Source organism: Pelecanus crispus, chromosome 3, assembly GCF_030463565.1.
Source record: "Pelecanus crispus isolate bPelCri1 chromosome 3, bPelCri1.pri, whole genome shotgun sequence".
Taxonomy (NCBI): domain Eukaryota; kingdom Metazoa; phylum Chordata; class Aves; order Pelecaniformes; family Pelecanidae; genus Pelecanus; species Pelecanus crispus.
The window spans coordinates 13,630,472-13,902,915 of NC_134645.1; the positions used below are offsets into that span (position 1 = coordinate 13,630,472).

Sequence of the window (272,444 nt, forward strand, 5' to 3'; positions counted from 1 at the left end):
GTGACAAACAGAGCAGTGGGCAAGGGAAGGAGAGGAAAACAAGGGTCCTGATCTCCGACCACCATCCGCCTGCCTTCACCACTCGGGAACATCCCCTCTGGCCCTGTTGGAGAGAAGCAAGAGACTGGACCGAAGACAAGGGGAAATTGGGAGCTTTCTAAGGATAGAACACAAACAAATTTCGTCATTGATTTGGGATTCTTTTTTTTTTTGTTTTTGTTTTGGCGTGTGTACAACTAGCATTTCCCCCCCCCCCCCCAACATGCCCCTCGCCTTTCCCCCTCTGTGCTTCGGGGATGCACAGCCGCAACCTCGTGTCTGGTGTCCTAAGCCGAGGCTGCACGGAGTGGCGGGGGCATTCCTCCCGCCTCATCCACCTCCTCGGGCATGCTGTCGTGGTATTTGTAACATTTGCATGAATTAAATGAACCCTATTTGTATATAGCAACCTATAGCGATAGTCCTTCCAGCCATGTGGGTTGAGCATTGCAGATGCAAGTGTTTTCTTTTCACCGAGTTTTATTTATTTTAGTTTAGTTTCGCCATAGGTTTTTGTTCATTTGTTTGTTTCTTCTTAGTGGGGGTAAAAGGAGGGAAAGCTGTCCCCATTTATTGCTCCACACGTGGATCCACAAGAAGCAATAACAGCCACAGAGATGTAGGTTTTCAGGGGAGGAAAACCCACACCCGAGAGACTGCGGGCTTTGTCCCACCATGTGGCTGCCCCCCCCCCCGCCAACAGCAGCCAGTCCAGGACGTGCTGAAGCCCATGTGAAGGCCTCCACCGTCCACAGGCAGTTTTACACAAGGTCCCAGGGAGCCTGAGTGGGATGAGCACAGCTGGCTCCCAGCACCTCATCTGCCTCTGCCTTTATAGCCAGGGACTGCCTCAAAACCCCTTGGCTCCCTGCTACTCCCTGTGTCCCCAGAGGTCTAGTGAGTGCCCCTGTTTCTGAGTGTTAAGCCATCAGGATCAGTCCCTAATGCTGGTCCTTTCCCACAGACATTTGGAGGCAGAGTAATTCAGCATAAGGGCTGAAGGGCCGTAATGAGATCTCCCACGCTGCTGAGCATAACCAGGAAGTGTCCCCCAAGGAAAAAGGACACATTTTGCACTGTCCAAATCTGAAATTGATGGGAAGGATGAGACAGGGAGGTGTAACTCAGCATCACCCCCTGACTCCAGCAGTGCGGGCTGGGGCAGCGAGCCGAGCTCAGGTAGGTGTGGATGTAGATTTCCCCTGGGCACAGCACAGGGAAGACATTGTGCACTGGTGTTAAGAGATATCTCTTTACCCTACACCCTTTGATGGGCTTCCTGGCGTCCCAGCCAGGCAAACGCCCAGCCTGCACATCCACTGGTGAGCTCTTTCCACACAGCTGAAAACCACGTCTGATGCTTGTACCATAACTGATTGGCTGGGGGTATCTGTACTCATTTTGAACAATCTGTGGAAATTTTCATTAACCTGCTATAAGATCTTCTCTAGGAGTATGAAGTTGTGGGGTTTGGGTTTTTTTCATTCTCAAGCCTTTTTTTCACTTTTGATGGGTTTTGGGGGTTTTCTTTTTGTTTCTCATTGTTTTGGGGGAAGAATCAAACACAGGCACAGGTTGTTCAGGTTTATGATTACCTTTATGTACAATTATTTCGTTTTCTTCTGTTCGGCTTCATTGATTTTTCTTTGTGTGTATTGTCCACCACTATAGGCAGTGAGTCCACTAATTGTGATGATCCTTATCAATGGTACACAATGCACAGACAAATAAAGTTTGTAATGATTCCTGATGGATCCAGTAGTGCTCCTGCATATTCTCTATGGAAAACCCTTCCCTCCCCTCCTGTTGTCTGCCCTTACGTTGTACCCATCTCTTCTTTACTCATTGGTTTGCCTTCATTGTGTTTCTGCTGCTGCTGGGATGCAAGGGTGCCTCTGCACGCCCACTCTTGCCCCATCTCACTGCTTTCCTCCTGCTCCATCTCCATTGTGCCTCGGGCTCAGTGTGCTGTGGTGCAGCTGGGGCTCGCAGCCTGCCCAGCTCTCAGGGGGATGCAGGAAACCACCCAGGGACAAAGCTGCAGTGCAACCCTTCTGGGGCCAGGAGCTGCTCCTGTCCTGGATCCTCCATCAGTGCTGGCTTGGCCTAGACCTGGGGAGAGCCATGCATACCCCAAGGTACTCAGCAGCTCTTTCTGCTTGTGTCCTCTAGTTACATAGAACTGCTCCTGCTCTTGCTCCAGCCTCACGGTGACATGCACTAGGTTAAGCCACTAGCTAATGATAAGTGGGAATGCAAGAGGTGAGATGCATTACCAGTGCAGGGTCCATGGGTGCAAAAGCAGATCTGAGACACCCCATGAGGTCACCAAGCAAACCAGGAGCTCAGGCTGCTGTGGGCAGCTGCCTGCCCATGCCCCAGTCCAGGTGCCGTGGGCCATTTCTGACCCACATGGCTCAACAGAGCTCAGCCAGCACTGAGGAGGAGAAAAGTCTCTACATGCCCAGGGATGTTGCTCCTCCCTGTGTTTCATCCAGCATCTGTTGAGCTGTCCCCAAATAAACCCTCCCCGCAATGCTTCCAAGGTCCTGCTCTGAGAGCTGAACTCAAACACCAGCTCCAGAGATGTGTCCCAGGCAAGCGCTGCCTTCATCTGGTGGGGCTCTCCCTGCTCCTCCCAGTGAGGCACACGTGCCTGGGGTGCACGGGTCCTGCCCATGTTCTACCTGTCACCTGCACAGTGTCAGGATGAGGCCACAAAGCTGGTCAGACTGGCACCAACAGCAGTGTCTGGCTTTCCAGCTCCAGGCTAGAAACATGCCACCAAGCAAAAAGAGAGAGGGTAGGAGGTGGTTGATTTTGTTACAGCATGACCGTGTCTGTAGAGGCCCAGATGCAGTAGAATTCCCATCTGCCAGTGTGAGGGGATGTGTGGCAGAGCAGGTAACTAATGCACCCCAGCAACCAGAGGATTTAACATGATCTCTGAGCTACTGTCATGCAAACCTGGCCCAAACCACAGCCTGTGCTGCTTTTTGCCAGCCGTGGTGCTGACTCTACTCTCCCTGCAGGTGCTCAGCACCTTCCAGGATGAATGTGGGTCAAGCTTCAATGCTCACCAAGCCCCAGGCAAATGCAGCTCATCATGTCTGTGTGCTTTTCCCAGGCAGTGAATAATGAAAGCGAAGCAACTCTCCTGACCCAGTAATTACATCTACTGAAAGGTGATGTTGGTATTTTATTCTCATCATTTGCTTCTTCAGAATGAATTGCAGTCACTGAAGTCATTAACAAGTCGAACGGGACTTATCACATGTAGCAGCTCAGTTTAACAGGCAGTAAATAACTGTTCTGCTCACAGAGCTTTCCAAAGGGAATGATGGAGCATTGCTTGCTTAGGACAGGGCCTAAATCACACAGTAAACACCAGCCTTGTTTATGCAATTATTCTCTGCCAGCTGTGTGCATTTTGGCATCTTCAATGAGCTTATGCAAAGAGTGGCATGTATTTGTCCAGTTGCTCATGGAGGAGCCACGGATGAGCAGCGAGCCTTTTACCTGCCTGCTGTCTTGCCATACCAAGGAGAGGAAGGACTGCTCCACCCAGCCCTGGCCACCTGCCTGTGTTCGTGAAGGTGTAATACCTGCTTCTCTGCACCGACCTCATCTTTAAACCAAACCCTCCAAAGGCAAAAATAAACTGTCCTCCTCCACGAGACACCTGCGCCCAGCTGTACACTGCCAGAGGCGGCAGGAGGGAGAACAGCGCAGCATGTCTCACCCTTGTGCCCGTCTGCCCCACTGGGGCACAACCTGGCTCCCCAGGTTCCCCACCTGGTGCCAGTGCTCTCCCATCTCATCCCTGCCAGCCTCCCCACCCTCCCTCACAAGGGAAGGGCATTGAGCATCTCTGATAAAGCCCAGGGCTCAGGGAGGTTGCCAGAAACAGCACTTCAAACCCTCAGATTCCATCCATCCACCTGCCCTGGCTGCTCCCACTGCCCCCCCATCACCCCACTAGCCAAAGGCAAACCTTTCCATGGAAAAGGATGCAGCACGGTGCAAAGGACATTCAGAGACAGACATCCAAATAACTCAACAGGCCACTGCAGAGCACTTGGGGACAAAGGGAAGGAGCACATGGAGCAGTGACAGCCCTGAGCACCTTAGCAAAACTGTATCCCCAGCTCTTCAGGGGCCAACAGGAGGGAAGGCAAATCCCACCCACAACCTGAACACACAGGAAAGGTGCAAAACAGCCAGGGACTCTTGCAGGTCCCTGGTGTCAGCAGGTGCCACAAACCTACATCATCTCATGGCTGAGCCTACCCAAACTGCTACCGCCTGCCTGCGCTTGTGCCAGGACAGCATGGGAACTGCTCGCTCCAGAGATGCAAATCCCTCATCTCCAAACAACGTGCCCGTCTGTGTGTAACCCTTTTCCAGGCAGCCTACAGTGGTTCTGGGGCAAGGGGAGATTGCAAGAGTCATTTGTGCATCTTTTTCCCTGCATTCATCACTTCCTTAAAGAACAAAAGGGAAAAGGGAGACTTTGAGCTCTTTCAGTCACGGGTCTGGATGCAGTCTATAAACTCACCGTGCTACAGGCAGGGAGGGGAGAACCAGAGCCCGTGTGTTATTGTTACAGCTATTTTTAAATGCATGGGTAAGAATCAAGTGCAACGGTATTGGGGCCATATACATACCTAAGGAGGAGGCTCAGCTGCATTCCTGGAGGGGCAGAGCTGGGCATAGCCAGCAAGTAACAGAGAGAGAGAAAAGAGGGAAAACTTAGTGCCGGAGGGTATTATTCCAGGAGAAACCCCTGCAATTATTTTTCTGTAGGCTTTGGCACCCAGGCCCACCTGGGGAAGCATGCTTGCAGAGCACCAGGAACCTCTCTGGCCTCTCTGAGTGTGCGATGACTGACCACACACACACATACACGTGCACAGCACAGCTGCAGAAAAGTGTGTTTATCTTGTAAAAAATTGGCTTGCACAGGAAAGCATCCAGAGGCATCTGTATTCTTGCAAAAAGCACCAAGGCACAATAAATACAGTGAGATTCCTCACCTTTTAAGGACTTGAGCCACCTTCTTTTTGGAACAGGAAATGCAGAAAGCCTCTCACCAGCCAGCAACACCCCTCGCACAGAGGCAAGGGTCACTGCAAAGGAAAGGGGCCTGTCTGGCCAAGCAGGAGCTGTTAAGCAGCAAAGATAGCCAGAAGATTGCTGTTACTAGTAGGATTTGCTTTCTACGGCACGTCCCTGAAAGCATCCAAGGGGTCTCCACATGGTCTTGCTGTCTCTCTGGAGCATCCCAAGAATGGCCAGCCCTGCCCCTGAGCACCCATGGCTCTATCCTGGGGGCCCTGGACCCTCCCTTGGCTCCTTCCCACCCTCCCAAGGTGAACACCAGCTTGGGGCTCCCCTCCCTAGAAGTGTGAAAGAGGGCACTGGGGTGCACGCCGTTCCCAAAGCAGGTGCTGCGGAGCACCGCTGGGCAGTGGAGACGGTGCTGCTGGTGGAACATCCAGCATCGGAGGGCACAGGGAAGGGAGAAGTGCTGTGGGGTCCGTCCCAGACCTGGAAACCCCCTTTTAAGCACTGCCACAGCATATCTTCCTGCCCCAGCTGCTGTGCATCTTGATTTCCGCACAGCTATAGCACAGCCTCCAGCTTTTTTGGCTGTCTGTGGGCACCAAACCCAGGCAGTATTTTTATCTATTTGATTCAAAGTAGCCTTTGATCTGTTGTACTGCACTAACACAGCTCTCCGCCCCCCCCCCCCCCGCCCCCCCCCCCCCAGCACACACACCCCACTCCCAACAGTGTGCAGTTCTAGGTAGTGGTGGGAAGGAGCATTAGCAATGCACCAGGAGCATACACTACCTGACATTGGCGTGTTCCAACATCTGCCTTGAGCCATCTCAAGGCCCCAGAATGGCCATCTGCACACCGTGGTAATCCAGTTTGGGGCTTGCTCTGTGCTGGTCCCCCCTGTGGAGCCTCTTCGCATGCCCTCTTCCTTCAGGCTCCCTGCAGACGAGCCTTTCCTGCCTCTCCTGGCCCACAGCTGGGGGCTTCCCATGTGGAACGAGTTGCCTCTCTCACTGGACTGAACAGCAGTTCTTGTTAGCTCAGGCTTGCTGTCTGTATCTCAGGGCAAAGATTAACCACTCCAAAAGATGTCTTGGACTTGAGCCACTGCAAGCAAAGGACCATGCAACTTTCCATGCAGCAGACCAAGCATGAGCATGCCAAGCCCTTCCTGCTCATCACCCAGGCACCATTACAGCCACTACCCACAGGCACTCTTTTTATTGTGCTGCTGCCCTTCACTCATGAGTTTTTGGAAGATTAAACATTTCTGCTGAATTTCCACCGTTATCAAGTCCCACAGATTCTCCAGCTCCACCCCCCACCGCAACCTTGCCTCTATACTTCCAGAGCAATTACTTTAACTGAGGGTTCAAGGTCCAATCTCAACTCCTTTCTTTCAAAATGGAGCCTGTTCTTGGTGCTCTAAATAGTCTAAAACTTACCTGCCTGCCTACAAAACTTTCCTGCCCCCACTTAAAAAGGGTAGAGTTTAAGTCAAGCAAGTTGCAATTATTAAGTGCTACTTATCCACAGTTAGAGCTCCTAGACGTTTGCAGGACATGGAGGACTGTCACAGGGCTCTCTCCCTGCACCTCCTGAGCTCTCCGTTGAGGATGGATTTATTTCTTCTACTTTATTTCTAACTCAAAGGAGTCCGTTACAGATGACAGCAGGGCGAGATCTGCGTGGAGTACAGCCTTGCTCTGTTTTCTTGACAAAAAGTACCATGGCAGTCCATGGCACTGTCATCACCAGAGGCGTGTGCCCCTCTGCCCCAGACCACAGCCCCTAGTAGGCTCCTCGCTTACAGAAATGTGAGTTTCTGGCAGATGAGCTTCTTTGCAGAGATACTTAGAAATATGGAGAGTTGCTGAGTGAATGTAAAATTGCTGCACTAGCACAGGATAGATTGGATCATGGTGGTGCGAATGTGTCCCAGGTTGCTATCGGGCTTATTTGGGAGCATTAATGAAAGCTTTTGCAAACTACTGGTTTTGTGACTCCCAAGGATGTACAAGGTGCACAAACGGATTTCTCCTTGTTCAGTGTAATGCTGAGATGGGTCCCTTGCCTTTTGCTTTCAGCTATATCCCTGTGCATTGCCTTGGTCTTGCCTTGCAGTAAGAACTGTGATTAGATGCCCCTTGGCTGAACTCCCCCTGTACAGATGAAAATGAACCGATGCCTATTGTGTCTTCATTTGTTTGCCCCAGGTTGCTTCCTTCATCTTCCAAGCTCTTGAGAAAACATGCTCACACAGCGAGCCATGCAGGAGACCTGCTTGTCTTGCTCTTAATCAGGAAATATGCACTACTTCTAGCAGCTCTAGAGAGCAAAAGGCTGCGATAATACCTTTGACATTATAGATGCTATGTTAGCAAGAAAGAAAATGCTATTTATTTTTTCCCTAATGACAACTCAACTTCTGACAACACTTGTCCAGCTTCTTTTTTCCGTAATGCATTAAGCATTAGGAGGCACAGCTCTGCAAATAATCCAGCTTTCAAGAGGGTTATTTCAGCTACCTGTTGAGGACATTGTTCAGCAATCCAGCAAAACAGTTTTATTTGTGGGTGGAGGGGAGAAGTTGGTGAATTCTCCTAAGCTTCCTAGCTCCTGCTGGAACACATACATGCTGGTAAAAGCCACAAAATGCCAAGCTTGGTACAACACAGCCTTCTGTATCCCAGGTCTCTGTGCCAAGGAGACATGGGATGAGGTTGTAAAATCAAACCCATGACTTCCTGAAGACCACTCGGTGATGATGGGCATCTTTATACCTACCACTGTCCCTAGGATACCCAGAGAGGTCTCTGGTACACCTGGTGTTCACCAGGTGCAAATATCTCACTGTTAATCAAGCAAGAAGAGGACACAGAAGACACCATGCACTACCTCCCCCCCACTCCAACAAATAAGCCCACGGGATATTCCCAGCAAGGAGCAGTCAGGCTGCCAGGAAGCAAAGCTGTCGCCAGGAAAGCTCACACATCTCAAAAGCAGCAGGCTCCCCATGGGACTCTCTCCACGCTGCTCTCCACATCACTGCCACCACAGGCAGAGCTGCTCGTAGCTCAGCATCCTGCAGGCAGAACCAGCGGAGAGGCCTGGGCTGCCCCTGCTTGTTCATATGAGCAGCAGCGTTGCTTTCAGCCAGAGAAGCCTGCAGGGAGTGGCCATAATATTCTGAAGAAGAGGGAAATGAGATGGGAATTAGTCAAAAACTGATGGTAGCAGTAATTTGGAACCGGTACTAATTTCCACTGTAATTAAGTGGTCTGGTTATCTCAATGCTTGTGTGACCACTCCAGTTCTCAAAAGCCATTTCCGTACACTTGAAACATGGGGAAAGCAATTTCTAGAGTAGAAAACAGGCTGTTGCTATGAGCTTGGAGAGGACACAGAAACATATTTGTTCTTGGCAGAGATGTAATTCAAATCAGCAGCTTCTTCCACTGTCCCACTCAGGAGTGGAGGCACACTCAGGCAGGGAGCTGGTGGCTGCTTGTGCAGCTTGTCCTGGGGATACTGGATGGAGGCTCCCCATGGGTGAGACAGCCCAAGGCCCCCTGTAATAGCAGGACGCAGGAGAGAAAGAGCTCAAAATGGCTTGCTGGTCCTAAAAAGCAAAGGGAACGGCTAATGGCTAGATGCATCCCGTGAGGCACGGCAGGCAGCAGGTGTGCAGTGCTGGGGCACAAGTAGCCCACCTCACAGGCACCCCATGCCAGGGTGGTAGCTGGGGATGGCACTGCCGAGGCAAGGTTGTCCCCTTGTATCTTTGATGGCTCACACTTTCCTGCTCTCCTCTGACAGCAGCCACTGTCAGCCTGAGAGGAGCTCCCCATTCTCCAGGAGTAGCACAGGGGAGGCAGGCAGGAGGCTGCAACCACCCTTTCTGACGCACACGAAGCACTGGTGAGCCCAGCCACCCACGTCCTGTGTCACCCACCATCCTGTGCATCCTCCCCCTCACAGCCGCAGGGCGCCTTGGGGCAGACTGATGTCTTGTGCAAACCCTGACAGAGAGAGAGAGAGAGATCTGACAGCCTGATGCACCACCCGGTTCCCCCCGCTGGGGACGGGACATGTAGACCCCAGCTAGGCAGAGCCAAATTTTTCCAAAGCACAGCTGAAAGGAGAGTTTGAAGAAGAACTGTCTTGGCTGGAGATGGAAACCAGAGTATGGGTCATAAATTCAGCTCCACCTTCCCTCTGCCGCCTGCCTGGTGCCGTGAGCCAGCACTGACTGGCCCCTGTGCCAGAGGGTCAAAGCTGAGGGTTGCCCCTGGGCTCAGCAGCTGAAGACTCCTGATCTCTCTGTCTCTCTCATGGTTCCTCATAAGTTCAGTGGCACAATGCAGCTACACTATTTGAAAAGCCATAATATTAGTTGGTATGACTCTTTTATTACTGTCAATTTATATATATTTGTTGATAAAAGAGGTCATCTTGGGACACACTTATCGTCTACTGGGAAATAATTATCCAATGCTGTATATTCTGTACATGCTGTATAAACAAAGTGAAATATTTAAATTGCAATGTTCAGTGGACTCGGTGGCACATGCTGGGAGGGGAGGTTGGGATCTGGCAAGCCCCCTGCTTGGTCCACAGCTCAGGCTTGGGGTCCCCAGCAGAGTCCCCATCACTGGGGTCCTGGCCAAAGCCCAGGGCAGGATCTGGCCATGGTGCAAGGGCGAAGCTTGCAGTTCCCTGGGTGTTTTTCCCCATGTGAAGGTGAAAGGAGGCAACCCTGCAGGTGAAAGCAGCCGTGCTTGATCTCCCTCCTGGGGGTAAAGCAGAGGACTGGCTATGGCTTTGTTTGTCAGAAACTCTCAGCACAGCAAGCCCAGCATCGCCCACCCGCTTCCCTCCTCTCCTGCCCAGGGTGGAAACCCTTCGGCCACCACCACACCACAGCGCGATATCTCTAAGCCTTATGGTCAGAGAGAGACAATTCCCTATGGGGGGATGTCCAGCAGCAGCAGACACTGGCTCTGAGCATCCAGCTCCTCCGACTTGTTTCCATGCTAATCCCATGCAACGGTGCCAGCCGCCCTCCCCAGCGTATTTTACAACAGCAACGAGCTGTGATCTTCTAACCTGACACATGCTGTTAGAAAACCTGTTTCATATTTTCTGTGGTATTGATCTACAACTTTTGAAATCATTGGAGACAGTTGTGGTAGCCTAAAAAATGTGCTGAGCTCATATATTTTTATATTTGTGGTGTTTTCCTATTAATAGAGAGTAGTGAACCAGTAACCCTATAGCTGAAAGTGAACTATTCAAAATAAATATACAACTGCAGAAAATATTTGTAAAAATAATTTATTTGAAATATTCTGCCAAAGATAGCTCTCTAATGATCTGTAAAATGTTGTTTCTCTCTTTTTGCTCTGAATGTCATTGTGAAAGCACCTTTCTCTCCACTATCTTTTGAAGATTTGCTTTTTTGTATCTTTAAGGGCAAAGAAATATGCCAATGATTTTTTTACCGGAGCAGTAAATAGAGTAGTAGGGAGGCACGAGACAACTTTATAATGGTGATAAACAGGATCCAGTAACAATCACTCTGACAGTCCAGTTTCTCCTGTAGTTCCTTTTGTGGGTTTCGAAGCCCGGTATGGTTCTCTAGCAGGAAGGTCTTGGCTGCAGCTGCTGCTGCTGTGTAGCTCACCTGAAGGGAAGAAATCCCTCAGCCACCCATTCGGAGCCTTGGGATATGTGGACCCCCTCGCAGGTAACTTCTTCGTTATTTATAAGCATGATACCTTTATTAGCCCTTAATAGGCCCTGTGGCACATGGGTAACCCTCGCTCAGGGCTTTGTGGGGCTTCAGCCTGACAAGGTCTGGCCCCTCCAAAGCCATTCCCACAAAGTACCCAGTGCCCACAGCAGCCCTGACCCAGCGGCAGAAGTAATCCCGCTGGTGCCCAGATCTGTCCCCTTCCCCACATGGGGACAGGGGCAGGAGAGACGCAGCCACTGCACGATGTGATACCTTAGCAAGAAGATTAGTCCCTGCAGGTACACAGTTAAACAGGGGGATGTATGTCCCTTTACCAGGGAGAAGCTGCCCAGAGTAGTGTGTTCAGAAATTACAAATCTTTTGTTTTTACAGGGAAAAATCTTGTTTCCCTTCTTCATTTCCTCCTCTTCAAAGAACTAACTTTTCAATGCTAGGAAACTAGCCTTCATTATCTTCTGTGATCCCCAAGTCTGTTGCAGTGGAAATACATCCTCAGCCACATCCGTTTGGCTCCAACCATATCAGAGATTTTTGGCTCAGGTTTTTATTTTTGTTTCTGAGCAGATTTGGAGTTTCTTAAATTTCTTGGTCATAAAGGTCCGGAGGAATTAATTGGTAATAAAGAAATGAGGGCGCTGTTCCAGTGAACGGGATTCTGCATGCAGTTCAACTTTTGACTCGCTGAAGGTCAGGCACATGTGTAAAATAAATGCTTTATTGGACCGGCACCCAGAAAAAGAGACGTGAAATGCAGTTTCCAAGCCATGAGGTGTGTACAAGTGTGATGGGAGCACCGCCGTCCATCAGGTGCAGGTGTCATGTGACCACGCAGTAAAGCACGCAGCACAGTCTGCAGCCATGGGAACTACATGCTGGTGAATTTTTGTTCATCTGTGCAGTGAGCTCTCTGAATCTGGGGTTACGCAACTGCTGCATCACAGGGAAATGCGAGCAAGTCGGGGAAGACAATTGTGAGAAGAATTGGGTTTCTGATCACTGTGCATTTTGTTAATTAGTGAATTCAAATAGTTTTATTTTTACCAAAAACAGATAATCTCTATTCCAGTAAAGACAACTGTTGACTTGAGATATATATGTATGTATGTATTATTTGAATGGTTTATATCCTGTTGCTCTAACTACATAAAATGGAAACATGTTGCAAGTTGTGTCATTCCAATGTACAAAATAAATGACTTTTCCCTGCATGCTGCCTGGGTATGTTGTGATTTGAATTAAGAGTTATATTTGAATTGCCTTATTCAAGAGGTTGTATGTTACCTAACTGGGGAATGACCTGGCACTGTTCATCACATTACATGTGTACTTGATGCTGTGTTATGTCAAATTCAGATGAGGTGTCTGTCATCTGTGTATTCTGTGGGAGACCTTTTATCTTGTTAAACTGTGATATATAAACCTCTCATTGCCTGAGATAGTCAGAGTTGTATAAATCAATGTCTTCAGCCATTTTCCTAATTTTATCACATTTCCTATCACAAAATATAGATGTTTGTAAATTCTTCATTCATTTTGTCTATTTTTATGTACGAGGCTTTTTTAATCTGGCAAAGGAGTAAGATAAGGCAGCTTCCCCTGAATTTTTCAATCAAGGCTCAGTTACATTTCTATCCCTCAGCAAGATACAACAACCAATTTTCAGCAGCTACACTTGGAATTAGGGACGTATGTTTATTGCTATTATCTTTTCTGGCTCAGATGGGCCATTATCACTGCAGAACACAATGATTAATGACAAGCCATGCGTGATGCTTCTGTAGTGACAGCCCTCTGGGAACCAGGAGCTTTACAGAGGCTTCTTCAGGCCCCGCACCTCTGCCATGCTGTGGGTTGAGCGGGAAAGGAGAGGATAGAATCATAGAATCATTTCATAGAAACTTTTAGGTTGGAAAAGACCTTTAAGATCATCCAGTCCAACCATTAACCTACACTACCAAGTCTACTCTAAGCCAATCAAGGGTAGACTAGACTAAACCATGTCCCGAAGTGCCACATCTACCCATTTTTTTGAACACTTCCAGGGATGGTGACTCCACCACCTCTCTGGGCAGTCTGTTCCAATTCTTGACCACCCTTTCCATAAAGAAATTTTTCCTAATTTCCAACCTAAACCTACCCTGGTGCAGCTTGAGCCCATTTCCTCTCGTCCTATCACTAACTACGTGGGAGAAGAGACCAACACCCACCTCACTACAACCTCCTTTCAGGTAGTTGTAGAGAGTGGTAAGGTCTCCCCTCAGCCTCCTCTTCTCTAGGCTAAACAATCCCAGTTCCCTCAGCCGCTCCTCATAAGGCCTGTGCTCCAGACCCTTCACCAGCCTTGTTGCCCTTTTCTGAACACGCTCCAGCACCTCAATGTCTTTCTTGTATTGAGGGGCCCAAAACTGGACACAGTATTCCAGGTGCAGCCTCACCAGTGCTGAGTACAGGGGGACAATCACCTCCCTGCTCCTGCTGGCCACACTATTCCTGATACAAGCCAGGATGCTCTTGGCCACCTTGGCCACCTGGGCACACTGCTGGCTCATGTTCAGCCGGCTGTCTACCAACACCCCCAGGTCCTTTTCAGCCAGGCAGCTTTCCAGCCACTCTTCCCCAAGCCTGTAGTGCTGCATGGGGTTGTTGTGACCGAAGTGCAGGACCCGACACTTGGCCTTGTTAAACCTCATACAGTTCGCCTCACCCATCGGTCCAGGGATAGATGTCCCTGCCACAGCCAGACAGCCAGGAGGAGAGACAGGAGAGGTGCTGCTTACTAATCCTGGCTCCAAGGCACTTTTTCTCCTCACGCAAGGCACCCCAAGACTATATACCATCTGCCCTCCTGCATGACACCCCGACCATAAAACTGCATCTTGTCCATTCATTAACCCCGCGGCTGCAGCACATCCCTGAAGACCAACATCCCGTCCTGACACTGCATTGTGCAAAATCCCCCCTCCTACAGCATCTGCTGAAGCCATGCATAGGGTTCTTTCTAGCTTTGGTTTCCAGCCGTGGGATCGCCTTACTCCATGGCTGGCTAACAGCAATGTGCTCCCCATCTAGACACCACTAATACCACCTACAGGTCAGATCCTTTGGAAAACATGCTGCACTGTTGAAGGAAGCAGTACAAGGTAGGCACAAATCTGTTTTGGTGGCAGCACAAGGACAAGAGGTGACCCAATACCCCCAGCAGTGGGGTTCACCAGCTCTGCCATGTCACCCGTCTTGTCCCCTCCAGACACAACTGCTGTGTCTCTTGGCTGCAGTACTGTGCAGCCAAGAAACAGGTCTGTTTGGGGAACAGACCCACAGAAGCCCATCTCCGGCTGTCAGCTGACTGGAGTATTTCAGGGCATTTTCCCTCCGTACCTAAAATGCCAAATAAAACAGTTGTTGAGAGCATTAAAACACTCTTGCCAGAGCCAGCCACGGCCCCTGCTCAGTTGTAGAGGTGCCACATCATCCTAAACACAAACAGCATAAAAGTTTCAGGCATACAAAACTGTACTGAGGTGCCTCAATCATGGTGTCAAAGCCCCACGGTGTTCTCCCCACTCCTCCAGTTTTTGACCATTGCTGCGTAACTGCGCTGTATGAAATGCTGATCATTTTTTATGTCTAGTAACCATAGAAACACATGGTCAGGGGAGTAAATTCCTGGAGCAGGACAAGCCATGGTCCTGGGTTATTGATTCCCTTTCTAGGGCTTTGAGTGCTAAAAAAATTCAGTGTGCTGGGAAGTGTTGTACAGGGAAGAGGTTGTCAGAGAGACAGCTCTGTGCAGCACCCCAGAGAAGACCAAAAAGACAAATGGTGAAACCAGTTTTGCTACAGGTGTCCCCCCCCTTTTTTTTAAGTGTGAGGTAAAAATGCTAATTTTTGCCTTATCCACTTGGGGGCTCTCAACGTGACCTCAAAAACTGTCTGTGGTAACACCCCCCCCATTCCCTGCTCCCATCGCTGCTGCTGGAAGGCACTGTCTGGAAGTCACAGGCTCAGCCCTGGCTGGCGGGAGAGGAAGAGACCCCACGGCTTTCAGTGGTCTCCTTGCAGCAACCTGATGCTGGACCCCCCTCACCCTTGTACCCCTCATTCTAACCTGCCGTGTCCTTGGCTCTGCTGGCACAGCTCACGTGGCACGCGGTCGCCCTGCAGGGGCCTGTACAGCCCTGGGTGTGCAAGAGAACATCCTCGGGTGTGCAAGAGGACATCGTCGGGGACAGGGATGGGTATGGGGCTTGCCCGCAGCTGACCTGAGCTACAACGGGGGCAGCCCTGCTCCAAGCCAAAGCCAGGCTGGGGCCCTCCAATTGCTGCTGTTGTTTCTCTTGCCCTAGAGGGGTTATCTTGGGGTGGGAGGCCAAAAAAAAGTCAGAAACAGGAGAAGTGAAATTTCAAAGTGAAATTTCAAACCTCAAGACAGAGGTGGATGAGGAGAGGGGATGAGTTGGTCTTGTCCTGGCCCAGTGCAGGGTTGGCACGTCCCTCTGTCCAGTCCCGTGGGGGTCTCCAGGCCGGGACGCAGGCCCTGGTGCTCGGCTGGGTGCCAAGGCAGTGGCAGCGCTGCCTGCCCTGCCTGAGACAGGGGTGCTCAGGGTGGGCCCAGGACCACGGGGTTCACTGGTGTAAGGCGCCGGGTCGGGCAGAAGTAAGCCGGGGGCGGGAGGCTGCTCCGGCTCTGCCACCCGGGTTTGCAGCCCTCAGCTGCGGGAGACCCCCCTGCACGGCTGTGGCATCAGCGGCGCCGAGACCCGGCACAACTCGGCGCACGTAAGGGCGGCGGGTGGGGCCAGGGGGGCGCGGCCCCGCCAGCGGCCCCGCCCCCGCGCGTCGCGGGGCCCCGCCCGCGACCTCCATTGGCTGCGGAGCGGCCGGGTTTCCCGCGCGCGCGGCGCGGCGGCATGGCGGGGGAGCGGGCAGTGGGGCTGGTGCGGGAGCTGCACCGCGCCGCCGGCGGGCACCTGCCGCCCTTCCGTGTGAGCGGGGCCGGCTGAGGCCGGAGGGAGCGGGACGGGCCTCGGCGGCGGCCGGCTCTCGCTGACTGTGTCCGGTGTTCCAGGCGGAGGGACTGCGGCAGGCTCTGGAGGAGATGCGGTCGCTGTACGAGCGAAACCAGGCGGACGTGTGAGTGCCGCGCTCGGCCCCGGGGCGGCGCGTCCCGCAGAGCCCGGGTGGTCCCCCGCAGCCGGCCCGCGCCTCTGTAACGCGGCTCCTCCTCTTCCAGGTCCGAAGCGAAGTCGGGACGGACAGACCTGATTTTCCTCATCCGGTTTCGGCACTGCTGCCTGCTCCGAAACCAGCGCTGCGTTCTGGCCTACCTGTGAGTGCGGCGGGGGGAGACGGGGGGCTGCCGCGGCCCATCGGGGGCACGGAGCGTCGGTTCATCTCCGCCGGCACAGGGGCGCAGCCCGCAAAAGACAGGGTCCCCGAACGGGTGGTGTTGGGGCTCTCGGCCCAGGCGAGTGGTTCTTCTGCGAGGTGCGGTAGCAGGGCAGCTGCGGGGCTGGCTGTCTTTGTGTTCATTGCTGGTACCGCCAAACGCTAGCACAAAAAGAAGACTCCTCTTCCTCTTTAAAAATTTTAATTGCTGGATAGGCCAAAAATCACATCCTTTAAAGGAAAGTGGGTGGAATGACCCAAGTTTTTGCTCCTCTTTGAGGGCAGACTGGGACGTCAGTGTTGCGAGGGGATATTGCTAGCACTTGACTGTGCAAAGATGCCGGTTTTGTCCCTTGTTTTTTACCCCAGGTATGACCGGTTGCTGCGGATCCGAGCATTAAGGTGGGAATATGGCAGTGTCCTACCAAACACCATCCAGTTCCACATGTCAGCTGAGGAAGTGAGTCAGCCTTGTCTTAAACTCTTCCCCTCTTTCCCCTTATTCCTCCTGATGGATTATCTATTTAGTAGAGTGAAAATAGGGTAGACCACTCTTCCTCCACTATAAACATGACAACATGCCTTTCTGTAAATAGTGATTTGTTTATTCTTTGTCTGTGGGTACGATCCCAAATGGATACAGAGTGCAGGTGATGCTTGGCACTTTTAAGGATCAGGTGGTCTTCATCAGATCAGACTCGCAGCCAGCAGAACTAAGTCTTCGCATGCCATCTCTAGACCAACGTACAGAGCAGCATGTGTCCCACCCTGAATCCAGATTGCTCTGCCTCTGGGGCAGTTTTCCCCTTAGAAGAGCTTGCATTCACCTTTGGCTGGCATGAACATGCTTGGGAACAGTGGTCTGACAGCACAAATAAACTCGATCTCACTCATCAGGGACCTGTCTTTCAGCATTAGCTGTTTGGCTTTGCCTGAGGGATCACTGTTAATGTCTACAGGTGGAGTGGTTCAATCGGTACAAAAAGTCTCTGGCTACCTACATGAGGTCAGTAGGAGGAGAGGAAGGGCTGGACCTTACACAGGACATAAAACCTCCTAAAAGCCTGTACATTGAAGTAAGTGCAAGATTGGTGGTTTCTGCCTGTGAACAAACATTTTGCCCAACCATCTTTTTTTTTTTTAGAGAATTTCACTCCCATCTGAAGTCAGAAGGTCATTGAGCAAAGCCTTTGAGAGCACCAAAGCTTCCACAAGCTTCTACATTTTACTCTTTACACTCTGCTTGCCAGTGTTTTACTCCTTCTTCTACTGAGTTGTATGTTGAAAGATGGCATTTCTAGTCCACAGGGAACTGGTGTGGTGGGGTGAGTCGTCTGAATTCCAGTGAGAAGTTTTTGCAGCATCTTGCAGAAACTTAACCAACCGTCAGATCAACTCAAAACCTTGTTCCCATGTTAAGGATTGTTAACTTTATCAGAGTCCATTTCAATTAACAGATGAGACTATAAATGGTTTTACACAATTGACACAACAAAGCAGGAGCACGCAAGAAATCAGAGTCAGTAGCTGAAGTGCTCTGTTCTGATGTTCTTTTTGAAAGAACATGTAGTAACAATCAACCTGCTCCTTAAGACAGTTTCACTGTCACAGATTGGCATTTTCTGGTATGTGTGTGGGGAGGTTCTCCTGGAAATGCTGTTGCTGTTCCCCAGACCCTGTCTCTTGTGCTGCTCTTCCTCTAGTCTGTAGAGGGCTGGGCTGGTCTGCTCACTGGTGCTTCTTGCTCCAGACAGAGGCAGGAAGAGAACATCAGGTAGAGTCCACAGACTGTGGGAATCGGTCCAGGTCTGCTTTATATTGAGGCTCCAGCAGGCAGGTAGGAATGTGACCATACTTAGAGTTCTGGGGCATGTGTTGTAAGTCAGCAGTGATATCTATTGTATTCTATGGGAGATCTGATGATCTGAGAGCTGCATTTCCGCTTTGCAGGTGCGGTGTTTAAGAGACTATGGAGAATTTGAGATTGATGATGGTACCACTGTCCTGTTGAAGAAGAATAGCCAGGTACCTGTGACAAGACAGAGTGGTCCATTCTCTTCCTTCCCTTTCACTCCCATGACATCCCCACTTATCCCAGCTTTGCAGCATGTCACAGTTCCTGCACACACGGCTCCTTGCACATGCTGCAAGCTGTCTTTGTGGCCCAGGACTGTGGCTCAGCTCTGCCTGATCTAGTACCACGATGCAGCTGGCACAACAAACAGAGCTGGTTGTGTGCAGCAATAAATCCAGTCTGCCTGGGTTTCAAGGAAAGTTTGTGTTTCTGTGCAGCACTTCTTACCCCGCTGGAAATGCGAGCAGTTAATCAGACAAGGAGTCCTTGAGCACATTCTGTCATAAGCGTGCAGGACAGGAGGGACAACTGTCGCTTGGTGGCCTGCCCACAACGGGGACTGAACTCTGGTGTGTGCAGGGCTTCAGACACCTCAGTATTTCTGTGGTGGGCACCCTGCCACTCCTTTTAGCAGCCTCTGATACCTGACATGAAGATCAGCCCTGAGTTTATGAAGTATGCAAACCACACTGGCCAGCTCTTCACGACCAAAGGGTGCATGCTGGTAATGTAGCAATCTTGGGAATCTGGCATAGTGGGGGATGGCATCGGGGGCGGCAGGGAAGGGGGTGTTACCCAACCCCCACAGCTACAAGCAGGTTTTGTGAATGCATTTTTGTTTGGAGCAGTTTTTTGTTCACACTATGCATGTGGGAGTAAGAGACCAACCCGCTGGGCTCCGGAAGCCAGGAGAGCTCCACGGTTGCAAAATAAAGAACTGCTTCAGCCTTCAATTTAGCGTTTTTCAAGAGTTAATGTTGTGTTCGTTAAAACACTCTGACCTGGTTCTCTGGCCCAACCCATCTTGACCCTGCAGGCTGATGTTCAACTGGTTATTTAGGTGTCTCAGTGGAGCCGTTCCTCCAAGTGTCAGCTGAGGCTGCATGAGCTTCTTTCTAGGATTAGACATGAGGCCTTGTCTCCCATCAGAGACCTACAAATGTTGTTTCTTAAGATGCTGAATGATTAAGCACTGCAGTCTGGGTCATGGGCCTGGCCAAGGTTTCTCTTGTCACGCTTGGGCTGCACCACTGTCTCTCTATGAAGTCTCCTTCCCCAGAGCACTGGTCTGGCAGGGCCTAGGGACTATTTGGAGCAGGAGCAGCAAAGGGAGCAGAGGGTTTTAAGGATTCCAGTTAGCATAAAACTAGAGCAAGGCTGAAGAGCTGCTCTCCCTGTTTGGTTTTCCTAATGGAGCTGCTCACTCTTGAGTAGCGGCTGAGAGGTAACACTTCCAAAAACATAAGTCCTAGGTAAGACTAGAGGTTTGCCTAGCCTCCATCTCTTGACAGGAGCCAAAAAGCACATACTTAGGGAAGAATACAGGAACAGGATAAATGCCCAGGGTGTTACTGCATTGCTCTCCCAGCCTCAGTCAAAGAATCTCCCTGAGCTAGCCCATGCTCTGTGTGGGGCTTCCCTCCTTGTAATAGCCCAGCTTCCCTCATCACCCTTGTAATCAGGGCTGCCCCCAAGGCAAAGAAAGGAGACTCAGCTGTCATCCACCAGGGCAGAAAAAGCACGCCTAGACCAAGGAGGCCGCCTCAGTCACAGCTTCCAGCCCTCTCCTGGCACTGTCCCAGGGCCAGGGAACCCCTCTGCCCTGGCAGGCTGGGACTTAAAGGCAATGGCTGACTTTTAGCTCACAGCCAACTTAACCCCTTTTGTTCTTGAACCAACAGCAGCCTGACCTATTTTTAAGCCCTCTTCTTTGGCTGGACTTTGTCCAGCCTCTGCTTTGCTACCCTGATCCAGTCCAGCTAGTCTAGTCTCTCTTGTGCAGTAGTCTCCATAGCCCCCAAAATCCTAGGAGTCCTTTCACAGCTAGTAGCAACCACAGCCCCCATGTAAATACCCTCTGCTCTGCACAGAGCAAGGCAGGGGCACTGTGACAACGATGCATCCTCCATGCAGAGGGTAACACCCTGGGCGGATCAATAAATTGGGCATTTGCTGATGTGAATCCTGGATTTTGTGGCCTTTTAGACAACTTATTTTGGCAAGAGCAGTACTTGCTGCCAGTGTGTGAAGGCCAAGAAGGAAGGCAAGGTGATGCAGGTCACTTACCATGTGTCCTGGTCTCCTTTGAAGAAGTGCAGTGCTGAGTAGGGGTCACCAACCCTGCCCTGAGCCTTGGAGGCTCAAACTGAAAGAAGGCTCTTCCCTCAGCCCCTCTCTCCTGCTCACCACAGAGGCAACAATCTGGCAACAGGTTGGTTTGGATTCTAGGCTCAGGCTTTAGGAGGGCCAGAGTCTCCTAGAGCCCAAGAGGAGGGAATAAAAGTTCAGCAACAGGTGGGGGAGGCTACTGAAATACAGAGCAGACTGGAAATGACAGGAGGTGCTATAATATTGCAAACATTTTAATGCTACAACACAGCTTTCCTGCTTGGAGTGAGCCAGATGCAGGAACCTGCAAGCCCTCCTGCCCTAGCTTTTCAGCCATAACAGCGTGGTCCCAACAGCAACCCTCCGCAGCGAGGAAACATCTGTACCACCACCAAACACGCTGCCAGAGTGCAGGCAGCTCCTGTGGGATGGCTGCCCTGAGACAGACCTGACTTACAACAGCACACTCTGCCACCAAGAAAGGCTCCAAAGCTGGTGTTTTCAGTAGGAAAATTCAGCTATCCACAGGACCAATTTCCTTAAAGGAATCTGTCTGGTTTCTCTGTTTTCTACTTTCTACCCAGGAAAATCCTGGCAAGACAAGGCAGGACAAGGATTTCCCAACCCAGCCATACCTCCCCTTCTGCACCTGACAAACCCTGGCCAGGACCAGGGGCAGGACTGCCACAATGGGTGCCCCATCACCCACTCAGAGATGCAGGTGTGATTTTTCCGATGAGTTGCTTCAGAGCTGAGGCTTGCTCCTCCAACAGCTGGTTCTTCTCCTCAGTGTTCTTCTGCTTCAGCTCAGCCGCCTGCAGGGCCATTGCAAACCCCCTGTTCTCCTCACGAAGGTCTTCGATCACCAGTTTGTTCCTGGAGAGTTGGGCCTACAGCAGGGTCAGGAGGCTTAAGGTTCAGCCTCCCCATGCAGGAGTCCCAGCCAGGCAGGGGCACGCAGCATTAACCCCCCTTGCACTCACCTGGGCGTCTTTGAGCTGAGCCACCCTCTCTGCCAGCACAGCTTTGGCACTCCTCAGATTGTGCTCTAGCCCCTCTGCCTGCTCCACAGCTGCCTGCAGCAGACGCTCGTGTTCCTCCTGCAGTGGGCAACAAAGCCTAATGTTGGGTTGTCCCAGCACTCACCTGGCCCCTGGCAATCCTGGACCATGCATTTCCCCAGGGCCCCGCTCACAGACCTTCACACTCCCTGAAGGAGAGCATGAGGGGATCAGCAGAAGTGGTGCAGGATGCAAAGAGCAGTGGAACAAGTGTCTAGAGGAGTACAACATTCCCTAGGTCAGCACCAACTGGTTTTAAGACAAGGCACAGATTTCCCAGCAATGTTTTCTATAAAAAAAAAATAGCCAATGGCCTCCCCTTGCTCCACTGTGTCCAGAAAAGCCCAGGGAGAGACACAGTTTCCTTGGGTTTGTGTCTGCTCATTTTAATTCCTTGGTTATAATTTGCTCCATCTTTGCGCAGGTTAGTTCAGTTGAATCACAGTGTCCTGAAACAAAGGACAAACTCACAAAAACCCAACACCTTGGTGCCCACTGTCCTAGAGATAAAACCATCCCACTCTGTGCAGACTACATCTCCATGTAGGGGGCTCAAACTTTCTTCCCCCAGAGTGAGTCAACACAGAGTGTCTCCCTGGGTAACTCTTGCTCCTCTAGGCACAAGGTATCTAGTCTGGGGTAGGTGGATTAGAGTGGGGAGGGCTCCTGTTTGAGTGCAGGGTGGTGACTGGGTTCATGAGGAATGAAAATTGTGGCTGAATTTAAAGATCAAGTGCATTTTCCACATGGACTCTTGATATATAGCATCTTCCACCCAAACTTCTTGTGGCTTCAACCACAGCTGCCTTTCAGGCTAGCAGTGCTCCATCCCTGGTACCCTTGACTGAGTTCCCACAATTCCCTGCTTACCTGGGTCTTGACCAGCTGCCTGCATATCTGCTCAGCCTGCCGGTGGAGATTTTCCTGGAGCTGCTGAGCCTTGCACTGTTCCTCTCTCAAGCTGGTTTGCAGCTGCTCAAACTGTTTCTTTGGCACCATGTTGTTCATCTGGGCCTTGGCCTGCTGCAACTGCAGAGCGTGCTGAGTCTGGGCCAGGCTCAGGCTTGCTTTGGCTTCTAAGAGCTGTAACACAGGAAGGCCGATAGCTGGTTACAGCTTCGTGGCAGCAATGAGACAGGCCCAGGGTGTGCTGTGGGTGAGAGGTTAGGAAGCACCCTCAGCCCCCACCTCAGGGGCCAACATGGCCACAGCAGAGCAGCAGGACCATGGGAGTGGTGCTTGCTGGGCAGCCTACAAAGCCAGAGATGGAGAACACCGAGAGCTGCAGGAGAAACAGGGACCCCTTGCTGGATGCTTCCCTTGGTGAGCAGCGAGGAGCAGTCGTTGCTGGGGGGAATCTCTGGGAGGGAGTCCTAGAACCAAGGGCCGCAATGGCAGGAGGTGGAGAGGGCTGCTCACCTGGGTTTGTTCTTAGATACATCCCAGGCAAGCTGGGCTTCAGTCCCTGCCTGTACTACACGTCTCCTGCTTCCTGCCACCAGCAAAGGGCAACCTGGTACTGGGAAACAGGTCTGGTCCAGCTTTGCCCTAGGGGTGGCTGACATGAGCAAGGTGTACTCTAGAAAGCCAGTCCATGAGCCTGTTCCCAGGGTAGGGATATTAACACATCTGGAGATTTCTCACAACAGCTTTCCTCTATCCTCGTGGTCCTTGTTCCCCTGCTCTGATCACCTCGTTTACTTCCCCTCAGACATGGCCTGCCTAGCCCCTGTCATCCCTGCCCAGCCCCTACCTGATCCTGCCACTCCTCTAGCTCCTCTGTCAGCTGAGCCATGGGGAACCACAGCTCCTGGCACTCCTGTGTGAGCCACCTCCACTCAGCCTCCATCTCCTCTGCCTGCCCAGCCAGCCTGCACAGGACAAGGACAGAGGGGACACCGCAGGGGCAGCTGCGAGCAAGGACCTGTCCCAAGCTGTATGTGAACTGGCTTCAGACATATCTGAGCAGGAGGGCGAATCCTTTGTCACCCACAAAGAGGAAGAGGACAGTCTTTTCTGCCTGGGGAAGGTGTCCAATACAGCCTTGAACAGGGCAATACCAACATCACAGGGACCACTCAGCAGCCTGCCACCCTGCCACCAACTGAATGACACCTACCTTCTCCTGCGAGGCCTTGAGCTGCTGTTGGAGCAGCTCCATCTCCACCCAACATGCTGCATGCTGCTGGTGGTGCTCCAGCCTTGCAGCCGTATCTGCTCCTCGTAGCCACTCAGCCTCCACAAGCCTCTGGCTCCGCAGCTGGACAGTGCCAGGGCCAGCACTGTGACTGGCCTTGTGCTCACTGAGTTCACAGCCCAGCTGACACACCTTGACATTCAGGTGGGAGACCTCCCCCTTGCTCTTCTCACTCTGGAAAAGGTTGAGAAAAAAAACAATTAATGCACAGAGGCTTGGGGTGGGAAGGGAGACAACAGAGACTTAATCTGTCCCATGCTGTCCCCACTAGGTTTCCACCCAGGAACATTGCTGTTGCTGCAGGGCCTTGCGGGCACTCAGGACAAGTGCCCTCATTTCCCAGCCTGACCAAAGCCCAGCAGCAGAGTTCAAGCACAGCATTCATAGGTAAGAAAATCCACACAGATGATAGCCCTGGAGGAGGTCACTACGGAAAGCAGGGGAGAGTGAGTGTACAGATGTGTAACAAATATTAAGATTGGTAAGAATACAGTATGAATGGAAACGTGTCTGCGTGCACATGTGAAAGTACCAGATGAAAGAGCCGAGTAAGGGCTACAAGAACAGCCTGCATCAACAGTAAAGGGCACCATCCCCCAGAAATTGCTCCTAGAATACCATCCCCAGCAGTAATGCTGAGCAAGGTGCAGTTTCTGGCCTGTGCTCTGACCTGACCACAGCACAGATAACACATCAGTAGAAAGCACACATCTAACAGCAGGGCAGCAACACACCCCACATCCCATTCGTCTGCTAGCCTTCCAGAAAAATGGGCAAGCAACACAGCTTTCCTCCAAAGGAAGAAAAGCAGACAATGGGCAGCAAGTTTATGGCTGAAGGTTAATGGAAGCTGAAGCCAGCAAGGGCCAGCAAAGACCACCCTGCTGTGGCTGATGGCCCCGAAGAGTATAAAACACATGTCCAAAAAACAGGTTGTGGTTCCCAGTCATGAGAAATCCCAGGAACAGGGTGAGGAACTAACAGCCTGAAACCCTCATCCATGTTGCACACAAGCAATCCTGGCCAGGCCTTGTGTGCCCACATGTTCAAGGGCTTGTGGGCATGTGGGTTTGAGACTGGGAATGAGCAAAATCTCTGGGAGACAGAGTGCAAGTAGGTAAAGTCAACCTCATTAGAGATTTTGTAGTAACACCTTCTCTTCTGTAAGCCCTTCACTGGCTTTTGTCAAATTTTCCCTACTTGACAAGCTATAAAATGAAGCTGGTTCTTCAAAGCAAGACTGGTTTTGAATGTTTGAAACAAACATTCCCATTCTCCTCTATAAGCAAGGCAGATTTTGTCCTCCTAAATCCTTCAGCCAAGAGCCAGTCAGTTAGTGTCAACGGCTTCTTACCAATGCTGTTAACTCTGCTATTTCAGCCAGCTCCTCCACCTTCTCTCTGCCCAACTCGTTCACATGTTTCCTGTCCAGGAGAGGGATACGATCAGCTTCAGGCCAGAGAGCAGCAAACCACAGCCCCTGAGAGAAGGGCCCCATTTCAGGGAGCCACACATCTGGATTTGGCCTGCAACAGGAAGCAAAGCCAGGCCAAAATAGATATGGTCCTGAATTGATTCAGGAGTGGGTCAGGTGTCTCTGCCCCAACAGGTGACTAAGCCCAGCCCAGGGCAGACAGCTGGGGACATCCAAAGTCCTGCAACATTGTCAGAGGCCTAAAAATCAGGGGATGAAAAACAGTGGGAGAGCCAGCTTAGCAGACTTTTGGGATCATCCACACCAGAAACCTGGCTCTCCTTGGATTTCTGGCTCAGTGGGTAACCCCAGTACCTATCTCAAGCTTCCTAAGGCAGCAGCAGGCCACTGGCCAAAAGGTTTATATAGCGAAGCAGCCCATCCTTTCCTCCCTCAGCATACCCATCCCCACAGTCTTCCCCAAACCCAGCTCCAGACCCTGTGCTCTGGCTTGCCCAAGCCTTTGGCTGACCAAGCCCATCCCAGCACTGGCTGCTTTTGCATGGAGTGAAGGGTGTAAGAGTGCTGGCTTGCTCAGAAATGAGAAAACAAAAGGCAGGTTGAGCCAGCTGAAATCTGGTAAATGCACCTGAGTGGCTGTTCCTTTTACAAGCATTAGCTATCCACCCATTTGCCAGCCTCCCACAGCTGGCTCCTCTTACTCATCGTGTTCGGTGCTCTTCTCTTTTGCTAGCTGCAGCTCCTGCTGGAGTCTCCCAAGTTGACTTTTCAGCACGCTGTTCTTCTCCAGCAGCTGGCACAGCTCTCCCCTGCAGGGAGAGACAGCAGAGTGAGAAAACCATGCAAAAGCCCTGTTTGGTCTTGCCATCCTACGCTGGCTCCCTACTCTGTTCCCATTTGGTTTGCAAGGACAGCAAGAACTAAAGAAATCTGCGAAAAAAACATCCAGTAACTCACCCAAAACATGTGGGGACAATCAGGAGACACTGGTAGAGAAGGAGCAGGTCTTCAAGGGAAGGGAAATAAAGGGGAATAAGGACAAATAGCATCAGACCCTGAATTTGTGTGGCATCTAGCTGGCTGAAATTATTTTGCAGGCCTGCCAAGGAGTGGAAATAAAGTGATTTGGCTCATCAAGACACCCCGAGACTTCATTACAGGACAACCAGGTGGTGAGCCCAACCCCTCAAATGCAGTAGAGCCACGTCTGGAGAAGTCAGCTTGCTTGTGAGGCCTCTGTCATTTTACAGTGCTGGACACAACAGCTATGACCCCAAATAATCCAAGGTAGCCTTTCTCTGCCTCATTATCCTTCCACTCCTACTTGTACTCCCAGTCTCCCATGAGGCCACAAATACTGGCACTTGGGGGAAGGAAGCTCACTCCTTTGTTAAACAGACAGTCCAATAGCTACTGCTAAACGCCAGGTCCACACAGGACCCAAATTCTTCAGGGGAGAGCGCAGGAGAACAGACTGTCCATCCTGGCAGGGAGGACACAATTGCAGTTTGTGGCACTGCATGTGGGAGGCAGAGGAGCTGAGTGGGGAAGTTTCCTCCAAGCGAGAGGACTAGTGCCTGGGCTGTGTGGTGTTTGCTCCTACTGCTTGGCAGGACAGTCCTCACAGCAACTGCCTTCTGAGTCAGTTTTACATCAGGATTCACATGCTGTGCTTCCTGTGGCATCTCCAACACCCACGTACAGCTGTACAAAGCAGAGGAGACAAGTGCATGGTCAGCCACATGAGCACATCCCACTTCTCTGACCACACTCCCATGGTTAGTAAAAGACATGCGGGGAACAGCAAGATAGAACATAGCTGCTGTTACAGAGTGTCACGAAAGAACATAGCTGCTGTTAGAGCATCAAGAGAGAACGTGGCTGCTGTTAGAGTGTCTTGGACCATCATGTTAAGCAGTCTGCATCTGCTTTTTTTTCAGCAGCAGCACTGTGTTAGTTCTGCAAACTGCCTTTGCACTCAAAGCTCCCACTCTCTTGAGCTCTGGGTTCATTTTCCAGCCAGTGCACGACATCTTTGAGCTGCATCAGCTCCAGTTTCACCCTGATCTTTTCCCTCTCCAGCTCCACTGTGACAGCCTGAATGTCATATTTCCTCCTATGCTGCTGTGCCACTCTGTCTCCCAGGGCTTTTTCCTCCTCTTGCCCTCCAGATCATCTGTCTATGTCTGACACGCTGCTGTGTCTGCTGTGCAAAGGCAAACGCAAACCACTTAACTTTGTGATCTCTGCCTCCTTCCCAAGCACATCCCCTTGTCTATCAAGATTTAATTTCTCCTTGACAAATGCTTTCAGCTTTGGCTCCAGCTTCTAGATTGAGCCTTCTGATTTGCTGCAACAGATGTCTTCACTGTCTGCACTGGTCCATCCATCACACAATTTTTCATTTCTTCTCTGTTCCTTCAGTGCTGAGGTTGCAACAGGAGATTTTGGTCTACCTGCTCATCTGAGTCTTGGGGACCTGCTCCCTTCCCCCCAGAGGGCAGTTCTCCAGACACCTTGTCCCTTCCAACACCAGAGTCCTCAGCCCCATGGTCTCTGCATTATTCCCATTTCATCCTGGTGCTTTTTTTCTCTTTTTCTTCTCAACAGCCAGGATCTCACACATCTTGACTTGTTCCTCATTAACTTTCTCTTCCAACTTTAGCTGCCTCTTCTTCCACAGAGAGACCATGTCCTTTTCCTTCCACTTCCACTGCTGCCTCTCCTGGGCACACTGCTCTTGAAGGTCTCCCCTTGGAGCCTTTATCATTGGGAAATCACCTCCTCTCACACCAATGTTGCTGCAACAAAGCCTTACAGCTGTCCTCACATTGGCATTCACTCCATGACAGCTCTCAATTATGTTCAACCTCTGCATCTTTCCTAAAGATAAAAAACATTTTGCTGACCTGGATTTGACAACACAGCTTGGAAAGCTCAGCCAGCCTCAAAACATACTTTTGCTGGAGAGGCAATGCAAAGTCTTCTTTAGATTGCAAAGTCAAGGCAATTACTTAAACGTTACAGAAAGTTCCCACACCATTCTGCACTTCTCAAAGACTCATCCATCAGATGTTTTCCAACAACTCTGAAAACTCCCCACTACAGCCAGTCCCTCTACCATTCACCAGAGATGGTGGTAACACAGCTCCAATGCCTTGTATTCCTGTTATTTGGGTTTGTTCCCTTGGTCTGCCAGAGACTTCAGCCAAGTCACCTCCTTTCTCCCACACCTACCTCATATCTCAGCTCCTCAGCCCTAAAATGGGGATAATTACCTAGCAAAATCTTCCACTTGCATATTGCCGAAGGGGACTCTGCTCCTGACAAGAGGCAGTAAAGGGATGCACAGCAGGGAAGAGGCAGGAGGAAAGCCGGGGGACAGTGGTGGGGTGTGCTGGGAAGCAGGAGGGGACAGGCATGGGCAGGCAACAGTTTCCTGTCCGATTCCTCTCCAGTCTCCTCTGCAAGACCATTCTGGCCCCTCAGGAGGTTGCAGAACTGGCACCACAAGCACAGGAAGGGAAGACGAACAGCCATTTAGTGACAACCTTACTCTCCCATAAGCCAGTCTGTGTTGGCTATATAGAGAAATTTAAGCTGGTTTTTGCTGCTTTTAAGACAGTAGGTTGTGATGATCTAGCAAGTAGAGGTAGCTTTGCTGAAGGACCAAGAGTGAGCTAATAAGAAAACACTGATGAAAGCTCTCTTATTTCTCTCACTGTTTTGAGATACAATCTTTGCTGGGCACTGCCTCTGACACAAGCTTGTAGAACATGCAGGGAAACTTAAAGTCTAGAAATAAAAGCACTTATGTAAGGGGAGTTTAGACATCTCACTTCAAACAGCTGCAGCTCTGCAATACTGCCCAGATTTTCTTCCAAATTAAAGCAGCTCTCCAGCCCCGTGAGAAATCAACCTACTCTAGTACAAGCAGGGGATACAACCCCTAGTCCCCTGCTTAGCCCCAGAAAGAGAATGGTGCCAGACCTCAGGCTCTCTCTGTCCCTGCACTGCGTCCTCTGCTCTTCTCCCTCCTGGTCCAGCTGCTGCCCTGGATGGTAAATGCCTTCAGTGTGCCGTAGTCCTACCCTGGCCTGCTCCATCTCAAACCTCTCCTCCAGCTCCAGGCTCCACATATATTTTTGCTCTTTCAGGCTATCAGTTGCAGCCCAGTACTTTGCAACTGTTTCTTCCAGGTCTCTTTTCTGTTCTTCCATCTTGTGCATCTCAGCGTTGAAGCTTTCCTCACTGTCTTTCTTCTCTCTCTCAGTGTTGTTCCTCATTAACTCAATTTCTTCCTCATAATCGTTTATCTGTTGGGAGGAGACAGGATTTGGATATTAGCACCATGCTCCCAAGAGCTCCCCTCTCCTCCAATAGCTCTGACTCAGATCAATCTATTGGTCCCTCTCAACAGGGGACACTCTTCAGGCAGTTCTGGTCCCTACTGAATTTAGGGCAATAACCACTCTCACACAGCAGCCTCTAACAAGCAGATATCTGTGGGTCCCAGCTTTTGCCAGCAAGCAGCACAGTCCTCCCCTTTCTCCCTGTTTGCAAGGGACCCCAGAGAGGAGAAAGGGGAGGCCAGGGCATCATCTGCCACTGCTCCTCATATCCTTCCACCACCCCACAGAGTGGTCCCTTGTCCAAGATGTGGTGGTGAGTAGCTGGTGCTCCCCATGGCTACCCTGTAAACACTAGACACTCCATGATTTGATAAGCACAAAGGCAGGACTGTGAAGCAGGCAGAAGATCTGCAATCAGCTTTGTGCTCCTTGAACTGTTCATCACCTGTGTGGCAGTTCAGGATTTACTCTTGCAGTGCTGCAATGGAAACCCAGCAAGCATCCCCAACATCTCAGTTCAGCAGCAAAAGGAGTGAAGGTGGAAACAGAGGCCTGTCACATGAGCACTGACTGTTGTCTAAAGGGAGGGCTTGGCTCACACTGTCACCTTAGGGCAAGCAGGTTAAAAGTGCACTGCAAGCCCAGGGAGACAGGGCTCTGATACCTGCCCCCCATGCCCTCAGGAGACACCTGGCTGCTTCTCCTCTTGGTCCTGTTGCTGGTTTTACTGCAACAGCAACACTGAGTAGAATTAATCTCTGGTTCCCCATAAGGAACAAGACCCACACAAACATTTCACAAGGTGACAGAGATTTCCACAAAGCTTTTGCCAGCCAGTAAGGGCTCTAAACCCTCCTACCAGCTAAGATGGGCTGGGGAAGCACATGCAATAACCCCAGCAGAGAGACAAGGTACCCTGCTCCCCAGCCTGAACTCTCCAGCAACCCTCCTGGAGCAGATGCCCCATCAGCCATGCTGTAGCAGGGTGCATACCAAGCAGTTGTGCCAAGAGGTCAGGACATCTCCCCCCACCCTCCTCACCTTGGTTTCCAGCTGCACCTTCAGGTCCCGCAACTGCTCTTGGAGCTGCTCTATTGAGAGCGATGTCTCTGTGCACACAGAAGTGGGAACCAGAGGGCTGGGAGAGCAGCACCCTGGCAGAGAGGAACCCTGTGAGGTCAGGCCTATAAGACAGCACAGGCCTAGCTGTCCTGATCTGGGTAGCTGCAGATTCATCGGGTCAAGTCCATTCAAGTCCATACAACCCTAAAGATGGAGATCCCCCATCTATCTGGCAACCAGTCCCAGGGCTGCATCCCCCCTCTGGGCCAGAAGTTTTTTCCTAATGCTCAACCTGAATCTCCCAACCTACAGTTTGGGACTACTTCCTCTTTATTAGATGGTGTTTCCTCAACATCCTCAACAGTGAAAATCTGCCTGTTCACTCTCAGCTGCCTAGTCCACAGGTCATCATCACCAGCTCTCAAGTTGGAAGAACCTTCTTCCTTCCATCTCCCTCCTCCTCACCACCTATCACCCCCTTCCTCCCTTCCATGGCTGCCTGAACTGGCAGTAGCAGCTTCAGGAACAAGCCACCCCACATTCCCATGGAAACTCCAATCTGGAGGGAACCTTGTTCTTGCTGAGAAGATGGAGAGGTACCAAACCCTCCTGCATTTTACCTCCTGCTGGCAGCCCTCTCTCAGCCCTGCTCTTCTGTAGCTGGAGACGCAGCCATTCCAGCTCCTTCCGCAGCACTCCATTCTCATCCCACAACACCTGAAGCAGAGACTGGTCAAAATGTGGCTATGAAGCTCCCCAGGGCTGCAGGGAGCCAAGTGCCCACAGCTCCCAGCAGCCATGCATACTCAGGGTCTCTTGCAGCATGAAGAGCAGAGCCCCCTCGCCAGCACAGTCAGAGAATAAGGCAGGGGGATTTTCTTCCATCCCAAACAGGCAGAGATAGGAGATTTTGGAAGAGCCAGAGAAGAAATAGAAGCCCAGATTACTGTGACCACTATTACAAGAACCATCATTAGACACTCTAAAGCATGAAGAGCCACAAGCAACTGCTGCTGCATGCAAAAGTACACAATACCAGGGGCTTTTGCAGCCACCTCAGAGGGTTGGACCTCCTGAGACCCCTCCTGACTTAAATAAAACCATTGCTAGCGACCAACACACGAGAAACATCGTGATCTCAGTATGATCCCTCACACAGTCCAGAGGTTTGCGTTTACATCCTCAAGACACTCCTGTGGGTATCCAGGCTAGCCAATAAGCATTACTGCACGCAGACAAAGCAACAGCAGGATTTACAGTGAAGCAAGTCCCAACAGGGCTCTGGAAGGGAACATTTCTAGGTTGCAGAAGGAAGAAAGTGAGATGAGAAGGTGCTGATCCCATGGGCAGCAGAGCACGAGGCAGGTCCTGCTGCCTGCTTAGCATAGAGACACCCTCAGAGGCTAGCACAGGAGTTTATCCCATCTCAGTGCCAACATTAGCCTGCAGCAAGGAGTCCCATGGCTGAACACCACACTATGAGCCACCACACCAGTGCAATGAGCCACTTCCATGAGGGTGTCTGGAGCTGGGCAACTGCTTGTTTCACTTCACACCCTCCATCCTGTAGTGGAAACAACGGTGTCCAAGGCATCCTGCCTCCCTCTGGACTGTCCACTTCGAGCAGACATCAAATTATATCCCATACGCTGCCACCCAGGAAACCGATGGTCTGCAATAGACTGTGAACTAGGATACTTCCAAAGATCCCAATTAATAAATATTGTTGAGCAGATCTAGACAAATGCAAACTCAGTTTGTTTAATCTCCATTCTAAACAGGAGAGCAGAGGAGGAAGGGGGCTGACGGCATTCAACAAGAGTAAAGGATAAACCTGAGGGGGTGCCTTTCACAGGGGCAGATGACACCTGAAGGCCGAACCTCTCCATCCATGAGCATTCTCATGGGCAACTCTGGGGCTGCTCAATGGGAGGAAAAATTGCAGCACTGAGCCTCTGGTGCCACCTGAAGCAATGCTGCACTGGATAGCGCTCCAGCATGTTTGCCTTTAATTACAGCTTCAAGAAGGGCTGTCTACTGCATCTGTGAAATGGCTTTGCTGAAAATGCAGATTTCAGCCCCTGCTGGGGGGATTTGGTAAGTCATTGTCTCTACTCAGTGGTATTCCCCAGTCACACATAGCACTTGGAAACAAATGGGCAATGCAATAAGCACAGGACTCAGGAGCCAAGGCACAGATCACTCAGCAACTCACAACATGCAAGATACACAAGTCACTTAAAATGAGAGAAGGGAAACGGAAGCTGTGCTCATGTCCCAGAGAGCCCAAAGTTCTAGCCAGGAGCCCAGCACCCTGCAGGAGGTACAACACACACACCACCAATCCTGGACCACACACACACCAGGTACCTGGACAGGCTCACCTTGACTCTCTAGCAGAGTCCAGCAGCAACAAGTTTTGTAGAGGTTGTTAAAGTGGGGCAAGGAGGAGGAAGGAAAAGCCAAAAAGATAGAAGAATTTAGCTGATAACATGCTTTCCAAAGAAGGAAAACAGCTTTCTCCTTGCATTCGAGAAGAAATGCAACAGAGCCCAGTGTGGGCTGTCCTTATACACAGAGCTACATGGTTCCCAAACAAAATGATCATGGCTACAGGGTGGCAGGAAGGATGAATTTAGGACCCACCCCTACTCCCCCCTCCCCATATCCCAGCAAGGGAACCAACCTGTAGAGGGCTGCAGGAGCAAGGACGCAGGCTGCTTTACTGAGGGCACAGCTGTGCCCCTGACTCTGAGCAAGACAAGAGGAATTCCCCTCTGCACTCTGATCAGAGCTGCCTCCTTCCTCTCCCCCAGGCCAAAGTGCCCAAAAGATGTGCCAATGAGAGCTGTATTTTCACAACAGCATTGCTGGAGAGCTGCCCGCCCGTACCTGGCACTGCCGCTCATACTCCAGGACAATCTCGGCAAAGTGCTCGCTCTTGTTCAGGAGCTCTGGGCTGTGGGGCTCCACCTGGCCCAGCTGCACAAGCACAGGGAAACACTTTTCATCAAGGAAATTATCACCTCTCCAAATGGAGAGGCAAAAGCTCTACTAAATCACCAGTCATGATGCTAGACCCATAGATTCAATGGAAGGGTTCCTATTGACACCTGTGGGAGGGGCCAGATGCAGAAAGAGGGGGAAAAACATTTTTCTTCATGTGTGAGACACACCAAACTACAGGTAGGCTAGCTTTCCCAAACTGGCTAACAAGATCATAGATTCATTTCTTTCCCCAGAACCATTGTACCAGGTGCCTCCCTGGAGTGGAAGACACTATAAACTAACCCTTTACTTCAACACTTGTGAAAAAGAAAGCATTTCTTTTCTGGAAACCAAACTCTAAAGTTCCCACTTGAAGACTGCAGATTTGTAGAATTTTATACAATTGCAAACTTTCCTCATCCTTTTTTTTTTTGAACTTCGAAAGGCCTAAATTAAAAGCCAGTATTTTTTCTTTCCAGGTTGTCATTAATGCGCAGGAGAGTTTGAAGAGGGGGAGACTGTAACAACTGACCCAAAATATACAAGATTTCATAGAAAAGGGTCAATCTTTTGATGAGTTTCTGAAAAGTTCATATTTAACCACAACATCTCCGTTTCTCAAGGCTACCTTGTCCTTCACAACACAGCTGAGTTCCTTCTGCAGCTCCAACACCAGCTTCTCAGAGGCTGCCAGTTTCTCAGCCATCTCCATGACCTTGTTTTGTAGCCGTGTGTTTTCCTGCAGAGAAAAGGGAGAAGATTCTCTTGATGTTGTGGGTCCTCATATCGCAGGACGGGTTCATTGGCCACGGGCCTTCAGCAGGACACTGTAAAACAACTGGCACATCAGCATGCTGAACGCAGCACAGCTCACAGGAGACCCTGCTTTGGACAGCACGCTGATGATACATACCACATGGACTGGGGTTTGGCTCATCTCTCCAAAGGACAGACGTAAGAGTGGGTTTTGCAGAATAAGAACTAGACAGCCCCACAGGCTCATCTGTACCTCTGTTTCACAAAGCTATGGTTTCCCTCACAGCCAACAAAGGCAACAAGTCCTGAGCTATCTCCATCTGCACTTCCACACTGAACATCCCAGGCATGCAGACACCATCGTCTCTGCTTTTGGCATGGTCCCTGGCACAATTTTAGCCTCAGCCACCTGTGCAGGTGTTACCAAGGGCCAAACTATTCTCAACAGACAACATCAGAGTTTAATACTGTCATGGCAAGGGAACAAGCTCTGTATTTAATTCAATAGTATGGACGTGGCTGATGATTCTTCCGCATAAAACTCCTGTCCTTCACAGCAAGAGCAACACAAACCATCCATCTTTGTCAACACCTCTGCTTTGCCTCCTCTGAAGTAGTAAAGATGTTTCACCCAGGGCAGTTTTACTTACCTTCATCGTGTGGTTCAGTCTCCCTTGCAGGCTGGCCTCTTTCCCCTGGAAGAGCTGTTTATCAGCCTCCAGCTTCGCTTGGTGATTGACTGCTTGGTGCAAAAGCAGCTCTTTTGCTTCTATTTCTGCCTGAACATCCCTGGGGAAAAAAAGCAACATGAATGGGTGTCGTGGTTTAGCCCCAGCCAGCAACTCAGTACCACGCAGCCGCTCGCTCACTCCCCCTACCCCGATGGGATGGGGGAGAGAATCGGAGGAGTAAGAGTGAGAAACACTCCTGGGTTGAGATAAGAACAGTTTAATAATTGAAATAAAGTAAAATAGTAATGCTAATAGTAACAGTATAATAATGGTAATAATAATAATGATACACGAAGCAAGTGATGCACAATGCAATTGCTCACCACCCGCCGACCGATACCCAGACAGTTCCCGAGCAGCGATCGCTGCTCCCCGGCCAACCCCCCCCAGTTTATATACTGAGCATGACGTCATATGGTATGGAATAGCCCTTTGGGCAGTTTGGATCAACTATTCTGGCTGTGCCCCCTCCCAGTTTCTTGTGCGCCTGGCAGAGCATGGGAAGCTGAAAAAGTCCTTGACTAGCATAAGCAGTACTCAGCAACAACTAAAAACATCAGCATGTTATCAACATTCTTCTCCTACTAAATCCAAAACACAGCACTATGCCTGCTGCTAGGAAGAAAATTAACTCTATCCCAGCCGAAACCAGGACAATGGGGCACCCAGAGCATGTTCTCAGGTGGCCACGAGGCCCAGACACCCCCTCTCACCATGCACAAAGCAGGAGAAGAGAGCTTGGTTGGAGGGATGCTGGGACCATAGTGGGGGAGGGCTGTCTTCAGGGACTTCTCTGTCACTGACACAACAGCAAAACAAGTGGGAGATTCATAAAGGGAGACTGGGACAGGAGGGAGTGGCTGTGGGCACCCACAGGAAAACCATTTTCCCTGCCCCAGCAAAAGGACCTCTCCTACTTGAGCTTGCTCTGGGTGTGCTCCAGAGCGACGTACTGCTCGTCCAACTCCCTGCGAAGCTGCAGGCAGTGTCTCTCCGCTTTCTCCAAGTCCAGCCTCACCTTGTCCCTCTCCCCAGCAATCTGCCTCACCTGGATCCTGCAGGCACAGCAAGCAGTGCATTAAGAGACACCTCACACACCCCACAGAAGGGCCCTCCTCACAGGGAGCAGCACCCTTACCTGAGGCACTGCAGTTTGTATCCGTAGGAGGTGACGGCTGCATGCTGAAGCCTGCTCCTGGGGACCATGAGTGTGTTGTCCAAACCTGCAGGCAGCTCTGCCAGGCTCACCTGCTCCTCCGTGCTGCTACTCAGCCTCTGCAAGGACAGCACAGACTGAAATCACTTTCTCCCTGTTCTAACAGTGCCAAGAGGACTTCTGTTGTTACACCACCTGACCACCCTCCCATCTTTCAGAGATCCGTCCCCATCTCACAGACAGGCTTAGATCACAGCCACCCCAGATTTTTCCCAGCCCTGGGGTGGCCAAACCCTGCCACCCCATCATGAACCTGACTGCAAGCGCTTCTTCCACCCTGGAAAGCTGCTTGCTGAAAGGCCTTGCTGCTCACTTCACCCACCACCACCGGACAAAGCAGCAGCAGAGACCTCGACGATCTCCTCTAAGTTCTTCCAGGGCTCAGATGGCAATGACAAGTTCAGGCTTGGCAAATCTAGCGCTGCTACCAATGCTGGAGAAGAGATGCTGGCCCACGCAGCTTGGCCAGAAAAGCGGACTGCTTCCCTGAGCACTCTCCTCTGACGCTGAGGAAAAAAGGAGTGGAGGTAAGTCAGTGGGACAAAATTGACAGAGAAAAACTGACAGCTTTTGATCCTGAAAGGAAACTCTAGGGACCCCATCAACATTGGAGAACGTTCTGAAAACAACCCCGAGCTGCCAGGAGGGAGATGGCCTGAGCTGACCTTAAGGCAGCCACAAGGAGTGGGATGGCAGGTACAGACCATGCACTCTGGTCTCCTTACTAACCCATGAAAACTCAGTATCCACAGAAAGACCAACGTGGAAAGTTATATAGCATCAGAGGGTCTTGTGAAAACTGTCATATGGGGACTGCCAGCCAACATTTTGTTTGATCTAGAAGCTAAGATTAGGTTGAGGTCAGCTTCAAAGGTAAATGAGATTCAGCCAAGCTGAACCAAAAAGCAGAACCTAGAAAGCTGATACAGAACCAGTAACATCTCCAAGAGCACTGATTTCACACCAGGTTTGGAGGAAGCCTATCCTCAGAGAACTGTTAAGTCTTAAGCCAAAAGAACCTGACACAATTCTTTTCTTCTTTTTTCCTTTTTGGGTTTTTTTGGGTTTTTTTTTTTTTTGAGTTGTTTTGCTCAGGATCCTGAGTTGTCCTGGCTGTCAGGGTAACGAGCTATTCACTTCCACCTTAGTGCATTAAAGTGCAGTTACTTCAAAAGCATTTGCAAATGCCTTGCCAGTCCTTGGAATTAAAAGCACTGAGGAGAAAGAAGTATTTTACATCAGAGAAAGAAAATGTGATGAAGCTTGCTCCATGCACTAAAAAGGGGACAACCTGAGTCACAAGAGGTGCAGAGATGTCAGCACTTCTGAAGCCAATGAATTGGGGTGATCTTTCCCCTTTGCTAGGATACGCATCCTTCTCCCTCCGTAAAAAGATGAGGCTTGACAGCCCTCTGCTGTTCTGTATTACCATCCCACTCCACCTGCACAGGGTTTGCTTCTACTCAGGCAGCTCCCAAGGGAGCCCTTCAGTCACCATGCAGTGGGTGAAGTCCAGACTATACCCAAAAACAGACTGACAAGTGGAAAACCAAGTAAACCCCCCTCAGATGCCTAACTAATGCCTATTAAATCACTCCCTTGTGAAACAAAACCTCTTGGCCTGGATCATTCTCAGTAGAACCCATTCTTTAGCCTCCTTTTTTGTGGGGAATTGGATGGGGAAACCTTTCTAAGTGTGACAGCTGGATTTGTGTCTGGATTCCCTGCAGGACATTGTAGAAACAGCAAACACAAATGAACTGTCCTGTGTACGGAACTGGCAATGACTTATGGTTCCTTATCCAAAGTTAATGGAAATCACCTCCAAGGACCTGCAGATCAAGGCCATCAACAAGGATCCTTTTTACAAAGAAATCTTTCTGCTTTTCAGTTCACCCCATGAAGGGCTGACAGTCTTGGCTGCTTGAGAGACATTGACACACCTTGGAAAAAGGTGGTCATGTGGCTGAACAAGCCAAACTGCAGCTCCTCAAAGCTCACCCTTCCATCTCCATCCTTCTCCAGTTCAGTGAATAAATCTTTGAGTTCCTAAGAAATGAGTACCAGAGAAGAGAAGCTCAGCAGCTGCAGGAACACAGCTCGAAGCATCCAAACAGCTTCTTAAAATAAACCCCATCTTTTTTACAGTGCAAATGGAACACAATTAAAAAACTCTTTCTGAAAATTAATGCTGCTCTATTTCCATGCACACACAAAGGAATAAACTCTTTTCCACAAAGTCTGAAATGTTAGCCCCAGTAGTGGATGTGGACAGGTATAAAATCTACTTGAATCCTGCTTCAGTTTTGGAAGAGAAGGGGGATTGAGGTCCCATGCCTACTCTGAAGAGATACAGTTGCCCTGTAATTTCATTTTGGAAATGGCAGGCTATTTGCAGAGACACACAGCAAAAGGACAAAATGCAACAGGAACAAGCCGCAACAAGGGAAACCTTGACTACCCATAAGGCAAAAATGCTTCCTCCTGAGCACACTGCAGCCCTGGGACAGGCCCAGAGAAGCTGTGGGGTCTCCATCCTGGAAGATACTCAAACCTAGACTAGACAAGCCCTGAGCAACTTGGTCTGGCTTGAAAGTCAGCCCTGCTATGAGGAGGATTAGCCCAGATGCCCCCAGAGTTCCCTTCCCACCTAACCCTGCCTCGGTCAGACACTACAGACCAGCTCCTCCCCCAGGGAAGCCATCTGTGTCCCCAAAGAAATGCAGCCGTGCTGGGGTACGCCAGCTCAGGACCAGAGCCTGTAGTCTAGGGGAGGCAAAGCTTACTTTTGACAGTCACTTCCTTTGACTCTACAGATTCAGTGCTCAGAACTCACTGCCCATCCCTCTCTCAACAAGCCAGCTCACAGCCTTTCCCTGCTCACCTCCTTCCTCAGCTCCTTCAGCCAAATGCTGTCTGAGGAAAGCCTCGCCTCCTCTGCCTACCTCTTCTGGGAGGGCCTGGACTTGAGCCTCAGCCATGTCCAAGGAAGGGCTGGGCACGCGCCGGGAGCTGCAGGCTAGGTCAGGCTTCCGGATGAAAACACAGCACACATCAGCCATCCTAAAAACAGCCTCCCCACAACTATTTGTGGAAACAGTACTGTGAGGACCAAGCCCCCTGTATCTGCATTCATCCCTGTACGGACAATGAAAGAGCACAGCCAATGTCACTGAAACAAGGATGACAGGGACCAAGCAGCATGACTCCCCTGTCACAAACTCAATCCAGGTATGTTAGCACTATGTCACCCTCCTACATTCCCCCCCAAATCCCAGAGGATCTGTACCATGTCCTCTCCTAATGGCTTGTCAATACATCACACACAGGGAGGAGGGAGGCCATCACACCTTATGCCTCTGGTGTCACGTTCACAAGAGCTTTATCACTTTCAGCCTCGTTGTTTTCAGGCTCTGTAATAAGAAAAATGAGGAAAAAGCATCAGTCACAGTCTGCCCCAGGGCAGGGGTCACATACCCCAAACCTGCCGGCTCTGCTCAAACATGCAGCTCCTGACATGTCTTCTCACAACCAGAATGGGAACAACCCATGTGAAGCACTCAGCTTGACTCACTCAGGCACCTTCAGACATGCTAGGACTGGAAATGTTTTGTGTTTTTTTAACAACTTCATTTTACCATGTCAAACACTTTAGTTCAGGACTCAGAAGAGTGCCCTGCCAAGCAGGAGAGCCCATTTTCCCACAAAAGTTTAAGGGTTAGTTCAGTAGACAGATCAATCTGCCCTCTGTTCAAGGATGAAAAAAACATTGCAGGAGGAGAAAAAGGGGAAAAATGGAAGATGCAAATCCTGCTGAAATCCTAGATGGGAATGGAGGATAAGGGGGTGCAGCATGCCCACATCGAAACCCTCTGCCCCAAAAGCAAACCCAGAGATCCAGCTCTGTGAAAACTGGATCCCAGCTGCTTGGATGACATGGACAGGGACATGGAGAGGGCATCAACTGATGAAAGGCAGAGCAAAGCATGGGTCCTTCTCCTCTGGTCTCTGTTGAGAACTAAATCTTGTTCAACTGCCTGGTCTGAGCTCAGGTTTCCAAATCAACCCCCGTTTGACACCCCTGGGCTTGCAGAAGAGGCAATATGGTGGCACAGCCAGCCCATACTCCCCCTGCAAATTGCCTGGGGTGTTCCTGGGTCTGGACACTATGCTTTTACACAGGAAAGACAGGCTGTACATACAGACATCAGCACTTATGGTTTTCCAAGGGGGGCGCGTCACCATGCAACCAGAGATGAGGGCCCATCCACCTCATCTTCAAGCAACACATTAAGCAAGGAACCAAACCCGCGTTCTCCATGCATAAACTCCATCTCCCTTTTCGAGGTGTTTTAAGGATTTACAGCCTCACACGAAGCGAAGAGGCCACGCAGGCGGCGGTGACGGTAGCCAGCCCACAAGACACTCTGTAGAGACGCAGCTATCTGCAGGCTGCGTGCCGCGCCTCGGCTGGAGGGGTGGCATGGATGCTCCCCCAACGCTTGCGCAGGCCCTTGGGCGCCGAGGGGGGGAGTTCCAAGGGCCTGCGGTGACCAAAGCCTAGCGGCCCCGCCATCCCCGACCCTCACTCACCCCGCCGCCGCGCATGCGCACGCCCCGCCCACTTCCCTCCGCGCATGCGCACGCCGCGCACGTCTTGCCGCGCACGTCTTGCCGCCCACACCCCCGCGCATGCGCAGCGGCGCGGTTTCTCGGTGCGCGGCGGCGGCGGCGGCGCCATCGCCGGTGCGTGAGGGGCGAGCGGCGGGAGAGGGAAGGCTTCAGCCATGTCGGGGTCGGCGGGATCCGGCGGGACGGGCGGCTCGGCGCGGAAGCGGCTGATGAAGGAGGAGGACATGACGAAGGTGGAGTTCGAGACGAGCGAGGAGGTGGACGTGACGCCCACCTTCGACACCATGGGGCTGCGGGAGGACCTGCTGCGCGGCATCTACGCCTACGGTGTGCGGCGGGGCGGCAGCGAGGGGGAGAGGGAAGGGAGAAAGCGGGGGGAGGGTCGTCGTTGGTGGCGGCGCCCGGATGTGGCGCGGCGCGCCTGCGCGGTGTAGCCGCCGCCTGCTCGGTTCCGGGGCTGCCGCGCCGCCGCTGACGGTAACGGCCACCTCCGCAGGTTTTGAGAAGCCTTCGGCCATCCAGCAGAGAGCCATCAAGCAGATCATCAAGGGGAGAGACGTGATCGCCCAGTAAGTGCGGCTGCCGGCGAGGGCGCGGCCTGCCCGTGGGTGGGAGGCGCGTGTGCCCTGAGGAGGCTGCGGGCCCGGGGCGGGGGGTGCCGGTCACACTCGCTGCCTGAGCCTGGAAGCGAGATCTGGCACCCGTGATCCTCGGCTGCTGCTTGGCGGGATTAGGGAAATCGCATCACGAGTGATACGGGGTGAAATTGGCTAACTTGCACATAGATTGTGCTCCTAGGAGTTGTTAATGTCAAGACTAGGTTTAGGTATGTCGCTAATAAAGATTCAGCCCAGATATTGTGTGTTCTCAGTGAATAGGGCCCTGAGTCTCTTGGGAATGTTTTACAGCAAAGCCAGAGAAGTATAGAGACAACTGCAGTCTGAATCAAGGGAAAAAGTAAGCTGAAGAAAATCTGTTATGTTTCTAGAGACAAGCGTATGGATCTCATTGAAAAACATCCTTTCTAGGACACTAGTGGGAATTGCTAGCCTTCCAAATTGTATTGGCTTATCTACCATTTACTTTAAAAGAAAAAAAAAATTATGTGCGACAAATTCCAGGAAGTTAAAATGCTGGTCTGATGAGGAATAAACATGCCAGAGCTGGAGACCCTGCAACGGAGTGCTCTATCCCTGATATTGCAATTCTCAAAGCTGCTTGTCTGCAGATCACGCTGTGGTCATAACAAAACTGTCAGATACGCTGTTGGCAATATTGACTTCTTTGCAGTGAAGGAATGGCGAAGAGCAGAGGGATGGAATATACTGAAATTGCCTATATTGTTTGTCCAGACATCCAGAGTATTCACTAAACATCTGTTTCTCAGGTCACAGTCAGGAACAGGGAAGACGGCAACATTCTCCATCTCTGTTCTGCAGTGCCTGGATATACAGGTAATTTCATAGCACATGCTAAGAATGTTTTTTAACTAAATCGGTAGCGTCTTCATCATAAAAGCCTTTGTTTTTAGAGTGAATAAATGAAGCTTTACATTGAAATCTTTTAATTATGAGTAGTGAACCTCAGACAAATTTCTGACTAAAAATTTCAGCAGACTCTACTCTGTAACAATTTAACTGTTAAACCCACCTTGGCAAAATAAGTTCAGACAAACTCTTGTAACTATAAAGTTGGCTTTAACAGCTGATCTCTTTCACGTACTTACTAGAGGGCTAAATTAATCTCTCAGCAGGCAGAATTGTCCTCAAACAGTCATAACAACAACCTGTCTGAACAGTTGGCGCACATTGCACAGAATTAAACTTAGATTTTTTGACTGGCAAATGTTTGCTTTTGTTCTAGTCAGGGGTATTGTGTCTATCCAGTTGTTCTTTAAGTATAACTTGAATGTGTAGATGCTGTTGAATGATGATTTTCTGTGGGCCAGTATCTTCTTAAGTAAAGCTTAGATTGTTATTCAGCTGTCACTGCCTGGGGACATAAAAATAAATGTTGCATGTTCAAAATGAAAAGGTCAGCTTTATGCTTCATTTCTGTAAAGTGCTCATAATATTTTTCAAATGTTGCACTTTAAAATGTTATCTTGGAATCCTTGTGCAATGCAAGGTTTTTATCTGAACTGAACATATGAAATTGAAATTATTTAAATTTGTTTATATTCTTTTGCAAGAAAAGTACACACTTTTATAATTGTTTTCAGAAACTAGGTTGGAATGAAAAAGGAGCTATCAAAGAACTGCTTAAGTGATGTCTTGTCAAAAGTAAGAGGCTGCTGCTGTGTAAATGGTCTGTGTGAGAGCAGCTTTCTGGGTGTACTGACCCTTGAAAATACTAGGTTTTAGCACAAAATTCTACAGTTAATCCTTCAGATGTGACACTTCAGAATATTGTGGGATCTGTAATAATCTGTTATGCTTGGATGGTATCTGGCCTGTGATTAACTTCCATGTGATCACCTGTTTTAATCAGGTTCGCGAGACCCAGGCATTGATCTTGGCACCAACTCGGGAGCTGGCTGTACAGATTCAGAAGGTAGGAGCATTTAAATCGCCATCTGTAAAGCACTCACAAGGCCTGGGGCCGATTCTCAGGTGTTCCCCAGCAGACCTCAAAGCACGGCTTCTGCTTTTTCTTTCTGTTCCTGAAAGGAGTAAGAAATTCTGATAAAGGGCTGTTTTGCTCATCTGCATTGTATCTGTTCTTGCTTACATGACCACATTGGCTAGCGGTCTAAGGTTTTACACATTCCTAACTGAATTTTTAAGGACAGCACTTTTAAAGCAGTTGTAATCCCTGGGGAACTGCAGTCTCAGGGTTTGAAAGCCCGCCGTTGAGGAGGTTTGGGTAACAGACGTTAAAAAATCCCTCTAACTGCTTCTGCTTACATCTCTAAAAAAAACCACTCTGCAGGTGTGTAGACCTGCATCCCTTCACAAATACAAACTTCATGAGAGCTCAGTTAATTAAGCCATTCCTTTGTATTAACACAGGGTCTTCTTGCTCTGGGAGACTACATGAATGTCCAGTGTCACGCCTGCATTGGAGGGACTAACGTGGGTGAAGATATCCGAAAACTGGATTATGGGCAGCATGTTGTGGCTGGTACTCCAGGCCGTGTGTTTGGTAAGGAGATGTGGGAGGCTATATCACCTCCAGGTTCAGACCTAAGCTGAGCCATGGGAACCTCCTGCAACTTTTGTGCACTTAGATGTGAAATAGCATGAAAGTTACGTTTATGGTGACACCATTAATGTGAAGTATAACAAGGTAACAACGTACTATAGTAATAGCTGGAAAAGACTAGAGAGAAATCAACAGGGGATAGTATTTGGATTTTCTCTGTTTATATTTTGCTTTTCATTATTGAAGTGTTTCTCTATATGGTGGCATGGGAAGGAAGAGTATTTTTTAAGCAGAAAATGTTACAGTCCCAGGAAATACTTCAGAATCTCGGAGGAGATAGGAGCTGGGTCTGTCTGAATGTCAAAGTTAGGGCCACATTTTCTGTGTACTGGCCATCGCTCTCTCTTTTTTAAATCAGGTGTACTTGCAGCCGGTACTTTCTGGTTTCATTGCGCAAAGATTTTTATATTTACGGTTCATGGCAGTTACCACAGTGTTAGCATTCTAAGCTCACATCTTCTGGATCTCTGAGAAACAGGCAGTACTTTCTTACACAAGTACCTGTCACTGGGAGAGCATATAGCTCCACAAGCAAAAAAAAAAAACCCAACAACTGAGCAGCTGCTGAACTGGGCTGGCTTTGAACAGCACACTAATACCAAATACTTTTCTATCATAGTATTAAGGGGTTACACAAAGCCATGTGCTCTTTCAAACAGGGTGTGGATTTGCCCAATCTGTTGATGAAAAGTTTATGTAGCATTTTGTATTTCTCACATCCATCTGCAGTTACTGTGGGAGACTGGGTCACCTGTCCTGTGCAGTTAGCAAATAGCATCCCACAGCTTGGACTCTCAGAGCTTCCCTGCAGTCAGTGCTCCCTTAGCTGGGCTGCAGAGATGTCCCACTAGGGCGCAGTGGGCATGCTGTGGCCCTTGGATGTGCCTTCCGTCACCAAACACCAGTCTCTGTTGGCAACAGGGGAAGTGCCTCTCCCTCATCCACGGAAATGCCCTGACAGCGGCTGGGAGCAGTGTAGGCGTGCTTGCTTTCAGAGCTTTTTCATCTTACAAAGTGAAATCTTACAGATATGATTCGTCGTCGAAGTTTAAGGACTCGTGCCATCAAAATGCTGGTTTTGGATGAAGCAGATGAAATGCTCAATAAAGGTAAAATATTTGTCTCCCTTTTACTTCCTTCACTCTCACCTCTTTGAGATTCTAAGGTGTCCCAGCTGGCAGTCCCGCTTCTAAAAGAGCCCAGAGAGTAGTGGTGAATGGAGTTAAGTCCAGTTGGTGGCCAGTCATGAGCGGTGTTTCCCAGGGCTCTGTTTTGAGGCCAGGCTTGTTTAATATCTTTATCAGTGATCTGGATGAGGGGATTGAGTGCCTCTCAGTAAGTTTGCAGATGACACCAAACTGGGTGGGAGTGTCGATCTGCTGGAGGGTAGGATGGCCCTGCAGAGGGACCTGGACAGGCTGGACCGATGGGCTGAGGCCAACTGTATGAGGTTCAACAAAGCCAAGTGCCAGGTCCTGCACTTCGGGCACAACAACCCCATGCAGTGCTACAGGCTTGGGGAAGAGTGGCTGGAAAGCTGCCTGGCTGAAAAGGACCTGGGGGTGTTGGCAGACAGCTGGCTGAACATGAGCCAGCAGTGTGCCCAGGTGGCCAAGGCGGCCAAGAGCATCCTGGCTTGTATCAGGAATAGTGTGGCCAGCAGGAGCAGGGAGGTGATTGTTCCCCTGTACTCGGCACTGGTGAGGCTGCACCTGGAATACTGTGTCCAGTTTTGGGCCCCTCACTACAAGAAGGACATTGAGGTGCTGGATCGTATACAGAGAAGGGCAACAAAGCTGGTGAAGGGTCCAGAGAGCAAGTCTTACGAGGAGCGGCTGAGGGAACTGGGGTTGTTTAGCCTGTAGAAGAGGAGGCTGAGGGGAGACCTTACTGCTCTCTACAACTACCTGAAAGGAGGTTGTAGTGAGGTGGGTGTTGGTCTCTTCTCCCACGTAGTTAGCAATAGGACAAGAGGAAAGGGGCTCAAGCTGCACCAGGGGAGGTTTAGATTGGATATTAGGAAAAATTTCTTTACGGAAAGGGTAGTCAAGCATTGGAACAGGCTGCCCAGAGAGGTGGTGGAGTCACCATCCCTGGAAACGTTCAAAAAACAGGTAGACGTGGCACTTCGGGACATGGTTTAGTCTAGTGTACCCTTGATTGGTTTAGTGTGGACTTGGTAGTGTAGGTTAATGGTTGGACTGGATGATCTTAAAGGTCTTTTCCAACCTAAATGATTCTATGATTCTAAAAACAATTGGTTTTGTCAAAGTTAGACAATTATAGTTAATTATAGGCTGTAACAGGTTAAACTACTGAATAAGTCTTGTCTGATTTAGTTGTAGTGTCTTTTTCAATAGTTATAAATTCTTGAGCACTGCCTTTCATACTTTACTGTGTTCCACAGCCACATTAGTGGGTTTGGGAAAATTAGGAAGAGATGAGCGGTATGTGACACCGGCTTTGAGTTACTGATTCACTCATTAATGTTCATCTCATAGCATAGGCCCAATACTGAATTCCAAATCAAATTGTGAAAGAGTAGGATATTCAAGAGAAAGATGTGTTAACTGTTCCGTGCTACTTGATTTGCTTTTTAGGTTTTAAGGAGCAGATTTATGATGTGTATAGATACTTGCCTCCAGCTACACAAGTGGTTCTGATCAGTGCCACTTTGCCTCATGAAATTCTAGAGATGACCAACAAATTCATGACAGACCCCATTCGCATCTTGGTGAAACGGTGAGTGAGTTTCTGTGGAAAGAAGAGGAGCTCTTTGGGTTGGTCCAGCTCTGGGCAGTTCACAGTATTAACTGATTTAAACATGCAGTCTCTCTCACATTCCTTCTCACCATTGTAGTTTGTCTGGGTGTTTGCAGACGTTCTCATGTCCTGTTTTCCAGCAGAGGCCAACTTGTCTCTCTGACTTTATCCTTGTCCAGTCCTGTTTACTGCTGCTCAGCCTGACTGCCCCCCACCCCTTCATCCTCCCCATGTATAGCAGTTTCTTCTCCTGGAAATTCATGTTTCACACCTACCCAATTCCTGTGCTCCTCCAGAGGATTTTTGTAGGCCTTCTCCATTAATTTGCTATTATATAGCAAGTTAAAAAAGCCTTTAGCTGACTGATCCTGAATGCCATTGGAAGTGTAGCTTGTGTCTGGTGGTGTCACAGGTCCTCACGCACTGGAACTCAGCGGGAGTCAAGAGGAGTAAGTGTAGGCAAGCTCACAGGAGGAACCTCCCTCTTGCCTGATCCCTTACGCTGCCCCATTTACATTTTTTCAGTCTCTTGTCAAGAAGCTTGAATGTAAAAACGATGAGAACAGAAATGATTTGCTTTAAAGCTGTCTGCCTAGAGCAGAGAGGGTGCCCCGGGAGTTCTACTCTCTGTTGCATGTGTCGCGTTGGAGGCCCTGCTTGGAGCAGACTTCTCCAGGGACTTCCTACAACAACTTTGACTTGTGTATAGACCCAGCAACCCACAGCGCAGAGGCACGATCTCTGCTGAGGCACACCGAGCCCTTCTAACTGCATTGTATATATTCACCTACTTGTGGTGTGGTATAGCTGTTGTTCTTCCCTGCAGTGATGAGCTGACCCTTGAAGGAATCAAGCAGTTTTTTGTGGCTGTGGAGAGGGAAGAATGGAAGTTTGACACCTTGTGCGATCTCTACGACACACTCACAATCACCCAGGCTGTCATCTTCTGTAACACCAAGAGAAAGGTACAGCAGCCAAAGATGGGCATGTTACTTTCAGAGGGTGACTTGGAGGAGAATGCTAGGACAAACCCAGTTAAGAGGTCTGGTTGTTTCCCCGTTTGGGAATAGTTTAGTAAGAACAGAGGTTAAACATTTGTCTTTGGGATGTGCCTAGCTTAAACAACTGGTTGTAGGCAGACCTGATATAGTTAGTTGCCCTTATAGAGAAGCAGAACTGATGAAGTAAGAATGTGCTTATTCTTCTAATTGTTTATAATCTGTGAAACGAAACCACACTTTCTGAATAAATGCCCTTAATTCCTTTCCTTTCAGGGCTTGTGGAGCCCTGTATCATTTAGCTAATGCTTTGTAAGGATTATTTACTTCCTTTAGCTCCAGAATGCTTGCTAAAGTGTCTCAGTCCTTACCAGCATATGTCTCTGCAAACATTCTCCAAGTACAGCTAGTGCATTCGGCTGTCCTGAGCAAAGAGCTAACCCAGGCTGCTTGGCTGTATGCACAGGTAGACTGGCTCACAGAGAAGATGAGAGAAGCCAACTTCACAGTTTCATCCATGCACGGGGACATGCCACAGAAGGAGAGAGAGTCCATTATGAAAGAGTTCAGATCTGGCGCAAGGTAAATGCCTTAAACGTTGTTGCTTACAGCATTGCTACCTCAGGGCAGGATTTCTTCTAGCATCTGAAAGGAACAGGCCTCAGAAACCCATAAAACCTCTCCTCTCTGAAGGCCTTGTTGAGCTCAAATTAAGAAGAGCTCTGATTCCCATCTGTCTCCTGTGGTGTCACAGGGTTGGGAGATTGCCACTTTCCAAGGAGGGATGCTCATACTTGCGGGCATAGAATTAGTCTGGTTTATTTTGCTGAAGAGGTTGGGAGTTGCTGCATTTAAAATATGTCAAGGAAGAAAAATATTTGGGCTCTGGTCTCTATTTTAAACTCTTAGGAGCATCATATTCTTTCTGAAAGATCAAAGCTGCTTCAGTACTATCTGTCTTCACTGAAGTTTGATGATGCTGCACAGAACAGCTTCCCTTGCAGCATCAAGGAGATGTGGGGAGGGAGGAGCGCAGAATAGCAGGGGATGCCCTGTGCTGGAGAGTACAACTCAGCTCTCACACCTACCTCAGTGGGGTGGAACAGTTGTAACCATCCCCTTCTCTTTGCAGCCGAGTCCTTATTTCAACAGATGTTTGGGCTAGAGGCCTGGATGTGCCTCAAGTGTCCCTGATCATTAACTATGACTTACCCAACAACAGAGAACTCTACATACACAGGTAAGCTTGGCCTTCACCTGGGGGAGTGTGGCTGGATTACCCTTCCCCAAGGTGGCTCCATTCTCTCTTTCCTTCTGCCTCTGCAGAATTGGCCGGTCAGGCAGATATGGCCGAAAAGGTGTAGCAATCAACTTTGTGAAGAATGATGACATCCGCATCCTGCGAGACATTGAGCAGTACTACTCCACCCAGATAGATGAGATGCCTATGAATGGTGAGTGCAAGCCAGCCCCAGCAAGGCTGCTGCCCTCCTTCAGTCGGGAACTGGTGTGCTGCATCTAAAAGAGAAATGCCAGATCCTTTGTTTTGCCACGTGCCTCATTCCCAAGCCTGACCCATCTTTGCTTCTACTGGGAAAGAACCTGGGAACAGCAGTAGGGGTGCTGTACTGCTGGGCTGTGGTTCTCAGCACAGTCAGTGCATACTTATGTTCTCTCATTTTTCTCTCGTTTCAGTTGCTGATCTTATCTGAAGGTCTGTGTTTACCATGGAGTTGTACTCATACTATGTAGTAGCCTCCATAATTCTGTTTTGGACCCACAACCTTTTATCATACTGCTGATCGTATGTTCTTGAGTTGAGCTGCACTTGGGAACTTGTGTAAATAATGTCTTTACTCCCACCCAAATTTTTCAATAAAAAAAAAAGGAAGTTTTACCATAACCTGTGCTTAATTACTTTAACCCAAGATAGTAACAGGCAGGGAGTTTTGAGATACTGCCATACTTGGCTAGCACAATTGAAAAAAAACATTTGACACTCAGTATATCTAGGTTCATAAAATACAGGGCTTCCTTCTCTCCCCGCTTTTGTTGTCGCTGTGCCATGCTACCTGATGTACTTTTTAGTTTCCTTAACTTGAGTTTAACAGTCAGCCCTCTACAGGAAAAATCTGTGGCCTGGCCCTAGCCTGCTCTAAGAAAATTGAGTTACAAGATAGCCAGGAAAGAAATTTCCTGTTGTTTATGCCTTTCTGGAGCCAGAAAACACATTGCTCTGGTGAATATTTCCCTTCCCAAGGAACCCAGGGACCTGAGCAGGCACCTGTGAGGATGAGTGCCATTTTAAGTTGATGCTAGCTGGAGAAGTACATTTTAATCAGCATTTCCTGAAATAAAAAATAAGAGCAAGTATCTTTTATCTTGTTGCCTTCTCCACCCCTTTCTGATTCTGTAGGTTGTTACATCTTCCCAGTCATCTCTCCTAACCAGCATTATGCTGTACTTTGCCAGCTGTAGTATCTGCCATAGCTTTCCTACCTAGCTCTGCTGTATCCTTTCTGAGACAAGAGTTAGCCAGAACTCTACTGCTGGTGTGGGGTAAGTTACTCTATGCTTTTTCTGTTAAATTGATTTTTGCTTGCTTGGGGAGGATGGGGGAAGCAAGGCCTTAGTGTACCACCAGTTGGCACAAAACTGGAACAGCTCTCAGAGCTCCTTTCCCAAGTCAGTAGCAGAGTAGCCCCAGGTAGAGAGAGAAAGTGAGTATCTCCTTTACACCCCCGTGTATTCCACTAAAGTTCCTCTGTTCCCTTGTACCTGTTCTGTGCACAAGCCTGATGTTCTTAACAGTACACAGGCAAAAGTTGAGAAATACTAACCTTACTTTACTAAGAATACTAATTGTAAGGGTTGCCCAATAGAGGTGAGGCTCCTACAGCTTCATGCCCCCCAGTGTGCAACCAGCGGCAAGGCTGAGCCAGCACACAACACGTGTTCATGCCACACATACAGGGCAACATTCAGCACTGGCACAAACAGCACCAATACCCTTATCCTGTCCCTCTCTGGCTGATCAGGATGAAGGGCTGTTAGTGGGAAATACACACAGACACAAGCTGTGGGTCCCTCCAGTAACTTGGCAGGGAGGCTCAGTTCATCTAGTAGCTGGCCTCTGGATCACCAGTCTGCTCCAGTAGCTGGCATGTGGACCATGGCCCACAGCCCCCCACCGGTTGCTGGTTCTGCCCACCCTTGCACACACCCACTGCAGATGCCCTCAGTAACTGGCCTTCAGGCACAAGTCAATCCTGTAACTGGCCCTTGGAGCCTCTTGTTTCTAGCTGCCTCCCATAGAGGGAGGCACACACATACAAATAGGTCCCAGTTGAACCCCAGACCCCCCCAACAGCTTGCCTAGGCCTCCTGGTCCCTCTAGTTGCTTCATGCAGAAATAGATGCGTACCCAACCCAGCAAATAGGGCTGCTTCAATACGTGGCTCCCAGGTCCCTCACTTGGCTAAGTCTGGCTTGATACTCATACACTGACAGACAGGCTCACTCTGCAGTTGCTGGTACTTGCTTTCCACTCACTCCCAGTCTCCAGTTTGCTGGTGCTTCAAACATAACAGCCTCTGTGACCCAAGGTCCCACTCCAGTTGCTGGCACCTAGACCTCCATGCACGCAGAAGTGTTCTCCTGCAAGTCCTCTCTCCCAGGAAGAGGGTGAGAAACGGAGTTAACATAGAAAACAGGACAGACATGAACACCAACCAGCAACCTGTTGCCACATGACCAGCCCCTTTTATCCTCTTAATCCTCTACTTCCCACACTTGCTCCTCCCAAAAAATCACCTTGGCCCCTCCCTTTTCCTGACTTTGATCCTTCCCACAAAGTTGGGGGGTTTTTCTGCATTAATTCTGCAACTCCTTGGCACAGTGTTCAGGAACTCTCCCCCTACAGCCCCCATTTCAGAGTCTCAATAAAGTCTTACAGCTTCACTGTCCACATCCTGGACAGAATTCTGCTCTCACCATCACTGCAGGGCATGGCACAGCCTCATATCTGACTCATACCTTCGCAGAGAACACAAGCAAAGGCAAGCATAGCCCTCCCATATGTGACTCTAGGCATTTGACTAATAAAGAGATTCATCACCAAAGCATTGAATTGTTTAAATAACTGTATTTAATCTGTACAGTTTGAGAGAAGATATCATAAAATGTGACATTCCTACCTCATCTTCAGCATCATTCACCTGGAGCTGAGCCCTCATCTCCAGAGGGCAGGTAACCACCACTCCCCAGCAGTTCTTTATGGTACAAAAGTCACAGTGCAATTGCTTTAGTCCTAGACAGGTGATTTCCCTCACTCAAGAGAGGGGAGAGTGATGAAGCTCAAATGTTGATGGAAATTGTTACCATTTAGGAATGCAAAAAAACCCAGCTATTTCACACAGTCACTTCCAGCTGAAACTACAGCAGTTAATTATTTAGCTGCCTTTACACTCCACACATCTGAAAAGACCTTAGTCAAGAGTGAAAATAGAGCCAGTAACAAGATTTCAGAATGATACAGTTGGAGGGCAGAAGCTGACAAGCAACTCCACAAGTCAAGAAGCGTGCTTTAGAATACTAGAAAGTTTTCCTATAGAGGAAGGGGATATGAGCTAGACAGATGTCATCTTTCTGAGACAAGCATGAGAGGAACATCAGCTTCAATTGAAAGCTATGAAATACAATAGACAATTTGTTCATATAATCATCAGGATAAGTATTTGACAGTTTATGTAGTAGAATACATACTTGAACATCTTTTAAAAATAAGCACGAATTTCATTTCATATATACACAACTGATTTTAATCATGTACTGAAAATAAATTACAGGAAATAACTTTAAAATGCAACAGAAGACAAGAGTTTCACAACAAACATTCCCATTGATTTTCCCAAGGGGGTGAGAGATTGCAGTGCTCAAGGCAGGTAAATATCACAAATATATCAAAAAACTTCAAATTGTTGATGCATTCACACATTTACATGAGCCACAAACATTCCTTTACAGGGACTGCACTTAGCTACCACAGAACCAGGTTTTGCCATAAACTACAAAACTTTGATACAAAATTGTATTTATATATTTATATTTCATATACATGCCCTATCTGTGATTTCTTAAAAAATAAAAACTAAACACACTGTACAGACAATCCTAACTCATTGCTTGGTAGCTGTAGGCAACGTTTTTGGATGGAATTTCTCCCCCAGTAGAATTAATGGCAATATTATATACATGAAGGCTAAACTGCAGAAAAAGACAGCTCAGTTCTGATATGCACCTCCCTTGGGACCAGGTCTGCAAGTTCAAGGCAAGACACTATATGCTCTGACCCACTGCCTCCCTCACAAGTCAGTTCTGCCGTCAGCAGCGTGAGGAACCAGTACATGCATTTGTGTAACACTGGTATAAAAGGCAATAAAGCAAGATACATATTGTACTGTAGTGGCTCTAATGGCTTCACCGACTTGATACACTCGACACACACAAACACTCATTAGAGGTGGCGAGAGGATGTGGAGCTGGGTACATTTGGTGAGAGCATACCATATGTGGGTCTGGTCATAATACTTCCCTGAAATTACCTCCTGCAGAGGACAGATTCCCAGCGTAAGCCAGAGACTGCATCAACTCAAACACTGGGGGAAGATCCCTCCCCCTGACACCCCCCCAAACATACACGTGCACAGTTCACCAGGACTATATGTAAAACAGACACCTTCCCTCCCACCCCCAGCGGTCTTCATGGCACCAGTTTGTCTTACAAGCAGAGCACTGACAAACTTACTCTTCCCAGGTAAGAAGCAGTCTTCACAGCAATCTGTGAAGCCAGTCACACTAAACTACTTCTACAGTTGATTGTAAACTTTGGTTTTTTTTTTATTTTATTTTTTTTTAAATTGAGTTCTCATGGTACAGCAAGCATGTATAGGATGAGAGGGCAGAGTTGAAGAGGAGATGAACTGTCAGTCTGTCTTTAGTCTGGCATGGTGAGACACCTGCTCGGTCAGGCCTGCTTTGATAGAGTTTTTTACAGACTGCCTCATATGATCCTCCATCAAATTATCACTCATAGGCTTCAACACCTGTGGAATGAGAAATGTGCAAAAGAAAAAAAAAATGAGGTAACCAAGGAAAATAAAATACAAAACCACACAAAGAGATGAGACTTGAAATAATGAAAAAAACTTAGAATGCTGAAGTCTGACACAAACTGGCATGAACTGAAAGAGAAATGAGTTTTGCTGCTACAGTAGTGAGGTTAAATCAGTAACATGCTATAAACACAAGTGATATCCCTCCTATACAGCAGTATTTCACTGAAGTCAAACCACTTTACAGTTCCTAGAAGATGGATGTGCAATTCCATACCCTATATGCAGCAGTCTGGTATGGTTACAGCATTTATGCAGACCGGCCCAGACGGTCCAGCTTATTGTCCTATATGTGTAAGTGTGAACACTTCAGATACAGAAAGAAAGTTAAAAATACTGGCTAGTTTTTCTTCTTGTTATTGTTGGATGAGAGTCGCTGTCGTGGCACTGATGTAAGAGCACGGCGAATTGTTCGGCGTCTAAGGACTTCAAAGAGTTTGGAAAACACCTAAAATATGAATTCAGCTGTTAGGAAAAGCGTCTCTTGGAAGGCAGCAGAAAAAGTTAATCTTAAGTTCAGAAACAGAAACTGATTGCCAGTAACTTCTCACCTTCCTGGGATTCCTCTGAAGCAAGGAAGGAAAAAAAAGGCAGAGATTCAGAAAAATCAATAGCAAGAACATGGTATATAATCAGAGTGACTTAGAAAGGACCTGTAGCTGCTTTGCATGTTATTGGTGCACATATTATTGATGCTGAAGTAACACCACCAGCAAGCTCTTTTAGAGACCACCTTCCTCTAGCCCACAAAAGGCCAGCTCCTGCTAGCATAAGCCAAGTTCCTCCCCTTCCAGGGAAGGTCAACAGTCAAATCAAGCCTTACGTGCTCTAGGTATCCTACAGCAGCAGCTGCACTCAGCAAGTGCTACAAGTAGAACTGATACCTTCCACTTTTCTTGCAGTGCTCTTCAGCCCCAAGCTCCAAAGCAAGAAGCTATGGTGGTACAGAAGAGCCTCAATTTTAATCACGAGTTAGGGGTGTAACTCAAAATTTAGCACCTTGATGCTCATTTCCCTCCTATTATTAGAAATCCTCTTTTTCTGCTCCAGTGTAACTCATAACCTTACCTGGTTGCTCAGATAGGTCTCGTGTACCACTGCCTATGATCTGCCTTGAACAGAGTAATTTTTCAGATGTGGAAGAGAGCCTCTGTATAGAAGGCTCCAGTTACTTATTTGCTCACATCTTGTAGGACCCATTTTAATGTTATCCCAGGTAGTGAGCCTTTTATTTCTAGTAACAACAGCACCAAAGCATTTCCCTTCTGCTGGCACTGGACATAGCTACTCGGAATGCTCCAAACACTACTTGTAAGAGTTGGTCAGAAATTCTCTACATTGACTTTACTGACACAGCTGTGTCAACTGGATTCAGGCACCAAATTCTCTGTACAGAAAGCTTTCTCCTCCAGCTTTGGTACTCTTACACTCGTGTTGTCTTTTCTTTCAGGAATTAGTCTGTCTGGCAAGTATTTCTTGAAAAAGCAGTTGCACCAACTGAAGTTGTCACAGACAACACAAGTCCTCCTGAAGGAAGAAACTTGCTGTACAACCTCATGTAGCAGTTGCTGCAAGTCATCAGCCTAATTAGCCCTCCAGTGTCACACCACCAGGTGAGGTGAGGGAGGGCAGCAGTGTTTTGCCTTCCCCATTTCTTGCACCACCTGAGATATTTTATCCACCACATCCACAGGGCTAGTTTATCACTTTAAACACACCTTTAGAAGCAGAATTCCTTGCTTCAGGTAACAAGATTTTTAAAGAGTTCCTCCACTCTTTACCATCCAAGCACCTAGTAAGGCCTTTGATAATATCCTAAGCTTATTTAACATTCTGTGTGTGCAGCATCTCTTACTGAAGAGAACAGTCACACTTCTGAGCTGATTTTCCCTTTGGCAGCACTAGCATTTTCTCCATTAACTCTAGATAGCTTTACACTCACAGCACTGAACAGAAACTGTTTGATATGTCTGCTCAGGAAAGGAAGATTTTGTGTTAAAAACAGATACCAACCTGTTCCCAAATAGCTTCAGCGATCTGATCAATGGCTGTTCCAACTTCTCTGAATTCCCCAGAGTACTTAACGTATGCCCAAGTACAAAACGATATAAGAGCCATCCCCAGCACAAGATTACACAGGGTAGCTATGGAGTTCATACCAAGGAACCCAGTCAGTCCTGAGGTTAAATACATGGCAAACATGACTGCAAATAGAGTGGCTGGTGTACGAGCAGCATAAAAGATGTTTTTGCCATCATTGTGCTTCACAAAGTTTGCATAGATCTCGTCGATTTCCTCTTCGAGCTGTTCCTGGTAGCGCTGACAGAACTCCTCCCCTCCCATCTTCTTCACCGAGCAGAACTGTCTGACAGCTGACTCTCTGAAATCCCGGTGCTTCCGCTCAAGGTCCGATGGGGCAATGTAAGGCTTATCTCCCCCACAAACCTGTTAGAGCAATCAGAGACGAAGTCATCACATCCTGAGTATCTTCTGCTGTACAGAAAGTAAACCTGCTCCTTACTGCCCCCCTCTAAAGCCAGCATCAGGCTACCTCCTGCAGCTTTCTTGGCTCTAGAGTCCTCTCTCAAGTGAAGCAGCTAAAGGTACTTTGCATCATGGCACAGCAAGAGCCTTATCTGTCTAATCACATACAGAGCTATAGCATGTGACTGAACTCATCATCCTTTCAACCGTTCCCTTTGGGCAAGCCCAGAAGGACAGGACATCAGCCACAGGTACATTCCTGTTATGAAAATGTGAAGTGAAGGAACACCAGGAGGCAGAGAAAGCTTGGCTTGAGGAAGGTTAAGGAGAACTCTGAAGGCCACAAGCCCTCCCCTCAGCTTTTTACTCCTGCTCACCCATCTCAGTGAGAGGGTCAGTGCAGAACTTGGACAAACAGGGTAGATTTTGCCCACTCAACAAGGTTATTGCTGCCACTAGCAGGCTCCATGGAACTTACCAGGTGATATAAATTAACAAGAACTAGCAGCTGACATTTTTAGCCTGTTCTTCCCTAGACTGTCCTCTATGCTTGATTCTGACCAACTTGTGAGAGTATGTTTCTGCTGAAGGGATGAGACCATGGACTCCGATACCCATGATGTGGACATTCACCACCTTCCTCTCCCTGAATCAGCATGGGTATGAAAATGGTTAGACTCCAAGGACTTCTACTCTGTAAGACTGATTTCTGACCTCTGGAGGACTATGATTAGAGATTACCTAGGCCATCAGAGACATACATATGGCAGATCAGCTCCAACTCTTCCAGACCCTCACAGTTGGACTATGTCTAAAAACTGAAGATTCTTTCCATATGACATCAAACAACAGCCTTGCCTCTCCTGCCTCAAGGTAGTCTTACCACAGTGCTTGTCATCTCATGTCTTGAGTGCAGGAACAACTTTAACTTTCTCCTGCTGCTATCCCTTCAGCAGCACACATAGGAGATCACTTTCTCAGTGTATGCATGGCTTCACTGGCTAGCTTCAAGGCAAACTTCACTGTCAAGATCCTGACACCCCAACTCTGCCCCTTGCTCAAGTTTAACAAGCACCTTTCTGCTTCTTCTTCCATATTGAAGTCCTCCACATTTGGCAAAACTCCCTAGAAAACAGCTACCAGTCTCATTCTCCAAAACTTTTCACATTGCCCAGAGTGTTATACACTAGGAGCTGCTGATGCATCAAGACCACCACACAAATAACTGCCACTGTTTTCTTATACTCTGTGTGACTGCACCTGTTGTTCCTTACATTTAAGGTCATTGGGGGGACGGTATTTTGGTTATGCACGCTCAAAGAAGGGCTTTGGTTCATGAGTAGAACTCAGAAGCTACAGTAAGAACTATCTTTACATAATCCAGTCTTAAATCCAAGGAGTTCCCACTTCTGTTCCTAAAAATAGAAATTTCAGAGCTGTGTCACATTAAGAACATAATCTGAGACATCTGGATAAAAAACAATTCAGACATTTGAGTGTATCTCTACAGTGATATAAAAATATACAGTACTGAGGAACATTACTATGGAAACAAAGGTTGTTTAAGAGAACATCTGTTCCTGTTTATTCCTTGCCCCAAGTAAGACACCTTACAACTACAGTATCTCAACAGCCATTGAAGATTCAAGGTAGGAAGGCATACTTGGCATTTATTATAAAAAAACGCATTTACTATTTCAAGAGATTTTCCAAAATGGAAACAAAGGAGTCCCTCTACACCAGCAGAGCATTCTCAAAACAGCCTAACTGGAACTGGCTAGTCTGCCACTAGCATTAGGCCTTACTCTAATTTCAAAATGGAAAGCTACTTCAGCAATTAAGACCAGAATTAGCCTAGTTACTAGGGAGCTATGTTTGTAGCATGTTATCGCACCTACTGGTCTTTTCTAGTTGTAGAGTTTCACAATAAGCATAGTCCTGGTTAAGCTTTATGAGACATGTAATTGTTTTCAGAATTTGCTATGATAAAACCTTGCATAACACTACATTGAAGTACAAAGTCCATCCAGACATTCAGCTTGGAGTGGTATAACTCACTGTCTTCAAGAAGAAGCAAGTAGGAAGTTACATATACAGCTTTTTCAGACAAGATAATTCTTATATTTCAAGAGGGTTTTTTTTTTAAATTTACAAAAAATTTAATCCTTGCATTTTACAGAATGAATGACCACAATTCAGAAGCATGAGACTATAATACTAGAACTCCACCCTTGCACACCAAATGTCTCTTCACCTGTTTGCCCATTTCATGTCACAGGATTTTAAGATGTCTGTCCAAGAGCAGCAGGGGGAACTAACAGGTGGTATCTTACAAACATGCCCATTCCCATACCTCCCCAGCAATTTCTGTCTCAAAGAATCCTGGTTTTGCTGCAACAGACCTCAGAGCAGAGTGCAGAAAACACACAAGTACTGGCCCGGAGCTACTTTCCTCCATTAACACGCTCACAACCAACACCAAGTATAACATTAAAACTGAAGGCCTGTATGTGCACGCAGGCAGTTAGAAGAAGTGGTGTCATCATACCTGCTCCATGCCTTTACTGTACAAGTCTTTTGCTCCTGCCACAGCAGCAAGATTGTTCGCCTCAGCTGTTGCCTAGAAAACATTGAGCACCATGTATCATCACAGCATTACCAGCTAGTTACATACACACCCCCACAACCTCCAAAGCTTCAGTTTGCCAGAAAAATGCCCCACAAAAACAAGTGAAAGTTAGTGATATACATTAAAAAAAAGTATGTAAAAAAAGTGAGTATATACATTAAAACAGATTACTGACTAGAATGTTCTCTTCAGCTTTCTAGTACAGCTGCAGACAAACTCCCATGTGCTTATACAAGGCTTTGCATCATGAGCAATCTCTTCTGAATGCTCTACTGTTAATAAGCAAATAAGGATCACTAAACTATTAAGTGTTAACCCTGATACATCACTACCTGTGAGGAAAGAAGCAAACTGGTATTATTTCTGCAATATATATGTGCAGTTCTCATGTCAGAATTTATAAGAATTTAAGATTATTTTCAACCTGTGTCATATCAGGGACAGTTATTCTACCTAATGCTGCAAGATGTCATCTTCTGTCTCTCCCAGCCATATTTATGGCATGCTAAGTAGAGGAAACGATAGCAGCCTTTGTTTCATTGTGATGAGTTTTCTGAACTCCCCCAAAAGTCTAAAGATTTGGTTCCTTGAAGGATGAGAAATCACCCAGAACAGTCATGTCTTAATGAAGTGACACAGGAAGCTTAAAAAAACCCCCAAGTCCTACAAAAGTCCTGTTCCATTTGGTAGACGGAACTGATGGAAGACACAAACATGTACACAGGCTATGCAGTTCAGATGGCTTTCAAAGTACACAGCTCCTTCAAGAACTACAGCTCTGCGTGCAGGAGTTTCAGACCCACAGCAGTCATGATCTTCAATTGCAGAGAACTTAATACACATCATCTATCAGATTTTTTGAAAGAAAAATAAAATACCTGCAGCATAGATTTTGGATGAGGTAGCTCCTCTCCTTGGTAAATTTTAATATAAGCCTAAATGGGAGAAAGGAAAAAGTTTATTTTTCCTAAACATTTATGATTGAGGAGAAGGAGAGAAGAGAAATGATACAGAGATAGAGCTCATAGATTATTTCTTTGTAATAATGCTAAACATTAAATTAAGCAAGTTTCTTCATACAAGTCTGGCATTCTCAGTTATCCCTAGTGCTTTAATCCCTTTACTTTCCTGTGCTTTTGAGGCTGGGGCCTAGTAGGGTAGCAGAGCACCTTGAGGAGACATGGCCACTATCTCAAGAAGTGACAGGCTTGACAGCAGGTTTCTGCTCCCTCAAATACACGAGAAGGTCTTTGCTAGGCAGGGAATCTTCACCCAAAACAAAAGAGTGAAGATGACTATCTCACAAAGCCTTTCTGGCAAGAGGTGAAGAGGTGTGTCCAAACACACCCCAGTGCTGGGAGAACCAGTACTTATATTTCCCCATATGCCTTACTCCCTTGAAGTGTGGGAGGAAAAAAACCAGATCAAAGCACTAATGCAGACAGAGCTGAGCTGCCAAAATACTTCTGGAAGCCAAGCAGGCAGCCTCTCCCTCTGTGCCCCACCCCACCAATCCTCAGGTGTCCTTTATTTCACTAGGGTTTCAGAAGGCTGGAAGAGAACATGTCCTTCATGTCATCTTCTCCAGCCCACAAGATCGCTCATGGCACAGCTCTTTGGGACAGATTAGTTAGTGGAGGGGGCATAGCAGGCAGCAGTAGCTATTCCAGCACTTTGGACAAGCTGTGCCAGTTAGACCAACAAGGCCGCTCTCAGCCCCTTGGAGGCTGGGCAGTAGTTCTTCTTCATGATACTACTGCTTTCCCCCCGGCTTGTCTACAAGCCTCTGCCCTGAGGATTTTTCTCTGTAAAGGAGGAGAGAACAAGGTTATCAGGGTCCCTCTATACCCAATGCTCTAGGTTGTAGGACAACCTACGAAAGTTTATAGAGTTATACAGGACTCCATTCCCTTGACACTCTCCTTGCTTCTGTAGCTATTTCCTCCAAGTAAAAGCCCTCCAGTTTCCAACTCAGACTTCACAATCTCAGCTTTAGATGCACAGTCCCAAGGGAGCAGTCCTCGTTACTTGCATAACCACAGTGTTTCTGCAGCACCCTGCATGATTGCTCCCAGACTAGATATGGGATGTGAATCGGACAGCTTTTCACTAGAGGAGGTTTCACACTCAGTTTTTAGGGTGCAGTCCTTTCTAAACTGCTGTTGCATGTGCACTCCCTACACTGTATAGGTCTTACTAGAGAAGAAAGTGGAACAAAAAGCAGCATGCAACTGTGTAAATATGGAGACTGAACATCTGAGCTCCAGAGTGTTGATTTTATGCTTGTCAGAATAGCCATGACTTCTGCATCCCATATCATGTCTTTCCTTTTTATAAAGTTACTTCATTCTATAAATGTTAAAGAGTTCTGGTCTCAGATTCCTCCCTTGTGTACCTTCTTTCTTAACATCAGCCCAACTCTGTTCTACCTTTAACATGCATGCTCAAAAGTGGTAATGCAAAATTAATGTCTTCAGGAATGAGTGCCACTTTCTCCTACCAAGCCAATTGTTTAAGTCATTCCAATTCAAAAAAAGGTTACACACACCAGACCAATTCCTGGTGATGTAGGGATTATGTTATCACATTTCTGCTGGTGTCACCATGATACCAAAACAGCTCAAGAGTCTAACAGCTGCAAGTACGAAACACAAACATTTCAGGGCATACAGTGGTGCTGCACATGCAAGTGTTTAGAAAGCATCTTCCTTGCACATTAAAAATCCAGAGGGTAGTATCTGAAATATTCACTGCATACCTAGCAGTTTAAGAGCTGGTTTTCTATCTGTACAATCTACATGAGACCCTCTTTTTTTTTTTTTTTTTTTTTTTAAAAAAAAAGCAACATATCCAGACAAACTAGGATTTCAAAGTAGGGAAAAAAATGTCTAATACAGCTTGAAGTATTTCAGCCTATTTACAAAGAAAAAAAACCAAAACACCATTTTGCCAATAGTAGCTTGCTAAGAGCTATACTGTTAGGAAGTTGTGTGCCAGTTCTAGAAAGTCAGAGTAATTAAATGAAAATAGAAGTGAGCTGGTCAGTGAGTATCAGCCTAGATATCTTACCTTCTCTGGGGACAACATGCCCTAAAATTAGAATACTTTCTTTTAAGCCATTAGCAGAAATAATTAGTATGAGTTTGCTTACCTTGAAGTATTCTACAAGATCTCTACAGGTCACCTTGGATCCACTAATCTCTTTTTCTACCAAGTTTTCAGGGGCAAGCAGTAGTGGTACCAAATTCCGTAGTTCATTCTTAAAATCCTCATCTATATCTAGTAAAATTCAATCAATTTCAGAAAAAAAGAAGTAGTTAGTTTTCAATCTTACATTTCCTAAAGGAACACTGATAACCTGTGACCCTTCAAAACCCATAGCATCACAACTCTCAGCTGTATTTTTAAGATATTTAAAGGCTTGAATACATAGTATAGCTTTAGTAAGTTCTATCTACTCTTTAATCTTAGCTTCAAACTGAAAGAACAAGGTTTCCATAGTCCTTGTAATACTTAAAGTGCATTTCCCCAATTACACCAACAATTATGGTGTAAGAACCATAATCCCACAGGTCTGTGGCCTCAGCACAGAAGTGGCTGGCGTCCTGCTATCACAAGCACACTTTTTTAGCCTTTCCCATTCTGATACATTCCTTCTGTTGGGGGACAAGCAGCAACTGGAAGAATCCTGACTGCCTCTCATTCTGCAGCAGCAGAAGCCTACAGCTTTTATTTTAAAGTCATTCTAGTTTTGTCCTTTGATTTAGCAAGTTCTTAGAGAAAAGACATTCAAATTTAATAAAGTCAAGTCTTTATTTTGTGAATTCTCCCCTCTGGAATCCTTATTTAATGACCTTCAAGTATGTCTCCAGTTATCAGATGACAATCAACAGCTAGACACAAAGATATCCATTCCCTCTGCCTGCTTAACTCCTCTACAGTGCACATTTCTAGATTCAGTAGTTTCACCTTTTAGCCCTATATTTTTCTAATCAAGCATTTCAATAGCCAACCATTTCAGTGTTTAACTTCCATTATAAAAGAAAATAAACTCAGTGATCTACATCAAGAAACACACAATGGAAAGCTTCCTACCATTCAACCTCCCATCAAAATTTGGATTTGTTGCAACTTTAAGACCAGGGTGGGGCAACAGGAAACAGCCAAGATTACTGAAACAGGAGTGAATATGCTTCCTTACATTCTGTAGCTCTTCATGTTGGTTTTGCTTTACCTGAAGAAAAAACAAAAGACAGTAAGAACTGCTAATAATCTTAATTGCAGTACTGCAAAACTAAGTATCAGCTTAAAAGCAGTAAGAGCACAAAAGTCTGTTTAAGCTTTCATTTTTGAACCTAAAAATGTCAAGTTCTAAACCCCAGAACTCCACACATGAGCGGGAACATCACAAATGAGTTTTATTAGCACAAAGAGTTAGCTCATTGTGCATCATTACCTTGACAGTAAGTTGTCACTTAAGTTAGAAGACCACACTAGGACTACTGGAGATCATTTACCTGCAATCTTTTCTCTAGGAACTTTTTTCCTCCTTCCAAACCATATGCATGTTCATAAGGATAACTCCAATCTCTAATTAAGAACATTAGGGTCTGTAACAGGAAGAACAACAGCAGTGAATGGCTTGCATCATTCCTACGGTCAAAAACTCTATCACACATGATTATTTTAAGTAAAAAAAATTCTAAGCTTGGCTGCTCTAAATGAAGTAGCCTGAAGTTTTGTGGTGCCAAGTGTTTGCTTGTTTAGAAAAAAAAAAACCTACAACCAAATTGACACAGCAAACACAAAAATGGAACTCACTCCTTATCTGAAAGGAAGTACCCAAGTGTCTCAAAAAGATAGCTTCCCTGTTCTATGGGTTTACCTTTTGCTATCCTACAGGTATTACACTGTCCTCTCTCCCATCAGCTGAAGACAGAAAACAAACTTTGACATTACTTTTACATCAGATGAGGTGCTTTACGAAGAATGCATCTTGCCTAGGCCTATCATAAGAACACTGGGGACTCACACTTGCAGGCTGAATATTCTAGGGACGCAAGAGTCTTAAAACGCACCACTAACAGCAGTTGACTAGTACCCTTATAGGTTAAGGAGGATACTTCAGGATGAAAGAGATCTCGGTCTTTGTTTCCACTAAACAGAAGAAGCCTCAAACCCTTCTCTGGCCTAGCAAACAGTCAGGAGATGCTAGCACTTTTAACGCTGAAGCCAGTAACGCTTCAAGTAAATTAAATGTAATATGGCCTTCCTCAATGCTCTTTCTTAGAGACCAAATGACCTTTACTCAGAACCATGTACCACCAGCAAAGACCAACCATATCTCAAAGAGTAATGAGTAAAAAGGCAGCATGAAACTTCTCCTTAGCGTCTGCACACCACTTGACACTTTAATTCCTTTTATGCCTTATAACTCAGGCATAAAGCTATACTTGCCCAAAATGTGATCCTCTTCAGCATTTTTCCATTGTGTTTTTGCCAAGAAACGTGGTGGCAGGAAAGGAAAATCAGTCTTGTAAAGAACAGGCTAGCTTCAGCCCATTTAAGCCTTTAAACGGGCTCAACTCATTTTCTACACATTCAATTGTTTAAGATCCATTTAACATATATAGTTACCTGAAACGGCTTTTGGTAAATTTCTTCCATAGCTAGTCTTCCATATTCTGTAAACAACTGATAGAAAGAAGAGTGTAAGGGTGTCACATATAAAACACATCTTTCTACTGTAAAATATTCTATTAAGTCACTAGAAAATAAAGCATTCAATCTTAAATCCTATTATGGGTTGAGAATGGTCAATACACCTCAAGAACAAGTACACCAATCCTCAGTAAAATTCAGGAAGGAGACATGATTTCCACTGGTTTCACAGTGCCATTCTGTAACTGTCAATGCACCGCAGCTCAAAGTGGGTGGCCTGTGGGCTGTCCTCAGAGGAAAGCTGGCTACATCTCTCAACAAGCCAGTTTCCAACACTTGTTTCCTAGGCTAAGGAGGTAAGCCTATTTATCATTTGCCCCTTACTTCCCACGAAAGAGTTATTCCTGGAAATCTCAAAGAATTTGGCTAGAGCCAATGTATCAGACATTTAAATACAAGCCAAGTTCAGCAGCTTCCCAGATCTCTATTTCAGCCCATGACCTTCACTGATAATTGTTCTTTCCTTCCAGTATAAATGCAAGCATCAGCTGTGTTCCTCGCACTGCTTTCACCATCTCTAATACCAGTAGCAACATTCTTCACTGGACTGAGTATAGGCCAGACAACCCACAAGAACACAAATTATAGACTGTGCTAGCTGTTTCAGCAGAGGTCAGTAATGTCAGGTGTTGATCCATGCTAGACCCCTTACATATCTTGGACGTCGAGATGAAAGAAGCACACCAGTATCCTCTAGTACCAGACAACTGTTCTTCTGAATTAAAACTAACTCCTGGAACATCTCAGATAAATTTCACAGCTAAAAGGACAGTTCCCCCTGTGTTGATCACAAGAGCATCTAAAAACTTAGAAGACTAATTTAATACAAATTAACTTCCAAGCCCTTGTCATCCTGAGCAAAAGCAGCTCTGAGGTGGCCAAGCACTCACATGAGACTGGCTCCTTTGACCCTAACCTACCCCATTCACTTCCTTGCTACATGGAAAAGGCAGCCAGAGATTAACGGTATTTCAAAATAACGGAAATTCCTGTTATAACAGAAATTCAGAATTTCCTTGCCCCAACTTTAAATGCATGCGTGTCACCTATCAACTGCTTATATTTATCACCCTTCTCCTCCCTTGCTTCCCTCAAATCTCACCCTCCAGTGTAACAGAAAGGGATTGCTCTATTCAGGTTGCACTGAGGCTGTCAAAGGACCAAAGTAATGAGGAAAATGAGGAAAGCTTGGCTTTCAAATAGTTGGCCAAGGCCTTTTTTGTTTGTAGTGCTTGTTTGGGTGGTTTGGGTTTTTTTTGGGGGGGGTGGGGGGTGGGGGGGGTGGGTGTTGGCCCAGTGATACAACTCTGTTAACCGAGAACAGCATCACAAGACTATGTTTAGTTAGTGCTCTTCACTTCCAGTATTGGCAGCCAGTCTTTTGTAGCACTGACCAAGACAGAAGTCCTTTCAATCAGAAGACACATAAAACAGTTTTAAGCAGTGACAAGGTCATGGCCTGAGCACAGGCAGGCATTTGTTAACACACAAGCTAGCCTTTAAAGCTACAGGTTTTTAAGTTAAGGAAATAAGGTTCTTGCAGCATTCTCATGAAGCCAGAATTCAGTGGCCTTTGACCACAACGTTCCATTAGAGGATGACAACTCCATAGTAAAGAGAACAACTCTTTCCTGCTTTTGTTTCTAAGCAGAAAGAAGACTCTGTAGAAGTTTCTCAGTTGAAAAACTAGAGAATGCTTCTGGATAGAAGATAATCTTTTTTCTTTTTGGGAATTTCAGAACTTACCGTATAGAGAACAAACTTTAGAAAGATAAGATTTAGCCAGATTAGAAGCCTGTACTATTTTACCTCTGCATTGGCAAAGCAGAAGCATCACAGCATCATGGAGCTGACGCAAATAGTGTTGTTAGAGGCAGTACTAGTTTTGGCATCAGGTCAGCTTCAGTGTTTTATGTGAAGTAGCAGGCAGCTCCGAAATCACAGTTACATTAGTAGTAACTTCAACAACAACATCAAGACTACCAGTTCAGAAGCAGCTTAATGTAAATTCAGTGTATTCTTACCTGCAAGTGTTGAAGGTCATCTTCCTGAATATTCTGGGACAAGTTGTATACCTGCAAGAGACAGTAAAATAATTACATTGTAATATGAAACCATTATCTTACATTCATGTAGTCTCTTTTAGGTATCTTGAGTATTTTTACCCCCTCCAGAAAAGTCTAACTACCCAAAAGTCAGCAACTAGAAAGGTGTCATAGAATGCATCTCAAACAAAAGTCATTTCCTTACACAAAGTGCTAGGGACAAAACTACTGCTGACTACCCCTAGTCCTTCTTAGAACAGCTTCCTTCCAAGGAAGCAAGCCATAAAGGAATCAGAGAAGACTGCTGAATGCTTCAAATCACCTCATAGGTGTGAGACAGGAGGATTGAGAAGGGTACATCTGTTTACCATCCTCGAGTCCAAGTGCTCTAGGATTCAGTGATCCAGCAGCTGCATCTCTGACACAGAAATGACTAGGTAGGTAGTTCACCAGGGTTTTTGCTTTCAAATCTTGCCAGAGAAATCTGATTTTATCCAGGGAGCTCATGACTGTTCCAATAGCACGAATACTGAACAGCAGTAAACTCAAAGATGCATCAATAACCCACAACTTATCCTAACCACGGGGCGGGGTGGGAGGAGGGGAAACCACCACAAACAAAAAAGCCAAAACAAACCCACCCACCAAAACCAACCCCACAGGGCAGAAGTAGTGTTCTACATACTCCTGTTACTTTCATGTTGCAGCATGTCTGAAGAAGGTCACTTGCCATCCCTCAAAAACCTGTTCACTTTCAGCACATTTAAGGCAGAAGCTTAAAAGTAGTTTTGGGCATAGCACAAGAGAATTGTCAGAAGTTTAACAGTAGCAGCAATTGTAAGTTTAGCTGATCACAGTGTAATTTCACCCCAAACTGTATCTAAAGTCTTAAAAAAGATTCTGTAACACATCTGTACAGAAATGGTTGTTACTTTGACATCTTTTTGTGATTCCCAAGTTCAGTCAGCAATTTAACTGAGCTTGGCCTTGGATAACCTTGATTCCACATAGAAACTTACATAGTATACAACACTGAAAATAAGACATTAAGTATGAAAGCTTAAATAACAGTTGGAGGAAGATATGCAGGTGAATTTTCAAAGCGTGGCTAGAGACACATTCTCTGCATGTTCAGGATAGAGGGGTCCTATAGCTGCCATTATTTGCCAGCACAGGTATTCTCACCTGGACAGAACTGGTCATGGTGCTCAGAGCAAAAACCGTTGCACAGTCTTTGATAGTGGATTGGCTATCAAAGGCACCTTGGGTATCCATGAGTAGTACAGCAACCTAGAGAGTTTTAAAGAGCAGGAACAGTTACCCAAATTGTTAACACTTTCAAGCTCCTGCCAACTGGGATAAACTCTGTTTCAAGTAGAGCAAGTCTTTGCCCCTATACCTACTTATTAAACCCTGTGCACATGCCTATACACACCGACAGCTGAGTAAGAAACAACTAGAGGGTCACATCATCACCCTTAAGTCCTTGGCCTTGCTACACTAGTTAGCCTCCCTCACTGGGGTACAGTGTAGAGTAACATACAGCTCTTAATTCTCTGGAAAAACTTCAGTCTCAGCTGACAATCCAGCATAGTTCATTAGAGCTAAGAGTGAGATGGTTACTTTTAAAAATATATCTATCTTAAAATAATCATTTTCAGAAGAAAACAAGGTAGTTTATACTGACTGTCTGCTGGAATGTCAAGGAATGAAGTGATCTCAATGATAAAAGTTAGTCTGTCCAATTCCCATCTTTGGGATGACTACAGTTCCCTTCTCTTTCAGTTAGAGATGACTGATATGAACAAGTGAGTGATTTGTCCCCAGAGCACAAACAGATGCTTGCAACTTAACTGTTTATTAACCAGAGAATTGTTTGGTTAACTATGAAATTTGATAAAGCTTCCTGCATGCCCCTGAGTCACTACCTGTTTTAAGATCAGTGTCCCATATTAACTTGCCATCAGATGTTTCCTTTGTAAATGCAAAGGGTATGAAAGTTAAATAACCAAGAGCTTATGGCTCAGGAGAACATGACTAGCTCAAGATACACCACCAGTATTGCCGAGTAAATATTTATTAACAACATTAATACTTTGTTTCAGCATGAAGATAAACACCTACAACCAAACTTTGTAGTTAAACTGACTTAGAGTTAAAAAAAGATGCACCAGCTTTGATTAGAATAGAGTTAGGACCTTTCATCCCACTGTTAGACTTAGTCCTTTTTTATGGACTACCTGTTAAACTATATGGAAGGACCAGCTTCCAGACACTGAAGCTCTTTCCAGTACTTATAGCCATATATTACATTTCATTAGAACACAGCTGCAAGCTAGAACACATTCTCACCTAATAAAGAAAAAAGAAAAAAAAACCAGTGTTTGTTACAGAGCTGTTCTTACCTCAGCATTTGTCTATATATGGTATTTATAGCCATTACAGTTTCACAACATCCACAGGATAACCTGGACCATCAGCCTGGACAGAGTAGACTTTGCCAAAACAAAGTACTCTCAGAATGGGACTATGGTTGGAGAATGAATCTTACAACCCAGCAGGAAAATTCATACTTGCACCGATATAAGGTTTCCAAATGCGTTATGCAGCTACTGAATACAAAGGAAAGCAACTGTTTGAACTGCGTCCATGAAACCCATGGCATTAAAGGTATACATAGAGGCAAAAATCCTTACATACACCTATTTAAGTCAAGCACTTACCTTCGTTCCATTGGGTTTATCAATTACAAACACTTCACTCCAAATCTGAATGCCAGTGGTTTCCCGTTCACATCCACCTCTCCATGTAAACCCAGTCAATGGCTCCATGTTTCCACCTATCCAGCAAGGAGAAGTCTACAAAACAAGGAGAAACTTATTTAAAACCAAGGAGGAGATTTTTAACATGCTATGTTTTAGCAGACTTCCACATTGTTCTCTCATTTTCCTCAGAGCCAACTGACAACACTACACAAAATTTTAAAACACAATGCTACTCTGCTGTGCTTCAAGAATCATCCACAGAGAAATGCTGTTTGAGTCTATTGTATTTCAGTGGTTGCATAACTCTTCAGCCACTGAAGAGTATATGTGCACAGCTTTCAAGTCTCAAGCACTCAGAGCTAATGAGAACAGCTCAGTTTTGTTCACAGATTCCACTTCGCACCCATGCTCTTCTCTCACAGTTGATCAAGTCAACTCAAACACAGTTGTAAATAGCATGTATTTTAACTACAGGAACAGCTAAATCTCTGCAAGGAATAAAAAAAACCTGATTTTGACTTAATCCTGTCCCTTCCCCCTCACAAACAGGTCAACTGCTGAAACTAGCTAAGCATCTAAGCCCCTGCACTAACAGAGGGCAGCACAAGACTCCCAACACCAGCTTGCAGAAGCCAAAGAGAATAGGCAAGGACCAGAATATCTACAATCTATACCTGTTACAGTTACAAAATACTTTTTCCTAAGTGATTAGGACTCAAGATAAAAGGTCACATTGAAAGTTTGATACATGTCAACCAACCCATCCATATTAAAATTTTATTGGCACGGTACCCACTTTGGGAAAGGCTATCAGAGAGTCAAGTACAGTTTGCAGCTAACATTTCTGGCTGATGGTACTGTAACAAGATCTTCAGTCCTCAAGGACAGGCAATACACAGAGCAGCAGCTCACGCAGAAGAATCCAGCCATTATATGAGCACATTCAACCCAGAAATGTAGTTTATGTACTGGGCAAGTAAGGAGCATGAACATGCACCTGAGGAAGTTTCACTGAGATAGGTTTATATACACTGAAATCCTACAAGAGAGAAGTGGTAGGCAGACATCAGTTAACTGATGAGGGTGCTTAGACAAAAACCTTTATTTCACAGGCTAGAACATAGCATGCTGGCAGAACAGAAGGAGATGTTTAGTGAATTTGCCTCTGACTGCCCAGAGACTACCACTCAGGAAAGCGTACTCTGAGCAGGTCAAAGGGGAAACTTCTCAATTCACAAGGCTATGGTTTCTACCTTGCTGACTCTGCACTGGCAGTTTTCAGAAAAGACCACAAGATACATCTCTTCACATCTCAGAAAACAGCATGAGCACCCAGGGGCTGTACAGACTAGAAATACTTACTACAAATAAGTGAAACTGCTTATTTCTAAAGGGCGATGGGAGAAAAAACCTGCACACATACCTCATGCCTAGCAGCATGCAGAGGAGGGAAACAATACTAAGAGGGAAAGGCAATCAAGCAGTTCTGCACCAGCATTCTCCCAAATGCTCAGTGCACACCATTCAGCTCTACTATTTGGATCAGACATGGCAAAAGTAAATGAGATAAGCAGATAAAAGTTCAGAAAATGAACACAGGTATCCAAGTGAAGAGAACCACAGCTCTTTACAGATAGGTTGTTTGGGGTGGTTGGTTTTTTTCTTTTCTTCTTTTGGTTTTGTTTTCTGGGGTGGGTTGGGCGGGGCAGGGGGGGAGGGGTTGGAGGTTTGGGGTTTTTTGTTTTGTTTTTTCTTGTCATGCATATATACCTCTACCAGAGAGACTAAGCAAAACCTGAACAGCTTTCCTCTGGAGTTTTTTTTTCATACCAGAAGATGCTTATCCAACCACTGACCACTCCAGAAATCAAAGCTCAGGGCCTGCTTTGGGCTTCAGTACACTCCAGGATACAGTTTTGCCATGCTGAATCATATTTCACAGGTACATGTCAACAGACTGTAGCTCTTCACTTTTGAAAAAGAAATCTGTTACATTATTGAACAATATGTTCCATTTGTCATTTATACAAGAATACTTTTTCCCCAGTTTGGTCCAGAAATTATCCTTATTTGTAGTAATTTAGACTAAAGCTACACAAATTTTTGGCAAGTCCCTCAACAAGCACTAGATGTTGATTTCATATGTGATTCATGTCACAGGAGACTCTGAAGTTTTAACGGGCCCAACTTCAGCTGAAGCTGCTTCATCTTGTGGACAATGCACTTAAGCCTGTATCTGACTGACCTCTGCATCAGTTTGAAGCACTCCTAGCTCATTACCTCCATCTTTCTTTAGTTAAAACTCAGTATTTTAACAGTCTCCATCCATCAAGTTCGCTTGAAAGATATTCAGGAGATAGGAGGAAAAAAAGAATTTGTTCCTACATTAAATCAAGCTAGAACTTGCACTCCAATTTTGTATCAGTCACTTAAAAGATAACCTCTACATACATTCCATACTAAGGAAAGGACCAATGCAGCTGTATTTGCATAGTCCCATTAGTACACAGTGCACCTTGCAGATTAATACAAGCTAAGAAGGTCATACCCCTGTAAAAAAAGCTTTTAAATCTAAATTTACTAGTGTTACTGCACCCAACTCTTAATAAGGCTTAAACTGCACAGGATCCTTGTAGCAGCTTGCTGAGTACACAACTGCTGCTGTTTTGTGGCAGATTATTCTGTTCCATTTCAAGTGAGCAATCATAACACTAAGTATCAGTGCTTGAAATGAGATGCCCACCCCCCTGAAGGTAGTGATCAGTCTCAGCCATGCCAAAATCCTACCTGTGACAAACTGGCACAAGTGAGATTTCTAGAATGGTAACTTTTCACATGACCTCCACCTCTTGATTTAAGACAAGAAAATGGGATTCTGAAGTATCTTGGCAAGTTTTTCATCACACATGTTAATATCCATAGGGGAGGATATCCCAAAATTGTTTGATTAGTGTACAAACTGAATGCAGATGCTTCAGTATTTTGTGCAGGATCCAGTATTTAGTTCACAGAAGATACAGACTTGTAATTAAGCCTGACTGAAGATAGAATGATCAGACTGAAGAGTACTATAAAACTATACAAAGGCCTCCCCTCCTGTACTGAAATTTGCATAAGCATAGAGGATACCCTTTGACCTGATACAATTCAACAGTGCTCAAAAGTGGAGACATTGCACTTATCTTCTCTCATCCCCAACTCCCATCAATCAGTTTGGAGCAGCTCTGACACTGGTCAAACTTTCCCTAAGCCAGTTTACATCACTGAGCTGGCAGGAAAACAATTCGGCAGAGCACAGTGTCTTCTGATGTATCATTGAGTTGGATCAGCTCAGCTAAGGACCTGCAAGCATTACAGCTTCAGAATGAAAATGGCAGGCCAGAAGCAGCACATGGAGAGCAAGACCTCTCTGCTTTTGGTAAGAGAGTTGTTACAGTAGATGGCCAAGTTTGCCTTCATCTTCAGTTTAAGTGAAACAAATGGTGTTTTGAAGGGCACCTATAGAAAACTGAAAAAAGTGATTGCACAATAAAGGGAACAGAGAGGCATGATATTACACAAGGCTGAAACAGTGTTTCAATCCATTTTGCTTTACGAACTTTTACTTCACAACCTGAAAGTTAGAGTATTTGCTTAAAGCCCACCCCTGCTATTTTTGGAAGGAACTAGCACTACCTCTACCCAGCCACCATCTAGCTCAGATAGCTATACTTCTTGGGAGTTCGGGTTTTTTGTTTCTTTGTGGCTTGTTTGGGGTGGTTTTGTGTTTATATTAAAAACAAAATTAAAAAAAAAAAAAACAACACAAGAGAGAGTTTATATACACACAGAAAAGGCCACCCACTGAACACCTGTATCAATGAAGTGTTTATTCCTCCCTAGGTTAAGAGTCTTAAGAAGCTGGGAGCACCATCTTGCTACTCTGCATTCCTCCTACCATATCCTCAGTGTTTTTCTTACAGAGCTCTTGGCGAATCAGTGAGAGGAATTCAATAGCAGGCACTACTGGGAGTGAGAGAAAGGAAGTCTTCCTCTGCCAACCACCAGCAGCTTCTTTGCAATATTCCCACATTTCCTGTAACTGCAGGGTTCATCTTGATTTCTCCTCAAGCCAGCTAGCACAAAGGTAAAATAGATGCAGTCATGGTTAGTTTCTGCTACCATGAATTCCAGCTCCAAAGAACAGTGACCAAAAAAGGAATCAGTTCTGTTTTTTTTTTAAAAGCTTCAAAAAGCAACAAAACACTGAATTGTCAATACTCATTACGCAGATTAAAAGAAATGCACCACAACCTGTGACAGGCAGATGTGTATGTTCACAGGAAGCCCTACCCCACTGTCTCCATATCAGCCATGAGTTCAAAGTACAGGAGACACAAGATAACATCAGCCAAAAGCTGCAGGCTAAGAGAAGAAATTAAATTTTGGACCAGGCATTCACTAACCAATGACTTAATCCAGGAACTCTTTGATGACTGGAGGCTTGCCAACGTGACGCCCATTTACAAGAATGGCCGGAAGGAGGACCCGGGAAACTACAGGCCTGTCAGCCTGACCTTGGTGCCGGGAAAGATTATGGAGAGGTTCATCTTGAGTGAACTCAACAGGCAAGTGCCGGTCAACCAGGGGATCAGGCCCAGTCAGCATGGGTTCATGAACGGCAGGTCCTGCTTGACCAGCCTGATCTCCTTTTATGACCTGGTGACCCACCTGGTAGATGATGGAAAGGCTGTGGATGTCATTTACCTGGACTTTAGCAAAGCTTTTAACACCATCTCCCACAATATTCTCCTTGGGAAGCTGGCAGCTCATGGCTTAGACAGGAGTAGTCTTCGCTGGGTAAAAAACTAGTTGGGCGGCCAAGCCCAGAGAGTAGTGGTGAATGGAGTTAAGTCCAGTTAGCAGCCGGTCATGAGCGGTGTTTCCCAGGGCTCTGTTTTGGGGCCAGCCTTGTTTAATATCTTTATCGATGATCTGGATGAGGGGATTGAGTGCACCCTCAGTAAGTTTGCAGATGACACCAAACTGGGTGGGAGTGTCGATCTGCTGGAGGGTAGGATGGCCCTGCAGAGGGACCTGGACAGGCTGGACCGATGGGCCGAGGCCAACTGTATGAGATTCAACAAGGCCAAGTGCCAGGTCCTGCACTTCGGGCACAACAACCCCATGCAGTGCTACAGGATTGGGGAAGAGTGGCTGGAAAGCTGCCTGGCTGAAAAGGACCTGGGGGTGTTGGCAGACAGCTGGCTGAACATGAGCCAGCAGTGTGCCCAGGTGGCCAAGGCGGCCAAGAGCATCCTGGCTTGTATCAGAAATAGTGTGGCCAGCAGGAGCAGGGAGGTGATTGTCCCCCTGTACTCGGCACTGGTGAGGCTGCACCTGGAATACTGTGTCCAGTTCTGGGCCCCTCAATACAAGAAGGACATTGAGGTGCTGGAGCGTGTCCAGAGAAGGGCAACAAGGCTGGTGAAGGGGCTGGAGCACAGGCCTTATGAGGAGCGGCTGAGGGAACTGGGGTTGTTTAGCCTGGAGAAGAGGAGGCTGAGGGGAGACCTTACTGCTCTCTACAACTACCTGAAAGGAGGTTGTAGTGAGGTGGGTGTTGGTCTCTTCTCCCACGTAGTTAGCGATAGGACAAGAGGAAATGGGCTTAAGCTGCACCAGGGGAGGTTTAGGTTGGATATTAGGAAAAATTTCTTTATGGAAAGGGTGGTCAAGAATTGGAACAGGCTGCCCAGAGAGGTGGTGGAGTCACCATCCCTGGAAGTGTTCAAAAAACAGGTAGATGTGGCACTTCGGGACATGGTTTAGTCTAGTCTACCCTCGATTGGTTTAGAGTGGACTTGGTAGTGTAGGTTAATGGTTGGACCGGATGATCTTAAAGGTCTTTTCCAACCTAAACGATTCCATGATTCTATGATTCTAAATCCTTTTATGTTCAGAGATACATCCCAAACAGCAAACAGGAGACTTTCTCCCTTTTGCCATACCGCAGATTTAAGCGGATTTAGTCCTCCAATGGGTAAGCAACAATGGGTAAGCTGGTGCTACGATATGATTTCAGGAGATCAAGTCAAAGCAAGATTCCCCCAAGCCACCACTTGGATGAGCCCTCCTCAAAGCTCAACTAGAAGGCCACCACACTCCCTCATTCAAATTCTTCTCATGCCCACTTACATCAGGACACCAATAAGTTCTCTTGATAACTGCAGGAAGATTTATATTTTAAAACTGTCACTTAAATACACTTATTCATAGAGTAGAAAGAGAGTAGCTGACTTCCCCACCCCCCAATAAGTAAGAAAAATTTGACCTGCTATATTTGTGCTCAGCAGCAAATACAAAGGTAAATGACTAAAATACCAAACTACTTTTCTCCTGCAGGGAAAATCCAAATTACTCACCCTGTTATACATGTATCTAAGCATGAAGTCCAGCAGAAAAGATTTTCCTTTGCGGAAAGCTCCTGCTACAGACACAACTACTATGTTAAGATCTTTGATGTGTTCCTGAAGCAAGATTTTTTCCAAAGCTTCTTCATCTAATTCAAAGTTATGGTCATCTTCATGAGCAAAAACAATCTGTATGGGGCGCGGCTTATCCATATCCACCTCGTCATCTGAGTCAGGTAGGGCATCCTCCTCCTCTTCTTCCTCATAATGCTTACCTGCAAATTGATGGGTTACAATACATTAGTCAGAGCTTAGGGCACTAGTCATTTCTTTGAAGTGAAGCCTTGAGCTGGGTTTTCATGCCCAGCAGCAAGAGTGATGCTCTTGGGAATGCACATGTGCAGATAATGAGATCAACAGCGGTTCACTGTCCATTTTCATCAACTTTGCTTATAGTCCACATTTCAGATCTTCAGCATTCTCTGTATTTTAAGAAATCACAAAAGAAAACTGGTTTTCAGCATCAAAACCCCTTTAAAAGGCTTAAGTATAACTTGCATTAAAAATCAAGGGCCTTTCCCTCTTATCTGGAAAGAATTAATTAGTTTAAAATAAGCTCCAAAAAGGACCAAAAAATGCCATTTTAAATCACCACCTCATGCAACTGTAAGGAGAAAAAAGGTTTTCTGTCAGTTTTGTTTGCCAACATGTACAAGCAAGAGCACTGATCTAGTATGTAACCCCAGGATTACATATATCAGCAGATTACTTAGTTCCTCTCTAATTACAACACATCACACCTGTTTCAATTCTCAATACAGCACAGACTTCAGAGTGCCTATTCACTGCTTGCAAAAGGATAAACTCCTGAACATGTGCAAGGCCTAACACTTCTGGGATAAGAAAAACAAAAAACATTGAAGTAGTTTCTGGCTTCATACTCTTCCTATGACACATTACGCAAGATTTAATAAAAGTACCAACTCTTTTTGAAAGAGTTAAGAGAATATTTTATACACAATTTAAGAATCCTTTCAGAATCAACCAGTAACTGAAAGAACTGTAAGTCAGATGAGATTTAAGTTACTAATGAATAATAAATTAAGGTAATATGACCCTTCAGACATACAGCACAATAGTACCAATATCCTATTTTCCTGACTTCCACAATTCAGGAGTTACTGGGTTAGAGGCCTAAAAGAAAACCAAACAAACTGACCTGTCCAAGATTAAGTCTTCTCTCTTGTTCAAGTACCACAACATTGAAGTTTGTCCCACAGCAGAAATGAACTTTACCACTGGCATGATTCCACCTTTCCTATCAAGCATCTGGAAGCAGTTTTGTGCTTACAGAATTGCCTCCAACTCCAGATTTACATTTTGCTATATTCTGTCAGAACCCCATGTGCACTAACCTAACTGAGGCACCTTCTAAGCAGTTACTTATCTGGGAACATCACTGTATGAATTTAAGTACGCTGGACTGCTAGTCATGCTGGCATTTCCAAGCATTGCTTTAACGAAGACAAAGTAGCCATCTCCAGTTACTTGATGCATCGATTGCAGGTATATTACATGGCCCCATGCTTCCCATGGAAGGAGCCCAGAAGCAGTGCTCTCTTGCAGAATGTGTCATGAGGCACCACAGAACACACCACAGTTTAATTCATTCATGGCAGAGACCCTGCCAATACACACAGGACTTGCCAAGTCATTCCTGCCAGACTTTGCATCCTAGATACCATCCTCAGCAAAAGGCTTATGAACAGTGTTCCAACACACTCCGTTTTGTGGATGTAATGAGACATTTGAGTTATTATTATGAACTTGAAAAAAGTGATAACATGGAGACACTGGAGTTTTTCCAGCAGCTGTCTCTTTAGCTGGTTCTGACAACATTTCTCTTCAATGCAAATCAGACAGAACGTTTCCATTTCCAAGCATCAAATTGTGTTGTGCCAAAGGCCAGCAGCACTAAATCTTAAAAAAAAACAATTGGTTTGAATATATTAAGGTAATGTAGTACTTGGTTTGAACAGGAAGTAAGCTTGAATGCTTAAAACCTAAGCAACTAGAACTAAACTCCAATATTATCCAAGTGAGTGTGCAAAACAGCCCCTAGCATCACCCTAACTCAAACCTGTTGACAAAGCAGGCCAAAAAATTCAATTGCACCAGCAGGTCTGACAACTGGAAGGAGTAACTTTAAAAAGAAAAGCTGTCAACAGGACACCAAACTATACAAACTACATTGACACAGATCTGGTCACCACTTCAGAAGAAAAACTCTCACCTTTGGCCTAAAGCTTTTGTGTTCCCAGAAATTAAACAAGGCCTCTTTTTTGAAAGAGTTTACAAAACAGGTTTTGCCCCGTATAGGTAGCATCCTTTGTAGGCCAGAAAACTTGGGAGGATAGCCCAGGTGAGGTGCGAAGATTTTGAGTCAGAAAGAAAGCCTTCAGCATCATGGCCTAGAAACATAAAGGGAATAATTCTATTGATAAAAGCATTAAGATTAGATAGCTCCAAGACAAGACGCCTGTATTTTAGCAAACAGATATTCACACAATGTATCAAAACCTCTGCTTGTACATACTCCCCATGCAAGAAGTTTAACTTGATTACTTACAACAGCCTTATACTCTTTTATTTAAACACATGCTTCAGCTTCAGTAAGGTATCAGTTTTGTAAACTAAGGTAGACTGTAGACTGTAAAATAGCCTGAAGCAACATCTGCAACTTCTCTTCATTCACTTGGAACCTGACATTAACCATCTTTTCTCACCTGGAAGTCATCAGCACCTTAACAGACCTCAAAGTGTGAGCTGTAGCAGCATCCTTCTGCCAGTGCAGAGCATAGCCACCCAAAGCCTCTGCAAGCCAAGAAGCTTTCCGAACAAACAAGTAGAGTGGTCTTTCATCATTAGCTATTTCTAAACAAGCAGATTCTCCCTATCACAAGTAGACAGCACTATCAAGAGCTTGCACACAATATGCCCATTAAAAGCACTATCAAGAGCTTGCACACAATATGCCCATTAAATGCTCACAACATCTTGTTAATAGCATCCTGCACCCCTGGAGCCCACTTAGCTCAGAGGGAAGAGAAGATTCATCTTAGGCCCTATTCAATTCCTATTAGATTTCACTTACCAAGAGAAATTGGAGGGTCAAGTCCAGAGAATCAAGTTGGGGTTTTTTGGTTTGTTTTGGGTTTGGTTGTTGGGGCTTTTTTTGACTAGCCAGCCTAATATATCTGAAAGCTCCCAACCTCCCTCAGAAAAGACTGTCATTGCCATGAATCAAGCACTTCAGAGGGTGGAGAACTGCAGGTGTTGACCGCTGTGAAGGAAACTTGATCCATCCAGAAGAGCTGGTTTGATAACTTCATGCTTGAGTTGCAGAGAACACCCTTCCCTTCAAGAGATTTTGAACTAGTTAGCAATTACTAGGACAGACACTGCACAAGTTAAGCATGTTAACTGTAGAACAAGTGTGACTGCTTGTCCCAGCCATAATCAGCATATGCTAACCTGTCAATGCTCCTAGGTAGATGTCACAGCCTTTTTGGTCCTTTATACTACCTTCTGGCTGCTTACTCTGTTGCTGTGGGTAGTCACTGTCTCAGGCAGCACTAGAGTACTTTGGAAGCCTTTCTAGAAGGCTTCGGCATCCTGGGCAGAAGGATCACATTCCACTTCCAAGAACTACTTTCAGAGCAGTCCCTCAAAACAATGGTCAGGACAAGAAATCCCACTTCACAGTCCAGTGTTCTGCAAAAGCTGCAGAAACACTGTGGTAAGTTCTTTAAGTAGTTCATAAAATAAGCATGCTGTCAAATCAAGTCAGGCCAGGAGTTAATGAAATTCAGAACATGAAGCCCTATTCCTTACTTCTCCTGCTCCCTTTCCTTACCTGCCCCAGCACAGTCCTAGTGCACTCCCTGAAACTCAGAATTCAAGTGAATTTGTCCTAAAGCCCAGTCTAAGGACCACAAACTGCTCTAGGTTCTTGCAATAGTCCAGTCCCAACAAATCAAGTATAGGAAGAGATGAGGACTAACTTTAGAAGAGGTGGCATTCACAGAATGACCACCCCTCCACTAAAGTGTTTCTAGCCAACTGGACAGTAATTTGGATTTGCAAAGCTCATGGCAGCCTCCCTATATAGGTCTCCATGACAACACATTCAGTACTGCTACAGAGGCAACCAAAGCAACAGACTTTTGCTGGTTTGGGTTTTTTTTGTTGCTTGTTTTTTATAGTGTCTCTCAACACTTTGAGAAGTCCAGTTCCATCCCAGTAATGGGGTTACAGACCCATCACATCCACACCCCATACACTCACACTCAGAGTGGTTGTTTCAGAGGCATGGCCAATGGCTCCTTGCAGTGCAGGCAGAACAGTGAGGCAATGTTGTTCCTTCCAGAGTACTAAAGACAGGCTGGTAGATTCACCTAACTCACTCACAGGGTTGGTCTCAATGCTGTTGGAAATCCCCATGTGCACAAAGACTGGACCTCTGGCTTTTAGTACAGAGAAAAGCTCTCACCTGTCAAAGCATATGGCACTAGAGTTTGCAGCACAGTATTGCAGGCCCAGAAAGCCATAGCTACTTTTTTCTTGATGTTCATCTGACCTTTGAAGCTTCTGTACTACTGAACTAATGTACTCCAGACTACAGTCATATCTATCACTCCGGCTAGAGCTGATGCAAAAAGATTATCAACTGGACTTGCCCCTGAAGTCTGCCATCCAGTCAGGCCTATTACTATGGCTGTTCACTAATCACTCCCTACTCCATTTTGGCTTCTTCCAACCCAAGTCATTCAATTAGAGCACATGAGCCCAGTTCTGACTGTGCATAATCACTTCCTAATCCAGGTCAAACAGGCTAGGAGATACGAGAGAAGCAATATGGTACAAGCAAGACACAGAAGCAGACAGACTTAAATGGAAGCAAATATAGCCAAGAGAAGATACTAACCAATTTCAGTATAAGCTCTTCACTCCACTCGGCAACAACTACAGCAGGACTACTATTGACACTCATCAGCTAAGTATCCAGAACAAGCAGCATTTGTTGAAATACTAAGCCAGATTTTGAGAACAGTAGCTTCTTGTGTATGTACAGACAGTATTTCAACTGAACAAGCCCAGCTAAATAACCCGTTTCTTAAAGTATGAAGTAAAATGAAAAGGTAATTCCAGCTTCCCCTAAGTACACAGCTAGCAGCTGATGACCTATTTGTCCTGAAGTGTAAGAACGTGGGAGCGAGAATAGTCAGTTCAACCTGTGTGCTATGAAAGAGACAGCCTGCTTTAAATGCAAGTTCCTCCCCTTTAAGCACATTAATTGAAATAAACTACCAACACAGTTACCTTAAAGTTTCAACCCAAATACAGCTTGAGCTCCTTAAACACATCATTCACATTCTTCCATGACAAAAAAAAAGCACGCACTAATTGCTAAACTCAGTTGGTTCTAGATACAGTATAGGGTTTTGATCAACAAGCACTGAATGACAACTAGTAATTGCTTCTCTGGACAGAGGGGTTGGACACAGACAACTGCACACAGATGCAGCACAATGTTAAACTAAATTTAAAGCCAGTAAAAAGCAATGGGATTAAGACTTGGATTACGAACAAAGGCTAGAGAAGTCACTTTCATTAGTGTAGATGGCTTACATTGGTACTCCTTCCATTTGCTCTGTCACAAGGAGTTATAAAGACCTCACTCTGTACATCTTCAAGCTGGTAGTCTTAATACCTTGTTTGTACAGAAACCTGCACTTTGATAAAGTCCAACTTCAAATCAAAACTTCCAGTACTCCCAGATACTTCAGCTCTCAGCATCCCTGAACTCTTTTTCCTGGCACTCTACAGACATCATACGTTTGTGTCCATACAAAAGCCATCTAAGCCTCCACCTCACGGTTCAATACAGATGCATGATAGGTTCCCACACACACCTGAATGACAAAGCACACTGAAGTGGGCTACACTAACCTCAAACCATCTGGCTTGAAATCTTGTTCTACCTCCACGGCCCGAGGGATTTCACAGCTTGAATCAAAAGCTTAAAATAAATTATCATGAGGACACTGCTGCACCACATTTAAATGTAATGCATTCTCTCAGAGCTTCACCTAGGAATTTTTCCTTAGAGAGAAAGGAGACAAACTGTTTATATGTTTCTTGTTTTGGTGTAGCGAACTGAGGAAAGTGTAGGCATGTGTTAACTGAGTTCCAAAGCATAGGAAAAAAAAATAGGTTAACCTTCAAACCTTATTTGGGCATGGTAAAAAAAAATCACTAGATTTAAGTCACAAAATTGTCCTCCCCTTTTTCCAGCAGTCCTACTCCATGTAAAAAACTCATAGCAAAGACCCACATGAAAGCCACGGGGCTGCCACAGACCTTCATGCATCACTGCTTTCCTATTGCTGACTAGCAAATACTGCCAAGTAGCTCATTTTAAGGCCAGAAATAATTAAATGTTTTGAATATTTCAGCTATAAATAGGGCTGATGAGCCGAGTTCCAAAGACTTGTTTGGATATCCAACAAGAGTGACAGAAGAGTAGGGGAGGGGTGAAGATGCATTTAACTCTCTCTGTTCCTTCAGGGCAATGGGATGTTAAGGGACAGATCTAGAACCATTACATAGACTGAGTGGAGAAGTACCTGAAGCTACAGTTCTGCCAGGGAAGTTGGGGGGGGGGGGGGGAGGGGGGTAGGAAGATATTCTGATGACCTAGATACCTATGAAGTGTCATAACTAATCGAACAATAGGCCTGTCTACTCCTAAGTGCTTTAAATTGCTTCTCTGTTGAATGATCTGCATGCATGCAGAAGCAGACAGCTCTCCCATAGCTATGCGAAACATTGATAACCTGGCATTTTGCATTCTCCATTTAAGGGGACAGAAAAGCTAGAGGCAGACTTCATTACAGTGAAGAGGTACAGCAAAAAAGTCAACCCTCAAATTCAGCTATTTTCAGCAAATGCCTACAAGTAAGAGGATACCAATAAGCAGAGACTAAGACAGAAGCAGCACAAACCCTGACACATCTAGTAAGCAGAAAAAAAAAAAGATTACTTTTCTGAAAGCACATCATGAACTTAGCAAGAAAGATGTTTCTCCATAGCTACAAGGAAAAACTTGGAGGGTAAGGATACTGACAAAGCATGCTTCTCATCCTTCTTCCACTCTGCCTAAAAACCACAGCTATTATTAGCACACTCACTGAAGGACCTAACAGGATCTCTACCCACAGTAACGTTTACCAGTACTTTTCCTGCCCCCTCAAAGAATGCTGCTTTAGAATACTAAGACTAAGGCAGATGAAAGCACTAAAAGGCCTCTTCCTCACCTTTTCTCCCCTTTCTTACCCATCCCCCAGGTTCCTGAGGATGGGAATGAGAATACACCAGATCTGACAATACCCTAGTTCACACCACAGAGTTCCATCATATGGAAGTGACAAGTGAAAGCTCTTAGTGAACACTGCAGGCTAACTGGATCCTTGCAGGCCACACAGATTTAAACTAGGCAGACTTCTGCTTGTATTTCAGAGTGATTTTATTTAAGGTTGTTGCTCACCCAAGAAGATTCAAGTCAGTATTTTCTAATTGGTTTAGGCCATAACTACATTCTCTGTACCTTGTATGTATTCCCCATTTCAGCAGCTGATAATTTAAATGACAAACAGCTAACCCAAATGAAGATTTTGAGTGAGAAGGATAGGTAGAAAAGAGTAAGGCGAGAGATGCCAATTGCAGTTACCCCATGTTCGATCTTTAGATTAGCAGCCAGAATAGGTTTAGTCACCCAGCTGCATCTGTACCATGGCTCAGCAGCAATCAAGTGCTCACTTTCGCTGTACAGGGAGGTATGCCAAAGGGCCAGTTTTCATACTCATTTCCAGGATAAACAAGCTGTCAGTCAGGAACAGCAACATGTTTAAGGAAACAGAGCAAGCCTAAGAGGCTTTGATTTTTCCTTTTTGATCAAACCATGCTTCTAACAGTCTGAAGCTTCTAAGCAAAAGTGATCTTTTAGCCCAACCTCCAGTTTACACTCAGCTTCCCACCTCCCTTTAAGTTCCTGCAACTAAGAGAGCCTCCTCCCATCCAGCTTTTCTAGCACCGAACTCCATAATTCTATTTTTATTAAAAGTTCTACATTTCATTTCTAAGAATAAAGAGCATTACAGGGAGAGATTGGGTTTACCTTAAGAAACTGCCTTCTCTAGATCACGCAGCTAGCAAAACTGATACAGTAACTACCTTCAGACACCTTCTCTCCCCATTCTCAACTGTTCTTAACCTGGTAGCATCACTAACACACCTACCAAATGAAATGGAAATGTGACCAAGGGAAACACAAGATGTGCCAATACAATTAAGACCCAGATTAACAATGTGAATCAAAACAGGAAAAAAGCTTCACACAAGTCACATTTAGGGAGAATTGAAACAAAAAAAAAGTCACATTTTGCATGTGTTCAGTTTATCTCCACTGGAGGAAGAGATTTTTCTCACACAGCTATGACAAAGGTAGTTTTCATCACAGTCCCTGCTGCTAAGCACGTAGAGAAAGAGGCCTGGGCTGCCATATCACTTTCCTGCAAATAACCCATAACAGTCGATACAGCACATAACCATGTCCATATACTTCAGAGCCCCGTACCTACTCTCCACAACTTCTAAGTCTCTGCCAGGCATCATTGCTATTGCTGCACACAAGTCCTTTGCTAAGGCAACAGCTCAAAGTACATTTATTCTGCCAACAGGACAGTGCCAGTAACTGCCTCCTCCTCACTCCCCTGTTGCCTCTTCAAGCCTGTTTCAGTAGCACAGCTGAGTCTTAACCACCCACACACACAAGGGCTCTCCCGCTCTTTCCCATTTCCAGCACCACACAGTACCACACTGCCTTTCCTGCTAATTTTGCCACATATCCAATGCTGCTGAGAGTCAAGTCAATTGAACAAACCAAACCAGCAGAAAAAGCAATCCAATACACAGTTTTCTACTAACTGTATTGATACAAAAATTCATGGATACTATTCTTCAAAGTCCGAAGCTCTCCGTAGGAGGAAACAGAGTATTCAGAAAGTTCCTGAAATAAAACTCAATAGCAACAAAGTTACTATTAAGCAGGCATCCTCTATTACAGCGCTGGGCAGCACTGGGGATCAATCCACCATGAGTGCTCCAATGATTTGGCAAACTTTCAAAGATTATCTACTATAAAGCCATACATATTCACAGGATTTCCAAGAATTCATATACATAAACATGAGATTTCCTGAACCTCATTAACATATGCAAATGTACAACCCGCAGGCATAGTCATCCTCTTTGGTGGTCTTCAGGGGTCCTCCGGTGGTCTCCGATAGTCCTCCTCACTTGTCCACTGGTTGAACTTTGGGCCGCCTTTGTCCATATATGGTCATTGAATTAGCTCATCAGTCCTTTGGCCTTGGAATGTTATGAAACCAGTTCCTTGAGTGCTTATCTTGGCACAGGTGTCCTGAGTCTATGTTATCAGTGCTTTAGTAAGCCTAACAAGCTTAAGATCTGTTTTAATTGTGCCAGACAAGGAGTCACATTCTTCGAAATATCTGTCCTATTTATTTACTCTGCTTCAGCAAATAACTAAAACTATCTGAGTCAGGTATTGTCAGAGGTTTAGCCCTTTCAGTATCACCCCAATAAGAGTCCTATGAGCCCTAGAGCTGAAGACAAAAAATAAAAGCAAAGCTACATAGTTTCACCTGCAGGGCACAGGGTTGGTTCAGCTGTACTGCTGGAACAGTACAGGACCGCTGCCCTCTGTGTTGGCACCACTGTCCTAGGTCCAGGCACCAACTTATCTTGAACAAACACAAGGTGATGTGCTGTGCACTCTACAGCCTCTGAAACAGCTGCACCAGCACAACTGAGGGGGAGGCACAAGCTGCTTGACTGGGCACTGGTGCCAAATGAAAAGTTCGGCTTTGTGACTACAACCTAGTTAAGCTGGAAAACTTCTCCAGACTCTCAGAACTCACAAGTACAGTTAAGAAGCATGTTCATGTGGAGACTGACTTAGTGATATGTGATAACACTGCAAAGATGGGTAGACAACTGGGCTGTAACTGGATCAGACTGTGTGTTGCCAAGGATTTGTCTAGACCCAAAAGAGTTCAGATTTAGGCTGGGCTAGCCAACACATTTGTTAACCTTCACTTAACAACAAGGTTTCCTTCCTTTGCAAATAGAGGTTAAGACTAGTTTCAGTTTTGTCAATAACAAGGTAGGATGTGTAACTGGTAGGAAGACCTTGAGCTTGGCACAGTCCTTCCCGCCCTAGAAGAGCATTCCCTTGAACGTTCCTACTGAATATACTGTACCTGCTAAGAGCTGTCTCTACTAAAGAGTAGATGAGAAGAATTTTGATTTCTAAATCACCAGCTAAGTTGTCACAAGGATGCTGTAAAACACATCAGTTCCATGCAACAAGGGCCTTCGTATCAGTTCAAAGGGCTCAAGACTTACCTACTTACCTAAGCTTCTTTAACATTATTCACAACACTTGTTACCACAGTAACCTAAGCACTGCTAACAAAACAAGAGTCTTAACAACAGGAGCAATTTGGGGTTTTAAACAGCATTTTCCTGGGACAGCAAATGCCATTATGTGTACACTAATAGCTGCTGGCCAGTCAAGCCTAGTGGTGAGTATGGCATTGAGGGGGAAAAATAAGATAATAATCCCAGAGGAAGGCAAGCCACAATATCCTCCTGAAAGGAACAAACACAGAATGGGAGCTGGTTACTACTTCTCTTTACATCAAGTTCTTGGAGTGGTCTGAATAGATCTAGCCAATCTAACTGTTTTTCTACAGGACAGCACACCATACCGTATGTTGAGACTACAAATGGTTTAATATCCATCTTTCACTTGGGTGGACAATGAAGAGGGAAATAAAACTGTCTGAAGACTGTATGCTTAACACCCTCCTCCAGCCAACAGTTTAGTCTTTGTAGATCATATTTATTGTCCTCATTCCGTGGATCCATTAAACCTTTCCTTACAGTGTACAGAGGACAAACACTAGGGAGAGAAGTCTAGGTTTAGAAGATGAACCCAAACAGACATAGATAGCAGTGTGCTGCTCTTTAAAGCTCACAAAAACTTAATCTAGTCAGTTCTAATGCACTATGAAATAGGCCACAACAGTTCAGACTACAGAACAGCTCAGTTTGATATTTGATTAATGAAACAGTGATATGTCTGCAACTCAAGGTCTTAGAGACTGTGCCTCTAGGAATAACATTCCGTCTATCACAAGTCAACTTCCTACCTCTTTAAAAGCACCAAGTTGCATTTTAAGGGTCTTCTCAAACAAGCAGGATTCCTAGTGGCATCTGAAGGTTCCACAAGTTTTTAATTGCATCTACTATCTAAATGTTCATAGTGGATAGCATGTTCATTTTTCCATTGAAAAAAATTAAGCATAATAGCAAAAGTTGCATTTCTTAATGCTCCTACCACCATTATTTTATTTTGAGATTTTTTTTTTGCCTTTTGAATCTCAGAGCATAACATGTGGTAAGTTTTCAGCAGTACTTATTTCTATAGCACTATTAGCTCTAGAAAATACCCCAGTTCTGTGCCCCAACCCCCAAAAGCTAACTTACTACACTTTTGCAACAATTTCTGTACTAAGAAGTCTGATATACTAGCATTTAGAAAGATTTCCTTTTAAGTATTTTGTACTGCATTCCCACCCTTATCCCCATGACAAGCTTAAGACTTGGTTGCTTGGAAGATAAGTGATAATTGCCTGAGGGCAGCTTTACGGCCATGTTAGAATCACATTGTTGTCATTAACAAGAACAATTCTTTAGTATTAGTTCAGAATTACAAAATATTTAAGAAATTATTTCTCTTGAAAGCAAGATGACTTCTTGTTTTAAAAGTGATTTGGTTATACCAAGAACCTGAACCTAATTTTCTACAGCAGTCATTTTCACTACTATTCCACATCTAAGCAATACATTAAAGGAAGCCAAGCTTCTGCCTCCGTAACTAGCCATTCATGTACTTCAAGTGACTGTTCCTCCCCTGAAATCAGTACTGTGATGATTTCCATATTAAGGAGAGGACTGACAGATGGTACTTTTCATTTCCCAGTTGTTTAAGGTTCCCTGAGTAGATCACACTACACAGACAAAGATAAATTAAAAGCCACAAGTAAAAGCCAGAAGACCCTTTCTTACATTTACCTGAGGAGCTGAAAATGCAGAAGGGGTTGAGGAGAGGAGGGAATAAGACATAGCATGCAAGTTTGCAGGTAATAGTATCATAGGATTGGGCTTACAGAGACAGTTAAAATAACTGCACTTATTCTTCCACTCACCCTGTTTGAGAAGAGGCAAGAACAACTTTTCCAAGTATGTACAACGTACAAGAAGTAATCCTAACATGTCGGTACAAGCAGTTGACACATGTTCTCCAACAGGTTTCTGTAATTTTCAATCCAAGTTAAAAAAAGAAAGACAGATTTCTTGTCCTGGAATCATCGTACAATACATTGCTCAAAAGAAAATTCAAATATTTTACTGAGACCAATAAGAACTTGTAAATTCAACATGACTATCTCTGAGGCGATGGTAAAAAAAAATGTATTATGATTTGACACTAACTACAGACTGGAACCTGATTCTGATCTCACTTGTGCAACAACTGCGTAAGAGTAAATTAAGTTTTACTCTCAAAGATCAATTTACTGGAAATTACATTCTACACTCCATATCTGTAATCTGTAAAACATTTTATTAGTTCAAGTCTTCAACTCCACTGCCTTCCAGGTTTTGGCTTCTAGTCCAGTCTTTTAAGAGAAACCTGCCAAGACTTGCACTAGCACGCAAACCCCACCTTGCCACACAGAAGTCACTGGTATGTAGGGCTGAAAACACAATCAGTCATTTGCCTATTGTCTGCACTGAAATAAAGCTGGAAGTACATCTAGAACAAGAATATTAGATGAGGCATCTCCCCCTCCTAGCAAAAGTGTATCAGAATATCCCTCACACCATTCACAAGCCGTAAATAGAGGCCCAGTAACCGAGCTGTAAGCTAAGTCCTTTCCCAAAGGCACTTTGTGCAGTCTTACAGCTTTGACAGTTCTCTTATCTATTCCTCCAGAATACAGAAGAGCAGGGCTATTCTTTTAAAAGAAGCTGGTCTTTCATAAATCATTTCTGCAGAGGCCCAAATGGACTTCTCTTTCACATTATATTTGATTTCCTATTAGCCCTGCTCACGAGTTCATCAAGCTGGCATCAAACAGGAATGCCAGTACCCAGCTTACCTGCATTCAGGTAACTTCTGTCAGACTTCCTTGGATGCTATACAGCTCAATAATGCCACCTTTGGTGTCAAACATTCTGCTTTAAGTTCTTCCAACCTTAAAGAGGAGCCAGCTACTAACCATTATAAAGATAGCACAGCTATTTTTTCTGTTTAGTTAATGGGAAAGGGAAAAGAGACTTATTTAGCTTCACAGATCATACTGAGCACAAAAATCCACTACTCACGCTAGAATGAGATACAAACTAGTCTTGTTACCTCAAGGAGTAACAGCCCCATGGAGCAGCCAGAATTCTCAGTGATAGACTCCAGACAAACTAACTAGATAGCTTTAGGATATGTAAGCACATGAACAACCTGCTATGGAGGCAATTCATTAAGTGAATTTACCAGCTATGGCACTATAATGGCATATGTATACTCCCTCCCAGATGCAAAGGGGGAGGGTAAGCTCCTTGCTTTGCTGCAGAGTAAGAACTCCAGTTAAACACCAACAGGTAGTTACTTGCCTAACATTAATTTATACCCTAGATCATCTCCCAGTACCTCATTTGTACAGCTACAGAATACACTGGGTGTTACCTTCAAGTCTTAGGAAATAAATTCAGACAAAAAAAGAATTAACAGTGGGGGAGGAAAGACAAATCTTAAAATGCCTCAGATTTCATTCCAGGTTTCTTAAGTGGGCAGAGGATCAACTTCCGAATTTAAATGCCTTCCGAGTTCCTCCAACTTTTATATTGAATGTGTTTCAAAAAGCATGCTTAGCAAGCACATAAAGTCTTGCTTTCCTGGAAATGAACACTACAAAAAAACCCATTAATTTATTTCAGAAATAAACAGAAGTTAAGGTCTGACAAGTTCACTACCAATGCTCTCAGAACATAAGTCCCTATTATGTATTAATTCGCTGCTAGAAATGACTTAATTATAATCCTTGTCCTAACAGACATCACTTATTTCATATCAGTCATTTCTTTGCAGCTGAAATAGCAGACATCAATCTGAGTAATGTTTTCACATATATTTCAAACTTGCTCATCTGTTTGTTCTGGTGTTTCAGATACAAATGCCAACCCCACAAACGTATTCATGTAAATCAACTCCTTACACAGCACTATGACCTCAAAATCACCTATAGCATAATATTCTTCATATCAAGAATAAGCTTCCAAAACCAAGGAAAGCTACTTCCATCTTTCCTCCAGGACATCTCAAGAAGTTCAGGTTGCTGAACGTGTTTTGAGAAAGAGACCCAGTCATTCTCCAATAAGAGTAAAGTCTTAAGAACCAATGTGTATAAGTACTTCTGAAAACTTCCAGTTGTTTAAAAATGACAAATACAGCAGGCCTGCCCATGCTGAAGCTTATAAAATATTTTTTGTGCCTTGTTCACCCTAGATAGTTGAGATTAAAGACAAAACCTTAAAATACTAATGATTGGTATAGTAAGTTTGAGAAGTTAATGCAGGATTTAGCAAAAAGTTGGAAAACTGCACTCAAACTGGCAGCTTGCAGATCACACTGTAGGCACAGAATGCAGCAACAATAAAAACAAGGAAACAATTCAGTCTGATTTCAAAGTTTAAAACTTCCCATTCAAAGACTGCCATGCCAGGATATCAAAAATCATCCCCAGGACAGGGCCTGCTCATGACTGCAGTGCAGTAACAACAGCAACTTCAAACTTCACCTTACATAGAAAAGCTAGATTTAAGTGAAACTTGGCAGTTTTCCTTATGAATGTCCTTGGAACAGTTAGAAATTTTTACAGAGTATGCTAAGATGTACAACAGTCTACTAACAACAGGCACTAAGTTAAAACTAGTTTTACCATAGTGCTGAAGTGAAACCTGCAATCCAGCTTGCACTGGAGTCTAACAACAGTTCACTACCAAAACAAGAACACCACAGAATTTAATTTACCTGCATTTCTGTCTGCTTATTACATCTGGTTTTGCAGTTGGGCAAGTCAGAAAGGATGTGATACTGCCATCAGGAGATAAGTGCTCTTCTATTACACTGGAGGAAAATCCCCAGCCCTTCTCCCCTCCAACAGACCTGCTCTTATCCAGCCTAGCCAGCTTGAGGTAGCGTCCCTATTCTTATTAGGACAAGAAGGGAAAACAATCCTTTATCTATTACAGTATCTTGTTCCAGTCAGTGGTACTTTGTTAGTATAGTCAGTAAGCAAACATTAATTACTGATATTTAACCGAAACACAGGGACTGCACTTAGGACAAGGTACTTGAGAAGTATCAGCACTCCTGCAAGACCTGGCTCAAACATTCCTGTCCATCCAACACAAAAAAGAGCTGCTTGGCCTCCTAAACTAGGAAAGACTGTCATATTTAAAGGAATGCTTTTATGATAGTACAAGTAAAACTGTTCTGTGCTAGAGCTACTTCAGAAACATCTTTAAGTTGCAGGCAGGTGAACATGAAAAGGAAAGAATACAGCCTTCCTTAACCCCACTCCCTGCTTTCAAAACAATTCTAGTTGAAACACTGCAGAGCTATTGCTATTATTTGAGGAGGAACTGCAACATCATTAGTGACTTTAGAGTAAGGTAGAACATAACCAGCTGTTAAGCAACACTCAGTACAGGAGGAGTTATAGACCTCTTCTGTTACATTTCTCTTCTTGTAACTATTCCAGTCTACCACTCTGCTTTATTTCATCATACAGAAAGCTCTTCTGCAGGCAGGCACAGATCATCCATAGCTGTACATGGAGACCCTCTCAACTAAGTTGTTCCGTGCCCAAAGTACACAAGCAACGTAACAGTGACATGCACATCTGCACCACTAATGATGACACAGCTACCTTAAAGGCCATTTATTACAGGTGTGCTGGCACTTTTATGACCCTGAGAAAGTTATGCAATAAACTAATGTCTTGAGATTATTAAATACATAGTGGTGCAAACACAGAGAACCACCAAAGAAAATTCAGCAGTGCGGTGGAGGGTGGGGGAGAAGCCAGTATGCAAGCAGTAAAGCAGTATCACACCCTCAACTTCAATCTCTGGACTCTTTTAAATTATTGAAATAACAATGCTGCCAAACACAATCAAACATTTCTACATGCTTGGAAGTGTTGCCTTTTCCTCCCTATAAAAAAAGTCAGTAGAATAGCCACTCCACACCTGCCAGTTTATAGCACAGTTAAATTTTCCAGTCTCTAGTTGGCTTGCAAATGAAGCAATTGAAACCAACAGTGGCACACGGCATCTGCTACATTTTGTTTAATCGTGCCCAGTCCAATCGTTCTGCTTCCAAGTTAAGTGAGAGTTACACAACAAAGATGTTAAAATAGTTCAGTGTTCTAGTGCAGTGCTAAAAACCTCACACAATTCAACTTCACGTTCAAGTCAGTACAGTCCTCACAAGTCCCAGATCCCCCCTCACGTGGAGTATGGCAGAGAGAGAGTTACAAGTTCTCAGCTTTTAAGCTATTCTTGAGAAATAACCGTATTAAAAAAACCCACTATACTGCGCAGACTCCAGCCCATCCGAGGCTAAACACCAAGCCAGAGACATGTCCCATCACCACCAGAGGATATATCACAAGCAAGAACAGCACTGACTGTGGAGCGCACCGGGTCCATATGGGGGACGGGCCAACATGGATCAGCCGCCCCCTTCCCCGGGCTGTCCGGTGCCGCTCCCGTCGCAGGCGGAGGTGGCTCCGAGGCAGCAGGCGCCCTCCGGGCTGCCTCGCTCCGGCCGCGGGACCGTGCCAGGCGAGCGGCCGGGGCCCCGCCAGGCGGCACCAGGCGCATTCCGGCCCGCACCCCCCGCTCCTCACGCGATGTACACACGGGCGGGCGGCGGGGCGGCCCGGCCGCGCCGCAGCGGGGAATAAGGTCACCGTCCGCCGGCCCCCGGGCCGCGCTGACAGCCGCCCCAGCTCCGGTACGGGCCCCCGTCCGCACAGCGGGGAGGCCCCAGCCACGCAGGGAGAGCGGGGTGACCCCGCTCGGTAACGGGCCGAGCGGAGGGGCCTCCGCACCGGCTCCACCGCCGCCCCTCGAGGGCGGGCGTCGGGGCTGGCGGCCGCCCCCGCCATTTTGAGTAGGGGGGAGACACCGGGGCCTCCCCCGGCGCCTCCAGCCGACACCTCCCGCCGCCCAGTGTCGCCGCCCAAGCCCGCCCCTTTCCGCGGGGGCCCCGCGGGCAGCCCCGCGTCCGCCACCGCCCGCCCAGGGGGGCGCGTTACCTGTCGGGTCAGACTGTTGGCGGGCCGGACCCGTGCGCCGTGCCGCGTCCCTTTCCGCCATCTTGTCCGGGTTTAAAATTAACTCGCTATGACGTCAGAGCTCCGCCGCGAGACCTTTATCGCCCGCCGGCGGCGGCGCGCGGGCGGGGCGGGTCCTAGCGCCCCCGGCTGCCCGCCCGGGGAGGGCTGGCGCACGCGCAGACCGCACCTCTACCGCCCCTGGGGTGGGCGCATGCGCGGTCAGTCCGCGGCCCCCGCCGCCGGGCGGCGGGGACAGGGTCCCCCACCTGCAGCGGCAGCAGGCCTCCCATCCGCTCGAGGCGGGGAGCCTGTCGCTGCTGCGGGAGAGACACGCGCACACACCCGCCCCAACCGGGCCCTGCCGCCCGGCCCGGCCCCCAGGCTGAGGGGTGGGGTGCCCCCCTCACGGCCCTGCACCCCGCCGTCGACATGGCATGAAGCATGCAGGGCTCCAGCGCACTGTGCGAGAGGGGCCTCCAGGGGCTTGGAGAGCAGCAGGGTGTTTGGGGCAAAGGGATGACGATGGCACAGTGGGTGAGGAGGCACCCAAGGTGGGTGAGCGTCCCTTGGGGATTCCTCGCTTCTCACCGGCCTGCTGCTCCCAGCACAGCTTGCCCGTGTAGAAAACAGAAGGAACTATAGAAGGATACAATGATTAAACTAATATCATATATTCAATTCTAGTTATGTTACTTGTAATAATAAAATACGCAATGCTGTAAAACTCAAGAACTTCATTATTCTAGATTTACATCAGCATAAATGGAAGCAGGATTCAACCCCTTTGTACAGAAGTGTTTTTATGAATGCTAGAAAAAAAAACATTGCCATTGGCCTTTTGCAGTTTAATACCTTCTACTTATTTGAGGAAAATGAGTGTGCCATTACCTGTCTTTCTAACCTCATCGCAGGTCAAGAGGAAGACCTTTCTTGATATCAGAAAGAAAGAGCACACTCTACATACAGAGGTATTTGAGAGATACACAGGAAATCAGGCAAAGCGAAATACCTTGAAGTAAAACACACTGAAAGCTAGAAACACTGCTAACTGACAGACTTAAGCTTCAGCAGCTCAATAAGAAAACTAAAAGACTGGGGGGAAAAAACAATACTAAAGAAGTTTCCCAGTTCTGTTAGTAAACAGCCTTGTTTCTGATCAAGTCTGGAACAGTTTATGTGGAGAAGAGTTTGAAATAGTGCATATACAGATGGATTGATTTCTGCTCCATGCAACAGGATTTGCTGCTACTGTAATGTGAGAACAGACATCAAGAACTTGGAGGTCAGAAAGCTCAACCTTAATTCTGTCCCTCTACATTTGCAGGAAGGAAGGAGATGTTTTCTGAGCTGAGGATTTTGCTATCAACATGTCATCTCCTGGCTGAAAAGGTCCCCATCTCCACCACACACCCAGCTGCGTGCCACTTTCCTCTGAGCCAGGCTATGCAAGGAGTTAGCATTGAAACTGCTTAAGCTAGCCGTGGATTTGACCTGAAAGGAGTTTGGGAGCAACTGTGCAAACCACTGGCAGGCTGTGGTGGGAAGGGACCGCTGGAGCAGGAGGATACGTCTAACCTGCAAGTACAGGTTGGGCCAGTAGTCCCCTTAGCCAGCAAAGGCACAGTTTTGTGCTACAGACAGCATCTTCTCCTGGATTTGGCCATGCTGGTTTAAAAACCTCTGCTGTCCCAAGCTTGTCCCAACCCACTTTGGACAGTCAACACAACCTGTGTCATCAATGCAATGAGCCAGGTCCACCCAAGGCAGGGGCTGCTCAGACGCTCTGCTGGGAGAGCTGTCCCCTCCAGCAGCTGGAAGGGAAACGGATCCACCATAGTGTCTCCTGGCCTTCAGACAGCATGGCAGGACAATTCCTGAGCCATGCAGGCAGAGGCACCCACCGGACACTAGAAAAGGCCAGATGCAGACTGAGGTTCTTTTAGCCTTGCTGTATAAAATGCTTCTCTGTCCTTGTCAGCTAACCTGTGCAACGCTGCTGGGTTTAAGGTGACCTGCATGATGACAAATGCATAAGCCAAACACCCACCTGTAGCATGCCGAACACCACTCCTGGGCTGGGGAACAGCACAATCTCCCATCCTGAAGAGCTGAGGGTCCTGGGATGAGCTGGAGAGGTTTCTGTTGGCAGTACTGCACTTACCAACGTCTTCCCTCATCTGCTTCAGGCTGTAGAGTCCAAACTAGTGACAAGGTGAGTCTCAATCTTCCCTCCAGGATATGCAGCACTGCAGGCAGCCAGGAGCTGAGGACAGACAGCCGTGGTTCTTCTGGCAGCCCCCACCATCCGCAGCAATAAGGTACCTCCAGCCCCTCAGCTGCAGCCCCTAGGGCCACCCAGGGCTTCCCAAGGGAGAAGACTGGGGGGCGAGGAGGGTCAGCCCTGCAGTGGTGAACCAGTGCAAGCACTGGGAACAGCCAGAGCAGATGGTAGTCAGCTGCCCTCCCACCAGACACCACCAAGGGAGCTGTGTCACTTGGGCAAGCCTGAGATTTCCTAACAGTCTCCCACTGGGAAATCCACTTGGATCTCAGGCTTACCCCCAGAGGCAAACATGTGCCCTCCCAGAGTTTGGAAAAGCCCTGCAAGGCACCTCATCTAGCTTTTCTCTGAGAAGCACCCAGGCTGCCGCACCACAGCCCTACTACTCATGGGCTTTGTCTGCTCACAGCTTCCCACCTCTTCCAGCTGGAGCCCTCCTCCCCTCTGCACAGTGCCAGCAGGCATTGGAGGCTGTGCTGCCCACCAAGCTCCTGCCTTCTCTGCAGCTGGATCCTCCCATTGACTCCCTCTTCCCATCACCAATCCCTGCGCCCTGCCCACATACAGAAACACGATGCTTGGTCCTGCCCAGCCTGGCTGGTGTTTGCCTCACCACCTCTGCAAGGATCTCAGCCCCATAAACAGGCAAGCTTGGCTTCTTATGCATTTTTTCTGATGTTTGCCATTTCCCAGAAGCATCTCCCTCAGATTCAGGGGTGCCTTCATCTGTCACGCATGTGATCACTAGAGAGTGCCTAGCACAGCTCCAAGTTTGTAGCTACCTGTGTGTATTTGCATGACTTGGGGCTTGCCCAAGCAAAGCCAAGCTGGGACTCAGCATGGATCCAAACCTGGTTCTCCTGCAGGCTTCCCTGCAGAGAGCTCCAAGGAAGCTGAGAGGCTGCTGAGAGCAGAAAGCAAGTTGGGAAGGAGGGGAAAAAACAATTTACCAAATCTCGTGAACCTGGAACTGTCCCACATGCTGAGAGGAGGTGCCTTTTTAGCTGGCAGCAGCACACATGCTCAAGAGACAGGGAGCAGCTCCTCACATACGGCTCATTTATAGCAACCCGAGTAGGAGACACATTCCTTTCTCCCCTGGTGATGACTCAAGAGCTGTTCCTCTGGGGAGGAAGGATGAAACAACATTGAATTTTAGCTGTTGTCAGAGCAGCTCAGAGCATGTTGCTAGGCACCAGCTGCAGGAATTGCCTGCAGGTGCTTTCACAGGAAGGCTTGGGCCAGTTGACTGGGCTCTCCCAGTGCAGCCTGCATGCCAAATACCTTTGAAACAGGCATAATCTGTTCTCAGCCTGAAGGAGCTGTTGCATAATCTCCCCAGGACTGAGGCTTTAAATCGAGGGGCTGTGGCACAGCTGGGGGAAGGGCAGCAGGCAGACTCCAGAGCCATGCTTGCCTGTGCGGTACATGTGAGGGGGGCTCTCTGGGGTGGTGGTATGCAGCCTGCCTGTGGAGGTGGCAGTCTCACAGGCGTGAATGGGTGCCTTCCCCCCCATCCTGTCCTGTCTTCCCTTATCAGGGTGATTGAAGCCTTCAAAGGATTAAATTGCTAAGTGGTTTTCTTCTGCTCCTGGAAATGAAGCTCTGTAGCCAGCTGAAGCTTTCATGTGCAAGCGTTTGCTCAAACGGACTCCTATCATTTGGGTCTGTATAAACACAGTGCGATTTCCATCTCACTGTTATGCAAGAGCACAACAAGATGAGGCTGCTTTTAAAGCCTGGGCTAGACACTGACTCCTGTTGAGGCTGCAGTGCTGCTTAGAGTGCCAATACACCTGCAAACCTGCACAGGCAGTGGAAGCAGGGACAGGTGTCCTGGGAAGAGTACAGGGAAGCTACCCAGTTGTGTAGGGAGGGGGTCAGGAAGGCCAAGGCGCAGCTGGAGCTGAATTTGGCAAGGGATGTAAAGAATAACAAGAAGGGCTTCTACAGGTATGTCAACCAGAAAAGGAAGGTTAAAGAAAGCGCACCCCCCAATGAACAAGAATGGCAACCTAGTATCAACAGACGAGGAGAAAGTGGAGGTACTCAACAACTTCTTTGCCTCAGTCTTCACCGGCAACCTCTCCCCTCACCCCTCCCAAGTCGATGGACCAAAAGATGGGGACCAGGCGGATAAAGCCCCTCCCACTGTAAGGGAAGATCAGGTTCGAGACCACCTGAGGAACCTAAATGTACACAAGTCTATGGGACCTGATGAGATGCATCCCAGAGTCCTGAGGGAACTGGCTGATGTTGTTGCCAAGCCACTCTCCATGATATTTGAAAAGTCATGGCAGTCAGGTGAAGACCCTGGTGACTGGAAGAAGGGGACTGTTGTGCCCATTTTTAAAAAGGGAAGAAAGGAGGACCCTGGGAACTACCGACCTGTCAGCCTCACCTCTGTGCCTGGGAAGATCATGGAACAGATCCTCCCAGAAGGTATGCTCAAGCACATGGAAGACAGAGGGGTGATTCGAGACAGCCAGCACGGCTTCACCAAGGGCAAGTCCTGCCTGACCAACCTAGTGGCTTTCTATGAAGGAGTGACTGCATCAGTGGACACGGGAAAAGCAATGGATGTCATCTATTTGGACTTCTGTAAAGCCTTCGACACAGTCCCCCACAACATCCTTCTCTCTAAATGGGGGAGATATGGGTTTGATGGGTGGACTGTTTGGTAGATAAGGAATTGGCTGGATGGTCGCATCCAGAGGGTAGTGGTCAACAGCTCGCTGTCCACATGGAGACTGGTGACAAGTGGAGTCCCTCAGGGGTCCATACTGGGACCTGTGCTCTTTAACATCTTCATCGATGACATAGACAGTGGGATTGAGTGCACCCTCAGCAAGTTTGCAGACAACACCAAGCTGAGTGGTGCGGTTGACACGCCAGAAGGACGAGATGTCGTCCAAAGGGACCTGGACAAGCTGGAGAGGTGGGCCTGTGTGAACCTCATGAGGTTCAACAAGGCCACGTGCAAGGTCCTGCACCTGGGATGGGGCAACCCCCGATATCAATACAGGCTGGGGGATGAAGGGATTGAGAGCAGCCCTGCGGAGAAGGACTTGGGGGTACCGGGGGATGAAAAGCTGGACATGAGCCAACAATGTGCACTTGCAGCCCAGAAAGCCAACCGAATCCTGGGCTGCATCAGAAGAAGCGTGGCCAGCAGGTCAAGGGAGGTGATTCTGCCCCTCTACTCTGCTCTGGTGAGACCTCACCTGGAGTACTGTGTCCAGCTCTGGAGCCCTCAGCACAAGAAGGACATGGACATGCTGGGAGCAGGTCCAGAGGAGGGCCACAAAAATGATCCGAGGGCTGGAGCACCTCTCCTACGAGGACAGGCTGAGAGAGTTGGGGTTGTTCAGCCTGGAGAAGAGAAGGCTGCGAGGAGACCTTATTGTGGCCTTTCAGTACTTAAAGGGGGCCGATAGGAAGGATGGGGGCAATCTTTTTAGCAAGGCCTGTTGTGACAGGACAAGGAGTAATGGTTTTAAACTAAAGAAGAATAGATTTAGACTAGACATAAGGAAGAAATTTTTTACAGTGAGGGTGGTGAAGCAGTGGAACAGGTTGCCCAGAGAGGTAGTGGAGGCCCCATCCCTAGAAACATTCAAGGTCAGGTTGGATGGGGCTCTGAGCAACCTGATCTGGTTAAAGCTGTCCCTGCTTACTGCAGGGGGGTTGGGCTAGATCACATCTAAAGGTCCCTTCCAACCCAAAGCATTCTATGATTCTATGAATCTATGAAACCCCAGGGCTGCCCCACTGAACAGATGCCTCTGTCTACAGCCAGCACGCTGCTTCCAGTGTCACCCGAAGGACATGCCTGCCTACGTGCTGCCTGCTCTGTGGTGATTTTTGACCTGCCTCTCTAAAAATGAGACCAGTTCTGCTACTGGGGAGTATGCATGCACATGTTAAATGCCAGTATGGTGAAAGGCTTTAAACTGTTTTTTCTCACCTGACCTGGGCATCTATAAGCACCTCTGGGGTTTGGGTCTCCTTGGTGGCATTTCCTGATGGCTCCTTAGGCCATCAAGGCCACCACAGAGAAAGAACTTTTCCATACCCCCAGACTCTAGCTCCCAAGCCTCTTATCCTAGAAAAAGAGGAATTGCTCCAGCTGTCACCGTGACACCCATCAAATGTCTTGCACAGATAATCACACCAGCCACTGAACCTGTACAGCATCCCTCCAAGGCACAGAGCTGTGTCTGCTTTGCTGGTACAAACAGCAAGGCACTTGGCTCAAGGAAGGAGGAGCCCCAGTGGTGCCTACACGATCGGTGATACCTTGCTTCAGTCCACACTAGTAGTGCTTTTTCTGCATGGTGCAGCACGCAAAGATCAGGTTACCAGAGACAATTTGGGGTGAGAGAAAGTACTCCACCATCACAGAGGATTCAGTGTCAATTCAGGGTCTGACTTAGAAAAATGCCATGTAGACATTTTACTCTTTAATGTAATAAAATAAGACTGATTGCTTGGTGTGCTGCGGGTATTTGCTAGGAAACACTCCTATCAGTGCTGGCTGTAGCTTTTAGGAGAGGGTATTTGTCCTTGCAGCTTAACTGATCTTTCATATCACAAGCCAACTCCTGCTCTATGGGGCAAAGCGTCACTGTGTGATGATTTGAGTGAAGCAGTGCAGCTTTACACCTTGGGAGGGTATTTTGCACTGAGTCCTGTGCAGGCAGACATGGCTCCTGATTGCATGTGGTGTTGAGTACGATTGCCCTGCCGTACAAAGGGTGCTAATTACACAGCAGAGTTTATTTGCATCCTTTGCAGCTACATGACTCTGGCTCTGCTGGGCAAGATTTACAGGTCCTCACAAGGAGGCAGGTGGTTTATTCCCAGGGTTTCACATGGTTTCTTCCCATGCAAGTCCAGACTAGCTGCATAGGGATGAGTTGTGCTTAAAAGAGGGATTCTGCTATGAATTCCCACAGCACCAGAGAAGCTGAGTTGCAGCTCTCATTGTCCCTTCCTGGAAGGCAACCCCCCCGCAACACAGGGTCCCCCACATACCCTTGGATGAGGCTGCATCAGCCCATCACTCCATCAGGACAGGTTTGGATGCAATTTAGCCACATGGTCACAGCCCGCCCTGCCCAGCTCGGGAGAAGTTTTGGACTAGTGTGGGCTGTGTCACCAAGGACTCAAGTACCCCAAAGCCGTGGTAGCTGTCAGCAGGAGTGGGTGTGAGACCCTGACAGCAGCACGTACAAGAAACCCCAGGTCAGATGGGGACCTGAGCTTGTCCCATCAGCACTGTGGGCTTACAAGAGGGTCCTTGGGGCAGCAGCACCCTCCAGGGCTGGGATAACTGCTACGCTCTGCTCTGAACCAGGCCTGGATCTGGGGCATGATCCTTAACACACCAATGAAACTGTCTGGATCCAATCTCTGGCATTGAATCAAAGCCTGGGCCTGAGTCTAAACATGAAGGACCAGACCAGTTCTGCTGTCTGCATTTCCAGGTTCAGTCTGGTCTCTGGCCCAAGCTAAGGACACAGAATGTGCCATTTAATCTGGCTGGATTAACATGTGAATTTAATTAGTTTGATCTACTCTCAATAAAATCTAGAACACGCTGTAGAAAGGTGGCATTTAATCTTTCTCCAAGCCTCTTTGTATGTATCTGAGCAGGGGGCCCGCAGCATAGCCATGGGCAATCGCAATGAAACAAGAAACCAAGTTTTAGCAGCACCTGGGGAATGGGGCTGAGATAAGCATCCTGTCTTCTTCAGATTTGTGCTGGTCTGATTCAGAGGTTCTCCTGCCCCAAAACTTCTCTGTGTGACAGAGGAGAGTGTGGGGAAGGCAGAGGAATGTAGGGAAGGCACAGTCACGGGGGCTGGTACCCGCTGGCCCCAGCCCTGCTCCTGGTCTTGCTTAAGAGGCAGCAGGGCTTGTGTCAACAGGGTCCCCATGTTTGTCTCAGTGCCTTCGGGAACTGCAGAGGGCTGTGCTGCTCTGCTGGCTCCAGGGGAGTTTCAGCAACTACAGGTCTCCCCTTGCCGAGCTGAGAAATGCATTCCTGTGGACCAGGCGAGCGCGCCAAAAAGGATGCCACTCCAATGCCACTGAAGCGAAGTGCACGTGTCCTTTGGGAAAAGCACAGTGCTAGATTGCTGCTGGGAACTGCTCATTGAGAGCATCTCTGGGTCCTCCAGGAAGACTGTACAATGGATTCAGGTGCTGTCCTGGACACTTGCTCCATGTCAGCTTGCTCTGTGTACCCAGTCAGCCACAAAAAGCACAGTATTGCACTGGCTTTGATCACATTTAGGTAGTTTGACACAAGGAAAAACATAAAATAATTTGGAAATATTCATCAGGGGGTATCACCTATTTTGTGCAGCTCAAGTAATGTTAACTTGCAAGAAAGAGAGAAATAGCGAGAGAAGGAGAGGGAGAAGGCATTTCATTCCTGTCCTGATTCTACCTGCCCTGGATAAACACAGCCTGGCTGTAGCAGAGGGCTGGAGGGTTAGCTGCCCAAACTAAAGGCAAATTCATTTGAGGTCCAGGGATTAAGATACAATCATTTGATCTCAGATTAAACAGTGGGTGAGCACCACAAAGGATAGCTTAAAACATTTGGAAAGGTGTTAAGGAAAATCAAGCAGGATTAAGTAACAAAATAGCTGCATTAAGCTAGAATGCCTCCCCGGATCACAGGAAGCCAGGCACCAAAGAGCTTGTCGGCACGGACAGGCAACCAGGCTCAGTGCCACGGCTCTGCAGTGTTTCGGGGTTGAGCGACAGACTGCATGAGAAGAGCAGGGCAGCTTGCTGTCTGGGGCAGGTGAGCCGTGCACGTGTGCAAGTGATCTGGCAGAGCCGGTTTCCCACCCCAGCCCCACCAGTCCCAATCAGGGTTCTCTGGCAATGGCTCAAGAGCAGCTCGGGGTCCCCACTGTCCCGGAGCAGTCTCAGGGATAGAGCAGAAGGGACCACAGGGAACACAGCTCGTGACTCCTGCCAGCTTTGCGAGCAGTGTTCTGGGAGGAGAGGAGCACCAGGGCTGCCACATGGCAGTCACTCCAGATGAGGGATGTTTGGCAGGTGCATTGTGATGCTTCACATCATCCCAGGCCCCCAGTGCTCCCACACCTGTGCTGGCCTCTGACTGCCAGGCTGGTTCTTGGCACAGCCCCGCTGCTTGCGGTACCCTGACCTCTGCGCAGGGAGATGCAGAGCAAAACTGAGAAGGCCAGAGCATCTTTCCGCTACCACCACAGGGCCACGCTGATGCCCTGCTCTGCCAGTGCAGCATTCGGGTGGGGGCAAAACACAAGCAAGGGATAACTCAGTGTGGTCCAGCGTTTCTATTTCCCACCCACCCTCTGAGTTGAAAACAACAGGAACTTGCCCTGCCCTGTACCAGTTTGTTGCTCATATTGAACTGCTCTCCCTCACCCTCAGGGGAACACGGCCACCTGCCAAAAACCCTCATTAGGAAGAAATTATCCAGCAAAAATCCTAGCTAGCTGTAAATGTGTGTTCGAGGACAGCAACCCCAGGGCAGCGAGGCTCAGGCTCTGAGCACAGTGTGTCTGCTTCCCAGCCTTGTTTTGGGAGCTTTTCCGTCCAGTGTGGTTTCTTTTCCTGGACTTGGACTGTATTTCCTAGGACAAATCATCCAGCTCCCTTGAGCAACCGCTCATTTGCAGCCAGCATGGATCATCACTAGCCATTCCCACAGGTCTCCTGATGTCCTCCATGTGCCCGTTTCGGCTACTTTGTTCTGCAGCACCTTCAAAATCATTAATACAGTGTTCTTAAATTGGCGTCAGTCCCAGATGGGCAGCACCACCTGATATTAGTGCCTAGGGACTGTGGCACTGGCCCAACCCCTACGTGCTGGTAGCTGCTGCATGGGGGCTCCATGGCTCAGCCCCAGCTTTTGCTCCACTGCAGCTTTATGAAATGCAGAGAGCAGCCGTGAGGCTGGGGGACACAGAGCTGTGCTGGATGGATGCTGGCTCTCCATTGGGTCTGGGCAGCTCCTGCTGCAGCTTGCCCAGACACAGTGGAGACCCAGCATCCCAGCCACAGGCACAGGTCCCTGCTTGTGCCCATTGAGCCACAGCATCCCACAGGTAAACATGAGCCTTTTCTCACAGTGGCCAAAGCCACCTCCCCACTGTGAACATCAGGCTGGTGGCTTTACAAATAGATTGTGCCCTTGCGAGGCTGGTGCCTCCATCACCAAAAAGAACCTTGCAACGAGGAACCCCAAGGCTGGGATGGGTCCGAGCACGGGACTGCCCAAAAGCATGTAACTGCTTTTCCTTCTTCTTCTTGTCCAGGGGACAGCGGTCCTGCAAACCACAGCCTGTTTTCCAGGCAGCCCCACCGCCAGTCGCAGCCACCTGGCAGGCACAGTGACCCAGAGTGATTATTTAACAGCGGATTGTATAACAGAGCAGAGCAGACGTTACATTTCTGTCCCTGACCTCAGCCCTTGGACATCTCCCACCCAGAAAACTTCCAGTGTAATCTTTCAGACCTCGGGGGAGCAGCCTTGGGCATCTGACACCATCCTTCAGAGAGGAGCGATCAGTGGGGACCAGGTAGCTCTGGGCAGGAACGGGCTACCCAGCACATCCCAGTCCCACGGAGGGGAGAAGAGAAGGGAGCCTAATGTCCCACCAAGGGCTCAGATGTGGAGTCCAGACCCTGCTGAAATGCCCAGCTTGACCCTGCAAAGCCCCCTTGCTTCCTGGTATCCATCTAAATAAAGCACTGTGCTCGCCTCCCCATGTCAGGATGAGCTGTGCCAGCAAGGTGAAGATGGATGAGCTGGCCGTGGGCAGGACAAGCCAGCTCAAACAGCTCCTCTGGGGTCCAGCCACACTGCCTCTGGGGTCTGGGAGCAGCTGAGCCCCTTAGACCTGCCCCAGCAGGGGTGGGCAGTGCCCAGGAGGTAGTGGAGAGGTGCCTGCTGCTCTAGAGAGCCCCACATAGTCTGGGGCTCAGGGCACATCAGCCTTGTGCTGGTGATGTCCCCAAACCGTGTTGCTTGCAGAAAGATGCTCCTTCATGTGGCTGAGGAGACAGTTCAGGGCAGTGCCCTATGGCTATAGGTCAGAAGGATACTGCAATATTGCAAGAAGATAGGCATGGGCAGGCCTTACTTATCACTGCTAGGCACTTGCCAACTGGATCAGACCCATCTCATTCAGAAATCAATCAAAACCAGGTTCTCCTGAAATCTTATTCAAGCAGATGCAACAAGGAGCTTGTTTCTGAGCTTGACTGCAGCCTGCCCTGGCTCTAAGCATCCCCTTTCAGCAGGTCTCAGTGGCTGTGAACAGCCCCTCCAAGATGAGCACAGATCTGCTGGGAAGCTGGAGAGGACCCAGGAGGGCCACCAGGCTGGCTGAGGTCAGGAGACACTGCCTACAGGGAGAGGTGGAGACTGCTGGCTTGGTTAGTTGGGAAGAAGAGGAGGTTGGAGCAATTTAGCAGAAGTCTACAGTGACTTGGAGGGCAGATGCAGGGAGGGTGCAGCCAAAGTCTTTCTAGCAGGTCAAGACAATATAACATGAAGCAAAAGGTACAGACTGCAGCCTGGCCAGTTCAGGTAGGGTGTTAGGAAAAGCTCCTTCCCCAGCAGGGAGGTGCAGCCTTGGGATATGCACCCAGGGAGGAGCGGTCTCCATCCTTGGAAGTTTTTCAGCCTTAGCTCTGCAGAGCCCCAGCTGCTCTGACCCAGCGTTGGCAACAGTCCTGCTCCAAGGGTTGGCTGGATCAGAGACCTCCACAGGCCCCTTCCCACCAGCACTTATAAGTCCATGATAAATTGGGTAGCAATTCCACAACAAACCGAGCTGAAATCAGCCTCCTGCCTTCAGCCACACATGCCAACTTGTATCAAACACTGCTCTTGTACAACTTGCAAAGATGTACCTGCTCAGGGATGCAGCGGTCCATAGAGGATTTTGCAGCAGCCTGAGCTCAGGAGTGCACAGTTTACCAACAACCACAGCAAAAATTGGTTCAAAGGGCAAGATCAGAAAATCTGGTATTTAAAATCCATGACTCTTTCCATAGCTGGGCTGAGGAGCCAGCTGCTACAGTCTAGCCATTAACCATGGGGTTAAAGAGGTGTGATGCTCTCCAAGGAGCAGGGTGCTGCATTACTGAGTCTGAGGTCTGTGTGTGCCAGTGCTGGGAGATTATATGCAGCAAGGCACAGGGACGCTCCTGCAATACCCAGCAAGCAGCACGGAGGGATGCTGAGTCCATGAGCTGCCACCATGCCTGACCCCTCTGCACCCTGCAGCAGCAACCAGCTATCAGAGCTCACCTGAAACTATGTCTGACTGATTTCTTTGGCAGGAAAGAATAAAAGGATGAATGAACGTATTTTTAATAGGTTACATAATTAACTCCAAAGCTGCCTTATAGATAGAGGGCACAAGCTGTCAGTGGTTTCACTGAGAGGTGAGCTGGGCTTTTAATGCAGAAAACATTTTGGCTCTTTCAAAGGCAAACTAACCATCCCTCAGGCGAGTCAAATCTCAGCTGGACGAAGCAGCTTTGGCTTGCTAGGAATATTTTAATTTTGCAAAGCTGGTCTGCTTCATTTACAGGCAATGGGGAATTGCTTTGGAGCTGGTCCTTGGGTCTTAAAAGCCTCACATGCATGCCTGGTGCTTTGCAGTGCAAAGCAGGTTTGGACTGTATCCTAGTGTGCTGCTGCTGGCGGGTGGGCTGGGGGCTGCTCAGCCTTTCTGGGGTGTGAAAGCTCTGCTCTAGCTGGGCAGCAAGGTCTCTGGCTCAGATCAGCTTCTGAAAGAGCCAAGCTAAGCGAGGACACAGTTTGAATGCAGTAACGAACGCTACAGGAACGCACTCACTGTGGCTGAAGCTGCCATGGCTATGCCTGGTTTCGCTGCAAGGGAGTGAACCAGCGCCGCAGCACCCGATCATGCTCCTGGGGCCTGCAGTGCTTCTGCTGGCAGGGACAGCCCCTGCCTGGCTGTCACCCGCTCTGGTGTGATGCAAAAGATGCCTTTGCACTTCGCCTCTGTAGCAAACCAGAGCTGGCAGCAAACCCCCAAGGGAGGCAGCCTGGAGTCATACTACAAGTGCAGGAGGCTGGGGGTCAGGGATCGCAACACGCTCACTATACGACAGGGTATTTAACAGCTCTGGGCAAAGGGTTTGCCCAAGGAGCATGTCCAGGTGCAAGTGCTCCCTTATCACATATTCATGTGGCTATGTTTACCAGGCTGCTCCTCCAGCTGTCTGTAAGCAGGAGTTTCTACCCTGCTCAAAGGGCAGGAGCTCACAGTTGCTTTTGCCATCTGATCACACTGATCCAGCAACACTTTAACCCTTAAGGACAACCGGCCACCTCACATGGCAGGGGGTGTTGCACCAAGTCACAAGTATTGGAGGTGTCCTGGCACAGAACAGGTTGAGACCCCAGGCCCCATGCCTCACCCAGGCCAGCAGGACAAATGTCACGGTGTTCGCTGCCTGACACAACTGCCCAGGGAGTGGGGATGCTGGCAGCTGTCCTGCACTTTCAGTTTACTGCTATCCACAGCGAGACAGCAAGGGACAGCACAGCGAGCAGCCCCACAGCACTCGGGCAGCTTGTGCAAGAGACAGAGAGCGAGGGGCCCTCACGGCCTGGAGGCAGAGGGTTGCTAGAAATGCCGCTCTCAGGTTGGTTCTTCTTTTCCCCTGAGAGTTACCAAATCCATGGCCAAGGTTAAACACCGAAGAGACTGGGACCTCTGGCTCTCAGATGACCCCTGGAAAACACATGTCCTGGCCTGAAAGAAGGGAGCACAGACAAAAGGAAAACAAAAAAAAACCAGAAAATCCAGAAGGAAAGCAGAGCAGGAACAAGCCCTGGCTAAAGCCAAGGAGGGAGTGCAAAGAAACAGCTTTCCAACGGGCTCAATTATTCACTACACTACACAGCTGCTGTATGACTGATGCACCTTTTCTGTTCTGAAACCCTGCTTAAAGCCAATTTTTGTTACACATAATGAGAACGGAAAACAAAAAGAAGGTGGAAATTTCCCCCAAATAACCAACATGGTTTATTTGGTATCAAAACAACTGTTTTGGGTATAAGCAATCTGGCTCCAAGTTTGCAGCTGGCCCCATTCTTTGCCAGGAGTGAAGGTAAGCTAGGGAATCCAGACAACCAGCCAGAGCTCAATAGCACACAGCTGGCGGGACTAAGCCTTTGTCAGGTTCCTGCTCTGGCCTAAGGCAGTCTCCACCAGTGTTAATGCTTCTCCCTCATCCATGTCTTCCTTCTGCAGCCCATCATTATGATACAGGTCTCTTTCCTTCTTGAAAAAAGCCACCAGAGAGCTCATCAGGCAGGGCTTGCTGCTCTCTTCGTGGGGGTGAGCTCCAGACAGAGCCCACAGGGCATGGCTCAGGAGTGAGACAACCCAACAGCCAGTGCAGGAGTCAGGGAGGCAGACACTGGAGTTGTCTCCACCTCTGCCACTATTTCCCAGGTGCCACCAATGTGATAAGTGGGACAGGGAAAGCCTGGAGGAAAACCAGGAGAAAAGGATCCAGTCCTATCCTCTCCAAGTAAACTGCAGGCTCCCTGCATCCCTTTTGTGAGCCTTTTGAGGCAGATGTCTTGCCCCATGGGGGACCCTTATCTCTTCTGGGCTCCGCTTGTGTCACTGTGACAGCCAGCTTTCTCATGCCTCTCACCGCACCTCTTTGCATTTATCTAACAAATACTCCTCAGAGGTCCCAGGCTATTGTAGGCACTGCTCACGCCTTTGGTTGTTGGATCCTTTTCCATTCTGTCCCCGGTGGAAGCAATCACATTTGTCTTACAAGATCTGTTCTTCCTAAGCCATGCTGCTGTTTATCCATTATTATTGAAGTATCAAGGGCATTTGTGCATGTTTGGAAGCACATCAGCTCCCTCAGGGAAGAGGGATGAAATATCCTCCCTTGCCTGATAGATTAAATTGCTTACACAAGTGGAATCAAAGCCAGGTTTCTGGGTTATCCAGTGGAGCTCTTTTGTAATGCTCTCTTAGGAGAGGAGTTGCAGAGATGTCTTAGCTCACACTCCAGAGCTGGCAAGATTGCAGGAGAGATTCAGACATTGAGTTTTCCAACTTGGACATTTCTGGGTAAGGCAGAGAGGATTCCCAAGGCAAGGATGGGTTTCTGCAGAAACAACCTTACACACTGCGCTCTCCAAAGCATAGCCATGCTCAGCAACATACATGCTTGCTGCCCTTGGCACGCTCTACACAGTCTCTCTCCTCATTCACAGATGTCTCAGGAAATTGCCCCACACAAGCTGGAGCAGCCATCCTGGTGAATCTTAAGAGAGTCCAAACTCAAGCACCTGGAAGTCCTTTTGCATGTCTAGCTTTGCGCATCCCTGCTGGTGATACAGTGCAGATGCTGCAGGATAACATCCCATGACCTCAAACAGCCTACAAGCACAAACCAAAAGCAGCGTAAAACCTACTTAAGAAAGAATGTGTGTTAAGATTTCACTGTCCCCAGTTCAGCAGCCAGCCTTGGGCTGCAGACTCCTGCCCCCAGGTGAAGTACAAGGGAGAAGTCAACACACACGGTCCCTGGTGCTGAACTCAGAGCAAAGGGACCTGAATTTCTTGCTGCCACCTGCTGTCCCCTGCCAGCAAGGCAGGCCCTGCTCAGCTCTCCCTGCCAGCACTGCCCCAGGGAGCCTCCAGCCTGGACCTTGGGGGAGGAAACAGCAGGACCCATTGCCCCCCTTAGCCCCTGTCCACTGTGAAGCACTAGAGGGACCCAAAGCCTGGTTTGTCCACCCAGAGACACTAACAGAGAAACAAAAGTAGTGGCTTCTGTGTCCTAATTCTCCTGATCACATGCTCCAAAAGCACAGTTGATCGAGTGGCCCCACGCAGCCCAGCAGGCAAAACCCATGCAGGCAAAACCCATGCACAGGCAGGTTAGTCATACAGCCTCGGCTCCGCACAATGCAACAACCAGTCCAGTGACATTCCCCTGCAAGTGCGGACTTGTGTGAGGACAAGGGCAGGCACGTTGGCTGTGCCTGTGAGGATCAATGCAATCCCCAAGGTCAAGCAAGCTGCATGGGCATGCTGCAGGGGCAAGCTACTCCATTTCACTAGTAAACTAGGAAGAACTGGCAAGAAAACAACAGGGAAGTCAAAGATCTTGGGCTTCATACATTCATCATGTGCAAGCCAGGTGCACAGAGCCACCTTGTACCAAGCCCAAAGCTACCTAAATAGGGAAAGCCGGGGGCAGGGGGGGGCGCGTGAAGGGGGAGCAAAGGAAAGAAAACAGCAACTGTCCCCTCAGAACATAAAGCCTGACCCCACACACATAACGTAGATGAACTCATGCCATCAGGGTTTCTGAACTGCTCTGTCCTCAGTATGAAAGGAGGTTTATCCTTAGCCAGGCGTTCTCCGGAAAGGTCTACAAAGCACTGTTCCTGGAAAGCTGAGTCTGTTTTCAGCAATAAGAAATGGAGGTTGTGCTGGCAGTCTCAGGACAGGAGCCACCACTCATTCCTTCCTGCCAGTCTAAAAAGAGTAAGATTAGCTTCTGTTGACCCTGCATCCCCAAATATCCCTGCTCTATTTCTTAGGAAGTTTCAAAATGTGCAGAAAACAGACAGATGAACAAGCTTTGTTTGGAAACTTTGGGAGATAAAAAGGAAGAGCTCCATTTCTTTTTTTGCAATGACAGGGTCATCAAAGATGCAGGTGCAGGAGGTAATGGCAGGGATAAGTTGAAGCAACACTCAAACATAAATGGTGTGTTATAGCCTATGCTGGAGAAACCAAGAAGAGCAGGGTCACACTTAGCTGTGAACTTGGGGTCCATATCCTGAAATACATGGGGAAGTACTATCACCTCTATTTCTCTTCATGGAGAGAAACTTGTCCTTTAGACTATTAGGGTAGGGTTTTTTTATTATTAGATGAATACTATAGCTGAAAAAAGGCAAGACTAGAGAGTATGTTACTCTGAAATGCTTTTAAGTCAATAGCACAGTCCTAATCTGAAATCCTGTGGCTAGTTCCTGTTAAAATGACACAAAAAGGAAGAGTTAGAGGCACAAAAAGGATCCTTAAAAAGGCACAGATAAGTCTTTGTCTATATAGCAACAAAATGATGAAAAACCTCCACAGAATTATTGGGCATGAGGAACATATTTAAGTATAACTAAAATATTCCAGTTTGAGCTCTGTCCTCAGACCTCAGGAGTTTGTTTTGGATTTAAAGCACCACCACCACACCCCCCCTACCCCAAAGATAGGTAAGTGAGAATTAAAAGCTCAGTGAGTGGGGATTCCCGCCTTAAACTAGTGAAATTTTAGGTTACCATGTTTCAGACAGAAGCCATGCAGTAACTTCAAAAAAGATTACTCAGGTCACTGCCTGACCAGGCTATTTCTTAGACACTCTTCTGAAGCCTTTCAACAGGATGCTTATCTAAAGCCCAATGATTTAATCTGATTTAGTAGTTCCAGTGCGGTGGTTAACAGAAGAGAAAATAGAAGCATAATCTATATTACATGCAAATCCCTGCATCCGTGTCATTAAGTTTAAAATGGCCAGAAGTTTACACTTAGATGACAGAGAAAGCATCAACTAATACAAATTGTGCTTCCTGAAATATCCAAAGAGCGCTGTCTTAACAGCCTAAGTGACAGAAAAGTCAGGAGAGTAGAGTTTTAGTAGGAAAGCACTCCAACTAATAACTCCTGGGGGTTTATTTGACTACTACACACCTATGTTTCAGTGGAGCACAAACATTTGCAATTTAATTTTCTGACTAGCTTGAAGAAGGATGAGACCACAAATGGAAAGAAGAAGAGGTGGCAAGTGAAAATAAACAAACAGGTAATGGCTTATAAATAATTATATCCTGTATTCTGCAGCAACTGCCAACCTCAGCCATCCCTCATGCTACAAGCCCATTTCAGTGTTTTGTTCTGAATACTCCTATGCTGCCCCTGCCAGGACTAATTTGAATTCTTGGATCCCGGATGCTTTGGAAAAAGAGGGTTAATTATCTTGCCTTTTTAATAGCTGCTGGCTCCCTGGCGCATTCCTGCAGGAGTACTCATTCCCTTGCATGAAGACCCACTCAGTCTGCAGCTGCTCCATGAACACCAGAGAAGGAAAAAAGTTAAATAAATCATGCCAGAAATTAAGACCTCGCATCAGCAGCTGCAACAGTCAAAAGAAGAGCAGAGAACCTATCTGAATTAATACATGGCTCTAGCCCAGGGAGCTGGCTGTGAAAGGCCAAAACAGGAAGGCTTGGCACAGGACAGATACTAAAGCTTTTTGAACACAAGAAAAGGGACTGAGGTTATTTCCTTTAGAGGGGCATGGCCAAAGTACAGCACAAGTAATCTGGCTGCATTAGGTTCCTCCAACATCCTGTGGGAATTACAATCCTTGGAGAAAGAAATCTTCTATTTTTAACAGGGAGAGAGTATTACGCATTAGGAGACTTAACAGAAAACAAATATTTTGTTCTTTTAACTTGGTGATACAACTGTCTAGAAATGGAAGCTCTTCACCCTTTATCAAATCAGATGCCTTAGCGGTAGGACTTGGGGGCCTCATCATCCCAAACCCTGAACAGCTATTTGTTTCACCTTATTTTCATCTCAGACTATGCCCCCACGAGCTTTTGTAAGGAACCTGAATGGCGTGCTAGAAACATCACATTATCACGTGAGCACGTCTGCCTTCTCCACAACTGTAAATTTTAATGGTGCAACTGAGAAGATACTGTCTTACTACTCACTTAGCATACATAAGGTTTAACGGGGGGCGGGGAGGTGGGGAAGGAAATCCCTTGTTTTACAGGTTAAGAATGATGCCAAGTATTTCTCAAGTCAGACTCCCCTGGTGAATACTACTAACATTTTTCACATTCCAGTCCACTCCCAGACCACTCCTTACAGAAGCAAAGGGAGGCTTTGAAGAGCCTAGATTAATTTGTAACATGTGGTCTTAACAATTAAGAACAAAAATAGCACAAGCTAGAAGAAACGAAGGAAGTGAAAAACACCTCACTTCTAAAGATAGGATGGCCTCAGGTGAGATCCCGCATATCAGACCACTTCATCCAGCTGCAATTTAATGTCCACCTCTCACCCATCAGCCCCACAGTCCAGGAGAGAAGTGCAGGTCTAGTGAACTGTGCTCACCCTTGTTCCTCAGCACCTTCCTTCCAAAGGTCTTGCAGCATCACTTGTCCCTTGCTTAGATAGGATTCTCCATTCACTCTTGAATTTCACAACAAATCAGGTCACACAACATACTTCTCTCATGCTGTTATTCAGTCAGGCCTTTCTTACCATCTTAGAGCAACACAACCTACGGATGTAGGACAACACCACAGTATCAGCAGCTAACCAACACACGGAAAATACTTTATGGAGCACCAGACTGCTATTCCCTTTCTTTGGAACTGTTGCTACCAGGGGACGCAAATCAACAAGGTTTGTTTCCTTAAAGCTGACACATTTTTGCCATATATTCAGAGGGCACTATCAGCACTTCTGTGACAACATGCCAGAGCATTGCTTGGTCATAGCATCAAACATGCAAACATACAATCACTGCAAGGCAAGTTTTACAGCAGGATTCAAGTTACCTTTTATACACCAGCTATGTGAAGGTGGGAGGCTCTCAACTGCAGCACAGCTGCATCTAGTTTAAGGTCAAAATAAGAACAATGGTATTTTGTGCTTTAAGAACTCTTCACAGGAAGCTGAGCCCATAACTAGTGTTTTATTCTCCCATGCCTTCTTGTACACTATTTCTGGCCAAAGCCATGCCAATGCAAACAAGATTATTTTTTAGATTATTACCACCTCTGTAATTGCCAGAAGGGAATAAACCAATAGACTGGATAGACATAAAAGGCTGGAACAGCTAAAAAACCCACTAGTAGCTACAGATGTGAGAATACAAGGTATTTTCAAAAGACAACACAAAAAAGTCCCGAAGATGTTTAAACATATCCGAGAAGTGGGAAAAAACAAAAATCTGAGCAAGTGTGTTCATGTTCCCAGACTTCAACGTGTTTAACAGAAGAGACTGAATTCCTCCTGCTAAGCCATCATAATAGTCAAACAAGCACTGTTCACAAGAAAACACACAGCAGGAAAAAGAAGCAAGTTGCATTTAATTACAACAAAGAGGGTTTCAGCCAGTTACAAGCCAGCTTACCCTAAACATTATACCTTACTAAAAGACAGACTTGGTGAACCACATTAAGTTGTATCATTCCTTTCATAAAGCAGGACGCCCAAACACTTCCTGAATGGTTTCTTTTAAATCTTTTCTTATGTCACCCTAGCGATACACTCTATCTTGCTGTGGTGGTATAGAAAGTTAAAAAGCAACTATTCCCACTTCTTGCATATAAGGGAAAATAAATATAAACAAGTATTAGAGTACCATGAGAGAAGATCTCCACCTCAATATATCATTTACCTCCAATGAAAGGTGATCAATTAGAAAAAAATAATAAACTTTTTTTACAAAAAGAAAAAAAAAAAAAACAAACAGTGGAACAGGCATGAAGATATTACAGCGTGAATACCAGCTGCTTACAAGCAGGGAATGTGCATAGCAATGTTCACTATTTTGCTTGTATGGCTTATGCAAGAGACACAGAAAAAAATGCATTGAGAGACCTTAATAGTTTAATTTTGATTTGACAAGTATAGTAAGTAATACCACTGCCAAATGATAGACAAACTTCACTCCCCCTGGAGCAACTAACTCTTCACCTGCCCCACTGTTTTGGCTCTATTCTAACAAGCAAGATTATAGGTGAACACAGACGTTTGTGGAAGAAGGAAACCAACCTCATTCCTCCTGAGGACAAACATCCATCCTTGTAGGCTCAAGAGAAGACATTACTTTCTTTTTACAGCAAAACACCAACAAGGAATCTTTCCTGTTCTCAAGTTTTACACAAATAAGATAATTATTTTAAGGAAAAAGAAGCTTGAACAATTTTTCAGTCTCTTTTCTTCCCCACATGGTACAGGCTACTCATTGTGCATTTGGGACTTCCAGCTGATATCAGGTCCTCTTAGATACACCTGGAACTAGTCTGTCCTCTGTTTGATCTGGGCACCCACAGGAAAGATGCCTTTCACCTGAACATCTTAGGCACTGAATGTTGTGATCCACTGAGGACATTGAAACATTAAAGTGCTTTTTTTTTTTTTTTTTAAAAAACCTGAATACTTTAAAGGTCACTCATCCTACATCCCAAACTGGACCAATAGATAACATACTATTTTTAATGCTCAACTACAAACAACTTGACTTCTGAAACTACATTAATTCAAATAGCAATGCAAGTTATGACAAAAGAAACAGGTTTCCACAGAACATTCAAGTTGATGGAAGAGAAATGAATGATTGGGAGAGACCTTTTACAATTAAAACACTAAGCAGCACAGAACATTTCACTAGTACCCAGCATTTCTGTTGGCAAGTAGCAAGATATGGCACATAGCCTTCTATGTTGGAGCTCTCTGGAAGCAATTTCTGAGGGAAAAGCACTGAGGCTGAAAGAGCATTAGCAGTGCCCCTAAAATGCAAGTCAGTTTGCCACCTACCAGACAGGACGCTAGTATTATTCCAAACCGTGTGCAGAAAGAGCTGCCAAAAAAGCAGCTGTCCTTCAGTTCCCTGTTCAGACATATTAGAAGCCTGATTTGAATACCTGAAATACTCATTACCTGAACAAAAATGGAGGTAGACAGGGCAAAAATGAATCATTGTTGATGAGAAAGCCTGAAGGACAGCTGACACATTTTCCCTTGTATGATAAGGTATATTTGCCTTGAAATTAAGAATAGGGAAAATCCAGTCTGCATTTAAAGACACGTGCAATGCCCACAGTCTGTAAACATCCTGCAACATAATCTCTCAAGAACAAGCATACTGCACAAAAAAATCTTGCATAAAGGATGGATATGGATAAAATCCGTAAAGACAGAACAAAGAGCTTGTATGATAAAACACAAAATATCTGATAAAATAACTTCTCTCTGATCACTAAGAGCAGAATTAAAAGAAGCCCTAAACATTTTGCTGCAAATTCAGAAAGGGGAGCAAACACAGAGCCTAGGACAACAGCTCCCAGACTTCCCTGCTTGGATTCCCATTTCTGAGGGTTTAGCCGAAGTAAGACGCAACTCCAGTTCTAGAAGAGAGAATAGGTTTCAAAGTACTGGGACAAAACAAATCATCTACCCCAAAGTGAAAGATTTCTCACCTCATTAATTTCACATCACGTTAATTAGTTACATTATCTGAATTCCACCTAAATTACCTCAGTTTAAATGAGAGGCTAGCCAAGTCTATTCACCCTATGAATTCTTTCATGGTCATAATAGATGTGTAAGATAAATCAGACAAAAGAAAACATCAAATTAACTGTCCAGGTATGAGAGAGTATGGTGGGGCTTGCTTTTTGTTTTAACTACTTTTACCACCTTGGTTTCTATTGCGATCAATCTTTTCACATATCCAACTTTTACCATTTAGTATGTCATAGCCACTATTTAAAAAAAAGGTCGAGGATACGTTAAACACCAATGATTTAAGATTAAATTATGGAAAATGAGGATGAACACATTGACACAGGCTTGCAATTTTAATTTTTAAAAGGCCCCTACGGTGGGACTAGCTATAGATGGCATCATGCTAATGCAAATGGAAAATAGTTTTTAAAAAAAACCCAAACAAAACCACTTTAAGTATGAATTCACACCATACACGTGTACATACTTAATAATTTTCTACGTTAGCTTTGTTTGAACTATAAATCAAGTCTATGCTACTAAAAATTTGGTATGTGCAACATTAACCCAATTAAAGCGTTTTATAAATACAAGCTTTTTAGTATTGCAACATACTTCACTACTTAACATACTGAAAAACAAGTTCTACATTTAAAATTCTGATGTAATAGCTCTATCTGCCAATTAAGACTACAAATGGAAAAATACTTGCTAATCTTTAACATTATCGAAAATGCAAATATATTTCATTTTTGGAAGAAAACAATCTTGTTTATACTACTGGTGCTTCTTTAGACATTTGAAGATACTACACTAACAAAATACAAACTTTGTAGTAAGCTTACAACATATACTTCTCAGAGGCAAAAAGAAAAAAAATCTGTTTTGTATTTATGAAGAAACCCATTTATTATAAAACAAGATAAAAGATACTAGAATTAAGTTGAAACAAGGCAACATTAGAACAACCACTTAGAGCTTTGTGAACGAAGTGTAGTTTTAAACTTGCAAGTCAAGGTGAACGTAGCTCTTAACATGCTGTCCTCTTCTCTATAAATGGGATGAAGTAGAGAAGCAAAGCTTCAAGGTGTAAGGGTTGGAACCATCTGTCAGGAGACAACATATAACATACTCAGGGCATTTTACTGAGCATAGCCCTCCTGCTGATCAAGATCACCTTGCATAATCTGACAAGTTTACCAATTCTGTAGATTTAAGGCTCACACCTCACCGCCTAACCCCGCCAGTGGCCCGCAGATACCAGGTGACCTGTAAGTAGGTATTATTGATAGTCTACTAGCATTTTTTAGACATAAAAACAAAGTGATGGATCTTGTCACAAGGGAAATGTAGATAGAATTCCAAGTGTTGTACCATACACAAGAAAGACTTTACCATTATTGCTGCCCCTCTTCCTAGCTGAACTATTTAGAAAAGTAGTATTTAACAGGCAATTTCAAAGACAAAAGACCTAGATATTTAAGGAAGTCAAGACTCAGAATGTGGCATTTCTATCAGAGACAGAGTGGCACTGGACAGTATTTACATGTGTTTGAAAAAAGAACAGCAGGATGTCCAGCACACCCTTCAGACCTCTCCAGAAAGCAAAGCTTAAAACAGCCCCCCTCTATTTGGAAAGGCTGCAAAGACCCACAGATGGCAGCACACATTTGCCTCTCAGGTAAGAGGAGATATATCCTCCTGATTCAGCCAACCTCAGACGATCTTATTACAGCAAGTCTTAACCAGCAGTCCTTGTTTTATAATACTGTCTATTCCTGTGATAGCTATATTTGATTATACATTAGGATTTGGCTTTTTCATGTTGCAAGCTAAGTTCTTCTGCTGTTATGACCTCTCCAAACTGAGATAAATCTGAAATTGTGAACAGTACATTATCAATAATATCTTAAAAAATATCCTACCCCTGAAATAATCTTAGTCCATTATTGAGAAGGTGGACAAAAGCGGGGGGGGGGGGGGGTGGGCAGGAGAGTATAGGAAAGATTTAAACTGTTAACACTTGACAGGGAGACAAACTTTGTAATAGTTTGGAGAAGGTAGTTTAAAATAATATCAGACACTGGGCTGGATTCAAAGTTATGTCTGTGAACACCCGGAAAAATTCCATTTAATCTAGTACACTATCTTAATTGTCCAGTGCAGATCTGGCCTGTTGTGTGCTTGTTCAGCAGGTGAACTCCCCCTCCATTCTTACTAGTTTGGAGCAAAACTCAGCTTGGCCTCACAATTTCTGATTTGAAAGAGAACCCACTACAGGAGCAGTTCATTCAGAGCAGTAAGCTGTGTAACTTAAAGAATCTTCTGCCCAAAGATATTGCAGATTTCTCTGCATTTATCGTGAAACATATAAAAAGCTTCAGTAAGACATTATCCATTAGGTTGGATTTTGATAACAGTGGATTTTAATGCTCTTCCTTTCCTGCCTGCCGCCTTCTTATTGCAAACCAATTTATTATCCCATCTTTCCGTAACTTCAAAGTTGCGGAGCATATTTTAAGTTCTATAGGTTGACTCAAAAACTACAAAGAAAGAATGCCATTTAGATAGAAACTAATGGAACCTAAACTAGAGAATAAATACTGTAATATATATAGTATTTGTATACTGTAATATATATAGCACAGTATATGTGTGTATATATATAATATATAGCATATATACATGTAGTAAGAACGACGCAGTCTTTAGCTATAGACTGAGCTGCTGAAGCCTCATCTGTTACAAAGGCAGTATCAACATGAAAGAAAACAAGAAAAGAATTTATAGCAGTAAGATCAGTAAAATTTACTTACTTGGGACTCTTATCTGGTAGTGATTAAGTACAGTGAGAGCTTCCACTGCATCTGTCTTACATTCCCATTCCAACAGACCAGACAGTGTTTTGGCAGAAGCTGTCAAAATGAGAAATAAAAAAAGGGAAGGAGGGGATCAGTAATGTCTCCTGACAGTGTATGCTCTTATCAAAACTGGAATTCAAATTAACTCCCCAAACAGGTCAAAGTTTACTTACGTTTTGGATCAAACACTTTGTATTTAATAAAGCTGAGAACTTCATGATCCTCACATAACTGTCACAAAAATAAAACAAGAGGTAAAACTCCAGTAAAAATGCACATAAACACATTAGCAAAAATTCCAAGTTCCTGGAGGAGACACACAAAAAAGGAAAATACTGACACTTTAAGAAACCTTCCAAGAGTTTATGGCCAATTATTATTTTAAAAATGTTTAGATTGGTAACTCTTTAGAATACCATTCTATAGTATGCAAAACAAGGCTCCTATATCTGTGCTGTCCCATGATAAATACAGTTCTATAGGCACAAAAATTGTTAAGAGTACTGATATCACTACTACCTCAAACAACTTATTTAAATAAAAACAAGTTCTTTTTGACGTTTCCACTTCAATACAGTAGCTCAGAAGTTGTACATACAAGCACACCACTCATAAACCAGAGTTAAATTTCAGACAGAGCTTGAAAAAAAAAAAAATTTACTGAACTGAAAAAGAACTCACTGAGCTGTCATCAGTTTTACCACTGCCTTCACTCAAGAGGCCCAGTATTGCATGTTTTAAGCATCCAGAGTTCATTTAGGACTCAACTGTGCAAACTGTTCCAAGTGCATGCTTCTCTCCATTCCGAAATATCCTAGCAGTCATTAGAGTAACCACCTCAGGGAGTCAGTAAATCTTTTGCAAATTGTAGTCCTAACTTTCCCTGTATTTGGCTTTGTGTGTCTTTTCCCCTTCCTCCACAAAGAACACATGAAGGTCCTGAATTTTATTTCCAAGATCTTGTTTCTCACGTAAAAAATAAAACAAACAAAAAAAAAAAACCCAAAACAAAATTGAGAGAATAATGCCAGAATTGTGAAAATACAGCAGCTTCTATATAGACAGGCTACAAACCTATTTTAAAAAACAGTTCTCTTCAGTTGCTATGCTGTAACTATCCCAGTTATTTCTTTTTAAAAGTAGCACAGTGTAAAGCTAGGATAGAGCCCCAAAGCATTATATGTCACAGTCATTTCAACTGCCTACCTTTACAAATGTTTCTTCAGTTACACACAGGGGAACATTATAATAATGCAGCACACAAGAGGGTGGTTGGATGATGTTCTTAGATGCTTGGCCGGCACTGGTGAAGCGATTATTCTTACTCATTGCAAAATCCTTGTAACTACTCGTGCCATCCTCCAGTTCAAATATCTGGCTTGGAACTACTGAATGCTGCTTGGAAACACTGGGATTTAAGGATATATATAGTTAAAGTTTCTTAAATAATTAAGACTTGCATACTTTTCACACAGATTATTGATCTAACCAGAACAGACCTGACATTACTTTACAACAATTTGAAATAGAAGGAGAACAAGACAGGCTGGATTTGACACTTTCCTTAAAAAAAGGTAGGAAGGATCATAGAATCGTTTAGGTTGGAAAAGACCTTTAAGATCATCCAGTCCAACCATTAAAGGATAGATAAGACACATTAGGGAATATAGTTTATTAACAGCCAATCCATGTAATGGGCATATACTTTATTAATATAAATAAAATAATAATAAACAACATTATAAATAGTAATAAATAAATAAATAACAGTTGCAAATTGGAAATCATAACTCCAACAATGGTAACAGAACAACGGGATATTGTTCGTTTGCAGCCTCATTTCATCTGCCCACTGGTAGACTATTAATCTGATAAAACGTATTTACCAGACATTAAGTCTTTTTCCAAATAACTTGACATTGTTGAGATGTGTGACAGCTCTTTCCACAGCATACTCGTCACCCATCTCAACCAGTGCCGTTCCTGGAATAGTCTTCATAAATTTCACCTAAGGTAGATAAGTGAAAAAATGACATTGCAACAAACAGACCAGCCAAGAGTTTTATAAGGCATTAGGAAATATTTTTAGACCATCTCAGCCAGGCTTTCCCCAAAACAATTGAAATGACTACAGAGTTTCCAAGTTTCTAATAAATCATGCCTTACCTTCTCAATGTTTCCATACAAGCAGAACAGGTTGAAGACCCTTGAACAGTTCATCTTTAGCTGATGCAACCCACTAACCATGACAACTGACCCAGAAGGATTTCCACCATGCATGTAAGAGGAGGATGCCTGGGGCAACGGATAAGCAACAAGTTCTGGAGTGTCCCGAGATCCCATTCGGTACCGGCTTGGTAAGGGCAACAAAGGACCATGTGACCCTAAGGAGATGAAAGATCATACTTACATACTGTTTGAAACAAGTTTCAGTACTTAATCATGCATTAAAGCCCACATATGTAATGCATATTTAAAGAAGGGGGGGAACAACATTACAGCAGTGTCCATTAATTCCATAAATTTTTAATTGGAAAATTTAAAAAAAAAACCAAACAAACAACCAAACCCAAAAACCAAACCCAAACAAACAAACAAACCAAAAAAAAACCCCTCTTCTAGTCTCTTTAATGTTCCAAGTCTCTTCTTATATTACCAGACAAGAAGGAAGGAGCTGTTTCATGGTATTGTTTTTATACACAAGTGAAAAAAGCTATTTTGGTAATTATAAAAATAGTATCTTCCCTGCACCATACAAAATATTTGAACATAAACCTATCAGAAGAAATATTTAAAATAAACCTTCAGCAATATTGCCATGTTTACTTCTAGAGCTACATGACACCAAGAAATAATACTACAAAGTAGGGAAAACAAACCAAAAGGAGCAAACTTTCAGCCAGAAGTCGGGACAAGAGATGACACAGCTCTTTTCCAGAGACAAGAGATTAAGTCAGAAGACTGCCTTTCTACAAACAGCTCATTTGGAAGAAACAGGAATACTTAAACCCCTGCATTAACACAAAATGAAGCTGTCCTATTTTCCACTACAGGTAAAGTGACAAGTTTCATTAAAATAAACATTTCCCCCCCTTCCCCCCGCAATGAAGGGACATTACCAGTATGCAATACTGCTGTTTACAGAAGACATCAGTATTACAGACCAAGGAGAGGATCCCTGTTCTTCTGAGACAAAAATAATGCAAAATTCACATAAGCCAAGTATAAAGGGAACCTTTTGTCCTTTTTTCCCCAGCAAAAAGCAGTAATGAGAGGGAGACAGTGGTATAGGAGGAGACAGCCACATTACTTAAGGCAGAAGGGTATATCAGAAGAATGAAAAAAGAACATCAGTGAATACAAGGTAGAACTTGGAAATTCTGGAGATTTGAAGAACCTTTGGGAAGAGTAGGTAGAAGGTCAACCTACATTGTAAAATATCATAAATACATTTGCAAACAAAGAGGCAAGACAAATCACATTGCATCTGACAGTTAAGAGAGTAAATGACTAGAGAAGTCCCATCTAACTGGGGACATCAGTTTCTCAACCCTGAGGTCTTGGTCCAACACATGAAAGTGACACCAGATATTCATTTACAGACAGCACCGGTAACAACTGCAGCACTTCACAGCACTAATTCCAAAACATCATTCTTATACAGTCATATAGCTATACCTTTTCAGAATTAGCTAAATTAGAAGACACGCAAAGCCCACATTCACAGCTTTGCATGCAAGAACATCAAAGAGCTCTGTATTGCATCAAACCATTGATCAAGCTATGCTGACATTTTCCAGAAGAAAACTTTTTTCCCAGTACAGATATAATTTTCCATCCGTTGCCAGGGTGATGGCAACTAAAAGGAAACATTATTCCAAGGAACAAATTTGTAGAGCCGGATGCTCTCCGTGAAAGGAAGAGGTACAGCAATTAATGCACATAGATTTCAGTAAATCACTAGCATTTTCAGAATGTGGACTGACAGCACCACACATACAGCACCATAGTGAACTACTCATGCAGTAGGGGTCCGCAGTTAAGCACTGACTGAATATTTAGAATTTCACATAACACGTAAAGAAATCATAACCACCTGTCATCCTATGTTACTTACCATAACCATCATGTCTAAATGATGATGGGTGCTCTCCCAAAATAGCTTGCCTCTGGCGGCCCTTCCCTCTGTCTAACATGTGGGAAGGGAAAGAAAACAGTTTAGTATGCATAACTATGCACTTGATTTCTCCAGTTAAGACACAAAGCTTCTCATTAAGAAGCAAAAAAGTAATTTGAGTCCCTGTTAATTTTATAAACGATTTCTCATTCATTATACATCTAAAACCACAAGCTGTAGCCCTGGGACACCAAAATTAAAAGACTGCCATCTGTATAACAAATTGCACTTAAGTTGATTGGGGGCAGTAGCCAATGAGAAGATGCAGACATTTAAAGTTTAAGGAAATACCCAAGTTTTCCTAAACAGACACCACACATTAGTATAGATAACACCATACAGCAGGATTTACCTACGTGTCTCTTAAAACAAATTTGAAATGCAGTACTTTTGAAAGACAGTACCTGAATCATAATATTAGCTTCAACAGCAACACATTTTCAAAGTGGGCTTCTTTCAAGAAGTTTCAGCATAAGCCAACAACAACCTGTATTACATGGTTTCATAATCAGTAAACAGAGAGCATTACATATGTGTACATATATATTTACAGAACACCTACTGATTTATGGGCGTGCTGAAAGGATTGTACATTATTGCATTATCAGCAGCACATAACAGTTCTATTGAAGAAAAACATCACTGAATAATGCACTTCAACGGTCAATCCTTTAAGAAAACCCAGTTCTCTAGGATATAAAGTTAAGCAAGGGGTCTACATTACTGGAGGAAAGCAGTGCATCACAGCCAAAGCTGTATTTTCTAATCAGATCCGTGCTGCATGACAAAGAAAATCTAAACTTCCAGATTTCTTTGTGGTAAGCAACAATTGATTTCTCACAATTAAGAAAGCCATGTTGAAAAGATGGGGCAAGACATTTATCAGTTTACAGCAGTTCCCAGGAAATTTAAGTATGACTGCTGAAAAGGGCAACTCCAGCCCAATGCAGCTGGAGGTATTTCCCCTGAAAAACAGGAACTATTCGCATTAGACAACACAACAGTGGGAGATGAAAATGCACGTGCCCTTGGATTTTAAGACAGGTTCCAAGCCAGATATTTACTTTGGCAATAAACCCTGAAGAGAGAACAGCGCTGAATGCCTTCAAATATACAGAAGAAAGATTATTTTTGTCAAGTTTTGGTTTTCTATTCCCTTTTCAGGGTAACAGCTCTTGTTCTTGGCTCTAGAAAGCAAATGGGCAGTCATATCAAGTATTTTGAGCATTTAACCTGTATGCAGTAATCATCTTTCAGAAAAATCAAGTTTATACTTCCAGTCTGTGGAGCTAAATGCTTTGAAACTGCACACAGTAATATACTAAAGGACCATGTTCTTCAAATAAAGAATTTTGGGAGAACAGAATTTCACAAATATTTCCTCCTTGTGGTGGTGTAGTCCACTGCTCTCTCCTTGCCCCATACTTGTTCCTTCCTTGAACAAGTCCCTCAACTGTGCCAATACAAACACTTATGCAAACAGGCATTGAAACATAAGAACTGATCTGTGTTAAAAGTAATTCTGAAAGCAAAGATTCTTTATAATCTAGTTTAAGTTTGGGGTTTGCTGGTTTTTGGTTTTGTTTTTAAATCAGGTCCTTGAGTGACTGTGTATGCTGGTATTACCACCAAAAGAAATGCTCCAAACTACAGTTTGAACTTTCTGGCTAAAAGCAAGTAGAATATTAGAAGTCAGGTGGTTTTTTTGGATCAGTCTAATGCAATATGGGTTCATAGCAGCAGGCACTTGTTAGGAAGTTTACTTAAGTGAAAAAATACTATGAGGAGGGTGTGTGAAATTCTGAAAGGATGTATTAGCATGCCTGTCCTCAGAATGAAATTCCTTTGGGCTAAGATCTTGTTTGCTGCAGTCAGATCCCTACAGTTCGGGTCACATTAAGTTCAAAAGCCAAACAACACTGCTGCAAGAGTAAGTTGAAGCACAAATATGGAAACTCTCACTCAAAAAAAAAAAAAAAAAAAAAAGCCCTGGATTACTTTATGGGCAAAATTGCTCTAGATGCCTGCTTTCTCAAGCACGTTTCAGTGTTCATTCAACAATATATATTCCCATTTTCTAGATAAATGGATATGGGTCACAGTAAATGTAAAATCATGCTATATACAATATAGCATGATAAAAAGATATATATAAAATACAAGTTTAATTCTTTTCCTCTTATGTGTAGTAGAGTGATGTATAGAAAATAGAGACAGGCTGTCAAAGCAACAAAAGGATACCAGAAGAGTAGTGTGGGTGTTCTTGAGAAAGAGCAAGCCGTACCTATCCTAAGTTTTTCATTTTCCACTGTCTTCTCTAGCTTCAGGAACATTTAGTTCATACAGCCATATCTATCTGTAGACCAATTACATAATGTAATTAGATGCACAATGTTACAAGTCAGCCTCCAAACACTGCAATGATCAAAAGATAGGAGGGTCAAATTAATCCTTCAGATTTTTCAAATTCAAACCTTCAGATTTTTTCTTGCCCTTGAGTTTCTTCAAAATTCCTTTAACTCAGGAATTTGAGAAAAAAATTTGAATCCTGATACAAATAGTCATAATCTACAAGCTGCAACCAATACTGTAGCTCCCTTGTTAACTTTTTACAAGAACTTCATTTTGAAAATTCAAGCCCTAAGTTTTTAGTTGTACAACAGTTTTACAAGCCCAGAGTCTCTGCAGAATTACTTTGAAAGTGCGTATCACTTGAGACAGCCAAAGCCCTCATTCTCATATAGCCTTTGATAAGTAGATACTCTACCTTGGACACATTGTCTTCACTTTTCTAACTTTACATTGCACACATTATTGTACATAAGTTACTGAACACTGCACTCAATAGTTACAATTTTTTTTTTTAAATAACACTTTACATGAGTTAGGCTACACAGCAGTTTGTCTTTACATATATAGTCATAGTTTCCACTGACATGAGTTAAGCTCTGGTAATTTTTACAGCTGAATACTTAAGAGACAGTATGCCTGTACCAATTATGAATCTCCCTGTTTTAATGCTTATATATAACTGAGGGGACTTATCTGATATCGCACTGCTCAGTTCCAACTATCTACAGATGAGGATTAAACTTCCCTACTACTACACAATATTTACACTGTTAAGACTGAATGCAACTCTCACATACAGCAAGTAATAAAAAGATTACAATGTCAATAATATCAACAAGAGAGGTTCTTAATTTTGGAGGTTCTCAAATTTTCAGTTGTAATTTTAAGGGAAATAAGACCATCATACATACAAACTTGAACAGAATGGGTACAGTCTATCATGTTATTCATCCCATACAAATCTGAAGTACTGAAAGTGTCCTCCTTTAAAAACTTGTGGTGGTGGTGCATGCAGTATGCAGACAAGGTGAATTGCAAGTCTGAGTTTTTTCAGAGGGTTTTTTGTTTGTTTGTTTAATTTTTTTTGCTGATGCCGATGTGGTGCATGATGAAGTGTAGAGTCAGCCTGCTGAAGTCCTCTATCCTTCTTAATGCCTCGTCCAACATAGGGGAAAAGAGTCCTTTCGAAGGAGAAGCAGTGTGCAAGTTTGTAGTTTGTAAGGAATAGTCTGTACCAGGTTTCCTCTCCTCCAAAGAGAGAGAGCTGCTTGGAGAAATGCAAGTCCTTGAGAACTGCGAAGGTGCTTGCAGGTGTGGGCTCCTTGTTGAACTAAGTGGCTCAAGCACACGGCAGTAGGGGGGACTAGGGCTCAGGGTTAATTTCCTGGCTTGTGAACACAGCCTTCAGCAGCACTGGCTTGCTTTGAAATGACTACTGCGATACAGCCTGACCATGTATAAAGGATTGTCATTAGTATAGTCAAACATCTATAGCGATAACATATGAAAACCTACCTCGTCGGCCCAGATACGGTTTAGTGTAGTCCCAACTATCGTTGTCGTTTCTAATGACATTAAGTCGAGTTGGCTGTTCAAATAAAATAAAAGTGAAAAAGGTTAAGTCTTGATTATATATATTTTTCTATTAAAATTAAAGAGAAGGTCCAAGCATTACCCTTGCATATTCAATTTTTAGTGTGCAGCATCCTGCATAGATATCTGCTCCATTGAGCGCAGCCTTCGCCTTCTGGGCACAAAACACTGATTCAAACATACACATCACGTTAAGGATTTTTTTTCCCCAGGTGTCTCACTCACGTCCCTTTCTTCTGACATGGTTTTATTTTTGTAGCCTGCAGATACTTCACTATTGTATACCTTACAAGAACTCTAAACAGACTTTAATATAAAATTACCAAAAAGTACATATGGGTTCAACTTATGTAAAGCATCTGGTTTTTATATGTAAGCAGCACATGATGAGACCATTCATAAATTAGTAAATTTATGGTAATTTAGTAATTTAAGGCTTTAAACTGTTTTTTCTTGCCTGACCTGGGCATAAGCACCTCTGGGGTTTGGGTCTCCTTGGTGGCATTTCCTGATGGCTCCTTAGGCCATCAAGGCCACCACAGAAAAAGAACTTTTCCACACCCCCAGACTCTAGCTCCCAAGCCTCTTTATCCTAGAAAAAGAGGAATTGCTCCAGCTGTCACCGTGACACCCAGACATTTTGCGCCATCCTTAGATATAGTTTAGTGTAATTTTAGAGATAGTCTGTATTAACAGCATATCCCTTGTGTTCTACCACATTCCTGCAGCCCAACTTCTTCCAAAGTGATATAGGTTCACTGTGGAATTTAAAAGTGAGAAAAGTTAAGCTTCCCAGACCTCTAAGAACTGGCTAGAACTGTGGGAGCACATCTGCAAAAGTAATGGGTACTACTACTACTACTTGCTACTGCAATTAGCATGGAAATTTGAGTCAAATTTTGAACTTTTCAGACAAGGCTTGTCTTGAAGCTCCCTTTTTTCCCCTCCCCCCCCAACTGTTTACCTACGCTGCCGCATTACTTTGCTCACATTTGTGAGTTTTCTTTCAGTTGCTGGTTGTTTCTGTTTTTAGTAAAAGGCATGTTGCAGAATTTAATTCAAATGACAGAAGTATGATAGTTTCAGAGTATGTGCAGGATCCTCCTCACAACTTCCCTAATCTTTCACAAGATGCAGAGTAACCCCCAACTGTACAAGTAATCTGATCCAGACAACAACACCGCTTACCACAAACTCCACACACTATCATACTAAGTCAAACTACTGTCTGTTAGGACACACAGTTGAAGTCTTCTACATAGATAAACAGCAATTAAGTTTCATTTTATGGAAGTTAGGGTAATTCTTTTTGCCTGGCAAATCATCAATGCAGCCACTGATTAAGTCATATGTTACAGAATAGACCCACTAATAAAGAGCCATGTCAGTAGCATCTTAAATCGCAAAAGAATTTCTGAGATTTTGATACAATTTTGTCCAGGTAACAGCTCAGAAATGGAGGGTAATCAGTCTCTAGGAAGAGGGCTATCAGAGTTTTATTAACTAAGGAGTAATCATATCAGACTTTGGACTTTGCAAACCACTGTAACACATTAACAACTCTGAACATTCATCCCATGTACAACTTAATGCTACAAATACAGTAAACAGTAGGATAACAGAGCAAGCAATTTCCTCACACACAATAAACAGGTCAAGGAGGCCTAAGTTGGTCTCATGCTTAATTAAAGCCAGAATAGTAAGATTAGCAGTATATATTAGAACTATTTTAGAAGAGTCTGAAGAAGTCAAACTGCATCTCTGCAATCCCTTACCCATTTCCTGAGTATCAACAAAGGCAGAAGCCATGGAACTTTTGTGTATAATGCATTGTCAAATCTATGACATATTTCACGTCTGCAATTATTAGCCTTATGGCCACCTATAAACGTGGTTATCAAGACCATTGTTGACAATGTCATTTTCCTATGAAATGTGTAAGTGCTATTTTGTTTCATAGACATATAGAAATTAGAAATTACCGTGTCTTAAATAGAAATTAAAAAATAATTTGGCCTCAAAATTACACAGTGTTTTTCTAACATTCTCATGTTAAATCCCATCTGCAGTCAAGAACCTACAGAAAAAAAAAAAAAAAAAAAAAAATCACACTCCAAAAGGATATTCAACCATAGCTTGTATTCCATTTCTCTTGAATATAACAATGCGCTGAACTTTTCCAACAGGGTTGCACACAGTATACAAGACATCCTAAGGAAGAAGAAAAAAATATTTTAGTCAGGTGTGAAATTTCAAACACTTTAGGTCCACAGAACATTTTCTTGCATTGGCATTTAAATGCCAAATAACAAAGCAGCAGCTTGTTAACTTTTCATTTATAATTTTCCCCTATACAATTTATACATTTGTGATTATAATTTTTATGGATTAATATAGTACAGGCAGTCAAATCTGAAAAACAGGAAAAAACTTCTTATAAGAAATGCTCATGCAAACATTAATTTAACAAGTATCTTCAACTGTGTTAAAACCAGTAACTGCATCCATGTCTCAAGCTGTGCTTCCTTTTAAGCATGCACTGCAGTAGCTTAACCAAAGAGAGACAAAGTGACACTGTCATTATAACACATTTAATTTCATAAGAATCTAGCAGCTGAGGGGTTTTTTAATTAGTCATGTTCATTTTCAGAAAAGTAACCAGGGGTAGTCTAAGTTGTAAGCTTAGGTAGCTTATCAAAAGGAGAATTTCAATCTTATTCACCTGAATCAAAGACACTGCAAGTGGTTGCTGTGCTTCTCCACTTAAGGCAGAGAAAACTTCTGACAGGAAACACTGGATTCACACAAACTCATTGTTAACACTCTGCTTTCACCAGTATTTGTCTATACAAGGAACCAATAAAACTCAAGACCATCTTCAGTGCTGCAGGGGAACCAAACAGTAAGGAGAAAAGCTCGCCTTACTGCACATCACTCCAGGCTTATGATGTGGTGCTAGTATCTCAAACAACAGTTGATTGCACATAACAATTCAAACATCACGGTACCAGAAACTAGTCTCCAGCATGAATGTGGCCAAGAAAAATAAGTTTGTTTTAGAGTGATTTTACACCCATACTCAGAATTCCAAAGACTCAGGCTTGAGAACCTGAACAAACAGGAACTGTGATGTCTTGAAACAATTCACCTGTTAGATCATGTTCAAACAGCTGAAAGCACATAAGCTTTACTAGACAGCGAGTTTCATAGCTAAACCTAGCAGGCAAAGGCACTGACATCTCAGTGAAACACTCTACCACAATCTATTTTTCCCTTCCTTTCTTTGTATCTAAACCAAATACTTCCAAAATGCTCATTCCAAGATCTTAGTGTACATCCTCAGGTTTATTTGGGAGACAAGAGGGAGAAGGAGGAAAGGAAGTAGGTACAATATTTATTACTATGTTCTCCGGAATACTGGAGCAATTGGGATGCAAAGGTGTGGGGGGCATGCTGGATTTCTTAAGAACAAAACAAACAGACCCCCACATACCACCCCTCCAAACAAGAAACTAGAAAAAGAGGATGTCTTATTACTGGCTACAGCTGCAGTGGTGTAATTCCTGGCTTATATAAAGTACCATAAGCTTTAATATATGGACATATTGCTACTAAAAAACCAACCAAACAAAAAAACCACAATGAACCAAAACCATTGTCCATGCTCAGGGGCCTTGTTTCAAACACTCCAGTGAGTGTTTTGCATAGCTAAATGAAGCAAGCAGAGGAGATTGTCAACCTTAAGATTTTCAGAAGATGGACAGACTTTTTTAGAAAAGATTCAAGTAGCCTGAACCCCTAAAAAATAAGATTTATGAGATCATTTATAGGTATATTTTCTATACACACTCAATGGCACAAAGAGCTGCCCTCCATCTCCTGTTGTTTGGGGGAAAAGGGTCCTGAAAACTTAAATTTCTTCACAGCCACTTATTTTAAAAAAAAAAAAGTTGTCTTTCCAGGAGTTAGTCAGAAGGACCCCCTGGGAAACGGTCCTCAGGGACAGCAGAACAGAACAGAGCTGGCAGACCTTTAAGGACACCTTCCATAGAGCACAAGAGCTCTCAGTCCCCAAGTGTAAGAAATCAGGCAAGGAAGGGAAGAGAGCAGCATGGCTAAGTCAAGACATGCTGGTCAGACTAAAGAGTAAGTAAGGTGGCAGTCTCACAGGCGTGAATGGGTGCCTTCCCCCCCATCCTGTCCTGTCTTCCCTTATCAGGGTGATTGAAGCCTTCAAAGGATTAAATTGCTAAGTGGTTTTCTTCTGCTCCTGGAAATGAAGCTCTGTAGCCAGCTGAAGCTTTCATGTGCAAGCGTTTGCTCAAACGGACTCCTATCATTTGGGTCTGTATAAACACAGTGCGATTTCCATCTCACTGTTATGCAAGAGCACAACAAGATGAGGCTGCTTTTAAAGCCTGGGCTAGACACTGACTCCTGTTGAGGCTGCAGTGCTGCTTAGAGTGCCAATACACCTGCAAACCTGCACAGGCAGTGGAAGCAGGGACAGGTGTCCTGGGAAGAGTACAGGGAAGCTACCCAGTTGTGTAGGGAGGGGGTCAGGAAGGCCAAGGCGCAGCTGGAGCTGAATTTGGCAAGGGATGTAAAGAATAACAAGAAGGGCTTCTACAGGTATGTCAACCAGAAAAGGAAGGTTAAAGAAAGCGCACCCCCCAATGAACAAGAATGGCAACCTAGTATCAACAGACGAGGAGAAAGTGGAGGTACTCAACAACTTCTTTGCCTCAGTCTTCACCGGCAACCTCTCCCCTCACCCCTCCCAAGTCGATGGACCAAAAGATGGGGACCAGGCGGATAAAGCCCCTCCCACTGTAAGGGAAGATCAGGTTCGAGACCACCTGAGGAACCTAAATGTACACAAGTCTATGGGACCTGATGAGATGCATCCCAGAGTCCTGAGGGAACTGGCTGATGTTGTTGCCAAGCCACTCTCCATGATATTTGAAAAGTCATGGCAGTCAGGTGAAGACCCTGGTGACTGGAAGAAGGGGACTGTTGTGCCCATTTTTAAAAAGGGAAGAAAGGAGGACCCTGGGAACTACCGACCTGTCAGCCTCACCTCTGTGCCTGGGAAGATCATGGAACAGATCCTCCCAGAAGGTATGCTCAAGCACATGGAAGACAGAGGGGTGATTCGAGACAGCCAGCACGGCTTCACCAAGGGCAAGTCCTGCCTGACCAACCTAGTGGCTTTCTATGAAGGAGTGACTGCATCAGTGGACACGGGAAAAGCAATGGATGTCATCTATTTGGACTTCTGTAAAGCCTTCGACACAGTCCCCCACAACATCCTTCTCTCTAAATGGGGGAGATATGGGTTTGATGGGTGGACTGTTTGGTAGATAAGGAATTGGCTGGATGGTCGCATCCAGAGGGTAGTGGTCAACAGCTCGCTGTCCACATGGAGACTGGTGACAAGTGGAGTCCCTCAGGGGTCCGTACTGGGACCTGTGCTCTTTAACATCTTCATCGATGACATAGACAGTGGGATTGAGTGCACCCTCAGCAAGTTTGCAGACAACACCAAGCTGAGTGGTGCGGTTGACACGCCAGAAGGACGAGATGTCGTCCAAAGGGACCTGGACAAGCTGGAGAGGTGGGCCTGTGTGAACCTCATGAGGTTCAACAAGGCCACGTGCAAGGTCCTGCACCTGGGATGGGGCAACCCCCGATATCAATACAGGCTGGGGGATGAAGGGATTGAGAGCAGCCCTGCGGAGAAGGACTTGGGGGTACCGGGGGATGAAAAGCTGGACATGAGCCAACAATGTGCACTTGCAGCCCAGAAAGCCAACCGAATCCTGGGCTGCATCAGAAGAAGCGTGGCCAGCAGGTCAAGGGAGGTGATTCTGCCCCTCTACTCTGCTCTGGTGAGACCTCACCTGGAGTACTGTGTCCAGCTCTGGAGCCCTCAGCACAAGAAGGACATGGACATGCTGGGAGCAGGTCCAGAGGAGGGCCACAAAAATGATCCGAGGGCTGGAGCACCTCTCCTACGAGGACAGGCCGAGAGAGTTGGGGTTGTTCAGCCTGGAGAAGAGAAGGCTGCGAGGAGACCTTATTGTGGCCTTTCAGTACTTAAAGGGGGCCGATAGGAAGGATGGGGGCAATCTTTTTAGCAAGGCCTGTTGTGACAGGACAAGGAGTAATGGTTTTAAACTAAAGAAGAATAGATTTAGACTAGACATAAGGAAGAAATTTTTTACAGTGAGGGTGGTGAAGCAGTGGAACAGGTTGCCCAGAGAGGTAGTGGAGGCCCCATCCCTAGAAACATTCAAGGTCAGGTTGGATGGGGCTCTGAGCAACCTGATCTGGTTAAAGCTGTCCCTGCTCACTGCAGGGGGGTTGGGCTAGATCACATCTAAAGGTCCCTTCCAACCCAAAGCATTCTATGATTCTATGAAAATGTAAGCTCTACTCAAAATGCCGTCAGTGTCATTAGCCAGCAGGCACACACAGAGGTTGATTTTTTTTTTTTAATTCAGCTACTTTACATTCCAAATCAATCGATTCACAAAATACAGTTACGTGGTATATTTTAAATAAAAAATTAAAACTAGCATTATATACATACTAGAATATAATAAAAAAAGGAGGTGCCGCAACCTAATCTCAGAAGTTGATAGTTAACTTTAAAACATTTAAATTGCCAAGGCATACCACACCTTCCTCATGCATGTACAGAAGGTTTAGAAGGTGAGAACTAAGAAGCAACAGCAGAGGTATAGCTGAACAGACGATAACCACCGCAACAGCAGGGGTCACTTTGAGGTCTGTTTGAACAGACATATTTGTCTGTTCTTACAGACAAATCCCTGACAAAGTTCTGCCCACAGATAAGGAAACTGGGAAACAGAACTTCAAAGACCTATATATGACACCTTAGGCAAAACTTTTTCAAAACACCAACCCCCCATCACAAAAGGGTGGAAAGCAATTAGGAGTGAAATACAGTTAACTTGCCTCTCTTGCCTTTCACTGCCACACCACCTCTAAAAAAAAAAATCTGCTAGGAAAGAAGCAGGTCACAACTGTAATGGAGGAAATAAGCTGCAGCAAAATTTTAGTACAATTTAGCTTCTTCCACAAGATGCCCTTGAGCAGAACAATTTCTCTGCAAAAACTGTATCTTGTTTTGAAAGAAAAGCTCTTAAGAACTATGGAACAGTTTATTGCAGTTATTCAGACTTGCCACTTAAAACTGGTTGCAATTTTCCACCTATTTCATCTAACTGTAGTTCAAATTTAAGGAGAGAAAAGTGGTGAAGAGGAAGAGGTGGTGTTGGGCTTTGTGGTTTTTGTGGGGGTTTTTTTGTTTGTTTGTTTGGTTGGCTTGTTTGGTTTTTTTTAAAATAATGCAGACTTTGCCTGAGGCATTCTTAAGTTAACCATTTCTTCAACCTGTTGGCCAAGTGCAAAATTTTTATTTTTCTCATCACATTCCCAGCTGTTATGGATACAATTGCTCTCCACAGTTGTTATGACTCTACTAGTCTTACACGATCTTCAATGAGCTCTGATGCTTGCAAGTAATTTTGGAAATCTGTCTGCTTCTAGTGCTCATTGGTATACTCTAGACAAACAGTTGGGGGCAGCAGTAAGGGGGGGGGGGGGGGGGTGGTGTTTGTTTTCAAAAAGGAGCTACTGTGCTAGAGGCTTCATCCTCAGAATTTCCACGAAACTCTCCTAGCCCAGGAACAATGCTTCTGCTACCAGTTCCCTCAAGCATCTACGTTCAACTCAGCTGCTTATGCAAGCCACATTTAAAATGCATGAATGAAACATGGTTTCCAAAATTTGTATTATAGTCACATGCAAAGAATACTTCAACTTAGTCAGTTGCATTTGTTCACACAGCTCAAAGAAGGTATATTTTTGAACACTGATGAACAAGCAACTCAGAGCTTGCCATGCTTCTCTATAAAGAAAACTGACAGAAGAAAGGAAATTCATCATCCACTAATGAATCAACAGGCAAAAACCTATCAATATTCACAATACAGTGAAGCAAAAAGCATGATATGGAACGGACTGCTTGAAGTAATTTCAGGAATACTAAGCTTCAATCAATTTGCTAACATAATATATGGCACATTAAACAAAACTTAATACTTGCATTAAGTTATATGGTTCCACACAACCCAAACACTTTGACTGATCCATACTATCCTATATATTTCGCTAAGAGCAAGTAACTTATGCTCATATCACAGTATTACGAGTCCGCTTAAAGCAGACTTTTAAAATTTTTTCCTGAACTATTTCTGTGCATTTCAACAGGTACTATAAAATCTCTATAAAAAATGTACGCATTCAATGCATAATAAAACATGCATTCTTAAATACTAGCAAAAAAATATCTGTATCATTCAAAAAACATACACTCGTGCCATAAATAGAGGGCAATAAATTAGGATGCAACTGTATATATGGTATGACTTGAAATACTGAAAAGTAAAATGTATCAGCCCAAATAAAAGTGAGGAAGGTTCCATCAAACTGGAGCTGATCATCAACAGATGAAGGTTTCAACTTTCCACAAAGGAAATACTGAAGAATGAAGGACTGCAATAAAATAAACCCTCCTACTGGAAAAATACTTGCTATTTAAACATACACCACTCAGAGCCTAAAAGCTAAATGACATTCCTGATGTTATGGCAACACATTTAGAAATATTTCAGAAGCATGTAGCAACTTAAACATTTCAAAATCCTGACCACTGAAGTCTGCAAGTGCATTGCAAAATATCTGTACAATGAGACTGAATCATCATGAAAACCCTTTCTTCCAGAACGTGCATGTTACTTATATGAAGATGGTATAAAGCTTTGGTAGGTGAATTTAATTCCTGACTCAAATTATCAGTGTACAATTTTAACAAATAGTACACGATGGAAATAATGTAACAGAGATTGCTGCTTCCTGCCTTTCAATATTTTATTTAAAAAGAAAGAAAGAAAGAAAGAAAGAAAGAAAGAAAGAAAGAAAGAAAGAAAGAAAGAAGAAACATACCACTGTAATTGGGTAGAGAGGATTCTGAATTGACAACAGGAGAACTTTATTTCCACCAGATGGGTCATCAGTGTTCCCTGGCCGAGTAATCCTCTTACTTGTTGAGTAGTTGAAAAAGGCTTGCTGTCCAGCAATGTACACAGGTTCATCTGCTGCAAACGTTACACATTTCTTTGCACTTTCTACATTTTCAAACTCCACCAGAGCCTGGCGCTTAAATGGCATCATCATGACATAGCTGGCAAGAGAAACATTACAGTAGGTTTTCTTATATGCTTACTCAAAGCAACTCCAAAGTCCAGTAACTGTCATATATGATACGTTTTTTCTAAACAATTCCTAACAAGGACATAAAATGAAGGTAGGTCCCCATGCTCACGCTTCCCAAACCTGGGCAACACATTTCTAAAGCATTTGCACAAAACAAAGAAATGCAGCTGTAAGGTAAGTAATAAGTACTTGTTTTCCTGAAAAAGTTTAATGCATAAAAACATTAAACCAATACAACAGTTAATTGTTTACTAACTTACTGGAACTACAATTAATATTAAAAAAAACCCCCAAACTTGCTACAGCCATTTATGAGGTAAAGGATCAAAGTAAATGCAAATTATAAAACACATTCAAAGCTGATACATTAAACATCTCTGCTGTTGCCAAGAAATGTAAAATACTATTTTTGACACAAGACTACCTTAGAGGAAATAAACAAAAGTATTGTAATTAACCAAATTGAGACACAGACAAACTCAAGAAGCTTTGTCAGCTGATTAAGTTTTTGAAAAGTAAAACTCTCAGGCTAAAATGTACCTATTTATATTCCTGAACAAGCTTGTGTTCAATTAATTTTATTTATTTATTTTAAGATACTGGTACAAGTATAATTCAATTATTTGAATACTAAGGCAGTGAAAAATATTATTGTACTATTTACAAAACCCTATTTGACTTCAATACATGCATTTACTTGAAAAGAAATGCATGTTTCCAAAAAGCAGCACTCAAAACTCAGAATAAGCTGGCTCTACCCATTCACCCTTACTATTGTGTTCACAGATGAGGAATCTTTAGGCTGTATGACCTTTAAAGGGGCTTTCTCTGAATAACCATCTCATTCTGAAGGTCCTACCATATCACAAGCACTCCTCCCATACAAAACCATAGGAAAAAGCATCGTCTGCTCTGTGGCCCATCCTTATTTTTGGTATATTCACTTATATCAAGACAACCACCCTCATGCTGTTCTGCAGTTCAGTTTAGCTCATATTAAGGCCATGACTAGCTGTTCTACTGAAGTCTCATAGCAGACACTAGGGCATGCAGACAGTGTAACTCTGCTTGACCAGACTTGCCATGCACAAAAACAAGGAATCTTCACACAGCTAGAAAATCTTTATGCTTTACTATTAACTAAGTTCTGGATTTCAAATGGCTATCATAACGTATTTAAAGAGGTCCAAGAGACTTTTAAATAATGCTCCCAACTTGTCCAGAGACATGACTTTATACTGCTTGACATACCATATGGTTCCAAACTTTTCAAGAGCTTCCACAAGATCTGCTTCCACAACTGATTCACACAGCCCTCGGACATGGACGACAGGAGAAACAGAGACTTTGTGATGACTTCCCCCGGCATCCTAGCAACAAAATGACATTTTAGAATTCAACACAGAACAAGGAATACTGCTATCATTAACTAAAATTAAATCTTCGGCAGACGCTACACTGGGTGCAGAACCAGCCATCTAAATGTACAATCCAAGCATATTTCAGATAATTTAATTTTTCTTTCCAAACAGATTGCCAAGTTCAGTTGCTGAAGTCTACTTAAAATGCATTTTAATTAATGTGTCTGCACAGGCAAGATTTTTCTAATATATAAAAAAAGCATATTTAACACTTGGTTGAATTGTAGGAGGTCTTCTACCCTATTCATTAAACACATTAAAAAAAATACTTGGACATGCACAATAGCTAAAATATTTCCAACACTCTTCCTGTTTGTTTATGCCAATATTTGTTTAAGACAGGCTGGAGGGATAAAAAAGCAAGAACAAACATGGGCCATCAATAAACCGAATGAAAATTATTTTTCTAATGTACGCAGAGCTGTGCCCCACAATGCAAGAAAATGACAGCTCCGTACTATACCTGAAATGAACCCAACCTCCCTTCTAATTATGAACACTCTTCATACATGTTTTTAAAAACTCACAATTTCTGTACATATGGGCATGCTCTCTCTTTTTGCCCCAAGGTTGACTACCATTTACAGATTCAGCCATGTTAGCACACAGAATTGCCACTATGAACATTTTTCAGAGCTACTGCTATGACTTCAGACAGTCTCAGTTCTGTGTGACTGAAGAATTAAGGTTGGGATCAGCTCATCTTTCCATGCAAAGCCTGAAGTAGGGCTGAAATTTACCTTATATACTCCAAGACATGGGGGTAAAAAAAAAAAAAAAAAAGAATGAAACGTTGTAAGCCAATGAGAGATAATCAAAGAAAGATTAGAGATAATAAAGGCCACACTAAAACATACTGTAACTCCCAGCACCCAAATTTCATACGTGTAACATCAGTGTGAAGTCAATGTATTCAAATTTAACAACCACATCAATGTGTTTGATCTGACAGATCAAGTATTGTTGATTTTTCTTTTTTTTTTGTAAGAAGTAGTATAGCATCTTCTGGAACTAGAAGAGACTTCCATTTGTAGCACAAAGGAGCATTCAGCTCCAGTAATTAAGTAACCACAACGATCGCTACTACTGCTACATTCCTCTCTTCCCTATCTGTTTGAACTACAGATTCAAGGAAAATAACACATTCCAGAAAACTAGAAATTGAGTCTTGTGTGTTTAATTCCTGTGTTCCATACACAGCTCTCCCAAAACAATTATGTATTTTTTCTTTAAATCAAAGATTTGACCATTCTGTTTGGACCAAAAGCCAGCACTTCAGACTGCGTCAGACATCAGAACAATCTGCTTAGCTTACATTTTATTAATCTAAAGTACGAAAGCATTTTAAGTGGCAACATGTTTCTTTGAATAAGGGCTATGACAATTGTGGGAAAACACCACTAGTTATATTTACATAAGACACCATACAGACTGAATTAATCAGCTGAGATCTACAGCAGTAGCAGCGATCTAAGTAGTCATAAAAGGTTAATACTTCGAACTGCAAATACTTAGGCAATTGCAGAAGGAACAGAACTACACAGAGGTTTTTATTTTCAGCTTATATGTTCATTACCCACATACACACTTTTCAAAGCTGAAAGAAGCACCTAAGGAAACCTTCAAAAGAAAACTAACAATTACCAGTTTTTCCTGCAAAGTCTAGTACTCTAAGCTGTTAAGATAGCAGGCACCTTTACTTTATTTACAGTCTACAGAACAATCAGAAGTTATTAAATCAATTATTCATTGCCCTGCATACTTGTTACTGTGTTATTATTACCCCAGTTAATGCTAGGGGTATGTATTTTCTTTTCTTTTGTTTTCTTTTCATTAATGCACTCAAGAAATCTCACCTAAAAATATTTCTGTCTAATCAGATGGCAAATACAAGCAATGATTTTCTCAAAAAGCAAAGACTCGCTACAAAGAGCTACCTTACTTAATCAGCACCCCCAATACATCAAGTCAAGCTTTTCAGAGAGTGGCTGATTACAGAATGGTATTTCTCTCTCCCTCCCCTTCCCCGTTCAATCTTCTGTTATAGTTTCAGTTCATGTTTCTTTGTCATGCATGTATTTTAATTTATTAGCAGTCCATTTAAGCTTGCCTGCTGAAGATATAAATCTTTCTAGTAGTACAAACTTTCTCAAAAATTAAGACTTTTATACTTGCATCTTCAAATCCATTATACATGAGTTATATGCACATACACAGGTGTCTGCATTTCTGCAACTGGAATTATTCTCAGAACCATCAGCAAATAGAAATTTTGCTTTCTTTTTTAAAGGAACACTTGGCTTTCCAAGGCAAATTTCCTTCTCCCGTAAGACGATATAGAAAGCATGCTTTAGTAGGGTGTCGTATAGTACGAGATTTAGCAAGAACCAAAAGTTGTAACACTGCCATTGTAGTAACTTGCACTCAAGAAGTGTGGAATTAAAAAAAAAAAAAACCAAAAACCAAAAAAACCCACAAAACAGTGAAATCTCAGTCACTTGCCATGAAATTAAGGACTTACCTACATAGCACTGCAGAAACCAATTTATATAGATAAAACTACCGAGGTTGTAAACAGCCAAATCAGAGGGCCTCTGCTTTACTCAAAATAGTTTCTAACCAGCAGCAGTAAACAGCAGCGCAAGAACTGAGCATAAGTCAGTCCTGAGCCAGGAAGCCGCAAACTAACATTCACAGAGCATATTGGTGAAAGACATGAACATGTGCCACAGGCATATGTTTGAGCGCAAAAAAGTCTTCACAAAGGGCAGACATACGTATCATCAAACAAGTTTTGCAGCTACCAAGCTGCAGTATCAAGCAAATCTAGAATGATCCTTGATTTCCTCTAAAGGAGAAATAAAACCACTAGACCACATGAAAAATCAAACGTGTCTGTAAGTGTAAAGCATCTCCATAGCTAAGGCCAGAACACATACAACTCATCCAACTGCTCCCATAGTTTCTTCCCAGAGATGAAAAATATAGGATTTTGACCAAGATTTCGCAGTCACTATATCCTAAAAACTACACATGCTACAGTTGGCACACAGACAAAGGTTACATCAAAGCATCTGCTCACTTACAGATTAACCACCACTAGTATTTCTCTGCTTACAAAGGAGTCTTTCAGTAACTCCAACTCCACAATGACACAAAAGCCCTATGCAAAACTCCCAACACGACACTTGCGCTCCACCAAAGCCAGGAGAACAGATTAGCTAATGTTACTGCTGTACCCATATATCTCTTGCTCATCAATTCCAGATTATTTTTCACCAACTGTTTGTACATAAATGTGTCAGTTACCCCTTCTCCAGACACTTTCCAGTCAGTATATTCACCTTAGTTCTATCAGTTTGTACTACCTTTTTTGGACCATCTGCTCCTTTACCATTTCTCTGCTTACCTCCTCCATCTCTCTTTTCCTCCTTACTGCAAAAGGATGGCACTCCTCCTTCATATTCTCTTCCCCAGGCACCTAAATATACTGTTATTTTATTTCTCACTATTCAGATTATCTTATTCGCTCTCAACTTTCTCCTCTCGCTGCATCCCTCTTAAATGCTCTGAAATTGCTTTTATAAATATGACAGAACTGGGAGGGAAAGCCCCAAAAGGTTGCTTATTGGGTATGTAAGTGCGCAAAACGTCATTAATGCCTAACTATGGACTGATCTGCATCCCACTGCCTTGCAGGATGTCAAGGTGGCTAAAATTACCACACTATAAAGGCAAGGTGAAGGTACACAGCACAATCCCAAATAATCTCAGCTCTGCCCGCTGGGGATGGTCCAATGAGGAAAGGCTTTCATAAGCAGATATGCAGCATTTTGTGCATGCTCTTCAACTGTTAGCTGTACTACATGATGATGGCATTACTTAAAGCTGTTTGCCCTGTCATACATCATCCCCACTGATCACGCCTGCCTGACTTGAGCAGTTCTGTCTCTTCCCTATAGAGGTACAGGAGACACCTCTCTCTGTGTCACCTGGAATTCCTGTAGCTTTGCAGTGACAACAGTATTTCCAGTACACAGTGAAGTAAGGTAGTGTCTCAGAAGAACCAAGCAAAGAAGACAAAGTTAAGGTTCCACGGCAGTAGAAGAATATACCAGTTTTGTATATCCTGGCTTTGTTTTTTTGTTGTTGTTGGTTGGTTGGTTTGGGGGGCTGGGGGGGCTAAGGCAGGAGAAGGGGGTTAAGGTTAATCACACCCCATCTTCTGGAAGGCTACCTAGCAATTAAAGTTTTGTTTTGGATGTTGAGTTTGGCGTTTGGTTTCTCTTGTTTAATGCATACCTCTTCCTAGCACTCTCTACCACTGTGTTCTTCCAATGATTACAACCACTACAGAACAGAATACCTGCAGTCTGGCCCCTTCTGCTAATTCTGAATCCGCCCTGAAGTGGTCAGGCAGTTGGACTAGATGATCATTGTAGGTCCCTTCCAACTGAAATACTCTATTCTATTCTATTTTCCTCTCTGCTCTGCTCCTTCTCTCCTCTCAGCACAATCTGAATATCCCTTTAAAAAAAAAAAAAAATCCAAACAGCCAGCACCCCAAAACAAAACCCCACACAACACACAGCATCATCAGGAGATCAACCTGAGGTGCTGGAAGAAGAACTAGCCGGAAGGTAACAGTTACTTTTTTTGATGGAGGACAAAACAGGGAGGATGATTTACACTTACTCCATAACCAATTTCTACGATGTACTTCATTTAAGTACAGATATATGAACAAGTCACTGCAAAACAGGTCAAGATCTGAACTCACTGCCATCTACCTACTGTTACCACAACTGCCTGTGATAGACACAAAGCAACTGAGTTGCAAAGTGAGCTGCTTTCCATTTACTGCAAAGCAAGAACACATCAGAAGTTACAGTAGAGTAGCTGAAAAGCTGCAAGTTCACATCCCTATCTTAGCTTGCGTTAGCTTGTAGTTATGTTTTTGTATCTAGACACCACATCTCACTTCCCCAGCTGTAAGAACGGGGATAATAGATCTTCCTCACTTCATAGAAATATTTAAGAATAGGTATGTCAGAGACAGTGAGGCAGGTGGATGCTACAGAAAATACAGGTTGTATAAATCAATTAAACTGAAATTTAAGGGAGGGAGAAGGGGTGGAGCTGAAAAGCCCTCTGAACACCCTCAACTGCAGTTCTTAACCTACATTCTCCCAGTGTCCTGACCCTCTGCCACACCACAATTCTGACTCCTCTGCCAAGGCTTCACCACCATTCAACACTGCCTCCGTAAAAGTCATTCTTCCAAATCATACTCTCCCCCACAGAATACTTCTGCAAGACCACTTCCTACTCCTCCCCCAGTCAACATTCTGGTCTGTTCCAGCTCTGCATGCTCAGCCTTGAGATAAGCCATGAGGAAGAGGGTACACCTCTGGGCTATGAGGAGTGTCCACATGAGTGGGAAACAGAGGAAGAAGAGCAAAATAAATTTTGGTTTTCCCCATCTGGATCTCGCATACAGACTTCTACACACCCACTTAAAAAAAACCCAACCAACCAAAAAAAAACCCAAACCCAATTTAGAGGCATGAAGGGCTTATTCAACCCAATGAAACAATCCCACAGGAACAGGAAAACGCCAGAATAATAAATATAGCCCAGCAGGGAGACCCCACCAACCCACTAGCAGGGTCCTATCACAAAACAGCTTTTATACAAAGAGAGCATATAATCCATGAGAGTGTACAGTTCACCAATATTCTAGGATGCATGTTAGGAAAGAAAAAAAAACAACCCCACAGTGAAGCTACCAGACTCTTACCACTCTTTTTACACTAGTCATCCATTTTCCCATTTCTCCTTCTAATTCCCCATTCCCTACAGTTCCTCCTACTTCATCTTCACTTATTCTTTTTCTGCCCTCCTCTGAGCAGCCCAGGATACTTACACTTCTTCCCTCCTGTCAGCCTGCCTTTGTCTTAAATGTCTTTGCGCTGAACCACATACAACTTTTATGAGCTAAGAACATCTCCCTGGAAAGAAATGAGTAAGATGTGTCACAGAATAAGTAAGTTTCCTGCACATTTTTTTAATCTATTAGAGAAAAAAACCTAAAATCCACATTAACTGACTCTAATGAATAGATGCTGGCATTTTGCTATTAAAAGCCCCACATAACATTACTAGCAAAAGTGCTCGGTTGTTCATTTTTCACATATAAACTTGATGTTATAGCTTACTAAGAAACTAGTTTGATCTCTATTATCAAGGCAACTTGGGCCCCTCCAATAGTGGGCCTGTGAATACAGCTTTGCCAATAAATCATCAGTGACCATGCTCCTCCTTGAGGCACACTGCAACTGACACAAGCAGCTGCCTAAAAATCCTCATGTTCTCAACTTGCTACACATTTGTTTCAGTTTCTTTACTCATGAGACTCAGCACATGCCATTCTTGAAATCCAAAATGTAAAGTTACAGACATACTCCATGCTCATATTACCTAAAGGGGCAGTGCAGTGTGTCCTGCACATTAACTGGGATGAACTGAGATGCTGAGGTCAACATGAAGACAATTAAAGCCAGAACGCAGAATGAAGGAAAAAAAGAAAAAAGTAAGAACCAGCTGATTTCATAAAATACTGCAGAAAAGAGAAAAGGCAAGAGCAGTACCTTGTTCCTACTTGAAACACTGCATGATATCCAACTCTCCTACATAACAAAATTTCAAGATAACTTAAGCAAGCATATACGTTTCATTCAGAACTGGCCTTTAAGACAGAGCACTTTGCTAAGCCTTGACTACAACAGAAATCATGCTCTGTCATAAGAAACTATAGAATTAAAATAGTTCTCTCCAGAGATGTATTGTTGTTACAGTTTATTGGGGAACTTTTGTACTAATTTAGCAGGTACCCTCTCCATCAAGAGGGTTTAACTGACAAGAGAGATGGTAACAGCATATGTTCTCTCATTAACTAAGTGCTAAGCAAATTATTTTAGCAAATCATGAAACAGGTATTCTAAATTTCAAGGTCTGCCACTAAATCAGTTTTCTTGATCTTGCTTCTTCAAGAAACAGAAAGAGCCATCAAGAAGAAAAATGGTTACTATCAGCTGGACAATCAGCTAAGAAATCAAACAGCAGACACAAAAGTACTGTTAGCTCAAATTTATGGGTCAAGGACTATCTTGATACTTATATACAAATTCATGAAAAATAAAAGGTATGTAGCAAAAAATTTAGTCAATCAGCATGCTTATTAGCATTGTTCGTGGGGGAGGGAGAAAGCAGAAATAAAAGTGAATTTAAAAAGGCAAACATTTATGATCAGCCTTACCGCCGTATGCTGCCAGACACAAAGTTAAGACAGAAAGATGAAAGAAACCCTCTGCCTCGCTTTCTTCCCCCGCTCTACGTTTCTATAGTTACACTCAGCAACAGGGCAAGCAGAAAACTTGCAATGGCAATATCCCAAAAGGCAACAAGCTGCCCACGGAACAGAGACAGTCTCAGAACTGCAAAATCCAAATCACGTATGTCTCACAGACCACGCTCAGTGCCCTTCCCCAGACAACTACGGTGAGAAACAATTAGCCGCGCACCCTCAGCACGCCGGCCACGGGGAGCAGGGAGAGGACAGGACCCAGCCTGGTTGCCTCCCCGCCTTTCCCGACCACGGAGGGGGACAAGCGCACCACCACCGGAAGCGCCTCCATGCCCGGGGGAGAGGGCCAGCGGGCTCCAGCCTCGGGAAGGCCGCATTGCCGGGGCGCCCGCCCCTCGCCCCCCCCCGCCGGGGAGGCAGAGGAGGGGGAGTGTCACGAGCCTCGCCTCGCGGGAGGGGGGTGGGGCGGGCGGCTCGCAGGCCCCCTCCCCCCGCCGGCATCCTGACGGAAGGCGCCCCCACCCCGGCGGCCACCGCGTCCCTCACCCCGCCCGAGAAGCCCCCTCCGCGCGGCGCGGGGGGCTTGTCCCGCCGGCTCTCGCTCTCCTCCGCGCCGCTGTACTCGATCTCGCCTTCCTCGGCAGTGGCGCTGGGCTTCAGCCGCTTGGCCTGGCTCTCGTAGGCGCCATCCTCCTCCTCTTCCTCCTCCTCCTCGTACCGCTCTCCAGATGACGGCGACGACATGGCCGCGAGAGGGAAGGAACGGCCCGGCTACCGGCGGGAAGAGACGACGAGGGAGCGGGGACAGAGCGTGGCGGCGGCGACGAAGCCAAAAGATGCTCTGCGCTCCGTGCCCCCGCACACACCCCTCCCCGCGCCGGGAGTGGGTCACGCCTCCCCGCCGGTCACCGACGCCACGATTGGCTCCGAGTCGGGGAGGGGGCGAAGACGCCGCGGCGATGGGCCAGCAGGCATGCCCATCGGGCGCCGCCGGCGCGGCGACTGGCCGGCGGGCGTGCCCGTCACGGCGTCGCGAGGCTGCCTCGGCACCGCCCCCTCCCTCCCTCCCTCTCTCCCCTCCCTCGCTCTTTGATGTCTGAGGGCTCGGGAAGGGGAAGGCGGCGGGCATAGGCGGCCGGACGGCGCAACGGCCGGCGGCGGGGGGGGGCGCGCCAAGGGCCCCGGAGGGCCCGGTCCGGCGCCCTCGACCTCGGAGCCTTTTCCTCGCCAGCCGCCGCCCCCCGCAACCCCCACCGCCTTTGTCTGCTTCCAGGCGCCGCTGGCTGATAAAGGCGGCGGGGGGCGCCGAGGTGCGGGCCCCGGCGCTGTGGGCCGCGGGGAGCGGGCGGGCCGGCGGCGCGGCCGGTGTGTCCCCTCTCCCAGCTGTGAGCGCCCCGGCGCGCCGCGCTGCAGCCGCGAGTAGCCAAGGTCACAGAGCCCTCGGAGAGCCAGGAGGCCTCTCCCGAGGCACCTCCTCACGCACAGCCGTTAGCTCCACACCTAGCCCTTAGCCCCTGGCCCACGAAGAGGAACTCGTGTGCTCGTGCACGTGGGCCGACGGGGTCCGGTGTTCATCGGGGGAGAAACGCTACCGCACTAAATACGCTCCCTGCGAGCTCGGTGGGCATGGAGAGCTGCCTGGACAGTTGTCTGTGGGCCCTCCCCCCGCCCCCCCAGGGCTCTGTTAACTGGCACCACCGTTTCTAACAGTGCCAATGTATGCTCCTAGGACTGCACTGCATTGCATGCAAGTCTGTTTGCTGGCAATGCAAACAGTAGGTGGATCTGCTCAGGGTTCCTTCTTCAGAGAGCTGTTGCTGAAGGTGGCTCTTGGAGCCCATACCTGTCTGCATAGAATCACAGAACCATCAAACAGACCAGGCTGGAAGGGAGCTGGAAAGATCATCTGGTCCAACCTTTCGTGGGAGGGAGCCCAGATGAGATTATCTAGCACCATCTCCAGTCACATCTTGAAAACCTCCTGCGATGGGGACTCTACCACATCCCTGGGTTACAGTGATTGGTTGTTCTCACTTTAAAAAAAATCATGTTGCCCCTTGTCTTCTCCATGTGGCTCCTTGTGAAGAGAGAGCCTCCATCCTCTTTCTAGCCACTCTTTAAGTACTGGAATAGTGTGGCGAGCCCCGCCCCCCCTTCTTTCCTCCAGGGAGATAAAACCTAATTCCTTCAGTCTGTCCTCATAGGGCAGGTTGCCATGCCGTTTGATCATCTTTGTGGCCCTCCTTTGGACCCTCTCCAGTCTGTCCATGTTTTTCTTGAAATGTGGGGACCAGAACTGGACACAGTACTCCAGGTGCAGTCTGACAAGTGCTGAATAGAGTGGGATGATCATGTCCCTATCGCTGCTAGTAATACCCCTGTAGATGCAGCCCAGGATCTGATTTGCCTTCATTGCTGCAGCAGTGCACTGCTGATTCATGTTCAGCTTTTTGTCCACCAGGACACCCAGGTCCCTTTCAGCAAGGCTGCTCCCCAGCCACACAGTTCCCAACCTGTACTGGGCTCTTTCTTTGTGTCATCCCACATGCAGGACTTTGCACTTGTCTTTGTTAAACTTTATACTGTTCTTCCTAGCCCACTCTTCCAGCCTGTCCAGGTCTCTACGTATGATAGCCCTCCCTTCTCATGTGTCTACCTCAGCACCCAGTTTAGTGTCATCAGCAAACTTGGCACTTTCAATCCCATCATCCAGATCATTTGTGAAGATGAACAGCGTGAAGCCATGTCAATCCCTGGGGAACCCCACTTGTGACAGGTTGCCAGCCTGAGTAAAAAACATCAATCACCACCCTGTGTGTGCAGCCTGTTAGCCAATTTTCTACCCATCTTGCAGCCCACCTATCCAATCTGTATCATGCCAGTTTGTCCAGGAGAAGGCTTCCTCATGGATGCAGGCACAGAAAGAAGACTTTCAGTGTTATATAAGTGGCTTGCAGGACTTTCTAGTGGAATTAGTTTCTGCTGCTGTGGCTGCCAAAACCAGGTGGACATGGAGTGGAACCCTGCTGGAAGTAGGTCAATGGAGAATGGGTATAGGATGGTGCGAGTAATCGCTTTTTCAGTCGAGCAGCCAAATAAGAGTGAGGGAAGTAATTCAGAAGACAGCCAAAATAAATGTTATTCTTCCTGTTTTGGGGGGGGGGGGGAACAAAACCCCACACTTGTATCAAACAAAATGCATTGTTCAACCTGAAATAGTACTTGTAAGCTAGAAAAGAAAGCAAATGGTTTGCTGTTTAAACATTTTCTGTTATCCTGAAACCCAGTGGTAAAGGCACTCCTCCAAGAAGTGGGAGGAGGTTCAGTTTCCCATTCTGCCTGACATGATTTGAATCTGCATCTCTCAGGTAGCTCATCTAATCATCTTATCTGCAAACGCCTACATTTGATTTAACTTAATTTGCCCGGTTTCTCACCTTCTTGTTTTCTCTTTGGTCTTTGTTTCTTAATTCAGTATTTCTTATACTTGTACCTTTTTTTCATTTTTAACAAAAATTCATTACAACTTTGAGAGCATACAGTCCACAGGGCTGAATCTGTACATACATCTGTTGCAGGTTCAAATAGTCAATGAGAACATGCCATCTGTGAACATTAAACTTCATTTTCTTGGCTCTTAGGCTTATTTCTAAATACACTACTCATATTTTTGCTATGGACATAAATGCTTACTTGCCAGATGAAGTTTCTAGTAAATTAGTTTTACGTGCTAGAGCTCTGGGATTTTAGCAGACATTTACACCATACTGTTGCAAAAAATAACAGCCTGAGAAATCACAGAACATGCCAGAGTTATAGTCAGAAAATGGCACTGAAATGCTGCAATAATTAGATTTTCTGCAATAATTAAGTTTTCTTTCCCCCCTATATTTAAAATTACTTTCCTGAAAATGAGGAAATGACTTCCTGTTTGACCAAATTCTTATTTACTGAGTGTTCCAAGAAACAGAAAAGTTTCAGCATGCTTCTGTGCAGCATATGGACTCCAATGTCACTTGGTAGCAGACCCTGCTGTGCTGACTTAATGCAGTATTTAATTATTCCACAGTGGAGATGTTAAGATATTTTTCATATTTAAGTTGTGACATTGAGGCTTCCGCACTAAGCTACTGTGAGCAGCACTGGAGCAGTCATTCTGTCTGTACTTCGTGCAAACGAAAGGAGGGAGGGAATATGGAAATACATCCCAGTTATGTAAGTTTGAAACTGAGCATCTGACTCAGCAGAAGGATTTCACTGTTACGTTGCTTGTCAGACCTGCTTCTTCTGTGTGTGAGAGAGAGATGAAAGGTGCTAATACTGCCTGAAATAGTTCTTTTCAAACAATTTTTATTACCTGGAGCTGATAAACAGAAGTCATGGTTTCAGTCCACTACCCTCCAATAAGAAAAGCAATTAGTGTTATTTACTTACCACCAGGCAGTCAAGTACAACCACATAATTACATAAAGAGCAGAACAATGACATGAAGAAAAATCCCCAAACCTGGTATAAATTTAAACCACCTAATTATGCACATAGATTGGAAGTACATGTTGTTACCAGTACAATTTTCTCTCCTCTTCCTTTTCTGCCTTGTCTTTCTTACATCCTTTACTGTAATTTATACTACATTAAGCTATTAGCTCATCGTAGTGAGGAATGTTTCTTACCATGCTAATGCATTACACTTCCAGTGCTAAGATCAGTGTATTTAGATACCATGGGAATGCAAGTAACAGCTAGAATAAAAATGGGAAAAGGTTTTAGTTCGCTTGGCCATAAGGGAAAAATAATTAGCATGAGTTGATCCAGTAATGATGTTCATAGTGGGATGTTAACAAGAAGGTGATACCTAAAAATGGTCTGGATACAACTTTCAAATGTGAGGTGAAACTAGTCCTTTAGCCATCACACGTTACTCTGCTGAGTGTGTTGGGGTGATATTACATTAAGATCTGATCTACCCTTTTCGGTTGAGTCAACAAGAGGTGACATAAAAATGGGTCAGATCAAAGGTACCAAAGCTTCCTACATTGGAAAGCTGGCAGCAGTGGGTGCATATAGCAACACGTAAAAAATGGAATGCACAGAGTGAGTGTTCCCAGGTATACTTTCCAGTTTCCAGCCGTCAGCAGTTTAAGGATCTTCTGAGTCAGAAGCCACTTCCATAACTTTCTGTTTAATAGCCTTAAGCTGGCTCTTGCCTAGTCTTTCCCCCTCCCCCCCAACCCCCCATTTATACTTTTTGCTTCCCTAAAGGTTCTCCTACAGTGGTCAGTTCTCTGATGTCATTATGTCTCACCCCCAGGTTGCATGTTTTCACATGCACATTTGATAGAAACCAATGCCAGGGACCTTCCTGGAGCTTGAGGAGAATTGTAAATAGACATGCAGGTTGTGGGGAAAATGTCAGCATATTTCTCAACACATCAACATCAGGGCTATTAGCCATGGTTCTCCCCCTCTGGCGTGTTGTGTGTGCTGCTGACACAAGCTGTTGCAGCTGAGGGCATGCAACTGCAGAAGCCTCAATAAAGGACTGAAACCAAGAAAATGCCATTCTGAAGGAAAAGTAATTTTGCCACAGGGCTAGATCAGTATAAATGGAGAGCTCTGCACAGCTTCTCTGCCACAAAACGATGCAGAAAACATGCCACAGGGAGATGCTGGCAAGACAGGATGGGAGGATGATCTTAGAGGTCCTTTCCAACCTTAATGATTCTATTCTAGTTTTACTTTCATTAAAAAATAATCCAGCCCCCAAGCCAGGAAACATGACATTAATTATTACTCTACCCTTTACTGGTTTAGTGGTGGGCTTGGTAGTGTTAGGCTAATGGTTGGACTTGATGATCTTAAAGGTCTTTTGCAACCTAAACGATTCTATGATTCTATGATCATGAACTCCTGAGCCCTACCAGTAAAGGTGCCTCAGTGGCTCATGTAAGCATACATTGGCGGTGAGGGAGGCTCTGCTGCTGCATGGTTTCATTCTGCAGTTCTTGCTCAGTCAAAACTCACCTGTTCTGACCAAGGATGGGGTCTTGACTTGGGAGGGTAGGGCAACAGCTCTTGGGAAGCTTTGCATTGCTGAAGTTTGTATGTTCAAGGCATAAGGCCTCCCTTCCAACATCACTGATTAGTGTGGCTTTCCCACATTAATCATTTTGACTCATTCCCTTTTACCAAAAACTCAGGAGCCCACTGACAGTCAGTGGAATCACAGTTACATGTAGCACATAGCATGCAGGTTGAATGTGAAGTCTGGCATGTAGTAATATGAAGGAAGGTTACACTGGTGTTCATTATCTACAGCTGAGGCATGAATGTGCAGGTTCTTTGTTCATTTTTTTTTAATTTAGTCTCAACAGCTTAAGAAATTAGTGCTCTGACCACCCTCTTGCTGGAAGTTACCACTACGTCAGCTGCAAAGGGATAGTGAAAACACCAACATACCTGGACAAACTGAACTGGAAAATTTTCCTCAGTTCTTATTTTTTATTATTTTGATTTGGATTTATCCATGCTCTCCTCTAGGATGGACAGCACTTACAGCTCCTTGATGCTTGCTACTCTTTTCAATCCACCAGCAGTTTACAGACCCCTACATTTGGGTACTCATTACAAGACTTCTGAAGCCAAAAAACAGAAGGACGAAGCACACAATACACTAGTTATTGTCAAGACAAACTATGACTGCTCAACATGTTTGACAGTGGCTTGAATACCTAAATTGTTGTGCGCTTGGATGAATAAACAGCCTGTGGTAGAGGTCAGATCCACTGACCAGTAAGCACCTAAAATCATTGCCTTACCTAGCAGAATTGCCAAGCCTTGCACTATCACCAGCACTTTCAAAAGGATCACAAATATTGTGATATTGTTTCTTAAAGCATCAGACTCCAAGTAACTCCAAGTTTACTTCTCTAAGTAAACTTAGAGAAGTTTACCTCTGCCTAGTCAGTACTTCTGAAAAAAGGTTTTAATTCCTTTGATTGCAACTGAAAAACATGATTCTTAAATGCTCCCATGCCAGGGGCAACCCAACTATAGTCAGTTCAAGTACGTGATCCATAAAATCTCAGGTCCTCTTTTGCATGTCCTGACACAAAGTTTTCAAGTGTTTATTACCACTGTTCTGGGTATACAGAATCAGTGTGCACACACACATGCACACACACGTGCAAAGTGTTTAAAAGCGATGGTGCTGCTTTCTTTCTCCTCAGACTGATGTAATACTAGGCAAGTCACTTAAACCAGTTGCTTACAATCATGCACTGTTTTTTCCTCATTTTCTCACACCCAAGCTGAAAACCTCAGAATTCATTTTCAGAACTGAGTGTGAAATAAAATTGCATTATCTGTGAAATCAGGCCTTAAGCATTTCAAATGGTCCCTTGAAAAGTATTAAGAATACATCTGGCGAAAAGCTGTCTTACATATCAGTCCTCTACCTCTCTAGCAGACTACAGCACCTGCTCACCTCACATGGCAGTGACGCACTTCCCTACGGTAGTGAAAAATACTCAGAAGAAAACAAGTCATTCTTTTACCAGCGGAAGAGCTGAGGAGCGTGCTCTGGGCACAACCTGGGCTCCCTGCGTGACTGGGAGGAAAGCAAAGACTGAGCACTTGCTAGCTAGGCACAGCCTATCCAGTGCACCAAGTGAGGCTGAGGCCCCATGAGCAAATCAATTAATGGCTGTAAAATTAAAGTCCTTATAACAACAAGTTAGGCATGAGGGGATGGACAAAATCAGCCTGCATTTGCAACTCTCATCTTGGCATTTTCCATTATGTATGGTTTTGACTTTGCGTGCCTAATTCTTTTTCTTTGTAATCTACAGCATGTGTGTTTTCCCTCTGTTAAAAGGATAAAAAGGCAACCTGATGGGTCATCCTGTGGTATTTTTCAGACCTGAGTAGAGCAGAGGTACACCAGCAGACCAGAGCCACTACACTTGTTTGCGCTAGTGCAGCCGCAACAGAGATAAAAGTCCCAGTGTCACAACTCTTACCCAGGTATGGGGTCCCCAGGAGGGTGGGGGTGGTGGTGTTTGGTTTTTTACCTTTATCGTTTGTTTGGTTACCAGCATCTTTCTTGCATGGACAGTGTAACACATCTGTCTAGTCAGTACTTCCTCTCTCTGGTTCAGATCACCTTTCTCTGCATAAACACTAGACACCATTTGTTCTTCAAGACACTGTAATGGCACTTTCACATCCCCAGCCAGGGCTGGTTTTGCTTCTTCTGGGCTGTAGCATTAAGTAACTGCAGCTCTGAAATGTCTTCCTTTTGCTGACGGGTTGCTGATCTGTCAGCAAGTCCAGAAGAGGTGGACAACTCTAGTGCCATATAGATGCGCCACACAGAGGTGCTTGCTTTGCATCTCAAAGCAGCCATTCCACATCCCCTCTTGCCAGCAGGGCTAGCTTCTCTCACCAGGGCTCTAGTGTAGGTGAAATGAGCAGCAGAGCCATGGCTGCCTTGCTGTCCTAGAAAACTACCTAAAGTCAGTTCTGCAGCTGCTACACACATCCCTGGACCCATTAAATCAAGGACTTCGCAGTGTACCCAAAGTTCATTTGTGTGCACATTGGCTATGCCTTGTGCATAGCAAAGTGCTCTGAAATAAACCCAGGCAGCTTCTTTGTCCTGCCTGGCTCAGGAAAAGTGGACACAGAGTTGTAAGGTATGAGCAGGACATTGGGGTGTCCTAGCGTGCAGAGAGAAAAGAGGGCTGACCAAAATGGCCTGCCAGGGTACGAGGCCTTGGCTACCTGTCAGTATAATGTTCTCAGGGCTGCTCACACAAAATAATCCTGGGGCAGCTTCTTCTGCTCAGGAGGCAGACAGCTTTCCTGTCCCGTGGACACAAATCATGCCCTTAGCCAGCTCTGACTCTTGCTTACAACCTGAACTGCTATCTGTGGGCATAGTTGTCCAGACACCAGGACTGTCCTCCCTCTCTTAAAATAGCTGCTCCATTTTAAAGACAGAGATTTTGGAAGCGGTTTTTGTTCCTCAGCATTGCATCCCCCAAGGAGGAATGGGTCACAACTCTGGATTTATATTAGGCAACAGTTCCTGAAAATGAGCAGTAATCAATTTGTGAAGCAGGGGTTGTTTGCCAGAATCAGCATTTGGTAAGCACTATGAAGAAGAGGTACCAGAAAGGATATGCATTTCTAAAATAGAAATTTAATTGATGTTCTGTGGTTTGTGTCTTGCTCTTTGATGGTGAAAACTTAACTGGAGCATAAGGCTCAGTGTCTAAGTGAGAGAATGTCTGAAAGCCAGGTGCTTTCCTACAAGTTATTATATTTTATTTCTAATCTTGATCTCCTTTGTCTCTTTCCATCCAAGATGAAGCAGCGTCACTGGACTACTTTGCTTGCTGTAGCAGAAATGCAAATTGGTGATGGATTTTGAACTGACTGGTAAGCAAGAATGTCTACAGGGTGAGACTGGGTGCAGTGCAGAGGTTTCTCCACCCTTGTGCTGGCTGGAGATGCTACCTCCCCAGAGCATGAACCAAAGTCTTATAGATATCTTTGCTTGGGCTCCCAGAGTGGTTTAATGTACATTGTACAGCTGTCCTAGTTTCAGCTGGGATAGAGTTAATTTTCTTCCTAGTAGTAGGCATAGTGCTGTGTTTTGGATTTAGTAGAAGAATGTTGATAACACACTGATGTTTTTAGTTGTTGCTAAGTACTGCTTATGCTAGTCAAGGACTTTTCAGCTTCCCATGCTCTGCCAGGTACACAAGAAACTGGGAGGGGACACAGCCAGAATAGTTGATCCAAACTGACCAAAGGGCTATTCCATACCATATGATGTCATGCTCAGTATATAAACTGGGGGGTTTGGCCGAGGTGCAGCGATCGCTGCTCGGGAACTGGCTGGGTATCGGTCGGCAGGTGGTGAGCAATTGCATTGTGCATCACTTGCTTTGTATATTATTATTATTATTGTCATTATTATATTGTTATTATTATCATTACTATTTTACTTTATTTCAATTATTCAACTGTTCTTATCTCAACTCAGGAGTGTTTCTCACTCTTACTCCTCCAATTCTCTCCCCCATCCCATCGGGGTAGGGGGAGTGAGTGAGTGGCTGCGTGGTGCTTAGTTGCTGGCTGGGGCTAAACCACGACAACAGCACAAACTCTTTGTAAGCTCAAAGCAGTTCTGCTTACTACTGTCCTTGTGCTGTATGTGGTACATGAGGATTAGTTTTATTGATTATCATTAAAATGTTGTCTGTGCATATTTTTGCCCATTACAAAGAATGTTCTGCTGGCTAAAGCCAAATAAAATGTTTTGTACCATTTCACCTAGTTAGCTGCAATAGCCTTGATGTAAATCCTTTGTGATTTCCCTACAGCATAACTTTTGCCACCTTCCCAGACTCCTTAAACAGGGCACTAGCACAAGGATTTTGACTGCAACAAGGGGACAAGTTCCTAAGTATTGCTTCAATTGCTTTCACAAGGAGGAAAAATAAAAAAAGATAATAAATCCCACTTTCACTTTGCCCTAACTGACAGTGTCTAAACCTGTGTCAATTAAATGGCGGCTGCTGCTGCCGGCAGACAAAAGTTACAACATTATGGTGGGGGTGGAGGAATCGGGCTTAGTGAATGCATGGTAGGTAGAGAGATATATAGAGAGATATATATAGGTATATGCAATAGAGCTTTCTTTTATGCAGTTGCAATACAGTTCACCACCTGAGCTACGCCATGACTACTCCTTCGGCTGGCATACTCATTCTGCTCCCAGAAATGTTGTTTATACAAGCAAGGTCTGTGGAGCATCGTTGCTGACTCTTTAAGAGCTCCAGTGACTTGACTAGGAAGTGGTACTTTGATGAAGCATGTCCTTAGGGTGTCCTTGATACACATTCTTGAGTGACACACTTCATCTTTTCACATTCCACTTCTCAGGAGCATTCATGCATTGTCCAGCTGAGCCACACATTTAGAGAGGCTACCTACCGTACATTGATGTAAGATAAGCCATTTTAATGATATGTGTGAACAAACTTTCAAGATTTCTTTTTCATCTTATGATGTCTGCGCTGAAGAAGAATTGCTGCTGAGAAGAAATCATAATTATGCCAGCACGAATACTTATCTAGCACAAACTAGTTCTCCAGCAGAGGAAGTTTTTTGCAGCCTCCCCCAAGTTTTTAATGTAGCTGCAGCTTTTGCTTTTAATATAACAAGGCTTCCTAAAGTGCATATTCTGACTCATTAGCAACTCATTGCAAATGTCAAATATCATATAGTTAATAACAGAATTTACTCCCAAATTAACCCAAAGAAAAATCTAGTGGTCCAGAAATACTCTAATTAATCATTCTTTAGACCAGTACTGCCCATCCTAGGAATCAAAAGTCATGAATTAGCCCTATCTTGCTCCCTCCAAACCATGGCTTAAAAATCAGGGGTAATTTTTTTGTGGTTAAAACAGTCTGAATTATTTTATTCGCCTTGTGGTAACTTGAGACTGTATGTCATACTTGGATCATGTTTTTAATTATGATTTTAAGTTCCCATGACAGCTGCAGATTTCCTGTTTAAGGAGGGCCAAGATTCTCCCACACCTGACTCTGTTTTGGGTAAAGAAACAAATTTTCTTACTCTGCTAAAACTGCAGGTGTTGGCCACAGTGAATACAGGTGGCATGTTCCAAAGAGAGATGATAATCTATAGAATCAGGTAATACATTGGACTGATTGTGAAATTTTATCTTAGTATGCTTTTTGTTTTACTTTTTTGTTTCTTAAAGCTTCCTGCCAGAGAAATACTTTTTTTCCCCTTGCATTTAGGATTTTGCATCTTAAATATTGTTCCTACTGGAATGCTTCATTGACAATTTTAAGATTTTGGTACACCACAATCCACCAGGGCTAAAAATGCAGGCAAATTTTCTGACACAATAGCAGAAAACTTAGCCCAAGAGCTTTTTAAAAAGGCCACAGCAAATTTTCAGGAAAAAAAATTGAAACAGTTTAATACAGAACAGACATTTTAAATGTTCTCACAGCTGAAGCCTGTACAATTGGACTGTTGTGAATTAAAAGTTTGGCTCTCTAATCATTAAAAAAAAATTTAAAAAAAAGAAAATAAAGAGGCGTGAGTCCTTGCAATGAAGCATTTCCAGATCTCCGGTATCTTTTTTTTCAGGAGTTTCCTTGACAAAGTCTGTCATCCTGTCTTATCCTGGGATTTCCGTGATCTTTAGGCATTATCCTTAGATACATCGCACAAGTAATCTTGGCTACATCCACACAGTGAGGGGAAGAGGGCCTGGGAACACCAAAACCATCTCCTCTTGTCTTCCAACCAGCCTGGTGTCAGCTGCCGTCTGGGCATATCATCTGCCCCAGGCTGGAGGGACAGGTGGGCAGGCTGAGCCCCCCATGCCCAGAGTGCACAGGCTCTCCCTGCCTCCACGGGGCTCTGGGGCATACGTGCAAGAGCAGGGGCCGTGGCTTGGTCATCAGAGCAGTCCTGGACTGCCATTCGCTGCAAGGTCAGCATCACCCTTGGCTTTCCAGGACTATCCCTCCATAAAAAAGTCACCTGGCTTTAGTTGTACTAGTGTCGTTAGACGCCAGCCTCACATAGAGACATGTGGGCATGCCAAAGGGTGCTTTATCCAGCATTGCCTGGGGAGAAGGGGGATGCTCATATAATTCCCTGCTAGGCTGCTTTAACTCTGTTGGTAAAGCATTATACTTCATCAGCAAAGCTATGTAGGCGCAAAACCTGTGTGTATGCTTTGCCTAAATTGGGGGGGGGGGGGGGGGGGAATCTGCACATCGACGTGTGAAATAAGTTCTTACCACCTGCTGCCTGCAAGCCAAGCACACCCACCTCACATCCGAAGGCCCAGTTTTGTCCTGTGGTTTCCCCAAACACCCTCCCTCCCTGCATCTTTGTATGTTGCTGTTACTCAAACAGGAACTGTTTGTGTTCACAGCCTTTAGCAGATGATGCAGTTCTTTTATCTCCCTTTGGCATCTCCCTGCCAGTTGCCGATGCAGCCGTGTACACATCTGAGAGCGATTTTTCTAGGACAGCACTGTGAGGCAAAATGCTTTCCCTATTTGTTTTCTCTCTCCTTTCATCCTAGCTCCTCCTGCCCCCTTTGTCTGAGCCCTTTTACTGGTCTCTGTCTGCAAAACCAAACTGGTACTTGTTGCTGGTACTGGGACCCTATGTAGGTCAACCCCTGAGAGTCATGAACCTGAGCTGCAGTGACCCTGCAGCTGCTTCTTGATGCAGGAGGGTAATTGGTCTGATCATTTCTTGTGCCACTTGGCCTCTGCCTCTCTTCTGCTTCCTTGGCAGATACCAGAAGTGCCATGCTGTGCCAGCCCACCTGGCTGCAAGCTGCACAAAAATCCCTGGCTCGTCAGGCCAGGAGCCCAAAATGACTTACAGACCTTCCTGTTTGGTGCTTCCTTCATGACCGCACACAGCCATGAGCACGGGGCTTGTGCTACTGATGGGAAATGCTTCTGCACAGTGCCGTTTCAAGCAAAAGTCCCACAGCCCACAGGGCTGCAGTTTAAAATGTCACTCAGAAATGTTCTGTGCCTGCAGAGAGAGGGGGTTGGCTGGTGTCTGCCAGCTGTGGGATTGCTCTGAAAGGCTGTTTTGTCCGCAGTAAGACCCCTTACCCTCTCCAGAGCTGCCGGTCCATACAGCAGTTACTTCACCAGTGCCGTTACCAGTGAAAAAAATGTTGAATGATGCAGAGCTATCCTTGTCATGTTCCTGCTTGACTTGCTTTAGGTGCTTCTGAAACCCCTGTGAGCCCCCCACCTATTGCTTTGTAGGGCCCTCAGCACTGAAAAACAGTCTCAGCATGGCCCTCAGTCCCTTTCCTACCAGTTTTCAGTAACAGAAATGGAAACCAAATCCAAATCTTCACCCCCATCGGAAACCTCGGCCGCAAAGCTGTCCTACCATTTCATATGCTGCTTTTATTTTTGAACTGTTAGACCTGCGACACTTCCTCTACAAAAGTTAAATTCAAAATTAGCTTCACGAGCGTAGAAAGGAAAGTCTGTCTTTTCAGTGTACATTATAGTCCCCAGCCCCCTCCAAAACAAAATGGAAGTGTCTCTGGTTCAAGGCAGCCTACACAACAGTGAGCTGCAGGAGCTGTAAGCTATTATTTTAGCTCCCAAGGAAAGTAATTACTATGGCAACCAACACATCCGAATGGCTCTTTGGCTGCTACTGAGACACAAACAACTTGCACACAAAGGCACATCTGAAACGTGCTGTGTGAAGTGTTCTTGGGTAGCTGTGTTTTTTGAAGAGCTTTATAAAACATGCGTAACTGGCTCCTGGTAAATGACTGCCAGAATAACAGCAAGCAATTGTACCATGCCATGATCCTAAAACAACCTAATCAATGGCTCAGCTTATTTGCCCCTGAAGAGATGAAGCAAAAAAAGTGCAGGCTCCATTTTAAGCCTGTGTGCTGGGAAGTACCCAGCAGAGCTGAAGATACATTCAATAAACAGACAATAAAATGGTGGGGGGAATGTCTCGTTCAGATCGTTCTGCGTACAGATGCAAACTCCCTGCAGGCTTTAGTGCCAGCTTGTTCCCTTGGGCTTACACGAAGTTTGTTGGAAAAAGGGGATTTAATTACAGCCCTGTAATGCTGGAGGGTGTTAACAAGTGATGTCTGTGTTTGTTTCTGTGCCTGTGCAGCAACCAGCCCCAACAGACCCCATCTCCAGCTGCAGTGCTGGGTACATTACTGTTGCTATCAGTGAATAAGGAAGCTTCTTGGGCAACAGCAAACTGTAATCATTGGCCATTGCTTAAGTATTACAGCATTTGGAGTGTCTCTGTCACCTTCAAATCAACATGCCGCTGATGTAATAACAGCTTGATCGTTTCTGGGCTCTGTGTGAAAAGTTGCGCCACTTCATGGTGCTGAGACAAACAGCTTAGGTTCCCTAAAACAAGAGATCTGATCCAAGCAACCTGGCCCAGGAGTACTGTCCAAAGATTCCCCACAGGGCAGATACAGACATGTCACTTATAGCAAGGATGCTGAGCGGCATTAACGTCACACTCCTGCTCTGTTACACAAGGCAGCTCTGCTGAAAATGAGGGTTACGGATCTGGGTACCTCAGAACAGAATTGGGTCCTGTAAGTGAGCACAACATGTCCCTTTACAAACCTGAATTGCTTTTTAAGATTTTTTTTTTATCACTTGAATCCTAAACTCTTGCTCTGGGTCCAGAATAAACTGAAAATCACAGCTGGGTTTAAAATAAAGACAAAATTAAGGAAGGAAATGTAATGATGTATTTTATTACAGAAGTGCCTTAGGACCAACCAAAAAAGGATCTTGTGATAGCAGGTACTGCATGACAGAGAGTTTTGGTTGACTGTAGCCTCTTAAGCAAAGTCACTTTATTTTGGATAAAAGAAAAACATCTGAAAAAAAGCACAAAGATGAAGCATCCCTAAGAAAATGCAACAAGCATATGTAAAATCTGATGCCTTGCTTCTGCCTTACAAAATAGTACCTGCCTGGAAGTCTGCCTGGTAGTCACCTGGAATTTCCAAGCTGCTGATCTCAGGGAAATAAATTCTCCTCTGTAATTTTTCTCATAAGAAGTTTCTTTTCTGACAGTAGTTGACAGTGCATTAAATGCCCCCCCCCCCAAAAAAAAAAAACAACAAAAAAAACCCCCAAACTGTTCTTTTTCACAGTATGCCTTTTTATTAGCTTTTTGGTAGAGGAAAGACAGGACCATTCACTCACAGGCTGACTTCCCAGTTCGCTTTTGCTACTAAACAGAAATCTCTTGCCTGGTTTACAGGAGCTGGGGCCAGGCTGCTAGGCAGCACTTAACCTGCCTTCATGGCATGCCTCTGCTATACCTGCAGGGTCACTGGCTGTGACAGAGTGGATAAATCCTTGTTCCTCACAAACATTTTGGGTTTTGGGTTGCAAAAGGCTGCTGCAGTACCTTTTCAGTGAGAGCGAGGGGAGATACAGATAAGCGAGCTAGTGCACTGCCCAGCTACTTGTGCAGAGCTGCAAGGCAGAGAAGTGAAACCAAAGTCTTGGAGATGTGCAGCAAGCTTTTCTGAATGCTCACCAGCTGTGGAAGTGCCCTGCTGCCAATGTCAGGCACGTTCAGGCCTCGTATTGCAGTTTTCTTCTGGGAAGAAAGTAGAGAAAAATGCAAGAAGCTTGCATTTGACCCTCACTGTAAGCAAAACTCAGTGCCACAATGAATAAGGCCTGAAACAAACTCTAAAAAACAGGAATGACCAAAAAGAAAATCCAGTGTAGTGAGATGCTGAACACTACTCACTTGTATCCTGCCTCTTCCCCTTGTCTCCCTCCCTCATTTGCCAGAGGTAGGCAGGTAGGACACACACAGAGGCGAACTATGAGAAATCCTCTAGGTAATGAAGCAGGGATCTTGAAATACTTTGCTTAAATCCTGAAGCTGACATTGCTCCACTGCCCGTACTCTTTCGTGCAAGATTCAGTCTTGTGCAAGTTGGTTTCTTTTCTGGTTTATCTGTCAGCTTGAAAATTGGGTGGATGGTTCATGAACAGATTGTCTGTGGTATTGCTTTTGCACCTGCACAGTCTTAGATGTCACTGGGGCCTGAAAGATCTTGCATCTGTGAAGGTATGGGAGAAAATGAAAGGGGGTGCATGACTCTTTCAAAGTCAGACAAAAAGACAAAGAGTTGGATCTGGACCTTCTCTGGTGTGAATCAGAGATGTAAATCAAAATGGCAGCTCCTGTTGTGTTAAAAAAACACACCTTAATGAAAACCTGTCTTTGTGAAGCAGAAATGCTTCCTATGTCTGGAGAAGCACGTTAAGAGGGAGATGTTGAGGGAGCCAAGGTGCTAAAGAGTGAGCTCCTGGGAATGCTTTGCACGTGAAAACACTTCATGAATCGGTTATAAATGTGGCTGCCCTCTCTTCCACCTGCCAGGAGCCTTCTTCGCTCCAAACAAAGTTTGTGCTGCTCTCCGGCCCATTTCAAACAGGAGGTGGTATTGATGAGCAGTAAAAAGCATGTTTACTTGCAATGTTGTTTTCAGATAAAGAACACTAGTTGTGAAGGTGCAGAAGAAAACACAGGAACAGCCGTTTGTGTTACACTGCAAACACGAGGCCATCGTTAACAAAGTACAGGTTTCAAAACCACCTTTGCTCAGCCCTGAGTGGGAGGTTTTGTTTCTGTGTCAGCTTGGAATCTGTAGTTTGTCTTGTCTAAAGGTGATTGCTGTGTTGGAAATGACTATTTAGCAAACACTGGTTGATTGAGATTTTTTGGTGGCAGTTCTTGGAATTATTGGTTCTTTGAACAAATCCTGAAAATGGGACCTCATAAAAATGTAACAACATCAAATTGTAGTGAAGTTCTTTCGCCTTGCACTTGAGCCTTGCCAAGAGATGTCAAAAATGTGCACACACATTACTTAAATGTTGCTAGGGTTTTCCCACACACTGAAATTGCCTGCAAAGACCTGAGACAGACAGGAGAAGTCGGTATTTCAAAAGATTATGATTTTTTAATGGATTCTGGGTCAGGGCCACATGAACGTGGTTTTGGAATAACACCTGGCCAGCAAATGCCCTGAGCCCGATTTACAGCTCCATCAGCAGGCACTGGACCTGCCTTGTGCCTCTTGTGGAGGGGCTAAGGGAGGGGCATAAAGGGAGAAAACAGCATTTTGTCATGTCATACTTTGCAAGGGCCCTGAAAGCTGTGGCAGTGCAATGAAAGTGGGGGAGGAGAGCTGGTGGCAGTGATGCTCTGTCCTCCAAAAGCCCAAATGAGCAGGCTGGCAGCCACACTGTCTGGCCCCAGCAGCACAAGCATGAGCATGCGCAGCTTTGCTCCCTCTTTTTGGCATCCTTCCCTCTCTCCTCCACCACCTCCAGCTGAGCAGACCCAGAGGGCCACTGCCCTCAGGTGAAAGCCCCCGGCACCTCTCCACGCGCCACCGCCCCCCTCTGCAGCTGCGCTGCCGCTTGCCAGCGTGCCACCCGCCGAGCCAGGGTGGCGGGGAGCAGCCGATGCATGGCGTAACTGCTCCCAGCGCTGGAAGGCAGTCATGTGATTTTTATGACTGCTCTCTAGAACTGTGTTTGGTCTGCTCCCGGCCACCGTTACTTCCTCTTGAGCGTCCTTCCCTGGCAGGGCTGCAGCTCCTGCTGGCAGTGCTGGGGGCCTTTTGGGGAGCAATGACAGAAGTGAAGAGAGAGGTGTTTGGGCAGATGCCCCCAGAGGAAGGAGGAGGAGTGGTGGAAAAGTTCATCTTAAAGTCAGACAGTGTGAAAGTGGAGATCCTGTCCTTAGGGTGCATAATCGCTGTTCTGGAGACGAAAGGCAGGGATGGCGAGTTTTCAGATGTTGTCCTAGGCTTTGACACTTTGGAAGGTGAGTCTAAATCTGTTTCTTTAAAAAAAAAAAAAACCAATCAGGCAATTTAACCAGGGTTTTCTGGCTTATTGCCACACTGCATGATCTGCTTCTAAGGTTCCCCTCCAAATCATGGGCTGAATAAATACAACTCCTGCTGCCTGTCCTGTGCTCAGTGGTGGACAGGGAACAGGGACACTGGTGGCTCCAGGTTGCAGTGTACCCCTCTAATGGGGTAGCTCTGTGTCACGCTTTGACCAGCAGTGACAGAGGCCTTTTCTGCAAATCTGCAAAGAATACAAGATTCCATCAGGCTTTTTTAATCAAAGATGTGCATGACTAGCGAGCTGTGTGTCCTGTGAAACATCGGAACTGCAGTAACCTATTTAGTACTGGGGGGAAGCAGAGAGAGACACCTCTGAGTCTGTAAGCACACCTGGAGACCACACATCAGGTCCCAATCCTTCCTTTTAACTGTGCATTGTTTTTCTGGCCAGGTTACATGAGGAAGCACCCGTTCTTTGGTGCCGTTGTGGGGCGTGTTGCCAACAGGATTGCGAAGGGGAGGTTCACCGTGGATGGGAAGCAGTATCAGCTGTTCCTCAACAATGGGCCCAACAGCCTGCATGGAGGAGCCAAGGGATTTGACAAGGTGAAAATCAGGCTGGTGGGTCCTGGTGTCCTCTGGCACACAGCTTGTGGGGTTGTGACAAGAGTATATGATGTCTTCACTCCCAACCCTGTAGGGTTTTCTGGTGGTTATTGAGTTGAATCAGCCCCCAGAACGTGCTGTGAGTGCAGAAACGGGGGGAAGTGAGACCCTGTGAGCTGCTGGGTTGGCTTGTCTTTGCCCAGGTGGCTTAGCAGGGCTCACATGTCATCCTTGGATGCCATGCAGAGGGTTGCTATGTTTCTGCATTACTGGAGCACTGAGGCCTTGTGAGCCCAGTTCTGACAGGGTTGTCCTGGGGCGAGGTGCTGCTCCTGCAGAGCCTGGGTTGGGACATGGTGGTGAGGACCCAACCTCATGCACGATGGGGGCTCCCAAGGCACCAGCCGCACTGCCCTAGAGTGGGTGGTGTAGTTGTCCCAGTGCCCAAAGAAAGTTTCCTTGGGAACAGTGATCTACACAGACTCATTTGCACCTGCAGTTTCAAGGCTGTTACCTGCCCATAGGTCCTCCCAGAGTCAGAAGGTCCTGGGTTTGCAGAAACTGAATATCATTGCTGCTTGCTTTTGACAGCACTCCCAAGTATGGGGAGAGCAGCATGGTGCTGCAGGTTCAGTGTGGTTATTGCATTACCCCCTTTGGTGCTGCTTTCATCCCAGTACAGTGTACCCTGGGCTCTCACTCTGCCTCACAGCAGCAGTTGACTAGATCAGGCCTGCAAAATGCCCCAGCACTGCTGTGTCCCCTCCCAAGCCCTTCCCTGTGACCTCCCAACATAAAATATCCTTTCCCTGGCCCCAGGGCACTCAACCCTTCCTGTCTTCTCCCAAGAGCTGCTGCTGAATTCCAGATACCATCTGTGTGCTACAAGTGGTAAGAGCAGCAGAGCATCTCCTCTCTTGAAAGTCTTGATACAGAATGCAAGATCTATACTTTTTCATCAAAAGTTCAGCCTGTGACTTTAACTCTCAGTGGAGAAAAACTGTGGACTTGTTTAGAGATTCTTTGAAACGGTATCTCTGTACTGTAAGATTAACAAACCTTGAACAAGTTTGTTAAGAGCCAGCAAACACCAAGATTAGAGGAACTAGGAGCATCATCACCCAAGATAAGTGCAGAGAAACCAGTTAGGACTAGCACATATTGTAGCAGAGCTGTGATAAGCTGCTCAGTGAGCCAACTCATGACTATATATGGGAAAAGGATCCGGAGTTCATGGAAAGGACACCGAAAGACCCCTATACAAAGACCACTAGGGACCCCCAAGGACCACCAACCCAAATCACCGAGCATGTGCACCTGGGGAGAGAATACGTAAATAAGTTCCGGGGACTCATTTTCCTAAGACCACCTTTTCCAAGAAATATGATGAATATGTGTATTTCTGTCCTACATAAATTGTATGTCTTTGGTTGTGCAGCATGCACGTTAGGTGGAAGTATCCCCCATGCATCTGGTGCCATAAATAAAGAATGCCTGCTTTCTAAAGCTCCAAGATGAGACAGAGAGTTTCCATAAACTGTAATTTTCAGTATCAGTCTTGCTGATAACCCTGCTGATTGCATAGCAGGCTTAGAAGTCTTTGCTTTCCTGAAGCCTTAAGCTTTGTTGGAGCGAATGCATTTGTAGCCAGCAAGTAGCTGATCCACAGTTTCCCCAGAGGAACACATGTGAATGTGGTGGTGCAGTTGCTTACCATGGTTAATGTTTTGTTTCGTGAAAGGACATCCAGGCTGACGGGGTAAAAGTCTGGAAAAAAGCTCACTTGTGGGCAGCGTAGTGTGAACTGGCATCAGATCAGGATCAAACACTCCTCAGCAGCCTTACAAAAAAGGGAGTACTGGCGTGACTTGGCTGTTGTACGCCCAAAGAGGACAATTTAGTTTAAAGTTTCTTTATATGCCCTGCCCCGCTGTGAGCTGGAGCTGAAAACATGCACTCCTTTGCACCTGGGACTTCCAGGCTGTCTTCTGCAGATGGGGGACATGGTCTCTTCTCCCGCCTCTTCCCCTTGCTTGCTGAAGGCACACCAACTTGGTGGGGACAAGGCAGTGACACCTGCCAGCCAGGGCTTTGTGTCCTCCAGTCCATCGGGCACGTTCAGGAGCCTGCTCAAGACCCCCTCCAGCCAGGTAACAGTCACCTGTGGTGAGCCCTAACAAAAGCAAGACAGTCTGGCTCCCAGCTGTGACTATCTTGGCCATTGTGTGGGTTTTTCATCATCTTGCAGACCTCGGTGCTGAGGTCAGTGAGTGGTCTGATGACAAGGAGGCTTGCAGCCACACTTACGTGGCAGCAATGTCTGACCACACTGCTGGAGGACTGGGGGACTTAAGAAAATAACCGTCTTTTAGCTTTGAAAAATAGTGATATCCATATGCTTACTGGCCTTTAATAGCTTTTTCTTCAAAGAGCTTAAATAGAAACTCATATATAAAACCACAGCATCCCACCGCAATGGGAGCTGCAGTCAAACTGCACTTGATGCAGGAAGACCTGCTCTGCACCCTCAGTTCCCACGTTTGTTGAAAACGTTGGCTTTTGACAAGCGCCCTGAGTTTGTGGTGTCTGCATAGGACATGAAAGGGGTCATCTCAAAAGCGTTATCTGGCCCCTGCCCCTAGATCTGTCCTCTTTGATTAGACAGTAACTGTTCCTTAGGTAGATGCAAAGCTCCAGAGACTGCACCTTGCCTCTTGTCGCATATCCATCCTGCAAGGGGCTGAGGCATCTGCTTAGCATCAGGTCCACGGCCAAGGTCAAACAGGCTGTCTGGGCAGCTAAATTTATAGTATGCTGGCTTGCTTCTCTCGCTAGCAGGTTCAGCTCCAAGCAAAGCCCTGGTCTCTGGCAGGGGCCAAGAAATGGAGAGGTCCCAGTTCTCTGGATCAGCACTGATGTTTGGATGTATCTGGCAGTACATCCGGTACTATTTAACCCAACCCCAGCCCCTAAGCAGGAGCTCCCAGTGTGTATTTACATTGTCCTAGAAGCCAGCCTCAAGTTAGCTGAAGGAAGGGCGGCAGCTTGTTGAGGTGATGTGGCACACCAGGAGATCCATGGGAGGGGCAATAAGTTCAGCTGCAGGGCAAAAATCAAACACATGGACCCTCTTAGGCATGGAGTAACACAAGCTGGGATAGACCCTCATCAGAGCAAACTGCCTCGTTTGTTTGGCTGCTCATTGGAAAACTTGTTCCCTGCTGCTGGCCCTGGCTGACCAAGTGCAGGCTGGTGCTTATGTTTTCTCCCACTACCCTTTTTCAGAAAGGGGATCTTGTTTTTTAGTCCTTCACAGGGAGAAAAACATTGTCTGGGCTTTTTAAGATGATTGAAAAAAACATTGTTTCAGCACATCATTCCTTGAGTACCTTTTGTCCCCGGGTTTAGCCCAGCCTGGGGCAGGAGAGAAGGACACCATGTTTCCCATGACTGTCCCATCAATGGCACACTCTTTGCAGGTTCTCTGGAGCCCCCAGGTCCTCCTGAACGGTGTCTGCTTCTTTCGGCTCAGCCCTGATGGTGAGGAAGGCTACCCTGGTGACCTGAAAGTCTGGGTGACCTACACACTCAGTGGCAGGGAGCTGGCCATCAACTATCGAGCCCAGACCAGCAAGACGACACCCATCAACCTGACAAACCATGCGTACTTCAACCTTGCAGGGCAGGTAAGCACAGGGAGATGAACCCTGTGGAGAGGCACTGCAGGGGAAGAAAGCCTGGGGACCCATGGGATGATCCATGGGCTTCTGATGGGGTCATTGGGACCAACATGCTGGTCTGGGGACACAGCATGCTTCTGGGGACACAACAATGGGGGTTGTCTCTATGCATCATGGGCTGCATGCAGCCTATGAGCTGGGACAGGACTGAGTCACACAGACCTCAACTGAGGATGTGTTATCCTGGTGTGTTGGGAACAGAGACATCCCATCATAAATATTAACTCTCCTTTTGTGTGTAACTCGGGAGTTTCAGTCTCTCCTGGTCCCTCGGGAAAATTACAGAGGAGATGCAGAACTGGCATGCCCTAGTGATGGACTGGCATTTCTTAGCTGTCTCCTGTTGGCGCTTCTGAGACAATGTACTGAACCCTTGCATGGATGGTGCAGCTGAGATCAGGGCCTGTAGTGCCAGCTAGAGTCAGCACAGCACTGAAATACCCAGGTTAAAATGGGGAGGAGAAATATCATGGAAGGGGGATGTGAGGCGGCCAAAGTTGCAGAGCGGGGCAGTAGCAGGGTGCAGAGGGCTCCCACACACTAGTCCAGGGTCCTGCCAACTAGATGGGCACTGTATTGTATTTTAGTCTCACCCTGTTTATAACTGGGCTTGGAGGAAAAGGATCTGGGAAATAAAATGTTGCTCAGCAGAGCAATAGGATGGGACAGTGCAGTCACACCTGGACGTGAGACAAAGACGCTTAGAAGTGTTAGTGAGCAACATCCCAGCCCCTCCATGCAGGAGATCTGCTCAAGCTACTGCCCTAGTAATGGCTGTGCAGTTGTTAGTTTACCCTCTGTTTGTCCTCCCAGCAGTACAGTTATATCAACACCTACAGCATGCAACTCAGGCATGTTTCCAGAGGAACAAGAGACCTTTGGGCATGAAATTGCTGCTCAGATTAGACAGTGATGTGCAGGCTCAGCTTTGATCCTGCTCCCCTTCCAGCCCAGCAGGTTCCCTGCCAGCATCCTCAAGGCTGTAGGAGAGGAAGAGGAGCACAGTCCCCCGTGCTGCAGGAGATGAGCTAGGAGGATGAGTTGCGCTTCCCCAATGTTTGCTTCCTTCCCCTTTTGCTCACTGCTGTGTGCTCAGCAACCAGTGTGTTTTGCCTAGTTGATCTGTAGGGTGGTAGTACTTGGCGAGGTACAAATTCAGACTGATAGTCTCAACCCTGGAAGATTTATAGCTCCTTGGTCCCATGCAGGTTTTTGCCTGTGCTGGTATTTTTGTCCAGTGCCCAGCGTCAAGGTGGGATGATGGCCAAGAGGTCCCCCAGGCACTACCAGAATCAGCTGTAGCACCACCATGGGCAGTCACTTCAGGGGTGTGCTTAGGGCTGCTCGAATGGTGGAAGGGCCTCAGCAGGAATCCCAGTATTTCCCATCCTCCTGCAGGGCTCACAGGATATCTACGACCACGAGATTTCTATTGAAGCAGATTCCTACCTGCCTGTGGACGACACCAAGATCCCTACTGGTAGGTGTTGTGACACCTATAGCACATGGTGGAGACAGTTTTACAGACGGGTGTTTGTGGGTATCGGGGAACAGCTGTGCCCAGCAAGGGAGGACACACCAGGACCCAGGGGACCTCAGGCACAGCAGGACCTTCACCTATGAGCACAGTCCCACAGCACCTGAGCAGAGTGGGCAGAGACAGGTGCCAGTAACAGCCCCAGACCTGGAGGGGGGGTGGGCCAGGGTCTGTCCGGGGGTGCAGGCAGGAGCAGCAGGAAATGGGGCCAGAGGCAAGTGGGGTGCAAGGCTGCAAGGTGGGTCCAAGGGGCCCATGCAGGAGACAAGCTTCCTATGACATAGGACCAAAGCATGTCCCTCCAGACCTGTTTGGCCAGCATTTCCTTGCAGGCCAATCCATTGTTCCCAGGACCAGTGGGGCCACCAGAGAGGGTCACTCAGCACTTTGAGAGCTGGGATTGGCCTGGGGTTTGCCTGCTTTGCTTCCTCCAGCAGTGTTCAGCTTTATTATGCTTCTCTACTGGAATTTTCCATGTGATGTCAAAGTCTTACTTCCACAGATCTTATTTCCATAAGATCAGCCCATGCTTAAAGTCCACAGAAAGCAGGATTATTCGTTTCTTAAGCGTCAGGAAAATGTGTGAGATGCAAGCAGCATGCTCTAGGCACAGGGCTGCTGTTTATCCACGCGATGGCACACCAGCACATGGTCAGTCTCCCTGATCTGGAGGGCAGCTCCCAGGACCAGCACTGAGCTCTAGAACTGCTGGAATCTCTGGTGCTTGGGAGCCCAGCATCGTCCTTCCCTGCAAAAGCTGAGCCATCAGTCCCCTCATTGGGATGGGAGAGTTGGTGCTACTGGCTGGGAGGCTGAAGACACAAAACCAACACTTTTCTTTCCTGTCTTTAATGTCCTGCATGGCTAATTGCTGCTGTCTCCAGCTTCAGCACGGAGAAGCGAGCTGGCAGCCCCTTGCACCCGGTCTTGATTCAGGGAGTAAAAAGGAGAAAACAGGGCTTTCTAGTTTTGTCCCCGACCCCCCCTTCCACTCTGTTACTCCCCATAAACAATTGAGCTGCTAAGTTAAATAATCTGAACAAGCTGGGACGGGGAACACGTTCCCCGTACCCGCAGGAGAGCCAGCACCAAACACATGCACTTGGCAATGGTCCCACTGCTAACAAGGGGGCACCTTGCTTTGGGTGGCTTTACTCCAATCCTCCCACCATGCTGCTCCAACACCCACTTTTCATTTAGTGTAAGTGACTGTGCTGAGTTAGAGTAAGTGTTGATCTAACTGCAAAATGAATCTGATACCAAGTTTTATTGTTTTTAAGAACAAAAAGCATTATTTTAAAAAAAAGCTGCATTTGGCTTAATTTTTGAAAAATGCAAAATAGGTTAAAATAATTAAAAAAAGCGGACTTCTAGATTCGCTCCTAAAGGATGGCTTTTCATCCAGCCAGACTGGTTTAGAGGAATGGAGGCCATTGGAGTGCAGATGCTGAGCCATGGCACGCGAGGGTGCTGTGCCAGAGGTCTCCGGAGGACAGAGCAGTGACAGGAGCACCAAGCAGCCAGGCCAGGGCATAAATGCCAGGAAGGCTGTGCTCCCGAGTGCGCCTAGCATCAATGGAAGAGAAACTGGGTGTGGGGTGGGATGTGTGCCGGAGGGCTGCATGAGCCTGCGAGTTGGTTTCTGGTAAGTGTAGGCTCTGCTGAAAATGGCAGGGCTTGTTTCCCTGACACTCTTGCAGGGCTGCTTTGCTGAGTGCACCTTCTGACTTCAGGAGGCAGAGGAAGAGAGGCTTTAAAAAGCAAAAAAAAGAAAGCAAGAAAGCTTTTTAGCTCAGGTGTCTGCTAAGACCAGAGTTACGTCTGTGTTCACGAACCAAAACCACTGTGCATGCATGCATTAGCCTTCATCTGGAGGAGTGGGTCTCCCAGTCCAGGCAGCTTTTGCTCAGCTTGGTGTGGCATGCCTGGGCTCAAGCCAGGGAAGAGCTTAAGGCTGCACCAAACCCACTGCCCTGCTTCCCCCCACTGCTTTCACCATGGAGCTGTTTCACGTCTTAATTGCGGCTGGCTTGCTGCCCCTGCTTTTTGCAGTTCCTCTTGTTGTTTTGGGTAAACATAACCTTTGAAGCTGATAAAACTGTGTATAGTCTTAGCCCTGGGGTGAAGACGAGATTTGTGCAACTATTACAGACAGAGCCCTTGCATGCAATGGCTGTTGTATTTTATGTGTCTAAATCAAAATGTGGGGTTTTTTTTCAAGGTGTTTTTCCGCCCCCAACTGAATCCAGTAAATGCACTGCTTTTAGATAGGATCAGAAGCCACAGAAATGTGCTGCTTTTCAGGTGGAGACTGATGTTTCTCAAGGTTTGCAGAGCAGAACCGGTGCAGAGCTGCAGCTGAGCTGGGCGCGTGACTGCAGTGAGCAGAGCACAGCACATAGGGCCGGCAGCGGGGCTGGGATGCCTGCGCACCGCCATCCCCAACACTGGCAGCTGGCTGCTGACCCTTGGAAACCTTTTGCTTTAGAGAGGGGTAGAAAAATGTGATGTTAGGGAAAAAAACCCTCCCCTGCCCTTCCTCTCTTGCCTTCCCCCTGCAAACCCCCTTGCCTTTGGGTTGGGATGGCTGTGTTTTTCACTGTTTAGTATGTCTTAGGGTTGTTCTCACTGCAAGAGCTTTATCACAGGATGCTGCATCCCCACATCAGGCCTTAAAAAAAGACTTGAGGGAAAATGCTGGTGTTAAACCTTTTTTCCTGAAACAATGCCCTGAGGCAGGAGGGGACTGGTCCCAGTGTACAGCCTATATTCACCGTCCTGGCAGGTGGGCCACCTTTGTGGCCATTTCACAGATATTTACTTAGAGATCTGGGAGGATTCATTTATTTATTTAGAGAGAGATAGTATATGTGTATAAATCTTATGCATATACAAATATTTATAGCTGTTACCGTAAAAGCCGGTTGCAAAAACTCTCTAAGACTCATCTTTGGAGTTTTAGAAAGCAAGCATTCTTTATTGCAGCGCCGGGTGCACAGGGGATACTTCCACCTAACGTGCACACCAGATACTTAACTACAAAGATTATATACGATTTAAGATATACATATTCATCACATTTCCAAGAAATGATTATCATATTCATGTTATTCCTTGGAACTCATTAAGATATGTAAATGTCCTTCACGCATGCATACTTATGTCCATTGGTGGTCTTTTGGGGTCCTCTGGTGGTTGTCGGTAGTCTTCCTCACTGTGTTCGCTGGTTGACTCAGGGTTTTGGGCATGCTTGGTTCTTTTTTGGCTTGGTTATACAATTCTATTGATACAAAACTAGCTCATTGTAGTGCATCCTCCTTATCTATTCTACTCAAGGATACAATGTCCCATGAATTCCCTTTTGTCTAATCTTGTAGCAAGCTCTAAGGCCATCTACCCATAAAGTATTTGAAGCATCCCAAGTTTGGCTATATTGTTTCACAGGAGGGGAATAATTTGCTTTTCTCAAGCTTGGTATCAATCCCTCCTTTTCTTCTGAGGATTGACAGCAAGTTTCAATCCTCATCATATCAATTTTCTATACTTCCAACAAAGGCTGGAACAACAATTACAACATGGTATTATTGTACAAACAATTATACCTACCACAGTAATAAAAATGATTAGTGAAAATAACTTCTTTAGCCAGGACCAATCAGGCAAGCACGAGGTTAACTTATGCCAGATTTCTTCAAACCTTCAGGATGTATCATTCTTCTGTATTTGTTCAACTATTTTAATTTGCTGTTATATAATTCCCAAGTGTACATTTATTTGTCCCGTTCATCAATATCTGTGCAACAACTAGAGTTGACAACTGCGCATACTCCGCCCTGGGAGGCTAATATTGTGTCTAAGGCCATTCTATTCTGGATACTTATTCTTGATAATCCTGTAACTTCTCTTTGTGAAGCTTCTATTGCATCTGAAGTAGCATTTCCGATCTTTTCCATAACTGCTGATATATTTACTATGGCTTTTTCCAGTTCACTGACACCTAACCTTGGAATAAACCATCTGGCAAATGAATGGAAGGCCACGGGACAGATTAATAATGGATTGGACCAGTAATTACTGGATATCTCTCTTCTGCTCCGTCCCATAGGTGTTCTTGGCCACCCTCTCCCTCTAAGTTCAGTCATCATCTTAATTCTGGGAAGTATCACTCCTAATGTACAAGAACTTGACCACCAAGGAGGCAAGGCTTTACGAGCCTTATTTCCACATAACCAGTACTATCCTGTTCCTTCGGGTGCTTCCCAGTATTTTCCTTGGTATTGTTCTTGTCCCTTCCTAAAATGTAACTGCATATACCCATCGCATTGTGACTAATTTCCTACCAAGGAGTCTCCAGGGGTAATCAACTTAACTGTTACATCTAACCTTCTCTTGTAATTTAGGGGTCTCAATCTCCCAGACTTGGGTGTCTATGCCATAATTCTTAAAATGAGTGTCTGGTTCATCCCATAGTTTGTCCCAAGTAGTATTAAAAGGGATTGGAAGACCTATTGTTGTAGCATGTGCCATAGTGCTATGTCCTGGAAACCTGGAATAAATCCAGCAATCACTTGCATTAATCGCAGAGGCAACTTTCACTACTAACTGTACATGAACATTTTTCTCCCACAAAGTTTCTAATTCTGTCTCTGTGCTTCCTGAAATCATGATTAGCATATACATTACAGTTACTATCATCGCCTTAACATGAGTCTTAAAGGTGCTGTCTCTTCAGAAGTCCATAGCTGCTTGATCCAGGAATAATGAGTCCATGGTCCTTTTCCTTCCAGTTTGGCTGCTGGATGTGTGGTTAACAAAACCTGAAATGGTCCCTTCCACTTCTCTTGTAGTGGTTCAGAGGTCCAGGACTTGACATACACCCAGTCTCCAGGTTGGAAAGGATGTGCTGGGGAATCAAGACATTTATTTAAGACTATATATTTCTTCAGTTTATACAACACTCTCCCAAGGGCCATCAAATAATTTTTCATATCACTTTCCCCTTGTATTTGCGTCTCTCCTGGTAATCCAGCTGTCTGATACGATCGCCCATACATTAACTCATACGGGCTAAAATGTTGTCTGCCTCAAGGTTGGACTTAGCAAAGCTAAAGGTAAAACCTGAGTCCAATTCATTGAGGTTTCTTGACATATTTTGCTTAACTGAGTTTTAAGAGTATGATTCATCCTTTCTACTAGACTGAGGTCTATAGGGGGTATCAGATCCCAACTAATACCTAGCATTCTACTTATTTCAGTAACTACTTTAGCTATAAAATGCAGACCTCTAGCCAATGACATTCCAAGAGGTATTCCAAATCTCGGAATTATTTCTTTCAACAATATTTTTATGACATCTCTTGCTTTGTTGGTGCGACATGGAAAGGCCTCAGGCCAGCCTGTATACATATCCATGAGGACCAATAAATACTTTAGCCTCCTTTTCGGTAAAATCTATTTGCCAATATTTTCCCGGTGTCTGTCCTTCAGTAGTTTTTCCAAATTGAACTTTAGTCTGCGTTTTTGGATTATTCCTACAACATATTTCACATCTTTCTGTAACTCATCTAATGATTTCTACCATATTTCTACTAACAACTTATTTTTGTGAATGTTTTCACATATTTTCTGTTCCCCAGTGCACAGCATTGTGTTCCTCCTTTACTAGACTACTCATAATGGAATAGGGTACTACTACTAGGCCTGAGGATGTAACTGCCCACCTGTTTTCTCATTTTTCTGCTTTCAAGGTTTCAATTAATTTTAAGTCCTGCTTGTCATAGACAGGGTTCTCCTGAAGGGAAATTTTCCTCTCCGGTACTATAGCTAATATTTCTTCTTCTAAGCCTTTTTCTGCAGCCTGCTTTGGAGCCAAATCGGCCATTTTATTTCCCTTTTCCTGAGTGGTTCGTCCTGATTGGTGGGCTTTGCAATGCATGATAGCTACAGCAACAGGAGCTTTTATACTTTCCAGTAAACTCAAAATTTCTTCTTTATGTTTTATCTCCATCCTTTGGGCAGATAGTAATCCTCTTTCTTTCCAGATAGCTCCATGCACATGCACTAGTCCAAAGGCATATTTTGAGTCATTCCAAATATTTACACGTTTGCCTTCGCTCAATTATAAAGCTCGGGTAAGAGCAATTAATTCAGCCTTTTGGGCCGATGTTTTGATAGGTAGGACCTGTGCTTCTACCACTGTGTCAACAATAGTGACTGCATATCCTGATACTTGCTTTCCCTGCTTCACACTACCATCCGTGTACAATTCCCAGTCCGGATTCTGCAAGGGGATGTCCTTTATATCAGGCCTGCTTGAGTAAACCTCTTCAATGGTCTGCAAGCAATTGTGTTCTGGCTTGCCTTCTTCCTGTCGAACTGAGAGGAACATAGCAGGATTAATTATTGCAGTGGTCTTTAAGATTACATCATCTGGTTCCATTAGTACCACTTGGCATTTTAGCATTCTACTAGGAGACAACCAATGTCCACCTTTCTGATTCAGTACTGTAATCACCATGTGTGGAACATAAACAGTTATTTTCTGTCCCATAGTAAGCTTCCGTGCCTCTTGTATTAATAATACTGTTGCAGCTACTGCTTTCAGACACCCAGGCCATCCCTGGCTTACTGTAACCAGTTGTTTAGAAAAATATGCCACTGCTCGCTTATATTCCCCCAAGCGTTGAGTCAAAACACCGAGAGCCATGGCTTGTCTTTCATGAGTGAATAGTTCAAAAGGCTTCTCTAAATTAGGCAGGCCTAGGGCTGGAGCTTTCATCAAGGCTCTTTTAAGCTGAGTGTGTGCGTTTCGACTGTCACTGGTCCATTGTAAGGGGGCCTTTAGATGATTTCAATAATTCGTACAAGGGCTTCATCATTAATCCATAATTAACAATCCATAAGCAACACCATCCCACCATCCCTAAAAACGTTCTCAGTTCATGGACATTCCAAGGTTCTGGAAGTTAGCAAATAGCTTCTTTCCTTTCATTACTTAATTGTCTTTGTCCTTTCAGGATTTCAAACCCCAAATATGTTATGGTTTCATGTGCAATTTGAGCTTTTTCTTTTGATACTCAATAACCACTAAGTCCAAGGAAATTTAATAAACTGATTGTCAGTTCCAAACATTCTGCCCGAGATTTCCCAGCTAGCAATATATTGTCCACATATTGTAGCATTATTCCAGTCCTATTGTCTTGTCTCCACAATTCCAATTCCCTTGCTAATTGATTTCCAAAAATTGTTGGACTATTTTTGAATCCTTGAGGTAATACTGTCCAGGTATACTGGGTCTTTCTTCCTGTTTCAGGATTTTCCCACTCAAAATCAAATGATTCCTGACTGTCAAAATCAAGCGGAATGCAGAAAAAGGCATCTTTTAAATCTAGAACTGTAAACCACCCATATTCTTCAGTAAGAGCTGTCAGCAGCATATATGGATTTGCTACCACAGGGTGGAGATCCTGGACAATTTGATTCACTGTTCTTAGATCCTGGACTAACCTGTAGGATTTCCCATCAGCTTTCTTAACAGGCAGAATTGGAGTATTATACTTAGATTCACGTTCTCTCAATAATCCATACTTTAAAAATTTCTGTATAATAGATATTAGCCCAATTTTAACCTCTAATTTTAAAGGATATTGCTTCAGTCTAACCGGCACTGATCCTGGTTTAAGGTCTATCCTTACAGGTTCAGCTCTCTTTGATCTCCCTGGTACCTCTCCCACCCAGACAATGGGAATTACTGCATTCTCGATTTCAGTTGTGATTTTCTTTTCCATCCATTCTGTTTCTTGCAATAATAATATTGAAGCTTGGACAAATTTAGATTCAGGCACTATCACTTCCACTTCCCCCTTTTTGAACTTTATTTCAGCTCCCAATTTTTCTAATAAATCTCGACCTATTAGGGGTTTCAGTGCACCAGGCAAATACAGAAACTGATGTGTTACCCATTGTTTTCCAATTTTAAACTTAAAGGGTGTAAAGAAGGGCCATGTCTCTGCCTTTCCTGTCGCACCAATAATTCTTACAGTATCATATCCCAATTCGTGTTTCTTTGTATTTAAAACTAAGTTGCCCCTTTATCAACTAAACATTCTATTTCTGTTTCATTTTCCCCCAGCTTGATTTTAACTAGAGGTTCTGCTGGGGAAGATTCCTCTGGTCTCCTTCAGTCCCTAGCTTCTACAGCCAGTATTGATGTATCTGGTTCTTTACTCCTCCACAAACATGGGTGCTCCCGCTTCCAGTGTCCCTCTTCTCTACAATAAGCGCATTGTTTCTCTCCTATTAGGGGTTTTGAGAATCCCCTGCCACTGCCTCTTCCTCGACAGCCATTTCTAAATTCAACCCTAAGCCCCCCTTGAGGACTATGAATTCCTTCTAATACAGCGATCAATTTAGCACTCTCCTTTTCTTTCCATTGATCCTTGTTTCTATAAACCAACCAAGCCACATCCAGCAATTTTCCTACATCTCTAGCATCTACTCCGTGCAACTTTTGTAACTTTCTTTGGATATAGTCAGCAGACTGTCCAGTAAACAAAGTAGCTAACTGACTCTTTCCTTCCTCCGATTCCAGATCAAGAGTCGTGTATTTCCGAGCTGTTTCTTTTAATCTATTTAAAAAGTCAGTCGGAGATTCCTTCCTATCTTGTTTAATTCCATACAACTTTGACCAATTTATAGCCTTCAGCAAGGCATTTCTTATACCGAATAAAATCATTTCTGATATTGTGTCAGTAATAATTTATCTTCATTATCATTAGGGTCCCAGTCGGGATCCGCTGAGGGAAAATGGTGTTCTGGTTGCCCGTGCAATGCTCCCGCCGCTACCTGAGCTTCAACCTGAGTTCTCGGAGCCTTGCAAATCATTTCCCTTTCAGTGCCATCAAACAATACTTGCATGATAGCCTCAATATCTTTCCAATCAGGGTCTTGAGTTTTAATCATCATTTCAAAAACACTAGCCACCTGATCGGGATTATCTCTATAGCTACTGGCAGTTAATTTCCAGTTATTTAAACCTGTGATTGAACATGGTACTTCTACCACAACTGGACTGTCATTTCCAACTGCCTGTCTCAGTGGTGCTTGTAACACAATCCCCTGCCAGCTGCAAGTTCTCTCTGCCACTGGAGTCGTTCGTACAGCACTTTCCTCAGATTCGTCATCTGATCTCTCTATTCCAGAGGGCTCAGATCCCTGTTTCTGAGCCCTCTGTCTCAATCTTGAAGCCACTAACATTTCCGCATCCTCTTTCTGCTCACTCTGAGTCAGCTTTACACATCTCTGTCCAATACTACATGCCGAACCACACCTCTTTAACATCTTCCCTTTATTCTTCTCTTGCTTATCCTTTTCTAGTGCCAACACCAAAGGATCACTTGGAGCTATATTGATCCCACACTTCTTTTGCCACTCAGAGTGCTGCCTTAATGTAAAGAACATATCAGCATACAGTGTTTCATCCCATTTTCCCTCCCTTCTCAGGTACAACAATTGTAAAAAGGTATTGTAATTTAGAGTACCATTTACTGGCCACTTTTCTCCATCCTCCAATTTATATAGTGGCCACCATTGGTTACAGTATTTAATTAAATCATCCCTTTTCATGACCCCACCTGGCAGCCCAGCAATTTGTTTCCAATAACTCAGAACACACCCCAAAGGTGATTTCTTTAAAATTCCCCCACCCTTAGATGATCCAGCACCCATTTCAAACACAAGAAGTAACACAACGAAACCACAACGACAATCAATACCACAAACAAACAAACACTTATAATGACAATAACTGCAGTTTTTCCAAACTTAATCAAACCTAATCAAGCCAATGGGGACTCTAACCCCAACCAATGGGGACTCTAACCCCAGCCCAGGTCTTAACCCAACCCTGCGGAGCTTTCACTGCGACTGATGGGCAGGTATCCAAATTTCCAGAAAGAATGCCTTAATACTTACAAATCAGTGGTCTTTACTCAGGGGCTCTTCAGTCCAGGGATTGTGGTCCTTCCTGAGAATCCCTCGATGCTGGCTGAAGTCCTGCGATCCCAGGAACTGTCAAGGCTCAAGAGCTGAGTCCCATCTGGGTCACCAAAACTGTTACCGTAAAAGCCGGGTGCACAGGGGATACTTCCACCTAACGTGCACCTGGCACCGCAATAAAGAATGCCTGCTTTCTAAAACTCCAAAGATGAGTCTTAGAGAGTTTTTGCAACTGGCTCTTACGGTAACAATAGCTAATAAGTTTTGGGTTTATATTAATTAGCTTGTATAGTTCCATAGACAAACACCCCCCCCATCTTTTTCTCTTGCTCCTTGGCTTTGCTTTGTCCCAGCTAAGAACAGCTGTGTCCCCGGGGCCTGCCAGCTCTGCTGGCAGACAAGATGATGATGTCCCAGTGGCCACAAGGCAAGCTTGCTTGAAGCAGGGCACTGCAATGCACCAAGGATCGCAAACAGCTTAAAACCCTCAGCTGATCAAAGCAAGGGTTCTCAACCCTGTGCAGGGGCCAGCGCCATGGGTGTTTGCTGGTGTGTGGGTGAGTGGCCAACACTGCTGTTCTCCTTGCCCAGGGGAGGTGGCTTCCGTGCAGGGCACCAGCTTTGATCTCCGTCAGCCCGTGGAGCTAGGGAAGCACTTGCAGAAGTTTCACCTGGATGGTTTTGACCACAACTTCTGCCTGCAGCAGGCGCAGGCTCGACACCTCGTGGCCAGGTAGGCTGGGACCCCAGCAGGGGTCCCCCACCCCTGGAGCCATGGGGCACCCATTCGGCCAGCCCCTTGGCATCCACCACCGGCATCTCCCCAGGGCTTGCCACCCGCCCACTGGCAGGGCCATGGAGGTTCACACCACCCAGCCTGGCATCCAGTTTTATACCGGGAACAACCTAGATGGCTCCCTGAAGGGCAAAGGTGCCGTCGCATACCCCAAGCACTCAGCTTTCTGCCTGGAAACCCAGAACTGGCCTGATGCCGTCAACAAGGTGAGCTGTCCCCCCACCCCTGGGAGCTGCTCGGGTCCTGTGGCAGGGGACCATACCACCACCACCCATGTCTCTGGGGTGTTAAATATATGAACAGAGTCCATTTGGCAAGGGGACACTTTGTAGACACCAGAACTGAGGTAGGCACAAGTCACAGCATCCTGCAACGTTAGGCAGGGGTTAGCCAGCACATCGGGGACTGGCCCCACACAGCCCAACTTCCCAAGGGTGCGGGGTCTGGAGCAGAAGACCCCACCAGGGCCTTGCCACATGCTCCCCACAGGGCCTGAATTCAACCAGGGGGAGGACTCATCCACTCAGCAAGTAATGGGCAGTTAAATACTGCCATTGGAAATGCCTGGGGGGAGCCCTGGGATGCCGCCACAGGAAAGCCGAGGGGATGCAGCCATGTCCTCATGACCCTTTCTGGTCCTGCGGCGTGCTCTCACAATCACTGATGTGCTGCTGCTTCTCCCAGCCCCACTTCCCCAACATCCTACTCCGGCCGGGCGAGGAATACAACCATACCACGTGGCTCGTGTTCAACACTGCTTAAGGAAAGGGGATGCTGACTCCGACCATCAAGAGGGGCAATTGCCTCCAGCAGGTTAGCCAGGAATTCTGCCAGGTGCCAAACGGTGCTTCCAAACCACCCTGGGTGATGCATCCCATTTGGGAACTTTTTTCCTCCTCTGTGGTTTTCCACTGTGGTTTCTGCTGGCTTTAACTCCTGTCACCACCTCTGCTGCTATTTGGTCTGTGCAAAGCTCTCACCCTCTGTCCAGCCTCACCCTGGGCATTAGGTTTTGTTTCACAGTAAAAATGCACTGAAAACACCTTGTTTAGGGACATGGCATGTCGCAGCTCAAACCACAGCAGGGGAATATCTGCTAATATTCATGTGGAGCATGTGGGAAGGCTGATAAAACTGTGGTTGTTCATTACAACATCAGCTATTCCAAGCGAAGTGCTCTGAGCTGTGCTGGCTGCTGCTCTCTCCCTGCCACTGACCTGCCCCGCAGCTCAGTGTCAGCTCACCGAAGGGTGCCCTGCCCTTCCCGTGCCGGGCACCAGGGCAGCCCTCACGGCCAGAGCAGCCCGGTCTGACAGCAGTGTTGCGATGGCATGGGTACGCAGTGGTCACGCAGAATAGCTTTGTGGAGGATGGTGTGCTGGGATTATCCCAGCTGGCCGCCCTGGTTCCTCTGACTTAACTCCCGTTTTGAAGCCAGCAGCAATAGTTGCACAAGCGCATCTTCTGCACTATGCCTTGTGGGTGCAGCCATCGAGTCCTGAATATATAACTGCAGGAGGAAAAACCATCATCTTAATGTTGTGTTTCCATGTGAAATATGTATCATCCCCAAAACCCTGTAATGGGCCTGTCTGATGAAAACCTCCACATTTCTGAGGTTTCATAAAAAATTGGCACAAGCCAGGGGATGGCAGTGCCATCTTATTAGGGAGCTTGACCCCTCCCCCCAGGGACATGGGGGTAGCCAGCCCTTGGGCCAGGCACCCCATACGAGGCATCGCAGCCTGACTCCCACCTTCTCCTGCCATGCTGCTGCCGAAGGGGCTGCACAAGCCATGGCTCCCGCTGGCAGATTGTGGTTGGGGCCCGTAGCACTCCAGCGTGCTTCCTCAGCTGCAGAGCTGTGGGAATGATCTTGTCCCCAGTGGAAGTGCCTGGCCATTGCGCTCGAAACATGGCAGACCATCAGAGTCAGTTCTGCCACCGACCCCCAAAACGAGAACCCCGCTGCTCTCCTGCAATGCACTCCCCGAGTACATGGATGTGCACAGTGGTCACGGTTATATGGCTGCAGCTCATACTGTGTAAGGACTGGTATCATTTGGAGAATAAAGCCCAGCTGCTCCAAGCTCAGGAAATGCTAGGCTGCAAACCAGAGGTGGAAGCACCATCACCCCTATGAGAGCGGGGTTTGCCCACTGCACTAGAGACCTTGGGTATGCGTCCCCTCACCCCCCACACTCAGCCAGGCTGCACAGGGCGCACACACCCTGCCTAGAGGGGCAGGGCCCAGGGTTACAGCAGCAGTGGTCACACAAAGATGCCCCTGGCCGGGCATCTTTTCCAAGAGCTCACAAACGCTATGGAATTTTTGGTGAAATCCTACCAAACTCAGGTGACAGCTGGAGCTGCGCAGCCTGCTCCAAGGATGATGACTGGAGCCGAGAAAGGCAGCACAGCCACGCTCAATTTCAGTCACCACAGCTGCACAGAAGCACGGACACCAGATTTGCTGCTGCTCCCTTGCTGCACCTCAGAAGTGCTGACTGTCCTTCATCATAGCCACAGGCAGGGCCACCCCCGCCAGCACAGCCCTGCCTCCTTACTCAGGTTCTCACTGCTAACCCTGGGTTTAGAGGAACCCCAGTTCCCTAAAGAAACCCAGGGTCCTCTGCTCCATCTTCCAGTGTCTCTGGGTACTGAAAAACAGGTACCAGTACAGCTGTCATGTTAGTCTGCAGGTTTATTGTGGAGTAGGTTTGCCTTAAGAGTACAGAAGAGAAAAAAACTGATCAAATTCCAGAGCAGCAGCATACGTGTGCCTCTCACGGGGCACGCTATAAACCGGGCAGGCAATGCACAACCAATAATGTTCCAAACACAAGTCACAGGCTTTGGGCATTTCTGCTAAATCACTGCAGGGCAACATTTGTGTCGCCCCCCGCTCTCCCATTGCAGCAAAGATGGAATTTAATGGATATTGCTGGAATATTGATCATTGCACCTGGCAGATGAAACACTAATCCCCATCACTGAGCACCATGGGAGTGTCTGGGCAGACACCAAGCACCACAACAGTTAGGACTAGGCATAAAGGCTAGACAATGCTGCAGCATGACAGTGTGCTCAGAATCTGCACTATTTACTCATACACTGAAAAAGCTCCATAAAGGCCTTGTTAACAGGAAACCTGTTTTTTGAAAATCATGGGTTACCCCAGGTGTGACCAAAGTTAATCTTGTAATTTTTCTTAATTCAGGATGCTCTGCTGCGGTTTACACATTGGAAGCACACTGACTTGACAGATTTCATCAGAAGCCCAAACGGGCCTCACTCTCCATTTCAGTGCTTGTTTACTGCCGAAACTGGCCTTTATTTCTGCTAGATATCCCATCGCAGTAGAAAAAGTTTGCTTTTTTCACCTCCACCTACCAGTTTGTTTGTTCACAGTCTAACACTGCTTCCAGTCTTTTGCTGTGATCTGTCAACAAAGTGCCCTACCCTGCAATTCTTGACTACAGAATGAGGACAAACACAGAGTCTGACATACCTATACACAAATAGCTAATCCTGCAGGTGTGTATTTGCTGTAAGAAATTAGCTTAATTCAAGAAAATCATCTCCAGGATCTGGGCTGCTTTAAAACCATACCAATTTCTGTGAAGCAGGTCAGAATTCCTGAGGTCAGCTGTGAGAATCTTTTATCTTAAGAAAGAAAGTTTGAGTGAGCTGCAGAAAGACTAATAACAGCTTTCTTTTGCCTCTCAAACACATTTTCCTAAGGTCCTTCAGAAAGTCAGTCAGAAGACCTTACATCTTCCCTCAAAAAAACCAAAACATGTCTTGAGACATTTTAGGTTATTAATATATATAATATTAAAAAAAATCTTAAAGAACTAAAAAATGCAACAAGTGAAAGTAGCAATCGTCAAGTTATTAATGATTTCTGTTATGTTTTAGAGGTTTCTGCAGATGCTATTAATTTAAAAGATGTCAGTGTTTTGAATAAAAGCTCATATTTAAATTTTTGGGCATCTGGTATCACAACTAGTCAAGCACCAGAGAGTAAGCTTTGCAGAACAATTGTATCGGCGAGAAAAATGAATGCCTGCTAAATATCATAAAGGAATAAAAAGGGCATATGCAAATTTTTAGCCATCTGCAGAGAGAGATGGATTTTAAATTCCATTTCAAAGAAAGCAGAAACTGATCCTTTCACCAAAGACCATTCAACAATAAATGTGAAAAGTGACGAGGTTTGAGAAGACACCGATATTAGTCATTCCCATTTTAGACATTTTTCATCCACATTACATGGCACACAGCTAAAATTACCCAAATGTTAACAGAAGCAGCAGGGTTACTACAGAGAAGTTTTTAATTAAAAATACACATTTTATTTCAATGTGCCAATAAAAAAGTCCCACATTTTCATATCACAGGAAGTTAATTCATACAATAAAAAGAGACCTGTGCTAGTCTATTGGTGTGACTAACTCAGAAGACCCAGATCATGCCAAGTTTTAGTTGATATACTCTTCTATCTACATTCTTACATTTACAAAGACACCACAAAATCCCTTATAATAATGTAAGCAAAATAACTTTCTTCCTAAAAGATTAACTTCGTAACTTTAATCCATTCTTTCAGGACTTGCACTTCTTTGAGGACTTCCTGATGGTGAACGACTGAAAGGAAAAGAATCCACAGTTAACATTTCAGTAGTCATTTGGGATTCACAAATACAGGAAAAAGCAACAGGAGGATACCTAGACTACTCCGGCACCCTTTAAGCACTGTTTTTTAATAAAATAACCAATCACTATTGACAAAGTTAATGGGTTGATGATTTAATGTTAGAGGTAATTTTTTTTTTTTTACTTTCATGTTTTTGCATTTCTCTACTGTTATTTTTATAATACAATTTAAATGTCATCATTGTAAAGTCATCTAAAGGGTACTACTAATAGCAACCTTCATGGAGGCAGGATACTTCTTCACTGCTCTGATACAGCAGCTTGTCAAAACCTGTTATGGTGATCACTCAGCATTTATGAGCATTTGTTCAAGTCCCTTGTGACTGTTTGTGAGGTTAGACTACATACAGACAGGTTTTTAAATGAAGCAAACCTAAGCGTAGAAGTTCTATAGGTATGTTAAAAAAAAAAAAACAAACACACCACCAAAAAAACCCAACTTGCAGGGCAGAAAGATGCCAATGCAAGGGACACATCACAGCAGGTCTACAGCTATTCTTACTAGGATATATCCCCTCCCTGCAAATCCTGAACACCAAAGTTGTAAAAATGAACTACTAAGAATTCAAACTAGGGAAAAAAAATGCTGCTGATTCTGTCACTACACATACACGCACACACACAGAGATCTACCAACTTTCGGGGTGGGGGGGGGGGAATCTGAGCAAGAGCAGTAAAAGTAACAGGCTCAATCTTCCACTCCTGACTGCTATGCCAGTGTACTCCACTCTATCTTCCCCAATCTCCCTGTAGCTTTTAATGAGACTCAAAGCTGATTCCCACGTTTATTCTGTGCTTTAAGCTCACCAGCAGAAAGTCGCTATGCAATAAAACTGTTAGTGAACTGAAATGAACACAGGAGCAGACAAAGGCATGACATAACACTGCTACGTAACAAGTATCCTGAGGAATTATTACCACATATATATTACCATATATAAAGCCACAATCACAACATTATTTCTGTCGAAGAGATCTCAGCAAAATACCTTTCCAGTATTTTCCTACAAGCAGCAGTCAAACTCCTCAGCAGAGATCACTGCAGATACTAAAATGCCAGCTCTACGGAGTCTATGTTATTAGTAGGGAGATCAACATACCTTCTCTTTGGAGATGGTGATCGGGACTTTGACCGACTGTCAAAACAGAATATCATCAATGCAGCTTAAAGGTCAAATGGAACTTTTATACTCAAAAAAATAAGTATCTTAGACAGCAATGGAATTATTACAGGAATCTAGCCAGAAGTTCTTTAAAATGGAAAAGTTTTCAAATCAAGTTTTACTCTGACAGGGAATCTCAATTCATTTAGTGTGGAGATTAATTTTAAGCAACTGTCTTCAGTAGAGAAAAGAGGAAAACAAGTGGTAGTACTGAGGTGATGCTTTGAGAAAAGAAACATCACAGATTACTGCTGTTTTATCAACAGCATTAATAAAGCTGAAGTTATTTATCTGATGGATAGAAAAATTTAACAGAACTGAGCACAAAGACAGAAAAAAATCAGTACTATGCTGGAAACTACAGAGTGTTGATGAAAACAAAGAGACGGGTAAGAAACATATTCTAAATAGCTGCAGAGAAAATGTTATAATCTCAGTCATATCGCAAACAGATTAGCTGGGCACCCATGTTTGGGGGATTTTTTTCTGAAGGACCAGACTGTTAATCATGCAAACCTAATACTGAATCCTAGATACTACTGCAGGCTTTATCTCTGTATTGCTTACCTCTTAGCCGGCGAGCCAGATTTTGATCTGCCATGAGACCTAGACCTACAAGAAAAAAAACACAGCTCAGCAGGGAAGCTGGTAGTGTGCATGCTCCCACATTCGAGACAGCAAGATTCACACTAAAATGTGTAAGAACTGTCATGTCGAACAGACAGAATCCTGCAAGCTTCCAGGGCTTTTCCTGCTAAGTTTCAGAAGAAAGCTTTTTAAATGGATGCTGCACATGTTGCTCTGTACTTTGGTCCCTGGCTGATGACCGGTGTTTGCTGATGCAGGTGGCAGGAATACACAAACAACCCAAATCCTGACCAGTATTTTCATAAAGCTAATAAAAAGCCATGTTCTAAACTTGCAAGTTGTCACTTGAGTGACATCTACCACCACAGTTGAAACTGGCTGCAGGCAGCATGCTCCTACAAATATCATCTTCTCCTCAGTGCACTTTATCTTATATATGCACTTGCTCAAAGTATTTCTTTAAATCTGTCTGAACTTAACCCTTGCAAAGACCGTCAAAAATGTCAGTCTTTGAGATGAGACTGCTGTACCGTAAGAATGCTAATACTGCCTAAATGAGTAACTGAAATTTTTAGGTTCCCAAAGGAAGTGTTCTACTCTCCACATTGAAGGCTTTCCACAGCAACTTCCAGATGTATGCTTTGACGCTGTCAAACCAGCGAACTTATGCAGTCTGTCTTCCTTATGAATCAGGAGCCTGTCTCTGGGTGCTATGCATTCGTTTGATTCTTCTGTAAAGAAACCATCTTTCAATTGCCTCGTGGAAGTTTAACAGTGACTTTATTAGAGTTAATCACCAATATTTTACCACTTCTCTGTACTTGTACATCTGCAATTTCCTCTGCCTCAGTCACTTAATCTCTACTTACAATGAAAGGTGTCACACAACAGTCTAGAAATTTCACTAAAAGCATCCTTTATGCTGCAGAAAACCATCCTGGTACTAAAAAAAGAGAACAATGGTGGTAAAATCAAGATTTTTCTCTTTGAGAGCCTGTTTTCTGGTTGTTTTTTTGTTTGTTTGGGTGGTTTTTTTTTTTGGTAGCTGTTTTCTGCCCATCACTGACAGTGAACAGTGATGAGCCATGATTAAGTCACATTGGAAGAACTGGTATTAAGATTCAACATATTTTAGCAACAGGTAGAGAAAGTGTACCTGATCAGTGAAAGGCATTACTCTACTGCCTCAGGAAATTTCCCTTCTCTTTTTACTAGCTTCTGGACTGTTTGTGTGAGCTTCTGCTCTTAACTAAGCCATCTTCTGGTCTTCATCTCTCCATTCCCTAAAAACTCCTGTCATTGCTTGCTGTTCCACTCTCACAAAATGCCACCCTCACCTTCCAGCACTGAATCTTCCATTTTCAGCTGTAGGCTTTTCTACCTACTCCCTTCAGCTAAAGCTTCCCTTTATTTGTTTGTGTTTCTTCATGGTTCACTTATTACATTATTTATTTCAAAAAGCAGCCATCAAACCAAAACAGTAGGCCCAGGAATGGGCGGGGGCAAGAGCAGTACCATCTCCTTCAGAGCAGAACTCCAATTTACTCTTGTTCTCCTATGACAGCTCGCCGAGGACATCCAATCAACCTACGTCAGCCACACTGCCTGGACAAGGTTGCACAAAGCACAAGGTGCATTCACTTACTATGGAAGGATTAAACCACAACTTAAGAGAACGAATGACATCCTGTGCTTCTTTAAAATTTGATCGTCACTCTTATGGCATGTTTGCTGGTACGAAATAATTCTGACAGGTGTTTATCTTAAATTTAATTCAGCTCCTGCAGACTGACACTTTGTTATTCAACAGAGTTGGAAACAGCTGTAACACTCACAGCACTAGCAAGCCCTTCAAGACTTCCCTGCCTATATGCATTAATGCTTTAACACACTACCGAAAGGGCATCCTGATTTCTCTGACAAATAATGGGAAGAATCCACAAGCTTGTGTGTGCTACACAAAGAAAAAGAAAAAAACTTTTCAGATTAATTCCCAATTTGTTTGCTATGTTAGCTGTTAATGCAACCTGATCAAAACAGTACTTGTGATGACTATTGGGACCTGGATATCAGTGATATGTAAAACAATAGTAAGAGAAAGAACAATCTTCCGCACTGCTTTTTAAAACTACAGACCCCTAAGCTAGTGGAGAGAAAAACAGCTTTTTCTGAAAATGTTAACAGCTGTTAGAAAACGTAAACAGACTTTTAAGCAACTTTTACTAAGTATCTGCAGTCATAGAAGAGATCTTACCTACTTCGGGGCCATGTAACAGATCTGGATCTAGATCTGGATCTTGATCTAGACCTGAAATAAAAAAGTTAAGACAAATTAAAACAAAATCAAAGAAGTCAACTCAACCAGAAGTGATGACAATTACAGCACAACTTATACTAATGTCTACATGTTGAACTTAAAACCTGTATGATCATTAGTTTCAAACATCAAAATTCATCATGCGATATGCAGCTGTGTAAGGTCACAAAACTGATGGTATTACCATCCTGTAAATTCAACTAGGATTATCACAAACTTTCTAAAGCATGCTAAAGTCTGATTTCTAAAGGTCAACACCTTTTGAAGTCTGCTATCCAATACCATTTTGAATCCCTTAGCTAAAATGAAAAACTACAACAAAAAGAAAGCACACAACCTATTAAAAATTACTACTAATTACCTTGATCTCTTCAAGGAACCCGATCGGGACCGGCGGGGAGACACAGACCTAGACCTACGAGGAGAAATGGACCGGGACCTACGATATGAAGCTGACCTGGACCTGCAAAGAAATCAATTAAAGAGTTATACAAGTGTAGCTTTTTCTAAGCAAAAGAAGCAAATAAGAATAAAAGGTAAACATAAGCATACCTCCTACCACGACTCCGACTGCGTGACCGAGAATACCTTCTCCCTCGGGACCGTGAACGGGATCTAGACCGGGACCTGGTTTTAGGTTAGACAAAACAGGTATCAGGAAACAGCTGCAGCAATCAGCGCACCTGAGGCCCTGCTGAAGTCAAAACTCATTTCAGACAACTAAAGAACTAGCATCTGCAGTTGGAAAAATCTCTGGGCCTACTTGTCTTCAGCATTTTACTACCTAGAAAAATGTTAAAAGCTGAATTACATTGCAGAATTACATTAGAATAGAAAACACTGTAATGCGTATTTAAAATAAACCTTGCAAGTTTGCAGGTCGACCCTCTTTGGCCCAAGGTCTAGCAGATCTAGACGATCTAGAAGTATCTATAGCCGATCGCTGCATCTAGGTGTTCTCTTCAATCTAACGACGATCAAACTGACAGCCCAATGAGCCAGGGTGAGGCTTGATTGACGCAAGAAGATTTTTCTAGGTGGGAATGTGGTCAATCTGGTGTTCCTCTTTCTAAACCGGAGGGGGGCCCCAATTGAAAGCCAAATTTACTGTTACGGCGATCACCGTCTCAAATTTTCTGCCCTTAAAGAATAAGGTGAAGCTACGTGTAGATGGCTCGAGGGGATCTGGCCTCTTATGCTGATCACCTCAAGGTCTAGGAGGATCTTAAGTGTCGGATTTGCAAGGCGCCTCAGCATGAAATCTTAAGGCTCGTGACATTCTGAATCAAGGCGACTGACTCAAACGAAGAAACCTGAAAGGTTTTGACCAGGTTGATTATTAAAATATTAACATTTAATAGAAATAGCAACAAATTGTCATATACACCTATACATTTATTCTAGCGTTAAAGTTTAAGAAAACTGGCGTAACATTCTGTTCTTTGCTAACAAGAGCTACACAAAAGTGCACTGGCGAAGCAACCCAGCCACTCTGGCCCCACACGTACCTGCTCCTTCTTCGGCGACTATAGCGGTGACAATCATAAGCATAGTGGCCTTTCTCACCACACTCATAGCATCTATCATTGGGGTCAAAGGGGCGCCGTGCAGGAGGCCTGTCGTAACGGGAGCGACGAGGCATGCCTGTTGACACTTCCACTCTAACCCTGGAGCCACATATCACCCTGCAAGAAATCCGTGATGGCTCCAAGTTAATCGTGACTGTTCATGGCAAAACTACAAGAAAAAGAACCGGAGAGAAAACCCCAATTCTCTCTCTGGTCTTAAACCGGCTGTAGCTCCTGCAAACATTTGAAATGCACACGTACTTCCCATCAAGTCCACGGACAGCATCTTCAGCATCCCTCGGGTCTTCAAACTCCACGAACGCAAACCCCGGCGGGTTCCTCGCGATCCACACAGTTCTCAGGGGCCCGTAGTAGCTGAAGGCTCTCTCCAGCTCGCCTTTGCCCGCGCCCGTGCCCAGGTTGCCCACGTACACCTTGGTCTCTGCTGGGAGCGAAGCCGGTGTCAGCGCCTGAGCAAGAGCGGGCTCACGCGGCGCGCGGAAGCGGTGCCCCCGCCCCGCCCCTCTCGGGCGCCGCCATCTTGTTTGCACGGCCCGCTCCCGCTTTCACCACGAGCAGCGGCACGCGCGGGCGCACCCCCTCCCCCACGGCCGCTGACGCAAAATGGCGGCGGCAGCAACGGCTGCCTCGCCTTCCTTCCCCCTCACCGGCCAACCGCCGGCCGCTCCGCTCCCCGCGGTAATCTCCCCTTCCGCAAACCTCCCTCACCCTCCCCTCCGCGCAGCCTCCCGCCACTCGCGACGCCCCGGGAACTCACCGCCTCCATAGCGGCCGTAACGCGACATCCTAACGGCTCCGCCACCCGCCTCTCCGCGCGCACGCGCCGCCGGCCGCGCCTGCCCCCTGCCCTCCTCTGCCTCCTCCCCCGGGCGGCGCGGGGCTGCGGCGTTGAGGCGGTGCGCATGCGCGCCGGGGGGTGGCGCGCGTCAGGGGGCAGGGCGAGCAGCGGGGTTGCCGGTTGCCACGGCGACGGGGGGGCGCGGCCGACGGGGCCTGAGGGGACCGACGGCCATCGCGGCCTGGAGGGGCCGCCCGGTAACCGCTGCGCCACTGGGGGGAGCTTCCGGCAGCGGCGGGGTCCCGTGGCGAGCGAACGGGACCATGGCGGGAAGCTGCCTCCGGAGCGGAGGCCAGCAGCGCCTTAGAAGCACCGTTCCCCCGGGCCTGTCGCCGCCGTCGGGGTGGAGGGAAGCGCTTCAGGCTCGTGCCGATCCTCCCGAAAGGGCGCTGTAGGCTTGGGAGAGCGGTGCAGCAACACCAACAGAGCCGTTGTCACCAGAAAAGCGGCTTTTGTCTCCCCAATTGCGTATTTACGACTTGATCCGCGCCAGGAGCTTCCACTAGTACAGTTACTTGAGTTGCGGGAGTTGCGCCTCTTTGTGACCGTGATTAAGGTTAAATTTACCCTGGAAGAGCTGTAGTAACTGCCCACGATAGTGACCTGTATCTATTAGATATGGCTTAGATGACAGGCTAAAAAAAATACTTAAGGGCTTCGTGGTTCAGAACAATGAAATAACTACACTGACAACAATGGGGGGGGGGGGGGAAACAGTAGGGACTGAGACTAACAAGAATTAAAACCGAAGATGTTTGGAGTATTTTGCTCAAAAGGGACTTTGAACAAACCGCCGTCCAGTCTGTGATCCAGAAGGGAACCAGTTAGGAAGCTATTTAGACCATAAATAACTAAAATGTGTTACGCATGTAAGCATGTACAAACAAGCCACATTCCTTCTTTCCACCACTTTTCTTTAAAACAGAAGCTAAGATTTCCCATTGTGTTGCTTGCTGTTATAGTGAAAACAATTAGATTTGCTAATACCTGCTTTCTAATAAACTATAACTGGAAGAAAACAGCAGCTGAATACAGTGGCACAAGCCATTCATAAATAATCCCCATAAAACTGTGGAAGTTGAATTGAAACTCCACCAAAAAAAAAAAAAATTACCTCCTTAAGCCTGCAAAATAAGACTATCTCATTTTATGCCCTTGATCTTTTTTCTGTTACACTCACAAAATCATCGTGTGCTTGCTTTCACTTAAATTACTGAAATGATAGCAGCTTGTTTGCTTCATCCATAGGAAGCTTTTCGTTAGTAGCATTAAAATAGAGCAGCTTTCTCGGGGGAGAAACCAAGTTTCTCATCTTCACAGCTGCACAGGAAAGCAACTCAAAACCAGGGAGCAGAAATATTTTTATGGAGCAGATACACACAGCACGCCTCTATACCTATTTATGCACACGATTTGCTTGGAGAGGCTTGAGCCATGATTTTGCATGCTCAAGCCAGCAACCTCCCAGCACTAGCAGAAGCATCGGCAAACCCAACTAAATTGCCTCACTTAAATTAGTGAGGCAGAAGACCCGGTGGATTTAAGTGCTATATAACCCCGCCTCCTTGTTTTGCGATCTGGCCTCATATATATAAACCCGTGTATAATTTATATGCACACCCCTATTTATGAAACACTCCAGATGTGAGCATTTCCCCGCCTCAGAAGTCTCGGATTTCGTGCCTGAAAACCCCCGCACCGTCGCGGGGGAGGGCGTTCAGCTGGAGCAGGAAGTGCATGTCCCGCCGGGGCGCACGCGGGGCCGGACCGGGGCCAGCTCCCAGGCGCCCGCGGCAGGGCCGGGGAGCGAGCGGCAGCCGCCGCCCAGCCGGTGAGCGGGGGTGCGGGCGTAGGGCCGAGCGAGGCGGGGTGCTCCCCTCTGCTGCCCCGCGGAGCGTGGCGGCTGCGCCCACCTCTCTCCAGACCCTTCCGCAGAAGGACACTGGGACGGAGACAAGCGCTTGTGTGGCCCCAAGCTGAGGCAGGTGTGGCTTTGCTGTCATTACCGGTGGCGCAGCTGGTACGGGGAAAAGAGCGGAACAGCACTTGCTGCTCGCCCTGCCGTAGGGGACGGGGATGGAGCCGGGTGGATCACGCTCATCCACAGGCAGCGGACGGGCTTGGGCGCAAGGGATTTGCTAGTACAGAGAGCAAAGGCGGTAAACTTCTTCCCTCAAGGGACAGGTATCCCGAAGGTTCTGTAAGTGGGCAGAACAATAAATGAAATGTTTAATGCAATGGGAAAGTGTTAAGTTAGCAGAACAGTGGTTTTTGAGGCTTCATTGTGTGCCTTTAAAAACAAGTGAACTGGGTGGGAAATTACACAACTGCAGCAATATGCAAACCACTTGTGTGAATGTTTGCTTTTAAAAAAACACAAATTGCGCTGAAGACAAATGGAGGATCTTTACTTGGAGGCAAACTCAATTCCGATGTGAAGGGCAAAGCAAAAGGATTGATTCCTTCTGCTAATTGCTCTATTTTCTAGGTTCTGGATGTGGGAAATATGAATGACTGGCAGAGGAAAAGCCCTCTAGACTGGGAAACATATGTGAACAAAATGGTGAAAGTTGTTGCAATTGAGAAACATGAATATGAAGGATGGGTCTTAACAGTTGATCCGGTTTCTGCCAGGTAAGTACCAAAGCTTTTCTTTCTGTAAAGCTAAGAGAAAACAAGTTTTTCAGGAAGAGAAAAGATCCCAAGACTGAAGCAAACTTATTTGGAGCAAAAACTGCATGTTGGGGCTGTGTCCTGTTTTTTTAATTGGAAAGGCCTAGGAGAAAGCAGTATTGTAGTTGATGAGGCCGGTTCATCTAAATCCACTTCAAAGGATTCAAAGGACTGATAAGTTTGGGGAATGGATAATATCTGGATTCATGCTGACTTTATTGTGGACCTTAGGTTAGTACTTTAAATGATATCCACCTATTTAGGACTACTTTTAATAATATACCAAGTCTGCTTCACAAAGAGAGCAGGAATGCAGGAATGTTTTTAATGCTTTAGGTGTTGAAACCCTTATCCTCTATCCAGAGTTCTCACATCGACGCCCTGCTTTCCCCTCTAGCTGGACACACATGAGGGTGTAGTAGCTGCTTTGGAGAGGAAGCAGGGAAAATCAGCAAGGGCATTGGACACAAAGTGGTACCACAGGTCTCTAGTATCTCAAGTGAGTAACTTTAAAATAGGTTTTGAAAGGCAAAATGCACCAGGGAATAAGGCGGAAATTTGGGTCCTTGCTGCCAGAGCTTTTTCATACCTTTTTGCTTGACCCACATGAGCACAAGATGGAGGCTAGAAACTAAAACATCCATGTGTTTCAGAAGAATTGGTTGTTGCTTTAACTCTGGAGTAGCTCTGATACTCTAATCTTCTCTTGGAGTTGCTTATAACTTTGGTAGGAAAAGTGCATGCAGCTGTGAGTGATTCTGGGGATGGCCCAGGCTAAAACCAAGGCATATTTCATTGTACATTTCCCAAAAAGTCATTACTTCCGCTAGTGGTGGCAACAGTAGATTAGCAAAGTCCTGGCATCAAATTGTGGAATTTTTCTTCCCACAAGAGGAATAAAATGGTTTCTGATCCTCTTTTTTGATATATGGGGAAGACATCCTAGAAATATAACGAGCTGCCTTCCTACCTGTATTTTAGGACTTCTGGGATGTAAGTGCCCTTGGGAAAAGATCAGGCTGCTACAATATGAGCCTGAACTTGCTGTGGTGTGTTCCCATTGTCAATCTTAAGCTATAGTTTTCAGTTAAGAAACTAACAACACTCACTTAAAAAAAATATTCTTTTAGTAATGATCAATAATTAAATATAATTATTTGTCATTAAAAGGTTCTGATGTTGTTAGCTGCCACCATTGCCTTCAACATTCAAAGTGCTGAATGTATGAAGGTATCATTGTTTCTGAACATCAGCAAGGTTGGGAATGCTGCACACAAATATTTAGATTCCCAGCCCTGATTTTTTTGCTTTTTTAAAGTAACTGTCGTGGTTTAGCCCCAGCCAGCAACTAAGCACCATGCAGCCGCTCGCTCACTCCCCCTGCCCCAATGGGATGGGGGAGAGAACTGGAGGAGTAAGAGTGAGAAAAACTCCTGGGTTGAGATAAGAACAGTTTAATAATTGAAATAAAGTAAAATGGTAATGATAATAATAACAATACAATAATGATAATAATAATATACAAAGCAAGTGATGCACAATGCAATTGCTCACCACCCGCTGACCGATACCCAGACGGTTCCCAAGCAGCGATCGCTGCACCTCGGCCAACCCCCCCAGTTTATATACTGAGCATGACATCATATGGTATGGAATAGCCCTTTGGGCAGTTTGGATCAACTATTCTGGCTGTGCCCCCTCCCAGTTTCTTGTGCACCTGGCAGAGCATGGGAAGCTGAGAAGTCCTTGACTAGCATAAGCAGTACTTAGCAACAACTAAAAACATCAGTGTGTTATCAGCATTATTCTCATACTAAATCCAAAACATAGCACTGTGCCAGCTACTAGGAAGAAAATTAACTCTGTCCCAGCCGAAACCAGGACAGTAACGTTCTGCTTGATTGTATCTAGACTAGTTTCAAACTCAAGGCCAGAAGTTACCCACAAAGCCATGTATTTTCAGTATTTTAAGGGTATAGCAGCATTCTTTTCAAGAAAAATGCTAGGTACTCAATATTGGCTAAATACATCTGGGTTATGCTGATGCTAATGAGCACTCATCTCCAAGAATCTTGGCCTGTGTTTCTCAGTCTTCAGTTAAGTACAGTGACTCATACATCCTTCTTTCCTTGGCAGTATTGTTCTTGCAACATTCTTGGAGAATGAAAAAGTGTCCGTATCAGTGGTCTTGGGCCATGCTGTCCAGGAGGTTGAAATACTGAAAGAAGGGGACGATGACATGAAGCAACGGCTTTCTTGCATATTTGCACCTGAAGAAAGCAAAGCCTACAGCCCAGAGGAACTGGAAAAGAGGAAGAACGACTTGAAGACTTGGCTAGAAACAAACCACATCCCCGTAACAGAGCAAGGTGAATCAGGAAGAACGCTATGCGTGGCGGGGGTATTAACTATTGACCCACCATATGGCCCAGAAGAGTGCAGCAGCTCCAATGAGATTATTCTGTCTCGGGTTCAAGGCTTGATACAGGGCTATCTTGAAAAAACAACAGTGATGCCTGCTGTTTAAAGCAGTTCTCTTTAGGAATGGGTGTACCCGCCCTATTTTAGGAACTGTCCTGGGTATCAATATCCACTATTTGCAAAAATGCTGGGTTTAAGTACTTCTGTCTGATTTTTGTCTGTTAAGAAAGGGATAAAACAAGCAGTATAAACTAAAAGCACAAAGCATTTTCCACGCGCTATTTTTTATTAAAAGGAAGCCATTGGATAATGATGATAGTAAATTGATAATCAGTTTACTATGTAAGTTTTAAGCTGATACATCAGTTTAATAAGTATTTTTTTGTAACAGTATTGTGAAAGATGATATATGATAAACTGTTTTCCTCTGCCTTTAAAATTAATTTAATCAATTGTCTAGTGGTGTAGGCATGGTTATTTGAACTGCTTACCAGGATTTTTCTTTTTTTCCCAAGAAAGAGAATTGTGACAATTGGACTTCCCAAACCAGATGAAAAACTTGTTCAGAAAGCTTTTTTGGTTTTTTTCCCACACTGTTCTCCAGTTTAGAAGATGAGTTATAATGTAGGTCCAAGTTTGTAAAATTATTAGGGAAAGTTAGCAGGCAAGTAGTGGGTTTTAAAAACATTTGCTATCTATATTTGTTTTTTCAGAGCAGCAGTGATTGGAAAACCTTTGTTCCTTAGAAAGAGAATTTCTTGCAATTCACTAAGTTTGTGTTTCTTAATGCTTTGTTTCTAGCTTATGGCAACACACAATGCATGTGATTGTTCCTGAGACTATTAATCCAGATAGGAGCCTTTGGAACCCTCATTTATCTCTTAGTGTATTGATTTGTTCTGTCTTATTATGAGATAGCACCAAAACACGTTAGTGTGCTCAAATGCATTTGAAAGTCTGTCTAACCCTTGTTAATAAAAGGCCCTCCTCATTCTTGCTGTGGCTTATTTAAAATTACTTTGGATTGGTCAGGTTTATGCTGATTTTTCATAAAAAACTCTACTGCACATATGCTCCCGTGTGTCTCTCCCTGAAAAGGCTCCGGGGCACCCAAGGGTGGTTGGGATGTATTCAGCTAGCATCAGGTTTAAGAACAGCTTGAGAATGCCTCCTTACAAGGAAGGTAACGCCTCCTACCTTCTCCCCAGGGCATGAGGAGCCTGGTAGGCTCCTTCACCTCCAGTCTCGGCAGGGCCAGAAGCTGAGTTACTGGTCTCACATGAGGGTTGATGACTGGAACAAGTGGTTCCCGTCTCCTGTGCTCCCTCTCTGCACCACCGTGCCTTCCTCGCAGCCGGGCGCGCTACGGGCGGCAGCTCTCGCGGGGCTGCCCAGGGGCGAGCGGCGGTTGTGCCTATGAGGAGCCTCACTGACGACACGAACCCCGCGGGATGCACGTGGCTATCGCTACAATGGACGTGGGGCCTGCACAGCAGGCATGACCAGCTTTCCTGGTGGCAACCACCCGGGAAAGGAGCATCCCCGCCGGCAGCCAGCGAGGGGAGCCGCGGACCGCGCCCCGGGTGCCCCTCCGGGCCGTACCATTAGCTCGGCCCCGCGCCGCAATGCGCAGGCGCACGCGCGCCGCGCCGTACTCCCGAGATCTGCTCTTGCCCCAGGCGCGGGACCGCCCCGCCCCGCGTTGCCAAGCGACCAGGACCCCGCCCCCCCGTGCGGCGGCTGGGGCGGCCGCGCAGTCGCAGCGGCTGCTCCCTCTATATAAGGGTCGCGCGCGGAGCTCGGCCTGTAGCCGGGACGATGTCGCGCTACGGCCGTTACGGTAGGGGTGATAGGGAGCCGGGGAGGTGTGGAGTGGGTGGGGGCTGCCATTGCGGGGGACGGCGTCGTTCGCGCCGCGCTGAGGATGGGAGAAGGTGGCCTTCGCTTCGGGCGGCCGGCTATGAGAGAAGATGGCGCAGAGGGGCCGAGGAGGGTGACGCTGGGGGCAGGCCGCCGCCGTGGGTCTGGGGAAGAGTGGGCCCGGGTGAGGGTGGGGGGAGGGAAGGCGCGGCACCGGCGGGAGCGCACCAAAATGGAGGCGGTGTCAAGATGGCGACGCTTGCGGGCGGTGGCGGAGGGGCGGGGGCGTTTGTACCGCGCGCGCGGCCTCGTGTCCAGCCGCGCCTGCGCGCTGCGGTTGCTGTGCGGGGCTGGGCGCCGGCCCTGACATGGCGTTCGTCCCGGCAGAGACCAAGGTGTACGTGGGCAACCTGGGCACGGGCGCGGGCAAAGGCGAGCTGGAGAGAGCCTTCAGCTACTACGGGCCCCTGAGAACTGTGTGGATCGCGAGGAACCCGCCGGGGTTTGCGTTCGTGGAGTTTGAAGACCCGAGGGATGCTGAAGATGCTGTGCTTGGTCTCGATGGGAAGTATGTGCATGCCTAAAACCTCCTTGACCGCTCTGGCTGCGGTTACTGGCCTCCTGAGCCTGCACCAATCTTCGATATCTGTTCTGTGTGTAACAAGTACAGGGGAGAAAAGTATTAAGTGCTTAATACGTAGTATATCTTGCAGGATAATATGTGGCTCCAGGGTTAGAGTGGAAGTGTCAACAGGCATGCCTCGTCGCTCCCGTTACGACAGGCCTCCTGCACGGCGCCCCTTTGACCCTAATGATAGATGCTATGAGTGTGGTGAGAAAGGCCACTATGCTTATGATTGTCACCGCTATAGTCGCCGAAGAAGGAGCAGGTACGTGTGGGGCCAGAGTGGCTGGGTTGCTTCGCCAGTGCACTTTTGTGTAGCTCTTGTTAGAGAGAATGTTACGCCATTTTTAACTCTTAATGTTGTAAGTCAACAGGTGTATATCACAATTTTTTTTTTGCTAATACATATAAACTGTTAATATTTTAATAATCAACCTGGTCAAAACCTTTCAGGTTTCTTCGTTTGAGTCAGTCGCCTTGATTCAGAATGTCACGAGCCTTAAGATTTCATGCTGAGGCGCCTTGCAAATCCGACACTTAAGATCCTCCTAGACCTTGAGGTGATCAGCATAAGAGGCCAGATCCCCTCGAGCCATCTACACGTAGCTTCACCTTATTCTTTAAGGGCAGAAAATTTGAGACGGTGATCGCCGTAACAGTAAATTTGGCTTTCAATTGGGGCCCCCCTCCGGTTTAGAAAGAGGAACACCAGATTGACCACATTCCCACCTAGAAAAATCTTCTTGCGTCAATCAAGCCTCACCCTGGCTCATTGGGCTGTCAGTTTGATCGTCGTTAGATTGAAGAGAACACCTAGATGCAGCGATCGGCTATAGATACTTCTAGATCGTCTAGATCTGCTAGACCTTGGGCCAAAGAGGGTCGACCTGCAAACTTGCAAGGTTTATTTTAAATACGCATTACAGTGTTTTCTATTCTAATGTAATTCTGCAATGTAATTCAGCTTTTAACATTTTTCTAGGTAGTAAAATGCTGAAGACAAGTAGGCCCAGAGATTTTTCCAACTGCAGATGCTAGTGGTGTGTTTTTGTTGGTTTGGTTTGGTGTTTTGGTTTTTGGTTTTTTGTGGCTTTTTTTTTTTCTCTTTTTAGTTGTCTGAAATCAGTTTTGACTTCAGCAGGGCCTCAGGTGCGCTGATTGCTGCAGCTATTTCCTGACACCTGTTTTGTCTAACCTAAAACCAGGTCCCGGTCTAGATCCCGTTCACGGTCCCGAGGGAGAAGGTATTCTCGGTCACGCAGTCGGAGTCGTGGTAGGAGGTAGGGTTCTGTCTGTTGTGTTTTCATTCTTTTTCTTACTCCTTCTTCTGCTCCACCCCTTTCTGTAGTCCTTGTGAACGGTACCTTGCAGTAATTTTGGTGGTTTTTCCCTTCGTGTTGTAGATCAAGGTCAGCTTCCTACCGCAGGTCCAGGTCAATCTCTCCTCGTAGGTATAGATCATTTTCACCCCGCAGATCTCGGTCTGGTTCTTTAAGGAGATCAAGGTATGTGTTTTCTGTTAAGCCCACAACCTTGTTGAAGGGCACATAACTGTTGGAGTTAACATTAAGTTTGTATTTTGCAGTCTGTGTGTTTGCAGAAGCCTTTATGTTACATCCTTGAGAGCTAATCTGAATGCTTTATTTGAAGTTGAAAACTTAAGCATGTAATTTTGGAACTGTTGTTTCTGAGCTTTTCTTCTATACTGCACCAAAATTCCAGCCTTGATATATGGTTAAGGTTTCCTACTTCAAGGATACAGGGAGTAATTATGCTTAGTCGACTAGGGCAGTGGGATTTGTTATGTGGATGGTAGTACTTGTTAAATGTACTACAGCTTTGTAACAATAAAAGTTACTTCTGCAAAACCAATAGTTCAAACAAAATTCTCTGAGGTTAGTATCGTAAAAATCAAAGAATACTATGTCAGCTGTATGAATCCTGTTGTAGTAGTTGAGCTTTCACTGCTTTTTTTTCTAGATCTAGGTCCAGATCACGCTCAAGGTCCCGGTCTGTTGTATGGCCTCGAAGCAGGTAAGATACTTGTTCCAATTCAAATCGATTATAGTTTTGGGGTTTGGGTTTTTTGGGGGGTTGGGTGGGTTTTTTTTGTGTGTGTTGGTGTGGGGGGGGTGGGTTGGGGTTTTTTTTTTTTCTTTCCTGGGGGAGTTTGGAGTTTGTCTGGAAGGAGTTAGAAGGTTGTGCAGCATAGCAGTATTTGCACTTAAGGTTAATAATTTATGCCTTTTAACAGACTAAAGTAGTTGTCAATTTCTTGTAATAAATGTGAAATTTTTTTGGTCTGTGGCTACTATATATGTATATGTAGCCATAAACAAAGCATATATATGATTTAAGGTCTCTCGAGAGAAATTTTGAAAACTAGTTAATGCCTATGCATTTAGAGAATGCTTTGATCTTGCGTCCTGCAGGAAACGCTGCTTAGGTTTTTCTTGGTATGTTTTTTTGTAAATCCCAAATGCTGGCGGGGGGAAACTATGAGAAGGTTGCCACTGTTGACTGAACTCTTGCTTACAGCTGTTCAGCTTTGTCAGTTCCAATTCTGAGAGTTAGATCAAATTAAATTGCTGTAGTGCTAAGAACTGTATTACGTGGGGTAGGATACTTGACTTCAGCAATTTGGAGGGCTGAATGAACAGGACCATGAGTCCTAATGCCCCAGGCAGTGTTTTGAAGGACTTCTCTGACATGTAGCCCTGGTTTGGGGGATCTGGATGTTTCCTGTGCTGTAATGGAAGTTGAGGAAAAGGGGTATAGAGTAAATACTCCTGCATTATTTTCCTCTGTCCTTTGTGGTAAGTCTTAGTTGGAAGAAGGATGAAAGAGTAGGATAAAAATGTGATGGACATGAGAGCTGGTAAGTTGGAAGAAGTTATCTTTTGTTTTGCATTAGAATGGGGGAAGAGAAATGTTCTTTAGGATCTGCCTGCTACTTTAGGACTTGCACATTGAGCCTTTAAGGGGATGATGATGATTAGTACTAGAGCTGTCCTGAGTTATTACTCATACAGGCCTGTAATGCAGGAGATGACTAGCCAGGCTCAAATTGCATGCTGCTACTGTGGAAGAGTCTGGATACTGCTGATGTTGCTTGGTGATTTCTAGTTCTGGGACAGTCATGCTCCTGCATGAAAGACTTGATACTTGTGTTGAAATTTTTGAGGAGTGCTGACTCTGCATAGGTCTGTAGCTGCAGCAGTGAGAAGTGGTAGTTCAGGACTGGAGTTATGGAAGGATTTGTGAAAACTCCAGCCAGTGCTGGTGCTCTGCTAATACAGCAAAACACTAGTATGTAACTGGTGCTGCTTCTGGAGCTTTTGATCTGCAGTCCTGCTTTGTGCTGTGCCTCTTGGAAGGAGGGTTTGCCAGCAGTTCTTGTAGTAAGATGATGCTCCTGTGTGTTGCCTTACTGCATTTCTTACCAAAGGAAGTCATGCTCATGCTCCAGAATAGAAGTTCTGGGTAGTTCTGGGCAACTCTGTCCTGTGTAACTGTGATACAGTAAGAATTACTGGTTATAGTGTTAGAGACTGTGACAGAGGGTGGCTCAACATAGTGACCAGGAAAGCTTCAAAGGAGTGGCATGTAACTCTTTGTTTAACTTCTGACAGCAGTGTCCACATAGTATTTTTATGAGTTACTAGGCCAGGTAAAGGTGAATCTTGATTACGCTTTAAGAACAGTTCTGAGCAGAAATAGAATAAAAGTTTCTTACTTTTTTGGCCAAGTCAATTAACTATCTTGAACACTGGGCTTTCTGATGTTCAGTAGTACCACGTGCATATTTTGACACTCTAGGAGGACATATGCTGTCTAACTAACAACAAATACTTGACTTGGTAAAGTAATGTGATAAATATGGGAGGAAAGTCTCGCTGTTTGAGTAGATTTTAATTCGTAAGATGAACTGGAAATAGTTTACACATTAGTAGCCAGATACCGAAAACTGAAATGCTGTTGTCATTGGGATAACCGATGAAAAAAGCTGTATTATACTTGAATAAAAGTGGCACTGGGAACTTGATCTGAAGAATGCATCAGCTCTTCAGCACACATGCTTACCTGTGACTGATTCCAGGCTCTTAATGTGCAATAAAAGATTTTCTAAGATGACATTTGAAACTATTCTTCCCTTTATGTATGCAAGTATGCAGGTGGGGAGAAATTCTGGGAGCCTTGTACGAGGTCTTCTGTTTTCTGAAAGTGGTAGCTGAAGCTTTGCTGGGGAGCTTCTTGTGCTTGTACTCTTGTCTTCTGATAAGTGGGGTCCCTGGAATAAGAGCTAAAGGATTCTCCTGAAATGTCACAAAAGCCTGCAGCACCAGAGCCTTCCTCTCTGGTTTGTGATGCTGTGGTTGTGATGCTCTGGTTTGTGATGTAGTACGAATTTGCTGTTGCTGGTTTAGCTAACTTTCATTGTATGTGCATGCCACTGGCTGCTTTGCTGAGCTTTATTTTTCTCCTATTGTAGGTCTGGGTCCCATGGTAGATCTAAATCTGGCTTACCTGCTAAAAGGTGAGCGTATAAATACAAGTAGCACTTAGTAATTTTTTTTTTTTTTTTTTGGTCATGATTCAAAATCTCTGCTTGGACCAGTATTTCAGTTACATGTGGAAGAGGGTGGTGGGGTTTTTTTTGTTGTTGTTGTTTGGGTTTTTTTAATAGCCAATTTTAAATATTCTTCATACATTATTTTTATGTATTCTTTTTTATAGCTGATTTTTGTGGGACAATAGGCAATTCTTCCAAAAGGATTGTGGATACAGGCTTTTGTTTAACCCATGATTGTGACAAAAAGTATTTTTGACAGAATTTGGGGCATATCTTTCCTTACCTTTGTTCTCAACTGTCTGTAGTTCTAAGTCTTCCTGACTCTCCTCTACTTGATTCACTGCTCCTGCTTTGCAGGATTACTGTGATCATTTTATAGCTGCTTTGAAGCTGTGTGTTGCTTTTTTCCCTGAGGGCTCCAGCTTTCGGCATTTTTCCTTCTCAAGTGCCGCTTCTTGCTTAAATTAATTTGGTATACTTGCTATCAGAAGCATTAAGGGTGGTGTCTTTTCATGTATTTAACAACATAAAACTGTTCTTAGTGTTTTTAAATGGTCAAAAGTGGTTACTGAGTATATACAAGTTTACCACATTGTGGGTTTTTTTGTTTGTGTTTTGTTTTGGTTTTTTTAATAGTCGCTCGAAGTCCAGATCACCATCTCCAAAGAGAAGGTAGGAATATTTTAAAACTGGAGTGTGCTATACAGTTACATAGCAACCACTCCAGACACTAGTTCTATAGAAGTTACCTTGTGCAAGGATAAAAGCTTCAAGTTTTTTTACTTGTCTTAATTTGTGAACTATGCAAAGATGAATTGTTATGGGTGCTTCCTGCTATGAAAAGGTGAAGTTTTATGGGCACTTCCTACTGCTGGTAGTCAGAACTTCATGATAATAACTCTAAGGTAACCTTTTTCAATGAAATTTTAAAGGACAACAGAAATCCCAAAGTTCCTGACGAATTTAGAATCTGGGGAAGAAGCGAGTAATGTAAGGTGTGGAGCAAACCATGAATACATGGTACGATTACATTCCTGCTGGTGGCTCCTCACAGCTAGCTCTCAGTTGCACAGCTGCCAAGTTTTGTTATGCACTGTGAAGTAAGTTTTTGTATGAAGTATGTGCTGTAATTTACATAGTCTGAGATGGTTCCAGTTTAGGGCTAGCCATGAGGCACTGTGTAGGTTATGGCAGAGTAAGAATTCCTCAGCACAGCTGGAGCGCAGGTTCCAAGGTGCTTTGTGAGCAGGCTGGGTGTCTCACCTAGCTGTCACAGCTGATGTCTCTTATTTTGCCTGCCCTTTTCAAGCTTAAAGCACTTATTACTTACAAAGGTGTAAAATATAACACTCTTCTCATTATTCATGAACTGTAAATGAAAACAGTGTGGGGAGGGGCATTATGAGGCGGGGTGGGGAAGGTTCCTGAGCAGAGGAAACATGGAGTAGCATGCACAGTTTCTGTTGGTTTTGCTGTAGGAGTTATCTTTTTCCTTCCCTTTCAGTCACTCACCATCGGGAAGCCCTTGAAGGAGTGCAAGTCCTGGAAGAATGGATTCAAATTTAAAAAGTTTAAGAAGAAAATTTATTTTGTTTACACTGTTATAAGGGATTTTGTGGTGTCTTTATAAATGTAAGGGCTTAGTCCTAGAAGGTTGTTTCTATTGACTAACAATTGGCATGAACCTGGGTCTTTTAAAAGTCTTATTAGTAGACTAATGCAAAACTGTTTTGTTGTGTTAATGTTCTGTGATCTGGAAATGTGCTTTTTTTTTTTTTTAATTGGAGCCTTGAAATAAACTGTGCATTTCTAACTAAGAAATATTTTGTGATAACCCTGCTGTTTCTGTTAATATTTGGGTAGCTGAAGCAGGTCACCTGCCACTATGGTGAAAAGCAGGAGGCAGGCTGTTACAGGCACTTGTGAATTCAGTGTAGGTGCAGCAGCCAGTCAAAGGCTGTCCTGCAGGTGTGTGCCTGTTGTAGGACTTCATTCCTACAGAGCACCAATTAGAGTGAAGTGTTACTGGTACCAACTGTTGTTATGACTGGTCTTGAATGTTATGCTGACCTGTACCTTGTGTTTTTATTTGCACCTCCTCAAAGCTCAGTGAAGCTGAAAACCTGTTTGGAGGTGCTTGTATTGTACACTTGATGATTTGACTTGCAAAAATGTCTACAAAGGCCATTAACAGATGGAAGAAACAAGGAATGTGTGAAAGCTGGTCTGTCTGTCCTGTTGGTTAAAGGATGAGTGAACTTCTCACCTGAAGGTATTTGGAGTATTTCTGAAATGTAAACTATTGAAGTAAATATTTTTAGAACCTTGTTTTATGTCCTGGTTGTCCAAATAGTACTACTTTGTGATACTTATGATAAATTGGCAGTTCTGGTGCAGAAGATAATATCTTTAGATAACCCTTTTTAGGAAATTAAGGCTTTTCTTACAGATTGAAGGTCACAAGCAGAACCTGTAGGTCATGTTTAAGTAGCAGTACATTTGGGGAATCAAGAGCTCATGTTATGCCGATCTGATCTGATCTGCCTGGTCACATCTTCTCCTTTGGCAGTAGAGCATAACCAAGGGACTCGCTGCTGTCCTGATCAGTTGTTGCTGTGGGAAACTGGACTGTACCTGGCTGTATACAGATGGTCCCTATCTCACCACAGATAGGTTACTGAAGGATTTAAGTATGATAAACTAGTGCATGGTATATGTTGGTTTGATTTGTCTTTGCAGCTGATAATGGCTATTATCAGACTAGCAAGGAAATCAAAATCATCTGGCACTCTGACTTAAAAGTCTTCCTTACAGTATGTTCTGGCCTATATTGCTGTGTCTTACTGGCCAGTGAGAAACAATAATTCTCTTGGGGCTTCTAATTTGCCAGCAGTGGGTTGATACTCTACTGTTAGGGTAGAGCACTGCAGCTGCCCATGGGCACCTAACCCCAGGTTTTCAGATGAACTTTGGCCATTGTTGCTTTACAAGATGTCCACGTATTAAAAGAATGATAATGAGCCCCTATACATGACTTCACAAAGACTCACTCTGTGTACTACAGCATGTGTTTGTCTTGTCCCTTGTCTCTTTCCCATGTTTGTACACTTTAGTGCATTGGTGCTTAGTGTAGGGTAAGTGACTTTCCTTGATGATGCTGCAATTAATATTTTGTTATAACCACAGTCCATTTTAAGCTGCAGAAGAGGGAGCTGGAAGCAACAGCATTAAACTAGGGTGACCTAAAAGCCATTGCTAAACACTGCTGGGGGGAGTATTTATTGGGTTCCCTTCCCTCTGCGCCATTGCTTTTTACAGCATCAATGGTAAAATCACCCCATGCAAGGGGCTTTTAAAGGGGGGGGTAGCTTTTTCTTTTTTGTCCCCTCTGTACTGCTGAAGCAAGCTGACTCCACAATAAACCTTTAGACTAAAGAAAGCTCTTCTAGTGATACCTTTCTTTTTCAGTCTCGCTACTCTTGGGAGTATTACAAGAAAGGGGGGAGGTTGGGATTGCATCCATGTGCTCTGGGCAGAGGAGGAGGGCTGGAAGGAGGGTTACTAGGGGCAAGCTTTGGTCAGTGGTGGGAGGCAGCTCCCATGGAGGAGGCTGGAGAAGGAACCATTCTCCAGCTGCTGCTGGAGGTGGGAGTTGCTCTTCTACCTCAGAGGGAGGCCTGTGGTCATTAGCAGCAGTACTGCTGCTGCCTTTGGTGTTTGTCATCTGTGTTTACTGGGTGTGGGGGGTGTGTCTCATCCTCTTGTTTGAGACTGGTGCCTCAAAGGCAGTTCCAGCTGTATTGCAGAGGGCTTGCAGTGTGCTGCTGGGGAGCACAGCAGCTAAGCTCCAGCTCTGTCTCTGCTGTTCACCTGGGGCATTGGACTGGCTTACCCTGTCTCAGTCATTTTGTAGTACTTTATGCCCTTACTCTTAAGGGGAAATGGAGCTGTTGCGTGGCCTGGTGCTGGTTTCAGGGGTTGAACATACCCGCTGAAGGAAGTCCATGAAGCCAGGTTAGTGCATATGCAATTCCTGGGAAGTCAGCCTGTTTTTGCAGTGGATGGGGCACTATTATGTAGAAACCCTCCTAAAGTAACAGATGGCCCTGCAGCCCAGGCAGTGAGGTGTGAGGGATGTGTTCAGTATCCACTGTCACCTTTTGATTGTTATCTGTTGATGTGTGCTGTGTTCCCTTCCCAGACTTGCCCATTCTGCCACCAAGGTAAGGCACTAGACTGTTTCACAAGTCCTCCCTCCAGCAGGGTTGGATGCTGCTAGTTATCACCTGCTACATCATTGGCTGTCCTTGCCCTCACCTTCACTTTGGGATAGCTCAGGTGGAATTTAGCAAGTACCTGGGAGAAGAGGACTCTGCTGGAGCACTAGCTTCCATCCAAAACTCAGCACTCCCTGATGGTTGATAAGTCATTTATTCAAGAGGATGCTACTTTAAAAGTTTATGGAAGTCTGAGATAAAAAATGGAATCTGTTTGCTCCAGAAACAGTATTTGCTTCCCCTTACTGGCATGGCTGCCAGGCATGCACAGAAGCAATGCCGTACCTAACAGTTCTGCTTCACACAGAGCTAATGCCTGACAACACACTCCATATGCCTCTGCAGTGTTTTAATACTCTGCCCCAGGATTCCTAGGCCTTAACAGCTCTTCACTAAACCTCAGAAAAAGAACCTGTGTCCAGGTGTGCAGTTACAGGAATATGGTGCTACTGTTGACCAACGTTAAGCTATGGGAAGAGTTTAGCCTTCTGCAGTTCAACATACCTGCAGAGACTGTTCTACCACACTGGTATGTTGGTCTTGGTACTCCTGTCTTCTTCCTCATGCAAGGGTGTGTTGCTGTGAGACTGCTTCTACAAACATTCAGGTGTGTTGGTTTTGAAAAAAATCAAACTAGCCCCCAAAAGATGCACCTCCCTCATCATTCCTCAGCCTGAAGGCTGTGTCTAGGCAGGGCTGGTGGTAAAGACAGTGTTTACTCTGCTTTTTACTATTTTATATATATATAAGCAAAGTTATTTCACTTAAGGCACTTGCTAGTACATCAAGCAGCTCAGCAGCAATGCTCAGCATTGCAATTAAGCAGTGTCAAAGGGAAGAAGTAATAGTTCATTATGACAGGACAAGGAATAACGGATTTAAACTAAAGAAGAATAGATTTAGATTAGACATAAGGAAGAAATTTTTTACAGTGAGGGTGGTCAAGCACTGGAACAGGTTGCTCAGAGAGGTAGTGGAGGCCCCATCCCTGGCAACATTCAAGGTCAGGTTGGATGGGGCTCTGAGCAACCTGATCTAGTTAAAGCTGTCCCTGCTCACTGCAGGGGGAGGGGGGGGTTGGGCTAGATGACCTCTAAAGGTCCCTTCCAACCCAAAGCATTCTATGATTCATTATTACTGTGGCATTTTGCCACACTCTTCTGCAGCAGTCCAGGAGTTTAGCTAAAAGTTTCCAAAAGTGGGACTTTCTTCCAGCTGTGCAGGGTGGCAGGAGGACTACTGCCTACCAGAGGTTACCAGTGAGCAATACATTTTAATGCACTACAGCATTCCATCTCATCTGTTTTACTTTTTCACAGTGCAGGGGGGGCTGGAAAGACCTGGCTTTCAGGGGAAACGTCCACACTCTCCTGCAGTTTTACACTGTAACCAGAACAGCCTGCACTGATCCAACACATTACTCCAACTGATCTGGTACAGTCTCCTTGCCAGAGGACACTCTAAATCCAGTTCAGAACCCCTTGACTTTCACTTTCTTACTTGGAGGTTTCTATTCTTCCTGGGAGATTTGCCATTTTCCTGTTTCCCAGAGTGTACTGTAAGCCACCTTACTTTCAACAAGTAAGCTCTCTGCAAACAAAGGGGGACCCCCTCCCCCCCCAAATAAACCCAAACCCTGTCAATAGTACAACTACCAACTTGGTCTTCCAGAGATCAGAGCCATGTTTTGGGACAACAAATACATCAAGACACTGATGTTACTTGGTCTGTTCTCAGGCAGTAGCAGTGAGTCCTTATAGAAAGTCGTTTCATGTTACTGCGTGGTCACAAGCTTTACAATCATACCGATGATCCGAGATCCACGGGGACACATGCATAAATCCATGCTGGGATTCTTGATTTTATCCTGCAGCAGCTGGTCTAGTTCACAGCGCAGCTCTTTCACCAGCTCAGCCACCTAACACACATGGTAAAACACAGAAGGCTCTGTAAGGCTCATGAAATGCATCACCTGCATTCTTAAACACAAGCACGGCTCTGCAGCACTCCCAGGATTAGCCTTCCTTTTCCTTACCTGGTGAGAGGCAGCCACAAACCGTATCCATCCATCATCAAGAGAAATGACAAATTCTCCCTTCTGCAGCTGCATGTGAACCTGCCCGCCTCCAAGCAGGACCAGTGGGTACACTGACACCATACTGCAGTCTCGAATGAACACACGGCTGGTCTTGATTTTCTCATGATACACCAGGTAGGGGCTCTCAAAGTGCCTAGTCTGGAACACGTACACAACAGCCTCGTTAAAGTGCCACAGCTCTTCCTACCTGCTTGGGCAAATACAGGCCTGCCTGCCTCCTCCATGCAGGCCTCCCCTGCCTCTTCTACAGCTGCAAAGACCAGCAAATGTGCCTAAAACACACCTGCATGACTGACTCTCTCTGACCTGTAAGAGCTGCCAATAACTTTGCCAGTTACCCCTTGCTCCTTCCCGCTTTGCAGTGAGCATGTGAGAAATTGGCTAATTCATCCATGTGGCCCCAAGTTCTCCATTTCATGCTAAGGACATTTTCATGTGTGCATTTGTTACGCTCTTCCAAAGCAAGCGTGATGAACAGTTCAAAGCCTTTATAACCCAAATATGTGGTTAATGATTAAAACCCCCACTTTTTAAAAGCATTTTGAATTTATATCCTGGAAAAGCAATGCATCATCAAATATGGAGACAGACTTCATGAGACAAATATTACCATATACCACAGCAGAGAGATAGGAGCCCTTATCTAAGGATTAGCTATTAAGCTGGAAAGGAAAATAACTTCAGAGTTTGAGGACTCACAAAGAAACAAACCAGAGTATGTCCCTGAACGATTTACCAATAAACTATTGCAGCTGAAGAGACAAAGCCTGGGGAGGGGCAGTGAGGAGAAGTCATCTGCATGTATGAAGGTGCTGCGCATGTGCATGCAACCTCAATCAGTACCAAGGAGCAGCCAGGGGAGCACTGCAACTGCCAATATTTTTGCGTGCAGCTTTGCAGGCACAGCTAAAGAAAATATGAAGGGGGGTGGGTACTGCATCTGCTAATTCCACTCCAGAGGCTAGAGTTTAACTGTGTGCCCAAGAGGACGGTCTTAAATTTTATAAACAAAGAGCATGCTTTGCAGAAAAAAAAAGAATCCTGACCTGATAATTTACAGATGAAGGGTGAATGTGAACATAACCATCATTTCTGGTAACAAACTTCAGCTCTTCGGCTTTTGGTTGCATTTTGACTGCTCCTGTACTGGTCTTCTGGTATTTGCCCTCTGGCTTTTTCACCTGTATGGTAAGATAAAAAGTTATAAAAATCTGCTGTACCAGAAAACCTTTTTAACTTATGTTTTAATTTTATCAAAACCAGAAATTCTCAAGTAGTAACATGTCAAGTCGCTAGAGACAGATACTACATTCTGGGTGCTGTCTAACCCTGACTGTTCATTTGTAACCTCAGCCTTCTAAAAAGCTGTAATTTAAAGTAGCTTCTTAAGAACATTTGCTGCTGGCTTCTGTGTGACACTAAAATCAGCCTGTAAGAACGGCAGTGATCTCGAGCAATACAAACTGGAGCTCAGCTGCCTGGCTCTAACACTATAAGCAGTAAGCTTTGGCATCCTAAGCCAGGCTCAAGGCTGCCACATTCCACCCAGACTGAAAGCAGGCCATGTGGATATGCTAGACAGCAGAAAGGAAAATGAAAAAGCATTCTTTTACCTGGACAACATTGGGATACAGTGCAGCACACAACATAGCCGAGATCAGCTTAATGTTCTCTGCATTCGAATTTGCCTGTGAAGTTAATGCATGCATTAGGTAGTCTATAAAGGTAAAGCCCTGCTTCTGGAATTATTGAATTCCTGAAACTAGTTTCCTTTTATAGCTGCACTGCTATGCTTTATAGGGGAGAACCAGTTACTGCTCTTAACATCTCAGGCTAGACCTGGGCTGTGTTCCCCCCACTATCAATGGAGCAAACTGGCCACCAACTATCTTGATGCAGTTAGTGCTGAACCTAATTGTTCCCTAATATCTGGCTACAAAGTGGCTTGCCCCAGAGAGAAAGCAAGCACAAGTTGTCCCAATACACAGTGAGACTCTACGAAACGCGTATCACCTCATCATGCAGCCCTAGGAGATCTCTGGCTCCAGAGGTATTGCTTTCTGAAGATTGTCTGCAATGCTGAAATATTTCACTTCCTGTTCTGTAATGTAATTCTGTTCCCAAAATAAGGTTGGCACTAATCCCAACATTCAGGCTAGGTCATGAGTCAGACCCCTGCCTTTCCATCACTTGCTGACTTCTAACGTGTCAAGTCAGCAGTGTTTCACTGTCTCAAAGGAGCAGGTTTCAGCTCACTTCCACACCTAGGCCTGTTCTTCCTGGGCACTTAAGGCCTCATGCAATCGAGGCTAGTACCAGCACGCAAGATGTACAGGGAGGAAGAACAGAGCGGGTAGGAGGTGACTGTTGCCTGTGTGAGATTACAAAGCCAGGCTTGGCAAGAAGCCCACTGATCTAGACCCCACCTGGCACCCAGGTCAAATGAAAAACTGCAGCATCGTTTTGGAGCACTGAAAAGCTGTGAATTACCTCTTCTCCTGTGGCATCCAACACGCCATCACCTCCTTGGGACCACTTCTTCTCAATGTCCCTGGCTCTTAATCCCTCCTTCACAAACCCAATGTCAGAAAGCAGTTCTGTGAATTGCCGTTTCAGACTGGCAATTTCCTACAAACAAAGGGCTGTGATGGGTGCCATACAGAGCGAGGAGAGCGTTTACCAGTTGCTTATTTTCATCACCAGGACTCTGCCAGTGTCTCAGCCAGTCCCTGTGCAAGGCCACAAAAACTGACTTACCTGAAGAACTCTTCCTGACAGAAAGTTCTCCCTGCAGTAGTTGTAGCTTGCCTGAGAGCCCTCTTTGATACTTAAACGCCATCCCTAATTGAGAGGATGGGAGGAAACCTTTAATAAAATATTTCAGCTTGAATTTTCAACCACATCACAAACCTCTGAGGGAGGCTACTGAATTTTAGCTCACCTTATAGGCCTGCAGAAGAGCCAGGTAGTCGCTGTTTCCTACTGCAAACTCCAACTTCTTTTTGTTTGCTTCTTCCCTTTTATCCCATGGTGACACCTAGACAGGCAGTAACAGATTGTGTTCTTCCCCTCACAACTTAGACAAGCCATTGTGAGAGCTGCATGGCATGGTATCTTTGGTATTTTCACAGCAGCTCACAGGTCAGAATGCAAATTTTCTCCATGGATAACAGAAAATATGAGGCATTAAAAAATGCCTAGTCAACAGCAGAGCACCTAAGCCCATTCACTGCCCTATCTAACCACAAGAGATCCAAAGGTAAATTTGTGATTGACCAGCTCACAGAAAATATTTCATTTTGGGCAGACCCCTCTGCAGCTGCAGAATGCCATGAAAAACACCACCTGACAAATCTTACCAAGTTAATGGAGCTGAAGCTCAAATGAGAATGCCTATAATACAGAAGAGCATAGCAAGTCTAAAATCCACTTGGGTCTGAGAGCGAGAGAAGGCGATAGTAACTCAGGACATTCAAAAAGCTGCATGTAAGTTATTCTGTATCAGCATATAGAAACTTCTAGCACTTGAAGTCAAAATGCTGTAGAAAATGCCCAATAAGCATATGGGAAACAATATATAATTAAATAACTAGAACAATCTATTTCCAATTCTTTCACAACTATCCTCAATACAAACTATTTGCACTATTAATGATAGCAATCAAAACTTCAAGAAAATCTGACTTTTCATGCAAGTTCGTACACTGCAGTAGATTAACAACAGTAAGAGCGCCTGTAAGTACAGCAGCTGATTCAAAAAGCCAAAGTGAAAACAGAAACTGAGATCCAAACTGAACTCTGCATTCACAGCACAGACATGTCAACTTCTTCAATTATCACTGTTCCGTAATTACTTCTAACTGCTTCTTGTATTACCATTCATTTTCAATTTTTACACCAAATTTGGATAAAATGGACTGGCTGTACCTCTTAGTTCAAATTAAAACTAGTATCCACTCTGTTTCTACTGTTCACTCACAATATAAATAACATTCTTGTCACTGCTGCGTGGTTTTGGTCTTCTGCTTATAACTGGACTTTTTAAAGTCCAGTCCTACGTTAACAATGTAGGCTAAAAAGGAGAATTAAAATACTCAAGTGTAGTAAGCTGCAAGTTACAACAGCGTTTTGCTGCTGCATGAAAACATACCTCTTCCAAAGCAGGATACACGGTTAAGAATACTTACAAAAGGCGACTTAAAGGCCAGACTGGCTGCTATAGTTAGTGCAGGATCCAGGCAGCGGAAGATGGTGCCAAACAGCATTAGCTTGCCAATCCTGACATCAACAGGCAGAGAAGCCAAGTGATATCCCAGAGGGGTGAGCTTTTCATCTGGAGTTAATGCTCCCAAGTCTTGTAGTCGCAGCTTTGATGCTTGCAAAGACTCAGTTCTAGGGGGCTCAATTAGTCGTGATAAGACAGAATGAAGACTTTGTGCAGAAAACATCTCCAGAATCTTAATTCTTAAGGAGGGGAAAAAAATGTAAAAATAAAAAAGAAAGAAAGAAAGAAAGAAAAAAAAGCAGCTTAGTTCCATACACAGGACAAAACCCCAAGCTTTTTATAAAAACAAAACAAAAAAACAACAGAAAACATGCTTCTAAGAACATGCTCCCTAGAAGAGGGCCTGTAACATGTATTTCAAGTCAGGAAGCAATGTGAAATAATAGCTGGGGGGCAGTGTACCTCATCCAACCTCACAGTCTGTAAGAACAAGATTCCTATTTAGCACACTAGGGTTTAAAATAAAGTTTTTACAGTAAAAAAATAATTTGTGTTGTTTCATTTCCTTTTTGTACAAAGGGGTGCACAGTGTGCAGCAGGGATAGGAGGGCCTCTTCATTTAGTATTTGCATGATGGTGCTTGATCCAGGTTGTGGCTTTACTGCACTACGCTGCACAGAAACACTGCAGGAGTGTGTACAGAATAAAGGGACAGACATCTACCATGGATCTGGAGTACAGGAATGCAACTGTCTTCTCCAGTGATTATAGAGGGCTGAGAGATGTATCTTTTTCCTGGGATCCGATGAGAGCTAAGGAATGTGAAGAAGGACAGGGAGAATTGGTGGAGGGTGCGACTGGGGAGGGGTGTGTCTGAATGCAGAGGCAATGTGACAATAAGATCAAAGCAACCAAGTTGCTTGTTGCAAGTTTCTTGGTTTCACAATGTGAGAAAACACCGAGGAAACTAAACACCTTGGTAATGGCATTCCAGGTGCTCCCTGCAGTGGAGGAAGGACATTCTGCATGCTGGGTTTTTCAGGCAATACAGGAACAAGAGCTCACCTTAGACAAAGCTGCTCCAAGGGCACTCTTTGCATTTCTGGTAACTGCTGTTTTATAAGCTGATGGTTATAGTGATGGCTACTGAAAAGATGAAAGCAGACGCCTGAGGCTACACGGCCTGCTCGCCCTTTCCTTTGCAGAGCGTTGGCCTTGGACACAAACGTGTCTTCCAGACTTTCCATTCCTTTGCTTGGGTCATATCTACAGGAGAGCAAGAAACAGGCTTATATTCATGAGAGCAGAGTGAACAGGCTGGAGGTCAAGCAGGCAGATGCTGCCAACTTCTGTATGGACACAATTCCCACCCCTGCAGTTGGATCTGAATCTAGATTGGCTTCCTCCACCTTGCAGCAGCTTTCTGCAGATCAAGTTCCTTCAAGTTTTTCCCAGTTCTTTGGAAAGCTGAAGTATGCAGCTCAAGGCATAGAGCAGTTTCCCAGATCACAAAGCCCTGAGGAATGAATCCCAGTACCTTTTCTCTTTCATTTTTCCAGAATCAATCACATAGACCACGTCATCAATGGTGACAGATGTTTCTGCAATGTTTGTAGAGATGATGATTTTGATAACTCCTGCAGGAGGCCTGAGGAACACAGACTGCTGCTCTTCACTAGACAGTGAAGAATGAAGCGGATAAACAACACACCTGAAAGGACAATATGACAGCATGTTCAGTGCATCTCCAGCCTTTTCCCTCTTGGGAACAATCTGCCTGCATACACTTTTGCCTCACTAGTACTGGACACTACCCACAGCCATTCAAAGCAATATAAAACCAGCAAGCCTCTCTGCCATATCACCTTTAAGACGCAGAATCAAAGAATCATTTAGGTTGGAAAAGACCTTTAAGATCATCAAGTCCAACCATTAACACTGCCAAGTCCACCACTAAACCATGTGCCTAAGCATTATGTCTACACATCTTTTAAATACCTCCAGGGATGGTGACTCAACCACTTCCCTGGGCAGCTTGTTCCAGTGCTTGATAACCCTGCTGGTGAAGAAATTTTTTCTAATATTCAATCTAAAGCTCCCCTGGTGGAACTTGAGGCCGTTTCCTCTTGTCCTATCACTTGTTACTTGGGAGAAAAGACTGACACCCACCTCATTACAACCTCCTTTTAGGTAGTTGTAGACAGCAATAAGGTCTCCCCTCAGCCTCCTTTTCTCCAGACAAAACAACCCCAGTTCCCTCAGCTGCTTCTCATAAACCTTGTGCTCTAGACCCTTTACCAGCTTCATTGTCCTTCTTTGGATGCACTTCAGCACCTTAATGTCTGTCTTGTAGTGAGAGGCCCAAAACTGAACATTGTATTCGAGGTGTGGTCTTACCAATGCTGAGTACAAAGGGACAATCACTTCCCTAGATCTGCTGGCCACACTATTTCTGATATTTCTGTGTTCTAAGGGAAGATGGAGAAGTTTACAGAAGGGACAGGTCTCAGAACAGAATTGAGCAAAAATTCTGCCTCTTTCAAAGAGTCCTGAATCTGCCATTTATAATGCCAGACTGGAAGAAATCACTCCAGCTAACCTTGCCATGGACATCTGTGTAAAAACTGTTTAGTCAAGGAGATCCAATTACATCTCCATGTAACAATCTAAGGCCAAATGCAACCACAACTGGATGTGTCTCAGCAAATATTCTGAAACAGAACAAGGGCCGAGGTGAAGTTTTCAACAGCCCACTGGATCACGCAGAACACAAAATAAAGAACACTCATCACTAGGGTCTCCAAGAACTTCAACAACTAACCTTCCTGAGGAGAAAAAACAGAAAGAGCAAACCATTAACACAGTAGAAAAGGAACTACCCTGATTGGAGTCAAGACCTTCATACCACAAGCTGTCTCACACATTTAATAACCTTTATTTAACCCTGGATAAAGGCAGGCTTTGTGCAGGAAGCTACTCTTTATTTATGGGTAAAGACCGATAGTTTTGGAGCTTTTCTGCCTTACCTCTTGCTGTGCCTGTTATTAAAAAGAGCATTAGACTGGAGCTGCTCATAAAGCATCTTGATTTCTGCTAGACCAGGCAAAAATATCAACACAGCACCTATATACGCAGATTTAGAAAAAAAAAAAAAAAAAAATCACTCAATAGAAAGGACAGCATGGTATTTTATCAATGTGCAGAAAGCCCAAGTCAAAACTCCAGCTCTGTTTTGCAATTATTGTACAAAAAACACAGGCTGCAACAGTCCCTCACCAAAGACTTTCCAAAGCAGACAATTCTCTCACCTTCCCCATCCCATGTATATTAGGGGCTTTGTTACTCAGCTAGAACTCTTTTTTTTTTTTCCAAAAATAGTAACTACAGAAACTCTGCATGCAAAACATTAGCTTTGTGCTGTATATAAGCACACAGCCTCCATGAATCTACTTTTGTTTGCCTCTTATGGACAATGAAATTACCTGGGGGGTATGAATGCCTGCCAGCAACTATCCACTCCAGCAAGGCTTCAATTAATTCCAGATTAACTTTGTCCAAGTCCATGACAGACATTGTTTTCAACACTGTCTTGTTAACCCCTGGGGAAAAAGAAAACACACAGTAAGTCACCTCTTGTAAAACATCTGCTGGATGCATTGAACCAGTGTGGCTGCACAAACAACCACACCTTGGTTTAAACAGCATCTGGCTTAGACCAGACAGAGGTAGCTCCGTAAGTGACTCCATGCATCACATTCCCCCTTCCATGCTTTCCTCTGCTTCAGCTCTTCCCTTCTTTTCTCATGCATTACTGGGGCTCGTACCTGCCCTATGCACAGCTTAGACCAGGATTAATCTACTAGCAGAACGACATGTGCATATACTAGTGGTAAGAGGAGCTGAAAGCTTTCATATGGCCACTTACAGACACCTCCAGAACTGCCTCCTCAAGCCCTCTCTTCTCCATTACAATGTTTCTTACACCAATTCAAAAAGACACCCAGATTCCATTACTCTTCTGAGGTGGTAACTGTCTAGCAGGAATCGGCAGCTTTTAAGCAATGGCTTTCACTCAGTACCACTGTGGAGCTCACCATAAGGGTGTGCAGGGAGGAACTCTTCAGGACTAAGCACAAAGAGGATTTTGATGGTGACAGAGTTGGAAATTCATGGAAAGGTCTGCCTCAGTTGTTAAACCATTCACAGAGTGACTGAATTTCTCAAGGAAGGCTTGTCATGCTGAAATGACCTCCCTGAAGCAGATAGATACATGCTGTGTTTTAAGTAAAGCTGCTCCAGCAAGAACAGATACAGAGAAGAAAGTGGAATTAACAAGGCATCTGAAAAGGGATGGAAACAGACAGTAACTGAAAACTGCCCATTTTCAGATGCTAAGAACTGTTTTCAGCCAAGATGTTTGTTCTAGTTTAAGAGAAGAATGGGTTCTCTTTTTTTTTTTTTTTAAGCTGGCAGGAGGTTTCTGATCTCATCTAGAAGTAGTGACCTGCTTAACAAGTACAAAACTCTGAATTATATACATGTATTCAACATACAATATTATATTCTAACATACCGTGTTGGCTGGCAAATGTTATATGCCAATTCATTAGATTTAAAAAGGAGCTCACCTTTATATCGTGTAAGGAGCTGCTTCAGAGTTAATTTTTGGTCTGGGTCTGAATCTCTGACAACTGTGTCAGTGCTTTCCAGAATGCCAGCACGTCTCAGGTCCTCCTCTACTTCTTCAAATGCAGTTCTTTTGTGTCTTCCATCCTGTTTGTTTTCTTGCTTTGTCTTGCGCCTGTAGGGACTACTGTCCTCTAAAACGTACCTGAACAGCAGAACATTTAGTGGTGCGGAAAGCCTAACATTTTCCTTCTAATAATCAGCTACAGAGATAGGGTATCCAAAGTATTTATATATAAATCTCAGGAACTTTGTATAAGTGGGTTGCAAAACCATAGGCAGTATGTATCAAGGTCAAGGTGTCCTTCCATACTGGGATGTTAGTCTTTTAAAAGCTGTGATGTGAAAGACTAGGACTGCAAACTTGATCTCGACAGCTAAGTGGGCAGCTCAGAGCAACAATCTGCAAGTAATTTCAATAGCTGATCAATTTACTATCTGGAATATCTGAGCTGCTGTAACTCTCCAGTAACTACAAATGGTAACAGGAACCTGGTACCTGAGCTGCAAGGTAGGGCTTACAAAAAGGAATTGTTTGGTATCCTGCATTTTTCACCATCAGTGCTGAAATCTACCTTCAGATTTCTTTTGCTTGCCAATGTCTAGCCACCACCGAAACAAGTAAAGCACAAGCACTGACAAACTCTTCATGGCAAATCTCACCTTTTCTTGAGTACTTATGTGGTATCTAATGCAGAAAGGCTTGTTTTGGCATGATATCCTAGACCCCGCTGCAGTATAAGAAGTATGGTTTAAAGTCAGTGCTTTAGTAGAACTCCAAGACTGCAGGTGATGTGGGAGATTTGAGAGGATTTAATTTTTAAATCTATGCACAGAACTACTGCAGTCGCAAGGTCAATAGTTGAACCTCAAAGGCCAAATACATCTTGGAATGTTTGGCAATTTCATACCTTGTCATTGCAATCACATCTTCCAGAAAAAACTGATCCACAGGAAATGTTCGACCTAAAAGGAAACATGAGAATAAACCTACATGCCACACAACACACAGGAAAGAGGAAAAAGACAGAAGATGGTTATAATTTCACACAGGTTATTATGTCATACACTGGCTTCATATCTCTCATCTATACTGCACTCTTCAACACAGTTTCTGTCTAGGACAAACAGTGGATGTTTTCCAAGCATGGTTTGGTAAGAGGCACTTACACAGTCAGAGAAGGGCTGGTACACTTACGGGAAGATACCCATGAGGCTATGTGTTTCTGTCATGCTCCATGTAATAACTTAGAAATTTAAAAGGCACATTTGGCTAAATATGTATGCATGCAGCTGGATCCTCTCACTGCTTCTTTTTCACAATGATAGAGTCTTCAGCGGTGGTGAAACTAGCTCAGGGAACCATGTCATGCATGACATGTCATTTTTGTCTTTTGGGGAAAGAAATTCTGCTGGTATAGAGATAGCATAAAAAAGGCTCCGTTTCAAAGTCTTCTCTCTCCTAAATCTCATTGGTCTTTCCTCCTAAGCCCTTGGAATCATAGTTCTTGTATAAATCCTCATCTTGCCACTTTGCAAATTAGCGCCTTGCACTTGAATTGAGAAACACTTCACAAGCAGAAATACTGAAAACAATCTCCTAAAACAATTAATATGACAAGATAATAAAAATTAATTGGTTTCACCTGGTATATTAATAATTGGACAGGAGTGAAAGTATTGAGAAAAAAGCTCTGCATTCAAGGTGGCACTCATTAGTATAACGCGCAGGTCTGGCCTCTGAACCATTATATCCTTCAAAACCAGCAGCAAGAAGTCACTGAAGAAAACAAACAAAAAGACATTTGGATTTTTTCAGTGTTAACTTTCAGAATCTCTTTTTTTCTCCCCATTCTGTCCACCTTCCTGGTATTTTCAATAGCACAGCGATACCATCACAGAAGCATTAGCTTCTCAGAATGGCTGGAGGCTAATAATGCAGTAAATTAATGGAAGGCAATCTGATTATTTTTTGTACTAGAGTGTCAGGATTACTTGGCAAATTCATTTAAGCAATAAAAAGCTATACCTACCTTATAAATTAATTAAATTAATGACACCACAAGAACATTAGATAACAAATTAACTCAAAGTAACATATGAGTCCTTTTTGCTCCTCTTCCTCACTGGAAGAGTTATTCAAACTTACCCACTCCTCCCTGCTCACTGTATTTTTCCCTACGTATTTATAGCTTTTGTGGCATGCCTAGAAGACTGGCTTGAAGTGATTTGAGATGAGAAGGAAGAAGAATCCTTGAGAGACACAAGCCCTTTTATAAGGCTAAAATATAATCTGAGCTGTAAAATAATGGGTCACAGTCAAAGCCTCCTGGAAACTCACTGCATTGCAGCGTTTCACAAGGAAAACATCAAAGAAAAGGATCCTTGCAACTTAGTTTACAGAGATACTAACAGATATTATCTTTTGCCTAGCATCAGCAGGTAAGTGGGGTAAAACTGCAGGAGGCTGAAGCAGGATAGGATGAGACTGTCTAGTAAAATCTATAGACTGGAAGAAAACATGAGCACTTTTCCCTTGCAGGTGCTCTGCTGAAGCCTGCATCAGGAGAAATAATTCCCAAAGGGCATGTGAAGAATTAGGGTATTTTCTAAAAGCTGAAACAAGGGAAGAATAAGAAACAGACAACTGTGGTTAAAAAGTTACTTAACCTTCCAGCCCCATCCAAAACCTCTTTTTAACGTGACATGTGATGGCAGATTGGAGGCATAGAAATTTGAGAGAGACATGCTTTCTTTGCAAGCTGCTGCAACACAACTTGCTGCTGCCCAAAGACAAGAACCTAAAACCAGACTCTTTTCACCATCCCATGTTACTGCCACAGGATGAACAAGTCTGACAAGTTACTTGCACCTTAGTCACCTTTATCCTTCTGACTATGTTTCTGCATTTTGCTTATGGGTAAGAGATTATTTACCTTTCTTCTGTTCTTTCGTGAACTTCATCAACAATAACATGTGTGATTCCCTGCAAAGTCAGATCTCCTTCCAGCCTTCTCAACAGCACACCAGTAGTGCAGTACAACAGTCTGGTAGCTGAGGACTTGAACAGTAAGACAAAGCATTCAGTTGACTTTGTGCAACTTAACATAGCGCAAAGAGAATACACATTGCTGTAAAGCATTCAGTTTCAGCTGAGTGCCAGGTTTGACAGAAAGGGAACAAGCAATCCCTGCTGGAGATAGGCTGAACGATTTTTCTTTCTTGATTAAAACTTAAGAGCATCTGCTTCTTACCAAGGAGCATTGCTAGCTATAAGGGATAAACAAAAAATCTGATCTTCTTTTCCTGTGGAAGTTGCTTTCTGATAAACAACTCAGATCTCTGTCCCTAGAAAGATTTAGTCAATCTTGTTTTTAACATAGTTCTTGGAAAAAGCAATCAGTTTGAATTCAAACTCCCCCTTCTGGCTGACTGAAGCTGTACCCTTCAATCTCCACTTCGGAGACAAATGGAAATGAAGACAAGTGGAAATGAAGTCAGTAGCCTTCCAGAGGACAGAAATATTACTCATACTCTCAGACCCCTTCACCTGTCTCAACAGAAAGCAAAACAACAATACGAGACATAGTACTGCACTCTCAATTCTGTAAAGTGGACTCTGCAACTTGAGCTGAAATAAAATATAGAATATATTTCATAATATAATATAAAAAATAGGTGATACAGATTTGTTTATCTCACTATATGGCAGATGTAGGACAGAGATTCTGTATGCTAGAGAAGTACTAAGCACATTTTAATAGAACTAAACAAAAAACAACACGCAAAGCATATATACCTTTACACTTTCTAGACGGATCTGATATCCAACAGTGAGTCCAATCCTTTCTGTTCTTTCTTTGGCTACACGTTCAGCCACAGAAATGGCAGAGATCCTGCGAGGCTGAGTGCAGATGATGTTTGCAACTCTGCTTGGAGATCCTTGCAATGAAGCATCCAAAATAAACTGAGGAATCTGAGTGGTTTTCCCACATCTGCATAACAAAATCAGGATAAAAAAAAAAAAAAACAAAACCAGAAACCCACCACCTTCCATCCATGTAAATTAAGATGACTGCATTCCACTTGAAATTTGCTTTGTTTCATTAGTGTCATCATTCACATGAAGTTCACCTAGGACTGCTGTCACTGGTCACAGATGGATCACATCCCTAACCTTTTCAGAACATGGATACATATTTCACATTCTTCTGTGTGTACTTGGATACATAAAGTCCATATGTGCAATCACACTCTTACCCTGTCATGCCGCTCACAACAAGAACTTGGTGGCTCTTCAGCAAATCAAGAATGGTTTCTCTCTCTTGCCATGCAGGGAGCTTCTGTCTTTCGTACAACATGGACTGGAAGTGCCTAGAAGACTGATGCACAAAACCAGACAGCATGGCAATAAGAACGCCACTGGAGTGTAACAGAAACATTTGAAACAGCAGCCTACGGCTTAAATATTTATGTCTCTAAAGTAAGCATAAGAACATATTCTGTTCTGTACATTATACCTTTTTCAGCCGAAATTGTGAGCAGATTTTAACATTTTCGTTATACAGAGACTTTGCCTGCACATCATACTTTTTGGAAGGCTTTTTCTTGAGGTTCACATAACTCTCATTCTCCACAACAACTTGTTCAGGCCCATCTTCCTCCTCCTCTTCTGCCACCTCCTCTTCTTCCTGAGGCTCTGCCACTGTCAAGGCTTGAGACAGAGAATATACAGTTAGGTATTCTTGTTACTAAGGAACAGGCCTCATCAGCACTGCAGAAAAGAGACACATGTTCCAGGAGCATTCTCAACAAAGAACCTTGTTAGACTGGAGCTGAGGGTCTGCAGGACTGTTTTTGACATACATTTAGTTCAACACTACCAGCAAATCTCCCCTCACCCCATGAAACAAGCCACCACTTCTCCAGCTCCAACCCACTTGTCAGTAGCCCTGCACCAGCTGTGCTCTGCAACAGCATGGTCTGGGTGGCCATATGGTGAACCAGACTGGTAACTGGTTTGCCTTCCTGAACATTTTTCATGTGTCTCTGCTCCTCTCTCCAATTCACCACATGACCACTTCTATGGAGCACAAGACTGTGATGGCAGCACCAGCTTAAATTAATTAAAACTACATTAAGTGTTAAGTCACTGCCAAGTACTTTTAAACGAAGGCTGAAACTGGACCAGGTACCTTGGTGCCTACTGCCTATCAACTGAAGTGGGATTTGCTCAGACAGTAAGCCAGCCCTTGAAAGTTTTAAGGCTACATTTATCTAAACAAGGTATTTTATAACATACGGAAGATTATTTGGAATCTCTGATTTCAATTTCTGGAACAAAGCTGTCTTTCTGTGGAATTGTTAAAAAAATTGAATAATTTGTTTTACTATAACAAAAAAATAGGCTGTCGCTATTTATGTGCTCTAAAACATGATGCAGTTGTTCTTGAAAACTCTCTTGAAGAAAGTTTGCCTTAGACAAGACAGTTTTGGAATTGAGAGCTTGAAGGTCATCTACGCCACGGAGTTGCTGTCACCCTGCCGTAAGTGACACAGTCCCAATTTTCCCCTTGTGAAATCAACCTAGTTGCACTTGGATGCAAAAAAAAAAGGGATAACCTTGAACAACATTCTAGAACCACTTGCAACATTTACTTAGCCTTAAATCCACCTTTACAAAATTAATTTTGAGGAGGGGTTGGTGATGTTTTTAAAAAAAAAGATGTTTCTAAATTGATGAGTAGCAGATGCACCAAAGCTTGCAAACAACCTTCCCTGTACCCTTCCAAGCACACTTCTCTGGTCAATTTTAGTGAGCTCACACCACATCTCTCACTGGCTTTTTATTGATTGTGTGGGAATAGGCATCGTTCACTTTGCCAACCCAAACTCATTAGCTCTCTGCTCCTTTAACTCAGTTCTTGCCAGCAGAAAACCTCTCTGCTGCAGCTTTATTATGGAAAGGACTTCCTGAGGCACAGACAGATTATGGATCTGGCTCACCACATGACCGTAACCTCCAGAAATAGATTTGGAACAGATGCCTGAATTGGGCTCTCTGCCTTCTCTCTCTCTCTCTCTTTTTTTTTTTTAAATCTTCTTTTTGTCTGTTCTTAGCCCAGAAACGGTAGAGGAAGATTTGGTGTACCTTCGGACATTTGATTAGAACCAGATGTACTCTCAGTCTGTAGCTTTACCGAAGGTGTTGCCAGCAGGGACATAGGAGGAGCACTATACTTATGGTGAGTATTTTTAAGTAACTCGCTTATTTCAGATTCATCTTCTAAGCAAGTCACTAAGGTGTACACCACTGGTTCATTAGACTCTGCAGCTATCAAGGCCTTTCCAAAGAGGAATTCAGCAATGTATAAACGACAAGCAAGAGGTAGATTTTCGTCGGTGGAGTAAAATGCCACAAGGGGTGCCTGGAGTGGATACTTGTTTTCTTCAGGAAATCTTACTTCAAGTTCATATACAGGACCATCACTGTTGGGTCTGAGATGAGCATCATCTATAGAGTTCCTGGCTTGTTTTAGTAGGTGGTTTGGAGGGAATTCATGTCCAAATCTGCATTTTGAACCAAACCTGCAGCCTCCTTGGAGATAAAATTTACATATTTCCTTTGAAGTCTGGTTTGCTGTGTCCCTAGTACAACCACCCTTTTGTTTAGATTTGCTGAGCCTGTTTGCTAGGTACTCCAATTCCAAACTAAAAGTCCAAACACGGTTTCGAATTCTTTCTACAAATTTTTCTCCATAAATTGACTGGAGGGCAAAAGCCTCTTCTTGTCTCTGTTCTAAACATTCTTCTTGACTGGCTTCAGCAGCTGTTGCAGAAACCTGCATCTTCTCTCCATATCTTTCCGTAAAGCACTGCAATAGCAAATACTCCAATGACGCCCCAATATTACCATTGCAGGATCTCAGTACTCTCCTACAACGCTCACTGTCAAAACCATACCTGCAACAAAACAGAAACATGGCAACGAGTGGCAGAGACTTGTATGAAGCAAAATAACCATGGATCTGCTTGATTAGGCTTACAGTAAGGAAGCATGTGTGGCATTATTACTACTATTGGGGGAAAAAAACCCACATTTATTTATAACCCATATTTATACTATTTTAAATGACAGCAGCAAGCAGTAATTTGGTGTCTGTGAATGCTAGTCTGTTGTTTATAAGGTGACCAATTAGTTTATGTGGCAACTATCTCACACTTCAGAATGTAGCACATAATAGTTACACGATTAGATTTCCCAGTTGAACTATATAAATTAAACTCTTCAGAAAAAGCTGAGTCCTCTCACATATAAAACACTCTTAAACAAAGCAAAAATAGTCAATAAATGCTCATATCTGAGCAAAATGAAGAACACTTAAAAGGTTTTGAAACATTACCTACCTGGAAGAAACATACATATAACAGCAATGCTCCCTGAGCTTTCCCAATATCTGTTTCATTGACTTGGAGAAAGAACTGAAAACTTCACTGAGGCTGGAGTGAATTATTTTCATAAACCTATTTTTTTTAAATTCATGTAGTTGAGGATTACATTTGTAGGAGATACAAACTCATCAGTTCTGCACATAGAACTTCCCTGGAGGCAAGAGGAAGTCCAAGCACTGAGGGCTTACAGTATAGAGACCAGTGATTTACCTCTTCAGGATACATATTATTTACTGAAAAGCATCACCTGGAGAGTTTGTGCACAGCAAACGAAGACACTTCACTTTCCACAATTCTGTGCTCAGCTGGTTCAGCAGATGACCTTGGTATTATGTCAGAAACTTCCTGATCTGTTGACCAGCACTGTTCATCATCAAGGTAATCAGGTTTGTCATCGTCTTCACCAGAACCAGCTACTCTGATAAAAAGAGTTATTGAATTAAAATGAAAGAAAATTATATTGTCGTGTAGACACAAAACTCTGCCTCTGCAGTTTTAAATCCTCCATTTAAGTAGAGGATTGTGCTACCCCTTTCCCAGAGTTAATACTGTAGAAGAACAAAGCAGACTCAAAACCACAGGATTTGAGATCAAATTAAAAGTTAAGGGAAAAAAGAATACTGTTTTCATTTCTAACAGTGTGTCTGTTAAAGTGTGCTCATCTAGAAGAGCTAGAAGTAGTGCTTCCATTTAAACTAACTCTAATTCAGGAGCCAGCTCCTGCCCTTGAAGCTCTTGAAGAAGTTCTTTCACTCTTCTCTGATTCTCCGATGTCATGTGTATGGTCTGCAGAGGCATTCTCACTTCAGGTCTCTGTTTCATTTGCCCTCCTCTTCTGGCAGGGGCATTTGATCTAAAAATTAATATAGAACATAACAATGACTTATTTGCCTGGCTCAAATGATCTTGACTGAATTGGGATGTGTTAGGACCCAACCCTGTAATTCAAAACAGGAAAACCAAAGCAACACAAGTCCATCACCTACGGATTATTCAGTTGGATTCATTCTGACATGACCAGGATGTGTGTGTCTATATCTGCGCACACACACACATACACATATGTATTTTATCCATGTCAAATCCAAAGTGATTTAATAAACACTTTGCTAGGTAAAGCTGTTCTCAGACTATAGTACAACCACGTATTTCTAAGCTAGATTGGTCAGAATACATTCAGGATACTAAATTAATTCTAAATTGCTTATTTTCCATGGCCCAGCTTCTGCTTTGTAATATAAAAAAATGAATATCCTGTATTTATTAGTGTTTTCCTGAAATTACTTTATGACCAAAGAAGAAAATCAGAGGTTCTAATCTTTTTTTTAAAAAAACCCTTGACTAGCTATAAAATGTTAAAAATGTTAATCAAAAAAGACATGTAAAAACTGCTTCATAATGAAACAGCTTCATCACCCCTTTGCTCTTCTGTATATTCAAAGATGTCCAAAAACCAGCACCAAAGTATCCAAAACATCTCTATGCCAAATGCCCCCACATTAACAGAAAGACCTGTATTCCAGACTTGGTTCCTCGAAGAGACAAAAATCATCTCCATCATCCCAAATTTTGGTTGAACATTTCCTATTTCCACCAAGTTGAGACTTGTTTGAATGGCTACTGCTGCCTCCTCCTCTTCCTCTGCCTCCTCTCCCTCTTCCTCCTCCTCTGTTGGGCTTTCCTCTTTTCCTCCCTCCTGAACTCATGTTCTCTTGCTGAGGAAAGGGAAAAAAATAGCCCTTAGTTATGAAGATGATTTAGCACATTGCCAATGTTCGGGCACACGTTACGTTATTTGTTTTCCATGTGACAAGAGAAGATACCCTCTCAAACTGCAGTTAATTATCTGTATGTTCGTGTATTTGTAAGCACCTGAAGCAAAGCACATTCTTCTAGAACACTGTTAAACAAGTGCTGTGGGTTTAGAAAATAAAAGTAACATTCCTCACAGCTGTTCAGCCAAAAACTGCAGGATCTCTGGCAAAAGGATGAGCCCACCAGCAGTGCTGCCTAGCCTGGGAGCTCCAGTTCTGCCACTCTGATGGAATTTTCTTGGACACAGAAGCCCAAAGGACAAATATTCAGGGGAACCTTCACAGGAGAAAGCAGCCTGTGCCCTACCACTTTTCAACTCAGGAGTTTGCAGGGCTGACAGTAAAAGGTCAAAGGGGAGCTGAAGCCAAAGATACAGTTTGTTTCCACATTAACCTGCTCCTGATCAGGAGGAGGAGGAGCTGCCCAGATGGCTGAGCACTCTGTGGAGCCTGGGCAGGGGAGTGATAGGGACCTGTATTGGAAAACAGAAGGCCTCCTCTCCTTCCTACAGCTCTGACACAACAAGCCTGTTAGTATTAAGCAGTTGCTGTCAGTGACAGAATGGCCCAGCATCATGCTCCTGCAAATAGAAAGCTACTGCAGGGACAGGTGAGCAGCTGTGGATAGTCTGGCAGGAGCTTATTACCTGGATCTCTGCACTGGCACCTCCAGAGCCAGGACAAGAACTGACGTGACCACGCATGAGTAACGGCCCAAATGAGGGCTTGGAGAGCGGCAACAGTTTGGGGCTTGGGAAGAAGCAAACTCCCCTTTTTTTGTGGCAGTTCTCCCCACTGGAGCTCCACCAGGACTGGACAGGATTTAACAGACAAGCTGACCCCGCTCAGAGCAGCCTGGCATAAGTGGGCTGAGCACGGCAGCCGAACATAGACACTTTCAGCCGTCCCCGAGGACGCTGTCACACAAGGTCTCAGTCTCCTTCCTCTCATCATGCAGCACGGAGCCCCTGGCACAGAACAGCTCTGCTCCCCTGGGTCGCTTCCCTCCCGACTCCTCCAGCACACCTCCTAGAGGTGTCCGGTCACCAGCACCCCACACCCGGGGATCCCCAAACCTCCTCTCCTGGCCCTGCCCCTCCCTCACCGCTAGGTCCCCGTCCTTTCTTCCCGCCCATGTTCCCAGGACCCCATCCCCTGCCCACCCTCCTCCCCTCAGCCTCCCTCACGGGTCCCCCGCTCACGCCCTTCCTCTCCGCCCCCGCTCTCCGCGGCGCCATCACGCCCTTCTGGGGCCTCCACCGCCCCCCTCCACACCCCCAGGGACGCCCGTGCCCCCCCCCGCCCCACCTCTCTGCTCCGCACCGGCCCGGCGCAGCGTCCCCTGACCCGGAAGCGCCCGTCTTCCCCTTCCGGGCCGCCGGCCTCCCTAGCAACCACGGACACTTCCGCCTGGCAACCATGGACGGTAACACTTTCGCCCCCGAGCCGCCCTGCTCCCTTCACACAGTGCCCCGCGGACGGGACTGAGGGCTCCCCTATAAGAATCGCACACTCAAGCAGCACACTGATAATTATGTGCGATTTCAAGCTGCTGTGTATTTGAATATGTATTTGTGTATATATATTTTAATTTCAGCCAACAGTTGTAACAGTGACACTGGGTGTTTCTCAACAGATGGTGAGGTTTTTAAAGCGCCTTTCATATTCCCAAATAAAGACAAGTATGGTAAGAAAATCTTGGTAGGTGCTAATTCCTTTTGCAAAACGGAGTGTATGGGGTTAAAACAGAAGAAATCTATACCAGTTTCAGGGTGAGGGTTTGCGGTGGTTTGACCTTGGCTGGATGCCAAGTGCCCACAAAAGCCGCTCTATCACTCCCCTTCTCAACTGGACAAGGGAGAGAAAATATAACGAAAAGCTCGTGGGTCGAGATAAGGACAGGGAGATCACTCAGCAATTACCATCACAGGCAAAACAGGCTTGACTTGGGGAAAATCACTTTAATTTATTACCAATCAAAACTGAGTAGGAGAGGAGTGAGAACACGTGTAGGGTAATGACAAATAAAACCAAATCTTAAAACACCTTCCCCCCCACCTCTCCCTTCCTGTGCTCAACTTCACTCCCGATTTTCTCTACCTCCTCCCCCCAAGCAGCGCAGAGGGACAGGGAATGCGGGTTGTGGTCAGTTCATCACATGTCTCTGCTGCTCCTTCCTCCTCAGGGGAGGACTCCTCACACTCTTCCCCTGCTCCAGCATGGGGTCCCTCCCACGGGAGACAGTCCTCCATGAACTTCTCCAATGTGGGTCCTTCCCACGGGCTACAGTTCTTCACAAACTGCTCCAGCATAGGTCCCTTCCATGGGGTGCAGTCCTTCAGGAGCAGATGGCTCCGGCATGGGTCCCCCACGGGGTCACAAGTTCTGCCAGCAAACCTGCTCCAGCCTGGGCTCCTCTCTCTCCATGGGTCCACAAGTCCCGCCAGGAGCCTGCTCCAGCGCGGGCTTCCCACAGGGTCACAGCCTCCGTCAGGGCACATCCACCAGCTCTGGTGGGGGGTCTGCCATGGGTTGCAGGTGGATATCTGCTCCACCATGGACCTCCATGGGCTGCAGGGGGACAGCCTGCCTCACCATGGTCTTCACCAGGGGCTGCAGGGGAGTATCTGCTCTGGTGCCTGGAGCACCTCCTCCCCCTCCTTTTTCACTGACTTTGGTGTCTGCAGAGTTGTTCCTCTCACATATTCTCACTCTGCGCTCCAGCTGCAGTTTGTGTCCCAGTGGTGGGGTTTTTTTTCCTTTCTTAAATATGTTATCAGAGAGGTGCTACCACAGTTGCTGATGGGCTCAGCCTTGGCTGGCAGCAGGTCCATCTTGGAGCCAGCTGGCATTGGCTCTATTGGACATAGGGGAAGCTTCTAGCACCTTCTCACAGAAGCCGCCCCTATAGCCACCCTGCTACCAAAACCTTGCCACGCAAACCCAGGACAGGGTTACATAAGTGACAAGTGACCCTGAAGCTGCGCAGCTGAGGTGGGGAGGCCCCTCTGGAGATTCCCAGTCCCCTGCACACACAGGGGACCCCACAATGGCTGCCCTGGACCGTATCCCATCGGGTCTTGAATATCTCCATGGATGGAGACTCCACAGCTCCTCCAGGCAACCAGTACCAGGTTGGAGTCTAAAGCAAAAAATTTTACCAGCAAAAATGGACTGTTACTCAAGTAACACACTGCTTTGGCTGTGTAAGAACCCCCCCCCAGACACACAGATGCTGCTGTGGGGGGTGCTTCCTCAGGGTGCTCCTGCAGACGGCCACAGCCACCGCCCTCATGGTCCACTGGGGGGTCTGCCCCACGCCAGCTCCCCACCACCCCCACAGTGGGGCTCAGCGGTGGTGGAAGAACAGGTAACAGGACTGCTGCTGGCTCGCACTCTGTGCGTGCCACCCAAAGGTGCCCGCTCCAGCAGGGCTTGTGTGCTCCAAGGGCCCATCTGTGGGAGCCCATCTCTGTCCACAGGAGATGGAGAGTCAGCTCAGGGAGAAATGGCTCTGTGCAACAGAAGAAATGCATTGCATGATCTCATAGGTTTTTGCCTCTCAGATGCTCTCTGTCTTGAAGTGAAAATACCTGTCTTCCACCACTCTCATTTTCTAGAGGAGGAGTGCAAAAGGACACCTGAGGGTGTACTTGAGAGGAACGGTCATGGAGTCCACACTGGCACCAACGGAACTATATATGTCGGCAGCTGGAAAAATGACAAGGTAATTTTAAGCATTCCTTCATTTTAAACTTTCTCTGGGTTCAGAATGGAGTGTGTCTCACTATATCCACCCTTAAAAAGACATAGAAAGGAAAGTCATAACCTGAGAGGGTTATGCCGCAGGCTCTTCTTCCACCTGTGAATCTTGTCACAGCCCAGTCTGAAGACTTGAGACCTTTGGGGTCTTCAGATGTCCTGCTGCCTCCCAAGGCTCCTGCAAACAAACCGGCCATTGCTGGCACACAGGCCCTGGTGAAACACTCAGGCAGTGTGGTGCTGGTGGTGCCCAGCACAGCACAGCCACCGTGAAAGCCCTGCATGAATGAGCTGTGCACACATAGTAAGGTAGGCATGGTCCTCCTGCATGTGTATATACATCACACACACATCCCACAATGAAGGAGGGGAGCTCTGGCCATTGACCGATACACCACTGTTTGGCTGCCCTTGGTTACTGAGTCCCCCAGGAATGAATTAGTAAGTGTAGGAAAATTGCTTATTTTGTGAATGCTGGAGAGGAGACAGTCCTTGAAATGAGACAAATAAGGGTCTGCAGTTAGGAAACAGCACCTTGTGGCTTTATTAGATCTAGTCTGGCCTTTTTTTCAGTCTCTTACAAAAATATTGGTGCAATAAGAAGAATTAAGATTATGGCACAGAAGTGCTTTACAGCACAGATTTAAATCCCCAGGCGTGGCTTAGTGGCCTAGGCTGAACAAATTAAAGACTTGCTCTGCCTTCATCCACAGAAACAAATTCTGGAAAATTTAGTTAACCGCTCAGGCTGTCAGTGTAGATGGGTTATTTGCAGGGCTGGGGACAACAGTTTCGTGCTCCATAGATTGTTAAGATCCTGTAAGACTACCATCAGAGGAGGGGTTTATTGGACACTGTGGCTGGCCAAAAATTTCTAAGCTCTTACCTAAAATCCTTGTAGAAGCAGGAACCTGTCTAAATCTCAAAGAATAGTCACTTTCCTCTCCATTATCATATCTGAATATGATAGTAGACTCAAAGGCAGCAATCTGAAAGGATATTGTAATGAAAGGAATAATAATGTAAGCATAAACATTAACCATTTTCTTTATCCTTCATCTCTCATTAAATGCAGATGAATGGTACTGGAAGGCTAGAACCTTCTGGGACAGTTTATGAAGGTGAGTTCAAAGACAACATGTTTCATGGGTCTGGAACCTACACATTTCCAAATGGAGCAAAGTACATTGGACCATTCAAGGAAAACAAGTATGTTTGAAGTGGAAGAGTCGTGTAGTCTTTTCTATTAGTTTTGATTTCATAAGCTGTAAAGTCCAAATAAAATTCACCCAGCATGGGAGTAGGTTTCTTTTGCTACCGGTAAAACTTGCACTGGATATCTGAGATTGCTGATCCCAGTTGTATCCTTTTCATGAAATCAGTCAAAAGTCTGTGATTCATTCCGAGTCAGAAGTTTTCAAGATGGTTATTCTACCCACCCACTTTTTGTTTCCAGGTTTCTGGGCTCAGGCAGAGTTCAGAGAAATAGAACAGTTCAGACCCCTTTCAGAGCTGTTGTTTCAAGCTGTCTGCCTACAGATACATGCAGAAATACAGTGCTGATTTGTGCTGATAGTTTGCAAAGTTTGTGTTTACTTTTTTTTTGAGGTAAAGTACAAATTTCCAAGAGAAATTTCAGGGAAAATGTGGAGGTTTAGTTTCATCACTCAGAAGAAAATATTTTAGTGCCACTCATATAAATATCAGCTGAAGTAATTTCTTTTAAATAAGGGTGTGTGTTTTGAATTGCTAAGATACCGTCTTTTCCTAAAACAAGAAGCTGATACCCACTTCATAATCCACAAAGCAAATTTAATGAGAAAATTAACTGTAAAAAAATGACATGAGAACATTCACGTTTATTCTCCTTAAAAGACTTCTCTGTCAAATTTGCTAGGTTTGATTTAGGTTTAATTTTTCTTTAAGTACCTCCCCAGTCCAGTATCTGAAATAAATCTAAAATGTATGTTTGTTAATATGTGGTCTTTCGTCAGAAAAAAGGCTCTGTCTTCTTGCACTGCTGACCAAAAATGATAGTCCTACAATAGTACTAGAATGATGACCAATTCTGTTTTCAAATGAGCAGACACTAAATGAAGCATGTGTTACAGAATGTACCTGGATACAAAATGGGAACCTGTGTGACGAACTCAAATGTTTGGGGAAAAATTAAAGACATTTATTTCAATGCTTTAGAACAGATGGAGTTAAGTTACGCCTGTATTACAGAGGCATGTTAAAATCTGCTAGAGCTTCTGTCTTTTGCTGTCATATTACATGACAGACATGAATTCTGCATGAAGTCTAAACCTGTGAGTACTCATCACTTCAGCGAGGGCATTCAGCAGTAGATCATATATGTAGCTTTTTCTCTCAAAAATCTTACGGTGATGCCTCTACTCTCTTGTGAAAATATAGCCCATTGCAAAGGGGCCAGCACAGTACTTGTCACTAGCAGCTGACCTGTAGAGAAAACCAGCTGGTTCTGATTCAAACTTGTGATTTCAACTAACTAAAATGCTGATGTAGATACACCCTTGGCAGCAGAGATCCAATCTTTGCCAGCCACTGCCGTTTTCACCAGGGAATTAAGACTTCTCCTTTTTCACACTGGTTTGTGACTGTTAACACGCGCCACTCCCTGACAGTCCAATGCAGGCTATTTTGCCAAGTTTCAGGATTGCTAGTTTTCACCTACTCACACAAGATAGGTGCCAGTTCACCAGATCACTGCGGCTTTCATGAGAGAATATAAATAGGTAGCACCATAGCAACTTTCTGTGACTGCTAGGTGGCTTCATTTTTTAAGGGAAACAAATCTCCAGTAATTTATTTTAAAAGTTATTTTCCCCTCATTAGCAAGGGATGTTGATGCATAGACATTTCTTCTTTATAGCAATTTTCAGATATAATTATAATCTTGATCACAGCTGTCAAAGATCAGCAGAAATATGTGATTTATGAGGACAGAATTCACATAGCAGTTACTTTTTTTTTCCCCGCAGGAGGCTGTAAATCCTCGCACTTTGTCATAACAGCATGTAGCAGGATGGGGAAAGGGTAAGAGAGGATGGATTTTTACAGCAAGAAGATCACACAGTAACTGGCTGCATACACTTACGCACCTTTAAGATGCCCCTAATGAAAGTCAGGATAAACTTCATAGGACTTAATCCCTGGTAACTTCAAATCATGACTGGGACTATGAAGTTTTTCCTGTACAGGCTACATGCTGGGATGATGTTAATATAAAGACAGTTTTGCAAAGAAAGGAATACATTCCTTGGCTGTCTAACCTGTGTGCTTTGTAGGTCAAAACTTTTACAGGCTACAATGTGGGTGAAAGTTAAGGCAAGTACTGACACTACACTGGGAAGGTTCTCTGATTCCTGGCAATTTGCTTGTCTGGGTAGTGCACACATCGCCATGCTGCCACAAACTGATTGCATTCTCAACAGGCTGGACTTATGTCTTTACAGGATGGAAGGTGAAGGAGACTTTATAGATGAAAGTGGAGTGGCACATTTCATGGCTCGGCAGCAATGGGACTGAAGCAGAATTTGAAAATATAGCTCTTTGGCACAGACAGTAGCACAGGTTAAAGGCAGCTCTCTGATTGCATTCTGGGCTCAACAGCTGTGACCACTTTTCAACAGGCATTGATTTCTTCATGTAAAAACAACCCCTGAGGATGCATGTCAATAGTAAATAAAATTATTTCTCTTTTCAGACTGATCAGCTGAAGTCTTCTAAGTGAAAATCTTAAAGAAATGAAGTTGGATAGGGTGAATTTATAAGTGGAGCAGTTGATGACTAGAATTTTTATTTTTTTATTTTAACTTGCCCTAGGAATGTCTTTCTCCCTGAGTTTCAAAAAAGCCTGTCATCAACAAATGAAGCCTAATTTATGCTCAACTTCTGTAGCTTTCACCAGAAAACAAACTGTGCCACCCACAGAAGCTTTTGCAAACACAGTGTTCATATGAGCATGTTTACCCTAAGCCAGGAGTTGCATAGTGGGCTCAGGGCAGAGGGCAAGTGCAGCTCTAATGTGGTAGCTACTCTTCACAGGTCAAGCCCATAAACCCTAGGCTCCAGCACCAGACTGCTCAAGGACAGACCTCTGCCATGCACCAAAGCTGCTTTTCTCTGGGAAGGGAAGTAGACAGGAGAGCGCACAGGTGAGACTCATTGTTGCCACTGTCCCATCAGAAGGTCTAATGCAATGAAAAATCTATTTTTGTTTGTGTTTGGTCATCAAAGGTCTCTCCACTCTGAATCTAAACACTGCTTTACAAAGCAGAAAAAGCTTTCTAGCTTAAAAAAAAAAAAACCACAACATACCAGTGCTATCAGGAAAAAAATGTGTTGAGTCTTTGCTTGCCAGATATTTAATGGAGTTTTAGTAAATACCTGTCCTTGCCTCCATTTGCAGATACAATGTACAAATGCTGTTCCTTCAGATATGTCTTCAAATACTCAGCCCATTTTGCTAGGCTTTGGAAAAATCGTAGGCCCTGTGGTTTCTTAGCAAAATGAAAAAACAGCACATTATCAGCAGACTGAAACATATTGGTCCATCTGAAACAAAGCAGCTCATGGATCATTTGGCAATATATCACCTTGCAGGCCTTTTTCTTAAAGCTGCCTGTAGGAAAATCTCTATTTGACATGTTTTGTTCATACAGTCATGAAGCTAAATGGGTTTTATTTATTTATTTTTAAAAAATCTTTCCTAACTTGAGCTGTTTGTTGAATTCACAGGTTCTTTGACTCACCAAAAATACACTTTCTAGCAAATTCCTTCAGAATCATCATTCTATTTTGTTCAATTTTGTTGTGTTTTGGTCCTGAAATAGCCAGCTCCAAAAAAGAAATACAGTGTCCTCTGTCCCTAGTCCTTGACTTCAGAGGTAGCAGCATCTTCCACAGAGCTTCTGTTGATCTATGAGCCTATCCTTTCAGCTCCTTTGCTACGTACAACTCCACATCATCACATTTATCTGTGCTGCACAGCAATTACAGTGATTTAGGCTGTGTGGTTTTACATTTCAGGTTTTCTGTCTGAAGGGTATCTTTGAAGCAGATCTTTGTCTTTCAGGGAGAAATTAGTCTGCTTTTTGTTGCTGTTTGTCCTCCTTTATGTCTCCCTGCTCTTACACTTCAGAGTAACTCACTGGACTGGCTTAGACCTTTTCCTGACACCCCTGTCCTTGGGTTACCTGCATTCTCCCCATGCTTCCTTGATGCCCTTTGGAGCAAAAAAGCCCTGCAGGATCTTAGTGAAGAAATAGAGCAGGCGTGGAGGGCTGCTGCCTCCCACTATCCCACCTCCCTTCAAGCCCTTATTTATTTTTACTCAAAGGAAATTTTTCATGATCTAACAAGCAACAGAAAATACACAAGTGCTGGTGGTTGCTGCTCCCCTGCCCTGGCTACTTTGGCAACCTTGCTCTTGGCCCCTGAATGAAAGAAAGGGAGCCCTCTTGGCCCTGGCATCCCTAGTGAGGCCATGCATGGTAGGAGACTGAGGGTGTCAGAGAAAGTGGGGAGAAGCTGGTCCTGTCTCCCTGTCCCCAACCACAGGCTGCCTTGCTTGGGTGCCACAGGAGGTAATTAAGAGCCTCTGAGCTCGGTGAAGTAGCAGAGACCACATCAGCACCCAGCTCTCACCACACAGCCCCCTCTGCTTGTCACTTCACAAGGCTTCTCACCCTCCCTTCGCAGCAGTGTGCAATTCTAATTAAAAAGGAAAAAAGTTGGTATCAACTTCTTCCAAGCACACAGTCCTGGTTTTTGTATGGGGATGCAAGGATGTGACCTGAAGATTACATAATTAGAAGGCATTTGTTATGCTTGCATTTCAAATCAGTGATTAGCATGTGACAGTCCCATCCTGGGAAACGTCAAGCCACCATTGCTCTCCTCTCTCTCTCCTTTCGTGCACAGTGCTAATTCCCAACTCTGGCAACCGCCAGTGCTGAAGGATCTTCAACTAGCCTGGGGTAAGTTTAAAATGTACTCGGCATGGGATGAAGAGTGGGATTAATAATACCATTTTTCATATTACTGGAAAAAGGTAGAGCTGTAGCTATTTAATGTTGCATGTGCAGCACATAAAATAGTATTTGAAGTATTTTGCATCTTCAGTGCCCACAGCTATTTCCAGCTGATTTCTTCTAAGACTGTGTATGAAGATCAATCTTAGTGTGCTGGAGGATCTTGTAAGGCTGCATTTATAGTAAGGTCTCTAAAATACCAGGTTAAAAAGACCTTTTTTTCTCTTACTATTTAAGAGCTAAATTGAGGTATCATGCTGAATTGAAGTATTTGAATGACAACTGAGTTAGAGTTAGCTGAAGACAAAAGCGTGAGAGTAAATCACTGATTTTTTTCTCTCTTTAGAGGACTGGGGGTTGTTCTCCAAGTAGGATATTTAGAACAGCCAGCAATCTCAGCTGGCAGGATTGAGACAGTCACCAGGAAGATCCCAAGCATTTATTTAGGAAAGTTGTGGATGTTGAACAACTGAGGCAGCAAAAGTGCATATGGATTCCCCTGCACTGTTACTCGTCCTAATTTCAGAAGCAGAATGGGACAGAAAGCAAACAATAGTAACTGTTGTCCATCAAGGCTAGGCTGTAAATGCTTTACTGTTTGCATGCTGATGCTCGGGGTATTCGGTGGGTCTTTTTAACAAGTGATCCTCTGCACAGTTTTGCCGTTCAATGTTAGGGGAGCACTGGAAGGATGAGCATGGTCACACAAATGCAGCACAGGCTGCGAGACCTGCCTCCCCTATGCACAGCTTCGTGCAGGAATCCCAGCCCTGTGCTGCCTCAGTGACACCTCGCTCTGGTCTTCGACCCTGTGCCTGGGGCATAGCTAAAGGCTGCAACCCACTGGGACCTCCCCGTCCATCCACACCTTCCCCCTTGGGGATCTCATGGGAAGTGGGTGCTGGCTTAGGCTCTGTTAACTTTCACACGCTGCCCACTGCTCTGGAGGGGCTGCAGCGCCAGCTGCTTGTGCAAGGCACCAGGGCAGTATTCTTTGCTGGACTCCAGTGGCTGGAATCATGGTGATCACTCATGGCAGAAGTGTCACGCAGCTTTCGTTCTTGGGCTTGGCAGATTTGGCTGCTGGAGGGAAGATAGAGACAAAAGGGGAAAATACTTCCTTTTGCCCTGAAACTAATCTCTGGGCTTTGCTCTGGATATGTTATTCTGGCTTGATGAGAGCTGCAGGAGGGTAAATGAGTTTTAATGCTCAGCTCTGAAGAAACAAGCATGTCTTTACTGTTTCTTGTCCCTAAAGCAGGGGGGCCATGGGCTTGGGTTATGGGCCAAGACAGTCTGCTGATGGCTTCACGTGACTGGGTGTTGAGCCTGTCCAGTGGGGAGCTTGCAGAGGAACAATAATAACAGCTCCTTGTTGATGAGGGAACTACCCTGTGGTGGGCTGGCATATCAGGCAAGCCTTAGATTTACTGTGGGTGGAGGCCTGACGGTGGTTTAGGAAAGCAGCCTCATGGAGGGCTTGCTCTCGCAGCTAATATGCATATGCATTCATGTATGTGCATATGGGAAGGGGTTAAGGCTGTGGGGCTTGCTCAGTACTGAGAAAAAAAGGTGAAGGGGGGATTATCTTGCAGCTTTTAACTGCCTCAAGGGGGCTATAAAGCTGACAGAGTCCAGATTCTTCCCAGAGGTGCACAGTGAAAGGCAATGGGCACAAGCTGCAGCAAAGGGAAACCCCAGCTGGATGGAAGGAAAAATATTCTTCCCCAGGGTACTGGAGCGCCCAGAGAGGCTGCGAAGACTCCAGTGTGTGAAATACTCAGACTTGAGCTGGACACAGCCCTGAGGAACCTGATCTAGTTTGGAGTTAGCCTTGATCTAAGCAGGAAGTTGGACTAGAGTAGTTCCTACTCACTTAGACTCTGCTGTGAGCTTACAACTTGTTCACTGCCAGCAGAGGCAGGATTTGACCAAGCAGCCCACATCCAGGGTCTTAGGGCCAAATGTCAGTCCTATTTTCCAACCCCTTTTTGTACCCTTTAGGAACAACCTAGCCACTGTTCAGCCAAGTCAGGCTGACTGAAACCCTTGTCCCTGGTGAGGACAGTGTTACCAGCTTCCCCACCTGGCAGTCAGAGGGAACAGAGGACAAGCATTCCCTCCAAACCATGGTGAGGTGCACTTTTTGTTTGTTTTAGAGATGATAAAGGACTGACTAGGTTTGCTCTGTGTATTTGGCAATTCAGAAGAACCAGGGACAGGCAGGCAATGATATATTCGTGGAGTCCAGCAGTGAGCCCTAAATGCTGGAAAGTAGCCAGTGTAATGCAATTATTTAATGTATCAAAGAACAAAGGGGTGACTCAGGAAATTGCAGGCTGCAGCTGAAGGACACATGAAAGACAGTACTCTGGTAAAACAGGGAAGATTTTCTGGACCCACTTAACCAAGGTCAACCTACTTTGCAGTGAGGTCATATAGCAGAGCTCCTCGTGGTGCCTGGAGCAGGAGGGGATGGTGGCATCCCCGGTGTCCCAGTTTCAAAGCCTCACTCCTGAGCTCTACTGAGGACAGACACTGTGCTCAAACATTGTCCTTGTCTGCATGAGTGTGATGTGGAAGCTCCTCAGTTAAATCTCCATGCTGTACAGGTATTGTTTTGAGTTCCCTCTATAAGGAAAAATTACTTCTGATACCAGGAACCAACAGCATTTGTACAAACCGACAGAAAAGATACAATGCCAAAGGGCTCCCTTCCAGCCCTACGTGGCCCTGAGTTGAAAGTACATGAGAACAGAACATAGGTAACAGGGCAATGACACATCCTCATATGAGCCCTACTTCTATAAGTATTACTTCTCTCTCATTAAAACCTCATGTAGGTTATTTTTCTCCTTATCAGACAAACCTCTTTCTTTGTACTGGCCCCAAGACATTTCATGTAATCACCTGTAGCACAGCAGAGGGGGAAATGCCCTCCTTTGAGCTCCTCCTCTTAGGTGCATCATCCCTCATGACAATTGCAGGTTTCCATGTGTTAGTGGAGGGTAGCTACAGATGCTCTTCGTGTTGTATCTTTCATTCTGAATCGCCGTCTGTGAGACTGATGGCATAGCCCTGGTGATGTGCTGGGCAGGGGGACCTGCAGAAGTGGGACCTAGACAGACACAAGCATTTTGAGGTCTCAGATGCCTGGGAGGAGCTGGTCTAAGAACAGAAGTAGAGAGCACTTGGTGGAACTGAACTACGCTTTAATTCTGGCTTTTCCTCACCTTGGATGCCTGCCATTGCAACCTGTTTATATGTTATTTCCTCATGCATTACAGTCCCCTGGCTTCCCCATTTAAAGCTGTGCAGCAGTATGGGCTAGAGCTTCTCATTTTTGCGTGCTCCCACAATAAATGTTCTTGGTACTGGTAGGGTATGGTCACCCTGCCTTGTGAAGGCCAGAGGTATGAATGTCACATTGTCACTGGAGATTTAGGGATCCCCAGAATAATTCAGCAAGTGGATAGCAAAATTATAAAATCTTAAGACATGCTATGCAGTTAGTGTATTTAATAGTATCATAATATGACTAATTCCATACTAATTGATGTTTGTTAATTAGTAATAGTTAACAATTATATACTGTTATATTACTATAATGGCATGGTAAAACATTAATAATACAAAAGCAGAACAGGTAAAAATATGTACGTGTTTTTGTTAAAAAGAAAAAATTTAATTAATTTCCAGCAGAAAGCTGTTTTCATTGTTTTCAATTAAAATGTTTATCACAGAGGAGGTTTATGTTTATTTCATATCTGTTTTACCTTTCCTATTTGTTCCTTTTCCCCCAACACTGCAAAAACAGTTCTGAATTTTGAAATCAGTTCTCAGTGTTGAACAGGTTGGTCCCAGTTCAATGGCCCGATAACAGAAGCCTCAGGAATTTGCTATGGCATTGACTAGTCTAAACGGGGAGCAAAGTTTAACAACTTTGCTACTAAACAAGCTGCTACTGAAGTTGAAGTTAGAAGTCTGTTTCACTGAGACACCCAAACTTAAGTACCTTCTCCTCAAAACTACTAGAGGGGAAGTTTAGCTACTTTAAAAACAACTGCATATTTATGTGTTTCAGAAGCAAGTAACATTCTTGCCATTCTTTAGAATACCTGTCAGAAAAAGAAATTTTTTTTTTTTTTTTTTTTTTTTCCCCCTGATACAGAGGGCTGGAGCACACAGCATAGGAGGAGAGGCTGAGGGAGCTGAGTTTGTTCAGCTTGGGGAAGGGAAGGCTGTGGGGGTCCTACAGCCATCTGCAACTACCTAATGGGGGTTATAGACCAGACAGTCAGGCTCTTCTAACAGGCATAATGAAAGGATAAATTGCCATGGGCATGAGCTGCAACAAGGGAAACCTTGAGGGAAACCTTGACTGGCTATAAGGAAAAAATTCTTCCCCATGGGAGCAGTGCAGCCCTGGGATGGGCCCAGAAAGGTTGAGAAGTCTTCAGACCGGGAGATACTGAGACCTTGACTAGATGTGGTCCTGAGCAATCTGATCTAGCTCTAGCAGGGTTAGCCCTGCTTTGAGTCAGACAACTCCAGAGGTTCCTGCCCATCTAAACTCTGCCATGAGCCTAAGAGTCTTCAGAACAAAAAAATAAGCTTTACACTATCAGCTGATAGAAAACAGATTTAATAAACTGTTACATTTATCTCACTGTAACCAGGCATCCACCTAGAAGCTTTCCCAGCCTGTCTGTACAAAGCCCACATCCAAAGTCCCTCCACCTTTGCTCAGGTTTTCCACATGCGTCACCAAAGGCTCTTCTGTCCTGAGAAGACAACGGATCTTCTTAGGAGGAGATCTCATAAGCAGCTCTCTTACAAATAAGAAGTTTATCCTTTCATTAATCCTCAATCTCAAGAAGATGCTAAACCCCAAGTCCCTCCAGCACTGTGCTGGAAGGAAGCCTTTCAGTCCGCATCATACCCTCAGCAAGAGGCTGGCTGGGTATGCTGATGGCTGTGCCACTCCCAGCCTGACCACAGGAGGCATCCCTCACCACAGCTCACAAATGCTCAGCATCGCCCCCGTCTCGGGAGCCCCGATGGTGCCACCACCCTCCTCCCTTGGGAGTTTCACAGCGGAAAGGTCAGGTCGAAAGTGCATGGCCCCCAAGCTACACTGCTGACTGCACCAGAAGCAACTCCTTCTGCAGCGATTTCCTGAAGCCAGCCAGGGCTCTTGCATCTTTTGCATCTCTCCCATGTATTTAATGCTATGTGCCTTTCTCTGTGCCTACTTCCCTGAAAACATCACCCCAGGCTTCTTCAAACCACCACAGCCCTCCTGGCAGAGCTGTGTGAGCGGAGCTCTGTGCCATGATTACACTGGCCCCTCCAATCTCATTAGCTGACTCACATCAGCCTTGGGCATATCTATGTCAAACAGGAATGGAGGTGGGAGGTTATTCTAGACTCCTAAATCACATCTAGTTTCCTAGTAAGGCTGGACAAAAGCAGACTTGAATTAAACCCTGGGGAGAGGAAGTGTGGATGTGGGGCAGTGCCCATGCTGATAAGAGAAGTGTGAGCTGGTGCAATCCATTTTTCTAGGGCTCTGCCTGCGTCATTAATCAGGCATTATCTTAAGACTGTTCCCAAGGTCCTAACCCCATTACTGGACTGATGAGATGCTTTACCAAGGGAGTGACTTGGGCATGGCATCATGTTCTGTTGGCCCTGGTTTCCAGAGAGGCTGCAGCTCTACACATTGAGGTGCCTTCTAGAATCATCGAATCATAGAATCATTTAGGTTGGAAAAGACCTTTAAGATCATCCAGTCCAACCATTAACCTACACTACCAAGTCCACACTAAACCAATCAAGGGTAGACTAGACTAAACCATGTCCCAGAGTGCCATGTCTACCCATTTTTTGAATGCTTCCAGGGATGGTGACTCCACCACCTCTCTGGGCAGCCTGTTCCAATGCTTAACTACCCTTTCCGTGAAGAAATTTTTCCTAATATCCAACCTAAACCTCCCCTGGTGCAGCTTGAGCCCATTTCCTCTTGTCCTATCGCTAACTACTTGGGAAGAAGAGACCAACACCCACCTCACTACAACCTCCTTTCAGGTAGTTGTAGAGAGCAATAAGGTCACCCCTCAGCTTCTCCAGACTAAACAACCCCAGTTCCCTCAGCCATTCCTCATAAGGCCTGTGCTCCAGCCCCTTCACCAGCTTTGTTGCCCTTCTCTGAACACGTGCCAGAAACACTCCTGTGCCCCCAAAAGTCAGGGAGACAACTGACAGAGAAAGCAGGCACGGCAATACAAGTGCCTCCAAAAGTACTGGCAGGATTGTGCAGCAGCATTGTGAAGACAATCTGTGGCCCAAACACAAGTTTGGAGGATATTTTTGGTGACTAGCTGCATAGCAAAAAGCTGGTTCTTTGATGCAGAGCACCTGTGCAAGATGTTCCTGTGCCATTCAAAATACATCTCATTTTGCTTCCATGTTCATACAAGAAGCATCTCACTAAGCAAATAGTCTCTGTGGCATTACATAGTACCTCTTAATCACCCGTCCACACAAGCATAAATGGCCTTGGGCTGGGGGGGAGGTGTTGTACCGGCACCCACTCTGCTTGTGGAGGCACTATGAACCCAAACAAACCTTTAGGATGCCTCATTCCCTCTCAAATCCCTCCTCCTCCCTCTGTTTTCTGAACTTTGAGCATCTCCGCTCAATAAACCCTTTCTGCATCTTTCTGCACTCAGGGTTCAGACCAGCTGACCCATCGCAGGGCTCACATGTGGGCAGCTCTAAGCCATGGGATGTTCCCAGTGACCAGCCAGAACCCTCCAGAGTGAGGACAGGAGTCCCTGCAAGGACACACACCCTATAGCAGCCATGGACTCAAACAAACAAGAAGGTAAAGCATCCTCTTATTTCACTTCTTGATAGTATGAAAGACAGTGAGGAAGCAACCTGCTCTTATATGACCTGTCTGTTGGCAGCTGCCAGCCAGCCCCTGAGAGCACCTCTAGCCATGGCAGCTGTTAGCAAATGTTCCCTTCTTTTAGTTTCATAGAAATATCTGGGGTTTGAAGTTTTTATCTCTTCTTTTAGAAATACCTCCCTCTCCCTTCTGGAAAATAATCCTGTGGCGTATGTAATGTCCAACGTGGGAAGTCATTCCCCTTTCTTGCCTCGGACCCACCTCTGCCTTGGGAGGTAGAGGTACACTGTCAAAAGCTACATCTTACACACAGGCACTGTGATGAGCATCTGCTTCTCTCCCCCAACATGCTTTGTTGCAAGGGGTTCTTGTTCATGTCAATGCCAAAACCTTCTGCACCAGTCCCGATCTTGCAAGCACCGAGATGTATACAGGCCACACTGCTTGCATGCAAACAGTCCTGCTACAGTCAGCAGCATTTCTAGAAAGTCTGCAAAGCTCAGGTGTTTCAGGTCCAGGGTTTTAGTGGTTATCAGCTTTAGATGTTCTTCTTGCAGAGGAATGTGGGGCTGTACCACCAGCCAAACCCCTTGCAGCACTGTTCTCTGCCTTGCCACCTCAGAGGTGACTGTGTCCATGTGCTGAGGAATTCCTGAAACTATGAGGAGCAAGGGGAGCAGCTTTAGGAGTGCTGTCAGCTCAGGACACAGCCTGGACCATCTCTTTCCCTCTTAAACAATGCTCGGTGGTGCAAACATTCATTCATGGCACAGGTAATGGAAGAGTTAATTTCTCTATTATTATTATTATTCTAATTTGACTAAATTAGGTCTGTGTACCTAGGTCCCTGCACTAAGCAGGCTGAAAAGGAAATTAATTCAGGGATTTTTTCCAATTAATTGGTATGCCCCCATGGGCTGCAGATGTTCACTGCAGAAATTGGGAGATAACCACAAAGCCCCTTGCTTCCCACAGTGCAACTGTGAGCAGCCTCCTCTGCTCCAGCTCTTAGGAGTGACTTTATAGAAATGATCTGGGTTTTGAATGGGTACAGGCAGAGAGTGTTTCTGCTCATGCTCATGGCAAAGATGGGAGGTAAAAATGACAGTAGCAGGAATCCTCTCCCCTCTTCTGGTCTTGCTCAGGAGCAGTTTCTTGCTTTGGCTGTGTCCAAGGACATTACAGACTGATCTGTATCCAAACCCAAATGAAAGATCCCTACAGACTTCTGCAGGGCTTGGGTCAAGCCCTCTATGTTATATATCAGATTGAAAAACACCCAAATAAAATGTGAGGAGAGACCATGGCTCTTCCTTGCTATGCCATGCTTCTACCTGACACCTCTAGCCCTTCACAAAGCTCAGCATTCAATATGTCCACCACTTTGCAAAAACAGCATCTTCCTGTCCTCCTAGGATCTGTTTTGTATTGTGCTATTAATTGAGAAACATGTCCTCTTGCTCTTTTTGTGTCAGTCATTACCATCCCACAGTCAGAGTCCAGCAATAACATTTACATCAGAGCAGATGTACCTCAGTTTTCTTGATTCAGGAGGATCGCAGTATGCACCAGATACCTTCTCAAGCCTCAACTCCAGGCATCATGAGAAAGCTTCATCATTCACGTCAGGCCAAAAGTCGGTTTCTAGTTCATGGTGTTGCAGAGAAAATCCGAAAAAAAGACCCACAAGGGCCAAAGCTGAAAATGAAAACAACCTGTCATTTAAAAGATGAAACCTGGGACTCGGTGCGGGCTGGCTGATGAGTTTTGACTCCAAACTGCCAGCTGTTTGGGGTCATTGTTACTTCTCCCAATCAGCCTGCTGTCCCTCATTTTCCCCAGGAGGAACTTTGGACAATATTCCCTAGAGGGTCAGTGTCCAACCCTGCTACCAACCCCACGGCTGCAAGACCAGCCAGCATGGGGAGAAAGTGGCACATGGGCAGAGAGGGGCACATGGCCTCTCCTCCTCTGCCTCTCATTTCTGCAAGTCACTGGGGAATTTGCTCATGTTCCTCTGAATCAGAGCAAACCCTAGAGACCAAAACAGGGCCAATTCATAGGTGCCCTTGGCGGTAACCCATATTCCCCCTCAGGGGTAAAGAAATCAGAATGTAGCTGTGCCTTGTAAAGCTCTGACTTCCACACTTCAGCTTTCCACTTCATGCACTTGCTGACTGCGTAGAGTCCTCCCTGCATCCTTTTCAAGCCTCTGCAGGACTGAATTTCTGTGGTCTTAAAGGCCCAGGTGGGTAAGGCACTGAGCATCTCCAGCCAGCATGGAAAGAGGGAGCTTGGCTGCCCCTAGAATTGGGCATGGGGTCACCAGTCATGTCTGTAACTGACAGCAGAGATGGGTGAAGCAAATTCTTGGAGGCAAGAGAAAACCCACCTCATGAAGTGACATTACCAAGGGGAAGTGATCCAGATGAGGAACTGGGTGGCATGGTGTTTTCTGGGAGTGAAGGCCAGCCAGGGAGCCTGACGTAGGGAATAAAACAGAAACCAATGGCCATTGGGCTGCAACTCCCTCAAAGTGCAATGCCGACACAACCAGCAATAATTTCTGTTGGATAATTGAAGGTTTCTGCACAAAGAGACAATGTTAGAAGAGGAAATAATAAATGTAGACTTCTTGCTTTCAATCAAGAACGCATTAATGCTTAGAGATAATGTCTCTGCAGGGTGCAAAAAACTTCTGCAAAATAGATGTAAGCTCCTCTGTGAGCTAAGTCTGTTTCAGAAATGTGAAGTGTAGCTCCATTGTACAAGATCAGGTGTGTTCACAATGCCACAAAAACCTAGGAATGATGAAACATTAAAAAGATGTATTTTTTTGTGTTACAGAGGCCATGATTACTGCTTGGAATGCAAAAATATAACTTAGGGCTTAAAATATACATATCAGATCAGCCACAAAAGTGGACATAATAGAAATATGTACAAATATAGTAGAGGATAAAATTCACAATTTTTGAAGAGAGATGGATGAGTAATGCTTTAGGGGAAAAAACCTGTGACTTAAAGCTGGTACACAGAACTGAATGTCACAGGGAGCAATTTGGTCCTAATTGCACATAGAAAGTTTCTCACCTCTTTGCCTGGATCAGCTTTGGACAGACACAGGTCAGCAAATGAGGTGAATGTAATGGCTGATTTAGGCGAGTCATTCCTGTTTTATAATTGCAGTTTATTTTACAAATGATATGGTGTTCATACCTCCTAAAGTGAGACTGACTTGAGTCCTTTAAAACTGATTTGTACCTCAAGAGGGACTTCAAACCCTCTGTTCCAGTTATTTATAGCAACCATAATAAGTCATTTTAATTGACTGAAGTTCTTTATTCCCACAGGAGAGACTGAAAGTGTGCCTGTGAGTACCCCTGCAACACAGATTTCCCAGGTAAAGATGAGCAAAATGCCCTAAATAACTCCAAGAGTCTAAACAGTTACTAATAGATAAACAGTAGTTAAAAAGCTAAATTAAGTGGAAGGAAAAATGTAGGCACTTACAAGGAACATGGAAACTAAAACGTGCACACTGCATGAATAAATGTCATACATATCACATCTTGGGCCTCATCTTAAAAGACACTTCAGTAAAATTTCTCCGCTCACAACCAGTCATGTTGAGACAGGTGAATTGTGAGCTCAGCTAATTAACTAGCTGGCATCATTAGCACCAATTAGAGAATGTCAATTCACTGGGCCAGAGGGAGATTCCACAGCTGAGCTCTGATGAGCTTTCATTAAACCCGATGAACTGTCCCAGGAGCAAGGATGTGTTGATTGACATAGGGCAGAGGTGTCTTCCCCAGCAGGGGCCCAAGTCTCCTGGGGGGCTCTGCATTATCCTGGCAGCCTCACAGCTCCTTGCACCATGGGGTGCTCTTCTTGCCTGATAATCCAGAGCAGCTGGGCTAGCCAGAGCATTGAGTTTTGCTGCATGTCTCTCTCTGGCTGCCCAGCCAGGAGCTTGAAAACCCTGTCTTTGAGCCCATGTTGGCTCAAGGTGATTAGGACTTTCAGAGCTCTGCAGCCACTCTTCAAGTTGACATTCTTGCTGCAATTAGCCACCACAGATGCAACAAGACTGTCTATACCACAGCCCAGGGAGCATCCTTCCTGTAAGATGCAGTTTCAGTGTTTCCACAGTGATGTTTCCTACGCATTTCCAGTCTGCAGGAAATGCAACAGACTTTTGAGCACTTTGAACCTTGGTCTGGTTCAGTATGGAACCGTACTCTGAAAGAGAAATATATCCCTGAACTGGAAACCCTGACTATGTGAGACATCCCTTGTCACCACTGCAACACTAATGCCCATAATTGCTGGTGAGTGCACCACGGCAAGTGGAGAAGATACTGCTTTCCATTAACTAGTCAGTGCTTCTCTTGTCTCATCCTCTTTTCCCATCCAGACAGCTCCAAGCAGGAGCTGTGATTGGGTTGCTGAAGGACCCAGCACAGTGGATCCAACGTGCATGGAAAGCTAGCACACTGTTGGGACTGTGTGCTGGGAATATCATGCACGAGTATGGCTTTCCAGAAAAACCCAGCTGAGATGTAGATACCCTAATGCATCCTTCAAATGAGAGTAACCAGCTGGCTGTCCCCTTCTGCTTCACTGAGAGCTCTATGGACACTGCAGTTACCAAAAAAAGACTGCACAGATGTGAAACAAGAGCTGATAAGTGCTTGCAGTCCCCTTTAAGTGTCTCCATCCTTCTTGTCTGTCCTTACCCTGCTGCTCTGCCTTTATTCCTGCCATCCTTGCCTAGGAATATAAACACTGGATATACTCCTAGGGTCAGGTTCTCTACCACTGTAAATCAGCACAGCTCTGCTGCTTTCCTATGAGGCACTGCAAGCCTTCCTAATGCTTGGCTGTAGAAGTGCTGCCCTTAAATGCAGAAGTTAGTAGCTGTGCTAGAAATTAATTGTTCCCTGGTAAAAGCATATGTCATGCAGCTCAGAAAAATCAGATCCAGGCTTTGTGGCAAGCACTGGACTTTTGGCCAGGTTAATTTCAGGCAGTGTTCTCAGGCAGCCCTCTTTTGGGTGACACAATGTTTCCTTACTTCTTCAGATCAGGCACATAAGAAGAGGTGCAAAGCCATGGACAGTAGATAAGCTGGGGGAAGTAACACACACAGTACTCCTTCATGGCCACAGAAGGTTTTGCTCTTTTCTAGGATATATTTGTAACAGCAGAATTATTCCTGTGCAGTATTTCTTCATCATGAGCCTGTTTTCTACTGGTTTTGACAGGCCTCAGCTCAAGGTCCTGGAGAGCAGGCCCTGTTCTAGTGTAAGGGCCCTAGGCAGCTGCCAAGGGTGGCAGATGCAAGTAGCCATCCCTTTGGAGACACAGAGCCCTGGACAGCCTGGCTAGTGCTGGGGAAGATATGTGGGGACGCAGCTACTCATGGAAGCAAGGGTTCCCTCTCATCCTCAGTGGCAGCCAGGGCAGTAAACCCAGCTCACCAAGGCTCTGCCCTCTGCTTTCTATCCCAGCCCCTCCTGGCCACAACCATCTTCCCTGGGCTGCCTCAAAGTCTGAACAAAGCTTTAGGCTGCAGGTATGGTCACTGTCTTTGCAAATGGCTCAGATTGCTCGCACCCACTGAGGGAGGATGGGGAGGCTCTGCAGTTTTGCTGCCTCTGGTCCTGGAAGCAGCATCAGTCCTGTCCACCCTCTGGGGACAGTACAGCAGGTGAGACAAGAGTAGAGGCTCAGCAAAAGATATTTCACAGCCATTGTTTATATATATATATATATATATATATATATATATAAATAGCTCCACTCTCACAAAGTAAAGTCAAAACCAGGCTGAGAAATGCTCCTTGTATGTCTTCCGATCTCACCCTTCTCCCCTCTAGTCACCATTACTTCCTCCATGTCGTCACAGTTCCCCCCTCCATGTTGGGAAACATTTGCTCTCCTCTCCAGGTGGACTTCACCAGAGAGTTCACATTCTTGTTGGGCTAGAGGACAAGTGAGAGTCACAAGTGACTGCTGCTCAGTGTCCTATTAATCAGTCATGCAAAGAGGGGAGAAGAATCCTTCATTTCCCCATGGCCAGCTACCCACAGAGCACAGTACAGTTACTTGGTCTCGCTAGAGATTTTATTTGCATGTGTTTTCCAAACAGAGCTGAAAAACAGGCAGCAGGTAAAATGGGAGTCATGGCCCCCAAGAAAGACATAATCTGCTACAGATGCATGGTGCTGGATCCCTCACTGCATTGCTTTGTCAGGTTTGAGGGCCACACTCCAAAGGCAGGTGGGGGTTGAAACGCGTATCTCGTACTAAATTATTTAGATGCCTACATGCTTTTTTTGAACAGTTCTTGGACAGGTTCTAAGGACTCCCTGTGACCATGCAGATTCATTTATCCTCTAGGCATTAGGTAGTTCAATCTAAGTTGTTAAGGCGTGTTCATTAATTTCCACAACTTAAATGTTAAGGTGTGTATTTATTCCCATGAATAGGTCAGCCAGGGCAACACATTACAGTAAACTGTTGCCAAGTTTCTGTGGTAGTATAAAATCTGTCTTTTTTGGTACATGTTGCACTTTAGACACACTGAATTGGCTTGACTTTCCAGGGGTTCACAAACCTGTGAAATGCCTCTCTGGTCCTGTAGGCATAATCACTTGGGCAAGACATAAGCATGATGTGATGGCTTCAGCAGCTTCCATTTGTTCTAACAGCCCATGGGATTTAAAGGATGGTTTTCTACTAAAATCCACAGCTCAAGCACTACACACTGTGCTTGGCAGGAGTTCAAGGATAATGCGTTGTTCCTGTACCATTCCACTCAATTTTGGATCAAACATGCATCCAATGCCACAAGGCTGTTTGCATTTCCTTTCTATGCTCTAAGCAGCAGAGGAGTGAGTTCTCAGGGTTTCAGCACTTCATGTCCAGCCATCCAAGCCCTGGCAGATGTGGCTGATTGGTGTTGCTGGCTGCTTTCATCCATCAAGCGGCAACAAAGGGAAATGCGAGCGTAAGATGCATTTCAGTGTCTGAAATAGCCACTGCAAGCTGCATGGGGCCGAGGAAGGATGTACCAGGCAGGACAGACCCAGGCTGGGGTCTGGAGCACTGGGAAGGATACACAAAGAAACCAAACTAGCACTGTGACTGCAAAACCAAGAGGTTGGCCAACAGTGAACCCCCAAAATAACAAGTGACTGCTCTTAGATGCAGAGGATATTTTAGTCCAGCCTCTAGTCCAAAGCTTTCTTTTGGCTGCCTGAACTCTGCTTTCACAGAGCGTTTTGGTGCACATGGACACCAAAGTCTCCGCAGTGGTCCCTTTTTGCTGACGCCTAGCAGTTTTTGACTCTGAAGCCTCTAGATCAGCAATAACTCCCATACCTGTACCCTTCACAAAGGATCTGTCTAGTTTACCCCCTTTCTTGAAGCATCTGAGGAGGATATGGCCAGGCTTGTGGGCAGAAACATTTCATTTTGGGCTTATTCTCCCCAGATGTTATCTCCAGGGCCAGCTTCCAGCCTACTCCACTGCTAGCAAGACTTGAGGCTGTGACATCTCCATGCTGAAGCAGATCTCTAAAATGGATAGCATAAGATAGCATAGGATAGAAGAGAATAGCGTATTTGGGTTGGAAGGGATGGATCTGATGAATCACCCCTTTTCACTTGGAAGAAAGTGTGCAATGCCTAGCCCTGATGCAGGCTAGCAGGGAGACTGCCTTGGCAATGTCAGCTTACTGTGGAAGTGTGGCAAGCACCTGTGAGCAGGGATGGGAGTATTAACATTTTGCACAGTTGCAGTACTTTATATCCCTCCACTTCTCCAGGCATGTCTGTTAGGATGTCTGATGATGCTAAGACCATCTGGCTCACTCCTCTAGGCTGAGATATCAGAAGCAGTAGGGTCATTGCCTCACTAAGCAGCCATGGCCCCAAGTAGCCCCCCTAACCCTTCAGGCTACACTCACAGGTCACAGAGTGACAATTCCTTTGACACAGGACCGTCACAGGAAGGTCTCCACTGTGGCCAGGAAGGGTGGGTGAAGGGGTTGAAGCATGGGGTCTGGAGTTCCAGCTGGCTTGGGGAGTTAGGGCTGACTGCCTGAGGAGGGAAGATGTCCTCAGCCTCCTGCTCCCCTCTGCCCTGTCCCAGCTCCTGTCAATCCCGCTCCTCCTACCCAGGCAGCTCTGGGAATGCCACACCAGACTGGGGACTGTGGGGTAAGCACTGGGGTAGGAGTGGGGATGCCAGGCAGTCTTGATCAGAGGAGGATGGTGCATGCCATTGCCCCGAGGTATCGGAAGCCATCTCTGCTCCATTTACAGGACTCAAGCGCCTGAGTTCCCCGGGGTGGCTGTCCTCTTACCATCAGTGCTCCAGTTTTGGACTCAGTTTATAACCAGATGTTAGGCCGAATTTCTGTTGTAAAGGTAAAAAACACTGGTACCGAAGTGCCTTGGGCCGCGACCTCGCCGTGGGCTTTGTGCAGGCAGAATGAGCGCCTTGCTCACCACAGTGGGGGCAGAGTTCAGGGTTGCCAGCCCGAGATGCCCCTGAAGAGGGTGTCCCCGCTTAGCCTTCTGCAAGCTGCCTACCTCCCCTCACTGCCCACCTCCACACCTGCCTTGTCTGCTCACTATGCCAGCCTGGCTTGCCCCAGTCCATCTTCTGCTTCGCCTGGCTATCAACCGGCTGCCTCCAGCTTAGGTTGTGAGCTCTTCCAGCAGCGCTAGGGCCTCTAGGGACAGAAAACAGGGAGAGCGGGCACAGTGTTGCTGTATGCCAGGGGAAAACCTCCCGCTCCCTCCCCATCATGAGTTAAAGAGCTGCCTCCTTCCCTGGAAAGGGCCCGCTGACCAAGGACAGAGCTTCTCCACAGCTCTTGGAGAGCAAGGAGGTGTTAGACCTGTATGGGGAAAGCACCAGCCCCACGAGCATGTGGGGGAGGAGGACTTGCTCAAAACCAGACATGTTCTTGATTGCTCAGCTGCTTTGGGGATTGAGAATCTTGCTGCTGTTATTGCAAACCTTCTTGGCATGTTTCAGGCTGTCCTCTCCTTCTACAGACTGACAGGCTGCAAACTGCCAGGGAGGCTGGAAAAACTCTAAGTCTAAAAAGGGGCACACGTTTGCCTGAGACAAACACCTCCTACCCTGTACTGAGACTGCAGCAGGGGCCAAACCTCCCCCCATGTCTCCCAGCCGTGACAGGAGGAGGAGAAAGAGGACAGCACCTTACAGGATGGGTTACACCCAGCTTTCATGCCACTCTGAACCATGGGTGACCCTTGGGGACACAGCCACCTGCATCTGGGAGGAAGGGACTGAACCCACCGTGTTTGTGGTTCCTCTAGTTGCAGGCATTAGCCTCTGAGTTGAAGGCGGGTTTCACAGAAGCAATGCAGGAGCTGTCACGAATCCAGCATGGCGAGTATGCCCTGGAGGAGAAGGTCAAGAGCTGCCGCTGTGCCATGGAAGAGAAAGTGGCCGAGATGAAGAATTCCCTCAACACATTCAAGGTAGGAGTGTGACCTGTGGGGGGGCTGCATACCTGCCACATTAGCTTGGGTGGCATGGGGCAGCATTCCCCTGCCTCCATCAATCATTTCTGCTTGCAAAGAAAATGAGCTGGCAATTGTTTCATTTGTATCTGGTGCACTTCCTCTTGCTTTGTGTCTCCCTTGACTACTCCAACCCAAACGTAACCCATGCCCTGGTCTGTTCAGCCTCTCGATGGGACATTAGGCAGTGCTGCAAGCTACCCTAGGCACAAGCAACCCTTGCTCTGGGCTGCCCATGCAATGGGCATATGGATTATTCACAGGCTGCTGCTAGGCCACTGTGCCATACCTCTCCCTGGGTCAGGTCTCCCGCATTTCCTGCAGGAACCAAAGTCGCTGGGGAGCAGGGAATTAACACAAAACCCTAAAGCCTTTTGAAGTTGCATTCCCACACGGCTGGGAGGAAGTGCTGCCTGGTTTGATCTGGCCCAAGACAATAAAGACAAAGGACTGGAGAGAGAGCCTAGCAAGAAGGCTTGATGTACACTTAAAACCAGCCAGCGTCTCCATGCAGAAACTGGATGACTGCCTGTGAGGAGGCAGGCAGAGGAACTGTTTTATTGTTTTTATGGTAAATTTTCCCCATGGGGTTTTGCTGAGTCAGTAATACCTTGTGAAGTTAAAGAGGGCTGCTTACTGGAAAAGCCTGCTACTGACCCTGTGACAGGGAGAGACAGATGGCACTGGGCAGAAGACAGCCCTGTGGTCCCAGGTGAGAAAGGGAGACAATAAGAAGTGCAAGGGCACATGGCAGAGGTCTCAAAGCAACCAGAGGCAGGGTTATCCAGGACATTGTTATGGGGGAAAAAAGGGGTTTTAAAATCCAGATACAAGGAATTATACAAGCAACAGGAGGGGCAAAGGCTGCTCTCCCTCTGCCTCATGCCCATGTTGACTGTCCAAATATTGAGCTCCCAGTGAAGCCACCTCCTTGCTTGGGGAAAAGCCCTCTCCTTCAAATTTACAAGAAACTCTTGAGTGTCTCTCCTCCATCCTGCTGCTCACATTGATGAAACCTGCAGGAATGCCATGCATCAGAGAGCTCTACATCACAGTAAGGCTTGGCTGAAACTGTCTGAGGGAGGACGTGCTGATAGGGAGGTTTACAGAGGGCTTCATTTCCTTAGGAAACCAGGCTAAAAAAGCAGCTCCAAGGCCTGACTGGCAAAAGCTTATACATGTGAGTGATCACACTGGGATCTGAACCAAGTGCAACATGTGAATACACATGCTGGAGAACTGCAGAGCGAAACGTGCTTCCTCAGGCCCACCTCCAAATGCCATTAAAGGCAGGAGTCCTCCCAGTGCTTTCAATTGGTGGTGGATGAAGCCCTATGTCTCCATCTCCCATCAGTGCCTTAACCATGTGACATCACGCCGGCTTGGGTGAGTTGCCTATAGTTGAATTAAGGATTGCCATGCTGTGCATGGCATGTATTACACACACTGGACTTGCAAAGGAAGAGTGTCTCATCACAGAGCCACTCTCCGCAGCACCTTGAAGCATCTCTAGTGCGCACCAGCCAGCATTCAAAGCTGTGCTATGTAAGGCTGATGGGCACCCTGGGAATGCTGTGCTTTTGCCTGTTTCTCAGGAGGAGCTCAGCGATGCAAAGTCAATGATTGAAGAAATCAGTGCCAAGCAGGAGGAAATGCAACAGAAAATTGAGCAGCTGCAGCAAGAGAAGCGTCGGGAATCACGGAAAGTGAAAGCTAAGTAAGGGCCCAAACTCCAGGGCTCCAGAAGTGCTGATTAGCAGTGGTGTCCATTTTGTTCATTTCCTTATAGCTTATTTTCTTAATCTTTTCCTGGCTGGATATGTGTATCAACCCTGATTATTACTGGAAGCTCTAGCCTTCAGTTCACTCCAGGGTTTTAGACACATACCCCACAGAGCAAACACAGCAGAAAAACACCAACACCTCACTGGGATTCCAACAGAAAAATAGCCCCAGCAGCTCAGGGAAACCAGGGCCTGGTGAAACACACAGACCCGCTAGAAACATGTTGGGGCAGGAATACTGTTGGAAGTCAGGAGCCTTCACCATTGCAAGCTATTGCTAAGCCACCCCCATCCAGGCAATAGCACTGCAGTTTCCCCTTCCAAATGTGCAGGACTCAGTGGGCTCCTGATGGTGCAGTCATGCTCTGCTTTCCTGTCACCAACCTTTTCTTCTCTGAGCAGTGTCATGCAGGAGCATGTTTGCACACTGCTGGGCCACACTGTCGCTGTGATGAAGCAGACAGGTCATCCACCTTGGCCCTGATTAGCCTCATTCTGAAAACAGAGTTTTGATAATGGGTGTACAGCTGCCTTGATGAAAACACTTTGCAAATCTAGGCTAGCCCCTTAGCTGATTAAGCCATTTAATTAGATGAAATACGCTCTGCAAAAGAAAAGATCTGAAATAACCTTCTCCTGTAGCCAGTGGAAGTTACTTCCAGAACAATTGTTCATGAACTGCATCAAAGCCAGCTCCTTTCCTTGTTTCTGCTGGAGTTGTCCTATTTCTGGCTCTGTGCTTGTACTTATACTGGTGCCTGCCACAACTGTAGCATAGGCACATCACTTGTAGCATTCATACTTTCTAACTGTCTCATTTTTTGTATTTGTACAGAAGAGCACAGAAGGATGATCATGGGTCACAGACAGTGCCTACACCTCTCCAGGGTAGCCCATTCCGATCCATTAACCTCCCAGAACCTGTGCTGATCAATGAAGATTTTACAAGTCTCTTACACAATGTGACTTATGAAAAAGGTAGGAAATACAGTAAGCAAATGCAGTGCCTTCCTCAGGAAAGAAAAATATCCAGAAAAAGGTCACTAGGGTAAGAGGACACCAAGTTTTCCTCAGGTGCCAGCAGCACAAAAAGAGAACAGGGGTGCTCCCCTCAGCAGCACTGCTCCTGAGTCCATACATGCACCTCGGCACAGTGTCTTGGGATAGCAACCTTGGTGCTGGCCTGGATTCAGGAGCTGCTGCTCTGTGAACACGGTCCCAAAAGCCATTGCTTGCCTCCTCCAAGGAAAGGGAAGCAGGCTGGATCTTCTTCCCTGTAATGCTAGACACAGAGCCAAGTAGGAGCCCCTGATAAAAATACTACCTGTGGATTTGTTTCTGTGTAGGGGAGCAGGGCACAGAAAGGAAGATCACAGGGATTGGGTTGACAGAGAATGCCTGGTGTCATTAAGGGGCCATACCAGTGGTTGATTTGACAAAGGGACATGGGAGCTGGTACATATACACACCAGGCTACTGGTGTCACTGCTCCTTGCTTATACACACTGCTAGGAGAATCACCTCCCCTTGCTAGCTGCGGAAGCTGCTAAACCTGTGGTGTTAGGGTTACACCTTGACCACAAAAACACTGTCAACTGCCAAACACTTGCGAAGGTTGGAATCAAAGAAAAGGTGATTGACAAGGGCCTTTTTCTCTATAATTAACTTTGGGGGTCTAAACTGGTCTATCACTCTCTTGCTGTTCAGATAGGAAGACACTAAAACCAGGTACATTTAAAATGTCAACAAAGGCAGATATTGGATGAAAATCATGTGCTGTTTTCTACACTGTTCTGCTCAGAATCTGGCCAGTCGTGGCCACCCTCTGCCCTGCTCTGATGTGGTATGTTAGCCCTCTCCCTCACAACCCTCTTGCACATCCACCTCTCCCACTGCCCCTTTCTTTCCAGTCATCTCAGCCCACCACTCTTCAATAAGCTCCTTTCCACCCAAAATGGCAGCCGCGTCTCTGTGTCAGGCCTGCATCCTCTTGTTCTGCCTGCTGGGTGCCTTCTACCCAACGTGCACCTACTGAGCAAGGACAAGCCAAGACTGCTCACGTTCCTCTACAGTCATACAGCACCAAGCACAACAGGGACCCCTAGGTTAGCCTGCCTGCAGGTGCTGCTGAAACAAAGACCGCAACAAGAGCCACAACAGTAAAGATCCTCCTTAATGGAGGATCTAACAGGGGTGTTTCCATAGCAAAAATGTGAAAGACTGGAGGATCTAACCATACTGACTGGGCTTGGCAGGAGGAAGCCTGCTCTACAGCTGTTGTCTCTTGTAAAGTTTCCTTTTGTACTTCAACAGTGTCTGACACCAGGATCATGCCAATGGGAGAAGGAAGTGTGAAAGTCATAGGAGGTCCAGGTAGGAAAATATCAAACTGTCAAAAAACAGTAGGACAATGATTCAATTAGAATGCTTGCTTTACTGCACTGAAGAAATGCTTTCAGGGAATGCATTTCACTTTGCCATGTACCTCCATTTTCATACTTGCAGTTGAGATATAAGGGCAAGCCTGTGCCCCTGAAGTGCCAAATACCTAACAGACAATGCAAAGGATTGACATTTGGCAGGGAAAACCTTTCTGCTGCTGCTTTCACAGGTTCTAAGTGCTGTTGCAGAAAGGAAGAATTGAGGCTTACTGATATGGCAAAGAATAATGAGCGCCATTTTGCCACTTGGGAAGAGATGGTCTTTGCAGTGACTACACACCAGTAGAACTGGTGAGCTGTTTATTTGCGCACCAGCTTCCAGATTCCTTGTAGACATGTCTGAATAGTAACAGAAGAGGTTTTCTGGCAAAAATAAAAATTGGTCAGAAGTAAGGGAACAGTATAGTAAGGGGACACTAAGGATCCTGGCCAGGCAAAAGGGCACATGAGAACTACCATTAGATGTTGTGCATCTAACAGTGCAAACACTGTTCCCTAGAAGCACTCACTGTTCGGGATGATTATTTTGCTTGAATCCACTTGAAAAAAAGAGAGAACAAGAGCTATGGAAAATGGTCCATTGCAACCTAAATTCAAAGTATTTGCATTAAAGCAATTCCAGCCCAATGTCTCTAACGCACCTGCACCCTCCCCTACCTTCTCTGTGATTTAATAGCCTCAGACTATCAGTCCTGCTGCTGCTGTATAATCACATCACACTAACAAAAATTCTAAAAGCCATGACAGTTTACATCCATCGAGAATGGCATTTAAATCCAAATTATAATAATACTTTCTGTTTCTACAATATGTGCCAATAAGTGTCATATTACCAAGTCCTGAAGCGTCCCAAAACCGTACTTGAAATACACTTTTTCTTTTCTAATGTGTGTCTATTTTGGACCTTATTTGGCCTGAAAATAAATGCTGGAAGAGTGCAAACCTTGTTCTGCCAAAGTGCTCACCAACTGCACTTCTGTTTGTAAATTACAAACTTCTGTTTGTATATTAACGCTACAAGGCTACAGCCCTTGTGAAGCACAAAAAATGCTTCAAACTCTCCTTCTAGTACTTCAAATGGATGGTAATGCAGGTTAGCTGCCTGCTGTAGCATAACCTGTTAACTGAGATGTCAAGATCCATACAGCTGTGTCATTGCAGGAGCAACCATAGAGACAGATGACAGCCTCAAGCCTTCCTTGACAACAGAGGGGCAGTCAAAAGTGCATCTGCCGTCAACAGTGTGGAAGCAGCCCAAGGACACCAAGGACTGGGGAGATGAATACATTTCCAAAGAGCAACCGGAGAGAGGGAAAGACATGGGCCAAAGCAGATACAGCTCAGCAGACAACATTATATGTGAACCCTCTTTGGCTGGTAAGGACAGAGTGGAAAACTCTGGCTAGAGAGGCTCAAAGCTGCTTTCACTTCTGGTGTGAGCTGGTCAGTAATCAGCTTCTACAGAAGGAGACACACAAGCCAGTTTCTCCTGCTGGGGGGGAATGTCTCAGGGCCTCAGTCTCCAAGACTTCTGGCCTTTGTGTTTGCCAGTCTGTGCCATTGACAGAATCACTCTGCATCCAAGACACCCATTCTCCTTTCCAAGGCCTGGCAGGTTCAGAGTACTGATGGGATTGTTACAGTGTAGTTGCTTAAGCAGGTGAAAAATACAACTTCTTATTCTGCAGGAAACTGGATGTGAATCCCCGGTATGAGTTGTTTTGCCTTTGATGGCTTGTTTTGTTATTCTTAGAAAAAAATTGTATTCATAGGGGAAAACACATTTGCTTTGGAGCTTTCTTAGCAAACAGTGGCTCCAGTCATGTCTGGGGCATGCTGTAGCATCAGACTAGAATTTTATATTTTGGGGAAGTAGACACACAAAGACAAGACATTGGTGTCACTTTTCAACAGTTTCTCCTTTCATGATTTAATGTCAGATCACCAGTCTAACATGAGGCTGTCCTTCAGGTCAGCATTTCCTTATTTTTAAACTTAACCATTATATTCTGGAAGCCAAAAGGCAGAACATCGCTTTGGAGCTGCTGGAGTCAGAAAGGAAATATGTCATCAACCTTTCCCTAATCCTGAAGATCAAGGCCACATTGCAAGGGCCAGATGTGAAAAGGAGCACCAAAGAGAGAAGGTATTTGATTTACCATGCTGTCTCTTTCAGGGAGTTTTCTTCAGTCAATATTCTTTCTGCATCATCGTCTCTCCTACTTTTCTTCCATCAGAGAGCTCTTTGAACACCTAGAGCTTATTTCTAGTTGAATATTGGAGGCACTGGAAGGTTTTTGCAGTGATTAAAGACTTTTTTCCTGGCTGGCCTTGCATCTTGTCCACCTTGCATCCCAAACCATTTCACTACTACTTCATTTCAGTCTCCTTTTGAGTCCCATCACTCTCCTATTCTTGTTTTGCATGCCTCTTGCCTGGGTGGGAACAAAGCTTTGTGCATTCACTGCCTGCTTCTCCCAGTCCACAGCTCCAGCTCTAGAAGCTGCTGTGGGCATAAGCCCCTGGCTATTGGCTGCCAACCATCAGGTATCAATATATACAGACATACACACATATTTACACACAGATACAAGACCAGTGGGACTGATCCAGCTTAGCAGTTAAACCCAGCTCTTTGCAAAGGCCATCCCCTGTGGCAGCTGTCTTAGGTCCCAGGATGGGATAGCTCCTACAACTCTCCCCATTCACTCAGCTTTGGCCTGGGAGTTCCCAGCCCCTAAGCACATTTGGGGAGCCCAATCCTTGCTAGCTCTCTCTTTTTTGGCTCTTTCCACTGTCCCTAGGAGTCCCACATCCAAAGAGTCATTTGACAGAAGTCCACTGTGGGACATGTGGTACATGGGTTGATGTAGACTCATTTAAGCAGTTACATGACACACACAGTTCAAACTGAAGCACGATAGTCCAAAATGAGTTTTTATTTTTACTCTTTTTCCCTGGGACCTTTCCATCTGGCAGAATATTTCAATATTTGACACCTTTATTCTGATTCTGGATGAAATCAGCATGAAATGACAGAAAGGCAGTAGCACATTTTGACCAGCTCTGCATCAAAGGGTTGGCTTGTTAAAGGGCCTGACAAATGAGACAACATACAAAGCTGGGGAACTCTCCTCCAACCACTCTATGGAATGGCTCAGGACCATGCAGCCACAGCAGCATTTGCCTTGGGCTTTTTAGTTCTGCAAATTCTGGTCAGCCACACAATGCACTGGAAAGTCAGCCTAAGAAAGCTTCAAAACACTGTAATAATAGCCTACTGGAGAGGGTACCTGCATGTACATAGCAGCCAAAACAGGGCCTCCTGGTGCAGCCAGGACTCCAATAAAAGTAGTTAATAGTGCCTGTACTTAAAGCAAGCCTGTGCTGACCACCCATGAATGCACACTTCAGCAGTACATGCTTAGGGCTGAGCTTCTGCTCTGTGTAACCAGACTGATATCATCTCCCTTCAGTTTCTTCCCCAACTCTTTGCGGTACCTGGTCCAGCAGCATGTCGATTTACTTCATGCTCTACAGGAGCGAGTCCTGAGCTGGCCACGACAAGGGATCCTCGGAGACATCTTCCTGAAGTTAACAAATGATGAGGTATGTTACAGACCTCTCTGGACTCTTCTGCTATGATTCATGATGTTGTGCTGATGGCCCACAGGTGGGTCAAGCTACTTTGCAGCAGAGGGGCTGTGCTGTGAAGCTGTGGCTAGGGTAAGGCCTTTCAGCCAGCCTCTTTTGAGCAGAGTCCCGGTGCATGGTAGACCCTTTGTCATGGCTCCCTTGGTTGGTCAGGGAGCCCACATGCCAGACCCACCCTGGGGGCATGTAGCCACATAGCACAGCCCTATAATAAATGCACAAGACCTAGATTTGGTTGCAGGAGACACACATGAGCCTTGACAGCTTGGATGTCTGTATTCACAGTGAGGGTGTGAAAAGAGCATGTTTCTTACGCTCGCCTTCCCCAATACACTTTGCTCAGTTATGACAAGCAGGTGGGCAGGCCCCTTATCCTATATGGTTTGTAGCCCCAAGTAAAACAGCACCTCCTTCTCAGGGTGAAGGTCTGCCCGACCCCTGGCGAGCAGTGGGACCTCTCCTGAAAGGATTCTAAAAAATCATCTGATGCTTTATAAATTTTAACAGTCTTAAACAAGAAAAGCTTCTTCCTCCCCAGCCTCTCTACCCCTCCCATCTGCTATAAAGCTTTATAGACTGTGCTCAACACCTGAACACAGTTTATTAAACAGCCTTTCTTGAGAAGTCCCAAGCCCTGAAAGCTTCACACAGCAGCTCTGCTGCACTGATGAGCTCCCAGGAGTAATGGTGGGGAATCAACAGTTTCTCATTCTGGGGCTCTAAGACCAAAAATCTCTCTTAAGTTTCTTTGTTCTTTTCTTTTTTCCTTTTGTAAGAATAATTTTCTGGACTACTATGTTGCTTACCTGAGGGATCTGCCAGAATGCATCTCTCTGATCCACGTGGTGATCCTGAAGGAGGTAAACTTCCTGCCTGCTTCACAGACACATAATGGCAACATGCAAGCCTAGATCTCTTCCTGTTACGCCTGCCCATGATAGGACTCTTCTGCCAATCCACTTGTTCTGTTACCAAATGCCAGTTTCCTGAACGTAGCCGTGGCTGACATGCAGCTACAAAAGGCAGCTTTAACATGTTCATCACTGTGTGTAACCAAAGATATATATCTGCTGTGACATGAAATAATGTCTCAGATCAAACCTCGCAGAAAGCTTGCCTATGCACATGCTATCCAGACTGGTCCCAGGCAAATGGAAAATACAGGACTCATCCAAACAGGGAGACCAAGAGTGAGGCTGTAAGTGCTTTAGAGAGAAAACAGTCTCTACTGTTCAGCTTCAGGTATTTGGTCTCACACCCTTGATTCATGGTTTAAAACTAGGAAAGTTAAATATATAGGAAGTTTTAAAGTGCAATAACTAAACCACACTAGCTCACTTCCAAGACATCTTAATTTAGAAGTCAATCTCATTTTGTTCAATTCATTTGGGCCTAAACTAAGAACTTCATTCTGAACAACAGCGTCTACCTGGGGTTTCAATGAAACTTAACAAGCACACTTTAAACATACACCCCTACTTAATTAGGCTGAGTGTCCCTTGTAGATAATCCCCAACCTAAGGAATTTCATCCTTAGGACTAGTATTGCTGGTGGAAGGAGTGGCAAATATCCCTTCCAGAAGCAAGATGTACACTGGTGTATTGTCACACACAACTGCCACCTGACTGGTGTGCTCCTGTTGTAACTGCTTACAGCATAACTACTCATTAAACCCCAGAACCATTTGGAAACAGACATGTTTTATGGGTAGGGGAGACTCTGAAGTTGCTTCCTCTGTTTCAGGTAGAAGAAGAAATCAAGTCTGATCTCTACATTCTGTTCTTCCATATAGTCCAGCGAATCCCTGAATACCTTATTCACCTACAGGTAGGGCCCCAGGATGGAAACTGTCGTGTTGAACTCTTAACACAACATGTGACTCCTAACTCAGAGCTGGTATTCAGGCCTGTACAGGTACAGGGCTTCTGGTTAACCCAGTGGCCTCTCTGAAAAAAAAAAACAAACCAACAACTTTGAAAGGGAAAGCCAGCTGAGAATGACTTAATTTTCATCATTTTCACCTGAAGCTTGCTTCTATTTGCCAGTTTCTCCATTTGGCCTGACAGAACGAACTTTTGTCCCCTGGGAAGCTGAAAGCTCTGCTCTCTGCTGCTCTGGGAGAACAGGAGGCCAGAGATGGCGCACATCTACTGCAAGCTCCAACCTAACTCTTGTAACAGAGCTGGCCTCTTTGCTGAGTGGTCCGTATGCCTGTTTGCTGAGAGACTGAGAGGGCTAGAGGCTCCTAGAGCCCAACAACGTTTCCTACATAGAGCTTGCTCACAAAAAGAGTTCTGGTTCACAGGAGGGTTACTGAATTGTACTAAAACATTTCAGACAAGGCAAATGACACAGAAAGCAAGCCCTAGAAAAACAAGAGATTGGTTTATTTATCCAATGCTAAACTCAACCAGTGCATCACTCACACATCCCATGATTACATTTACAGTGGTTACTTGTGTATCTGCACTGGGAGTAGTAGGAGGCAGGCCCTGTCCAAGTCCCTCAGAAAGTGGTGCTGCCTAGAAGACCTCCCACCATGCTCTCACAGGGCAGTGCCATGGGCACTCCAGAGCACTAATCCATGGTCCCAATAGCACCTTCTCCCCAGAAAGGGTTAGGACACCCTCCAAACACCCTGCTCTCCTCTGTGCCCCAGAATGTCCTGAAGTTCACGGAGCAAGAGCATCCTGACTATTACCTGCTGCTGGTGTGTGTGCAGCGCCTCCGGGTTTTCATCTCACACTATAGCCTGCTCTTCCAATGCAATGAAGACCTGCTTATACAGAAGAGGAAAAAGCTGAAGAAGTAAGCACAACATCAGCTCATTCTCTGTATCACCAGGGAAAGGGAGGTGTGGGGGAAGCCTGGAAACAGGGTGTTTAGGTCTAGGCAGGATCAACAGGCACATTGCTCTGTTGAAATAAAACAAAGCCCTTTGCATATGAATGGTGGAGAAGGCCCACTATTGGCATTTGTCCTCCAAACTGAGGTCAGATTTGGGGTGGGCCCTTCTGTCTAACTCTGAGAGTGAAAGGGAAATCAGTTTAATCCTTCTAAACACGGCAGCCACGTGTTTCATGGGAACATTTGATTCCTTAAGCTGCTGGCAAAGTCACTCCCCAGTGGGAGAATACATGGGGACTTAACTGCTTTGGCAGCTCAGGGTGCCGGTGAATGCCAAGACTGTTGCCTGAAGCCCTCACAGGCTAAGATTGAGAAAGAATAGCATTATCTTATTTTACTGGGGGAGTGGGGTGGGAGAAACAAAAGCCTCCCATATCCTGTTTGAGATGAACTGTGATAGAAATGACCCCGAATGTAGATTCTCAAGTTGTCGTTCAGAAGAGTTCCTTGAAATCAAGACTAAAATAAAAATCTGGTTGCCTTTGCTCTTTGTGATGATTCACTGGGGGAGTAGGACAAGATCAGACTTCAAGGGAAGCTTCCAAATATGGAGGGTGGTAAAGGGCTGGAGCAGACTGCGGGGGAGGGACTGCTATCAGGAGAGGCATTAAGAACAGGACAGAAAGCAGGACGCCCTACTGACTGGGACAGACTAGATGGAACAGGTCCTTCCTTGGGGCGGGAAGAGGTGAACGGGAATATTAATGACCCTCCCAGCCCTGTTTTCTGTGATTCTACATGCTCGTGCTCATTCCCTGCCTTATTTCTCAGCACGACGATGGATTTCTCCTCCCTCAGGTCATCCCTGGTGAAGCTGTACAAAGGTCTCACCTCCCAGTGTACGAGCCAAGAGGTTTCTCCAACACCCAGTGCAACATCTATCCGGGACAGTGGGATCCACTCTGAAGAGACAATACAGTCGTTCCCACCAGCTCCTTCCTCTGGCACGACAACCCCGTAAGCCTATTGTCCTAGTAGAAGGCTTTCAAAGTAGGCTGAAAACTCTCTCCTCACCCATACTATGCCAGTGACACTACGCAGTTACAGACTGTCATTTCCAAGACTACTCCCTGTGTATGCATAGAGATATGAAGGGCTGGCTCCTTCCTGCTATCCACTACCACGTGGCTTACAAGCAGGAAACATTTCAGAGCTCTACCCAGGCTGTCAATGCCCTTGCTAGCTGTCTTAAGTGTACCAGGGAGGACATGTATTTGTGTAGGCCTGGCAGTAGCGCGCATAGCAACACTCCACATTATTCACTGTCAACATTATAAGAGCTAGGAAACATGACCAAGGTTTCAGACTAGCAAAAAAAGTACTTTTCCACACAGCACATCATTGAATGATGGGACTCACTATGACAAGATGCAAGTACAAATAGGTTCAAAAAGACACAAGACTAATTCAAGAAAGACAGGGCTACTGGTAGCACCCAGCAATCTTTGGCCATTTCTAGCCTACTGATAGGTGCCAACTGAGATGATGACCAGAGAAGCACACTAAACTTGCCTTTTTTCTTACGTCAGCAATTTGTGGCTGTTGACACTAACAAAAAGAGTTTGGCTTCATCATTCTGAATCCCCCTCAAGTGGCAGTATTATTAGATCAATCCCTAGATGCCACCTCACCAGACTATCCAAGCCAATCTCCCTCCCCTCACAGACTCTCCAGGCCCCCATCTTGGTAGTCTCAGCTGGTGCCTCCCCAGTTTCTCCACATTCATCCTGAACTGAGGACCCAACATAGGTCCAGGTGGGGCCTCATCCGCACTGAGCAGAACAGGGGAAAATAACTCCTCAGGCTCAGATGGCCATGCAGCTCCTAATACAGCTTGGTCAGGGTTTGCCTTGTCTGCCATGAGAACATGCTGTCAGCTCATCTTTACCGTGGCATTGGCTATAACCCCAAGTTCCTATCAGGGCTGCTGCTCAACCCAAATCTCCCAGCCTGGTCTGATGCATGGGGTTATCCTGCCCCAGATGCAGAGCTGTGAACATCACAAGGTTTCTGTTCCTCCACTCCATTCATTATGTTCCCAAGAAGATGGCAGTGTGACTTTCCTCAGTAGTGTTCATTAAGGGCCATGGAGGTGCACACCCTGAACTTATTACCTCATCCAATGCAGTACTCTCTTCTCACTTACCTGGAACACAAAGAGAGCAGGAGCCCTCCAAGTACTCCTGACACAATTCTAGGGACAGAGTCACCCCTACCCAAGAGAGAAACCTTGTCCACCTGAAAAGACAATTAGACCACAGGAAAGTAAGACACAGCCCTTACATTACAGAAAGAGAAGGAAAGTAAAAATCCAAAATGCAGTTGAACAGGAGAAAGATGGAGCAGTTGGCTTGTCATCTCAGTTCCTATTCATTTCATGGTTCAGAGTACAAAAGTCAGCCAAAGCTACCAGATAAGCAGTTCTACCCCTGCAAGCTTGCTCCTGCCAATGCAGCCAGGCAATTTCTATCAGTGGCAGCTCTGTTACTGTTATTCAAGATATGAAAATACCTTTTGGCCTTAAAAGCAAGAGAATGGGGCTGGGGGAGTGAGGAGGAGGGGGGCTTGTCACATTGTCTCTTGGTCATCCTTTAGTATTCCACTTCCTTCTGGTTTTTTGTTTTGTTTTTTTTTTCTTATTTTTAAGGCATTTGATGCCCCAGATGAAGAAACCCCAGCCAACTGTGATGGAGAATATCCAGGCTGTAAAGCCCTCTGACTGGGAAATGGAAAGTAGAAAACATGACAGGCCAGAGAACATCCTTGCATCCTCTCAGCTCACAGAGCAGGAACTCAAAGCTCTGACAGCCCCCTTACAATCCATCCCTGAAATGGAGTATGAAGCACCACCGGCTGATGCAGTGGGAAACACCGAGAGAGCCATCAGGACCTCTGTGGAGCTGCTGCAGGATGCGAGGAACTTCGTGCCAAGCTATGAAGAGTTTGACTACCCTGGGGAGGTTTTCACCCTGCCAGGCCCCTATGAAGATGATGCCTTCCAAAACCTCACTCTCTTTGAGAATTGTTCCCCGGCCTCTTCTGAGTCCAGCTTAGACATTTGCTTCCTTAGGCCTGTTAACTTCACATCAGAACCAGAGAGGACAGATCATGCCTTACAGCCATTGCCTAAGAGCTGCACTCCCATAAGCAGCAGTACTTACAAGCGTGAGATGTTCCACAGCAAAGGCAAGCAGCTGAGCAGGTCTCTGAAGGAGCTGCCGAGGAGCGCTGAGGGTGTGAGCACCAGACTCTACAGCACACGGAGCAGCAGTGGGAGCCGTCTGCAGCAGAAACAGGAGAGGAATATCCAGCCTCACATGATCTCAGCCTCATCTCGAAGCTCCCAAAGGAGCTACTTCCCCCCACAGAGAGGAGCGGGTGAAAAACAGAGCTTTTTGGAAGTAAGGAGGCTTAAATAGGAGGAGAAAAAAAAAAAAGGAAAGGCACATGGTGGTGCAGAAGCAGCGGCAGCAGCAGGAGAAAGATCTGAGATACAGTTAGGGCAGAACATGCCAAAATAGATTCCAAGTCCACTCATTCAAAGTCCTCATCTGCATGTACATGCCCAAGGGAGGGACAAGACAGCTCCTTTTCACACACATCTTCCCCGGGAACAAGCACGGGCTTGAGGCACACAGCTGGCTGAATGACAGCTAGAACACCCTTGAGACAAGCTAGCCTCTCATGTGTCTCTAGCTGTCACTGAGCTTCCCCCACAAGTAGATGTTATATCTGATCAGGTTCCCTAAGTATGCGCAAAGCTGTTCAAAATTAGCGCTACAGGGTGGCACCCAGTTAAAAAGGTGTCTTTCCACCTGCTGTCAGGAATGCTGGGTTAAGAAAACCAATGGATTTAGTATCAGATCCTCAGCCGGTGTAAACCAGCATGACTCAGCTGAACTCAGCCCATTTGCACCAGCAAGGATCTGGTCTGTGGGTTTTGTTTCACCTGTGTTTGTTGCATGAATTGTAGACCCATGCTAAAGTCCGTGTGAAAACAGACAGAGCCCAGCAACTGTGTCCCGCAACCACTGGCATGGCAGGCAGCACACTCTAGCCCTTCAGGGACACCAGGTTTTGCAGGAACAATGTTGCCGTAGTCTGCAGTGCCTATTCAGAGTCAGCTTTGAGCTGTCACAGTCAGGGGGGAAGATGCCCTTCACGCTTCCTGGGGAAGAGGCTGAGGGTGCTGTGAGGTGCTTAGCTAGTTCTCTCAGTGCTGCCTGGAGAAACACCCTCCTATTAAAATGAGACAAGATGCAGATGAGGCTGTAGATGCAGATGACGATGGGAAGAAGGTTCCAACAGCCTGACTGAAAAGGCAGCAAGGAAAGCTCAAAAGAAAAGAGAGGAAAAAGCCTAGTGAGTGAAGGAGGTGGTAGATGGCTGAGCAGGGGAGATAAGGCAGAGGGAGAAGAGCCATGGGGACACAGTCCCCCCAGAAACAGGAGCCTGTGAGCTCTTTGGCACTCACCTGCACAGAGCTATGGCCCACAGCAGGGTGCAGATGTGGAGCTAGTCCAGAACTGCAGGACATGTTCTCCCTCACAGAGCAAAGGAGACCATCGTGGCAGTGGTGGGCAGAACTGGAGAAAAGGGACTTGTCCAGAGTCTTGCTGAGAGGAACTCAGCATTCTCCTGAAAGGGACAGAGATCTTTCAGTGGCACATTTACCACAAGGTGTGTGTGCTAATGAAGCCTTCTGCCCCACAGATAAGAAAACAGGCAGCAGCAGCGCCAGCAGAAGAGTCTTTCACACCATACCAGCTCAAGAAGCCTGAAGCCTCCCTGCCAGAGCTCATGAGCAAGTAGAGGGTGGGAAGTTCCTTCAACTCCCCATGCTGGCTCGCTCCCTCGCTGGCAAAAGGGGCTAGTAAGCTCCCCCTAAACAAAAAGCTGAGCAAGGAAGGCTCCAGTTCCTTCTAACGATGCTTATCCTTCCACTCCTCTGCCACTGCCTCAGCCTCAGAGCCAGCAACAAGCTCTCTGCAGAGGTACCAGTGCTGCAGAGGCCTGAGTGACCTGTTGTCTCCCAGCCTTGTCAGCACCTCCTCACCCACCAAGTCCCTCCTAGCACAGAGAGAGAGAGAGAAGGGGACAAGGATGTGAGGTTGCAAATGCTGGTTAAATTGTCTTTTCCCTTTTAGGAGCTCCATGCAGAAGACAACACCAGGTTCTGCCAGAAGGATGACAATGAGCAAACATCCTTCAGCGACCACAACCCACGGCACGAGCCCAAGGGGGGTTTCCGGAGCTCCTTCCGCAAGCTCTTCAAAAAGAAATAAGCAGCCCCAAGAAAGGCAGGCCACAACCTAAGCGCGACAGTGCTTCCCCAGGTCCCTGAGGGTGGAGACAGACAGCAAGGCCCTAAGAACCCCCCTGACTAACACAGTAGGTGGAGGGGTGGGGGAGAGGAGACTGTCACAACTGCCTTACAAACGCATCCTGCTCTTCCTAGAACAGGGCAGGGCCAGGCTATGGGTTGAAGTGGAGCTCAGCCAGCAGGTCCAATAAGCACAGGAACTTGCTAGCTTTCACCCCTGCCTGACTTAACTTTCCTTGGAGTTTTGGAAAGCTTTGGCCAAATCCCACTATCTCCTCCCCCTCATCCCCCAATACTGCTTCATTTCCCATACATCTTTGCTCTTTCAAATTCAAGTCAGCTCTAATTTGGACTCACCTACAACAGAGGGGTTACCTTTGCAGCCTTGGCATCCTGGCCAGAAGTCTGAAATTCCCCTCTTTCCTCCACTTTCCAAAGAAAAACCACCATCAAACATATCTTCCAGGAAGCCAGCTTGCATTACCCTGCTGGTTTGAGAAGGTCTAATAAGCATCAGCTGAACCACCTGGGCTTTGTACTGCTTAATCAGCAGCATCCTTTCTTTTGGAGTTCCATCACTCCCCAAAATTCTCCTCCACCTTTTATGCTATGTGCTGTTTCTTGAATTGCCTCCTGCTGTACGAATCTCTGCTCCTGCTGTCAGAATTGCCTGTGTGACCAGGCAGGTGACACAGGCTGAGCCCAGGGCCTGCCACAAGAGACAAAGACTCTTCTTCACCTTATCCCCACTGTGGATCAATGCAGACACTGACACAGTCAACCGGTGTCCTGGCTCCTGGTCTATAACACACCTGAAATACTCTTTGCTAGCTCTCTTTGGTCTGACACAACCTTACAAGCCCCATCATATCCAGCACCCTGCTTTGGAGCAGTTCTAGATAAAATTGAGGCACTAGGGCAGGAAAGTTGATGGTGTCCCATGTTCAAAGTCACAAGCCCTCCTTCTTGTGCAAGGATACTCTTCTTTCCACAACAAGGCCACACACACCCCACCCTCCTCAGATCTTGATATGACAAACCCTCAGTGACACTGCTCTCTGCAAAAGACTATAGCTTTTGTTAAAAGTAAGTATGGAGAAAAACACAGCCCTCTGCTATGATATCCATGTCACACCACAGCAGCAAGAGCAACGTTGGTACAGGGCTGTGGTGTTAGCTGAAGTTGGGGCATGCTGAGGGAAGTTTCAAATGTGAGGGCAGTTTCAATGTGGTTTTATCACCTTATTTTGGCAGTGTTGGGATACTGGTCTGTCACAAAGAACAGCTTCACCTGAAGAGGTGGTGAACTGTCTCCGTGGGGCCAACAGCAACATCTTGGGGGGAAATACGCAAGGCTGTGAGATTAGGGGCTTGGGACTCCAACAACAGCGCAAGGGTGACTGAATCTGGTGCCAAGAGAAGAGCACCCATCATGCTGCATGGCTCTCCTGGCAGCAGCAACGGTACAGGGAGGGCCCAGAGCAGGAGCCCTTGACTGCAGCGGCTAACACCCACTTCAGATGCAGGGCCTATAGCTCTCCCATAGTGTTGACTGACCTGCATC

General features: G+C 45.5%; 13 protein-coding genes across 22 annotated transcripts; 7 read left to right on the forward strand and 6 right to left on the reverse strand.

The window, feature by feature from the left end:
- The first annotated feature begins 15,771 nt into the window (after positions 1 to 15,771).
- On the forward strand, positions 15,772 to 18,708 carry GINS1 (GINS complex subunit 1). 3 transcript variants are annotated; one of them, XM_075707827.1, is made up of 7 exons: positions 15,772 to 15,846; positions 15,930 to 15,994; positions 16,095 to 16,190; positions 16,619 to 16,709; positions 17,209 to 17,325; positions 18,200 to 18,274; positions 18,542 to 18,708. In XM_075707827.1, exons 1-7 carry the CDS (start codon positions 15,772 to 15,774, stop codon positions 18,608 to 18,610), a joined length of 588 nt encoding a protein of 195 aa, XP_075563942.1. In that variant the 3' UTR covers positions 18,611 to 18,708. The 3 variants fall into 3 exon arrangements, with proteins under 3 accessions (XP_075563942.1, XP_075563943.1, XP_075563944.1); XM_075707828.1 differs by lacking the exon at positions 17,209 to 17,325; XM_075707829.1 differs by lacking the exons at positions 15,930 to 15,994; positions 16,095 to 16,190; positions 16,619 to 16,709.
- Positions 18,709 to 20,601: 1,893 nt separating this feature from the next.
- LOC142593202 (uncharacterized) lies at positions 20,602 to 35,795 on the reverse strand. Its single transcript, XM_075706872.1, has 14 exons — positions 35,728 to 35,795; positions 34,934 to 35,072; positions 34,156 to 34,266; positions 33,432 to 33,521; positions 31,160 to 31,256; positions 30,519 to 30,631; positions 29,049 to 29,441; positions 28,404 to 28,522; positions 25,827 to 25,934; positions 25,045 to 25,216; positions 23,613 to 23,864; positions 22,364 to 22,576; positions 21,416 to 21,532; positions 20,602 to 21,322 (listed from the first exon to the last, which is right to left on the reverse strand). Exons 1-14 carry the CDS (start codon positions 35,775 to 35,777, stop codon positions 21,134 to 21,136), a joined length of 2,163 nt encoding a protein of 720 aa, XP_075562987.1. The 5' UTR covers positions 35,778 to 35,795; the 3' UTR covers positions 20,602 to 21,133.
- Positions 35,796 to 35,915: 120 nt separating this feature from the next.
- Positions 35,916 to 40,971, reverse strand: LOC142593203 (uncharacterized). The gene is made up of 5 exons (XM_075706873.1): positions 40,824 to 40,971; positions 39,588 to 39,643; positions 36,581 to 36,736; positions 36,153 to 36,289; positions 35,916 to 36,069 (listed from the first exon to the last, which is right to left on the reverse strand). The coding sequence occupies exons 1-5, from the start codon at positions 40,969 to 40,971 to the stop codon at positions 35,928 to 35,930; spliced, it is 639 nt and encodes a 212-aa protein (XP_075562988.1). The 3' UTR covers positions 35,916 to 35,927.
- Positions 40,972 to 41,017: 46 nt separating this feature from the next.
- Positions 41,018 to 49,724, forward strand: EIF4A3 (eukaryotic translation initiation factor 4A3). Its single transcript, XM_075706850.1, has 12 exons — positions 41,018 to 41,189; positions 41,359 to 41,431; positions 42,250 to 42,316; positions 43,353 to 43,415; positions 43,874 to 44,006; positions 45,095 to 45,175; positions 46,667 to 46,808; positions 47,656 to 47,794; positions 48,294 to 48,409; positions 48,960 to 49,067; positions 49,154 to 49,281; positions 49,523 to 49,724. Exons 1-12 carry the CDS (start codon positions 41,018 to 41,020, stop codon positions 49,537 to 49,539), a joined length of 1,239 nt encoding a protein of 412 aa, XP_075562965.1. The 3' UTR covers positions 49,540 to 49,724.
- Positions 49,725 to 53,384: 3,660 nt separating this feature from the next.
- Positions 53,385 to 95,828, reverse strand: ATL2 (atlastin GTPase 2). Of its 2 annotated transcripts, XM_075707060.1 has the most exons (14): positions 95,699 to 95,828; positions 76,049 to 76,311; positions 69,603 to 69,737; positions 68,065 to 68,169; positions 66,859 to 66,909; positions 64,751 to 64,807; positions 63,631 to 63,723; positions 63,209 to 63,347; positions 62,265 to 62,392; positions 59,992 to 60,048; positions 59,033 to 59,104; positions 56,014 to 56,445; positions 54,552 to 54,566; positions 53,958 to 54,448 (listed from the first exon to the last, which is right to left on the reverse strand). In XM_075707060.1, the coding sequence occupies exons 1-14, from the start codon at positions 95,826 to 95,828 to the stop codon at positions 54,341 to 54,343; spliced, it is 1,785 nt and encodes a 594-aa protein (XP_075563175.1). In that variant the 3' UTR covers positions 53,958 to 54,340. The 2 variants fall into 2 exon arrangements, with proteins under 2 accessions (XP_075563176.1, XP_075563175.1); XM_075707061.1 differs by lacking the exons at positions 53,958 to 54,448; positions 54,552 to 54,566; positions 95,699 to 95,828 and adding exons at positions 53,385 to 53,931; positions 93,631 to 93,699.
- A 21,320-nt stretch (positions 95,829 to 117,148) lies between these two features.
- HNRNPLL (heterogeneous nuclear ribonucleoprotein L like) lies at positions 117,149 to 146,106 on the reverse strand. Its single transcript, XM_075707537.1, has 13 exons — positions 145,909 to 146,106; positions 137,827 to 137,945; positions 136,306 to 136,543; positions 129,395 to 129,480; positions 127,352 to 127,448; positions 127,192 to 127,264; positions 123,265 to 123,336; positions 121,314 to 121,531; positions 121,034 to 121,155; positions 120,354 to 120,555; positions 119,321 to 119,378; positions 119,103 to 119,201; positions 117,149 to 117,392 (listed from the first exon to the last, which is right to left on the reverse strand). The coding sequence occupies exons 1-13, from the start codon at positions 146,104 to 146,106 to the stop codon at positions 117,337 to 117,339; spliced, it is 1,638 nt and encodes a 545-aa protein (XP_075563652.1). The 3' UTR covers positions 117,149 to 117,336.
- A 17,537-nt stretch (positions 146,107 to 163,643) lies between these two features.
- GALM (galactose mutarotase) lies at positions 163,644 to 181,304 on the forward strand. The gene is made up of 7 exons (XM_009479734.2): positions 163,644 to 163,839; positions 164,319 to 164,473; positions 167,953 to 168,159; positions 169,612 to 169,693; positions 180,338 to 180,479; positions 180,574 to 180,748; positions 181,227 to 181,304. Exons 1-7 carry the CDS (start codon positions 163,644 to 163,646, stop codon positions 181,302 to 181,304), a joined length of 1,035 nt encoding a protein of 344 aa, XP_009478009.1.
- Positions 181,305 to 184,882: 3,578 nt separating this feature from the next.
- SRSF7 (serine and arginine rich splicing factor 7) lies at positions 184,883 to 191,704 on the reverse strand. 5 transcript variants are annotated; one of them, XM_075708539.1, is made up of 9 exons: positions 191,676 to 191,704; positions 191,159 to 191,339; positions 190,838 to 191,014; positions 189,882 to 189,956; positions 189,691 to 189,792; positions 189,267 to 189,320; positions 186,992 to 187,036; positions 186,362 to 186,397; positions 184,883 to 185,192 (listed from the first exon to the last, which is right to left on the reverse strand). In XM_075708539.1, the coding sequence occupies exons 1-9, from the start codon at positions 191,701 to 191,703 to the stop codon at positions 185,138 to 185,140; spliced, it is 753 nt and encodes a 250-aa protein (XP_075564654.1). In that variant the 5' UTR covers position 191,704; the 3' UTR covers positions 184,883 to 185,137. The 5 variants fall into 5 exon arrangements, with proteins under 5 accessions (XP_075564654.1, XP_075564653.1, XP_075564655.1 ...); XM_075708538.1 differs by having other exon boundaries at positions 191,159 to 191,342; positions 191,676 to 191,703; XM_075708540.1 differs by lacking the exon at positions 186,992 to 187,036.
- Positions 191,705 to 193,720: 2,016 nt separating this feature from the next.
- GEMIN6 (gem nuclear organelle associated protein 6) lies at positions 193,721 to 197,843 on the forward strand. The gene is made up of 3 exons (XM_009484856.2): positions 193,721 to 193,741; positions 194,245 to 194,390; positions 196,566 to 197,843. The coding sequence occupies exons 2-3, from the start codon at positions 194,263 to 194,265 to the stop codon at positions 196,954 to 196,956; spliced, it is 519 nt and encodes a 172-aa protein (XP_009483131.1). The 5' UTR covers positions 193,721 to 193,741; positions 194,245 to 194,262; the 3' UTR covers positions 196,957 to 197,843.
- A 769-nt stretch (positions 197,844 to 198,612) lies between these two features.
- LOC104030488 (serine/arginine-rich splicing factor 7) lies at positions 198,613 to 206,186 on the forward strand. Of its 3 annotated transcripts, none has more exons than XM_075708544.1 (8): positions 198,613 to 198,696; positions 199,098 to 199,278; positions 199,424 to 199,600; positions 200,541 to 200,615; positions 200,739 to 200,846; positions 201,316 to 201,369; positions 204,545 to 204,580; positions 205,413 to 206,186. In XM_075708544.1, the coding sequence occupies exons 1-8, from the start codon at positions 198,669 to 198,671 to the stop codon at positions 205,435 to 205,437; spliced, it is 684 nt and encodes a 227-aa protein (XP_075564659.1). In that variant the 5' UTR covers positions 198,613 to 198,668; the 3' UTR covers positions 205,438 to 206,186. The 3 variants fall into 3 exon arrangements, with proteins under 3 accessions (XP_075564659.1, XP_075564658.1, XP_075564661.1); XM_075708543.1 differs by having other exon boundaries at positions 200,739 to 200,840; XM_075708546.1 differs by lacking the exon at positions 204,545 to 204,580.
- Positions 206,187 to 209,959: 3,773 nt separating this feature from the next.
- Positions 209,960 to 228,352, reverse strand: DHX57 (DExH-box helicase 57). The gene is made up of 23 exons (XM_009482206.2): positions 228,159 to 228,352; positions 227,347 to 227,499; positions 226,894 to 227,064; positions 225,346 to 226,157; positions 223,715 to 223,908; positions 223,455 to 223,576; positions 222,994 to 223,189; positions 222,131 to 222,255; positions 220,841 to 220,974; positions 220,106 to 220,160; positions 219,137 to 219,339; positions 217,991 to 218,107; positions 217,535 to 217,631; positions 216,046 to 216,219; positions 215,574 to 215,774; positions 214,471 to 214,747; positions 213,225 to 213,320; positions 213,041 to 213,124; positions 212,774 to 212,911; positions 211,897 to 211,971; positions 211,330 to 211,464; positions 210,221 to 210,421; positions 209,960 to 210,103 (listed from the first exon to the last, which is right to left on the reverse strand). Exons 1-23 carry the CDS (start codon positions 228,350 to 228,352, stop codon positions 209,960 to 209,962), a joined length of 4,098 nt encoding a protein of 1,365 aa, XP_009480481.2.
- Positions 228,353 to 229,879: 1,527 nt separating this feature from the next.
- MORN2 (MORN repeat containing 2) lies at positions 229,880 to 235,794 on the forward strand. The gene is given in 6 exon segments (XM_009487995.2): positions 229,880 to 229,886; positions 230,097 to 230,147; positions 232,081 to 232,187; positions 233,298 to 233,431; positions 235,702 to 235,730; positions 235,733 to 235,794. Coding segments are annotated over 6 exon segments (390 nt in total).
- A 9,354-nt stretch (positions 235,795 to 245,148) lies between these two features.
- On the forward strand, positions 245,149 to 270,842 carry ARHGEF33 (Rho guanine nucleotide exchange factor 33). Its single transcript, XM_075708083.1, has 15 exons — positions 245,149 to 245,170; positions 248,551 to 248,600; positions 254,564 to 254,728; positions 256,366 to 256,487; positions 257,390 to 257,532; positions 258,868 to 258,927; positions 260,157 to 260,372; positions 261,012 to 261,141; positions 262,472 to 262,604; positions 263,426 to 263,509; positions 264,394 to 264,477; positions 265,310 to 265,458; positions 266,329 to 266,514; positions 268,205 to 268,958; positions 270,705 to 270,842. The coding sequence occupies exons 1-15, from the start codon at positions 245,149 to 245,151 to the stop codon at positions 270,840 to 270,842; spliced, it is 2,436 nt and encodes an 811-aa protein (XP_075564198.1).
- Positions 270,843 to 272,444: the final 1,602 nt, after the last annotated feature.

Coding starts and splice junctions, on each gene's coding strand:
- DHX57 (XM_009482206.2), bottom strand. CDS start 228,352: ATGAGTTCAGGAGGGAGGAAAAGAGGAAAGCCCAACAGAGGAGGAGGA. Junction 220,161..220,840: donor TCCAATTATTAATATACCAG/GTGAAACCAATT, acceptor GTTTCCTTTTAG/GTCGAACATTTCCTGTGGAT. Junction 213,125..213,224: donor CTCTTCTGCAGGCCTATAAG/GTGAGCTAAAAT, acceptor CCTCTCAATTAG/GGATGGCGTTTAAGTATCAA.
- LOC104030488 (XM_075708544.1), top strand. CDS start 198,669: ATGTCGCGCTACGGCCGTTACGGTAGGG. Junction 199,279..199,423: donor GTGCTTGGTCTCGATGGGAA/GTATGTGCATGC, acceptor TATATCTTGCAG/GATAATATGTGGCTCCAGGG. Junction 200,847..201,315: donor TTAAGGAGATCAAGGTATGT/GTTTTCTGTTAA, acceptor TTTTTTTTCTAG/ATCTAGGTCCAGATCACGCT.
- ATL2 (XM_075707060.1), bottom strand. CDS start 95,828: ATGAGGGAAGACGTTGGTAAGTGCAGTACTGCCAACAGAAACCTCTCC. Junction 69,738..76,048: donor TTAGATACATGTATAACAGG/GTGAGTAATTTG, acceptor CTTGTTTTGTAG/ACTTCTCCTTGCTGGATAGG. Junction 59,105..59,991: donor ATCCAAAATCTATGCTGCAG/GTATTTTATTTT, acceptor AATGTTTTCTAG/GCAACAGCTGAGGCGAACAA.
- GINS1 (XM_075707827.1), top strand. CDS start 15,772: ATGGCGGGGGAGCGGGCAGTGGGGCTGGTGCGGGAGCTGCACCGCGCC. Junction 16,191..16,618: donor CGCTGCGTTCTGGCCTACCT/GTGAGTGCGGCG, acceptor TTTTTACCCCAG/GTATGACCGGTTGCTGCGGA. Junction 18,275..18,541: donor TGTTGAAGAAGAATAGCCAG/GTACCTGTGACA, acceptor GTTTCTGTGCAG/CACTTCTTACCCCGCTGGAA.
- ARHGEF33 (XM_075708083.1), top strand. CDS start 245,149: ATGGACTCAAACAAACAAGAAG. Junction 245,171..248,550: donor GGACTCAAACAAACAAGAAG/GTAAAGCATCCT, acceptor TTATTCCCACAG/GAGAGACTGAAAGTGTGCCT. Junction 260,373..261,011: donor ATGTGAACCCTCTTTGGCTG/GTAAGGACAGAG, acceptor ATATTCTGGAAG/CCAAAAGGCAGAACATCGCT.
- LOC142593203 (XM_075706873.1), bottom strand. CDS start 40,971: ATGGCGCCGCCGCCGCCGCCGCGCACCGAGAAACCGCGCCGCTGCGCA. Junction 39,644..40,823: donor TGCGCATGCGCGGCGGCGGG/GTGAGTGAGGGT, acceptor TTCTTATTACAG/AGCCTGAAAACAACGAGGCT. Junction 36,070..36,152: donor TACAAACTGCAGTGCCTCAG/GTAAGGGTGCTG, acceptor CTGTGCCTGCAG/GATCCAGGTGAGGCAGATTG.
- GALM (XM_009479734.2), top strand. CDS start 163,644: ATGACAGAAGTGAAGAGAGAGGTGTTTGGGCAGATGCCCCCAGAGGAA. Junction 163,840..164,318: donor AGGCTTTGACACTTTGGAAG/GTGAGTCTAAAT, acceptor TTTTCTGGCCAG/GTTACATGAGGAAGCACCCG. Junction 180,480..180,573: donor GCTCGACACCTCGTGGCCAG/GTAGGCTGGGAC, acceptor GCATCTCCCCAG/GGCTTGCCACCCGCCCACTG.
- GEMIN6 (XM_009484856.2), top strand. CDS start 194,263: ATGAATGACTGGCAGAGGAAAAGCCCTCTAGACTGGGAAACATATGTG. Junction 194,391..196,565: donor GTTGATCCGGTTTCTGCCAG/GTAAGTACCAAA, acceptor TTTCCTTGGCAG/TATTGTTCTTGCAACATTCT.
- SRSF7 (XM_075708538.1), bottom strand. CDS start 191,703: ATGTCGCGTTACGGCCGCTATGGAGGCG. Junction 191,343..191,675: donor TTACGGCCGCTATGGAGGCG/GTGAGTTCCCGG, acceptor CTTCGCTCCCAG/CAGAGACCAAGGTGTACGTG. Junction 191,015..191,158: donor GTCCGTGGACTTGATGGGAA/GTACGTGTGCAT, acceptor GATTTCTTGCAG/GGTGATATGTGGCTCCAGGG.
- EIF4A3 (XM_075706850.1), top strand. CDS start 41,018: ATGTCGGGGTCGGCGGGATCCGGCGGGACGGGCGGCTCGGCGCGGAAG. Junction 42,317..43,352: donor TGCAGTGCCTGGATATACAG/GTAATTTCATAG, acceptor TGTTTTAATCAG/GTTCGCGAGACCCAGGCATT. Junction 44,007..45,094: donor TACTCCAGGCCGTGTGTTTG/GTAAGGAGATGT, acceptor GAAATCTTACAG/ATATGATTCGTCGTCGAAGT.
- HNRNPLL (XM_075707537.1), bottom strand. CDS start 146,106: ATGTCGTCGCCGTCATCTGGAGAGCGGTACGAGGAGGAGGAGGAAGAG. Junction 136,544..137,826: donor GAAAAGTTTGGAACCATATG/GTATGTCAAGCA, acceptor TTCTCTTGCCAG/CTATGTCATGATGATGCCAT. Junction 129,481..136,305: donor CTCTCTACCCAATTACAGTG/GTATGTTTCTTC, acceptor CTTCTTCCTTAG/GATGTCTTGTATACTGTGTG.
- LOC142593202 (XM_075706872.1), bottom strand. CDS start 35,777: ATGGTCCCAGCATCCCTCCAACCAAGCTCTCTTCTCCTGCTTTGTGCA. Junction 25,935..28,403: donor CAAGTGGAAGATTTTGCTAG/GTAATTATCCCC, acceptor CTCTCCCTGCAG/GGGAGAGCTGTGCCAGCTGC. Junction 25,217..25,826: donor AAGAGCACCGAACACGATGA/GTAAGAGGAGCC, acceptor TTCCTGTTGCAG/GCCAAATCCAGATGTGTGGC.